Source organism: Platalea leucorodia, assembly GCF_965183815.1.
Source record: "Platalea leucorodia genome assembly, chromosome: 5".
Lineage (NCBI taxonomy): Eukaryota > Metazoa > Chordata > Aves > Pelecaniformes > Threskiornithidae > Platalea > Platalea leucorodia.
Window position 1 is genome coordinate 44,542,426 of NC_138827.1, and position 237,797 is coordinate 44,780,222.

General features: G+C 39.4%; 1 protein-coding gene and 1 long non-coding RNA gene across 3 annotated transcripts; both read right to left on the minus strand.

The window, feature by feature from the left end:
- Positions 1–23,103: 23,103 nt before the first annotated feature.
- On the minus strand, positions 23,104–203,394 carry VAV3 (vav guanine nucleotide exchange factor 3). 2 transcript variants are annotated; one of them, XM_082311703.1, is made up of 27 exons: positions 203,130–203,394; positions 168,374–168,490; positions 138,412–138,470; positions 137,461–137,526; positions 134,204–134,312; positions 128,759–128,851; positions 128,591–128,659; positions 125,242–125,345; positions 123,097–123,196; positions 121,555–121,650; positions 119,835–119,903; positions 117,297–117,383; positions 116,753–116,838; positions 116,246–116,378; positions 115,799–115,908; positions 98,336–98,437; positions 95,624–95,721; positions 86,780–86,802; positions 83,635–83,680; positions 60,138–60,274; positions 51,375–51,440; positions 45,930–45,964; positions 44,050–44,166; positions 43,248–43,335; positions 38,897–39,026; positions 27,419–27,570; positions 23,104–25,655 (listed from the first exon to the last, which is right to left on the minus strand). In XM_082311703.1, the coding sequence occupies exons 1-27, from the start codon at positions 203,331–203,333 to the stop codon at positions 25,614–25,616; spliced, it is 2,538 nt and encodes an 845-aa protein (XP_082167829.1). In that variant the 5' UTR covers positions 203,334–203,394; the 3' UTR covers positions 23,104–25,613. The 2 variants fall into 2 exon arrangements, with proteins under 2 accessions (XP_082167829.1, XP_082167828.1); XM_082311702.1 differs by having other exon boundaries at positions 95,621–95,721.
- A 21,143-nt stretch (positions 203,395–224,537) lies between these two features.
- LOC309590882 lies at positions 224,538–230,846 on the minus strand. The gene is made up of 3 exons (XR_014228238.1): positions 230,686–230,846; positions 229,208–229,341; positions 224,538–226,833 (listed from the first exon to the last, which is right to left on the minus strand). It is a non-coding gene; the product is annotated as an uncharacterized lncRNA (long non-coding RNA).
- Positions 230,847–237,797: the final 6,951 nt, after the last annotated feature.

Sequence of the window (237,797 nt, forward strand, 5' to 3'; positions counted from 1 at the left end):
AGTCATCTATTAAATTCTTCCTGCAAAACAGACCTACTAAATACATGCCCAGCTCAAAGCTGGCACATATGCAAAAAACAGTAAGCATAATACCAATCACATTTGTAAGTTGAGATTTGTGCACATAATAGAGCTAAAGAGCATTCATGTGAAATGGGATTCAAATACTAAAACAAAGTCTTCAGCTTCACAGTGTAGAAAATTCAAAGGTTAAATACAGAAATGAAGGTTGGAGGCCACGCTGCAGGAACAGAGGTTACTGAAAAGAAAATGCAGACCAGCAAGAACAAGACAAAGTAGAATTAACAATTCTGTTCTCACCACCAGTCAGACACAAATTTTACCTCAATCCCAAGCAGAAGTGTATGTGAAAGGCACTGGAATCTAAAGAGAAACAAAGAAAAAAAAAAAATCCACTTTTCTCAAGAGTTATAATATTTGGGGGAATCCCAGCACCGGGAGAGTAAAAAGAAAGAGAGTGCAAGTTGCCCCCAGACTAAAAATATACTAGGATCTCAGAAAAAGCCAATTTAGATACTACATACATACTCATAAATTCTTAGACACAGCATTTGGCATTGTAATCTCTGATTTGGAAACTGCAGAACTTGAGCTTCGCACAGACAGGACACTCTCCACTTGAGGATTTCACCTCCTGTCTAGGTGAAATACAGCTCACTTATCTGCTAGAAGAGCCTAAGCACATCAGCAACACCTCTGCTTTGTCTCTGGCTCCAGCTGTGAATTTAGCAGTGCTAGTCTGGCCATCTACTCCAGATGTTCATGAAGCAGCTGTTTTTCAACACCTTTTGAGTAACGACATCACAGGCCTCCCTCAGGCCAAAGCAGAGCAAGCTCAGTGCAGGAAGAACCCCATTGCCAAGATCTGTGTAAGGCCAGCGGTTACATCTGCTCTTCGCCACACCCCTCCTAAACCATTAAAAGTAATTCTTATAAGGAGATAGAAAATGAAATGTGTTCAGAAGAGAACATTTTCCCTCCAGGCCTTTTGTTGGCATCTGCTGTCACCATGTTCAATACAGGGCTGAACTAGGCTCTGAGTGGCTACACCGACTCATTCAACGCATTTCTTGTTAACATCTCTTACCTCTAATTACTGTTGCTTGATAGGATGGGAGAACCAGCATGTAGAGTGCTCCAGTAATTACATTTATTATACTGCTTTCTTGCCATCCTACAGCTTGCTTTCTTCCCTCATGTCAGAGTTTTTCTATGCCCTCATAAAATATATTCATTACTTTGCTCTAGAGATCTCCCACGGGCCAAAAGTAGGTGGATTGGTACTTATGAATTAGTCTTGGCAGGGCTCTTTTGCCTCACTAGATCTGGTAGAGAGTCACAACTACTTTTACAATTCTCTCATTGAGTAGGATGTAAGGAACGATGACTAAACTATGTAGATATAGTGGTGAACAATTTTTTGACAGGTTTCTCGTTTACTGACAATATCTAGCATCTGAGCATCTCCCAGACTTTACTGAGCTTAGCCTCATGACACTACTGCAAAGCAGGGAGGCATGCTATTTCCATTTTATTCATGGGGACTGAAACTTGAAGATGTTGAGAGACTTGCAAAGTCAGTTACTGAAAGAGAGATTAATTCTGACACCTTGTCCACCGCATTAAGTACTGAGACCTACTGTTCCCTGCTCCACACAAATTACACAAATCTGAAGTTAAATAGTCTTGCATCTGCATGTATTTGCCACCCACTTACTTCAAATTATCTTATCCAAGTTTTTTACATTACACCTCCCAAAACATTGTATTTGCCTACCATGCTTGGAGTTTCAATGTTGTGATACGCAACTCACACATTTGATTTTGCTGTTTTGGGTTTTTCTCTTTTGCACTTCACTCTGAGGCAAGAAGGAAACCACAACTACTGTTTTTTGAAGGCATGTTATATATGAGTCAAAGTAATTGGAAGCATCATAACAGCCTGAGGACTTAAAAGACATGCGTACAGGAAAAACAGTAAAACACAAAAATCCTCTTCCAAAAGAAAGAGGTGGCTACGGGGTTTTTTTCCCCTCCTTGTCTGTTTTTTTTTTTTTTTTTCTTTATTGGATATATTAAAGCTCATATAATAATAATATTATGACTTTATAAATTAATATATAATACCTTTTATAGCTTGAAATACCTATAGCTTAGGCATTTAATTTCTTCCATAAAGGTCTAGATACCGACACGATTAGGTTTTGATACATAGATATTTCTGCTTACTGGAAATCTGGTAGCAAAAAGACTCTACATTTTGAATTGGCTCATAAATATATATTGAATTTAATTTTTTAATACACAAAATCCATTTTCCTATTGTTTGGTTGGTTTGGTGGCTGCTTGAGAGAAATATTTTCTATAAATATTTTTGTTTTGTACAACTAATTAGTCCATAAATCAGTACATTGTAATATGGCAGAGATTACCCTCAAGCCAATAGAGAGCAACTGATTGAATGTACTTACCTTCTTCATAATTCATCCGTCTCTAATGTCTCTGCACTTTCTTCTGCTGCTTTCAAACGTTGTCTTGCCACTTTTTTCTCTCTTCCCGTTCTTCAAATATATACACCAGTTTAACCAATAAGCACACATTCTATTAAACACCAGATTTTTCCTGTGTTTTGAACCAAGTGCAGTGGGCTGATGCAGTACATCATAAATAAACAATAACCAGATCATCACAGATTAATCAGTTTGATTCTGTAGTAGGAATTTTTACATGCTTTCCATTTTCATATTATTTATTAGGGCCATTTACTAATATTACAAATGTGCCAACTCTCAAGCAAAAACATGTCTCTAAAAGAGGGGAGAGGAAAACTACAAATGTAAAAGTCCTGTAACAGATGTCAAAGGCTAATTTAGAAGTCAGTTCAGGCTGGTAACAATATCAAAAAAAAAAAAAAAAAAAAAAAAAAAAGCATAAGCACATGATGAACTTGGAGCATGTACTTTAATAACCCCGAAGCCCCATTTACTGCATTTTTTTCTTCCTAATCTAGAATCTTAGAATGGCTTGCAATGGCTAAGAAGAGGTAGGATTGTTCTGAGGCAGTATCACTTGTGAGTTACATGCTATTAGTCATTCAGCCCTCTACCACTTTAAAAAACAAAGCAACAAAAAAAACCCAAAGACAGGCACGGCTTTGTCATTATTTCTACTGACTTAAGTTCCTGAGTGGTAATTCGTGTGTGGCAATTAGTTGGCGGTCTTAGTAGAGCTGCTAATGGAGATGTGCACACTGATTAACAAAAGCTATCAGTGTTTTTTCCCCTAGCTGTCAATCCTAGCGAAGGAAGCCAAGTAGAAGTGGAATGAAGATCAGCTAGCCTTGCATCTCTCAAAACCAGGCCTCAGAGAAGGAGGAAAAAGATTGACAAAACAGTATGAGAAAACATAGAACTTCAGTGTACATGATGCACTTACTCTGTGGACAGTTAGGATTCATTCTCCAAGGACCGACTGGTTTGCACTCGTTGGTGACCTGCTCCAGAATCCACTAAATGCAAAGGAAAGCCTCACCTTGATTTCAACAAAACAGAATCAGGTTTTAAATTTGATTGAAAAATAATTTCAGGAAAGGAAAAAGTAATCCCTTAGGCATTATCTCTCTGATCCTACTATAATCTGCAACGTTTACACAGTTCCATGTACTATTTATTGTGCATTATTCTATTGCAGCACTTAAATTATTGTCATTTGAATGTTTCCACAGACCCAGCAGTTCTGGTGACAAGCGTCTTAATTTTAAAAGCTGGTCTGCATGGCAGGCACCATTTCTATCCAACAGAGAAAGGAACTCCCTAGCTGAAGCTGTTTTCACCAACAATTTGTTTGCCAGCAGCATGTTTTCCTGTTTAATCCGTGTTAACAATTTGTTCAGAGTTATCCTAACTGGCATGTATTCTATCTGATAAACATCTCCTCTTTTCCCTCACGGAAACATTATTTATTTATGACATTATTGTTACAGACAACTAAACAGCCAAGAGGGAAACACATTTGCTTTTCTACAAATACCTGCACATGCTGTTAAACCTGCATCATTTTTCTTATAGAAACATCTAAAAGTTGGTAAAAGGCTTCCTAGCATGTCTTTGGTATCCACTGAGAACAAGGAACAGGGACAGACACATGCAGCAGTACAAAATCAGCAAGGGTTCAGGAGGAAAATAATGACATTTCAGGTTGTTAGGCTGATATATGAAACTTTCTCCTTTCCGGCGCAATTTGTCATGACTCCATGACTAAATGAACTAAACAGACCCGATATAAAATGACTCAAATCAAGAGCTGCTTTCATTCATGTTCTCCGTATCTTTGCCAATGTAGGAACTAGCTACTGTATTATCAAGAAACCAGTACCCAAACATACACACAGTGAGCTAACACCAAATTCTCTGCGCTGGAGGTCACGGTGCCCCCCAGGCTGCTTCACGACTGAGGCTGAATTAAGAAGGAGGAAATAGTATAAATCAAACTTACCAAAGTGCCTGAGAAGCAAATATCCTCAAATTCCCTGTCACTTTACCAGTTAGTATCACATGTTGGATCCTTGGTGACAGAAACACATATCTATTTACAAAAGGAATCGAAGACCTACATCTGTTTCAAGAATGACACTGAAAGTCATAACAGGTCATCAGTTTAAGTCACTACTCTGCACCAGATTGGGACTGGCAATCTCCCATATCTTTGAAGATCCTGTTCCAATCAGGGTCTGTACTTTTATCAACATATAAAGATTTTAGTGTGTCTGCCTGTAGGTTTCCCACCGTTCTTTCTATATGATCTTTGTCTCAAAGTGCGAGCTTCTTTAGCACATACATGTCTTCAAACTGTGTGACACAGCTCAAGACATAGCACATACCCTCAATTATTATTAACGGACATATTCCTGAATCTTCTCACACTGGGCTCAGAAATTTTCAGATACAGAAAGGATAGTCTCTGCAAAAAGGCTCAAGCCAAAGGAGCAAAAAGACAAAAACTGGAAGAAATGGAATGCCTAGACTTTCGACAGCAGGACAAAGGTGACCTTTAAAGATGGACTCAACTGTAGCTGTATTATTTAAGTAATACATACTTACATGCATTGGAATTACGTAGGTGGATATACATACATGCTCATGTGCTTATAGTATTTGCTAACCAAAGATTTTATAGGACTTTCCAAATATTTCAATTCTGTTACATAGGAAAGTATTTGCATATTATGTGAACATACACAGGTAATAACTGCATTTGAATATCTACCCACCTGCTCATTTGCAAATTACTTTCTAAGTTAAATCAACCTTATCCTCTGTACTTTTTCTCAGCTGAAGGACGTTTTTTCTGCCCATTATCTGCTTCTTAGTATAGAGGATTCAGAGACCTTCTGGAGTCCCTCATCAACAGAATCTGTTTCATCGATATGGTCCTTTGCAGCAAAAAAAAAAAGCAATGTACTCTGGGAATATTAAATACAAGAGTCACCAAATACTCTTTTCCACCCAAAATAATAGCTGCAGCATATAAAGGCATGATGGCAGCAAGTGTAGGATGAAATTCTGTGCAAAACCTGAGCGCACAGCCATGGTCTGTGATAGTTTTATGAACTGATGTCCCTGTCACTCTGAGCCTGTGCCTTGGCTATACTTACCCATGTTAATTAAAACAGAGAAAGAAAGGGGTGCCGATCGGTGCAACCAAAGCTGCACTCCTCAGAGCCTGAGCCTGTACAGTGCAGAGGAGCCCCTGCATCACCTCTCAGCCACCCCCCCACCAGCAGCGTGGGGCAAGGGGGAGGGAGGCAGGGAGAGCAAACACACAGACAGAGGGCAGGCGAAAGGGTCAGTAATGTGACCAGAAATAATGGTTATTGGCAGGTCTAGAGGGAGAAACGGGCATACTTTTCAAAAACATCACATGCATCATTGACTAATGCAGAAAATTTTTAGTCTAGCACCTAATTAAAATTTTTTGATGCACACCACTACTCCTGAGAGCAGGTCAGGTTGCTGATTAATAAGTCCTGCCTGCTTAATGTTTCTCTGTGAAATTAGAAGAGCCGTGGAGCAGGTCTTACAAAAACTCAAAAAAAAACCCCTGCCCTCCCTGCCCCGTACAAGCTTGAAAACCACATCTTGTTTCTGATACACGTTAGAAACTTCTAAGCTTCTTACAACAACGCTGAGCAAGTAGGGGGGTGAAGGAGGGGGTGGTGTTTATAAAGACTTCTGTGTTGGTGGCATTTTCAGACTCATTATTCGCATACCTTCACTCCCAGCTGAAGTCGCTGGGGCCATTGGCTCAAAGGACAACAGGCCAAACTCAAAATCCTTGCATTCAGCGCACAGAACTCGGCACTACGCAGGCGTTCTACCTAACTGTGTCTTAGCACAAAACAGGAAGGTTTTAAAGAGACTTTTAAATCATTCTAAAGAAAGTGAGTACCAAAGTCTTCGGGCTTTAGAAAAAACTGATTATCTGGCTTCTTTAGATGCCTTTAAAAATGCAAAATTATCATGATCATCATTTTTACTTTTGTGTAATATATACACACACGTATATATAAATACATATGCATACATAGACAGGCCCGGTAAGCTAACCTCCGAGTATCGCTCCTTACTCAGAGTAGCCTGACATCTTGTGGCTATAAGGAACGTAACACTCCGTTTAACCAAACACCTGAATACCATCCGGATGCACATAAGCATACTAATGCCTATATGACTTAGGCAAATACAAAACAGCTCTTGAGCAATGTAAGACAATTATTTCACTCAATTAGACGTGCCGTGGTGTCAGCATCGTGTTCTGATAAGGCAAGCTGGCATAGAATTGTAAAGGCAAACCACACTTACAAATAATGCAGCGCTTTGGTTAACTGGACTACAACAGCTAATATTTTGCTCAAAACTATATACCTATCTAATCTGAAGTAAGAATTGCCAGGATATCTGCAGTTGTTCTTCTGATATTACCATGTTAAATATTACTTTGATTTTTGTCACAGGAACCAAACCACTCCTGCTGCAAGAGCAGAACATTAGTGCAGCGGACTACGTGGGGAAAAACGTCTTCTCAGACAGAAAGATAAATGACTAACAAAGAAGAGTGGTTTTGCCTAGACACACAGGCATAGCATGGGTACACGTGTGGCAAGGGGGAAAGGGGAAACACCCAACCTAGGGAGAGCAGCTGCTTTTTCTTTTCCTAAAGAAGTTGGTCTATTGATTCATTTTCAAGAAAAATAACTGGAATCTCAGGGGAAGAAAAAGATTCTCCTTTTTCGGAGGATTTGCTCCACTGTCTGAAGAGGTTTGACACTCAGCTCCTGTTCTCTTTTTTGGCATAGAGAAGAACAGCCAAGCAATAACAGAGAAAATAATTTGTGCAGTTTGATTAGTTTCCACACCAGATGTTCCCACATATATTCACATCTTCCCAACTCTCTTTCTCCAGCCAAGAGTGTGTGCAGCTGGTACTTCTGTAGTCAACACCAAAGCTATTTAACAGAGCTATTAGCAGGGGGGTTTACATTATGGATCCCACCACTCTTCTCTGGGGGCCTGCTCCTGTTCCCGTTGAAGTGAAGGCATCATCACGCTCATTGTCTTCAGAGAGAACCAGAAAAGCTTGCTGGAAAAATGTTTACTGCTCTGTTACATACCTGCACTTTCACCTCTTCCAGCCTATGATTTCCATTTCATTTTCTTGCTGGTACCATAAGGCACTGTAGCCGTTCACTGACCAGCTCTGGGTTTTCCTTCTTTGGGAAGTAGATTCCAATGGCAAACAACTTTAAAAATAATCGCAACAGATAAGAACTGTTGCTTGTTTGTTAATTAAGTTTTAATGACCATGAATTTCAAGAAACGGCAACTACAAAGTTGCATCTCATTAAGGTACCAGTGACTGCATAAACCTCAAAGATGGACACGAGTGTTCCCAGATGAAAACAAGTCAGGGGTTCAGGAAAATTCCCCCAGGGCAAGGACTGCCTAGAAATGAACCAGCTTTCAAATGGCCGTATTATGAGAAATTCTAAATTTCTAAATCAGCTCCTGTTCATTTAAAAAAAAAAAAAAAAAATGGTTCTTACTTAATATTGATAGAAATGTTGCCATAGCCTTGGAGCTTTGGGGTTTGTTCCAGTTGCTCTGGTTGCAAGTGAGAGGTTTACTGTAAGATGCAGAAAGGAAAAATTTACTACCCCTTCATATCTTATTAAGAAGGAAATTATAAGGTTATGTACATTTGCATTTCTAGGAACTCAGTATCTGTGCAAATTTTGCAGCCAGTTTGTCTTCACCACTTCTGTGTCTTGTTGCAGAAGACACACGTGGGATTCTTTCATGAAGTATTTATGCTTTCTTTGATGCAAATTAAAGGTGATTTGAGGTGGAAACATGCTGGTGGAAGCATTGTGCTAACAGCTGGGAAGAAATTATCCTGTATACCCACAGTGCTGTCCATGGGGATTTTTTGCCACTAGGTTCTCAGTATGTGCATCTGAGGACGAGTCTTTTCTATGTGGATGATCACTTGGAAAATAATGTTGAAGACGACTGAAGGGCTCTGGTTAACAGCTGAAAGCTGCTACTCTCCAAAAGGGACATTTTAATTGTTTAGATGCCAGGTTAGCTAGATTACCTTAGATAACTAAAAGCATAAATAAGGAGCACTGCTTTTAGAAGGCAAGGGATTGCAGGAACTGGTCAGTAAGAAGTATGTGATTTGAGAAGAAGGAATGGTCTGTACCTACCCCTGAAGTCCCTGTAAAGAGACAAGATGTGGTACTGCACTACCCCAACACAGTAAGACTGGGTGAGTGCTGACAATGGACTGTCAAAGGACAGCATGGCCTGGGCAGGTACTACTGGGAAATAGGACAGTACATAAAGATAGGACACATTGACAAAGTAGTCAGAGGGGTCTGGGATATGCTTCCCTCAAGCGGCATAGGGAGATGCAGAAAGGAAGATTAGCAAACACAACCCTCTCACTCTGCAACAGACAAGCTGATAAGCAGAGAATCTCTTCAGAACAAAGAGGGTGGTGGGCATCATATGGGTCTCCTCAGGCCTTAAAGGGAAGGTATAGGTACAACTCGCTCAGATCATTGGATGTAAATTATCGTACTGTTCATTGCTGGTTTGGACTTGAAATGTCACAATGTTTAAACACTCTCCTGTGGTGACTGCTACTCCAGTATAGAAGTCTTTTGTAAAACCAGGCAGAAAATGAAAAGGACCCACAAAGTAAAATAATCCACTGTTTTCCTTCTTGTTGAATGAGGTGAAGAAGGGCAAAGCAGCACAGAATTAAAGGCAAATTACATGGCTAACAATGTCTGTATGCTAATCATTGAAAGCAGGATTAACAAACACAGGCATCTGTATTTAGCGTGTGAAATCCCATTTCCTGAACTTTGCTGAATTCTGCCACTGACTTCAACATAGCCACAATTTTATCCAGAAAATGCATCAAGTCAAACTCTGTGAGAAAATGGAGGCCAGCCAGTGTGTTAAGATGTGAGGAACACTGCATACCTCAGTCTTAAAATAAATAAATAAAAAACATTTGCCATGAGAATTTTTCTCTTCATAGGGAAATAAAACGTATTTGCATCATACCAGCACAGTAGCTTATTCTCCTCCCTCATGCACAGTTGATGCAAACTCCCACTCTTCTTGTTATAACAGAGAAAACACCTGGGCCTGTTTCAGCTGTATTAGTGGAACCTGATTTTTAAAGCTCCAAAGATGCAGATATGACATGGGATTCCTAAATGCATCTGAATACTCGAAAATCTGGCCCCAGGTCCACTGGCAATGAAACAAGACACACGATGTTTTATCATGTTCCAAAACATTCTTGGGAGGTAACACGTGAAAGCAAACACAACATGAGCATAATAGTAGGGTCTAGCAAAGCAAAGGATATCTTTCACAAGCTGAAACAGTGCAAGAAAATATCATTTGGTCCCTTCCTCCAAGTAATCAGAAAGCTTTGTCATCACCTGAGGGACAGGATGCCACCCAGAGGGCCCTGAACAAGCTCAAGAAGTGGGCCCATGTGAACCTCATGAGGTTCAACAAGGACAAGTGCAAGGTCCTGCACCCAGGTCGGGGCAACCCCCGGTGTATCAATACAGGCTGGGGGACAAAGGGATTGAGAGCAGCCACGCAGACAAGGACTCAGGGGTACTGGTGGATGAAAAGCTGGACATGAGCCGACAATGTACGCTCGCAGCCCAGGCGGCCAACCGTATCCTGGGCTGCATCAAAAGAAGCGTTGCCAGCAGGTCGAGGGAGGTGGTTCTGCCCCTCTGCTCTGCTCTGCTCTGCTCTGGTGAGACCCCACCTGGAGTGCTGCATCCAGCTCTGGTCCCTCAGCACAGGAAGGACACGGACCTGTTGGAATGGGTCCAGAGGAGGACCACAAAAATGATGAGAGGGATGGAACACCTCTCCTATGAGGAAAGGCTGAGAGAGTTGGGGTTATTGAGCCTGGAGAAGAGAAGGCTCCAGGGAGACCTTATTGCAGCCTTTCAGTACTTAAAGGGGACTTATAAGAAAGATGAGGACAAATGTTTTAGCAGGTCCTGTTGCCATAGGACAAGGGGTAATAGTTTTAAACTAGAAGAGGGTAGATTTAGACTAGATATAAGGGAGAAATTTTTTACGATGAGGGTGGTGAAACACTGGAACGGGTTGCCCAGAGAGGTGGTAGATGCCCCATCCCTGGAAACATTCAAGGTCAGGCTGGATGGGGCTCTAAGCAACCTGGTCTAGTTGAAGATGTCCCTGCCAATTGCAGGGGGGTTGGACTAGATGACCTTTAAAGGTCCCTTCCATCCCAAACCATTCTGTGATTCTATGATCACAAATGCTTAGGGACTATATGGCAACCAAATGCTTCCCCTTGTACCCGCTTCAGCAAGCTCTTTTCAGTTGCAAGTTATAAAACACGAACATAAAAAGACTTCAATGAACCCAGGAGAGAGCAGATGTTAATTATAGAAAAATGGTATCAAAGCCAAACTGAAATTTGTTTTGGCTTGGTTTTGCATGCTTAGTTCAGCAGCGCTCCCAAATAATGTAAACTACAGAGTATGCAAACCCTGACCACTTGACAAAGATATATGTAGACTTGCCCATCCTATGTAACCAAATGTCACCTATGTAGTTATTAGCAATTGCCCTTAAGCTAATGCATCATATGTCTTTTTGACAAGAGTAATGGCTGGGTTCTGACAAAGAATAATTGCCATTTCAATTGAAAACCTTAAAACATAACCAAAATCAAACATGAAATGATTAGTGAAAAATGTAGGAGAGATGACAGAAGTGTATAATTTCACTGGAATTATCAGTAGCTTGACTGACCTTAATTTAGTTCTAATAAGCATTCAATGCAGTACAAGCCACAAAAGCAAATGGAAATGGTAGTTACAGCGCTTTGAGACTAGGATGTCCTCAGAGCCCAAGGAGCCTCAATGCTAACCGGAGAACGGTGATGCTCCTAGGGAGTTTCCTTTCCCACCAAATCTAGGGCTTAATGGCCTAATTCTTCAGTTTTAAACTAATTTTAAACTGTCAAGCTATTGAAAACACTGAAGATATACAGCCTACCAAAATGAGGAATAAGGCCACGTCCTCCAGGGTCAGCTGCTGTGCTCCTCCAGCACACCCCTTCTGGGAAGTAATGAAGAGGGCTGAACAGTAAGTACTGCAAGTCTCTCCTTCCAAACCTCAGACTTTTGCAGGATGCCGTTGTCTCACTTTCAGCAATTGAAATTAAGCTCTCTAAATATTCCAATCAATTACTTTTTGATTTACTGCCTTCCATGGCATTTTCCTCTTTCATTTATTGGTGCACTTGACTTGTATTTCCTACGGGGACATTGCGTGCTAGAATTATGTGTCATTCTTTTAAAATGTCTCTTTCCTTCCAGTACAAGTTCAGGATGTCCCCTGCAGGGCACCCCTGAACTAATCTCTTCTCCCCAGTCCTAGCAGAAATCTCTGCCTCTCTGTCTAGCATATTTTCCCACCAAAGCAATGATTAGAATATCGATCAAAAGCTTCCTCTGAATCCTGTCTCTATACGACTGCAGTAAGCATAACAAGTTAACAGACTTAAAACATCTTCCAGCATGCATTTATAACATAGTAGTGTCTGATTTCCTACATTCAAATGCACTGGTTGTAGTCCTTGTCTCCCTCTGAGGAACAACGGATACAAATCGCGAGTGGACTTTGCCCACGTATCTGTAGTACGGGGCAATCCAGACTTTGGGATTGTTCTTGTTATGCTGGCCACTCATCATTGCCCAACAAGTCAGAAGATCCTTGTGCCAGCTGTGGGGCAAATGAGTGATGGAAATATTAGAGCAGCTCCTTGCAACCCACTGACTTACATACCACCTTACTGATCAACTGTTACTTGTTTTGCAGTAGTTGGAAACATAGGTGTTTTGCTGAAAGTGAATTTAAAATACCGCTTTGCATTCTACCCAGCCTTCAAAATACTCACCCATGCAGTCCCATTGCTTTGTCGTTGTTACTCACACAGATCATTTTGCTTCCGCGTACACAGTCCTCACCCCACCCCTCACAAATATTATGCATTTCTTCAGCAATAGAATTCTCAAATTCTCCAAGTCAATCCATTGCCAACATTATTATGAAGAGGGAGACCTTAAAAAAGAAAAAGCCTTTGGGGTAGTAATCTCTTCACTACAAGTATCTATTTTTCCCATGTATGAACATTGCAGAATATATCCTTAAGTCTAAGCATGATGTTACTTGTTCTTAAAGTACCAGAAACTAATAAGGAAGCCATGCCTACACTGTATTGATAATTCAGAAGGCCAAAGAAAGAGACAGGGTGAGGATTTTATGAAATTTTAATTAAACCTAAGAGAATCAATAAAACCATTTGTTTAGTTCTAGCACCTGCTTTTAGGCGATAATATCTTCATGCTGCTGCTTGTTTAGTCATATTAGAAATTACATGATCTGCTCAGCTGCAAAAAGACTATTGATTTGTATGTAAACCCAGGCAAAAGTACTGGCTGTTTACAAGAAATTCAGAGTTACTGTGAATACTGTCTGTAAACAGTCACCCAACTCCAGTGTAACATACCAGCACGCCTCAAAAGAAGCAAGCTAAACAAACCAATGGTTCATATAGCACATAGGAACCACTATGCCACTTTCTTTGTCAGGTAAGAAACCTTCTAAGTCTGACAATATAAATAACACAAAAGAACACATGCTTTTCAACAGCTCCTAAGAGGAAGATTAGGGAAGGGGAAATAAGAGAAGAGGAAAATAAAAGAAATTTGATAAACATGATCAGTTACCATTCAGGCAGCTTTCTGCTATGTTGTTCTTTCTGTATACCTACTAGGAATTCTTAGGTACATTCAGAATTCTAAAAACACGAAAACACTTATCTAGCTAGTAGTAACTAACTCCTAACCCATGAACACACACTGGTCCAAGGCACTCCAGGGAGCAGCACTCACTGGTCAAAAGTTTTTTGCCACTGAAAGAATAATAGTCTGCCCTTGACCATTTCTGCCCATAGTAGACGAAAGAAACACAGTCAATGGAAGTGGAATCTTTGTCACAGCCATTACCCTGGAGAGTTCACAACTTTTTCTCTATGGGATTGAAACAGAGCATCTTAGTTGGTCTTGCTGACCATTTCTGCAATACTCATAAATTACAAATTCCCAGCCATATTTCTTATGTCTTTAAAAGTGATCATCTTGTCTGAGACTACAGTAACTGCAGTATCAGAAAGAAATCCTGGTTCCATTCAGGTCAGCAAATTGCCTGAGCACCTGTAGATTTCAATTGTCAAGTTTCGTACTTCTGTTCACCTGGTTACCGCATGACATTTCTATGAACAGACCTACAGCTCTTTAGTACTGGTAACTGCATGTTTTTCATTTTAGAATGTTTGGATTGAGGTGTAAGCTTAATTTGAACCTCCTGTCTTTGCTACATGTCAGACAGTTGTTGATCATCTTTTATTATTATGGAAGTAGATAGATGGAGGGTTGCTTTTTTTTAATTCAGAACACTAGCATGTTTAGTAAGGATGACATTAGTTTCTCAGTCTCAAGAATTCAAGAACGGAGAGACAGAGCAGTCTCTTTTCAGCTAACAGGGCCTTGTTGCCCTTTGGGTAAAGTGTAACCGAATCCAACATATGTGGAAATACTTGGGTTTCTTCTGTATTTACTGTTAGAATCATAAACCCCAAGCAAGTAATAGTAAGCAGGGAGGAGGAGGCAGTCACGATTAATGCTCCTCAAACTTTTTTCAGCAGATTCTTCACCCTAGTGAGGTTTGTCAAAAATATCAGGCATCCAAATTCCAAAGAGCTCTTCTCAAAGCATTTCCTTTAATGTACGACAGAGCTGGATAAAAGCAATAGATCTTACTGTAGCTTTTAGGCTCAGGCTTAGGAATGCTTAGCTCCCACTGCAGTAATTGAAGTTGAGGCCTCTGTGCAACTTTGGGGTTATATCTTTAACCTCAGCTTTCATGCATGTGGTACAAGGATGCTGACGTGTTCCTCCCTATGCACTGAAGAGCAGTTTGCTTGAGATGCAGCTGCAATATGATTTTCTGGACAGTTATCTTATGTGATTGCCAGAGAACTATGACTTACTCTAAGCCATGTCCTCAGGCACCATCGCTGCTAAAACTCATGCAGCTGAACAGTTCTCAAGAGCACACATCTTGACTGATCCATATGGCTTCAGTTTGCACCAGTCTGTGTCCTTTTGACAATGAAAGGTCCACAGTTACAACTGAACTTATCAGTTCTGGTCAAGCTTGAGCTGCCTCTGAGGTTGTTGGCTATATTCTACAACCCCCATGGTCTGTGCTTCAGACATTTTTTTCATTTTAGAAACTTAAAGAAAATATGATTCTAGTGTTATGCTAGAAAGTTTAATAGTGAATTCTGATCTTGAAAGTAACCCGATACATTTAAAGGATATTTCAGTTTAGAGTTTTCCCCCTCCTTATAACAAACTATTTTGTTGCACGATCACAACAGATCACTTAAGTAGAACTGTATAAAACATTTTGAAATAATATAAAATCTCTGGGAAGTTCCATTACTCCACAGAATGTTGTTAAAACGAGTGTTCAGTTCCCTCTTAAAACAATCTTCCTCCCAGCCTCGCAAGAAGCCAAACCCAGTGCCCTGTAAACTCATACTTAAGAAAATGCCACCACTGAGTACGTGATACGGTGACTCTATTTTGGGTTCTGTTCTTAATAAAACGTTCAATCGAGAACATTAATATTTTTTTCCAAAGAAATAAATGAAAAATACAGTATCTACAAGAAATGCTCACTTTCAAAAAAACAGAGGAATTGTTGATTGTACTTGATTAAGTGTGTGTTTTGCCACAGAATTTGCTACTACCTGTATTCCATAGGGTTTCTGGTATTTTATATATATGCACCATGCCGTGTTACTGTGCTGGAAAGTGTTCCGAGCTGCTTTAATATGTATGCTTCAACCAGCTGAAGTTAATGCTCTACTAAGCATTTTTAACACTGACTATATGAAAAAAAAAATGTTAAACGCTTCTTGCACTGGTAAGTATAATAGGAAACCACTGCCCAAGGCAAGGTACTCCTTGTGAAAACTTAACACAGGCTGGCAAAAGGACTCTCTGGGTATTGCTTCCTAAAACAGGGATGAGGGGCTGACTGAAGCGTTCTTTTGTTCGTGTCATTAGAGGAGAGGGAGAGGAAGAAAGAAAACAAAAAAAGCATAAGAAACCAGGGAAGCAATATACAGGCATAGAAGAAATCCACAGATGAGACTAAAAGGGTGGTTTTTTGAACAAAGTATTTGGTCTCTGGAAAGAAAATGGATTCTTGGTCTGGAAAATGGAAAAATCTGTATACTCTTTGTAAGTATACTGGCTGCGCCAATTAAATACATTATTTTTCCCCCAATTTCTTTTCCTAAAAGCAGCTAGATTCTAAATACTGGCTAACCACGCAGACCACAAAGAATATTCTGTACGCACATCTGAATGCCTACTATGTAATGCAATCTTATACAGATGTAGCTGTAACTTCAGTGCCTAGATCTAAATACACTTCTTAGAATATATTAAAAATTAATACCTCAGTCGAGCAAACCCTGACATTTTGCCAACTCTCTGAAGGCAGGGTGGAGCCACACAAGAACCCATTAATATTAGGTCCAAAATAAGCAGCCATGATGACGAGAGGTTCAACCACCATCTCAAAGCTCAGGCTGATGTGTAGTGCACTGTGCATATGCTCCAAACACCAGTCACGTTAACAGGTTCTGGATTTTGAACCCAGTTTCATTTTATGAATGCAGACAGGCCAAAGTCCAGTGTCGGAGGGAATAACAAACAGTGTCACATCGCATGCCAGTTGTTCTCCAGCCGCATTTTGTTATGTCACAGGTTAATCATTGTCACTTCATGCAGCCACGCATCACATGGTCTATTAATTATTACTTAACGTCACTACACTACTAAATAGTTTGATGAATTCTATTAGTAATTGGAACTGTTCGTGCAGCGACATTCAATAAAACTTTTCTCTTTACAGTGCATTCCTGATGAAGAGCCAGAAAGAGAAAATATCTGGGTTTATTAGTCTTACTGACTAGATGCATTTTATTTGGACTACAGCTGTTTTCTGTGCTTGTTGATTTATTTCGCTGATAACTACAAAATACTCATGACAATCCAAAAATTGAGACTAAATTCAGCTGTGTATAAGACAAACCATTGCACCTCTGTGTACACATTTAGAACAGAGAGAAAGGATGCCAGGCCAAAAGCTAACACTGTTATTTGTTATTAATCTAGAAAAAGTCAAACAAGAAAAAGATGCGTTCAGACACCAGGTAGAAGTAATCTTAGCACTAGTATTCAATCATTTGACATTAAAAAAGATTGCAGTCATGCTGATAGTTTGTTTGCCACTCTCTCTTCTATGGACAAATTCTAATATTACAGTACTTTTGCAAATTCTGCATGAGAACTAAACAAACTGGTTTTGTTTTATAAAAAAGTAGTTTCTGAAGATTTAAGGGAAGGATGCTTGAAGCAAAGTCATCTTTTTCTCAGATCTTTCATTTTCTGTCTGTTTGGAACCAAGTAGAAAGACATGGTGCCTGAGCTGCCTTCCTTGTTAACCTTCCCTGAAATCAATGCATATTTAAGAAAAGTTTCGATTTTGACAACACTGCCTATGTTGCAGCAACAGTATGTTCTATCAAAAATAAACTTATAAACTGTAATAATGCTGTTTAGCTCATGCTTCCCACTCTGAACCAACTCTTAAGACTGTGATTTTACACTATTTTTACACTACTGTGAGCTGAATACGAGCCAAATGCATCTCTTGAAGAAACTGTTTTAATTCATAACTGTTTTAATTCATAATTCAAACTCTTTGCATATTTAGCAACCTGCTACCTCTGTGTTGGATGTTCATCTTACTACCTTTCGTATATCTTTTCCTCTCTATGTTGGTATAACATTTCTATGTGATTTTGGCAAACAGCAGCAGTTGACTGAAGCACTGCACAGCTGAAAGGCAATTACAGAAAGGTAGTACAGCAGGAGCTCCAAAAGAACATGTGGTATGTATCTTGGGCATCTTTAGCTATATATAAACTATCCCTGACATATGTTTAGCTAACCGTATCTTAAAAACTTGCAGTGTTGGAGATTCCACAATTTCCCCAGACAATTTTGCATCTAGGTAGCTTGATATTCAGAAAACTTTACCCTAAAGACTAAATCTCCTTGCTCCAGTTCAAGCTTGGTTTTTTTCTGGTACTATTTACACTGACCATAGAGAACAGTTCAGTCTCTTTTTAAGTTACATAAAACCTTTAACTTATTCGGACGCTATTACCACCATCACCCTTAGCCTGTTCTGTAATTCGGTTCAAACAACTCCAGTTTCTTCACACTTCCTTGTTAGTCTCTTCAGGAATATTTCCATATATATATATATATATATATATATACACACACACACACACACACACACACATATACACATATATACAAGACTGTATCTTATACAAAATTCAGTGCCCAAGGCTGGACAAAGTACTTCAGCTCAATCCTTACCAGAAATCAACTAAAAGATTACTTCACGCTTTATAGATGATGTTCCCATTACTATACACCAAGACAGTATTTACCTTCTTCACAGTAAAATCCTGTTAACTTATGTTCTGTCCATGATTCGCTTTTATTTTTCTCCCTCAGTCCTTTAATACAGTACTGCTGCTAAGCGAGAAGTTGCCCAGTTTTAACTGGTGCAGACAATTCTTTCCAACTGTAAATATACCTTTATAGATATTCTTATTTAATTGCATCCTCTTTTCTAAATTACCAATTTATCAGTATCTGGGTGAGTTAAAATCCTATCCTCCAGCCCACTTGCAGCCCATGCTTACATGACACCACCTGAAAATACTTTGAATATATTTTCTAGACAAGCAAAAGTAGTGTTTCTCAAGAACTTGTTTGCTGGGGGACGGTCACGTTTGAAGTGGACATCCCTGAGCAAGGTACAAAACTTAACTCCCTATAGACAGGCTGAGACCCTCAGAGATTTGCAAATGAAGAACGTGCAAGCAGGGAATCATTGCTTTTGGAAGCTTGTCTTTTTTAAAGCCATGCGGCTCTTTGGGGTAGTAGGCAAAAGAAATAATGTGATCGGAAATATCTTCCATAGAAATCTTTTGTATAGTTACATGAGTGTTTACTAGCATGCCTCAGAAGATCTAAAATAAAAAGGGTTTTGTGCATCCGGTCTTATTGTATAAATCTGAGAAGCTGTAATCAGACTCTGGTGACAGGAAGACCAAGCCTGCATTCCCAAGTTCAGGAGAACGTGGAAACAAAGGTATGTTCCCCCAAAGTGTGAATCAAAGTTGCAAAGACTGAAAAGCCATATCCAGATTTTATTTAGATTGCTGGGGCTTGATTTTCCACAACTTACTATCTGGAAAAAGTCCCAGTGACGTACTGATTTGGAGAGCAATCTGCCTTTTCATCTTCTAATTCCTGTCTTCACCCGATCCAACTGGGTATGCTTACATTGCTATACAACTGTAAAAACAATAAATCTCTCTTTTTAAAATAAAATATGAATGGAAGACTTGCTATTGCATCCTTTACTTGGAATTGTTCTTGGAAATACAGCAGTTGACATAATAGGTAATGAAAGTCCTGTCCCACCCCTCCCTCAACAATAAAAATTATTATTATAAAAACAAAAATCAGGCATGAGTGCTTTTATGATCTGCCTGTATTTTTCTTCTCTCCACATTAATATTCCTGATGACATATACTTATGGGATTGGGCATGTTGACTTCTACCACACCTCAGCTGAATTTTATAACAGTCTTTGGGATTTTGGGGGGGAGCAGAATGAATGAAAACAAGCCTCCCTTTCAGCGTGTAGTACATTCAAGTGTTCTTTCAGCCAAAACACTCAAACTAGATGACACCAAAGAGTCACACCCAGAACATTACAGAACACACAGTTCCAGGGAATTTAATCTTTCATCTGTCACAAACACAAGGCAGTCCAAGTTTAATGAAGCTATATTCATAGATATATCAAATCGAGAGAATAAAACTGGCCTACGAATTCCTCTGACGTAAGTCTTCCCCTCTCTTATATTAAAACAAGAACACACATATATATATATATATATATATACAGACACATACCCTCCTTACAGCCATTCCGAGTCTGTCTTAAGCAGTAGGGAAGCAAAGGAGAAAAAGCTCCCAAGCCACTGCATTCACGCTGTATTTAACTAACTGGCCTTTCTGAGATATCAACTTTAAATAGCACTTGACAAGAAGGGGAAGGGAAAACAACTCAGGATTCAAAAACCAAAATATCTGGGAGAAGAGGTAGGAAAGGTGTGTGTACATCACCCAGTAACTTTATAGGGTGGGGGCCTCCTGGCACATTCCACGTTATTAATAGCTTACAAGCTACAGGGACACTGATTGTAAAACTACCAGAAAAAAAGGTTCCTTCAATTATACACATTTCTGTTAGCCTTATGCATGACTAAGAAATTATAATCCTAGGAACAATATTGCATCTCCTTCAGGAAACCTTTTAAATGCTTTGGGAAAAAATACAACTAATTGAAGACAGATTTACAGAGTTATCTGGTAGGACTGGGACCAAGTCCAAGGGTCCTTGATCCCTCTACCACATTAGCAAAGTTTTCCCGTACAGAAGCATTAGAGAATTTCTGTTCCCAATCCAATGCTATCAATAGACATTTAATATTTTGGGCAATCGTTTAGAAAAGTTATCACACACCAGGTTGTTTCTGACACATGTGGTATGGTATCAACTTTTTACTTCTTGTTCTCTGATCTTCTCCATTTCTGTTCTTCCTAAAGCCACATATTATGCTATTAATATGAAAAAAACAGTTCTGAAAGAAGCAAACCAGCCTCATGCCCCTTGGCAAACAGCCACCTCCGAACCTGCCATTCGTTCTAACTATGAGTTTACTTAAGGTCAGATTGCAGCATTTTAAAATGAACTCACAGATTTTCTGAAAAGCACGTTGCCAGGTAAAAAATTGTAACCCAGAAAAAGTCACCAATAACTCAAACATTTCAGGACGCTTATGACATAAAATCTAACTTTACAGTCATGTAAGCAGCAGAGATCCTTATAATGAATGGGCAGAATACACTACAGCAGGTCAGGAATTATAAAATGAAATTAGAAACCCAAATCTCATTTGCTATAAAAACAAATGGCTCTTTGTTCTGGAAAAGGAAGCTGCTAAGATCATGCAACGAATCACCTCTCTGCAGTCAGTTTTCGATGCTTAAACCTTTCTATATTTCTATTAGCTAATTATACATGCATCATATATTTCAGCATTTTGTGAAAAAGTAGGTATCATTAACATCTCATCTCACAGCTTTATGAAGTTAAAATTACTCCAAACTACCCTTCCTCCATATAGTGGACATCTAGGCAAGAGCTAGAATTCCATGTCACATGTCAAGAAAGGCTAGGGAATGTATTAACTTCTTTCTCTTACACGAATACATTCCAAGATTAAAAGTTGCATGCCAGTGATGACCCTACCTGAATTTGATGAGAACAGACACTACTGCAGCTCGCTAAAGCACCGTGCATTACACATACACACAGCATCTCTGCCTGTCATTTTACCTTTATGCCTGCTGTACTGGGTCTGGCTGAGATGGCGTTAACTTTCTTCATACCAGCTCTTACAGCGCTGTGTTCTAGATTTGTGACAAAAACAGTGCTGACAACACCCTGATGTTTTAGCTATCGCTCAACACTGTTGCATAGCATCAAGGCTTTCTCCGTTTCTTACTCTGTGCCCTCCCCCGCAGTGAACAGAAGTTGGGAGGGGACCCAAACTAACCAGAGAGATACTCCACGTCATATAATGTCATGCTCAGCAATAAAACGGAGAGGAGGGAGTGCCTCCTCTGTCACTCAAATGGAATAAGCAGTGGTCTCTGAACAGGTTAAGAACTTGGCTTTCAGATGAAGTAGTAATGCAAGGCTCTCAGCAACCCAGTTTGTAGCAGAGACAAGAGTCAATCTACTGTAGTGTCCATACAGTTGGTGAAACCGTATGACAGTGCTAGTGTATAAACTATATATGCCATTGCATCTCTTTTTCCAAAGTGTTGGCAACATTGATCATGAAATAGAAACAAACATTTTTGCACTGAACATCAAAGCCAACAGAACAAAACTTGGGTCTGAGGCTGGGTATTTTGTATAAAAAAGCCCCACTTTTTTCTAGACAGCACCTCTCTCACTTTTATGAGCTGCTAAAACCTTGAGAATTGACCTTTTCCTTCAAAGAGCACCTAGAGTTTTGCCTGTGAGGCAAAGGAGAAAGACATCCTGGTTGGCATAATTTTCATTGTTCAAGTTAGATTTTTTTTCAAGCTGAGATTTTCAAGTAAGCTTCCAAGCCTTAAAACTGAAAAAATTATTCAGAACACAGTCACAAGTGGTTCTTATGCCCTAATTACAGTGCTTTCTCAATTTCTCACCCATCAGAGGACACACATCTCGCATGTAAGGGGAAGGAGAACGTCTGTGACTGTGTGATATTGTTAACAAGAGAATTTAATTGAGAAACATTTTTGCATCTCGTGTTAGGTGTGACTCTTAGTTATGTGATATGTTCATGGGTAACAGGAAAATTATGCCTTACATCTGTGGAGATGTGTAAATGCCTCATTAAGTTTAATAATTATCTGTCAGAAGGGCAGTTCCACAAGAAAATCTCTGCTGCTGAAAAACAGAAGAACACAATAAAACAACATTGCAATTGTATCATCACTGACCTTGCTGAATTAATTTACCTGTCCAGAAATATTTTTATAAACATATTAATAACGAATGTAATATTGTAAAAAATGTATGCATAAGTTACACCATGAAAAGGTTATAAAGTAGCCCATGAAATTAGACACAGACTATATTTTCAGATTTGAGCTCCTGAATTTGTATGTTAATTCACATATGACAGAGGGAGAAAGCAGAAGGTGGAAGATAGAGGACCTTGCTATGAAACATGACGCATAAAAGGAACTTTGTAAGAACAACTTTTTTTTTTCCAATCAAAAAACTACTAGTATCATCTTTGACAGACAAAAAATCAATAGTATATGACTAATTCCACAACGTTCTATATAGCTAAAAAACAAAACAAAAACCCCCACCACCTTCCTGGATGTGGCAGAAGGCAAAGCATCCTGACAATAAAAAGCTTTCAAGGAAAGCTGTACTATTCGATTTACACTGACAGATCAGTTTTACAGCTAAACAAGGATTATACAAATCGGGGAAACCAGAACAGAACATTATCAACTTCTGCTCACAATGAGACAGTGGTCAGACAAACAAAGCACAACCTTCATACTAGCCAACTACACATTTTGACACACACCATTAAACAAAAAATTAATCAGTTTATTATATTTAACATATTTACAAAATAGTACAAATTAAAGTACTGTAACTCCATCATTGCATGACAACAAAAACTCCATACAGGCAAAAGCAGCACATGAAAGAGACACTCCAGAATATTTAGGAAGTCTTTGGTACTCAAAATATAGTTTAAAATGCAGCATTAACTCAATCAATACAGGGCATTAAACACAGACAGTGACATGTGTATCTATGCCACAAAAGTAAGTTTAGCTATGGCTTTCATTCTTCTCAAAGGCTGATTACTGGACTCAGGAATTCCTTAAAAGCTTTACAGAAACTTTAGGATGGAGAGACTACTCAAAACGATTCTAAAACCAAGCTGTTGAAAATGACTGATGTATTTCTCAACTCGTATTGAATTAAACTGCCTCTTCTCAGAACTATATAACAGCAAAGCACTAAACACTTCACAGGCCTAGAGCCTACTCCTCTACCCCTTGAGCAGACGAAACTGTGAAAGAATCAACTTTGTCTACTTAAGGAATATAGGATCAGGCTCACAATAGACAATAAAATTGCATGGCAAAATATGATCAAAGACCGCATACCCTAGTCTACACTGCTGTACACATCATTTACAAAATATGTTTTATGCATAATCTACATATTTACAAATGCTCTCAATTGTTCCATCAAGTAATGTACTCAACACAATCACAGTTTACATAATTTTGAGGTAAATCCTTGAAAAGTTAGGCACCAGCAGAGTTTCATCTGCAAGGCTGAATCTCACAAGTGAAGGATTTCTAATTAGAAGAGCCTCTCTTTCACCTGGTCACACAGCAGTGTATGCTAGGTGTAGCAGATGGGTAAGATGGTCGCAGAGACGAAGGGGATTATTGTGAATTCTCTGTGCTGTGCTTGGTTCTTCCTGACAGCCAGAAGGAGGCCAGAAAGAAGGAAAGAACACTGGGGACAGCCAAAAAGAATCTGAAATACATACTAGCAGATTCTGCTCTGTGGATGAACCATGGGTATTATGTTGCTTGTAGAGTGGGAAAAACTGCAGTGTTAAATCGTGCAGTGTCCATGCACGCTAATTGCAAGATGCCTATGTGAAAAAAGGACAGGGAAAAGCAAAAGAAAGGATGTGGGACAGGATGAATTAACTTCCTTGATTGGTCAACGTTACCCTAGAAAGAAAATGCATTTAAGAGCTTTATTTTCTTAGAAGTTTTCAAGCCAGGTTAGATATTATCTAAATATCTGAAACTGCACATCTGAAGACATCACCCACATTTATTTCAGCTTAAAACTACAGCACTTCTGACCCTCCATAAATATATTAAAACACTGCCTCACCAAGGGGTGGACACCACTTTACAGGGCCTGCTGTTTCAAGCTAGCTAACCTAGACACATTTTTCCTTGGGGATGTTCATAACATTGCAACAAGACCACTCACTCACTGAACTGCCATTAACATCCCAGGGAACAAGAGAGGAAGGGGCACAAAGAAGTCTGCAAGTTCCCTTTGCATTACCTTCTAAGAGCACAAAAGGTGACAGAAACTCCTGTCTAACTAGGAAAAGACAGCTTAGAGTTAGAAGCATCAAAGTTCATCTGAATCAATCAGGAGATTAAGATAAACAGTTTTGTTCTTGAGAAGTGACATCATCTTGCATTAGTGTATTCTCCTACAGAATAGGTCTACAATATTTATTTAATGTTAATGCTGAAAATTTTAAAACTCATCTTGTCATGACTATCCTCAGTTGCACTTTTATGGTCAGTTGCTTGAAGGAAAAAAACCTCACACAAAAAGGCTTGCGATAACAAAGAAAGTATCCCACAATTCCACTTTGTGAATGCTTTTTCAAGCAATACGACATTACTACACCTTTTTAAAATGTTGTCTTTAAACAAATTGTTAGAAGATTTAGGCAGGACCTCAAAGTAGTCGGTTAACTAATTATATACGCATGAATGCTACTCATGTTTACTACATTCATATTTCCTTCAGAATGCTTTTGTGAGTGTAAAACTGTTTGTAAGGTGATAAGTAAAGTAGTTTGATGTTTCAAGACAAGTCTACTGACTATGCTTGATGCCCACTGGAATGACTGAACTCTATTTTCTGCATGCAGTGATAAGGAATAATAAGCCTTCATCTCCTTGTACCATCACAGATGTTAGCTAGAGGAAAAGAGACTTATTAAATATTCAGCCATAGCTAGTATTCACGGTGTAGTACAGGGTGAAATGAAAAGGAGCATAAAGAAATTTGTTTTCCAGAGATCTTCTGGGAAGGTCAGGGTTGGTCTTTGTACTGATCCCCAGTGATGGCAAACCAGCAGGTTGTTTCTTGCACAGCTCTGGGCAAGGTAATAATCTGTCAGCACAAACTTCTGTATAAATCCTAACATTAAGACTGGAAGGTTCAGACAGACAAAAATGCTACTGTTTAAATACTTAACAAGACCAATAACACTTTAAAGATATTAAATTTTTACAATCCCTGAAACTGCTGGTCAGCAGAGGAAAGTTTTTAATTCATTCGTCTTCTTCAACATAAGTTGATGGAAACCAGCCCACCTAAAAAGGGGAAAAGCAGAACAAAATAATACATGAGATACACAGGTTTTTTGAAGATAGCTGAACTAGGCAAAACAAGGAAGGGTCTGTTCAGTAAATACAAGAATAAGATTACAAAGATAAACTTGACTGACCTGCCACAGTTAGGGTAAGTACCCTAAATAAAAGAATAATTTGCAGATATGATGACTTGGAGACTAAATCCACCCCCACGCAAAAAAAAAAAAAAAAAAAAAAAAATAATAAATTGAAAAGCCCAAATTGGAAGTCTAAGCATTCAGAAAAAGTCTAGAAGTGCCAGGAGCAGACAGTTTTACTACAGGCAGGATGCTGCTATTTTTTGAATGAGCAGTTAAATATTGAACAGGCTTCAGTCAGGTCCAGGGAATCCTCTTACAAAGGAAATAGTGACTGATTTGATTGCATTACATGGAGTTAGATACCATTGCCACCAACAGGAGTTTTAAAAAAGACGGAACTGGAAAGCAGAGTCCAGTGTTTCACACTTCTTAAGTTATAATGCTATCTCCATTCTGAAATGAACGTGTCAAAGAAGGATTCTATAACATATACAGGGAAGCAATGTCATATATTTCTGATTGTCTTATCTATTCACTTTAGGTTTTTCATTCAGACTTCTTTATACCTAAGTCAATTTAACACTCATGAAAGACCTCAAAACCAAACCTAGAGCATGACTGGAAGGAGTAAGTGCATAAACTTTGTTTTAGACTACCTTGCCAAAATCTCTCCAGAGATGAGCTGATGATCTCAAGTCCAGGCTGTGAAAGCTATCAGAAAAAATGCTAGTATGTAACAGGGCGTCCTTTAAGATGAGGGTAGCTGCATTAGAATGAGATGCTCAGTTTTCTTCACATGTAAAAAGTATATAGGATGACCGCTATTTCTTCTGCTTCCCTATTTCTTCTTGTCTAATTGACCATTTCACTTTAAGATCATAACCAGGCTCATGTACATAAAAAGAAACTTCTCCAAATTGCATTAAGCAGTGTATCTGGACAGCTACTTCAGCCAGACTTGCAACTTTCATTTCCAGCTTCCAGCCAATCTACCTTCTCCCACCTTGCATTCCTTGACCCTGCATCTCAGCCCTTTAGACATGGAAACAGCAGCCTCAAATACTTGTGACTGATCTGCATTAAAGAGCAGTATACTAGAATTGAAACAATATAGCCTTTATAGGTCAAAACTGAAACTTTACTTCCATGCACCTCTCAGAGTGCAGTGTAAAGCGACTTTGCAAAAATCCCTGCTAAATATGCCACTTTGTGTGAGCCACATTTTTAGAGATCAAAGCAGCAGCCTCTCATAAAAAAGGTGGCTGATTCCATTGCGCTGTAGTCTGGCAGAAAGGTGTGGAAATCATTCTGGGTTAAAACTGCTAAACAGACTTCCACAGCACCAGGAACCTGAGCTTTTGATCCCAAATACATGTGTGCAGCACAGTTCAAGAAAGTTCAGCTGTAGCTGTACTATTAATCCTGGTTATTTTTGAACCATATAATCTTGCTCAAATATTCAGCCTGGTAGGTCACATTAAATAACCAATTAATGTAGATGCTGGGAAAGCTACCTGGCAAGAGTTCTACCTGGCTCCTATGAAAGAGAGATGGGAACATGTTGCATCTTGTGAATTTAAATATACAAAGAAGGTTTATGATGTAGGAACACACCTTATTTTTCATAAAATCACTGTCAGTGAAGGCAGAAATGAGACAAAGGAAAGAAGAAAACAACCTTACCCTTCCATTTACTTCACCTCTCCACCAGCCATTCGCGCTCATCTTTGTATAAATTTTTACAACATCCCCTTTCAATAAGGACAGTTCTCTCATGTCTCTTGCACAGAAGTCATATCTGGCTATGGCAATGCCTATCACCTTTGGGCTTAGCACTGAAATGAAACAGACATTGATATTATTAGGGTTTGTTAACTGAAGGCTACTAAAGCAATGTAAATAGCAGTACTGTAAAATATAAAACAATTCTTTCACAACAACATACTCTGGCATTAATTTTATGCAAATGTGAAAGCAACTGCAGTACACAGATCAAGAAGGTTTAAACATAAGTAAAAGTTGAAGGGGTTTTATGTGATTCTTTTTAATAGTTCTTTTTATTTTTAGAAAAAAGTCAAACTAGAGGAACCATAAATAAAATATCCCCCACCCTGAAATTGCTAAATACATTTGCTGTTATCGTATTTTTGTGCTTCATAATAAAACTTGCTGCCAGTTACATGCATCAACATATTTTACAGGTCACTAGTTTCTTTCCAAAAGAATTATTAGCATTTACAGTTGATTTAACTTTAAACCTCTAATGAAGCAAAACAAACAGAATAAGGTGATGTTCTTTCAAAAACAACTCCCAAGTTAAATATTAATGCACTTAAAATTGGAAGCTAACATCAGCATGAGCAAAAAAGTAAAGAGTTTCCACAGGGAATTTGTATGGATCATTTGTTACAATCTGCAGGAACACTGGCTGATGTAAATCTACTCTTTTCAGGAGTTTATTCTGTAAATCACCAATGAATTTGTTCTACAAAATTTTTCATGAAGAAAAAAAAAATCTTTACAAATTTTTTCCTAAGTGTCAGTGAAATTCATAATTAAAAATTTTAAGCTACATCAGTATCCAAGCATTTTGCCAATGCGAAGCCCAGACATTTTAAGCAATACAAAGTTGTGAAATATTTTAAAAAAGCAAATGTGAAAAAAGCCTCATTTCAAAAACCAAACCCCCTCTCCCAAATAATTTTATAGGAAATTGTGTTTTTAACCCTGATGTAGAATGTCCAAACTGGCAAAAGAAACCCTCAACTCTTCTAATGAGATGAAAGTGGGCATGGCACCTAAGAGATAAAGGCCTTTGATTTGAGCAGTTTAAAAAAAAAACATCTATTACTCTACTGCATTTTGTAGTTGGACTGTTTGGCCCAAGCACTCTTTTTAAATTTTTTTCCATTATAGCCATTTCCTTTTGCAGTTGTTTTCCTATGTAAGTCACTGTAGATAGGAATTTATGAGCACAAGCAAGCTTCTTACTGAAAAGATTTCAGAAGAATTCATCATATGATCATGATGGATGACTTGATACAATGTACATATAATCATCTTTTTTCTCAGAACCCTTTCCAGTTTCTTAGACATTCCCAACCATCTTTAGGAAGTACCGTTAAGATTCTAGTTTTAGCAATGCCTTCAACAATGTAATACTAGACGTTCATAGCTAGTGGCCTTTAATTTAAATCAGGAACACAAAACATGGCAAATGAGCTAGAAAATCTTGACAGTTTCAGCTCTGCTTGTATTTAAGATTTCTTCTGACCCCACTGGGGGCATTTCATAGAAACAGAGGCTTTTGTGTAATAGTATTAAATACATGAAAATCATTATATATGAAAATATTTTAGCTTATGGAGTCAATACAAACTATTTTAAAATAGCAACAAATACTATGTTTAAATTATCGTTAGATATTTCGCAAAAACAGAATGCCTAAAAAACTGTTTTGGCAACAGATCATGCCATTAAAGTTTAGTCCAACATTTCAGACTGCTTATGTAGAGTATGCTTATCAGATACTTGATACAGAATGGACAGGATGCCATAAAAGAGAATCAGCATCTCAATTTATTGCTTATATTTACAATATGAAGATGTTGTAAAAAACTAGGCAATATATTAAGCATAGTGAAGTTCAAACATACTTCTTCCCCTCTGGGCAAGTCAGATGTAGATGATACTTGCTTAGATTCTGACATGAATGTTATGTCCTATACCTTATCAGGATTTCAGTAATCAGTTTTACAGGGAAAGAACATGGGCAGCAATTGTTTTAGAGAAAGGAAAAAAAAAAAATAATAACAAAAAGAGCAGTTATTGCTTGTAAGGTCAGTAACTATTCATAGGTGTGCAGCAGTATCACTAGCAGATCTGGGGAAGCATCGCAGGATGGAAGGAGTGATTCTGGGGAGCAGGGTATCATTTCAGATTCTAGAAAGGAGTTAAAGGGGCCAGGAAGATGATGACATGAGGCAAAGATGAACAAATTCAGGAAAACATGGAAGAAAAGAACTAAGGAGGGAAGAAATGCAAGGAAGAATAATAAAGAGGGAATATACTGAGGAAAATCAGGATAGAAAAAAAAAAGAGGAGCAGATCTGTGGGAAAGGAGGACTTCTAACTCTTTTTCAAGTTGTGAAGCTAGAGAGGAAAAGGAGAAAGAAGAAAGAGAAATAAAAACCATGTCTCTCCAAAAGCCTTGAGGCAGAAAGTAGCAGAATTTAGATTAATTTAGAATCCAACGCCCATATTTTCAAATAAAAGTGATGCTCATGATAGGAAATATATATAAAAGGAAGACAGATGAGTGATGCAACACAGGAAAATGACAGTGCTAATTTTGGAAAAAATATTAACCATATCACTCTGGTGACATAGTCACAAAAACAACTTGAGTAGAGACTATCAGCCCTGAGTTTCCAATCAGAGCTGTCCCAGGATAAATGAAACTTGAGGGAAGAGAGCCTGAGGAAAGGACATCTGTACAGATGGGAGAGAGAAGAAACACTGAGTGAAGGAGAGAAAGAGGATAGCTACAGGGAGAATGAGGAAAAAGAGAGAGAATGGGATTAACAGCAGAGATTGATGGAAAGAAAGTGTCCAACAGGAGAATGTGAATGAGAAATTAAGAGGGAAAAAAGAAGAAGCGAGAAAAAAGAAGAGAAGCTATTGAGAAAGCAGTAATAAATAAACCTTGTGTATTAGGAGGAAGATACTCAGAGGATTAACAGGAAATAGAGTGAGAAATCTGAGGGAGGTGAATAAAAGGTGCATGTGTGAATGAGTGTAAACACTTTTGCTTAACCTAGCCTTTCCTCCTGCAAACAGGAAGAGAAGACAGAGAACTACAGTCGGCTTTGATTCACACTAGAGTATGTTGGAAAAGTTTCTCATTGACAGGGAGATAGATGTGCTGCAAATGAATTTTAATACTATGATGCCAACTGATGAAGGAACTGGGGTGTAAACAAAAGAGGCTCCGTGTGATCACAGCAGGCTGGTCTAGCTCACGTTTCTGCCTGTGCTTAAATTCCACAAGGGTCAATGTATCATTATAAAAGCTGTGAGTAATTCTCTCTCTCCTGTGGTATGGCCTCCTTGCAATTCTGCAGCCATACCCCCTAAGGGTTGCTCTTGCGTATTAATTTCCATGCTCCTTGAAGCAGTGTACATTTACTTGCACTGTTTAACCAAACCTCAGTTCTATTATACAAGAATGGGCAGCACCTCCAGTAGTGCTCAGTAGTTGGCTTAACCCTTCTCCTGCGTTACCAACTTCTGTATCAGCAGAACTAAGCCAGGTCTGGAGATCCTTTTGAAAAAAATACTTGTAATATCATGAAATAAGTATTTGTTCATTTACTGTAAGCAAATTCTTTGGCTATTTCAGAAAAGATGGTTTTACTGCGAACATATGAAGTCCCATTCAAACAGGTAGATAAGCTTAAATTAAGAATTACTAATCAGTATTTTGCACTTGTATAAAGGAATACTTTACACAGCATATTGTGATATGCAAGACATTGAATCCTTACTTATTATTACTTAAGAATTTTCTGATACAGCAGTTTTTCATGGGGAAAAAGGAATATAAATATCATTTGTTGAAACAATATATGGGAATATATGGGAATGTGTGATAGGCTTAAAGTAACCCTGAGTCTTGATTGCTGTTCTATCACTGTAGGCCACTTCACAATTTTGTTTTCATGGAACAGATACCAGTTTCAGTAAGAACAGACTTTACAATCAAGTACTGTGCAGTTGATGAAAGAGAAGCTTACAGTGTTTACCTACCATAAAGGACCAATACTTAACTCCTTTGTGTTCTCTGATTCAAATGAGGTGAGTGCTTCAGACACTCCAGCTGAATGTCATGACCACAGGGCAAACGGCCACACCAGAATGGCTTTCTATTCATCTTTTCTACAGATGTGTCCCTTTATATAAGTAAATGTCAACTGGAAGAGTGCCTTAAAGCTTGGATTCTCAGTCAATGTTGCGACTACTGAAAGGAAGTAAAAGTATCTGCCCCCCCGCCCCCAAAATCTATATGTAAGGAGGTAGAAATGGAAGAAACGGACTCCAAAACAGTGAACAACTGAGGGGCAAAACATTAAAGAGCAGTATAGGACATTGAGATTGAAATCCCTGGCATGAATCGAGGGAGGGCACATCAGAAACACTCTCAGCACAAGTAAGCACACTAGCCATTCTACTACCGAGCTGCCACCTACATCCTTTTCCCCCCTAGAAACTATGGAAAGCCTTAAGAATCCTTCTCAGAGCACTAAGCAATTTGGATGACCTCTGTGGGGCAGGTGTAAAACATACTGCCTACTCAGCTCTCCTAGTCAGATCTTGATGATGACTACATCCCCGTTCGTGCATGCTAGACACCTCCCTTTCCCTGGTGCAAAAGCCAGCCTCAATCCTGATTTGCCCAACTTAGGCCAAGTTGGGTACCCCCTGTACGCAGAGGTGTGACAGTCTAACAGTGAGTGAATACTGCGTTCTCAACAGTAGTAGCTCCTTCCATATGCTCCTCAAAGGCATTTACCTTCCTACCAGCAAAATTCTTCTTGAATTGTCCCGCGGTGCAGTTCACCTCTGAAGACTAGGTCTTAGAGACCAGAGCAAGTCATAGCCATACTGATGCACTAATTGAGACTACCACTGCTACAACTTTAGAGCATTTTTATGCAGTCTCTTAGTTTAAAATGTTTGCATTTATTAAAGCCAGAGATGGTTAAATGAGAATAAAGAAAACAATATTTAGAAAACAGATGGGTAAAATTAATTAACAATGTTAATGCAGAATTTAAAGAAAGCATTTTCTACCAAAAAACTACTGTATTCTAAGATGCTGCTGCAGTATGGTTTGCTGCAGGGATGGGACGAACACATTATCTACGAACAGTGAAATTCTCAGGTATGTGCATTTGAACAAATACATTAAAATATATATATAGCTCATAGATATCAACTACATAGCAAATTAACAGTCAATTGATCATTCATTGAATCTGCTGCAACTATTGAGCTTTACAACACCTGTTCAAACTGCTTATTGTAATATATGCTTTTTCAGAAGTTTAAAAGTTTGATTTTTGTTACACTCCAAGAATAACCCATAATAACAGTTTTTGGAGTCAGAGAAGAACTGCAGTATTAGATTCGTCCCTTCCCTTGCTTGCTGCATACAGAAACAACAGGAGCAAATTTAGAAGAAATATAAAAGCAGTAAAGCAGTACCTGACCAGAAAGGAGTGGAGGAAGGGGGAACAAAGCTGAGATCTGGAGGAGTTACAAAAGAAAACCCACAGAACAAAGAAGGGGCTTAGAGAAAGAAAGAGAAAAAGAGAAAAGCAAAAGAACATTGAAATATTGGCACAAGATTTAAATAATAGTTTTTTAACTATATAATTCATTGATAATAAGGAAACTAAGGTTCCCTAGTAAGGATGTCTGGAAGGAAATTGACTATAATAACTAGAAAATTTGGATCTATGATTTAATTTTTAACAATTGCATTTTTCAAAGAGTAAAGTAGAAAGAAGACACACATTCAGGGTTTAGAGAAGCAAACTGCAGACTCTTGCAAATATTGTCAGATTTAACAGAATTTTTTTTGTTGTTCTTTAACTTTGTGCGCCCCACTTCTTAACAGTACAAAAGCAGGAACTCGCACATATGTAAGAATTCCTCTTGAGCCCAGGAAGACTAGTCACACGCCCTTAATTAGGAATACAGTCTAAGTACCAGTTGAACTGGGGTCTCATAATATGCATGGAAAAAAAGTATGCATTTTGCCCTGATAATCATTAACATTAATAGGAATTCCACAGCTAAACTACATCCTCTAAGGCCCAAAAGGTATTGCTGACCTCTGCAGTTTTCCCTGACTTGAGAGAAAACCCTTCAGCCAGCAAAAAAAAGTATAAGATTGGCCTAGACAGAACCAGCACCTAGTCCCTATAACAGCTTCCTCAGATGAAAGGTTAGAGGTGCACTTACTCTATTGCCAACAAACCTAGGGTCAACATATTTTTAATTAGATTAGATTAAATGAATTAAAAATTAATTTAGATTAAATGAACTAAAATCACTTCAAATGGAACTACAGTTTGTTGACATGTTCTCACATTTTGTCCCTCTTTTGAAGAGGTAATGAAGATCTATAGTGTACAAAATCTAATAAAGTTGGGATCTTTGCTCCCAGCTATGATTTGGAAAGGGAAGTCCAAACTCAACTGGATAAATGATCATGTAGCCTCTAAATTATGCCTAATATTATCTACAATTACTGACCAAGAGTGTTCCTTAAAAATGTAGCAGGGTTATATTCATCACATACAGCTGCTTCCCTGAATTTATTCTTGTGACTACACATGAAACAAAATCATTTTGCTTCAAAATGGTTCTTTGCAGAAATGACAACTAGAACTATTTTATGCAAGGAATTAAGAAAGAATATATGGTGGAGGTAATGACACAGTTTTGTGCATCTTACCTGGATGAGTATAGATATATTTGTGACAATCACACCACCAGCGTAAATAAAATACACAGGGCGGATACTGTATTTTAATTTTCATAAGCTATGGGTTATTTGTTAAAAAAACCCTGCAACATAAACCAACAGCAGTTTACGTTAGTATCTCGAACTAATACAAATGAAACACACTCCAGGGCCTCTTGAGCACTAGAAACTCCCTTCTGATCCTTCACAATGATGATTCTTTCTCCGCCTCTAATACTAAAGGGATTATCTGAGAATGCATGAGGTTACCTGAGGAACTCCTTTATACTGCAGCTAGTAACGCCAGGTGACAGCTCTGTGCTGAAATGTGTTACACAAACCGAAAGGGCAACTTGACTGAAGTAGTGTGCCCATTCTTACAGAGAAATAACTGCCTTTATTTCTAGAGAAGTACAATGTTAGTGTGCTAAAGTAGCATGCAGGAATAAAGACAGGTTAGGTGCTATATAGGGGGTGGCTGGTCCTTTCCTGTCCACACATTATCTTAATTTTTTGAGACTTTTTCTGTCTGATGTAACTAGAGGTTTGGTTTTACATGTGAAATTCTGGATAACTAAACCTACGTGGGCAAGGAAATCCTACTAGATTTCTACAGATAACTAGTCTATTTTTAAACGTCACTGATAAGGGTTTTGGTGTTGGCTTTTAAGGAGAAAGGCTGGGTTCTTTTGTTTCCTTAAGGGTTGGGGTGACGCTTGTTTTATTTTACTTTATTAACAGATACTTTTACACGGTTAATGCGTTAAGTTGTAGAACGATATGATATAACTAGTTAATGTACCTACTCCTAGTCTACAGGTGATGAAAAACAGTCACTCAAACAGTATTTGGCTTCATAATTTAGGTTACATTAAAATCTAAATTTCATAAAGATTCAGATTTCTCAGTATGATTGTGCTCGGCATCAGCAGATTGGAATAAAGTGCCAAAAACTATTCTGTGGAAGAATGTCAACTTTTCTTCCATTTTTGCCTTTATTTCATTAAATGGTCGATCACCCCTCTAATCTAATGTAAGAATTAGTATTTTTCTGTTTAGCAAAACAAATTCTGATCATACTATGTTAAGAAAAGCCTAGGACTGAAAAATTAAGAAGAAAGAATGTACCATTTCCCCAAAAACCTGCCTAATTAACTTGAATTTCTATATTGAGAAAAGTGAATGTCTGACAGCTTTTACAACCACATTAAAAGTGTACAATAAATATCAGAACAGAGTGGGTGACTTCTGCAAGACCAGGAGACTAAAAAGCAAAGTTCTAATTAAAGTGGGAAGCCAAATTAACTATCTCCATAAAATGAGGATTTTTGTTCTAAAAATCCAGTAGATGCTGAAGGGAGAATCAAATCCACTGAAAATTTAAGAAGTTACAAGATTATTTACTATTTACATAGGATGCTGGGTTGCATCAAAAACAGCATCATCAGCAGAGATAAAGAAGTCATCATCCCTCTCTAGTCAGCGCTTGTCAGGCCACACCTGGAATACTGCGGACAGTTCTGGTCCCCGTTACACAAAAAAGATGTGGACAGCCTAGAAGGGGTCCAGAGAAGGGCCACCAAGATGATCAAGGGTCTGGGAAGCCTGCCGTGTGAGGACAGGCTGAGGGAGCTGGGTTTGTTCAGCCTTGAGAAAAGGAGGCTTAGAGGTGGTCTCATCACCATGTACCAGTACTTAAGGGGGAGCTACAAAGAAGATGGAGACTCCCTTTTTATCAGGAGTCCCATGGTGAGGACAAGGGGTAACAGGTACCAGTTACTCCCAGGGAGATTCCGATTGGACACGAGAGGTAAATCTTTCACAACGAGAACAGTCAATCATTGGAATAATCTCCCCAGGGAAGTCGTTGACTCTGCTACGCTGAACACGTTTAAGACTCAGCTGGACATGGTGCTGGGCCATCTCGTCTAGATTGTGCTAGAAAGGTTGGACCAGATGATCCTCGAGGTCCCTTCCAACCTGGTATTCTGTGATTCTATGATATCAGAAATTACAAGTGAACTGAAATGCCACTTGATTTTTCTTTCCTTCAACGGGTAAATGAAAACATGACAATTACAAAAAATGCATATAATCCTTTCTCACATTGTTCTAGAAAGTGAAGTTAATTTGGCATTGCCATTCAATTTCACAGCAGCTCAAAGACTTTGGCAGCAGAAAATTATACAACTCTGTCAAAGTCTACAGTGGTTCAACTCATGTTTTTTAGAAATACTTTTCCCGCTTATTCTGTCAATTATATATGGTAAAGACCAGCTGTTTTGAGCAAGAGGCTGAAGCCTTTTTAAAAGATGAACTCATTAAAAAATCCAGATACAGTCCTGTGAATAGTATAGTGCAAAATACCGAGTTGAAATCCAAAACCTTCTTAAAATCAGCTTCAAACTGCCCAAGTCCATTGCATTCACTAGCATCAGCTCTGTGCTTATTAAAATATGGTGAATGTGACACTGAGTAGTTGCACAACTGAAAAAAAAAAAAAAAAAAAGGGAAAGTGCCTCTCTCTTCAGCTGATCTGTCTGGCTTCCTTTCAACAACTGTTTTTCTTACATTCAGATTAAGTGGGAAGAGGTCAAAAAAACAGCTGTGTGGCCGTTCTCACTGAGGGCTGTGAAGTGAACTCTATGTTCAACCACTGTCCCACGACTCATTTGCTTCCTCTACTAAACAGAACTTTAAAGTTTACCAATTCTTTCCAAATTCAGCCCAGCAGGGTTCACACAGCCTAGATATATAGCTATTCTAACATCAACTTGGTAAAAACTAACAGGATAGCTTTAAAATTGAGCAGTGCGACTCACAGATGGGCTGTTAATCGTGGAAATTTTGCTTAAAAAAACAAAACCAAAACCAACCAACCAAAACAAAACAAAAACCCCACACTCATGGGGACATGCAAAAAGAAAACTGTCACATCCATTAAATGACAGTGTCATCCAGAGTCAATCTAGGTAGGCTAGCAGAATTGTGGAAATCTATTAAATTTTATATGAGGAGTCTGAGAATTGTGAGGGTTTTTTGATCAGTTTGGCCTAAGACAAAACCTGGCAGCTCGCACCAGCATAATCTGTAACATGAAACAGCTGATATTTACTGTAGCAGATATGCACTTTCTCATCCCCTTGACCAAAAAGAGAGCATCCCACACTTATTTTTCTCTCTTCCACGTTCTGCATAAAAGATCTTGTTAAAAGAAATGTTTTCTTTTGTATGTGGACCAAAGGTAATGAGGATGTACCACAAGTCTTGTATCCTTGTAAAGCACAAAATGATTGAACTAATGTTCTTGCAGACTAATAAGTTGGGGGAACGCTGTAGATACATTCATTCTAACTGGCCTGAGAAAGAAAAGAAAACAAATTGGTTCTGCTCACAGTCAATAATAACCAAAACAAATGCAAAGTAAATTAAGCAGGGCATATCCTCTCAACAATTAAAGCCTCAATGCTGTGAGGAGGTAAGGGATGAGGAAAGCATGAGAGATGACAAGAGGAAGAAAGAAGCAAAGGGAGATCACAAGCTAAAGGGAGAAGAAAGGATGGGACAGATAAATTCACCAAGAACGGAGATGTATTGAGATGCACCATAGCAGGGAGACAACTGACAGAAGTCCTGGGAAGCAGTGAAAGAAAACAGAAATTGAAGGAATAAAGAGGAATTGGGAGAGAGAGACAGAGAGTAAATGAAATGCAGAGTCACACACTGGTTTCTTACAATCATCTGTCCTAAATTATCTTCACTTTAATTAGGAGAGGAAGAAAGTCTCCAAAGTTATAGAAATGTTATGGAACAGAGGCAAGCAAGTAAACAAAAGCTCACAAACACAGCAAATGAAAGTAACACAGCCAGCTTCATCATCACAAAGACTAGACTGGACTCTATGGCCTTCCACAGCAGTCTTCATATTGTTAAAATCTCCATCAATTTTTAACTTCCTCTTATTATCTGTTGCAGTACAAAGATATAGCCACTGCTAACTTCCACTTAAGTTGTAATAAGTTAAATAAAGGATACCACATGCATTGTAAATCTTCTCAGTTTATTTCTAAACTTCAAAACTTTTAAACTGCTATTTACATTGTACAGTAGTTCATTAACTTTCAGAAGCTTAGAGGCCTCTAATAAACATTTGAGGTTAAAAGGCAGGCATAAAAATAATTATGATACTGTAAATCTAATGGGGTTTTTGAGAAATTTATGTGGTATTACTGAGATGCTACTTCATACGGCTATACTACAAGACTGATTTATTTAAATCCCTTTTTAAGGATTAGAAATTGTCACAGATATTATTAACACTTGTATCTACATGTATGCAAATGTCTGAAAAAAAACAGGCAGGATGCAGTTTAATCTCTCACCAGCATGCCTAATAGATTTTTGAATATCAGGGAGATTTTAAGTTTGGCAGCAAGACAAACTTGCTAGACATGTTTATAAACCTCCTGGCAGATCTGAATCTGCTTAGCTTCAAAAAAATCCTAGCTAAAAGCATTACCATATTAATTGGTTATATGTCAAAAATCGAAAATGAAGATGTTCAAAGTACCTTGTCCTTTTAATATTCATATGACAGAAAATAATATACAAACATTTATAATACTCACAGTTGCCACCTGCTCTGTTACTCCTTTGTCCCACTGAGTTTTCAGATTCTTTGTATGGAAATTGAAGAGTAGTATCCAAACTTCGGAAGCCTTCTTTGAGAGAGTGGTGCTTATAGTATTCTACGAGCTCCTTTCAGAAAGGAAAAATACTATGTCATTGGAAACTGAAATCACATCCATTTCAACATTCTGGTGTACAGTCAATGACAGTTTTAACCTTATTTTATAGTAACCTTATTTTATAATACAACATCCCACAGCACATGTTTATTTTAAAAAAATCAAGTATCCTAAATATTGACTGCTTTTACACGGCCACTTAACTGTTTTTTGGGTTTTGTTGGGTTTTTTTTAAGTAAAACCTTATTGTCCGAGTCAACACTTATTGCTCCTTTGAGCCAGGTTGAGCATGTATTTGCTTTTCTGAAGTCAGGCAGAAGGCAAGGTCAGCTGCTTGTTAAGTATATAATGGTAACTGTCTTTGTTTTCCCAAATTTCTTTTGCAATGATAAGTGATGTTTATCCACAAATGCATTAGTAAGTACACAGATCAAGAGTAAAGCATAAGGCTTGCATATAAGCATGTAAGCCAACAGCAACTTAATGAGCAGATAACAGACCATGTAAAACTTTCAAGGCTCTGCCATTAGAATTTGTGGGGGCTTTTTTTGTTTGGTGGTTTGTGGGGTTTTTTTTCCAGATAGTGCACACTGACTGAAAAATCCAGCGTTTCACATTCATCTCAGAGGTCCTTTTCTGATCTCAGAGGTCCTTGCCAACCTTAACAATTCTATGATTCTATGATTCTCCTTGGGCCCAATCCAGAAATTTGTCTCTGTGTGTGTGTACATATGCACACATATATATACGCACAATTTTTATATATACGCACAATTTTTATATATATGCGCGCACACACACATATATATGAAAATATAAAAAAACTGGCTCAAATAGATTATGTAACCAAGGAGATAAGTTACTTTAGTTTCTATTCTAAAGAAGGCAACACCCATCAAAATACTGACAGCTCATGTTATTCCTTTGCGATCTTCAACCCCTGCCATTGTCTTACATTTGAATTAGCCCTAGTAATGTCAATATCACGCAGTTTGTACACAGAGCCTAGAATAAGATTAAAAGTCACCAGACAATTCAAAGCAAACTGACTTCATTTGATTAATGATACTTCAACTGTGGGATTTCACTCTTCAGAAATGCAAGCACAAAGCAATCTATTTACTGTAAATCCTTCACTCCTACCAGTAACTCAGTCATTCCACTCCACTTACTTACATTTAGATTTCCAAAATGAAAGTTGACCAAGCCAAGCTTAGGTCAAAATAAGGAAATAGTACCGTGTTCAATCATTTCCTTCTGGTTTAAAACAAAAAATTAACAAAATGATTAGCCTACAACAGCCTACATCAGTGATACATGAATTCCAGCCAAACAAAATGACTCTCAAATTATTTAGTCCAAGATCTAGTGCATAAACCATAAGTTCTTGATAATAGTCTGAAGATTATCTTCTGAACTGGACTCTGGAGCACTTCACTCCCCAGACTGCGAACTGTTGCTTGTTGTTCATGTCTCTGAAACTGCTTCAAAGGCAGAGCCCAAAGCTAAGGAACAATCTACAACTGCTTTTAACAGTTCATCATCACAGACCTGCCAGGCACTCCAAGTAAGCAGAAAGGCCAGGAGAATAAGAACTGTTTGGGCTTTGTTGTCTGATATCAGCACAGCATGCAAGCTACAATGTCAGCCACCAAATTTTCTGTCACATATCATCACAGAGTACCCAGACATACAAACTACCAAGGCAAAAGAGAGGGTGATTTGTAGGTAAGGAGCATTCAAAGTAGGATTTCTGGATAAATGCAAAAATAATTAGCATGAAACTTTTGTTACCTTTTTGCATCACGTAAGTCTGTAAGAATTACGCTGTTTGGCAAGACAGTAAGAATTTCAACTGGACAGATTTTATTTGTTGGCGTAAGTAGTAAAACGGTTCCAAACTGAGAAAAAGTTTATTTTGGGTCACAAAGATTCACTTGCTTTTAAAAGCTTAGCTTTTAATACCATTCTTCCATGAAAACAGTCGACAAACAACCAGCCTACAACATTCATTGCAGAAGTCACAAGCTTACAAACAGAAAAGGTAAGAAGCCCCTGCTGGTGTGTACAGTGCTCCTCAGGAGTCTGTCACATTACCATGATTCACATCAGCAGCAGAGCTGACCTTCCACTGCACCTTGCCTTGCTTTACACACTCAGCACATTTTAATTACTCTTGTGAAAGTTTTTTAAATGTACTATGAATACTATGTACAAGAGCTGTTCTACTTTTGTTACCTCCAAGGTAGTAAAGAACACTGTGTCACTGCAGATCACTACTTTAGGTTTCCATGGCTGCTGGCTTTGTACCTCTTCTGCTCCCAGTTCTACTCAGACTACTTTTGTTCCTCTCTTCTTCCAGGCACTGTTACTTTTTCCCTTGCATCTACCCAGAACAAAGCAGTTGTTCCACAGCATATGCAAACAGTACTTACACTATCACATGTCTATTTAACTCTCAAGGGCAGACCTCATAACACCCTAAAACTGAGTTATGAAATGACTTTTTCCTAATTGAATGTCAGCAAGGCTAAACTGGTAGTGATGAGGCCTTTACAGTAGGAATGTCTTTTGTCCTCTCAATTCTTTCACGCAATGCACATTCTTTTTGTTTCTTTTTTATCCAAGTTTGTGTCCTGTACTTATATCTCTGATCATTCAGCTCTATTTTGAAACCTGCATCAGTGCATTAAACTGCATCATTGCCATAAGAAGATATCTGGCAGCATGCGTCTCCAGCTCACGTGCTTTGTCAACATCCTGAGAGCACTCATATGTTCCCATCAGTTTCCAGTGAATCATTTGTAATGTCTGCAGACTAAGTAGCCACCTTCATGCATTTGAGGAATGCCATGATTCCTGTTGCCACCAATGGGTCCCCAGCCCTAAGACTAAACACTTGACTGGTTTTTAAGTGTCAAATGAAGACATTAGGCTGCAGAAACAGCTTGGTACATTCTTCATCAGGAAATTTACGTTCTTCCCATTTTAAGGAGCACTTATTTCAATTAGGGCCAGGCAAAGCATAGATTTCTGCTTGATTTTTTACCACTTGTAGGATGCTCTTGCTTTAGAGAGTATCAGCAGTTAAATTAAAATAATTTCTAAGGCTTCCTGGTTTTAAAGCTTCTCTCCCTACTCTTGTTTTGTATTGTCCTTCATTTTTATTTATCATTTTAGAGTATTTGGATATGCATGCAGGAAGGCTGCAGCGTAAGTCTTAATCCAATTGATTGCAGTAAATATAATATATTGAGCAAGCTTCCTTTACCAATACATCAGAAAATGCTTAAGCAGTAAAATTTTACAAATGCACTAAGGTAATTTATTCAGACACCTTGTATTTACGAGTCTTGTCTGAGCAAAATGAGCTGTCAAGAAACTCTTTCAAATTAACGTTCAAAAAAAGGAATTTCTTCCCAGTACAAGATGACTCTGACATAACATTGAAAATTCACTGATCTGGGCAGTTGTAACACCAAACTCCTATTTCTGGGGATGAACTATGCCTATAGTTGAAGTGGAAGTTAATAAGAGGGCCTACATTTTGTGTGCTATTACTACAGTTTGCCAGTGAGCATTGTGCTGCCATGGAGTGTAAGTTCGAAGTAGCCGCACAGTTGCTTTAATTTAGACTAGTTGATATTGACTGCAGATGACTATTGTTCCAACAAGGATTTCTGAGCTATCAGCAGTTTAGACAAGCCCATTCTCTAGCTGCACTTCTTTGCGTGGTGCACCAGGACCAGGAAGACCAGCCTCTCCCAAGTTCTTCTGGGCTCTCTGACAGAGCTGCACTTATATCCTTCTCCCTCTGAACTTACACATCAACAGGCATCATTATGTTCAGCAGTGCAAGTGTACATGTGCTACTGCTTTTAGGGATCATTACTATATAGAGAAAGATTTTCAAAGACATCAAATTCTCCTTTCAAGATTCAGCCTAACTTCATAGTGGGCTGATGCATGGGATTCAAATTCCTCCTCTCTTCCCCATCACTGCAAGGGATACAGTCCAGTCCTAAATATAAATACGTAGTTTTAAGCACATACTACCATCGCTTAGAGAATAAACCACAAATATAAAAAATTATCCTATTAGCAGGTATGGAAACAATTCAAATGTCTCATTCTCACAGCCTTCTGTAATTTCACAAACCGAAGCAGCTCTCACTAACAGCAACAGCTACCTAGAAAATCGCACATTGTTAAAAACCTAATCAATGCTTACCATTAAATTTTTAAATTTTCTATTTTCTGCAATGTGGAAAAAGCCATCTCTTGTTAAAATCTTGATGTGTTTCACTTCATTATTGTACCTGTGGGCAATGAATAACTTATAAATATAAATGTGTTTTTAACCAGACACAATCAATAATTACCTGAGGGCATGCCCCAATACCACCACATGAATAAATTCTTAAGACAAAATGTATATCTGTGCCAAAACAAAGTTGATGTCTAATTAACCAAATATATTTATTAAAGTACAGCTGAAGAGGTAATCTGTATTCAGAAGTCACAACTGTTCATTTTAATTGGGAATTCCCATATATTTCTTACTTTTGTATCCATGTTGATAAACAACATGAAAGCAAACAAGACCCTCACAATAACTTGCATCCACAGACTTTATGAACCCACATTTTACTGAAATGTCTGAGATGCCAAGGGCTTTGACAAGTTCCCACTGAAGTCAATGAAACATTCACTTCAGAGAAGCAGATCACATTACACTCCGAACACTTGCTTACTCTTACCCAATATACTAGACCATAATTTTTGTAGACGCATTTGCTACACCAGCATTATAAAACCATTGCTGCCTTCCTATTCTAAGTCCTAGGTATTTTTGTCAGCAACTTCAGTTTTCCTATATTGACTCTCTGAAAGGCTGTGTATGATTATATAAATTGAAAAATTTATATAAAAGTTTATATTAAAGGAAAATTTTTTTCCTTAATTATTTCAAACATTACCTAAACATAAATGAGAACAAGGAAACTTTCTGTAGGAGATCTTATTCCACTTACTTAATACTAATTGCATATTCTCCTGACTCTTTGGTCCTGTGCCGCACCAGGTAAGTGCTATTTACTCTGTTAATAAGTTCACTCTCTGCTTGCAGTCTTTCCATTGCTCCTGCAAACCTGTAACAGAGAACAATTAAAATTGCCTATGATTTTTGCAAAGCTACAAAAAAGATCTATCAAATATGCAATGCAGAGTCCCAATATTCTGCATATGATGGGGACCTAAAAATACATCAGTTGCAACTGAATACCACTTCCAGATCTTTGAATGAAGAATAAAGCGTGAAAAAACTCCACAGCGGGGGGGCAGGGGGCACGGCATTCTTAATTAGAAAAGTACTTGTGCACATGTTGAATACAATGCCTATTAAGGAAAGTACTCAAGCCTGAGGATTAGCTGAATGACTACTGGCTTGAATAGCTCATAAAACCAAATGTTTTTTGCAACATGTTGCAAGTGAAACAATAAAACAATAGTCCAGAACCTTTGAACCTCCCCGAGTTCTAGTGGGATTTATCTCAACAGAGCAGAGAAGCAGCCACCAATAGTGTATTAGGTCAAAAAAAAGACCTATACAAAAATTTGGTATTTATACAAACACGCTATTTTATTTTGTTTCATAATTATTCATAACCTCTAAAGGCTAAAGTGTAAATCCACAAGCAAAGAAAAAAATTCAGCCTAATATGTCCAAATTTGAAAGAGCAGACAAATAAGTCACCAATTCTGTGACCTGACTGCATAAGCAGATTTGTGCCCCTGCTCTGCCTTGCTGGTTTGGGTGGAACTTCATGAGAGGCTGTCAGCAGACATTTATTTGCAAAACTAGAGGTTAAACTGTTAAATGGGGAAAGTGACCTAGCTTCCAGGTAAATGATGCTTATTTTACCATTTTAGAAAGTAGTCTAAAGATAGTCAACGTCACAGATGACTACTATGCAAAATTTCATACTAATATATTGCTACCAATTAGAAGGGAGCTTTAAATAAAAAAATAGTTATTTTATGAAACACATCAGGGACATGCACTTTGAAGTTTATCACAAAATACATGACTTTTTACAGCAAGTTTCAGCCTAAGGTCATTTTTCAGTAAAGTATTACAAATCCTTAGAAGATAAAGACTGACCCCAATGATATGCTTTCTTCTAACAAAATTATAAATAGAGCAAATGTTAAAGCTCATTTAAAATACTAATTTTAAATATTAAACATTCTATTTGGCTTCTTATGAAAAATCAGTATTTGTTTAGCTCTGATTCCGATTTCACTTTTGGCAAACTAGAGGAAATCACAACTCACACCTAAATGACAAAGCATAAAACCAGTGAAAGAACACAAGTGATGCTTATTCTGTTCTCTCAGAATCACCATGTCTTTTCTAGAAGCAAGCTAAATTCCAGTAAATAGTTCACACGCTACCTAAGCCCCAGACCAGCAGTGGTTGTAGTTTTGATACATTGTCCTTTTATATCTCTACAGTCTTTTTTTTTTTTTTTTTTTTTAAAGAAAGGAAATGTAGAATTATTCACAAGACAAGATGTCTTTAACATCATTCCTTCTCTTTATTCACTTATCGTGTAAGATCTACTCGCACACTTCATATTATACTCATCTCTTATTATTCTATTCCAGACCTCTGGGACTAAGGCTGCACAGCTACAGACTTGTAAACAAAATGTCAAAATCATTAAGCACTTTATTACATCAGAAATGCTTTTAGGCAATGCATGGTGTTGTTTTCCCAAACCATTACACAATGCCTTCTTCAGAACCCTAGAAAGGTTAAACCAATATAAGTTAAATTGTAATAAACACAGCTGGTTTTCTATGACTGCTTCTTTCAAAGAGATTCTTGTAAGACTAGACAGGGACTCACCACAGTTGTGAAGAGTAGTCTACTGGTTTAGGAACCTAGGACATGAAACAATACAAGAGAATGAGGATCAAGATTTTTTTTTTCTAATCAACACAAATTAGATAGCATTGATCTAATTGTCAATATCCAGATGAAACAAGTCAAAAGAAACAGACGACCTAATTAGTCTGCAAGTCTGTTTTCTTCTGAAGGAAGTTATAATAAAGGACAAATATTCCATACCATTCTGAAAGTAGTACAGAATATTTTAACTCTTTGTTCCTGTGACAGATTTTTTTACTTAATTAAACTGTTAGAAGTTTTTCTGACAGTGCCTACATTCAAATTTCATACATGAAATAGCCCAATGCTACATATCGTTGAGAAGTATCATTAAAATGTACAACAAATTTACAGTAACATCTATAAAATCCACCTCATGCATGGCCTTAGAAAGACTGTCTACTAGGAAATATAGTATATAATCTGAGAGAGCTGAGGATAATCCATAGATTGTATCCTATGACATCATTCATACCTTTGTATTTGACTTGGTTAACTCTTGTACTGTATTTTAATAAGCATGGAATATGATTCTCAAATTAAATTTAAAAAATTGACCAAACTACCATCAGTTTGCAAAATGGATGTTATATGTATACATAAACATATGCATAGATAATGTTTAGACATGCACAAGATGCACAGTATAGCAGTCCTCATGAAAATCAACATTTCATCTTGAGCATCTCCAACTTGTGTATGATACTTTGGTATTACCCCACTCTTCTAAAACAACGTGTGAAACTTGCAAAGTGTTGAAAAACTGATTTTAGTGGAAGCTTAGCATACATCTTGCAGACTTATAACCTAATGCCATAGATTCTTAGATAAGCAAATTATTTCTTTTTTTTCTTCCAGTAAAACCAAAGAATGTTTTATTATTTTCTCGAAAATAATAGGGACAAAATTACAGCAACATTCTTCTCATATTTTTTTATTTATGATATATGGAATATCTTCAACAGAGACTTCCAAACACAGATCAACTCAGGAAGATATTATTATACAGGCCTACAAACTTAAATTAATCAAAATTGAAATCAATTACAACTCCCACTAACTTGAACTCAGGTATCAACCGAGATCTCTATCAAGTCTCTAGACCTGACCTTGAAATAAACTCCAGTGGTGGGACAAAAAAAGCCCCCAGAAAACAAAACAGAAAAAAAAAAGAAAGAAAAAACAAAACAAACAAACAAAAAAAAAACCACACACAAAAAAAACAAAACACCACAAAAACCACAAAAAACCCACCCAAACACCCCCCCCCCCCCCCCAAAAAAAAACCACCACACCTCCCTGAATATTTAATCACAGTATTTTGCAGTTAAAGTTGCAATAGTCAAGTAATGCAAAATTTTTTGTTAACCTGTCCAAAATGCTGTGGTATATTCTGGCAGTATTGCTGAGGTAGTAACAGGCAGGTTGTGAATGGAAAAAAGCAGAATAGGAAGCTATGAAGTGATTTTTGAACCAAGATATTGTGAACTAGATGACAGCAGACAGTATGAGTTGAGGGAATGTACAGAGGAATATGATATTTACAACCACTTGTGTTGGTAACATATTATCTTGCAGCCTCCTCAAAAAAGCACAGTTACTGGAATGCAAAATTACTAAATTATTGAAACAAGTAAGAATTGTTACAATTTCACCATTTGAAGGCTCTCATCTTCATGCTAAGAAGCCTTGATGCTAGAGTTATATAATGCATTTACTCCAAATGCTTCACTTAAAACACTAGCTAAGTATTTTCTTAGATAACTTCAGAACATTTTTTTTATTGAGTAAGTTTTCAAGAAACTTAGATTAGGAATGAAATTAGTATCTCTCCTAATTTTTCTTTCCCCACAGAAGTAAACAAAACTGCTCAGGTTTTTGTGACAGGATAGGGTTTTGGCTAACTTTAAATCTGCTTAAGATGTAACTTCTGTCCCTGCACTGTTAAGATTCATTTCCATGAACCAAAATTTGCAGAGTTCACAAAGCTCTGCCTACTGCCTTTGACACAATGGTCACTCAAACTAAATACATAATCACTTACTCTCATGCCTCTCAATCCAAGATTTTTATGATAAAATTCCAAATTTTACAGGACAGCCCAAAACTTACTTTTTTCCTAAATAACAAAGCAGACAGTAGTGTGGAACACATTCAAGTTCTCTGTAATAAAACCAGGGTCACATGCTCAGCTTGCACAACAGTAAATCTGTCCAGGTGTTAAAACAGTCATTAAGTTAGTCTAGTTCTTGGGAGAGAAAAAGGAAACATGCATTACTCCCAAATCGTGTAGACAAAGGGTTTTCAAATGGTAGCATTTGTAGGGCTGGTGGTACACAAAGTCCGTTGAAGTGTAGGGGGCGTAACACAGCCAGGTACTAGCACCGGCAGCAGCAGCGGCACTTCACAGCCCTACAGCTACTGATGGTGTTACACGGGCACCTCTGCTTCTAATGGTGAGACTTGGAAAAAAGTTAACAGATCATGAATATGCTGACAAAGAATTCCCACAAGAAATGTTTTATTGAACTGACCAAATGAAACATTTCAAGGCCAACCAGGCACTTACAGAGTCTTTACATGCTGCGAGATATTTTAATAATACATTTCATCTACAGAAGAATTGCACCTTTAATGATTTGTATTATCCCCCACAGGACTAATTAAACAACATGCATTCTATTAGCAGCAGGAGAATAAAGAATAGTTTTAAAAAAAAAAAAAAAAAACAACATTCTTAATTTGTCAAGTAGGCCTACTCTGTTGGAAAGGATATAAAAATTCAAAGATAGGCTTAAGTCCATTCTTCAGAGCAGTTAAACAGTAGATGAGTAGTCCTTTTCATTAATTTTGAATGGACAAAGATATAGATACATATATATACACTTAACGAGTGTTGTTCATCATCATGAAATACAGTAAAACCAAATGTTATTCCAGAAGCTCTTGGCTCATACTGTGCTATGTATTCAATGCCTCTATAGAAACGAGAAAACTGGAAGCTAGGAAGAACCAGATATTACTCATATGGTGCAGAAAATGTCTGCTGGCATATACTACTTATTGCAAAGGGGAAAAAATTGTTTATAGGTACATCTGTGAAATGTCTGGAAAATAGATATTCCGGAGCTCAGCAGTTTTTCATTCAATATTCATGCCTAAAGTCTTTTGATGTATGTATTTTATGCTGTTTCTGGGCATTTTTATATCAGCTGGTTGTAAAGACTGTTAGACTTAATAATAACAGTAGAAGTTATAGCATGTTTAAAACCTGATTGATGTTTCAGTATCTTTAACTGCATCATTTATCATAATAAGATGTTTATATTTCATCCTTCCAAGCTAACAGTGGTAAAATATCAATTTATCTTTTTGTTCTGATCATGACACCGGTTGGTAACATTTCACGAATAATATTTATTCATTCTGTAAAACTGTATTATTTTCAATACTCCTCTAAATAGTATATTTCTAAATTTAGCAGAAAGCTTTATCACTAGAAAGTAATCTTCACAACACCCCAGTAGCGTTTTTCCTAACTTTGGATATCCCGCTTCCTCTGCTTTAAAGTACAGCGGTGGTTCCTAAAATGTTGCTACAGTTGCTGTCAATGATACTATACAACGATTGACTGGGTGGCTCCAAGAACCTAACACCAATAGGTAGCAGGTACTGCCTGTGTCCAGGAGAGTTGGCACCATGGCATGGGAAATCCACAACTTCTACAACAAGCAAGGGGCGGAGGGAAGAAGGCTAAGTTCACATAACATTTTCAACTTTATTCCAGATCTGTTCTCTCAGCCAATCTAACACACATTAAGAAGAGTGTGGCCAGCAGGTCGAGGGAGGTTATCCTCCCCCTCGACTCTGCTCTGGTGAGGCCACATCTGGAGTACTGTTTCCAGTTCCGGGCTCCCCAGATCACGAAAGACAAGGAACTACAGGAGATTCCTACGGAGGGCTAAAAAGATGATTAGGGGACTGGAGCATCTCTCTTATGAAGAGAGGCTGAGAGAGCTGGGTCTGTTTAGCCTGAAGAAGAGGAGACTGAGAGGGGATCTTATCAATGCTTAAAATATCTCAAGGGCGGGTGTCAGGAGGATGGGGCCAGACTCTCAGTGGTGCCCAGCGACAGGATAAGGCGCAACGGGCACAAACTGAAACACAGGACGTTCCATCTGAATATGAGGAAAAAGGTCTTTACTTTGAGGGTGCGGAGCACTGGAACAGGCTGCCCAGAGAGGCTGCAGAGTCTCCTTCTCTGAAGATACTCAAAACCCGCCCAGACACGATCCTGCGCGCCCTGCTCTAGGTGAACGTTCTTTAGCAAGGGGGCTGGACTAGATGCTCTCCAGAGGTCCCTTCCAACCCCAACCATTCTGTGATACCTTGTACCTACAAATATTCTGCACGTCAAACAAAATTCTGAAAATATAGGGTACTAAAGATGTCTCAAGATATCCTAATGTATTTATATTCTTTAGGATCACATGAATATTTGTTTTAGAAACTAAGACACAATGTAAGCCTCAAAGGCATATTAAAATGCAGCCACTAACAGCTGATTCCACCTACTTATACACCATTTAAGTAGCATATCTTGATCGCTGTAACGAAAGCAATTCTATTAATGAGTCAAACTGCTATGAATCAAGTTAAAAGAAGTTCAAGCTGTCTTAAAGCAAAGTAAAGAATATGATTCATCCCTGGTTTTATGGGTTTACATCAATTAATCTCAACAAAGGGACATATAGTAATCTGATGCACAGTGTTATAGAGGTCAGAGAATGAAGGAAGCAAGCATACAGTGTATTAATGCATCATCACGTCTGTATACAAAACTCTTGAGTACATATTATAAAATAATTTTTCTTATTGTTATCCTGAACTTCTCTAGATTGAGAACATCCTTGTGTAAAATAAAGGCAGGTAAGGACCTACAGAGAGGAGAAAATTTATCGAGCAGTCTGAATTCAAAGTTTTATATTAGTTTTACGCATTTTTAAACTCACTACGTATGGCGTAATCCCTCTTTCTAACCCAAAGTGACTGAGGAATAGATTAGAATCACAGCATTCCCACGTTACTGCTGGGGAAGGAAGAAAGCGCACTTTCACATAAAATGTGTTTGTTCTATACTCTGGAAACTCTTTAGACAGTTCAATTTATTAATATTCCCAAAAGTTAAATCTGCTTCTCAAACATGTTTTCTTGACACGTCCTACTTACAACTGATAACCAAAAGTATTAGAATGCTGTATTTTAAGCAATATTGAACATACCATGAAAACACAAAGGAACTAGAAACAATATGATTTTTGTAAGTTAAGATTAATAAAGCGATGGTATGAACTAGGCAGTTTTTCTGTAAGATGACAAACAGCATTAAACAATTGTACTTACACATGGGCTAGGCTTTACTGCATCACTTGGGAAGAATCCAAGCTCTCCTGTTGTTAGATTTCTGCCCTAGAAAAAAAGAAAACCAAAATTTTCCATTTTTGAGACATAATGGGGATTAATATTAAATAATAATACATGCACAGGGATTTAGGACAATCAGAGTATATTGAAAAGTCTTTAAAATAAAATGTTGTTCTAATAAAGTGTTACTCAACAGTTGTGTGGGTTTTGCTGTGGTTTTTTTGGTTGGTTGTTTTTTTTTTTTTTTTAATTTATATAATTAATAATTATAGCTGATACACCTGAAAGCTCTGAGAGATGAGATGCAAGAAGGGGGCTCAGAGCCTGGGTTGGATTCCCAGTTCTGTCAATGTCTGCCAGTGTCTGATATCTTTATTAACGTTAATTCTCTCCTTTCAAGTTAGTTCCTCTTCAGTTCACATCACCATAGCGAGAGCTGCCACACTGCAACATGACAGATCCCCAAAATGACTACACCACCACGCAGCAGTAGTCGCAGCACCTGAGAAATCATGCTAACTCCAGCGGGAACTTCTGGCTAATAATCCATCAGCCAATTCAGATACGAAGTTCTATAGTTGAGGGTTTCCATAAGTGATGCAAATCATTGGAAATCAGGTGGGCAGGAGAATACTAACAGAATCAAATATTAACTCTCTGTCTAGGACATATTCACCACATGTTGTAGACGCACGCACACAACTGGGAGGCCAGCTGTAGAAATGCATTCAGCATGGCCTAAACTAAGCCTTTTATACAAAACTGCTGCCCCAAAGTTGCAGGACCACCAATTTACTCTGGGCTTCTAAGAGCCAAAAGTGACTTGATTGTCACAGAGCCACATCTCAGCAGCTCACAATTCACCACCAAGCCCTCCTGAAGAATGCCTCCTCAGCCAGACAGAAGAGCAAAATAAAAACAACTTTCTAGTCCTAGTAAACATTTGGCTGTGACCATGCTGACCGTGTTTTTCAGATCAGAACAGAGCACATAGCTAAAATTTCTAAACCCAGATACATAAAATGAAGGCATCAAAATGTGTATTTTTGGCAAACAAATGTTTTCATTTAACAGATATTTAAAAGCACATAAATGCCTAACCTCCATGAAATTTAATGTACTGACTGTAAACATACTATCAGCATTTGGCAATGAGAGTAAGAATGACTACTTTACAAGCATTGTAATATTGAACATTACATTTATCTTTTATGGCATACCTGCAACATAAAAAAAAATTAAAAGGGGAAAAAATGCTTCAGAAACAGACATGGAATTTCTTTGGGGTTTTAGTTCATTTTCTTTCTGTAACACTAAATGTGTAATTGTACCCTAGTACCACCACACAAAACAGAATTCAGTGATTTCAAACAGGGCAGAGCTGAATGTAAAAGCAAGAATTTACAAGAGTTTATGAAAAAATGAAAACATTCTTTGATTGCGATACTCTAAGCACAATAAATGAGTGCATCATTTTCCTAGGGAGATCATTATGCAATTTATCACACACAGATAGTGACCCCAGTAACTGCCATCTTTATCAACTATACAGAGAAGTGCAAAGGAGGCAGAGGAGAGAGAAAAGCAGTTAAGCGGTATTTAAGCTATAATATGCTGAATAGCGATGATATTAAAAAAAGAATTATGTGCAAACAAGTGACAATCTTACAGATCTAAACCAGTGTTCAGCAAAGCTTCCTTGCCCTCTTTCCCACTATCTGCTTGAATCCAGGTTACCCTTTGCATCCATATATTCTATTTACTCCTGAAACATGAATCGCACTGAAGTACAGACTTAACTTACAAGCAGAGCTCTGACACAGTCTCCAATCTGTGACACTTATTTACAATACTAATCTTATCTGAATAGCCAGTGATATCACAGTCACTGAATAAAATATATGAATGAGAAAAAACATTTGAAGGAGCACAGCTGAACGTTGATGTTGTATGTGCCCACACACCATTGCTATTCACAAGAAATATTTATATAAAGTGAAAGAGTCTGAACAAGATGACACATCATACAACGTATGTCCACAACAACTAGAAAAGAGCCAAGGATCAAAATTTGATGAGCTCAGGGAGACCACTGTGTTACCTTCTGAAAGTGCAAAAAGGGACATCATTTCAAATGTTCGATAGTGTTTCATAATGTTTATAGTGCTTTCTCCTGCAAGTCAGAAATACAGTCTGAATACTTACAAGATTATTTCCTACTGTTTTTCCAGAAATCTATTTGCACACGCCAAAATCTAGAATGAAAGCTAGCTTTGATTTGCAGACATTTAAATGAATCAAGATGCACTGAATTATACCAAACTGAGCTGTTCTATGACTTCAAATAAAAATAAAAAAATAAAGCCACATTATAGTCACTGAAGAAACTGTAGCGTAAACAGAAAGACCAGTCCATGGGACAATATGATGTAGAGCCAGCATTACATTACTTTGCTTACATACTGCTAGCAGTACACAGTGATACGAATCGCAGCTTAAAAACCCAGCACAGAAGCAAAGATCATGAGACTAGCTGTGGTCTGTACTGGTCAAATCATTATCACAACGCAGACATTATAATGTATACACATTCAGAATAAGGAAACTGAACTGCAAGCCATAGGCCGTATTGTAACATATATGTGCACTTTAAGTATTCTGTGGGTAACAAATCAATGGCACTTGCAGCAAAAAATGAATCATCTGGAGGACACTGAGCATTCACTGAAATGAAGTGGTGAGAAACTACATCAGTGCGCAGACTTATACAGAATCACAGAGTCATAGAATGGTTTAGGTTGGAAAAGGCCTTTAAGATCATCAAGTCCAACTGTTAATCCAGCACTGCCAACTCCACCACTAAACCATGTCCCTAAGCACCACACCTACCCATCTTCTAAACACCTGCAGGGATGGAGACTCTACCACTTCCCTGGGCAGCCTCTTCCAATACCTGACTACCCTTTCAGGGAAGAAACTTTTCCCAATATCCAACCTAAACTTCCCCTGGCACAACTTGAGGCCATTTGCTCTCGTCCTATCACTTGTTACCAGGGAGAAGAGACCAACCCCCACCTCCCTACAACCTCCTTTCAGGTAGTTGGAGAGAGCAATAAGGTCTCCGCTCAGCCTCCTCCAGGCTAAACAACCCCAGCTCCTTCAGCCGCTCCTCATAAGACTTGTGCTCCAGACCCTCCACCAACTTCGTTGCCCTCCTCTGGACACGCTCCAGCACCTCGATGTCCTTCTTGTAGTGAGGGGCCCAAAACTGAACACAGGACTCGAGGTGCGGCCTCCAGTGCCGAGTACAGGGGCACACTCCCTGGTCCTGCTGGCCATGCTGTTCCTGATACAAGCCAGGATGCCATCGGCCTTCTTGCCCACCTGGGCACACTGCTGGCTCATGTTCAGCCAGCTGTCGACCAGCACCCCCAGGTCCTTTTCCACCAGGCAGCTCTCCAGCCACTCTTCCCCCAGCCTGTACATGCCACGTGATGGCACTCAGGATGATCTGCTCCATAACCTTCCCCGGCACCGAGGTCAGGCTGACAGGCCTGTAGTTCCCCAGATCCTCCTTCCAGCCCCTCTTGTAGATGGGTGTCACATTGCTAATATGAGAGGTACAGTATTAAGAAATACTCTCTGCCCAAGCAACAATCTTAGAATTTCCTTAGATGTCACCACTTGTTGGAAGATGCTGCTCTGTGCAGCTGTGGGACACAGGCGCGTCACTTCATTGGGCTAGGAGAGGCTACAAGTGAAGTATGGGTTCTATGGACAGTACACTAAGACCAACGCGAAAGCAGCAGTAGAGAAGTCACATAGACAGACTCTCTCATCACACAAAATATCCCCAAGTACTGTGACGAGTACAAAACTTTGCCTTTGCATTTTGAGCAATACCATGAATGTAACAAGCACTGAGACAACCCAAGAAAGGCTTTGTCTTCCGAAGAGAAGCTTCACATGAGATAACTGCAGATGGCTTTGTTAGTTAAATAAAATTACACATTGCTGAAGGAAACAGCTCACTATAAAATGCTCTGTCAATAATGAGCTCATATGAGTAATTTGATAATGTCCTTAGGAGACTAGGTTATTTTGTTTACTTTAGAAATCCTAGCTAAATTCATCAAGGCTTGGTGTCATTCATACACAAAACCATGACCTGTTGTCAGATGATCATTTCAAAATTTAAGATATATCCATCAACTCATTAGCAACAGCAAAATTCTTATGCCGCCATACTTCACTTCTACTAATTATTTCTTTCTACTTTATGTTTCCTGCTTGCTAATTTCTTTTTGTTTGATGAGTAAGCATTTCCCTTGAACATTGCCCTATAATGGCTTATGGTCATTATAAAAGCAGAAGCAAAGGACTGGACAGAACTTTAAAATGTATATTATGTATATACTATTATGTTATATTTCTAAATTATTATATTATATATTAAAATACGTATTACATGTATGTGTGTGTATGTGTGCAATACATATTCATATATACAAGGGCCAATAAAGCCCTTCAGTCTATTTCTTTCAATGACGGTCTCGGCAAGACTAGAAGCTGATTCACAACTCTTGTACCTGTTTTAAGGAGGAAGACTTTCTGAAGCCATTTGACATACTTGCTCTAAATTTCCAGACTGTTGCTGGCTACTTAGCTATGCAAAGCTCATTAACTTCATTGGACATGCACAGAACTCCAGGATAGCTAAAATTTATAAATTATCACATCCTTCACCCATTTTCATTTTGTGTCCTGCAAAGTGTGGTGAAGAGAGGAAGGAGACAGACAAAAAATTACAAACCAAATTACAAACAAAAAGGAAAAAAAGGCACTTTCAAAAGGCACTTTTACAGTGCTGCCTCCCCAATGTTTCAATTTTATATCATAAGTATATTTACAATATACTTAATGCCTTTGGGCTGTTTACAGCAGGACCACTAGCTACTGAAGCATTAGAAAGTACATCTGTAACAGCTGTTACTTGATATGGGTTTAATCTGCATCAAAGAAAAGCTGGTTTTGAAAAAGGAAAGAATCAGTCCAGGAAACATCTGTATTCTTTTGGCATACTTGAGAAACATGATTGCCTGAGGATGGCGGGTAATTGCAATGCAAACCTGTAAAACTAGAATTACATTGTATCTTATGGTAGACAATGTGGCACCCCTGAAAGCCTACCCTCAGGTTAAGCAGGTACCAATTTACTCAAACCAAACTCAGAAGAGGAGAGAAATATTCACATCTATAATAAGAATCTCACTACTTCAAAGCTGCACTACTACAGCTGAAACAACTAGAAGTGCTCTGGTTAAGGAGTCTGAAATTTCCATTTAAAACACTAGGTTTTCTCCTCTCTCCCCTGTCCAAGCCCCTCTTCTTTTTCTTATTTCATTCTGCAAGTGTTGTTAGCCAAGCACAGCTAGGCAAGCAGCATGGCTCTTCTAGTCTTACACCTTGACTGAGCAAAGAAAAGTAGTCATGCACTAGGGGATGCATGAATATCAGCATAAGACCATCCTTCTCTTTATATGCAGCCAGGTGTTTACTGAGGAGAGTAAAATAACTTGTGACAGTATCAACGCCCCTGTATTACACATCCTCTTTGAAGAAGGCTTAGGTTTTGAAGGCAGTGAAGAGGCAGAGAGCAAATTCACGGAATTCAGAAATGCTTATCCCAGCCATCTTATTGTCTCTGTGATTGCTCAGTTTGCCTCTCAGAAAAGTATTTGCTGTTTCATAAAGAAAAAAAAAAAAAACACACCATACTTCTCCTGTTTTCCAGACTGCATAACAGGGAGATTCATACGCGTATATGGTCTTGAATTGCTACAGAACTTACTACAATGTTTGCATGATTGTATAGCAATTCTTAGCAGAATTTTAATGTCCATCAAAACACATTTGATCACATTTAAGCTACAGCTTAAGCATTGCTTAGTAACTTGTGGGGTTTATTTGATGTACTGTAAAGAATGAAAAAATTATACTTAAACCACACATACTTATCCATTACAAGCACTTGAATTTCTAAACTGAGCAACGGTCAACTTAAAAATCCATTCTAATATTAGTCTTATAGAATCATAGAACCATTAAGGTTGGAAAGCACCCTTAAGATCATCGAGTCCAACCATTCATCCAGCACTGCCAACTCCACTACTAAACCATGTCCCTAAGCACCACAGCTACCCATCTTTTAAAGACCTCCAGGGATGGGGACTCAACCACTTCCCTGGGCAGCCTCTTCCAATGCCTGACTACCCTTTCAGGGAAGAAGTTTTTCCTAATATCCAACCTAAACTTCCCCTGGCGCAACTTGAGGCCGTTCCCTCTCGTCCTATCACTCATTACTAGGGAGAAGACACCGACCCCCACCTCGCTACAACCTCCTTTCAGGTAGTTGCAGAGAGCAATAAGGTCTCCCCTCAGCCTCCTCCAGGCTAAACATCCCCAGCTCCTTCAGCCGCTCCTCGTAAGACTTGTGCTCTAGACCCTTCACCAGCCTCCTTGCCCTTCTTTGGACACGCTCCAGCACCTCGATGTCCTTCTTGTAGTGAGGGGCCCAAAACTGAACACAGGACTCAAGGTGCGGCCTCACCAGTGCCGAGTACAGGGCAACAATCACCTCCCCGGTCCTGCTGGCCACACTATTCCTGATACAAGCCAGGATGCCATTGGCCCTCTTGGCCACCTGAGCACACTGCTGGCTCATGTTCAGGCAGCTGTCAACCAACACCCCCAGGACCTTTTCTGCCAGGCAGCTCCCCAGCCACTCCTCCCGCAGCCTGCAGCGTTACATGGGGTTGTTGTGACCCAAGTGCAGGACCCAGCACTGAGCCTTGTTGAATCTCATAGAGTTGGCCTCAGCCCAACGATCCAGCCTGTCCAGGTCCCTCTGTAGGGCCTTCCTACCCTCCAGCAGATCAGCACTCCCACCCAACTTGGTGTCACCTGCAAACTTACTGAGGGTGCACTCAATCCCCTCATCCAGATCATCAATGAAGATATTGAATAGGACTGGCCCCAACACTGAGCCCTGGGGAACACCACTCATGAGCAGCCAGCCTCTCCAGGAGAATGCTGTGGGAGACAGTGTCAAAGGCCTTACTAAAGTCCAAGTAGACAACATCCACAGCCTTCCCCTCATCCACTAAGTGGGTCACCTTGTCACAGAAGGAGACCAGGTTAGCAAAGCAGGACCTCCCTTTCATAAACCCATGCTGGCTGAGCCTGACCCCCGGTTGTCCCGCACGTGCCACGTAATGGCACTCAAGATGATCTGTAATGAAGGTGAGCTGTAAATTACTCTAAAATGCCTCTTGAATAAAACTTACAGATTTTAATACAGATTGTGTTTTGCAGGTTTTTTTCTTAATATGGATTTTAAAATGCAGATGTCATTACAAGACTTATGAAAATCTGTATTAAGCAGTCGGTGACAAGACAGCTTGTGAGAAAAAAATTTCCTCAGTGATGCTAATGGAGACAACAATTTCCATTAAGATTCAAATCTATCACTAAGGCTTCTGGGGGAAAAGCCTCCCAACACTTTCCAGTTTCTGCTAGTTAAACACAGTGAGATTCTAGCTAAATTCTTTAGCGTGATATGTACAAATAACATCTAAGACAAATTCCAGTAGATTGAGTTGATGTATGTATATGAACATGGCAATAGAATCAGTCCCACAAGGTGCCAATAGTTCTGGCTTGTACTTAGTCAGATGATTACCTTCTAGCCAGTCCCAAAACAAGAGTGTGCTTAAATGCTTCTCTGGATCTGAACTCAAGACCTTGCAAAACCAAGCCCTACATATAAAACTATATAGGCCAAAATCTGCCAACTAACATTTGAAAAAATTTATTTTTAGTGACGTGAAGTATCTATGGTCTGCTAAATAACATAAATAATGACAAAGACAAACACAGGAATGACAATTCAAGACAACGACAGATGCTTCCCAGTTGTTGTTCTATTAATATCCTGAAAGTTCTTCTATTTAGCTCTATTTTCATTTATCCAATAATATCAGTAGTATGTAGGATTCTAGTACAAATATTTAAGAAAACAATCAAGAAAAATGAGGCATGCTTTAATGCATGTATCTTTAAAGTGAATGCAAGACAGCATTTTGAAACTGTTTATATAGTTCTCAATTAAAAAGAAATTTCAGTAACAGTAGTACTGATGTGAATCACGTGATACTGACTTTTGCCATCAACAGAACATACTCTTCCCACGTACATAAAAAAACCTGTTCTTAACTGACTTGAGAGGTCATCAAGAAGTTTAGGTGTGGTTCTGTTTCAGAGAGCTATTTCTTTCCCCTATAAATCCAATATTCGTAATTGGGTTTTGCCAATATAGCTTTTAGTTCTGCTATGTTAAGAGAAGCAGTGACTGAAAATTCACAGGACTTTGTTGTTTATGTGCCAAACGCTCTCCTTAACTCCTACAATTGCACTTAGAAGGATTGCTACCAATGCCATGTTCTTGCAGATTTATTCACTGGGAATTTTACTCTAGGGCTGCAAGAATGAAGCTTTACACAGTATAGGAACTACTGGCACTTTAAAAGTAAAAACAGCTGTATTAGACATTTATTTTGGGTAAAACACAAAGATATTCTTCTGTTGTTCAAAAAGGAAAAAAAAATTACAAGAGCAATATATCAGTAAGCATTTAATATCTGGGACTAATAGAATATAGCCACTTGCTAAATGATACAATACCTGCCAAAATAAGCTATGTGCGTCTCCTCTAATTAGTTCAATAGTGTCCCCAATCTGGATATGCAATGGTGGACCATCTTGTGTCGCTGGCTGTGGTATTCCATTGTAGTTTCGAATGACTTGCATTTTTGGTAAACCTGAACAAACAAACAAAAAAACCACAACCAAACAAAACATAAGTCAGCATATAGTTTTAGTTAATGACAATTTATAAAATCTGAAGACCACATAAGCAATCAATCAACAAAGAGACACTATGTCTTCAACAGGTACCTGACTAAGGCACTAAGGCAATGCCTTAGTATTATACCATGTACAACCTAATAGAAAAGAACTATGTTGAAAAAACATCTTTGTACTCTCTTCTTCTTGGGGTAAAGTTGATTTCATGTCTATGGAGGCTCTTTCCTCTACATGTGGAGGAAAACTGGCTCTGCATAAGGTTCAAATATCAAGGCTATCTTTGTAGTTCCAAGGCAAAAATGGTGACGAACTAATATTAAAGACACCAAAATGGATAATCTCATCAATTTTAGATCAGTATTACCAAAAAGCCTACTGCTGATGTGAACATGTCCAAGACAGTAAGGATGACAATCCTTCTAGGCTTCTTGTAAGCTTCCCCCCCCCCCCCCCCCCCCCCAGACTTTCAGGTTTTGACAATATTTTTGGATAGACATAGCAAAGCCTGGATCAATTTAAGGTTTCATTTTCAAGACAAGAACTCTAGCTGTGCACTAGTCCTTCCACATCAATACTGGCTGCATCTAGACAGCTGATCTATGGGGTTTTTTGGGTTTTTTGTTTTGTTTTGTTTTGTTTTTTAAAGGGAGCAATCCACTTCTTGAGACACAAAATATTTTCCCCAAAGATTAGTCTCTCTGCCTGTACAAAGAACTAAATCACTGTTTATAACTACAGTTCAAGAACCCTCCAGAAGCACATATCAAATGGGGGGCAGAATACAGGATTTCATCCAGAAGATAAAACTGTGGGTACTGTAACTCCATGTTCTTATAACTACAATGGTATTTAAAAAAAACAAAACGAAAAACCAAAAACAAAAACCCAAAACCTTAAAGCATTATGGACAGCTAGTGTATTACACTAAAAGAGCGTGCTGTGATGTTATAAGAAAACTTGAAATCAAGTGAAGTACCACCCACTCCATAACAAACATAGTAAAGACTTAAAAGCTTTTAGAAAAGCATTTTTTCCCCACTCTTTGTACTGCAAAAGAAACCATCGTTTTAACAGAACAGACCTATTTTTAATGACTCTCCCTCTATCTTTAAATAAAACTTGATATAATAATTTCCCTGTTTTTCACTGCACATGGGATGTTAAAATTGCAACAATTAAGTGGGCATATCCATTTATAATCTTAACCACAACGTTTTTTGTTAAGTAAGATTTTGTAAGAATGTATATTAATAAATACAAATAAGAGTGAAAGCATGTGAAGTTAAGGTAGCTGGGCTGCCATATTTAACCAGTTTCTTGCTGGAGAGTCATGATTAACTTCATTCTAACAACAAAGGATCAGCAGGCCTACAAAAGACCTATTTCTGTTTTAAGATCGCTACTGTAATTTAGGTGGCAAGAAACACAAGTATTCATGATCTCCTCTAAATTGTATGAAACATGAAAGAGAGCACCTTCAATAATTACTAGTCTTATATTTAAGAATAAATACTAATCCAAAGTGCTGATGAAACATTAAGCAAAGTAATAACAACTCTTATGTTACTCAACCCAATGTCACCATAACTTTTCTTATCTTTTCAAGTTATCTGGCATACTTAAAATGAGCACCTAATTATTAGTAATTCCACTTAGGTAAATACTAGACTTCGCTTTAGTTCTCAACTGAAGGCTGTCATGCTTTCAAATACTGATTCAGCATCAACAAATATTGCATCTATCACATGGCAAATAGAAACAATGCTGCATACAAGTATCTACTCAAAGCTTACAACTTTGTCCTAATGGAAGGAAACTCCCTCATCACAATATAAGTGATAGCTCTGCATATGTAATAAACAAACTAAGCATGCACTCAGAGACATACTTGGAAATAGAAACAAATGCACAAAAATATTCACATTACGAAACCTTCTATCAGGTGATTTAGTTAATCACATTTTTAGTGTGCAGATACAATATACCTAAAACATCACCTTTGTATTGATCTCATCAGAAGATAATCAAGAAATACTCTCATGCACTTTTCAGCGCAAATCCTGGGCTTTTTTAAAGATACATACCTCTGAAATTATTAATCATAAACACATATAAAATGACTTCTTATTTCTGTTTCACTGGTAATTATGATTATTGGCATCTCTGAAAACCAGGCCAAGACAACGTGCGAAAAAAATCATGCTGTGTCAACAAGCAGAACTATTCAAAAGGCAACACAGAATTAATAATGTTAAATCATATCATGCTTAGAATACTTTTGTATAATTCAATATGCTTAATTCTGTAAAATCCTCCAGCAATTTTGATTACAAAATTCCCTTGGCAGATACAATGTTGGAAGATTTGATCTAACACCTCTTGACATCACTAGAAATAATTCTATTCATTTAAATAGGCTTCTGGGTTACGGTCTTAGTCTTAACGAAGTTCATTATCTTGCTTCAGATCCCTTCTTAAAACTTCTTTGCCATAATGCCTAGAGAAACTGTGACAACTACAGCATTGATGTGCTACAGCTGCTCTCTATTATGGTGACCAACAAATCTTTTTCTTCTACTGTAATTTTACTACCTATTTTTATCCAATTGTTGTCTTTGGTCTGCTGAGGAGTTCTTTGTGCTCAGCATTGTCTTTGCTATGAATACACACTGCCTAGCACAATGTAGATGCACTATCACCAGACCTACATAAACCAGCACCTGGAATAAAAGGGATACATGGCGAGGATTCCCATACATTGCAATAATACAGAACATTGTGATTTCATTAATTACTGTATTACTTTCATTCACCCACTTGAGTAATGATACTGTGTGCTAGCTTCAAGGCCACTGATCAAAGATGCATGTATAAATAAGGGAAGTTATCTTCTGCTGCTAATTATTTAGGCACACATTAGATTTGACTCAGATTCTGAAAAGTACTTTGTACCTCAACGTATAACAACTGAAGGTAAATTCTCCCTCCAACAACAGGATTGTCTGAGTCACAGAGAACATATTCATTTCAATATCAGCAATACCAGACACGCATAGACAGCCTGTACTGATGACATATAAAAGCAATGAATGTGCAAATAATGTGTTTTACTCATTGTATAAAAATATCATCAAAAGGACCCGTCCCTGTTACAGGATTTTAAACATTTTTTTAAAATCAGTTTTTCCAGGAACATAAGACTAAATGGAATCTTTGGATTTATCAGAAACAAGCACAAACTATTCTGGAATAGCTATTTTTCCATGGATAAATGTTCCTCTCACAGAACTTCCCTTATATCACCATTAAGCATAGAAGAAATAAACGGGGTACAGAAAAGTTAATAAACTGAGGTAAAGAGTCAAAGAGCTCCAAACAGAATACTCAACTTTCTTATCAACATGTAATTACAGATTTGATAATAGTAGCTCAGGAACAGTTTAGCAGATTAACATTGAGATGGTGTACAATTAATTGGACAGAATCTGGTCAGCCCTTCACCTCCTAACCTATACAAAGTACACTGGGGTGTGATGGATCAAGTCCTATCCATCGTTATCACAGGAAACAGCTCATGCAATCTTTCAGCTGTTCAGCAAGCTTATCCTAAAACTAATTTGTTTGTTCCTATTGTTCATTTTAGAACTTTATTCTCTGAGCATTTAGAATCTTCTACTTTTCAGTGTAAATTAGTTCACAGCCAACTTACATCCATCTAGAGGCAGCAGTCTGAATAGTTCTTTTCCTTGTCTGCATTTATTTTCATAATGTAGTTATACAGAGCAATCATACCCCTTTTAACCTTCATTTTGCTAGGCTAAACGAGCCAAGTTCTTTTAGGCTTCTCTCATAACATTTCAATTCCTCTGAGGCAGTATACCAACTGCTTTACTGAAGTTCAGACAGACAAGATCTAGAATATTTTCCTTGTGGATCTTGAAATTTCATTCTTAATTGGCACATGGATTCATCACAAATATACTCATTAAGAATCCTGAGTACTTGCTGTAATATAATAATGCCGACAAGAAAAAAACAGTATGTTACAGAAACCTGAAATGGTTTAAGTGTAATTATGGATTATTTGTGATAGAAACAGTATAGAAACATTATGCATTAATGACTAAAATGTGAGATATAATAAGCATTAGAGACGTTGCCATTTCGATGTACATAGCTGCAGTACTGAGAGTATCTGACAACGGCAGAAAACTTCTGGGAACATATCTGGCGCAAAAATGTTATTCATGAATACGTTTAGAAGCAGATAAAATTCCAACACAAAGGATAAGGTCAGTATTTCAGCCATGCATTATTATAATTAATGGCAAAAATCCCACTGGCTTTCATGAGGTTAGATTTCCACATGACTGAAAGCTTTTGTCAGGAAACTTCCCAATTTAAAGATGCAAAACCAGCCTGGCAGTTTCCAACCTTGAAATCAAAAAGCAAACTGACCCAGTTATTCCAGCAATAAATAGCTGAAATTTGCTTCACTTGAAAACCAGGAAAACTCCCAGATTCCTAGGAAAGTCTTCATAGCCAAGCTCTGGGCCACAGACCTAACACAAATTGATGATCTAAATCGTAGCTTATGAGAAGAGCAGAAAGCATGCTAGAGTCAGGGTTTGCAAAGTAAACGTTACAGAAACATAAAACCTTTCATAAACCATACCACACATTTGAGTATTTAATCTCATAGTTATGAGTCGAGGAAGAAGGCTATATTTTAGAATTAACACAGTACATAATAAGTTAGAATACCCATTATATATGAAATTATGAGAACATATAAACTACTTGTATTCCTTACAGCAGCTCTGCATTTATGAACAGCACTGAGCAACCCTCAGAGTTTCATGCAGAGATTCAAAAATGTTATTTTTTGCTAACAACATGCATAATGCATGCCCTATGATGACCTCTATCTGTCAAAATTGATTCCAGCATCTGTTATTTCCAAACAACGCAGAACATGGTTTATGCTTTGGGCAGGGATCATTTTAACATATAGAATAATGACATAGATGACAGGAGACCAGGGTTCAAAGGTGAATTTGTGGATATACTACTATATACTATTAGCACAAAGACGTAAAACAGCTTTGTCTGTATTTAACATCCATTCCTATTTAATATGAGTCTTGAAGAAAGACTTTCTTTTTCTCTACGGAAAACAGCCTAGTCACCAAATATTTATAACCTGATCCAAAATCCACTAATGTAGTGGAAGAAAGCCTCCTGACTTCATGAGGCTTTGAATCTGAAACAGAATGTTAGACTATCTGACAAGACCACATCTTAATGCTTCCAGAATCTCAACACAATGGCATTTGCCTATAGGAAATGACATGAAGTCTCACTAATTCTGTCCTTTCTTTTACCAAAAGAGCATTTGGGGTGTCTGTTTGGACACTCTGAACTTGCTTTAAACCTTTTTGGTTTATATTTTTGTAGCTACAAAAATAGGGAATGCGGCTCTGCTGAGGAACAAACTGATATTTAACGATTGATGAGCCTTCCATAGCAAAGACCAGAAATACTCCACCTCAAATCTCAGAGTAGGTGCATCTCCAGCCATCTTCACCCTCCGACCAGGAAACGCGGGCAAAGTAACCCACAGCAGTATCTCATTGTCCCATTGGATTAAATGTCTGAACAGTGACCCACAGTGTCACGAATCATTTTAACAGCACAAACTAAAGGCACAGAGGCAAAGAAGACCTTGTATTTACACAAAAGTGAAGAAATCCAACATTAGTATTTACACCATGGTAAGGTGAAGTTAGATAGTGAAGGTTTCAGATCAAGGAGCACAACTGCAGATGATAAAGTAACAAGGAGTTGTGATAAAAAAATGAAAAAGGAAAACAGATGGGTTGATAAGGACAGCAGTGTGAAGAGCAGGTGGACAGTTATATCCACAATCTGAGCATCCATGAGACAAAAAACCAGCAGCGTTGCCACCTTTTTTGGCAACATCTTGGTCCAATACTAATATTATTAAAAGCTAGTTAAAGGGAAGGTCTATTCTGAGCATGGACTATATGAAAACAAAGTCCTTTGGCATTCTCTGTATGTTCTCCAAATCACCTCTGCTAGTTTCAGTGTTTAAAATTCCTGTTCCTAATGATTTTGTTGCAGCATTAACAGTAAATTGGATTCTCCTCTCTTGCACTTATCAAGACAGCTGCTTCTTAATTCCTAATCAGTGTCATCTGTCTCCACAACCAGTGGAAGTCAATAGCTTTTTACAGTTTCTGCCAAAGGCAAAACTTGTCTAGGACTTCTCAGCTGGTGAGGAGACATGAGAAAAAAAACAACACTACACAATAATTTACAAAAAACCACTTACATTCAGTTTCTAGGGCTGTCTATTAATGACACGAAAGAAAATAGGTTTGGTTTTTTTTTACTTTTAGGCCAAATACTTACGACATAAATTACAGAACTCACGTACATGGAACATGCCAGCACAGTCTTTTAAGTGCACTCTTCAGAGTGGCAATGATTTAAATAATTACTATTGGACAAAATTAATACAATAAGTTGTGAATACAATGAATAGACACACCTCAAAGGAGATATTTTAATTGAACTTTTAATTCTCCCAGTTTTAAGTCATTATTGTTGTATGTCATCATAATTAAAAGTTCTAATTTTAGATATTGCTCATAAGCCTTACATTCAGGCAAGATGCCTGAAATGCTGACGGTGTCTAAGAATCAGCTTTGAATATTTCACTTGTTTGTCTTCTCTTTAGCTGTTTTGAGTACTGCTCAACAAAGTCTCAATATTTTTCATAACCACAATGCCTGAGTTTGCTGCTTGACTCAATTTTAAGTCAAAAAAGTTCAGAAGGCTGATTATTAAAACATTTAACAGTTACCATGAGCCTTACTCAACTAACTGTTTAAGCTTCTGCTTACAAAGGTGTGTAAGTAGAGCAGCACTGGCAGGGCCTTCTTCCATGAACAGAGAACTCGCAAGCACTGGCGGGGGGGGCATGGGCAAAAATCTTCACTATCTCATAATTCAGATGACAAATTTGTAATGCACTGTTCCTACCATTGTACCTCCTTAAAAACCTTCTTGAAGCAGCATTCAGGGTTCCCTCCAGTCCTTTACTACCTGTCAAATCTTCTATAACTATTCAAAGACTCATTTTTTCCACCATTTCTCTTTAATGCTGCATGTATAAGCTGTATTCTTGGCAGAGACCTCTGCAAAAATGGTCAACCATCAACTAAAATGAAGATGTGTAGGAGGAAAAAATCTGTCTGCTAACAGTCTGATCAACAACTTGTTATCAGAAACAGAAAAACACCACAACTCAGGAAGTCCTTTTGCTTCTTCGGGTTTTGTAGATCTGATCATTAGCAAAAAGCCTCCTGATAAGTAGCTGTGTCTCAATTTTCCAGATAAGATCCACACAAAACTTGGAACTACATTGCAGATCATAGCAGGAGTTCGTTACAAGGAAAATAAACAACTTTAGCTATGTTATTCAATTTACATGGTTGTATTTTTGAAATTGTGCGACTTCTGAAATATTTCTACACAGATTTTTTTTTTTTTTTACATTAGTTTGCTTTGCTTAAAGAATGATGCATAGACAAATGGCCATCTCCCCCTGCTCTGAACATCAGTATTTGACTTTGCTGAAAAAACATTTGAGCTAAGATATTTGAGGATAACTCTCTCTTTATGCTTAGTGACAATAACAGCAGCATTAGTAAAATTAGCAGCATGGGAACATGGACACTCACTGAGGTCAACAGTCTCCTCTCAGTAGCAGCTTTAAGTTTTCAGATCTTCCAAGTGAAGGTCAAACTTAATGCTCAGCTTAGTGCTCCTATAAATACCGCTAGCATTTATTTTGATCAGAAATAAGCAATTTAGCTAAGAAAATTCAGAATCCAAACTGGCTTTTCAGAACTTGATTTTTTTATTCAGAAAAATAACTCCAACAGAAGGCATTTTCTTACTTAACTCCTAAGCAGGGACATTTGGCACATCGTGACATTCATTTTAAGGAATCTGGAAGCTTGCCTCTGTGCAAGAAAAAACAGGCACTGCAGAAATGCTTCTGAACAGCCATGTTTTTAAAATTAAGAAGAGAAAGTCATAATGGCTGCCTTTTGGGAAAGGAATGAACCTATCATTATTTAGATGACTGATGACCGTGTGTGTCTCATGCCCTTAAGGGTGGTTCTGCTCACAACTCTCAAAGATTCACTCCTCACGTTTAAATTTCTTTTTTGTTTCTCAAAACAGAATAGAAGGAAAAGAAATTGCGAAGATTTTAGGAAGTCAGGGGACAAAATGTTACAACAGAGCAAAAGCAATTTGCAAATTAGTTAGGTACACTAAGGAAAGAATCTACTGACATACAAATGCCAACTTGTTCCTGTTTGCACAGCAAACATTTTCAGAAGCTGTCCTATGTATCATTCAAACACTCAGACTTCTCTTAAAATACATACATTTGGTTTTATACATCCATATGTAACTGCAGCAAAAAAGGATCCCATTTTCAGAAAGTCAAGTACCAAGTACTAGAAAGATCAAGTACCACTAGCCCCAGCTGCACTTGTCAAATTTTTTTAAAATCCATTTTTTAAGCTTGACACAGGAACTTCAGCACTTGATTTAGAAAACCTGAACATGCCCTAGATGGATAACTGTGGATTGCAAATGCAAGAAAGGATGTTTAAAATAATGGAAATTTCACGTGCAATTCCAACATCATGTCTTATTATTTATACTCAAAACCAGGTACTTGGCATTTAAAACTTTGATGTCTGCAGTTTGCCCTCTCTCAAAAAAGAGGACTCTCTCCAGGACTGCACTGAAAGAAAGCGGAAGAGAGTTAGGAAGGTCACTGACTTTGTAATAGTCATAGCCACATACATTTTGTGATAAATTAGAGTGAAAACTATTTTTCTTCCGCTGACAGACCTTGGTTTCCCTTTCATCACGTCTTCCACCAAACAAGTGTTAAGGACAAGCTCTCGTGTTTTATACAATTTTAACTTCAAATGCTTATTCAGGCAACTAGTCTTTACCTGCAGTGACACAGGCAGCTATCTTTGTGAGAGTAAGGGATTTTGGAATTGTCTAGACTGAGAAGAGTCTCAGCACTTTGAACAAATGTCAGAAATGGCTGAGTGCTAAATGTCTTATTAGGTGAATAAACAATAAAGCATAATCAGGTTTCAAAAATACAGTTTTCATTTGTTTTGACAAAGTAATGAAATCTCATCATTTCAATGTAGTCTAGTAGGAGAAGTGGGGATATAAATTTTAAAAATAATGTTGCCTCAAAACTAAGAAGCTTCACTATGTTCTTTAAAATTGAGCAAACTAGAGTTTTGGCATATGAATTAAAACGTGTGGTACATGAGGTGCTGCTTTTTATAAAAGCATATGGTATGAAAATTAACCAGTGTTAATTATCACATCTTTTAATGTGGTGCCATAGACAGGCATGGCATTCTAAAATGTGTATTTGTTCAAACAAGCACCTGCCCTGAGGAGCTAACAACTTACATTGGGCAGATCCTATAGATGAGCTAGAAAGGTGTGTCCAGACAGTAGTAGATTATGTGCAGCATAAGGCTCTGAAAAAACAGGGACAAATCTTGGAAGATAAAAATCCATTATTTCACAGAAGTAATTACTTTGAGCTATACTTTTAGTACTACCTTCTGCCTGCCCAGGGATGATTCTGCAGCAAGCAGTAAGAGGAAAAAAGGTTTGAGAACAAGAGCCCCACTTTGGAAACTGAATTCAATACTGTGAAATGTCATGAAGCTTGTACAGGACCTAGGCATTCTTCTGTTGTTGAGCATTCACAGACTGAATAATTTTGAAGATAACTTGGTCGATTAAGTATAAAAAAACATAAATGTTGTCCTTTCTACAAAACAGATATACTGCACTAAGAATACGATAGTCAAATCTCACCTGCAGTGTGCCTGAAAGCATGGCACAACAGGAGGCAGCCCTACCTTTCAACAAGTCTGTTCAGCATAAATGGAATTAGTCATCCCGCTGACTACACTGTAAACTTCAGATCTGGATACAGATACTGTACACTTCAGATCTGGGTACAGATACTGTACACTAAAATAGTAATCATGGACAGCGAGATGGTAACTGTGCACAATATAACCCATGAAAACGCACACCTATGCCATCCAGAATCTTTTACAGGTCTCAAACAAAATTCAAAAACATGGATTGCTGAAAACGTGCTGAGATTTTATTCATGAAGCATTGCAACAATTAAATTACCTTTCATGCAATTTCTTTTGTGCTCAGTATTGACTAATAGCATCTGGCGCTAAGATAAAAGACCTTACTCTCCATTTCTGCTACTTGCAAGAAATAAATTTGCTGGCAAGAGAGGAGTTTTAAATTATTACATAACGTGACAGGGAAGTGGCTGATGACGGTGAAGCAGGAACGGTCCAGCAAATGACGGAATAATCTTGCCTTCACGCACCCTCCTCATAATGCTACATAATGCTTCAGCTTTTTAAGTTGAACACTCTTGTGATCTTCCTCTTCGAGCAATTTTTCTTTTCTGGGGCCTCTACCCTGAGTATAGCAGATACCTCTTTTACTTCTTAACTGACAGTTCTTAAGCTACATGCAAAAAAAATTCAGGCTGATATAGACCTTCTTTGCATGGAAGCATCTGTAGGTGACTTTTGCCAAGAATTATGGCATTATATTAAGGAATGAAAAGACACTGTTGCTTTGACTGAAACAAACCTGCTTTCAAAAAGTATGCCTACTGATTTTGTATAGGTTACAGCAAATAACTTATTTTCTTTGGGAAAACAGAACAAAAAACTTGCTTTCATTACAAAATATTTGAGTTATAAAAGTAAAAAAGGATGAGTACGTATTTCACTGTTACCGCAATGCAGTTAAAATTGTTTATCCCTAAATAATACTTACTTGTGATTTTGTTTTTATGCTGTATGCTTTGCACATTTGAAGCATTGGCAATCTATGAAAATAACTTCTAGGAAATCCAAAAGGCATAGTATTTAGTGATACCTCCAGCTTTTCCATGAACTTGTAGTATCCCTAGCCTCATTCAGTCAACATACCTATACACAGACATTCAGACCACGTTTTAAGTATCCACTAAGTATAAAAATGTATATATCTTACATATTATCTGGTCTCACTGTCTTCATTTAGAAGTTACCCTTTCTTTTCTCGCAGGCATATCAAAAATTATATACTACTCTGATGCACTAAAGTTTCTGCAAACTCCCTCCCTTTTTATCAAAGAAAAATATTTTCAACTTTTAGCAAAAATTTTAAAAACTGTTTAAAAAATTAAATAGCTTAATTTTCTATGTTTACATAAAAATAAGTCCTTAACTTGAAGATGGATCACATGATGAATAAATAATAAGCAGTGAAAGGGTGTTGTTTTAAAGATAAAAATGAAAACATACAATAAAATCATCCATGATCCCTTGATCTTTGTTGCAAAATCAAGGTTATTGGTAAATTATCATAGGCAATAAAGATGGGAATCAAGTCCAGTCCCTTGTCAAGATGTCAGTCCTGCCATAATAATCAGGCTCCATCTTAAAACCTCTTGGTTTCTTTCCCTCCGCCCAAGAAAACCCTCACATATTCATCTTCCCAATAGCGAAGGTTCTCCTTCTATTTTCTGTTTCCAGTCTGAACATTGATTATATACTCCAGCAAACAGTAGGTAATTTGTTAGGACATAAGCCATACCTGAAAGCAATAAAGGATATGGGTTGATGTTCCGTCTAACCCAAGATGAGTGTATTCTCTTGCACCCCAACTAACTGTGCAGCCTCAGGACTGAGCTCGTTCAGTAACCCCATCAGGAAGAAAATCACTTATTTCCCTGTCGCTGCCACCACCACCTGACCAGTTTTGCATTATCTCATTGAAGCAACTTAGCTCTGTGACCAGATGATGGTTAGATTCAAACAAAAGGGCAGGGGTTTTTTTTCCCACCAGGTGGGAAAAAGCACCACACCTTGTGGCAGCAGCCTGTAGTTACATCAAAGAATCACCAGAGTTCAAACTGACACCAGCAGAACACCCAGAGTTGGTTCTTTCTCCCAAAAATACTTCCCTGACAAATACCCCTTATGCACTTAAATCCCAGCATCAGCTCTTCGAGCTTAGCTGATCATTCCATGTTTCTCAGATGCCTGAGCCACGTGCAGAGTGATGTACAATTACAGGATTTAAATCAATACCACCAGAAATGGACAAACATCAAAACCAGCACACAATGCACAACAGCAGTCAAAGTTTTAAGTCTCCATCATTAAGTCTCATACTCTTTTCCTTTTTAGCCTTTCTCCCTATTTAACCTCTCTTCTCCCCAGGATCAAGAAAAAAAAAGGGGGAGGGGAAAAACTATAAGGCAACTGGTAGGGTCTTACAGAGAAGAAAAACAAACAAACAACAAACCCAAGATTTAAATAGTAGAAGATGTAGTGGCATTAAGTGAATTGCACTGTACTAAAATGCTTACTGCCAGACAACTGCTACTGACAGGGGTGAGATGTTACTCTGGAAGGAAAGCTGTGCTCTGTACATGCAGCTTTTGTTGTTGTATCATATTTCATGCAATTTGTTGCTGTCAAACCTAATTAAGGAGAAAAAAAAAAAACCCAAGAACAGTAAACATGCTGCTTTATCATCTGAACTAAAAGACATAGTGCCTCATGCTCTCTCCTCTCCCCACATCTCCTATTCCAAATGGGCTGGTTAAAGAGTAACATCTAAGGTTAGTGGAACTGAGGCACGTTTTCAAGGTATCAGATAATGAAGTTACTGTTTAATTCCTGCTTACACAATAAAGTTTAAGAAATGTGAATTAAGAAAAGTACAAAATTGAACATGTCTTCTATTTATTTCCAGATCAGCAAGAGCAGCAACGAGGCCTGAACTCAAGTGCTTTCTCGGAATCCTTTATAAAGGTACCTTACCTTTTTTTGTTGAATGAATTGATTCTACTGAAAACCCAATCAGATCAATTTTTATACTGTCACTACTTGGAAAGACTAAGTACTAAATAAACTCAAATATGAAATTGCTGAGTTGTTTCATTGCGATCTGCAACCTATGTCTTAGAACAGTCTCAGTACCATAGAAACAAGAGGTTAAGTGTGAAAGCAATGTTTTAAAGCAACTCGGTTGTAATCGGTAGATGTCCCAACACAGATATCTGATGTTTGTACGAGGCAGATTGGTAAAGCCTACTACAAAAACAGAATTTGCAAATATATGAATAAATATGATGTAAAGACCAAAAATACTTTTTAAAGGAAAATTGGGGACATTGTTTAGAGTTCTTTGAAGTAGACAATGAACATGAGGATCAAGATTATATATTAATACGGATTAGCAAAATAATTTTAACAGGACTCGCTATGAGGCTCTCTTCCAGTTTTCATGACATGAGAGGCAAAGTTCCCCCCAGATAAATAAGCAGAAAAAGGACAGGAAGTAAAAGGTTGAAACAGTAGGATTTTTTCCAACAGAAGGTTGTTCCTAAAAGGGTCACCCAAAGGAATCTGTGCTTGGACTTACGTTGTTCAAAAAATTAATAAGCAGTATTGAAATGGGAGTAAAAGTGGATTAAGTCTTGTAGAAGGTACAAAATTATTTCTTTAAAAAGAACACTACTTGCAAAGAATTGAAGGAAGATTTCATGAACTGAAATGCCTGTACAATAGGCTTACAAATCACAGAATAACTTTGGCTGGAGGAACCTTTGGAGGTCATTTGGTCATACCTTCATGTAAGATGTAACTTAACAAATGCAAAGTAACATATTGGTTGAATATTCATAGACAATGATAGACTCTAAAACAGCTACCACCATACAGACTGCAGATCTCTGAGTAATTGCTAAGTATTCTTTAAAATCAGTTCTTTAAGATCATAATCTAATTCTGCTGTGTACCAATGCTAAGAAATTTCTCAGCGCAGACCACAGAACCAGAAAGACCGACCACTCTTGGACCTAGAAGTACGCAGACAAGCAAACAGGATGGTCAGACGTACAGAAAAGCTTCTGTATCAGAAGAATTAAGCAGATAATGGCTCTTCAGGCTAGAAGAGAGATGACTGGAGAGAATATGACAGAGAAAACTCATGACTGGCATAGAGACAGTGAGCAGAGAAAAAGTATTAATTATTTCTTCATTTATTATTCACTTTCTTGAGTCCAAAAATAGGAGGCGTCAAAGTAATAGGCAGCAGGCTTAAAACAAACAGAAGTACTTTATTCACACAACTAATTATGAAAGTAACCGTTAAAGGATGTTGTGAATGCCAAGATTTCAGATTGGTTCAAAAAGTGGCAATGAAAATACATGGAAGAAAAATTAAGAGCTAAGAAACAAAAGCACAAGGTACTGGGAGAAGTGCCACAACATCTTATCCCATATTCTATCCTTAAGCATCCATTTAATAGGCTGCTGCTGAAGAAGGGATCCTGGGCTAGCTTGGCCTGCAGCCTAACTCAGCCTCATTGTTCTCTGCTCTGGGAAGCTCAGAGAGGTGAGCAGATTAAACACTCTCCTGAACAGCAGCATCGGTTTCTCAGGCTCTTGCCTCTGGCCCCTTTTACCAAGCTGTAAAACCTTCCTCAGGCAGAAGGCAGAGGCAGTTCTGGGAGCTTCTCTTCTGTGAATTTTCAGCAGTCTTCTTTCTCCCATGGGATGGTTGCTTTCAGTTTTACAATGTTTCCCAAATTCTTTGCGTGAGAATTACTTTGAAGTAGTGATCAAATACTGATTTAGTTAAATGAGTGAGCCACAAGAAAAGAAACCATATGCTTTAGAGTACTGTTAAAATTCAGTAACTTTTGACTATTTTTAATCATTCATTGCCTTATTATCTTTGTTTTGCCTTCTGAGAATAACAGTACACTGAAGATTAAAATCAGATATAAAAACAGATGGGTAAATGCAACACTCCTCTTGAAGATGAATAAGAGATTTATAAGTCCAAATAAACTTCAGCAAGATACAATGCAATTCCCTTCTACACGCCATGGTAACTAAAGGCAACTTTGGGCCGTATGATTTCTGCACGTGACTTTTTCTTTTTTGTCCTTTTTTTTTTTTTTAAATAGTGCTGTGCTATTTTTTGTGTGCGTGTGAAAAACACAAAACAGTGTATTTTTTGTTTTATTGATCACACTTGTATGCCCATTTTGTCCACTTTCACCTTAATCTTTTCCTTTTTTCCGCCTGCCAGCTCCCTTGTATTTATCTGTAAACAGTGCCATTTTGCTTAGAACAGTCCATGTTGAGAGCGTTTGTATGCAGAAAAAGAGAAAGATACTGTAGGACTTTTAACGCACCTCACCTTAAAAATCATGCTAATACATGTTGGGCATGTACTAAACACCATTATTTCTCTAAAAGAAAAATAAAATGATAGTTGCTCAAGATATAGAGACAGTCCCAAAAATACATCCAATAAGACAAAAGAGCCTAAATTACTCAACTACAAACTAATCTTGCAATCCAACCAGACAAGGATGAAAGAGTTTGACAGAATAAATGTATTTCACCCTTTGGCATCTGGGTCTTCTGATGTTTAATTAAAAGAAAAGGCTAAAGGCTATAGTCTTCTCTGAATGTTAGCTCACTGCTGAGATGCCAAAGGGACAGGCACCTTTCAAAATACCTCTCCCCAACAGGAATGTAAAAATAATTTTAATTTAAAATATAACAACCCAAATAAAAATCATTAAACTGCATTTGAAATGCTTCATTGGAAGACAAAACCCTGCTTTGCCTTCCAGAAATGCATTAGTGGAAAATTTCTTGGTGCAAAACATTAGACATGTTCTTTCTTGTATCACAACAAAGATGAATTTGGGAAGCAACAATAGCTCAGCACACAGCATTGGCGCTGTAGTAAAAAAAGAAAAGGTCTTGAATATAATATGCATTTTTAATAAATATGTGAGATAAATTAATTTGATCTCACAAATTAGGTCACACAATTCAGTGTATCTCTGAATTCACTGTTGCTGAGGTCCACCCAGAGGAAGCCGTCCCATTAACTGCTCCTAAGAACGTGGTGACCACAAAGAAATTCACTGACTCTGGTCTCAAACCCCAACACTGTCCCACCCACATGATGTAAAACAGGTCAAAACACATCTGTCAATACTAAGAGCTGCTCAGGTTACAGCTGCAATCCAAGTCCTTGAAGGACTCCAGAACATTCAGAATGATATAGCATGTCAGCAAGCAGTATTGCCTCTATCCTGCTAAGGAGTCTTCCTTTTGCAGCAAGCATGCTCCTAGCTGCCCTGTTAAACCAGTTCTTACCTGAGATTCACCTGGTTCACACAGATTCCTAGAGACACGCACTGTATACTTTATACGCACCTTGAACAAAGTGTTTAGATGCTGCATAGGGAAGGAAAAAGCATCGAAAGCCCAATAAACTCCCCCAAAAAGTTAAGCATATGTATTGTATGTATAAGCAAAGCTCATTTTCGGTTCTGTAGCTTAATACATTACTGTGTAGAAAAATCTTTAGCTACTGAGCAAATCTAATGCTCCACAAACACTACAAAATTATCTCTAGGGAAAACACGCAAAACTATATATACTTTGTTCTGAGTGTTAATTATTAGACACCCTTTACTTCCAACAGAAATAGACGTTTGAGTTCTTTCCAGTTTCTAAAATGGTAACTTTTTTTTTTTTTTAAGCCATATAGGCTGCATTTTTTAAGCCATGGGCTGCATTTTTATCTATAATAGCAAATTGCAGAAACTAAATCAAAAGGACATAAATGAGCAGGTCATTCTGGTTAGTCTGCACACAGCAAGTCTCCTGGTCAGTTACAGGACGTGATGGATGTTTTACTACTACAAACCTTATTAGGTTATCCCATACCAGTAAGCAGTAGGAAAGACCTCAAAGTTGTCAAACAACAAACTTTTCACTAGAGGAAGTTTTGTGAAGCATTTCTCTTTCCTCCAGTATTTCTTCAGGCTTTCCCCAATTTAATTTACAGTCAGCTGCTCCTTCATGTACACATTCATTTTGACCAGCCATTAAAACCCACGGTTATGTTCAATGTAAACAGTATCTAAAGCTGAAAGGAATGTCTTATGTATACTCTAGTACTTCAGTCCATGCTGTCACATCAACTCCCCCAGAAGCTTTTCCACAGATATTTAACAGAGAAAGAAATAAGCCTGTGGGACCCTGAGCAAAGTCCTGAGGGAAGATGCAGAAACAAATGGCCTGTAATAGTTTGCTCTACTCAGTCTGAAAGGAAATACAAGCACTATTAAAAGGGGATTGCTATTCACTCCTACATTTTATTGACAGGAAAAATAATTATGTAACACTACTGAATGTCTCAGAAAAACACCTATTGATGATATTTCTTGATTCTACACACAGAAACTCCCTTTACTAAAGGAAAAAATGCTACCTTGGTCTAATCCATCTTGATGAAGATAGTCATAACAGGAGATACTATTAGTGACATCAGTCAGCTCCTCATTTCTCATGAGAAAACTAAATACTGGGGGCTTGTTTAATACCAGCTTTTTATTTTTGGTAGACCTTTTTCTGTGGCTTAAAACCAAGATAAATTCTTGTTCTCAACAATGACATTGATAGCTAGTTAGTAATAGGCCACCAGAGCTACAGCCAGATTCACAGGTAGCTGCCCCCATTGCTGCAATGGAGAAATAAATTCTTGAATGCCAGCTTTTCAGCACTGGGCTTCACGTTGCGGAAGGTTATCTGTTCTTATCCACAAAATTGGGTATTCTCTATACTGGGCTGAACGAGAAAGACAACAGTCAATCAGGACTACCAATGACTGCCTGGAGAGTTCATAAGACAAGAACATGAGAGACATGCTTCAAGTTCTCAGTTGGAGAGAGTAGTTTTATCTATAACAACTACATGCTTGGCAAAGAATTAACTGCAGGTTGGGATATCCCAGCATTTGCATTTGGGCCAGATTTTGCTTTTGGCTGGGCATATGGTTGGAGTGGCACTGAAATGGAAATCAGAGTGACTTGCATAGAACAGAGCACACTGTGTCAGAATTTGTTGAAATATCTCCCAGTCTAATCACAGAATCATAGAATCATTAAGGTTGGAAAAGACCCTTAAGATCATTGAGTCCAACCGTTAGCCTAGCACTGCCAAGTCCACCACTAAACCATGTCCTCGAGCACCACGTCTACCCTTCTTTTAAATACCTCCAGGGATGGGGACTCAACCACTTCCCTGGGCAGCCTCTTCCAATACCTGACTACCCTTTTGGTGAAGATGTCTTTCCTAATATCTAATGTAAACTTCCCCTGGTGCAGCTTGAGGCCGTTTCCTCTCATCCTATCACTTGTTACTTGGGGGAAGAGACCGACCCCCACCTCACTACAACCTCCTTTCAGGTAGTTGGAGAGAGCAATAAGGTCTCCCCTCAGCCTCCTCTTCTCCAGGCTAAACAGCCCCAGCTCCCTCAGCCGCTCCTCATAAGACTTGTGCTCTAGACCCTTCACCAGCCTCCTTGCCCTTCTTTGGACACGCTCCAGCACCTCGATGTCCTTCTTGTAGTGAGGGGCCCAAAACTGAACACAGGACTCAAGGTGCGGCCTCACCAGTGCTGAGTACAGGGGCACTATCACCTCCTGCTGGCCACACTATTCCTGATACAAGCCAGGATGCCTTTGGTCTTCTTGGCCACCTGAGCACACTGCTGGCTCATGTTCAGTACACCTCATTCTTAACTGAAAAGGAAATTTAAACTGCCAATATTACACTATCCCCTAATTTTCACTATGAAGATGAGATGCAATCATTACCACAATACACAAACATCTGAATATTGTTTCACTGCTTAGTAATCAAACACATATAACAATGATACAACCTAGTCAAAAGATACCACAATCCAATTTCAACAAAATATGAAGCACACAGAAGCTCATTTCCCACTATGTCTAATTAAGTAAACATATCTCCAATGCTGTACTTCTCCCTGCAGAGTTTTTTTTAACAGATATACTTCAGGCCATAAAGTTATTCTCTTCAGATCCTTTTCCTTATAATCTGTGTAAAATAAATATTACAGGATTGCTTCACAAAGCAAGTATGGACCAGACACCAACCAGAAATACAAATAACTCTTTTTAAAATTACTATTTGAACTTTGAACTCCCAGGCTGAAAAACAGCTTTGCCCAAGCTATTGCATTGCATACGTTACTTGTAAGTATTGTGTCCGCTCAAAAAAAACACCAGTCAATATTTTGCTTTCTTTGAAGGGAGAAGACCTGTCGGTTCTGTCCCTCAGTTCAGAATTAAGGTTTTCTAAGCTTTAATCCATCCTTATAAAGAAATCGGCTATTTAAGAAGTCAGGACATGCTCAGTGACATTCTTGCACAGATAGGATTTTGAGTTTAATCTGCAATGAATCTCGAGTATAAGACTTCTAGTGTTCTATTTTTACAAAGTTTATCCTTCTGATATGAAATATACTTTCACACTTTTAGAGATTAAAGTTCCAATGTTTATATTAGCAGAAGCATTTAGGGTAAAACTAGTTTTAAAAACACCAAGCTGTGAATCTATCACATTTAGTCTCTTTATACCATTAAAAAAATTGAAAGATAGCAAACACACTCTGTTATTCCAACAGCTGAGAAAGAAAGAAAATAATTTTTACTCTTATTAAAATACATATAAAATTATTTCTATTGAAAACATTGGTTGGATTGCACCATCCTTCTCAAGAAAATATACAAAGCCTTAATTTATGCTTACAAATATACATATGAATGGTCCGTTTGTCATTTAAGTCAATAGGGCAAACTGCATGCTTAAAATTAAATACATGCATAAAAGTTTTCATGACATTCCTTACACAAGTTAAAATGTTACATAATTATCACTCCATATGCCCATCCTAGGCAAAAAACAGACACCAATCTAATCACTTCTCAAATACATTTAAGCAGAATCATGTTGTTCTACAGTAAAATGCAAAATCTGGACCAAATTTTTCCTGGCTTTATAGGTGCAGATGCATTTACGGGTTCATTCTCTCAATGGCTTTTACTATCTGCTGATTAATCCAAAGAAAGGTTATCTAAAACCTGTCTCCCCTAAAACTTAGTAGATGAACCAATTCAGGAGGACCACAGGCTGCAACTGGACCACAGCCTGAAGTCATACCGCACAGCATAAAGAAAAGACAAAGTCATATTTTCTTTTGCTTTCCAATTTGTTCTTCACTTGTACAGTTTCTGCACACATTTCTTTTTGTACAGTTTCTGCATATATTTCTTTTCTCATGACTGTTTCATTTCCCAGGAATTTCTCTGCCTCATCATCCATTAATCACTTTTCCTTCTACCCCTCCTCCTTCTTCAGCACAAAACAAATCTCAAGGAGGAAATTGCCACTGTCAAAACTTTTAACCAAACTTCAAAGAAAAACAAATTAAACAGTCATGAACAACTTATTGCTTTTAGGGTACTTCAGCTAGATAGGTTCCTCCATCAACGAGCTTTACTAGCAGAAGAGAGAGTTTAACCCAGTATCCTCACACTGTTTTGTTTAGACCATCCTTATACTCACAGTACTTTTCATCAAACTTAAATGATTTTTTCATTCAGGGCTAAGCTGTATCAGTAAAAGCTGAATTTGGCTCTAACAAGCATAAAAAGAGAAGCACCACGCATCAACTTGACTATGTTATGCCTCCCGCATTCATTATTCTTTACTAAAATAGCCAAAGACAGACGACAGAAAGAGACAAGACAGAACATGATGTTGAAAACTTTGTGCTAAAATACTTGCAGCCCAAAATAATTGTATTTACTGCTGATATCAAACTCCATCAATATTTAGACACTGCAGATGCCTGTTATTGACTCACAGCAAATGCCTCCTTTCCTAAACTAGTACCCATGTTTCAGCACCATAACATGCAACACAGGTAGCGGCAGCATATTAAACCTCCCAAAGACAAACCAGTCTGGGCATTGAACTTTTTTTTTTTTTTTTTTTTTTTTTTTTTTTTTTAAGACGACAGGACATTAAGATTTGAATGTTATCTCTGACTTTGACTACTTCTCTCAGCAAAAAGAGCACCAGGGCGTTAGGATTTCCAGAGATTTATATGTCAGTGTTCTTGAAAAGCTCTTAGGATCAATGCAGTAATGTATGCTTGAAATAAGTGATCTCTTACAAGTACTGCTCTCTGGATAGCATCTTCTGTCTCTCAAGGCAATGTGCAATCTGATGAGCAATATTACTTAGAATATGCAGAAGAGATGCCAAGAGTTTACCAAAGACATTCATGTCTTTGAAAGTTATCTCCCCAAAGTTACAGCAGGATGCAGAATGCATATGCTGACAAAATGCAAATAAAACAAGCTCACTTCGTTTGAAAACTGACAAAGTATACATACGGAGCACATTAGTATGTAATATCTTTTTGATTATCATTTATGTATTTTTTTAAAAAAATATAATGTCAGAAGCAATTCTGCAAGACAGTCTTCTGCAGCAATAAAGGGACCTGAACATAATGCAGATGTTCTGCATTTCCACTGGCTTTCAAAAATATAGCAGGGACCAAGAACTTTACTCAATAAGACTACCCCAACAACTCGAAGAACTGTTCTGTGTAGGTAAATGGGGGGGGGGGGGGGGGGGCGCGGAACCATATCTTAGGCATTGGTTTCATACAGCTTTTAAACATGTATTTAATTCAATGACTCTGGTGATTTGAATAGTACTTAGTCTTCAATAAAAACTAATTTTAAAGTATACTTGTATAAAAGATCATGTAAATACTTCTATCAGGCTTCAACAGCAAGTAAAACCACCAGTATACTCCAAAGGTTCTCAAAGCTAAATTACTTAACCTTTAAGGAGTCTACATGAGACAGCTATGTTTAAAGATATCGACCTATAAGGACTATTCTGGAAGTACCCATTACACTTCACTGCAACATATACCACTGAATGGGAAGAACTCAAACAGTCCCACTTGGAAAGTATTATTATCTTCTTCTGCATGATTTAATTGATATTCTTGATGTTTCCCCCTGTGACTGTATTAATTTTCAGAGTTACAGGGTGCTCATTTTTTTCTTTTTTCTTTAATGACTTCAGTCAACAACACACAGAACAATTTAGGAGTTATCATGAAGCAATTCTTTTTGCTAGAGGGAACAAAGTGACGATACGTGTTCCAAAACAAGTCAAAGTTACTGAGTAAGAAAGGTGTGGTCTGCTTCAGCTAGTTACAACATTTAGACTTTCAGAGCCAAGGCAGCTGCAATGCTAGTGGCACAACCAGCATTCCTACTTTTTGAAAAGTGCTTAGCTTTGCCAGGCTATAATGTGGCCTATAGAGTTGCCATCCTGTTTAATGTTTGACTCCAACTATTCTCAGGTGTCCAAAACTAGAAATATTTAATAATCCACAGCTTAGTTTTATTCCAAATAATATCTGCATAACAAATCTCCAGTAATTAAACTATACAAGAAACATAAAGGACAGAAATGTAATTACTGTAAAAAATGACACTAAAAATATCACACAGTTACACTGAAAACCATTGAGTATTTTATACAGACATATAATGGGTCTCCAGAGGAAATGTTCACCCACTCGAGTACACAGTCTATAAGCAAGCATTTACTTTCTTAAGGGCTGCTGCTGCCATGATTCCAAAAAAGTGTCTACTATAAACTAATGGGAAGAATAAAATCACTTCGAAATTCTACATAAAACTGCAACTGGTTTATGCCTTTTAGAAGAGCAACTCATATTCAATACACCTAAGCACTGAGCACCACTACAGTTAAGAGAGTTGAGAATACCCACAACTTTGCAGATCAGAACGCAAGCTTTATAAGCAACTGTCTGCTTTTCATCACTTGGTTATTTCTTTTAAAACTGCAGAGTACAGTAGGGTGGGTCATGTTAACCAAAAGCCCAGAGGCATTTTGTTGTTCAGGTGGAACTGAAGCACTGCTTAAAAAAACAAGGGGGAAAAAAAAAAAAAAAAAAATCAGAGTTCAATCAGCTGACCTTATCTTTGAAATCACAAACACAGCAATCACTTTAGACCTTCACAACTTTAGCAATAAAGAAAGTTCTCAACATTGCATGCATTACAATAACTTTCATAATGCAACTTGATAAAGTGTGTTACAGCTTTCTCGCTCTTTTTATTTAATGTTTAACTATTAAAAGTCATGACACAAACCTGGGTCCACGTGTCTAGAATTTCTTCTAATTCCATTCGTTCGTTTCTGCATAGCAAAAATACAAATCAAGGATATGAATAAACATGTTTTCATGTAGGCACACTGCACTCCTGTCATTCCCACAATCTACTAGGCAAAGCTGGTTTTCTTAAGTTATTTCCCCCAACCACCACCACAATTATCTTATCTTGTAGCAAGATCATACTTTGAAAAATAGTCTTAGTAATGTAGACAGTTTTTTCATGTATCTCATTTTTTCTGACACCAGGCTGAAAAGATTCTTAATCCGTAGGTTTATTCATACATCAACGTCTTTTGATACCAAGAACAAATTTATTTTTTAATCATTTATGAATCGGATGGTGGAAAAATATGCAGTTTGGCATTATCTGCCCCAGATAATTTCCACAAACACAAAAGTATCAAAGCTGCTTGCATTGCTCTAATAAGGTAGAAACTTTCACTATTCACTATTCCTATTTTGTACTTAAGGTAGTTAGAATTTCCTATGCAATTCTTAATTTCCTCATTTTCTGGGCAAGTACTTAAATATACTTAGTAACTTGCCTCCCTCTTTCTTTTAAATTTGGATGAACCAGAGCTGTGAGAAATCAGAAACTCTCTGACAAGACTGAGACTTTTTTTTTTTTAATGTATTTTATACTCCAAGACACTTAATATGGATCCCTGAAAATTTCAATGTGAAATAACGCATATCTGTCAACTACTGATCTGCTTTTGCAAACTTGTTTTAACTGGTAGCTTGCATGAAGGTTCATGCATTTATTTATTTTTTAATCAAACCAAGCAGAGAAAAGCCTGTTGCATAACAAAGGGAACAATTAGGTTGCTCCAATTCACTTGCAGTTGATATAAGCTGATGCAGGACACACACAGAGGCAAGCCAGAAAGCAGTAACCTGAGGCACAACCAAATTACTAAGCCCTGTAGCAAGCTGACAAAATGAAAAGCTTGGTTTAAAAACAGCTTTCAAACTCTTGAGTCTTTGGACATACTCTCTCTGTACCCCACAACTCTAATTAAAGAAATGATGCAAGTTTTGTTTCATCTGCAGTGGAAAGAAAAAAAAAGTTTAAAACTACTGCTACAATGAAGGTAATATTACTGAATAACAGCAAAAGGCTCAATTATATCCTAGTTATTTTTTTAAATGGAGGCTGTATTGCTGATAAGGACTGATGCAGAGTGGTGAGTAACTGCAGATTTGCACAAGAGAGGGAAAGGGGCAGGAGCGGGAAAAGCAAGCACGAAGGAAGATACAGAAATGTTTATCTGAAATGAACACAAAAATACAATAATTCTGTGACAACATGAGTCATATACACCAAAGGACTGGATGGAAAACAATTTTAAGGAAATAATTCTTGAGCTGTATGAAAACATGCTCAATACTCTTAAATACATTGCAGTACCAGTAGATTTTATTACATTACTGGTATGAAATCTAAATCCATGTTTTCCAAAATGACAGATCCTCATCCTCTAGTTTCCTTCTGCACAGACAGAATTAAAGGAGGCACTTAAACAAGAGTTTTGGTAAAAATGAAAGCAATCCTGACATTCTGATCAACTCAATAGTCAACAGCAAATCAATAGCTCCAGAAAGGAAGCCATTTATTCCTCACAAAAAAAGATTTATGAATCAAGATAAGGGGTGAGAAGCTGAGGAGCAGAAGGGATCAGATATAACCAGTATACATATTTTCTTCATCCAGCCACAGTATGTTCACCACAGTTAGCTTTACTGAGTCTGGCGACCTCGTCCACAAGGTAAGCGATCCGTTTATGGCTCCCCAGCACTGCCCGTCAGCTGCAGTACTGGGAGACTATTAGGAAATGGATCATGCTGTAGTTTCCCTATTTTAGAGTGCCCTCCCTTAGCAGGTATTCCTAGGCAGAGACATGAAAAGCCGGGCAGCGTGCGGCAGGAGGCATAGCTGAGGGAGCGGTGAGGAGAGCGGGCCGGTGGCAGTACCTGGGGCACAGGCACGGCCGATGGCAGCGCAGCCCCCTCCTCAGGAGGAGCCCCCCCCCCCCCCCCGAGCCACCTCGCCCTTCCCCTGCCAGGCCCCCGGGAAGCCGGTGCCTGCAGCTGCGGCCTGCGCCTGCCTGAGGGCCACAGCCAAAGAGCTCGCCAGAGCATGGCCTCACCCCTGTCTGGGGTCACAGCCACACCAGAACAGCTCAAACATCAGAGAGCATGGACGTGGTCAGCCCTGCGCACAACTACCCCCTGCACCAGTCACGTCAGCAATAACATCCCTCCGATTTCATTACCTGTTTTAGTAATAGCACCAAACATACGCATGCTTATGGAGAGAAATAACATACACGCTCATACGTTGCTCACAACCAGCGTGTCATTTAAGCAGCTAAACTACCATAAACTTCTGATCTAAAATAGATGCTAGAAACCACAATACTGTATCATGAGTGCTGCCTCTCTCTTAATAATAACCCAGGGTAGCTTGGAGCCTTCTTGGGCTGACAGCAAGGTACACTATGTGTACCACAGTAGCTCCTCTGTACAGGGCCCATTTTACCATTCTCCCCAGATTATATGAACTCCATCACCACTGGATAGCTCTGCAACTAAAGCCTTTTTACATTAAGAGGCAAACACTGCCCTGCCGATCCTTCATCACGCAGCAGTCTGACGTGGCAGAGATTGGTACACTAGCATGTTACTCCAGCAGGACTCACTAGCATTAAAAAAAAAAAAAGAAAAAAAAAAAGAAAAAAAAAAAAAGAAAAAAAGAGATTACTTTTAACTCTACTGCCAGATTTGGTCCAGGAACAGTAAGAATCTAGACATCAGTTGTGAAGCAATATATGTTTTTTACCTGTAACTTAAAAAAAAACACATCTCCACCGCTTCCAGTGCTCTCGGCATTAAGCCATATCAACTGAAAATTGACTCCCGCTTTGAACAGAATACATTTATATTCAATTATGAATACCTTGTTCCTTAGACAACTTCTATTTTCCACCACTCTAGAGAAATCTGTTGTTAAACGCAGAAGAAAAGCATACCTGCTCCAACAGCACATGCACAAAGTAAATAAGGAGCTCCTATATCACTGACAAAACAAACATCACATGCAAAGGAAAACAAATCCTTACCTCATGCTTCAGGTTCCCGTGTTCTGAAACATAAGTAAAAATGGGCATTATTGGCGATTGTATATCGTACGCGTTTTATATCGCAATCTCAGCCTGTGCTGTGTCGCATTACAGAAAACACCGCTGCCTTCTTTCGCTACCTGAAACCTGCAGCTGCCCCAGCAGCCCGGGGCTGCGCCAGGTCCTGTTGTGCAAACCCTGCCGCGCTCTCCTCCCCGCTCATTGGTCCTGCCGGGCAGCGCCGAGCCAGCCGCGACAGGCCCCCGCCGCGCCTCACGCTACGCTGCCCAACAGCGAGCGGCATGGCAGCCTGCTCCGCTGGACCGCACAAACTTCTAGAACATTTCAAAAATACTTTATAAACGTTGACTCGGAATTCAAAAGCTGCAGTTCTTCACTGCGAGTCGAGTTTACACCTTTTCTTGTCTCTGCCTTTTCATAGCATGCCAACGTATATCAAGATAAGATGTACGCTTTTAGCTTCAAAATTTTCTGTATTTCGTGTCTGTAAGTTCAATTCAGCATTGCATCAGTATACCACAGACTCCGAAGCCATTGGTGTTTTATTTGCCTCTTTTGCTATGAATTTTCTTGAACTATTTAAAAATGAGGAAAATGAAGTCCTGTGGGTGATCAGAAGGACCGCATCAAGACAGTAACACTTTTACACACACACACCACCGCACATCCCAAACGACACAAAAAGGGGTATTTTTTTTACATTTTTCTTTGAGTGTCTGATGTGATAACAGGTATTTGGGTGTACTCTAGATTTTGCTTCGGTGCCTTATCGAAGCGCACACAGCTGTATTTACCTGCGTGCACTCTCTAGCACTGCACACGCTGTTGAGGGACGGCACAAACTGCACAGGCCTGGTCTGTACTTCATCACATTTGAAAACTTTTACTGTAATATTTTGTAAACAGTAAGCCATCCTCACAGTAAATCAACTAAAAAGCTTTAACTGCAAGTCGATTTTGTTCTGCTAAAAAAAAAAAATTCCATTATATAGTAAAGCGTGGGGAAAAAAATCTTTGGCTTTCTAGCATTTTATGCAAAGATGATAAGGCATGCCGAGACCAAACACGCCAGCTGAGGCCTCTGGGCCGGGCCGGGGAGGCACAGCCTGTTTACGACTGGCAGAGCTCTCTTCTCACGTACGCTTTCAGGCACTGTTTCCTCGCATACAGTGCACCAAAGACTCATCATCATGTCATCCACAGAAAACACTTACGATTATAACCTTTCCAAAAGTATTAATTTGCATTTGTACAGTGAGCAGAGAGAAGAAAAATAAGCCCGCCCCAAAGGAGGAGATGCAGGTAGACTATGGAGGTTTTCTAAGGAGCCTGAGGGAATTAGTTGTTTAAGTGCTGCTGAAATTCAATATAATTTTGGTATTTACTTTTGCAATTTGACAGGCCTTTCAGAATTTTTGCCAAAATCTGAATAAAATCAGCTTTTTTGAACGTTTCATCTCAGCATTATAAATGATTTCAAATGAAGTCATTTAGGTAAGCACTTGCAGAGGGGGCCAAAACGTCAAATCCAGACTTACAGGGCTTTTTTTGTTTGGTTGGTTTGGTTTGTTGTTTTTTTGTTTGGTTGGTTGGTTTTGGGGTTTTTTGGGTTTTTTGGGTTTTGTTTTTTTTTTTTTTTAAATGGCCTATATTTAGTTCTGCAGATCACTTATCAAAAAAGTGAAATGGAAATGTCATTCTATCCTCCAATGGGAATGAATGAATCTGATTTTTAATGGTTGCTGTTGGATATTATTTTTACCTCTAGGAAATAGCCCAAACCCAAGTAGACAAATGAGTTCCATTTGGTGATTGCAGCATCCCAACACTTTTCATAATAAATAATTAAGAAACTCATTGATCAACTTTCAGTAATTGGATGCAAGAAATCACTACACAGGAAGGTAATAAATACTCCTGATAATTTGCATAAAATAAATTTCATGAAAAGGGAGGTGGGGGGATTGCATCAAAAAGAAAGCCCAAAACTTTGCCAACACTGATGGACCAAAATGTCATTTGTGACTTGACTATTAACACTTCAGGAAAAGAAAAATATCCAGTAACTGTATTTCCACATAAAAGCCTATTAAAAAAAAAAAAAAAAGATTTATGCTTGTCTTGTTATTTCATTACAGTTTAAATATTCCTGTATTTCAGAATATTCTGTATTGAATTATGTGAATTGCTTCCTCATGAGAGAGCTGCTTTTTCCAAATGTTACACAAGTACAAGAGCAAAAAAAACCACTCCTTTCTATTTATTGCTATTTTTAGAAAAAAATGGGGAAAATATCTGATATCCACCAGCAGATATTTTACACATGACAATTTTAATCCAGGTTCCTGCTCATCGCCAATGTGCCAATGAAATCATTAAGTGAGTGAGTTGTCAGTTCTGACAGCAAGCTACTTTTACTGCCATAGTTCAGCACAATTTTTAGGTTTTTTGTTTATTCACTGAGGCCATGATACCATTGCGTCACGTTTTGATAATTATATTTTACTACAAAAGCAACAGGAGCACCAGCTGGCCTCAATAAGTGAGGGAGCACAGGTCGGAAAATGGGAATAAGCTGCTCCTCAGGGGTGCAACAGAGCAGCTGGATTTACATGCTAACTAAATGGAGAGTAAATAAAAAGGATATGTAGTAAACTACTCACCTTCCTATTTCAAAAGAAAATTCAAAATATTTAAAATGCAGGAACTATAAAGTAAGCCACTTTGAAGGAGCTGCGGGACTACCTGCTCTTTTCCAGTCATTTAGCCAGTCATTGCATAATCAGAAAAGCAAATCGTGACCTAGAAGTACCATAGTGTAGGACTCTGCACAAAATATCAAGCCCCCTAAGCGACTTTTGTTCAGGTTGAGCAAGGATGGTTAGTTAAACAATACAGCTCAACCTCTGTTGTAGTTAAATAAAAAGTGGCGTAACTCCAATGAACATTCTGGGATTTGAGCATTTACTTGTCAATGCTGTTGACATGGCACATTTGGAGGAGAGCCAGCAATTTTGCAACTACTGATCAAGCCAGCAAAAAGGTAAACAGAGAAACCTGCTGGTTTCTTTTTAGATGTCAAAATACATGCTTTTTATGAATAATCTCTAATGTACTGTAGCAAGCAATTATTACATAAATAGCATGGACTATATTATTGGGCATACACGTTACCACATGAAAGCAACGCTAAACTTAACCCATTCATATGGTAACATTTTCTTTCAATTTCATCACACAGTTGAAGAAACTCCTTTTCTACCTAAGGAAATGTAGTACTTTTTCAAATGGAATTATCTGCAGGAGAAAGGAATCATGCCTAAGTTAACTAAAAATTACTATAAAAATGCCCAGTTAATGTTTTTCTAATCCATTTATGCCCTGATGAGAGATGCTTCTAACATTCCCTGGGAACAGCGATATAAAGAAGAAAATTTCGTGGGTTTGGCACCATATTTAAAATATTCAAAACATTTTCAGATTCTAGAACCGTTATTGGAGGCTCATCTAATTGAAATATTCAATAGTCTGTGGAACCAGCAAACATTTGCCTGAGAATACTTAATTCAATATAATTGGATGGACTTGGAAAAATTCCAGTCTGGCAATAGAAATGGGTTGTTAATTCTGCTGTTTTAGACTAGGAAACAGACTGGAGTTCCGCAGTATGTTCTGGGCAGAGTGATACTGCAGAAATTGCAAGGGCAACAGAACAACCTGTACAATGAAAGTGGGAATAACGAGGGAGACAACTTCTCCCTTTGACTACTAAAGGTGTGTCTCACTCATGCTCGCTTACCAAAGGTCCCACTCTTAACCATTCCCAAATATAAACCCTTCCAACCTGTGGGAGGGCATCACCAGATAAGTAAAATTGTCCTGTGCCTTGAAATAAGGCATAGGAGTGCAGTTGAGAAGGTGGAAGAGGTAGAAAGAGAAGAGAGACCTCCACATCAGCCACTGGAGAAAAGAGCAACACATATGTCCTTATAAATGGCCCTGTCAGAGAAATATGTGCATCCATTTTGTAATCCTTGTGTTTAAGGATTTTGTAAGGCCTTGTGTTTAAGACTGCACAATCAGACTTGAAGGAGTTCATCAGAACATTAGCAAAAAAGAGGGGGCATGGAGGATTTCAAGTCACAGAAAAATTAAGTGATAGGGCATAAAAGTAAAATATATGAAAATGCAGAGGACTACTTGAGCATATACAGGGCAGCATTTCAGGAGAAAAAAAGTTAAATCAATTATGACAGAAATGAGCACAGAAAACTTCAACCAGCACTGCCAATTTATGGCAACAAGGGCAGGAACAATAAAGGGGGGGGGCCTAAATGCAGACATTTTGTTCTATTTATTAATTCAACTGATTAGCTCTGCATCTTTTAGTATTACAACTTCTACAGTCTGTTGAACTGGCCTTCTTTGAAGCAAAACATCTGAAGAGCTAGCATATGTTTGTGTATAAGGCATGGCATGACAACACGGCAATTTATCTTCCGATTTTGTCAATGTTTCTCATAACTGTATCATCTAAATCTGACACTTACTAAATTTGTCATTCTAAAGGTTTCACCTGTCTTTGGATGTCTGTCTTTTGAATTTTCACAAACTGTGACTTGGAATGCAATACAAAAAGATTTAATCCACTCAGGGAGGTTCTAAGCATCATTTCAAAAAGGCTAGCAAAAACTCTGCTCAGTAGTGTAAAAAGAAAACAAAATCTTAAACTGTACAAAACCAGAAAATGCTGAGGGAAATTCAAATGGCTTTAAGAAACCTAATGGTATATTCATTGCAGTGTTTTGAATTCTGATCACCTCTTTTCAAACAGACCTCCAGAAATAGAAGAGGTCTACAGAATGGGAAAGAAAATTATTTGAGGCATACAAAAAGTTCCACTTATGAAGAGATAGTAAAAAAAATAAGACTATTCAGTTCAGAGACTATACTAATAAGAGGTCATGAGAAGTTATAAAATACTTTATCATATAGAAGCAGTCAGTCAAGACTTCCACTGAGTCTTCTCACAAAAACCCATAAAGTCACAACGTTAACAAAAAAACCCCACAATGTTAAATTAAAAAGGTAAAAAGGTCAAACATAACCAGGATAAGATATGAAACCTACAAAAAAACCAACAAAAACCAAAGCCAAACAAAAACTTTACAAAAGTCACTGCTCCAAAACTTCTGAAATGCAGTTAGATATTTCTATCAACAAAAATAGGGAAGCTATGCAAAAGCATTAACAAGATGTAAAAACTCTTAGAAGACTAATAAAATTAAAAGAAAATTTAACAGGATTAAGAAAGTAGCATCATTCCTGGGCATTGTCTACCACACAGAGGATTTGCACTTCCCTGTGAAGGATCTGGAATCAACCACTGGCAGAATGACAAAACACCAGATTAAACAGACCACACATATATCATGGGATACATATATATTCCACGTCTGTGGCCATAACTAATACCACATGACTAGGGAATAATAATGTCCAGTTTTCTAAAAGGATGATTGTGTTTCATGTCCATTATACCTTGTGAAAAAGGCTGTGATAATCCCCTGGAAACAAAAGAAATACGTAGCGATACAATAAACGTTCCAGGCATTTTGCTACTATCTAAGCATTCCAGCTATGCTCCACAATTTCTTATCTAATAGCACTCTCAGGCCACCTTTGCTCATTTCCCACAGGAGCAGCAAATGACGCCACTAGAAAAATTAAATTTATCGTAAATTAACTTCTCTAAAGATTTCAAAAGGAAAAGCTTCAAAATTAAAACTATGTTAGAATTTTGGGCATGTAAGAACATACTTTTCCACAAAATGCAGTGAAAATGTTGAATTTTACATGATATCTTTGTGTCTGCATTCCTTTAATAACATTTCATAACTTAGCAGGCATGGCAGACAACTTATGGGAGACCTCATATCTCAGCGTAGCTCTGGAAAAGTGAAAAAACGTAGCTCCAGAATATCATTCACACTCAAGTTGCACAAACCAGTATTTAAAAGTCTGAATTGTCCCATCCCTTTCTGGACTATATAGGGAAGCAGGAACTGGTAAAGCCTTTCCTTACTCTCTGCACATTATGAATGGGCAGCACTGCTCAATCAACACTTCTTTCTTTAAAAAGGCAAATAAAGAGTAAAAATGGAAAACAGTAGAGAAAAATCTCAAGATTTCCCTTCCTACTCATTGGCCAAAGTCCCTCATCAGGTGGAGAGAGGACACATTTTCAGCAAAGCGGGCAAACCCATTTAACCTTTCCATACTCATCCATTCATAGAGCAAGGGGCAGTATGGCAAGAACCGCAGTTAAGAGTTTGCTTTGGCAGCTATGATCTACTCTCAGAACAGGCTGTAAGGAAGCCACAGCCTAGCACCTCCTGTCATTCTGCCTCATGAGCAGGTGGAAGATACACAACTCTGCTAGCTTGTACTAGAGCTACAGCAATCTGGGAGCCTTTGCATAGAAGAAAAATAGACTGAAAAGAAAAAGAGAAGTTTGAAGGGAAGACAGAGAGCAGAACACCTGGATGTAAGCTAAACACTTAACACAAAACAGTATCTTAACAAGCCAGTTGCTTCCAGCTTCACTAAGAAAGACTCAGTACAGCATCATTTTACAAAAATCAGGGCAATGATTTAAAGTAAAATCCAAAATAACATTCTGCTCCTTTGAAGTTGTAAAATGATAATTTATTCCACTTACAAAGAAGCAGAAATGTGATGTTTTTCTTTATTTTGTTCCCCCTAGCATTACTTAAGTATATATGCAGGAAAACCGCAAGAGATCAGACCTTATTTTATCTAGGCATTTACGGTCATTCTTACTGACACAGGTTGCACCATATGTGTCCACAGATCTTTACAGAGGAATAGAAAGACAAGCTCCTGCCTCCTGGGGTGCCAGCTATCCAATTAAAATAAAAACTACAAAAGTGATTAAAACAGAAGGTGCAAAAGAAAGAAAAAAGTAGAAGTAGGGGTGGTTTATACCACAGAAGATAGCTCTCTTGTGAAGAACAGTATGTGTTCGGTTTTCCACTCAATTTAAATGTAATTGCTTTAAAATATTCCATTTTTAATATAATTTTAAATATTTCTTTTCTTTAGAATATCTGTACGACGTCCTATAGAGAAAATTGTATTCCAAAAACAATTTCAATGAAAAATACTGTGATTGCTTATATCATTTTCAGATCTACAAAAAATTATTTTTAAAAAGTCCAGACTTGGAGGATAGCATGGAAGATCTCCAATACAGGAAAGCAACTGAGAAAATAAAGTTCGCTGACTGCAGCAGAAGTCAGTATCTGCCATCCTGATGACTTCATGAAAGAATGAAGCAGACAAATAGCACAGTGAGCCAAAAGCCAAGTAGAAGTCAGGAAGTAACACAAACAGGGACAAAGACAGAAACAAGCTTATACAATTTTGAAAGGAACAAAAAGCTAGAACCAAAATCTTGAAGCAGCAGCTCAGTGAAGCGCAGCAGATGAAGTCATGATGTAATTCAAGCACTGGGAGAGAGATTCTCTCTGCAACAGCATTTTGCAAAGACTGTAGATAGTAACATCAAAAAGAAAATAACGCAATGGTGAAGGCTGCAGTAGTTTATGGGAGATAATGCGAGACATGAGAATCTTCACAAACTATTATGAAATAATTCTGGAAAGGAAAGTACAGGTTTTAGAGAAGTGAGAAGGACAATTAATTAGAAACTTCCCCAACATATACAACTACACTTTCCAGAAATCATGCATTCCAATGGCTTTTCTCTTTCAAACACATTCAAACAACAGGAATTCAAACGTATTAATGGGGAGGGAAATTCAGGGGCAGGGGTGTGGGTGGGTGGGTGTGGGTGTGTTTGTTTGTTTGTCAGTTGTCCCCCCCATCAGCACCAAATCATCTCTAGAAAGAAGAAAGAATAGTTAAGGACCTGGACAGAGGGAAGAGTCAAAAATGGCCCTACAGTTATGTGACTAGGTGCCTGAAGTGTAACAAACTCACTGCCACCAATTGAATAGGTATAGGAAAGGGAAGGGGGGCAAATGATCAGAGCTAACATTTGGCATTAGCAGTGGGAAATCCAGAAGATGACAGAGAGAGAATTAGAGATACAATACTGAGCAGAAAGAGAAGAGGTCAAATTTGGTGTCATCTGAGGGAGACCAAATAGTAGCTGAAGTCAAAAGAGTCCTTAAGGTCCCAAAGAGCAGAAAAAGAACAGGGGAAGTGCAAAGTGACAATGGCCAGGGAAGAAACTCACAGAGTACAGCAATCGATTAAAAGAGGAAAAAAATGGTCCTTAGATGTGGGAAGTAGAGAGCCATCAATCACCTTTTTGTGAATATTGTGAGTGGACAGAAACCATGGAAACCAAAGAGATGAAAGAGGAAGCTGAGGCAACACAAACAAACAGCTTTAGGAGCTGAGAGGAAAATATGAAAATTGACATAGACATAAAGGGAGAACCACATGGATGATAGATGATACGCCGTACAGTAGGTGTTACATATGAGCAGTCTACGATTAAAACGAGAGCAATTCCTTGTTGTATATGACATTGACGAAGAAATTGGGTTTTATCTATAACATTTCTCTCCTGCTTTCAAACATTTCAATTTAGTAGCAATAAAAAGCCCTATGAATTCTAAATGCAATTCTAATTGTGCTTATAAATGGTAGTTTCACAAGTATGTATGTTACAATAAACACAAATTAGAGGTAAATTAAACCTTAATTATATCTAGCAAGTTTTATGTCCTAATTAAAAATGGTATTCTAACAATAAAAATGACTTACCACCTGAATTAGCTCTGCCACAATTGTCTAATCTTCCTAAACATTCTTTGTGTGCTCCAGCTCCACACTTGGAACATAAATAGCCTTGATAAAATGTTCCCCTGTAAAATAAAATTAGGTAGTGATACATTAGAGGTGATAAATTCCACCCATAAAGGAAATAAGAGACATGGCAGAAGGTATTAGAAGTCATTCGCTGTTCTGCATGATAGTCCTTAAAGGCTCGAAAAAAAGTGACAACTGACAAGCACCTCATCTGCTTTTCATCACTACTAGCCATTTAAAAATCCCACCCAGATAGTTCTTCTGGACTACTAGTAGAGTAACAATCTCCATTTCAATTTAGCTCAAAGCAACTTTGGCACAGTACACTTGAAATTGTACCATTATGTATCTATCCTACTATAGATCTACACTTCGTTTCATATCAATAGGAATTTGCTTAGACACCATGAAGAATAAGATCCATTTCAAGAGAGTTGTAAGTGTGAATATACATTTAAGCATTACGGAGTTTATAGGCTATACTGCAAATATTCTTGACTTTAAATTTGTAAATTTAAAAAAAAAAATAGATAGATATCCAGGTACACTTCAGTTAATATTCAGAGCTGCTAAATAAGGAGTCACTTTCCTTACTCTAAATGTTCTCCGATTCCCCTTAATGAATTGGAATCTGAAATTGAGTTTGAGGAAACTGATTTATTTTCAGATTTGTGCATTGCTCTTCTCTTAGGTATGATTCACTGAATGGCTAACAGGGAAACAGTTTTTTGCACATACCTCTGAGCAATTATATGAGTTCCATCTACTGATGTATTTGCTTACTCTTTACACTAGACTTGTCTGTTTCCAAGATTATCCTGACCAGTTTGGGGTGATTATGCATCCTAGTCTAATGTGACACCTTCAGCATCAAAGGAAAATCAGGTGTCTCGTATGGAATACAGGACTGAACAAGATAAACCTGAATTAAATGTACAGCAACTGTTATTTACCACAGCAATTTCTAGACTGTTAGTGATGAAATATATTTTTAATTAAATTCAGAAGCTTAGTATTTTTAAGTATCGGGATACACAAAATTAAAGACAAATAAGTTTAAAGTATAAAAATATTTTAATGCAGTCTTCCATTTTTATTTTTTTCCTTATTGCTACACAGGAATGCAAGATTCTCTAGACAAAAGTACAGGACATAACATTATCCTTCACTACAGATGCTTCTAAGACTAAGATTTTATCACCTCTTAAAGATTAGGCACTAAGGGTCAGATATTTTTTTTTTCAGGTATTTACACGTTAGCTTATGTTTGAAGCTTAAAATGACAATCCATTTTAAAAAGCGATTTAGGCACTTTATGAGGCTAAGTCCAGTAGGCTTTCAATACAACTTAGATATCCAGGGACATGTCTATACACCACAAGGTAGCACTTGGGGATACCCAAGCTATCTTCAAGCAAACCGGCAATGCCTATGTACAGCAATGCAGCAGCATGCAGGCTGTCCCCTGAAAGCAAGACAGACGTTTCTCAGCAACAGCAGTTACTGCAGTAACAGAGAGACAATGACTCAACTACAGTACTTCAAATTCAGAAATTAGCCCTGCCATCTCTGAGTTCAGGATGTCTGCACCGTTCTTCATAGTCACTTAAACCTTATTGCATTGAGAAAAAAAAAAAAATCATTAAAAAAAAATTCTCTGAAAATCCAGGTCAGTCTAACTGTTCAGGAAAAAGGTAACTCAAGGAAAAAATACCTGACAGGCAGGAACATATCTGAGGTTATTTTATTCCATGCCTGTGCTTAACAAAAGCACTACCCATACTTTAAATGCCCTTTCGAGAACGCTGTGGCTCCATTTTTTGGAACGTTAACAATATGCAACATGAGCACCTGAAATGGCCAAAGTTTACAAACTTTTGCATCTACAACTTATGCTATGGAATTTAGGTTGAACACATACCTCTATATCATTGGACATTCCGTATTTACAAAAAAAAAAAAAAAAAAACGGTAGCTCCTAAAAGATAGCTCAAATAATGAATGAGAAACTACAGATGTGCAAGCATGTGTGTGTTTCAGAGGAAAGAGGCAGAAACCATGGAATTTCTTAGCTGAAGTTAGCCTTACAAATCCTTGTTCATGAAAGCATCAGTTGTCTGCTAGCATTTCTTAGCTTGGCAACATCTATCTTCTATTTGTCTACATATCTCTGGTTCAGAAATGCCTGGTAATGCCTCACAGTTATTCTCTGTCTCACAAAGCAATCTCCCCATATCAAACATTTATGAGCATCACCATCATCTGATTTTCTGAAAAAAACATTCCATCTGTTCTTGTGACGGGTGGTCTACAGCAACAGGAACCATGGAACAGCCATGGCAGTCAAAACTGTACCAAACGGTTGTCATTTACTCTTACATAAGAATTCCTGTATTAAATAAAGTAATTCTCATAAAAGAACCATGATAAAACAGCCTTCTGATAAATGAGGAGCATCTTGAGGTTTTGAGCTTTTAACAGCACTCCTGCTAATATTTGGAAATTTGATTATAAAAACTTGCTAATACAATGAGAAATACTACGTATTACTTCATGGCTTGTCTGTCTTGGACAGGTAACCAGCTAGCCGTTTATTTCCACGTACTCCTTTGACTCGGATATTTCACCGGGGGGGGGAACAGGGACACACATGACACTTAAAAATCTTACCTCAGAAGCATCTGACAGACTTTGCAAGATGTCACACGACTGAAGGTATGCATTTTGAACTCGTGAAAGCTTGTATCCGCATAGTCTGGCCGTATGTTTGACCTAAAAAAAATTTAAAAATCTGCTTTAAACCGATGAAGTCTAGAACATAATGCAGCATTCACAGCAGCAAATCTGAATCCATGGACAACTGGTTTTATTTACACTTTAATGTTTTTCACTGAGGTGAACCAGAAATAAGGACTTTACCACACACCTTGAAACGAAATCTGAATTATGATATTATGCAGACCTGGTCCTTAAAATACACCCTGTAACTACCTTAGCTGTCACAGTAACTAATAAACTATACATCAAAATAAACATCATCTAGGTTTTTTTCCTGTTCAAATAACTAGGATCATTTTATGGACCTAAAGAATGCTCACTTTTTCATTCTCAAATATTTTGTTATGTGGATGTACAAGGAAGAGCAGCTCACACTGAGAACCACCACATCTGAAAACATGAGCAGCAGATTTGGGACAATTAGGTCACAATTATGCAGTGATACACTGGACAACATGAGCAATTTCAAAAGCAATTAGAAAATATTTACTGGGTTTTGGCTAGTCTTTCTTAAATGGGTTGCCCAATGCCTACAGCTGTTGCTACACAGAATTTAACAAACAAAATAGAAGATCACTATTCACACTGCTAAGATACCGACACACTATTGGCAGACTTATTTCCAAAGATTAAATTTATGTACACTGGTCCATTACCGTACATGTGTTTTGTTTATCCTCCCTTTTAAAAGCAGGAGTATCATTTTAAAATGACCCATTCATCATTCTGTTGCACCGGTGACTGTTTGCAGGTTTATTTAAATTTTATTAAGTAATCCATTCAATTTTTTTCTGTCACCATCCCATTTCCAAGACTGGGAGGGAAGAACAGGAATTTTCAATTGATTTATCTCTTTTATTTTTTTGCTCAAGAACATCCCCAAACTAGCTTAACACTGTCAAAACCAGTAACACTGAAATGCTAGGTGCACAATTTAATATTAAGCTAGACTGTATCAGACAAGAAAAAAATATCTATAGTAAGGATTAATGTATTTTTCAATATTATTTATATTGGAATGCTTAGGATTCCATAAATTTCTGGTATTTTTCTAGCAAAAACATAGGAATGCATGAGGCATAGGAATTAAAATAGGAAAAAAATCCTGAGGGTAAGAATGCAAGAATCTACAATGCTCAAAGGAAAGACCAGAAGCTTTTCCGACACACAAAATTACAAATTCGTGCGTTAAAGTTGGAGATACTTATTAGACAAGTTTCATTTTTATGTATTATAAATAACTTCTAGACTAAAACATAGACCAGCCACGAATTGCAATGAAACATAAGTACAGGTAGCCATGCAAGCATCAATCTCTCCAGGACTGAATGAAAAGGCTTATGAAAAAAACATTCAAAGAATCTGTTTAAGTACTTAGTGTCAGAAAGGTCAGTCTTCTAATCTGCCTGCTGAAAATGAACGTGCTGAAAATGAAACTGTACTCAAAAAGCAAATGGGATTTTACTTATATGCTTGAGAATAACCTTACACTCAGTACTGTTTTAACTAGCTCACTAGTGTGTCTCTTTCTGCTATGATACACAAGATGTCAATCCCACAACTCCTGCTAACTAAAACGGGCATGGATACTACCCATTCACAGCAAGAAGCTACAGGTATCAGGATAAAATTAATCTCTAAGAAGTAAAGAACTTTTTAAACCAGGAGAACAATGTATTATTTTGGGGCTGCTAACTCTGCAGAGCAAGGCCTGTATTTCACAACATGTTTGCCAATGGGCTGCTAAAACCACTTAGGCTACACAGTTAACTATGGACAATCCTGAAAACTCCCCAGAACAAGTTACAGTACTTACACTCCCAAAAAAAGCTGCTTTTTGTTGACCATTTGCTTCAGACCAGGATAGCTTGCAAAACCATGTCAAAAACATCAGCCTAATGTGCAGAGACTCATCAGATTTGAAAGCGTATCAAATTAATCCTAACAAGCCAACCATTTTTCAAGAACAAACCAAAGAAAAAACTCCATTCATTTAATTAGAGCAGGATCAATCTTCAAAAATAATAAGCATAGTGGATGAAAAGAAAAAAAAAACGACAACCTTATACAGACAGTTGTTTAACACAAGCATATGACTATGTAACGTCCTTCCGTATGTAAGAATTCTCTTCCATTCTTCTCTCGGGCTAACTTCCACAAAGATTGAAATACATGAACTACTCAAAATATACCTCCTATTAACAGAACAAAGATGATACACCATGTTCATTCTTCTTTATATTAAAAGTAATATTTGAGGTTTTTTATACTTTATAAAGCCATTCAGTTTCACTTTACAGTCCTTAACAGAAAAAGTTACTCTTGAAAGGAAAAAAAGCATAGTGCTAAAATGGCAAAGAATGAAGCTGTTGCCTCACAGAAGAGCTGTCACAAGGTCCTCCGCCTTCTTTCAACATACACTGTTTCACTGCACCTATGGGCTAAACTATTGGATTATAATGTCCTAAACAAGACGGAAGATTTATCCAGATAAACAGACTTACAACTTCGGCTCTCTACTGTATGCTAAAATTTGGATACATTTGTCCTACTTGCGTAAGTAGAGGAATACAAAACTGCAAACATATGACACAATACAAACTTTGGAATATAACGCAAACTTTGGTTTATCTTGTCCACTATTACCTACAGAAGAACCTAGTTTGGTTCCAAGTACTACTCAGTTCTTAAGGATCATAAAAATGTATCATAAAGAGTGAATCCCTGAGTTTCTTTAAACCCCACCAGGTTTTAGTTTAGTGATTTTAAGACTAACAATTATTTGTTCTGCTTTCAGCTGGGATAGAGTTAATTTTCTTCCTAGTAGCTGGTATAGGGCTGTGTTTTGGGTTTAGGATGAGAATGATGTTGATAACACCCTGATGTTTTAGTTGTTGCTAAGTAGTGCTTACACCAGTCAAGGACGTTTCAGCTTCCCATGTTCTGCCCGGTGCACAAGAAGCTGTGGGGGGCACAGCCAGGGCAGCTGACCCAGCCTGGCCCAAGGGCTGTGCCATACCGTATGGCGTCATGCCCAGCATATAAAGCTGGGAGAACAAGAAGAAAGGGGGGGGGGACATTCAGCGTGATGGCGTTTGTCTTCCCAAGTAACGATTACACATGAAGGAGCCCTGCTTTCCTGGAGATGGCTGAACACCTGCCTGCCGATGGGAAGTGGTGAATGAATTCCTTGTTTTGCTTTGCTTGCGTGCATGGCTTTTGCTTTACCTATTAAAATGTCCTTATCTCAACCCACGAGTTTTCTCACATCTATTCTTTCAATTCTCTCCCTCATCCCACTGTGGGGGAGTGAGCGAGTGGCTAAGTGGTACCGAGTTGCTGGCTGGGGTTAAAGCACGACATTACTGGAAGGGACTACAGCCTCAGCATATTACAGAGGATCCTGTGCAGAAAGAGCAGGAATCAACAAGGGAAGAAACCTAACCTGCTGCTCAGTCTTTCTTTTTGCGCAGATTTAGAAGATACTTCCAAGCAGTTGTCTCAAAATGAACAAAGCTATTGCACTCACTGAGAAGAGCAACATTCAAGTTTTCCTTTGTCTCTTCCTTTCTGTTTCTAATGATTCATCCTAAATGTCTCAGATTTGAGGTCAAACAGGAATGGGAAAATGGCATGTGTTTTATTTCAGTTTATGCATCAGCAAAATATATTCTCAAATTTGAGAGTCCGTCACATTTCAGGAAGATCAGGATTATACCCATTATCTCATGATTCTCTTCATAAAGAAACAGCCTACTAAAAATGTTAATATTTAGATACATTGTTATCAGTTGATTCATGTTAGACAAGAAGGCATCACTGCTCAAAAAAAAGCATTCGCATTTATGCAAAAGCAAAGCTTCCTGTCACCGATATTCTGAGTAAGGCAGTAGAAAAGAACAGTGCAAAATAAGAAATAATATGCTTACTCTGAAGACCGAGTACTCTAAAGTGAAGCACAATGTAGAAAGATAATTAACGATACAACAAAAAACAGAAAAAACTACAGCAAAAAATAAAAATATAATGTGTATTATCTACTGTAAATGTAGAGGTGGAATAAGGAAAGCTTTGTAGAAAAATATATATTGTAGTGCTAACCATGGACAGAAGAACTCTCGCACATTCCAGTACCTGATCAGTCATGCTGCATTATGGCAAATCCAGTTCTGCAGTCACATTACACATCACATCAGACAAGTCTTAGATAATCTGAGATGATGCACTGTAGCAGTACATATCAAGTAGAAAGTCTTTTAATGTAAAGTCTGAAACTTGATGAATCTAGGGGTTTGATATTTTAGTTTTCCATATATTGTTTTTCAACAAATCAAAAATAATGCAAAAATAACCCAACTCAATACCACACGGAAGTTTCCAACTAGAGATTAAGCACAACTCATCCGTGACCGCCCAAGCCCAAATACCACAAGGACCATAGGAAATTTTTTCCACAAAACCTTTCACACTGAATAGCATATACTATTTTTTGAGTTTTTAAATACAGTAAATAAAGCTGATAACTTCAACAGAAAAACAGCAGTCACAGCACAGCACACAACTTTTCATAGTCATGTCCAACCATAAAGAAGCTCTTCTAGTTACAGCATTCAAGCAAGCCCTACAGTGATACCCTGAGAACCCAGGCCAGAGATGCCACAACACAGTAAAGAGAACATTTCATCCTTCTTAAATCTCCTTTTCCCTTCTACTTCCAAACCTGTGGGCATGTTCCAAGACACAGAAAAAACTGAATATTATGTCAATATTAATTCTAAGCTTAATACTAAGAATACTTAATACTAAGAGGACTTCTTGCCAGGGGAAGGAAGAAAAAAAAAAAAAAAAAAAAGAACCCACACATGACACATGATTGTTACAAAAATTCAAATTCCAACATATTGAAGCAATTTCTGTGGCTAGCATTAGGAAAATCTAACTTAGGACTGGACTTAAACAGGGTTCCTTCGTCATCAGAGTGGAACAGTCACCAGTCAAACCCTCTCACAGGTTCCTCAGTCCTCCTTCCACGACAACGTCTACCATGGGGGGCCCCAGGCTCATCGCAAATGAAATGTTTTATCCACCTCTGCTATCAAACAATCTTGATGAGCGGACAGAGCAGGAAGTCACCCCTATACCAGGAATACTCAATCTGAGGTAAACAATGACAGAGAACACGTTCCTTGTTTTATGGTACAACTCTGTCTCTTATTTTTACAAGCAATGTGGGGAGTCAGAAGTAGTTTCCCTTCCTCTCTTCTACTTTTTCCCGAGGCTGCTTTAACTCCTACACTCTAGCAGAGACAAAATGTCAGGATACAGAAACAGAGTGAATCTGTAATTAGGAAATCTTTTCCAATTCTCTCCCCAATTCAGCAGCAGGGTCTTTTTAAGGGACAACCACGAGTGCCCTCTCCTGCATAGTGCTGGATCCCCATAACCAGGTTTACTCCAGTCACTACAGCAATGTCCTTGGGCTGCCCCTGAGCCTTTTGAGTAAAGCTTTCTCTTTCCAAGTTACTTGCAGAATATTAGTCCCACTGGGACCAATTCACTGCTACACCACCAACCCAGAGACCTACAGTTGCTTGTCTCGCTAGTCTCCTCCGTCATACGGACACACAATTCTTGCCTCTGCATCAGCCATCGGAGCCACCGTTCAAGGAGCAGAATGACTATCTTCTTCAGTCAATCCTGCATCTCTGAACAGATCTTTTGTCTGTAAAGTTTGCAGAGTTCAGTGTTGAAAAGTTATCCAGGTATCTTATTTGATTGCCCTCAATATCATCAGACTTCGGAGCACTCCATTTTTCCCGAACTTGTGCATATGAAATATTCCCCTTTTAAAAATACTTCTCCACATCTGCAGTGCCACTTCTTTCTATTGACTCTTACTTCTCAGAAGAGTAAATTGATCATAGGCCAACTCTGTACCTTCAGCCACCAACATAATGCAACGCCTTTATAAATGGTGTCAGAAAGTGTCACATTCTCAACAGCCCTCCACAAGCTTTTGCAGTCAGAATTCATTCTAGTTATAATCTTCACCTAGATAATGGCACAGCTGACCACAGAGTAATGCTATAGATAGCCCAAAATTATCTTGTCAGACAAGACATCTAGGCACCTGTTCCTATGCCTACAGAATAAGGAATAAATTCTCTCTGCTATTCTACCCCAAAATACCAAAATAACTGTGCATATGAATAAAATGAAACAGATTAAGCTACAGTTTTCTAACACTTTCCTATAGCGGTTGGGATAACAGTTCAAAAACTTAAAGTAATTCTTAACCCTCAAGACACAAACATGTCACAATCAAAACACTAATACTTAAGTCAAAATAAAGCAATGAACCTTGGCAATCTTGCCGTATCCGACAATGTAAGTTCTACATCTCATTTTACAAAACTGAACTTTGACCATCTTGAGTCTAAAGTGTTTCCAAGATGCATACTGCAATAAAAAGCGTACGTCATCAATATCAAGCAGCTTAGATGGGATTTGTTACTGTCATTTCCTTACTTAATCAAAACCATGTTCTGATTAGAAAACATTAAGATCAGAATGTGTCTGAATAGCAACAGCATATAACAGGCATTTGGCTACCCTATAGCAACAATCTAATTTTTTATCAGCATTCTTACATTCATGTTTCCCACATGAAAAACTATACAGAGTACCTTTCACAACAGGTTGGACTAAGCAAATGAACTGTAATCCCTTCAGTGGGCTAGGCACAAATATGCTTTCTTTTACTGCCAGTTTAAACTTCCTCTACACAGTTAATGCTTACAAAACAAAATGCACCAGGAGAACTACTACACTTTCAGCCCCAAAACTCTATCTTATCTCTCTACTAAATACGTAATTACTACAGATAATGTGTCCCAAGAGAATAAATAAAAGGCTAAGAGATAGTTTACTATAGCTCCTTCCTTCTATTTTCCCACGTGGAAAATAAGCACATTAAAATCCCAGTCTTCATTTCCAGAAAGGCCGTATTTCCAAAGATATAAACGATGAAAAAAAATCCTTATTTCACAAATTTTAACATACTTAGTATACCTTCCCTTGGATGTTTTGCCCTTCAGATGTTTCAGTATTAGCCTTACAGACAGTAAGAACTATTGTCTCAAGTTTGTTTTGCATGGACATATTACTGAAAGCCTACTGGCTGCCAACAAATCCAATAAAAATATAATAAAGGGATAAAAGAAAGTATTCTGTTGATCAGATTAATTAAATTCTTATAGCAAGTTTAAATTTTAAATAGGAAATTAATGAAATGCAAACAACACTGCCTCTACTGACAAAGAGCACACAAAAGAGAAGAGGTGGTATTATAAAAATGTCAAGAGTAGAAGCAACTAGAAGCTACAGTCTTTGGCTCCTGGCTATGGGTGTCAATCTCATAGCACAGCACTAGCAACAAGAAGGTATCCAGCAGTAGAGAGCACTGGAAGTCTACCATCTTGTGGCTTCATATTCTGCAAGGAGTTAAAGGAAGGAGACTTCAGAACACAGCCCAAAGAAAAATTCTCCTCTTTTATTCTAAATCTATTTACTATTACTATTTAACGCTACCAATTAGAAACTGTAGTTTAAACAACCTGCCTGCAACATCCACTGCTGTTCTCCGCTAGTGACTAGTTCTTCTGTTTTTCTTGCTGTGTTTTGAGGGCCGTTTCTTCTTCAAAGCTTCCTTCACAGCTTTTCAATACTAGCTTGACTTCAGCAATTAAGACCTGTACAGATCCGCCCCACTCCCTGGGTCAAGGCCACTGAGAAGGTGTTGCTTACACCCATTATAAACATTTCCATTTATATTGAAAACTTGCTTCTGTGGAGTACTTAATTAACAACTCAACTTCTCCTTCCCAGACTTCAAGAATTTTTAAACTAAATTTATTTTTTCTTAAACTGGAAGGAAAAATGTAGGGGGGGGGGGGGGGGGGAACAACTGAAAAAAGCTTGATATTCCTCAGATACATGCACATCAATTTTCCAGCACAGAAAGCACATACAGGCTTAATTGCAGGAATCGCAGCACATACAGGAAAATAAAGAACAAATACATCACACAGAGAAACGTAAAAGTAACCCTTTGCAAAGGGATCAAGAAAGCTCCTTTCAAAAGTGATTTAGCTGCAAAACAAGACAGGGTATCAACAAGAGCAGGTTCTGACCTAGACATTGTCCAGTAGGTCAGTTCTTCCCTTAAATACAGAGAAAGCAAAGGTATTGTAAGCACTGGCTGAATCGAGACATTCTTCTCAGGGGACTGATGATAAACCTCACGGGTATCATTTAAGCCCAGAGATGTTCCTCCAGATTGTCATAACTCAGTGGGACTGTCAACTTGGATAGAAGAGGAACCTTCTCTTCCCCCAGCAGCAATCCCACCAGCATTTTTTTTCTGAGTGACCTGGAACAGCAGCAAGTGTCCAGATATTGCTGCTCTTGGGTTGGGAACAGGCTGTCCAGCAGAGTCACAGGTTCTGCATAACAGTACAGTGAGACAGCTACCCTTTCTTTGGGGCTGACATTCCCCCAAAAGGAAAAAACATGCTAGGAACTTCTAATGATACTTCTTACTTTTGGTTTTCACTCATTTTTGCAGAAATGCTATTTATGTCAGGTTTTGAAGATCTTCTCCATATCAATCTCTTCAAGAAATGCAATCATGTCACAAGAAATTACGCAGGGTTCGATTGTGTGTAGATGTTTGCAAAATATTCTGTAATTTTAAAAGTGAATTATATTTGAAACTGAGTAGCCATTTCGCTTGATTAAAATTTGGCTTTAGAGAATAGTTAATGTATGTATGCCCACCTGTGAGCCCAGAGGCATAAAAAATAAGCAGATGCATGAAGTATCAGATAAGGAGCCTGCAGTGAATTGCAACTGTTTTAAGTATTAAAAGAAGAAATACTACAGGGAGCTCAGATAAAACTCAATACCTTGAACTCTCCTCAACTCTCAACCCAAAGTTAGACCTTTGCATTTGAGAGCTGTTATTATTCTGCACTCCGTGTTATGCTTATAATAATTTAAAATGCTCCATACAGAACTGTTCAGAATTATGGACACCCTGAGCACGAACTGCTGAAGAACATTTTAAATTGTATGTGACATGAAATCTGATGCTGTATTCATGCAGTATAGCCTATAAAGAAAATGGCACAGGTTAACACTTGAGGACACTGAAAATTTTCATTCCAGCTTTACTTATTGTACTAATATTTGACATCACTGCAGAAAAAAGTATTTCTAAGTTATTAATTGCTAACAGAAATTGTTTATTAAGACATCCTAAGTTAGAATTCCTGTTTTGTGCCAAATTGACCTCCTTTCAAAATTTTAAGCACCTTAGAAGTTAACCATGACAACTGGTACTAAGCATCTAAGAAAATTTGGGAAAATTTAACTAGTCAATAAAACATAGCTAACATTTGTCACATATTCAAATGTTCTAAGTAATAACATGGACAGCAGAAGTTAAGAAACAGAAAACCATACATGTTACTGTCAAACAAGACAAAAAGCTTTCAGCCAAACCTCATATGAGGAATTTCATGCAAAGTTGGTCGCAGGAGATGTTCAGCCTCACTCCCTGCTCTGATATGCAGCAGGCTTCCCTTAGAATCCTGTTCCCCACAAACAGCAAAACCAGCCTTACACTTGCACTATCCTTTCTTTCCAGGCGAAACATTTTGGCTCTGAGTAAGTATCACCATTTCAACCGATCGCTTCATACAATATGCTGTCATCTAATAGAAAGGCATTTGTGTAATACAATAACAAAATAAAAGTAGAGAGACCAAAATACAAATAAATAATGTTTTTTCAATCTGTACAATGATTTTCTTATTTACTGTAAAAAGATGAAGAGAGAAAATGGCATTCTTAAGGGGTATTCTCACTAGAGATGGGCAATGCCATTTCACAAAGGATGATTTTCAGCTCCTTTTCTACCTTCTCTTCTCAGGAGTAATGCTGATTACTTACAGCTAATTCATTTTCTCTGTTCCAGCTAGGCTGTTATATTTCAGAATCATCTTTGAAGATGCTATTTACTGAATTAATCAATCAATCAATTCTCCATATGCTAATACTCAAACATTCTGGTTTGCCACATCAAAGAGTCTCCATCAAGAAGACATGTTATATAATTAAATTAACCATCTCACAAGTAAATTGTGCTTTTGATCAAGAAGGCACAACTTCTAAGACTTTGCTAGGAAAATTGCTTATTTGATCATATGATGAGTGGCTTTTTTGAGATCAAGGAAATTATCTTGTTAACTTTTTGGAAACGTACTGCATTGTTTCAAACAAGATAATGGCTTTCCTTTTTCCTTATCAGCCTACTTCCCTGAAAAGCATGGGAGATGGACTGCTTTGAGCTAATCTATGCCTGTACATCGTTTTTAAACAGCACCTGATAGGAACAAAGCTCTGTCACACATCAGTATTTGTAAATCAAAAGCATCAATACTTTATATGCTTTAGTATTCACTGGCTGAGTCTTATTTGTGAAAGTTCTAAGTCTTACAAATCCAAATTTACAAAGTTGCTTGTCTTGAAGAGCTTTAAATATTTTATCATATATTTACACTTAACTGAAGACAAATGTCTATGTTTTGGAGTAAAAAATGTAAAAACATGGGATGTATACAGCCATAAACTTGTAAATTACTGGACAAACACCTAAATTTGCTAAGAAAAAAGGTATCGTTGGTTTGCAGGGAGAAACTAGGACATCCGTTCATACAGCCAAAGTATCAGGACAAACATGTAACGCAGCATTCCATTTTAAAGACTGAAAATAACTAACACTTAGCACAAAAACCAATATTTAGATGGTGATGTTTACGATGTAGTGTCACTACAAATTTATTTCACTGAATTTTAAGAAACACTTATTAATATCCACAGTCATATACCTCACATGTTGTAAGGTAAGTTGTAAAATCGTAAGGATTGGGAACTCTTTCGGTTTTGTGAACTGGAAGACATAATATCAAAGTGTATTTGTCATCTCCAAGCATTTACACACAGTCTTCATAATTTCTGTTTTGCTTTCACGTTCTATGCTGTCCTTACACTGTGCTCTTAATTATGTACAGAATCTTCACACAGTTCTTGCTGTGTCTGGAATAATCTAAAGAAACTGCCTAACTATAAATACATTGTGAATGGTTGCTTATAACCCTGAAAAACATTTGATCAAAAACAACTGGAGTCATAGCAAAGAACAGGCAACCATTCTTCTTTGGCAGACATGAACTTGGCATTCATTTTTGCGGTATTGAAATATTTATACTGATGGAGAAGCCCAGGCAGACATGTTTGCTTATTGCTTTGGTAACCTATGTGAGGTTGGTGTAAGTGAAACACCTTTGCAGGCTATTTGAAAAATGCAGCAGATAGCCAAGGCTTTTAAAGTGCTCTGATAAGAAAGCTTTAATTTAAGACGTCAGTGTTCAATATGTCAGAGCTCAAATATGCTCTCAGAAGAAGTCTTAATGCATATGCATTATTAATGCACTATCTGAGGGAACAGATCTATTTGAGCTGAATCTGACCAATGTCATTAGTCACAGAGTGCAAACCAAATTTGGAAATAGGTATACTAATAGGTAAGAGAACACTTTTCACCTACCTTGTTTCTCATACTAGCTTTCTTTAAAATCTAGAAAAATCAATGAGCTGTATCTACAATTTATGTAGCTTGCCTGATCTAAAAGGTTGCGCACACACCTATCAGATTCGAGAATCAATGAATCTCGGGATTATTTCCTTACAATCAGATGATGTGTTCTGTGTCCCTTGAGTTACAGGGTATGAATTTACGTCTAACTGAAACAGTAATTTTTCAAAAACATATTAGACTGTACCTGAGCTGCTGCACAAACTCTGTAGTAACTTAAAACTTAAATATAGTGTAATTAAAACTAAAATCACTAACTTTTGAGGGCTGTACAGCTTTCATGTCTGAAATTGCTTTTATTTGGATATTAAAAAAAGAAAAAAATCATATTCATTACCTCCATGCAATTAATGCGTACCCTAATCACTATAATGATCATGTGTTTCCCACTGATTTTTCAGGCATTACTAATTAGGCATGATGTTTAATATTGCAATTTCAGTAGCTGTCAAAGCAGAAACTACAATCAGAGTACTTCTGAAGGTGAAATTTTAACTAAGTATATTAAAAAAAGGCCTGCTCCTCTGCCTGCAAGATGTTTTCATGCACTTCTCAGTTTGTGAAAGAGAGATGTTGAGCAAAGCCTAATTAAAAGGCGTGTTACAACACTGTTGCATGAGACTTTGCAATATTGGTTCTGTGCATCTTGAAATCCAGCAGTACTAAACTCAGGCTGACAAGGCCCTGAGCAACCTCAGCCCTGCAGGAGACTGAGGTAGACAATCCCCACACACCCCTTCCAACCTAAATTCTTCTGTGATTACATTTTAAATTGCATTTCTGTGTAATATCTTCCTGTCTAGGAATATATACTGAAGCCAAGTTTGCTGATGGCCATTTTTAGAGTGGATTACAAAGCACAACTGAGAAACAGGAGAAAGACTTAATTAAATCAGCAAACTGGACATCATGATGACAAAATAAATCCAGCACAAATCAGCATAAGATATTGCATGCTGTATTACACTAACGGATTCAGATATTAAGTCAGTGGGAAAATATAATACGTGGCCTTTCATGGAAAAGGTCTCTGCCATTGTGAGGAAGACAACGCACACCTGCTCCATGCTCTACTGTGATCACGAAACAAACCACACTCAAAGGAATATTTAGTGGATAGAAGCAAATGTTTAGTGTCAACATGAGACAGCTGTAGTAATAATCAACGTATTTTCTTTCAGTATGTATTCTGTCATCTCATGATGAAATAAAAGAGAATTAAACTCATCACAGCAATGATGAGAAAGCAGTTGCCACATAATAAGAAATTAAGCCTGATAATTAGCCAGCTAAGTAGTTCCAAAGTAATATAACTGAGGTATATGCACGCATACAATAGAGGAGGAGAACTTTGACTTTCAAGGAGTTTTTTCTTTTAATAACGAATGGTTAGCATAAATTCATTGACATATATATATTAGTCATCTCTTTTTAAAAACAAGGATTTTTAAAATAAGAAAAGCATCTGTAGGACAGCTTTCTAGGGGGAAAAAAAAAAACAATCAATGCTCCTACCTTTTAGCATAAGCTGAATAACACAGAAGTATCATTTATTTCATGTAATTTGTAGGTATGAGACATTATACATTTGTTCTGATTCTTCTGGTTGTTTTTTACACAGAAGAAAAGAGATTAGACAGGATATGCTACTAGAAAATCTAACAAAATTGCGTCGCACACTCACAATCAGTTTTTGAGTTTTTTAATGGCTCAGTTACAGCAAATAAACCATGCACTTTATCATGCTGCTGACAAACTTTGACTTAATACATGATGTCTCTAATTTGGCTGAGTAATTTGGTGCAGTAATTTGGCTGTACACTTCTATTAATATTATCTTGGATATGGAATGACTTTGCATTTAAACCAATGCTATTTGACATGCTAGATTAAATTTAAACATTCCACGTCTAGTACAGTAAAGTCTTTGTAGTACTGTCTTTCAAAAAGTGCTTATTTACCTGTACAGCTATAAGCTCATGCTCACTATGAACAGAGTTCCAAGAACAAAATAGCAACTGCTCAAATTAGCCACTATAGCTGTTAAGCAGCCCATCTCTTCTGAGGCAACAGGCGCTTACGCTCCCCCTGTGCATGCAGAACTTCCATTCACATCAGTGAGGGAACAGGCACACCACGAGAGAGCTCAGCCATTTGTGATATGATGGCTCCTGTTAAAACATCCTCCGCTGGTCTCTGCCGGCTAGCTTTACAAAAATCTCTCCATTTCATCAGGTTTATGAGTCCAACCAAAGTTTCAGCTTCAAGAGCTTGACTGCAATGTTAACTGTGCTGCCCCAGTGTCCTACTTCATTTTATTGCCATCTAGAAAATCCAGCGCTCCCAAATAACCAGCAATTTTGAAGGTTGTACACAATAACCTTTTTTTTTTTTTTTCTAAATGGGGGCGGAGGGGGACGTGGGCGGGATGTGACCCAGACTCAACTGTGGAGATTACTGTGAATAGGTAAACAGCATTAAGTTCAGTGCAGCCATGCCACGGTATCATTGCTGCTGCGGATGTAGTGTATGAACAGGCTTCATCAATAACCCTCATTAAATTACTAGGAAAAATAAAAATTGAGGTGTTTTGATATTATGTATTTGCTAAATAATGCAATAGGCTCAGGAAAACAGCAAACACGTACTATAGCAACAGAACTGCCATATGAATAAAAACAATTTACCCAGTTTCTTATGAATAGTAGCCCATTGTTCCCAACCTCCCTCACGACAAAACAACTCGCCATATACCACACTAACAACAGAGCTGGCCAAGAGGCAGAATATTTTCACAGGTTTGTGAAACTAGTTTTCTAACAGAAACTTACTAGTCTGAAAAGTAATACTCTGGAAATTGCACTGGGATTTCATCCTTCCTTCCTTTAAAGATTTTCCGTATCAAGAGTGCCTAATGTATTCCTGCCCTCCAAACCTAAACCAAGTCCAGACAGCAAAGCAGAATTCTCCTCTATTTCGCACTTCATCAATAACATAAGCTTCCCATATCTGGAGACAAACTGTCATCTCAATGACACCAGCATCTCAACAGTAGGTGCCTTTTCAGCAATGTAACTGTAATCACTGCTGTTCATACACTGTCATAAACGTCTAAGCTCCTAAAAAGCAAAAATAAAAAAATTACAGCCTAGCTAACACAGTTATGCCAATAAAACTGTTCTAGTGGCAACAAGGTTCATTCATAATTTAAAAATAATAAAAGAGATCCTAACTTCTTTTCTTGTTATGTTCTTCGATTAACACTTGCACAGACCAAACTTTACACAGAATGCTGTCCTAAAGGTAACAAAACCGCATTGAAATTTCTGTCTGAAACTCAGTAAACAACATTTCTGATAATCAAAAAAGAACCTAATTCACTCCTTCAACTGTGCTGTTTTTGCAGTCTCAGTAAAATTTAAGTAATGAGAAGCATTTTGCCCACAGAAGCAGCAATTATAATTGAATATGATGAATAACAGCATAATTTCAATCATTGTTACTTTTCAGAGTAGAATCACCCTACAACAGATAACCTACACAGCAAGCAATGAGACCCCTGAAACAAGCAAATCAAACTAACAAACCAATTGTTCAAAACACTTGGCTTAATTTATTTCCAAATACAAACTCTCGTGCCTCAGCATGCACTGGAATATAATTTTTGCTACATACACCAAGGTATGTTTTGGGAGAGCTGCTGAGGGAAATATGCTATGAAGTCAAACCCAGGTAACAGAGTTGGGGGAAAGGTATAAAAACTTCAGGAAGCATTAAAGCTCCCCATTGTTTTCAGTCCTAGTGGTTATAAATAAAAGGGAGCAACAGCATTGCCCAATGCAAATAATGCCACTATATCATGTTGCACCTCAGCCCTGACCTGCAGCAACCCTGCTGCTCCAGGTCCCGTGCCCCTGCGTTACAGCCTTTAATCACACAGGAAGAGGTTAAACTAGAGGTGTGGGTTTATGAGAAGGACAAACACCCATGCAAGGCAAGGCTGACACACCACCACTCTCATTTTCAATGACCAACTCCATCCGCCCAAAAGGAAAGAGCAGCACATTAACTTGTGAACCCTTCAGGCCCCATTTGTTCTGCTCACGTAGAGCAACCAGCAGCAGTAAGCCATCGTTCGCAAAAGCACGCTCATGAACGTTGCTCATGAGCACCGGCTGGTGCCTAACACTGCGTAAGGATCCGTGCAGCTGCACTCACCCACCACACACGGCAGTGGGGGGGGACCATAAAAATGTTTGGGAAGAACTGAGGATACGCTCCTGGGAGAAAAGATAGGACTCTTACTGCTCTCCTTAGCTCCTTGGCTGACTTTTGTTTTGGTTGGTTGGGGTTTTTTGTGCACTGGGCCAGGACGCCTGAAGAGTGATCAATAGTTGCAATGCTACAGCTGATAAATCCGAGTTCCTCGTGCTTCTCATGCATGTTTTATCTATGTTTAAGTAAATATCAATAATGACGTTACAGGAAGTGCAGCAGTGAGAGCACAGGGACACAAAGAGGCAAAGTACTCGGCTTTCTGCACACATACAAATAAACATCTCTTCCCACCCCCCAGTACGCTACCCAGAAATTTTTGCCAAGACACATGTCATTTTTGTCTTCAGTAAAAATCAGCAAGATGGGAACCCTAGTAACCAGGCCTTATAATATCTATCCAGCCCAGGTTCTCCTCCCTTATGTTCTCATTTAAATCATTAGTGCTCATCATACTAAGGTCTTAAAATACATATATGTAGTTTATTAGCGAGTTTCACTCGTATCAGCTCATAATAGCCTTTTTTCTGAATCCACATACCTTTACAATCACATGCAAAACAATTTTTATTAATGCCATCTCTGTATTTTCACTGGGAGTACCTCACCCCCCTTCACGCATTTTTTTTTTTTTTTTAACCATAAAGCAAGCATAACCCTGTCATCTGATTCCCTTGTTCACATGTTTTAAATTTAATCAGAATACCCGAGGTGTCAATAATCATGTTTGTCTTTCTGACAAGAATCAGAAATGAAAATAAAGCTCATGCTGCATAACAATAATATAATCTGCAGTGCTGCATCTGAACAACTTACTTTTCAGGAAGTCTAAAGCAACCTCCTCTTTTAGTTGAAAATATATAAAGGAAATCAGCCTTTTCAAATAAAATTTAATAAGCCAAGCAACTTGATCCAAATACTAAACAATAAATTAGTCAAAAGCCACTAGGAAAGACACCAGGATCCCCCCTCAAATCATCAGCATCACCTTTCAAAAAATACATTTCAATTAACCAAAATAAAAATGTGAGGGGAAAGAAAGGTCACTATTCCGTTAGATATTTATTGCTAAATAATTAATATTTCCCCCTGGTTGCTTAAGCCAATATTACTAAAACAGTCTCAGCAGCAAAGTTGGAAAGTAATACATAGCCTGGAGTGCCCTCTTTCTTTTCCAAGAGGAGTTTCAGGGAAATATTCTGTTCATGAAGATGTCAGTCAGGTGTTTCTCAGAAAGTCAAATAAATCAGATAACTAGGCTGCATTAAAAAAATCTAAACATGAAAGCAGTTCAGCATAATTTAAGTGATATCCTTACACTTGTGATGAACGTGATTCTACCTTTATAAAAACATACTTACAGAGCCATCTGAAATTGTTCAAGCCATTTTTTCTTCAAGTCTTTAGTTTTGCAATAAACTTCTAAACCATTTTGACCTTGGATATGAATGAGGTAGAAGCCATAAGACCACTGCATAAAAAGATCAGCAATACAAAGGTCATCAGTTGTGAAGAAATGAAAAGGGGGTGGGAGGGAAGAGAAAAAATAAAGAAGCATTTGTATGTTTCTTAATTCCCTGAGTTTGGGAACAGCAAGACCACATTATTGTGTTCACTTAGGAATGACTTACTCAAATGTTTTAATTACATCAAAATAAACAAAGTTGAAATCCCTAAATATTCACTTAATCTTACATTTAAAACATAAAATTTGTAAATAAATTGTATATACATTCTGAACTCCTGCAAAATGTTTCAAATTGCTGCTAAAAATATAGATTTTAGATGAATTAGCAACAAATACTTACCTTCTTATTTTCTTTATCAGTAGTGGGGTTATTTGTAATTTTGTATTTCTGAAGATCTATTATTTCCTTCATTTCATAATTATCACCTCTCCGTTTGCAAACAATTACAGCTAGATCAAACAAGAAGATATGCCTATGAAAACACAATACAAAGATGGTTAAAAACACTCCAGAAAACCCAAAGTCTTGTTTTACAAACCTTTGCCTGTGGCACTTAAAATTTTGAAGGTGAACAACTAAACTACTGAATAACAAAACAAAAAACACTGGAAGTACTTTCGCTAGAGACGTACTACTTGCAAGGGACTTAGGTGATCTTAGATGATAACGTAATTACTAACTTCCCATGAATCACTTGGCAAATTCACTTGGTAAACAGTGGATAGGCTCTGTGAATGCACAGTGAAGTGGGAAGTACTCTCAAGAATCATTGAGCTGACATGAAATCTAAAAAGAGAGTTATTTTACAGGCTTTTTAATAGCAAACACCAGAAGTCATGCCATCACCTGTCTTGCCTCGCACGTTTGTCTAACGTAGTTATCCTTATTTCCCCATCACCTTGAGGTCTTCCGTACTGTAAGAGGGAATGATTCTGAAACAGAAGTAATATGTATGATTCAATACAGCAAAAGTGTCAAGATAACACATTCAAATGTTAGACCACCCACTCCTTTTACCCCAAAAAAGGGCTTTCCAGGCCTGAAAACAACACCTTTTCCTCACTATCATCTAAACTAAATACAATAAAGAATCAGTCCATTCCAGTTTTGGCTTCAAATGGGAAAATTTTTCCCATTACAAAAACACCTGAGTCACTGTACAAATACAAACCTTTAACTATGCAAACATATTTAACTACAGACAGACCCCCAAAATAGCAGAGATTTCTGTTCTTAAATATTTGTGTCATTCTAGACCAAGTAAAGCATACTTATACTTAAATATCATCAAGAGTACTATAATGTCATATGAAACGGGAAAAAAATACATCTATCAATATATTTAACCGCAAGTGATTTAAAAACCATGGAGATGAAAAATATCACATACCAAATTCTCTATTGATAGTTGAAACTGCCTAATTTCACGGAGCGTTTCATTATCTCTCTTCACTTCATTTACATACTGAGCCAAGTCCTACAGCATCAACAGAAAAAGGGAGCGGGGGAAAAAAAAAAAAACAACTCTTTCATAACAGAGCACTTTAATACATTATTTTGGCAAATTTATTTCTAATTTTGTCTTTGACTTACCTGCATATTTAGTCTTTTTTTTTTAAATTATCTTTAATGTTCAAGAATTATCAATATGTATGCCTAAATAAAGAAGGAAAAAAGCCTCTGCATATCTTCAATCATATTTACAACTTTCTTCATCATATCTATTGAAACACAAATTTAGTGGCAAGAAAGAGGGACACGTAATAAACTGTAAAAGGGATGATTTTTTCTGAATTTTGTTAATGTCTTATTTTCAAGATTAAAGATGGAAATGTAATTTATGCAGCACACTTATGGTCAGAAAAAGCAGTCAACAACATCCAATATCTGAGAATAAGACAGAAGGTAAATAGAGCATATAGTAGAAAACATATGTAAGGCAGCTCGAAAGCAGCATATAAGGTGTAAACATATCATAAGCTTATTAGGAGAGAAGAAGCTACTGCCCCAGTAGTAGGATCTTGCTCTTACTGCTTAACAGCAGAGAGAAGCCATTACACAGCAGATTTTAGAAAGGGCTGTTAATGGGATATACTACCTGAAGTTACAGGTTGAGATCATTATTGTCCCCTTTACCAGAACATTTACTGTACACATTTCACTAAAACCTTTAAAATGCTCTGAACATGCTTGAGTAATAGTGACAATTTGCTGAGGCTTCTCTGTTTATGGCTAGAGATGAGGAGTGAGCAGGAGTGGTAATTGGTAAGGTCAGGGACCCTGAGAGCAGCAGTTGGAAAAGGCATTCTGATCTTCACAACTTGCTTTTACAGTATCCCTTCAATATGGCCACGAATTTGGAGGGTGGGAGAAAGATACATCTTCTTCCTAAGACGGTTTTAATCAGAATCTAGGAATAGCTGCAATCATTACGCTAGCTTCCCAAATGAATCTGTGCAGGATACATTCATATCAGTCTTAAAAGAGTTAGTGTAGAAATTAAATAACCTCTTTTCTTGCTGCTAAAAGAAATCTAACAGCATAACCCTTCCTAGAACTTTCTTTCTTAGGCAGCAGTACCACCTTGCTGGCAGTTTTTCTAAAGACATTTTATTTTCAAGCAGACACACCAGGGTTTTTAGAAGCAACGTACTGATGCTGCACAGTTACTTCTGCTACACTGGCAGGGACTATTGTAAGAGGACAGAGTAAATCAGGAGGGAAACAGTGCTGCAACCTCAAGGAGGGATGCTCATACCTGGGGTTTTTGTGGGGTGGGGTGGCAAGTGGTTTGGGGGGCTTTTTAGTTGGCTGGTTACATCCTGCCAGCCAGCACATAACTGCCACAGCCACTCTGGCAAGAGATTTCTTAATTTTATTTTCAGTCCAAGAGGCACCAAAAACAATGAAGCAAGCCAACAAATGGGAAAGAGAAAGGAGGGCAGGGGGGAATAAAAACCAGGGTTATTTTCCTAGCCAATTAGCAGCAGCCAGGCTGCATGGCTTGCTACTAGATGGAAGCAATGCTGTGCCATCCCGTTTCAGGCACCTCTCCGTGGGAGATTATCATGGTGGCTCTCTCTGCATTCACTGCACAAAACCGCATGACAAAAAAGGGGAGCCAAAAATCTCATTTGTGAGCTGGTCTGTATCGCAGGCATTCAAGGCAGACAGTCACATAACATGAGACAGCTGTGTGACCCAAAACTAACTTAGTCCGACTTCAGCATCTTCTGTGGACCATACAGATTACAACAGAAGGAGATATGGCCTATGCCGTGTTGGCTTCTTTCCCCCCTTCCCCATGAAGGACAGAAAAAATTTCACGATTCCAGCACATGAATGTCACAATTCATGCCGTGAAGCCAACTGAAGCAGAACTGTGCTTCATTTCTGAAGCTGTGCAGAGGAACACATAATATATTGCCTTATACATAAGGCAATACAGCTATTCTATAAAGCATTTGTTTGTACCACTTGCGGGTGAATTTACATTGACAGATACTCTACCTCCAGAAAGACGCTACTGCTTTCAAAGGTAAAGCTACAGAGATCACATTAAGATGACAGAAAAAAAGTCTTGTAAAGAAAGATAACTGTCTTCATCTCACTGGGAAACTACTGACCTTGATTAGAATTGACTTACAGTGGCAGAAATATTCCTGAAGTTTGGAAGTGAGACCAACACTATTGAAACATCTGGGTTTCATCTCATTATATGACAGCAAACCGATGTAGAAGTAAACTGAAATAAGGAAGTTCCATTTCATAAACGCTCCACTTCAGAAAACTACTGAACTTGTTTCTCAGACTTGAGCCAAGCCTTCAACCATATACTTGCCCTGACATACTTGTAAAGCTCACAGTGACCTGTGAAAACATGCTTGTTATATATATTTTTATACATATTTATATAAAAAGTGCCTACCTTCATTGCATCAAGTGCCAGTTTTAGATTTGCCTTCTCCATGGGATCAGTAGTGTGCTTTACCAGCTCCTGTGGACAGAGCAGTTAAAACTTTTCACACACTGCCTGTCAGTTTATAAATTGAAGTTGTCATTGCTCACCCCCCCACACACCCCGAAAAAAAGAAAAAAACAAAACCAAAACACACAACCCAAGAATTCACATTTTCATCCCCATAGTGAGCTGCCTATAACTGAGTGGGGACTACTGCAAACAGATAATTGGCAAGTGTTTAAGAATGATTGCTGTATAGCCTAAACACCAACTGTAGCTGATGATGAACCATCATTAGAAGGTAATTTGGTCTGTCTAGCACTTAAAACTTGCCAATCAGATCATTACTGTATGTGCATGCTGAAAGCACAGGTAAACACTTGCGTTCATTTGCACATTACTATACAGTATATCATCCCATTCCAAAGCATGTACTTGTCTGCAGGGAGGGATGTATGCTGGCAATAAAAACTCAGCTAAACTGTGCAATTGCTTAAAAGAAGTCACTGTCTCATTACGCCTAAGATAAAGGTGACTCAGAAGACATATTTAAATCAAATGTAAATGTTTAAAGTATTTTTCTAGCCACTTCCCATATGAAAAACAAAGGGGGTTTTTTGGTTTTTATGAAGTGAAAAAGTAACCTCTGGGGAAAACAGGTTATTTCTTTGTTATAATTTGAGAAGAGAATTATACATTTCAGCTAACACAATAACTTGCTAAAATCCTAGGAAATACATATTTATACTTCACTTTACAATTCTAACAATTTACTGGATTTTTTTCTTTCCAAGTCTATAAAATATTTCTTTCTTCTTTGATAAACACTGTAGTGTCACACATTAGAGCATAGTGACATTGTATATTGTTAATCATCTTTTCATAATATACAGGTTGATTATAAAACCATAACTCAGATCTCAAATTTTTTTTAAAAAGCAGTTGTACCATTCATTTTGTTTTTTCCAATTTTCCATTGATCAAAATATTGATGACTCATTTATAGAAATATTTCAAAAAACTTAATATTACAGAAAGTATGTTGCACTGCAGAGTCAAAATTATGCTTCACACACAAGTGGTACATCTTTTAAAACGATGTTTTACAAGCATCAGCAGGGCTGAAAGTCTAATATAGTAATATATTTCTCTGCAGCTGAACTAATGAGTCTCCTGGCACAGCTATCAAATTAAATTTATAAGACTCTCCACCCTTATTACAGGACTAACTGCAAAAGCTAACGCTTTGTGGGTTATAACAAGAAGCATTCCAAAATAAATATGGCTTTATTGTAATTTATGACAGCAAAGTAACATCTTAAAAGTATGCTGTAAGTATGGTCCAGCTTCCTCCTTTGGGGGGTAATGGTTCACATTTCAAAGGGCCATGATTACAGTTTGGTACTACTAAGCACTTTAAACATACCAAGAATGAAAGGTGCAGATACTGAGGAAAAAATTGTGTTTTATTCTTTTTTCCCCAGATATGCTTCAGCTCTGAGGAATGATCTCTGTTAGAAAACCTGCACTTGACTGGATTTTATTTCGTAACAAATCAGCCTCAAATCTACGGAAATGTCAATCACCTCCCTTTGATAAAGACCTTTAGCTCTCATTCTTACAGTCCACTGATGATAAACAATCACAGTTTTGCTCTCAGCCACCATAAATTTCAAAAATAAAATACCTGGAGCAGTAGGTGATATTTTAGCACTCTCTGCATTGGAACCACTAAAAGATCCCGCAATGTAAATTTCCCGTTGTTGGCCCTCTTGGAACATTCCTAGTTCAAAGCAGAAGAAAGAATAAGACAAGTGAGTCAGAAAATAAAAATATTCAAGTGATATATATGAAAATTCAGTGATATATTGGCCAAGTATACTGGCCCATTATATATAATATATAACCATATTAAGCTTGAGATAAAGAGTATCAACAAAATGAAGGAAAACAGTTGATATGACAATAATAGCTAAGCAAAAAAGATTGGGTCTAGACACTTGTTCTTAGATATTTCAACAGCATGAGAAAGAGTAGAATAAACATCACAAGGACAACAGAAATTAGGCATTCCATTGAATTAAAAAAAAAGAAAAAAAAAAAAGACATTGCCTATAAGCACAGCAAAGGCAGCAAATATTACACCTATCTTCAAAAAAAGCAGAAGATAATCTTGAAAACTACAGGCCAGTCGGTCTCACTTCAGTCCTCGCAAAAATTATGTAGCAAGTCTTCTCGGAAGCAATTTCTGGGCACATATTGACTGGGAATATCCAGCATGGATTTACCACAGGTAAATCAATGCCTGACCTACCTGACTGCTTTCCGCAATGAAATGGCTAGATATGTGAATGGGTGGGGAGAGTCTACCTGGACTTTTCCAAGGCTTTCAACATCATCTCCCACAGCATCCTGATATCCAGGTTGGGATGTTATGCTCCAGATGAATGAACTGCTAGGTCTATGAAAAACTGGCTAGATCATGAGTCTCAAAAAGAGCAGTGACTAATGTTTCCTACGCTACCTGAGGGACAGTTGCAAGCAAAGCTCCTCAGGGGTCTGTCCAGGGACCCCTCCCATTTAATATCTTTAGCAATGATCTGCAGGAAAAGACAGGGGACAGCCACAGCAAGCCTGCAGACAATATCAGATGGGAGGTGCAGGTGACACTCTTCGGGGCATGTTCAACAGCAACCTCACATGAAGGCCACAAGGACGAAGGCAAAGTCCTTCACCTGGTATGCACTAACCAGGGACACACTAACTCTTGAGGGCTGATCAGCTAGAGAGCAGCTCTGCTGGAAAGGACCCAGGGGTCGTGGCAGACAGCAAGCCCTGTGAGGCTGTGGGACCAGGGCTTGTTCAACCTAGAGGTTCCTCCCAACCTGAGTGACTCTGCAAGTCTTTGTTCTCGGCTGAGATGTCACGATAAACAGAAGTGTATCACTGATGATCACTTCCCCCCCCAAAAAAATAAACAACCCTAACCCTACTGATGTCAGTGGCAAAACTCCACTCACTCCAGTGCCAGGAAGTGTACCGCAACAGCTCACGTATTCATTTGATCAGAGGCTCCAAAAAAATGAAAAGGAAGAGAAACACAGTAACGTATCAGTCCAGCTAGTTTTTAATCATAAGGTTTTAGACTTGGATGAAAGCAGGGCATATTCATAGAAACAGATGTTTTTCATATATATATGTATATATACACGTTAAAAAATACTGATACCTCTAACTTCAATTTAACATCTTCTTTTGTCTTAGAGATGTTGTCTAAGCATGATATCGCTATCTCCACTTGACTGCAGTACTGTCCATAAATAACCAACCTAAATCAAAGCAAGAGACAAAGAATAAAAGGAACATTTGCTTATTTAAGAACAATCCTTGATCATTTTTCACAAGTACATTGTTAACAATCCTCCTTTCAAAAGGAGCAGTGCCTAAATAAGCAAGGATAAGATTAAGATTTAGCCACGGACTTCAATGGGTAGCATGAATACAAGGAAGAATATTCAGGAGAACACAATTTTGATCTACCTTCAAAATGCTGTAAAATCATTGCAATTTCCTTTAATATTCACATGCATATGTTCTGATACATAGAGGACTCATTAAAAAGCAGCATAACTGCTGTTTAACAGAACAACAGTCTGTAGTATTTACAACACTGTAGATTTCCAAGGCTGTAATGAATAAATTCTGCAACACAGGCTTAACGGGATTAATTACAGCTATCCTTTAAAGAACTTGTGGGTTACCCAAACTGATCCATCTCCAACAGTTTCTACCAGGTTATATCCTGTGAGCTCTCAGATCAAAATAATAGTGTATGAAAACAAGAAACTTTCAATAGTTGTCAAGAGCAGCAATGCTTCTTGAAGGAGCCTAGTTTTATGACAGGAGTTTTTTTGCCCCTGTTTGGAGTGCTTCTTTCTGCTAGTCCCATTGCAGAGTGCTGTTTCCTTTCACCTTGTCATATATTTCTTGAGGTGGTTCCTTCTGTACGCTTCAAATCTGTTTTTTGGGGGTTCCCATGAGCTCTTCATTGGGGTCTCCTAAATTTCTTTTTCTATCACCTAATCTTTACCATTCTTTTTTTTTTTTTTTAATTCTTTTTTCACAATTAAAGTGGTGATACTGATTTAACATTTACCACTTCTGATTACTTATAATCATTACCTGGGTAAGACACCAAGTCGACCTCCATCTGTTTCCTTTTCGTATAATATAAACTTGAGGTTTCTTCTGTGTCCTTTGTTCCCCTTTTAGCACACATTTCGGAACTACTTTTGAAAGATAAGCATTTTCCAGAACAACTTCTTGTCCCCTAATTCGCTCCTACAGCAACAGAAAGTCTAATAGCCTGGGAAATAACTATGTCCTGCTCCAACATAAAAGCTGAGACAGAGGGTCTCTGAAGGCAAGACTGTTTATGGGCAGCGTGGGACACCCTCCTCCCTCGAAAAACAACTCTCCTGTCTAACGTTTTCCAGATGCTGCTGTCCAATTTCTCACAAGCCTGTTATTACTGCAACAATCCTCCTTCCCCATCACCCCCAAGCAAATCCAATTAGCTCCCACAGGTCCTTCCTGCTCCAGTCCCAGAAGGAACTAATTTTTAACCACAACCCAAGGGTTACTTCAAGGTAGGTCAGCACTGTAGCCCACAGTATAAGTGATTTTCAGCTAAGTACCATAGGCGTATAAGTTCATCTATACAGTCCAACAGCTGTTCAGTGCTGGCAGAAAAAACAATCTGAAAAGGTGGGTTAAGAATTTGGCAATTAGCCTACAGGGCATGGCATGCTGCCACAGCTATCCTGTTACCAGCCTGGCTGTTTTTCACAGTTTGAAGGTAGAGTGTGTTTGCTTTACTGTCACGCCTTTAACTGCAGGGTAGAGACCCTAGTCTCTTCTCTCTTCTCTTTTGCAGCTGCTTTCTCTTCTTTCAAGTTACGAGCTCTTCTGTTTTTTTTTTAACCTGGAATAGCCTTAATATATATCCTTGCCTTATTTTGCCCCTTTTTCCCCTTTTATAACATTTTATCTGTTAAACAATACAGGTACATGCTATAAAATACCAGGGACTATTTGCACAAAAAAGCGCTGTGCAAAGAAGATTTGTTCAAAATACAGATGTTACCTGTCTATGTAACGATATTGCCAAAACTGGGGGTAAGAAGAGGGAGGGCTCGTATAGCAATAGGTTACATTTTGACTTCCAGGCTCAAAACACCAAATACTAGCTTAATAAGTATACTGACATCAAATCCAATCCTGTTTCAAAAATATTCAACAAACAAAAATATGGAAAATACTGTACCATCTTGAGCATAGATTATCAGAATTCGTAAGAGTGCATAAATCTTACCTTTCCTTGTAGTTAATAAAAATTTGATATAGGTTCTGATCATTTTTGTTAACAATGGAATCATTGATGTCCTGTGTTAGATTCCTGTGAATTTTCACCAAATCCTTAAAAACAGTAATGAGGAGGGGGAAAGGTTTTTAAAAACAGAACGACTTCAAGCTTTGAATATAAAAATAAATTATTTTATGTTAGATCCAGTAATTTCAATAAATTGAAAAACAGATCATTTGAGAGTAGAACCTAATTTCAAGGTTTGCCACATCTTCCATATAGTGCAACAAGAACTAAACTCCAAGAACTACCTATTAGAGACTAATTTATTTGAGCTTGGAACGTGCCCTGCTAATTCATCTTCATTTTATAATGATAATTTTAAAATTAGGCAAGTCAAGTAAATGCTTTAGTGACAAGATAAAGTAATGATTCATGTCCCTGAGCTGTGAAAAATTAGTTTTGTACGTTACGTTGGCCAATTAGTGATGTTCTAGTGCTAAGTTAACTGCAATCATAATGAGTTTCCCAATACAGCAAGCAACTAATGGCTGAGAGAAAGGCAAGAATATTGCAGAAAGATGTGCTCCCTGAGTATAGTAGCAACTCACCTTACTTGTTCACTATGATACAAAAATCTGTAAGCAACTATAGGAGATTACACCAACCTCAATACTGTATGGATACTGTCAGAGAATTCACAAGAAATTAAGTCAAAACAGGTTAAAAAGTTTTGAAATCAGGATAACTGACTAAGCAGTCTACAGACCACTGCAATGAAAAACAGCGAACTCTTTAAAAAAAAAAGCCATTGAAGATGGTTTAATGCAGTAAATGATATACTACAAAAATAATACGCAATATTGTGTTGTGAACTAAGTGAAAACATTTCACTTCACACTGATGAAAACTAAGAGTACACACAAAGCCAATCATGACTTCACAGGTGAGGGAGCAAAAACCTGAAACAGATCAAATTCAGTTGCTAGCAATTGTATGGCCATATCCTCAGAATCTTAAGTTGCAGCAAAGACATTATTATAGAAATGCTTCCCGATTAATACATCCCAGAAGCACTTTTTCTAAGGAGTGCACGGGGACTCAACTAAGCAACACCCCTGAAAAACAGCTTAATGCTAAGGGGACAAAATGTCTTTTTGAGCTTCTATCTCCAATTCAAAGTCAAATTTTAAATTAAACTGATGGTAACATCACTAGAAGTTAATGGAAGTTCCAACACTTCAGTATCTGTTACACGTACTTCCATCTCTCCTTCCCTCTATATGTCCATATATATGTCTCAATTCAAATGCGTGCATAGGTGTACATACAAATACATATATATATGTACATAATATATACATAGACATATATGTACACAGATACACACACAAATACAGAACCATACATACATTTTATAGGACAGAACTTTGAAATCTGAGCCCTAATGAAAGGGGCACTCTCTTTAGACTGGTGAGTAGTTCGGGGCGGTCATTGTTTGGTTTGGGTTTGTTTTTTTGTTTGTTTGTTTTTTGTTCCTTAAAAATAAAATCTATTTTGAGATCAGCAGATTATTTTGTCCAGCAAGCATCTTTCAGAGTCTATATAAGGAATACAGCATCACCCTAAAGCACTGATCCTTCAGCACAACCCTTTAACAGAGGCAAATCCATCCTGTTCTGAGAATACCACACTTGGTGTCCACATCGCAGTTTGCTGTAGAGCTCTGTGTAACAGCTATTTTTAGTTTAAAACAAGCTTCCAGTGCCCTCCAGCCTTCCTGCTGAGGAACTGCCACAGAGACAAGGTCTGAGCAGACAAAGTGTTTGCACCTATTTTTGGCTTAGGCAAGCCCTATGTTTCTTTTAATGTTTTTGGACGCCTGTGAGATGTTACTGGAGTCAGAAATAAGCACCATCTTGTAACAGCAGGATACTGAATGCTGATAATGAAAAGCAAAGTAAAACAACCTAAATGTAATGGCTTACTACGTGTCTTCCTAGTTTCAAATAAACAGGTTTTGTTCTTTTTACTCCTCTTATCTGATCCCCTTACATTTCTTTAACAAGTAGTGAGTAGGCTGACCTCTCAGTTTGCCTGGGCACACAGAGCTTTAGGAAAGAGGTTTACAGTAACTTAGGTAGGGCACATTAGGGCCTTATTTGCAATGAATAAGAAACATTAATGTAGGACAGAATATAAATTTGTTTTCAAAAGCAAAGGGATCTCTACAGGCAGCTGACATACTTCAAGAAGACAAGTAGGTTACTGACATCTGTGGCAGTATTTTGGACTAATATTCAAAGAGAAGGAAATTACAGCAATTGAGATTCACGGTGAAAACTTAAATAGCGGGACAAATATGGCAAGGCGTCAGGTATCATCATCAGTATAATAACTGTCACAATTTAGCTTCTGTCAGGATGGTGCTGGAACAGCAACTAAAACATTCTTACAGACCAGATTCCCACAGAATAAGAAAATCCCCAACACCACCTCCTACAGCCCTGAGAGCCTGCAGGATGTGCCAGAGACGGCCAAAACAGAGGTGATTTTTTACAGGCAATAAAGGTTTGGTGTGGCCCATGGGCCACACTCTGGGGATCCTTTCTTCACAGCGTGCCTCATAAAAGAACATTCCTTTCATTTGTCTGTGTTGAGAGAGGCTTCAGACCATGTCTGATGTCTTCCTTTAAAGTCAGACAAAGTAAAGACATCTGCTAAATACTTACATCAACTAAAAATATACGTAAATTGCCATAGTACTATGATTAGGTCAAAAATAAATGGAACAAAGTAATCATCACAGAAACTTTTAAGATTTCAGTCAAATAAAGAGGTCTCCTAGATACTTCACAGAGGATTTCCTTATCCCTTCCAGCACCAGATTCTGAATCCAAAACTGTGAGTTATCCTAACTTTAAAAAGTCTTCAATGATGATAGAGCCAGGGTAGATACGAGGATTTGCAGAGTAGCTATAGAAATCCTAATGAAAGCCCCACTCCGCATACAGTGGTAGGCAACCTAACAGGCACAACTTTGTACCATCACTAAAATGCCAGCATATATTAGAAGATAACCCATCTTCTATAAATTATTAGCTTCTGTGGGTCAAAGATACTCCAGTGTATAACCACTCACTAACACGATAATACTATTTCTCTTATCCTATTCCCTCAAGCAGAAAAAAAAAAATGAAATAGTGTGCACATCCTTTTTTATCAACTACCCTAATATCTACATAAACGCACTGTGCACCATATTTCAAATAATAATTTTGTGCAGTAACATACAACACAAATATATCATAACCAGCTATGAACCTTGTATCTGTTCATTAAATATGCAATTACTTACAGGAATGTTGATGAAAACAGTATCAAACTCTGATGGCGACAGAAACCTTTTCAATGGCACCATGAAAAACTGCAAGGAAAAAAATTTATATATACATTGACTGTGTCCTTATATTTTCTAGACTGTTACAAAAATACGTAAGTAACAATTCTATAAGTAGTATCTTACTTTCTCTATCGATTCCAGAGTTTCAGTGTATTTCTCTTCCGTTTGCTTTATTTCAGCAAGACAACAGCTTCTTATATCATTTTCAGTATATTTCTGCAATTACAATGGAGTCAAGTTTAAGTCATTAACAGGCACCTAATGGATAACAAATGTATTTATTTGTTTAGAATTAAGCAATTAGGATAACTGCTTCCTGAAATTTTCTGAGTACTGCAGCCTCCAAAGATGACAGCAATAACCAAGAATATTTTAATGTTCAATTAGCTGATGACTTTAAGAGTTGTACTAAAATTCAGCATCAAAGGAATATTATGAAAAGCTAATGTTTAGACATAAAATATTGAATTCTCTGCATGTACTTTGGAAGCTGAAATACACGGTCACATTTCATATACATCCAGACTGAGAAATCTTATTTAAAATACTGAGCAGTTAATAATTCCGTTAAAACTTAATGGGACTAAATCATGTAAGTAACTTTGTATTGCCTTAAATATTGGATTCAGTCTAATCCCGGCACTTATTTATGGTTTTTCCCTTTTAGTTCTCAAGGGGAGCTTTCTCTTCAGACACAATACGAGTACATCCTCGAAGCAGGAAGTGCAGTGACTTCTAAGTCCAGCTCTCACATACACGTGTGTGTGTCTTCAATGAGGCCCTGGGATTTTTCCACGTAAACCACCAGACTCATAGGAAATTGAAGTAATTATCAGCCCAGGACTCTACAAAAATAGTTTACAAGCACTGTTACTGAAGATCAGATTTACAGCGTTACAGCTTCAGTAACTTGCAAATGCGATTTCAAATAAAATAATAGATACCTAGAAGAAGGTATGGAAGCGTTCGCGTCAAGCAAGACTTGAGACATCTAGAGACATACAGGTCAGCCTGGAGACCTGACACAGTAACTGGATAGGCTCTTACAATTAAAAGCAATAATTGATCCAAAATGTTTTCTCCAAAAACAAGAATAAGCAGTGGCTTAATAAGTAACAGTACTGTCACATTCTTTCTAAAGCCTATTTATCAGTTTGTAACATCCTTTCAAGGCATCCCTGCAGCATATCCCTAACTGTATCTTACCTTTTTTCCAGTGCAGGGAATCCACATACTGCATGTAATAGACCTGATGACTATATGTTACTCAAATGCAGCGGGAGTCAGGACTAGAAATTTAGTACTTATGGTGGTGCATTTCACATCCCCCTTTTCTCTTGTGTACCTGCACGATCTCAGTAACTCCCATCAAAACTTGGCCTTTGTGTAACGAGTTCGGCGGTTAAGCGTCCCTTGACCATATCAGAAACTCTTATATGGCTAAGGTGGGAGCAGCACTGTCTGTACCAGGGAGGCAGCCCTGACAACCTTGGAACGTATTTTTCATCTGTATCAATTGCCTCATGATAGCCTTGGGGCCTCTCTTATCTGGGCTGTAACTTGGGAGGATCTGTACCAGCATCACTGGAATTTTTGAGAACTTTAGTAATTTCCAACACAGGCAGTGAAAGTAGAATGGAAATTTACTGATGCCTAAAGTCAATCATCTCACGACCCTGTAAACAGCAGTACCATGGGAGACCCTTTGAGCTCTCCTGGACCGCAGCAGGCTGCACCAGAATCTCCCTCTGAGCAGGACGCCTCTCACAGCTGCGAACTCTTAAGTTTGCATACAGAGGCCTGACAACAGGACCTGGGCTGATCTCCGGTGCCTTTTCACCCCTCGAGACTCAACCTTTGCCCCTTGAGTTAATCATTTGATGTGACTATTTCACTGAACTCAAGGGGAATTTTTACTAGGTACCTTTATATATGCATATTGTGTGTATTTCACTGAAGTCGCAACAAATTACTAGGCCTATTGTGTGTATCAATACAAATATTGTAGTAAACCCTATTTAATCACCTTGTAGATGCTAAATTAACCAATGATTAGTTATTGCTAAATTCCTGTGATTCTCTCTTAACTGTAAACAAACCTTAAACTGCTGCCAGACATATATAATCCTTAGACATAAACCACTGACCAAGTCTGAGAAAGGATTGGATCCAGCCGCACCTAGGCTGCTCTCCGAGAAGGACTTTAGAAAGCAAGGGCGTCCATTTTGAATCTTTTGACTCAACCCGAAGGCTCCCCTTTTCCTCCTTGTATTTTCTTCTAACTCAATTTCCTCTTTCTTTCTCTTTATATATATACTCCTTTCATTTAATGAGTAATAGAGCGAACCTCGCCATCAAACTCTGTTGAATCACACTTTTATAGATTTCTATTAAAATCACTATTTGCAAGTATCTTTGACGGTGATTCTTTAAGCAACCTAACCACTCATCTCTGACAGTACTATAGCTCTTTCCATTCAGAAGACGACTTCTAGCTTTTGAACAAAAGACTCTTCTCCTCCAGGAACAGCAAAACTTCCAGACTGAAGTTTTAACAATTAGCTCTTAGTATGCCCAAGAGCTAGACTCCTTCCACTCCCTCTCTCTGCTGTCAGTCTACTTGACACACCTGCTACGCATACCACACCAAATAGCAAGCCGCACTTAAACTGTCCGTGAGCCACATACAGCTCCTATGATATTGCTTGGTCACCTATCAAGAGTGGGAAATGTATTCCTACCACCTAAACCAGATGCCAAGTTGCAAATCATACAGGCACATAAAGCTTCATCGCCGTTCGTACTTCTGTGTGTATTTTTGACATATCTCCTTTACCCTTCTCTCTGTCTCCACGTGACTCTACAAGCAGCTCTTGCAACTGGAACATGGTTTCTCACCCTCATCTACCAGGTGCTGCATTATCTCAGAAATTACTCTTTAAAACCCAATTGGTGCAGTTATTAATTTTCCCACAACAAACTTTAAAGTGCCATCCTTATCGGCTGCAGACAGAAGTAACCATTTTGCAAAAATACAGTCTATCATTATCAGCAGAAATGTACTTTGTGAGCATCATCTGATGATCAGCCTCATCTCAAAATCTGTCATTTATTGTCAAATTCTTTGGCGGGGGCAAGCGGGCACTGTCACAGTTAACCATAGTTAATTAATCTCAATAAAGTATTAGAATTTGACATTATTCAGGCTTTTAGTTGTTTTTCACCTTTACCTTTGTGAGCTCAATACCGTTCAAATTACTTGCAGTATTTGCACCAATACAGAAGCTGTTGTACCCAATAGGAGTTTATATCCATTTGCAAAATATGGGGCTTTGTTGTTCACCAACTCTCATATGAACAATGCAAACAAAATCCTGGGATTCCACTTACAACAATTCACTTCAGTTTTGTGCTCACCTAACCCGAACAGATCATTCACATAGCGACTTTTGGCAGAAATTAACATATTAATTTTCTATCTGTACTACAAACTTCTAGAATTTGAGTGCAATAAACAAAAGAAGAGAGAAAATAAGAAATAATGTGTGGATACCAGTAAAAGTGAGAAAAATTGCCTTTGAAGGTCAGCTACTGCTAGAAAAAATTTAGTGGAGCAGTTTGCATCACAAGATAATGACAATAAATCAAGGATTATGGTGATGCAAAGCAATTTTGGCTGCTATTAGAGACTCTGAAAAGTATTGGGTTCTTCTAAAAATCTACTTGAAGATTGTCCTGTGCTAGTGCTTTTTACACGCAAGGAATTGTCATGTAGGATTCAAACGAAAGAACTGTGCAAAATCATCATGTTGGCATGCAGTGTATTTATAAACCTGAGGGGAAATTATCACAAACCAGAAATAATTACCACATTTAAGAAAGATATCACAGCAAAACAATTGTAATGTCTCCATTCATTACATGTTGTGGAAAAAATATTTTTCTGTACCATGTTTTCAATTTTCATTTACTTTCTATAAGAAACAAATACAAGTGTTCAATCTGAAGTATCTAGGCTAAGATGCAACTAAAATTGGAACGTGAAAGTTCTGATTGCTATATTAATCATTTGCTAGAAACACGGATATGAGAGATGACATTTGCAACAGGAAAGAAAGAATCAGAGAAAGTTTACACACTACCAACTGCCAGAGATTACCAACTGTTACGGTTGAAGAAAAAAAAAAAAGCCGCCCACACTCATTATGTGAAACCCAAAACTTAACACATTTTGAGTTTCAATATAAAATAAACACACAAAACAAGATCACAGTAAAGATTTCCTATGATTCAAACACTTCTCTAAAACATCCTGCCTGCAAGTGAATGTGACTTCATTAGATATAAACCAGTGTTTTTTCAACTCAATTTTTAATTTCATTTTCATTGAATAATCTAAACTTTAGGAGGTAAACAAAATTAAGCAAAATGCAAAAATCTAACATAACTTTCTGCTTATCTCATCCTTAATTTACATGCATTACCTGCAGGATTTTGTATTAACAGAAAAACAGGCTGGAAAACCATATTGTTACACTCAAAACAACAGAGATTAAAACAAGTAATCTTCCCAAAGACAAGATAGTGGTAACTTTGGGGAATCACCATAAAAGCAGAGAACACAAAACACATTATATATCTCCTGTACTCGTATTAAAAAAGATACACACAGTGTTAAAAAAAAAAAAAAAAAAAAAAAAATTAAAAAAATAAAAAATAGAAAAAACCCCACCACATCTTTAGACTTCTTCCTGTAACTATATTACTAAAAAGCAATTTGGAAGAGTAGAAGCAAGTTTCCAATTTAAGACAACAAGAAGCATAAGATAGCTTCATGTCAATACAGAAGAAGAAAACAACTGTCCTAAAAAATATATCCTGTCATAGCCACAGACTAACATTTTCCAGAGCAGAAAGCACATCTCTGAGGAAGGCCAGACAAATACATTATGGTTTCTCCCAATTAGCAAGTAAATTTTATTGCCTAAGTTTAGATTTTTTCCAAGACAGTTTTGAACACTGACCGTGGTACCTTTATATGATAAAGTGAATAAGCTACTTATCCCCATTCTCACTAAGACCAATCTAAACATCAACAAAAAACTACATGATTGAATAAGCAGGAATTTCATTGGTGTGAAACAATTACCAGTTGTCCTTGTTAGATTAGCTGTCCAAATTATGGCTGAAATAACACTGTTTCACAACATTATAACTTAATTTTGAAGTAGAACACTTTGAAGCAAGCAGTTAATTTAATTGGTCTTAAAATAGCTGGTCAATCTTACCATTCATCACTGGCAATCTTAACAAATCAAGTAATTATTGTATTTCATTTTAAAATTACATTTCTTTCAAAAAATTACCATAGTTAACATTTGTTCCTCTGCCAAAACAGCCTGCAAAGTCTTATATTGGAGATAATGCACTGCACATGACACCTCCAGGTGCAACTGAGCATGAGTGAAGTTTCAGTGAAACCGGCTATAGAGAGATAATTTCACAAATACTGAATTTCAAAAATATAACTGCTATTGTTTGAAAATAGCTAGGAATTGGAAAACGTACGGGTTGCTGTGCTGCTTCATCTTTCATTAGATCTTCATAAACCTCCCCACCTTCATCTTCTCCATACACGCAATCATACAACTCTTCATCTTCATCAACACCAGTTTCACTGAAAGGAAAAAGGAAAATAATAAGATAATTAAAAAAAAAAAAAAAAAAGCTGTGTGGCACAGGCAAATTACCATCAGCTCTGCAAAGGACCACTGCTCATAGGAAAAGAATTCTACAGTAAACAAACAGATTAATTAATAGAACTATCTAATAAAAAGAACTCATTAAGGGAAATTAAGTCCATTCATTTTCTTTCCTCGATGCATTTAAAATATGATCGTATGAAATCCACACAACACTGAAGACTGCATGAATTTAGAACCACACAGGAACTAAATCAGGCACCAAAAGCAGCTTGTCAGGACAGTTTTGTCACGAGGTACTGTCCAGCCGCTCTCTTCTCTTTGTCCCTTTTGCACCACGACCAGTGAAGAGGAGCTGCCTCTCCTTCCACTGCACTGGGATGTGAGACACTGGTACAGGTATCCTTCCTGCCAAAAGGAAGGATTATCTGCGGTAAAATACACTAAAGACTGCAGAGCCAGCAGCCGAGAGCCTGTACCTCCACACCATAAGCCAGTATCTTGATCACCTCATGGCAACCTTCAGCTACCCAAAAATGAAAAACACAACCTTTCAAACCAAAAATCAGACAGTTCAACAAAACAGAGTATGGACAAGAAGTGTCCTCCTATTACCCAGACTACAGAAACACCTCAGCATAAAGTCAGTGCTCAACTCTACCATCAGCTAATTCAGCTTCATTAGAGTCACTGCTAGAGTTTTGCCTACTTTGCACTAGGACCGTATCAAGACCATAATCTCTCTTTCACTCACATTTCTTAGGATATGCCTACAAAAGAATTCTAAAAGATATTGAAAGTAGTCCAGTCACAATAATACAGAGACTTGATCAGATGTGCTGATAATTTTGAGATTTGTGTTGTAGGAAGATAACACTGAAATCCTTCAGAGTAAAAAACAAATTGAGGATCGGTCCACTAGAACTAGGAAGGACAACCATTTCTGTAAGTGGATCGTCAGTACTCAAGAACAGGACATCAGAAGCTGTACTCGCAGAGACTAATGATTTCAAAGAAATCAAAATGAATGAGAATTGCTACCAACACAGCTGCCACATGGACTACTTGGAAATGCCAGACAAAATCACTATGTCTGTAGTCAGGACTATATAGAGAAATTAAGTGATTTTTTTATTTCTCATTAAATACGTATCATTTTTTTTTTGTTGCTGTTGTTTTAATCGAGGACATCAGAATGATAAAGTAAGCGTTAGAAGTTTCAATAGATGGAATGATTAAAAAAAAAATATTTGGGGGGATTCAACAGAAGACAGAAATTGCTCACATCCCTTCTTTTTCCAACAGATACCATGCCCCAGGAGAGCTAGAAAGCTCAGGTGCTCCAGGTTAGTCTAACATTGCAGCTTGCACCAGTGATGATGGTGTGCTAGCATATCACATTAAACACTAGCAGCTGTGTCAGATGCAGCACAGACACACTCCATTTTATCATCTATGCTCCAGGGAACAAAAGCTGGCAAAAAGGCAGAGTAAGGATAAAAATATTTAACTACTCCAGCTCTTTCTGACAGAAGGCCTTAAATTCCTCCTAAATTCTTTAGACACCATTTAAACTCAGGGACAATTAGATTAATTTTAGTCAAATACACTTACTAATTAAGATAAACTAAAAAATGTGGGTCATTTGCATCATTCACTGGCACTTTTGTTTCTTATGAAGAGAGTACTTCTTGAATTGCTTCCTCCACAATTGAGACAGCATGTAACTATGAAATTTCAGTGACTAATATTTGTATTTGATGCAAAAGAAGAGATACGAATCTCAATTTCTTTGGTATGATTTGTTAACTTTTTTTTTTTCTTTAAATGAAAGACTCTCCCAGTAATGAATTTATATACCTTTTTAAGAACTGATAGAAATATTATTTTCAAACAGTGCTAATTCCACCACATCAAAGAGATGAGGACATCACCTCTAGCCCACTTAGATCTTAGAGGAGACTGCAACCAACTCCTACCTTCTGCACGTTCAGCTACACAGAGTGAAAAGTAGCTATCTATGAGACAGCCAGTCAGCTGCAGGAAACATGGAGAAGCTTTGCAGGGAAGGTGATTAAGTTGAGCAATGCCAGCCATGGTGGGGTTTCCCTTCTTTATAGGCAGTAAAGAAACAACTCCACGGTATGAACAGCAGCTACAGGGTAGTCAGGCATTGGAACAGGCTGCCCAGGGAAGCGGTTGAGACTCCATCCCTGGAGGTATTTAAAAGAATGGTAGACGTGGTGCTCGAGGACATGGTTTGGTGGTGGACTTGGCAGTGATAGGTTAAAACGGTTGGACTCGATAATCTTAAGGGTCTTTTCCAACCTTAACGATTCTATGATGCTATACTTCACCACATCACAGCAAGCGACATATAATGTGGCCAGAGCCAAGATAAGAGCCAGATGGGCACTAGTGAGGTGAGTGACAGTGAACTTTGAGCTTTGGGACAGTGAGCTCTGATCCTAGCTCTTGTCCAACATGATTCCTAATGGATCTTGAGAGATCCTAGCCATAGGATACAAGAGTAGCTCTTCCTGACAATTTTTTATGCCCAGATGTATTTATTTCACCAGTCTGCAAAACAAAACTGCAGTCTACCATTCAATACTACACAATATGTCCATGTCTATCTTACTTGTACCTCAAAGCCAATGTATAAATTGGCAAAAATTAATAATCCTGCAAACACTCAGAGAGGTAAATGCACTCATACTAAGAATTTCATTGACTTTAGGGAAACGACCCACTTGAATTATGATCCAAACATGCATTTTCTTTGCAAGTTCAAGACAATCTCCTTGGGTCCCTTACAACTGATATTGTAATTCTATGAAAGCATTCTCATAGTACAGACAGGTAATTTAAAAATGCATTCATGATTTACTTTGCTACCAGCACCCTCTGTGAAACATGCTTCCTGACATATATAAATGCACTACAATCATTCAGATAAGCCTTCATAATTAATTCTTCCTGGTCAGCATAATGGCTAACTGAATCTTTTTACATCAAGTAAATATCTCATTCTCATTAAAACTGTGTTCTACAGCATCATATAAATAATAGCATGCAACTGAAAGCCAAAATCTTTAATTTAACTGAAGATTTACAACATACTCTATTAAATCAGGAAGACCTTTGTAGACATCTTCATCATCAACGCTTTCTTCTGTAGGGAAGGGCCTATAGAAAGAAAAATAGCATGAATTATAGACAGCACTAGTCTAGTCACATAGTGGGTTTTTGTTTGGTTTCTAAAATTTTCACACAGATTACTGTATGTTAATGTGTTTGTATGTTCCCCGCTTTCTCTGAAGAACAGTATCTGTGTATTTAGACTTCTATATATTAATACTTAACATAATAAAAAAATCCTACTGAATGGGGTTGTTTATAAATCACCAGTAATATACATCATTGTCAGTTTTTCAACTGAGAATATTAACTACTCTTTTTAGCACAGGACATGGATTACATAACTGGCTAGGGAATTTTGTCTATGTTTTAAAAACATCATCCATTCATATATGATAAGACTGCTGAAGCAAACTATTCAAAAAGATAGAGAACACCAAAGCATGAAGTCTTTCACCTTCTCTCACAGCCCACAATTATAGTTCATGAGGTTAGGTCTGGTTGGGTGTTTTTGGTTTCTTTTTGAAAATGAGAATCTCACAAACTTGCCAGTTTTGCTGATTTTTAGAAGGCAGAAAGAAGAGAAAACCTATTTGCCTTTACACATATCAGCATTGCATCAGCCTGAGTTACAACCCATGTGTCACAATTATCACACAAGTTCTGTAATACTAACTGTTCATTTGTTCACCTTGTGTTTCAGCATGAGAAGTAAATGCAATTCAGGCACTTCAGTAAGTGTACCAGAGGTAGAAGATACCCTTCTGAGCTCCTCAGAGGTCCAGAGGCTTGGTTCCCTGTCCACTGGACAATCTATCTGGTTTACAACCAGAGAAGTTCTGGGGGACACTGCCTATACTGCCTCTAACAACTTTTCCAAGGAGCATCATGCAAGAGGCATTATTCCCACTATTCACTAGGGCAATAACATACCTTATTCCTGTGCCTATTGCAATAGGAGTGCGAGAAAGTTTTGAAAGTGTTTCTATCACCTGGAGAAAAAGGAAACAGAAACCACGATTAGTTGTAGAACGGTACCAATAGAACATTTTGTTCTCTATTGTTTAATTATCAGCAACACCATTTTCACATCGAATGATATAAACAGACACAGAATCTGGCTGTGCCAAACACTGAGTGCACTGAACTTCCACGAATTTCCCATGAGCTGGTCCTCAGTGCTTTTGTACTGGGGGATGTGGTGGGAGCACAAAGAGAGGAAAAGGGAAATCTCTTATTTGCAAGTTTTAGCACAAGTAAAAGCCAATTTAAATAGATTTCAAACCAGGTCACGTTTGTCACAAATTAAGACATTCAATTTGCAATTGTGCCTGGATGCAATTGTAATCAAATTTTATCTTGCAGACTGCACTGAATATTTTTTTTACTGGAGCTCCAGAAAGAAAATCCGGCAGTATTAATCTGAGCTTTTCCAAACGCTGGCCAGAAGAGGGAGCCAAATGCCAAATCAGCAGAACGCCACCTTTTCAGGACCGGCTTGCAAAGGAAAGGTAATCTCTTATTAGCCAAGCAGTTAAAGAAGCTGCACGTTTGAGCCAATAAGCTTTGTTTATTTTTAGAAGATGGCAGCAGTCTGGAAGATCTCATTCTAAGAAAATACCTCCTGTAAGCGCTCAAGTTTATATGGTCCGAGAGGGAGAACATTAGGGAGGGTACAATACATGTACACACAGTCACATACACAGGAGTTACCTTGCTGTCAGCTGTACTAATACAAGACCAACTTGTAGTCTGCATAGCATGTTCTCTCTGTTACAAATATTTTCTCTTATTTTGAGCACTATCAGATTGATAAGTCTTATTTGCTAGAGAGAGAAAAAGAGCCAAAATGATACCCTGTCTGAATCTCCCTGCTTCCAATGACAAGGTTCCCCTACACTTCCCAGAAGTTTCAGGCTGGGTCTTTACAACTTAAAATCCATATTAAGCTGAAGTGACATTTCCAAAGAAGGTTTTTATCAGTAGTATTGAAATTCAGTATAGCAATTCTACATTCCATGGGCATTTGGGAATAATCTCTACAATTAAAATTGTTTATTTTTGAAGTTCTAATTACAAGACTAACCTGACCATAAAGCACAGAGTTAAAAGTAGATCTCTCAAAGGAATGACAATGACATGTTTACACAGGAGAATGACAAAGTAAAAACCACAGAGAATAATCACCAACTACAGAGCTTAAACTGAAGTTACAAAGCCTCCAAATTGAATCAGGTCCCATATGCAGATGAGCAAAATTTAGAATGAACCAAGTTATACTACTCCTGTGAAAGGAATACTTTGGGTTCATTTAAGCTGCTGTGAAAATTAATGTCACAGAAAATCTGGTTTTGCCTTACAGAAAAGTCAACAAATAATAAAAACAAATAAATATGCTATGAACATAATCAAAGATGCAGGCACATTAATTCCCCTATGAACAGAAGTGCAATGCAGCCTAAAATAAGTTTTGGAAACTGTGAATAAAATTTGATTGAATAAACCATAAAGTTAACTAAAAACTATTTCACATTAGTCAAAGGCTCAAAAAAGAAGACAGACTCCTGTAAAAACTCTTGCTGTTACAGGGGAGTTCTGGCTTCTGTACCAGGCAAGAACCTGCCCCTGCACACCTGCGAGAATCCCAGCACAGGACTGCAAGGGCTGCTAAGCCGCATGAGACGAGACACGGTGGGAAGTTAACCAAAAATTCAGTACGTGTCGAAATGATCTGTCCTGACAGATGGGTGAACATTGATTGGCAAAATCACAGGAAAAGAGGTTTAATGATTATCGAAACAGAGGGGGGCAAGTCTGGCGAACTAAATATCCCTTTCCAATGCGTAATTTCCCAGCACACAAAAAAATCTTTTGCAAACTACTCCACCCACGCAAACCCTTTTCCTTAGAGGGATTCTCACTTATCTAGCATAATCAAACCCAGTAGAAGTATGGCTTACTCTTTACAGCTAACTGTGGTTGCTTCAAGGTAACACGAAAAAGAACTGCACAAAAAAAAATTATTCATTTTAGGAAGGTAACTAGCAAACGTTATTCCCAAAATGTACCACCAAATTACATTTTACAGCTATCAAACAAACAAACAAACAAAAGCAAGACTTATAAATTAAGAGGAACAGAAACACTTTTTCAGGAACTGATGTGAAACCTTCATTTAAGGAAGAGAGGGGGGACAACACACACACACACACACACACACTGAGCAAGCCAGGAAAGCGTTTATGAGAACACGCACGCACAGAAAAGGAGAGAGAAAGGAACTGTAAGACCAGAGGAATCAGAAGACTGCTAGTAATTTTCACTGCTCTTAGAACAGTGAAGGTCTGGCACTGCAGGAAGAGCGAACTAACATGCTAGGAAGCCAACAGGCAGATTTCTGTCAAAAACTGAACACTGGATAATCCGCTAAGAAGAAAACCGTCATCATCACAACAGCTGTCAGTATCTCGTACAAGACACCCTGTGTTCTCCAGAAGTTCTCCAAAAGGACGTGACAAAGCATGGCCACGCTGGCATCACAAAAGGGGAAAGGTAATGGGCAGAGATTGCTATTCTTCTATTTCAGAACAAAGCAATTAAGAACTGAGGACCATCAACCACCCCAATGTGTATTTAAGATTAAAATACTAACTGAAAACAGGCATAACTTCCACAAAATGAAAGGCAATGCTTGCCCACTGACCACTCCTATTAAAGCACAGCTTAAAACAGCACTCTGTCAAGAAACAGAACGGTTTCTACTGGGGGGTCTTGTCCTTGCTGCTGTAGTTTCCTTCAAGAGTTCTGAGAAAATATCAGGAACACTTACACAAGTAATCATATGTGAAACTACCACTTCTGGTAAACAAACTATTTCATTATCACATACGTGGAAATGTATTTGCTCCAACATGAAGTGGGACAAAGAAAGATTCTCCTTCCACGTGAAATGTCAGTTCTTTGGTTCTGAGCCACTGCAGAAACTCTTAAGAGTTCCTGAATTTCTAGGTCCATGGGGAAGGTCACAGTTACATATGGGCTGAGTTCTCAGGAAAAAAACCAACAACAGAGTTTCAACAGACATTCATCAAAACAATCAAACTAAACTGAGCAAAATGTCCGATTTTCAACAAACTGACAAAGAAAGACTCGGGAGTTTTTCAGAACAGTTCTACTTTGAAGCCCTATACAGTTGATGTGAGGGAAGCTATAATACAGTGCAATTCTGAACTCCAAAATTACAGTGTACTATACACATGAAAGTCCATAACATTCAATTTAATGCTTTTCATGTGCTTTTTTTGCCTTGCTCTCTTCCTTTCAGCAGAGCTTTAATCCGTTTTACCCATTTAACCCTAAATGATCGCCCAGTTCTCTTCCACTGCAAGGACTCAGACAGATGCTCCTGTACCTTTGAACGAGGCTAAACTGGATCTTAGCTAAAGTGCAGAAGTAGTACTCCTTGCTTGTACAAAGTCCAGAACAACAGGGCTTCCAGGGCTGGCACTGCTCTGCAACAAACAACTGTACAAAGGGCTGCAGGGCCTTTGCATGCACACTATCACCAGGAGCAGGCAGAGAAAACTAGATACCGAGTAAAGATTCGTATTTATGTTCTGACTAGCTACGACACGTGAAACAAGTAACGTTTCTATTCTAAAACACCCTGCAACGACTACATCTCTTGATGCTGGAAAGCTCAGTAACTCTCTCTGACCCTCCTGCAGACAACCTGAAATTGGGAGATGCTAGCAAGAGACTTTCAGGCATAAAAGGAAGCCCCACCTGCACCCGCCTCAATACAGCTCCTTTGCACTAATGCCATCAGACAGAGGCTAAGCAGCTCTTCAGAAGTCACATCAAAGCCACACTTGCTTCAAGAAGATGAGAACATCCAAGTTTATTTTTCAGTATATAGCCAGTTCATGCAAAATACGACACGAAATTCAAATCTACGCCCCTGCAAGAGGAAGCGCACCTCAGCCTGCGCCCCAGTGAGTGGCTCTGCTCCTCATTCATGTTTCGAGCGCAGCTGGCAAGAGCAATGGTCTCGCACTACACATTAACTTTTTACTTCATGAATTACTCGTACAGCAGATTTTTTTTGGCTTGGTATTTATTATTGTTTCACTTGACTTACTGTCACAGGTCAGACTCTCCAGTTTATGTAAGCACTTTCATATCCCTTGCCAAAACATTATTTGGTAATTTCCTGCAGCCATACTCTTCAGTAATCACGTCAGATATTCCTATGCATACTTACAGCAGCAGTACGCTAGAGGGACTATTTTACTTCTTTCCATAGCAGTGGTGTGTCCGAGTTTAAAATGTGCCTTATTAAGTATTTTGGTGGGGGTCACTTTTTAATCTTGTTGCTTAAAAAAGAACTTAACAAATCACGCAGTTCAAGAACACACAAAGTACATTTTAAAAGTACTTTACCACTTTTAGAAGAAACAGAAGAAAATCATTTTGCAATTCACTGTCTCCCCAAACAGGCAACATTTCCTTGCTATTGACAACTGCTGTCAGCACTAGGCCCGTATTTATATTTCTGATGTTTACCTAAACTGAAAACGTGAGGTGATCAACAAATGTTGATGGCAACAGTTTCATAGTTTATGCCAATAAGCCTAGAAAGACTCACTTGTGGGTTAGATCTTTAAAGCAGTTGTTTCCATGTATGCACTTAAATCAGGATATGTTTTTCTAAGACACCATAAAAGTCACCCAGAATTCACAACCATATTACACATCAAGTCTTTTTCTCAAAATCTGGGCATCTAGCTTAGTATGAGTGTTGCATTTTGTTGAAAACTTAAGTTTTACTCCCTCCCTTGAAGTTAATTTATTTAGCAGATAAATAGAAACAATTAACATAACATAAAGCAGTTATTTGCCAATAAAAAATATTTCTAATACCAACCTACTTTTTGACATGCTACTTTTTGATACATGCACATGAGTATTGAAAGGTAGGGAGTCTTGAGACATGTATGTGCACACATTAATTATCTGGATATATACATACACAGCCCAAAGCTCTGGGCAGATTATGAAAAACAAAAAGCTAAAGCAAATAGAAATCCAACGTTCCTAGAGAAAACAGAGACATATACGCTCTGCATCACTAGGGTAAGTCTCTTGAGGCCAATTCCAAGTGTCTCATATCCAGGATACTTCAAAGCCAGAACTGCTACTCATGCCCACATGCTGAGTGAGTTTTCATTAGGCTGTTTTCACTCATACATCAGATGGGGGGGCGGGGGAGGGAGGAGGAGGAGAGAAATCATCATTTTGCATCTCTGTCACTCAGAGATAAGATGAAATTGCTATACATAAATATATTCTCAAATTACTCATTTTAAGAAAGAAGGTTTATCTTGTACTACTCTGCAGTTTACCAGGCCCCGGACAACCCTGGATCAATACTTTTGGGGACGGGGGGGACACGACACGACATATCTTAATAATTTACCATAATCCAGCACTAACTTTTGAACCAAAAGACCTCTAGGAACTGTTACATTTACATCTGCATTTAACTTGGCTGACAGATGTGAAAAAGGACATGTAGCCAGACAACTCCAGGGTGATTACACAGCTGCTGATCTAATGAGCATATTATTCCAAGTAAAGGGTGTTCATAAGTTAAATTGAACATTTTCTCTCCATCTGCCTTGTTCTGGTAACATAAGTGTTAGTACTCTGTGTTGGTTCAGGTTAGTTTTAATCAAACCACAAGCCTCCAGGGAAGGAGAAAGGATGAGGGCTTTTCAAAAAACACAGAATGAATGAAAATAAGAAACACAGAATGAATGAAAACTCATGGGGGGGGGGGGGGGGGGGGGGGGGGGGATGGCCTAAAAGCAAACACTTTGTTTCACATAATGGCACCTCTAACAGGCCCTTAAAAACAAAATTTCAAATACCAGCTTTGCAAATATGCCTCTACTAAATACTGCTATGGCATACACTGAACTGTCGAAGTCATACAGACACAAACATGTGAAAGGCTTCACATATAGCTGAATACTGATTTTCATCTCATTCAAACAATTAAATCCAAGCTTTAGGTGTAGAACACTGATAGCTGCAATCCAAAGGAAAGTCATAAATTTACTTTCCACAGGAGTAATCACCAGCTGCGGGATGCCACCCGTTTCCTCACTGACATCACCTTCAGCTGTCCCGATTCTGGCATCTCTCATTGTCCATGTCCATTCTTCCACTTCCACTGAATTACATCCTCAGGAAATACACCCGAGGACCACTCCGTCCTTCTTTCCCTCATGGCTTAGCACTGGTATAGGAGCAGTAAGGAAAATAGCCCAAATGTCCCAGGGAACCATGGCAGAGAAATTCACAACCCCGAGCCAATTTTTTTTTGTGACTGACAGGAGCCTGCCAGCAATTCTGAAAAACAGTTTGAAACCAGATGCCAAATCCTTTTATGCAGAGGAGCAAGGGTAACTCGACTGCTGTAAAAGCTGTTTTTGGCAGTCATGCGCGTTTTCTCTGAACACAGAGCCCCAGCTCCCAGCTGCGAGGGGAGACCTCAGAGGCGCTGCCCGGCTGCTGGGGGGAAGCCCGGCTGGCCCCGGGCATGCAAACCTCCCCTCCTGCCCTCCTGGGTAGGAGCTACCACACATGCATTGCCCTAGGGAAGTCTCATCTTCCATCCCTTTTCTCCGGCGTCTCCACAGATAAAGCGGCAGGAAAGTCTTTCTCCGGAGTAAAAAAAAAAAAAAAAAAAAAAAAAGCCAAGACAAAAAACCTCCTGGGTGTTGCCTCTTTCTGTCTGTAGATAAGCTAACTACAGAGATGCAAACTGCTGGGACTTCAAAAGCCCTGGGGAATCAACAACTATACAAGATGCAACATTTTCTCTAAAGCCTTGCAGTAAGGAGAGGTGAGGCGGGGAGGAGGGCAGTTTGGCACCAGACAGGCAAGCAGAGCCAGAGAGATAGAACATAATTAAAAAAAAAAACCAAAACAACAAAAAAAAAAACCACCCCACACTCCGGAATATGTGAGAGGACAGATGACCTGATGCCCAAAAGGACAGGTTAAGGCTGGGCATATTTTCCCCTTTTAGTAAAAAGAAAACAACTGACATTAAGTTAGAAATATCCGAAACTGAAGAGTTCTGTTGTTTTCTTTTCACATCTCTAAATAATACCAAGCAACACTTGATGTCCTATGTTTACATTACAGAAGTAAAGTATCTATAGCGTTTTATCTCTAAGACAGTAATTAAAATAAAAGCATAAGTGTAGTTTCCAGCAATAGCAAAGGGCAGGTTGGACCCCTCACTAACCAAACCCCTCCTCCACTCCTTTCATGCACTGAACACTGTTAACATTTCATCCCTTTTATAGGGAGTGATACCTCTGATCCTGAACTGGAATAGTGGGACTGGCAGATGTAACTACATGGGGCTGCATACACAACTCCTAAACATTACTTACCATAAAAAAAAAAAAGAGAAGCAAAACTGAATGCTCTCCAGGAATTCGTAAAACTCAATGCCATATTACTAGGACTATAATGAGCAAGTCTTTTGATAATCAGTATCCAATTATGGACAGAAATGTATACACATTAAACAAAAGTTGTGCTTAAAATCCCATTTTTTCAAACTTTAGGTCAGTGACGAGGCTACAGTTGCTAGTCCAAAAGCACGAAAGCTTCCCTAGACAGTTCTGCTCTTATAAGGAACTGAGAAAATCCAAATTGCACAAGCAGCACAGTCCTGTTCGTCTCTGGGTTCGTGCTGTCCAAAAGGCCGAGACGCTCAGCGAAGGAAGCGGGGGGAGAGGGGGTTTTAGCAGCAGCTTCCTGTCAGCAGCTCGTGGTTTTGGTTCTATGAATACCTCCCAGCCCTCACCATGCCTTCAGGGGCTTCGGGTTTGGGGTGGGTTTTGGGTTTTTTTTTTTTGTTTTTGTAAGATGTTGCTTAAAGAATAACAACCTTACTTCGAGCGCTGCTGCGATATAAACGGAGCACTTTGAACACTGCAGCTATTAGCATGAGTGCAGACCGCCTTCAAGCACACTGTCCTTGTAAAAGTCAGAGAATGAAATAGGATTTTGTCCCTTCTGGTGCATTTATTACATTTCAGGTTTTGCATGGAGGGCAAAGGAATATAAAAGGATATGCCTAGGACAGTACTGCAAAACAGAGCTGCTATTGAATCATTTCAGTTCCCTTCACAATAAACTTCATAAGGATAACCTATACTTACAAACAACATCTTCAAACTGTATTCAGCTTTGATCAAGTGCTTTCAATGCTTTGTAAACACTGTTATTGATGATAACACAACTTTTTTTTTTTTTTTACTGTATTTCATATGGGTCATAACACTAAACAATCAATCAAGGACAAAACAGCTTTTTTCCTGCATTTTAAACAGCAGATTTTAATATAATCTTAATTTTTTTCCTAAATGTAAGCATGCATTTTAAAATCCTTACTGACTTAACAGTGAGATTATCAAAGGTGTTCAGACTTTGAACAGCTTATTTTCTTTTTAACAGGACATAAATCAATGCTGTGTGATTATTAAAGTTGTATTTCTTTTGCCACTGTCCTTTAACAGACTTCAAAAGACTATTTTTACATGTTTGAAAAGAACAAGCAAATTCTCTAAACTGCAACCACCAGCTTGTACACTACATATAGATTTTGGGTGTTCTTGACCTTGGACGTTTAAAATTAGCATACAAATGTTTTAGAAGGAAACAAGTGTTTTTGTATTCATTATTGATTGCACCTCAAATATTGTTTCAGGTATGCATCCTGGAGTTTAAGTGACATGTGGTTTCTTCACTCCCGCTGTATTATTTCACTTGAATATTTAAACTGATTCCTTGTCAATTTTGATATTAGCAAGAAAGATCTTCAGAGGAGACTGTGCAATGGAGTTTTTCTTCCTCTCTTCTGCTAAAAGCAGAGGAAGATCTTTCTCTTCCTGAGTGAACCAGTCACTGCCACACTTCTCCCTTTTCTGAATTTACTTTAACCATTGATTCTAAATTCAACTAGAGCACGGCTTTGCTGAATGGTACCAAGTCACACTTGAACCACGAACTGAGTTTACTCCAGTACACCATCACTGAAGATAAGAATATTTATTAGGGGTAAACATACAGTGTATACACATCCCCTCATTCTCTGAGAGAAAAAAATTTCTCCTGCTACAGTGGGCAGCGCAAAGGGAAGTGAGCTGTTCTCTTTGATGCAATTACCCTCCAACTTGCTCACAGCGGCTTACAAAAGCCTAAGGCTATCTTCAAGCCTCATACTCCAGAGATCTCTCTTCTGTACCAGAAGAGACAAGGGAGTGGATCAGTCCATAGGAAAAGCATCGCACTTACCTTCAACACTACAAAAAGATACACAGTACACAGGATGGCATAACTCACTTTTACTCTCACTGTCTTCCACTCTTATTTTAAAAATCATCATCTCTGATACAGGGTAAAAAAATTATACGTGGAAGACATCCTGCAATGGCAATGGCAGTACTATCAACTTCTGTTATAGAAACCTGATAAGAGCAGTGGTTTGGTTTTCCCCTAATAGTCTGTTCATTTAGATTAAAAAAAAGGTAACTACACTTACTGTAGTGAAAGAAAATACAAAGTGAGATTTATGTTCTCATTATGTTTGCACCTAATTCTCCTTGAGCTGGATCCTTATACTGAAAATTACAAAATGAATGACACTAACTTGCTAATTTTATTTGCTACCGCTTCATTATTCTCTTGCTTTGTTCCCTTAAACATGCAGCAGCTTGCAGGTCGTATTATCTATGTATGTATCTTTCCCCTCAGAAAGAGTACTGCACTTCCAAAATGCCACTGCAGAACTGCACAACCAAGGGAAAGTGGGATTCCTCTCTGTTTTCTTTTTTTTTTCCCTAAATGTTTGTAATATATTTGTACTTAATAGTAATAACCTACAAAATACAACTTCAGTGCTAGTCAGCGTCTGACTGACATCATATCCTCCTCTGCACTGACGCTGACGCTGTCCTTATACTGCCTATGACAAGATTAGGCCAGCCGAACCTCAGAGAGCTTACCATCTAAAAGATCAGTGAGAAGACAGAAAAGACAGACAACCAAGACACTTAAGGGTAGTTCATTTAAGATGACTTCTTTTTTGAATTTTCATTTTTATCTAAAGCACACATCTATTTAGGTCAATGTTTTTTTCCCAAGCCAGCCACCTATTAACATTGTAAAACACCTAGGTATTTGAATACAAGCAAAACAAATATAGAAGTATTTGAACAAGAGAATAATTGCAGAAGATAAAAAACTCTTCACATCTGTACCAGGCATAACATCGTATTAGGTGTTATGCCCATATTATTAAAAGAGTCAGAACCAGATCTCCTAACAATTCCACATCCCTGGTCCGTCCTGTCCTTCCTCCCCACCAGATATAAAACAGAGGTGGGACTTAGGCACTCTACACTCTATGACCTGATGCCATCTCTAGTTAAGGAAACAATATTTGCTTTAACTCTTCCTGTCCTTTTCGGGGAGGGCAGGGGGAGTGTTATTCATGGATGCTCTAATACAACTGTGGGGTTTCAGGAACTCTATTTTTCTTACAGGAATAAAAAGCTTCAAGTACTGTTTTAAAGAATGCTTTATTCTTCTGTTGTATCAATTTCTTAAGATGCATAGTAGCCAACATGTCTGATACTAATCTAAGAACTGCAGCACCAGACCTAAACTGCAGAGAGGAATCAAATTTCTTTATAATGTATCTAACAATGTTAAGTGGCTCATATGAGATGTCCTTCAGATAGGGACTTGTTCTTCAGTTTTCACTTGTCTGGAGATTTAAAGATGATTTTGAGTTCTTCAAGTACACGATAGGTATCAGAGTATGTATTTTAGATTTAGATACTGTGATAAATAAGAGCAAACCACAGATACCTATCACCAGCCATTTAGTTACGTTTAATATTACGATGTCTCTTGGGATTTCACCAACACTATTGACATCAGAAGTTTCTGTCCTCTGCCTTGTGCTCTTCGTCCACGTGTTCCTGCCCTACACTTCAGTTTGCTACTGTCTTAGCTGCGCTAACCCAGCTGTTAAGCATGGTCATATCATAAATTACATCAGAGAGTTGATAGGCAGAGAGAGAGGGAGGGACTGATTTCTTAAAATGTTATTCTAAAGGGCAGATGAGCTTCTCTGCTCATTTCCCAGCTCAGCCACACCAACAGGTATCCTGCCAGGACAAAGTGAGCAGAGCAAAGGAGAGGCAGTAACTTCTGACATTAATATTGCCTCTTAAAGGACTACACCTCACTTTTACTCTATAGGGTTTATAGGCATTTCCAAATATTTTGTGTGGAATTGTGCTTAAAAGCATTTGTGAAAGGGCACAGGACTGAACACGTCCCAGATTGGTAACAGGTTATAAAACTTCATCTCAGGCTGACTTCAGTCCTAATTATTCACGACAAAAACACCAGCAGCACATGGAGTTCAGTGAAACTCTTCACGTGAACTGAGTTGGGCATTTCAGTCCAATACGGTGTGTCCAAACCAAATACAATATCCGTTTAGTCCCACTACAGGCAATCTCAGCAGAGGCCTAACAGTGAACGAAGGCAAGATCAACTGCAGGCAAGCAGATGCACCTAGATAACACACCATGAGTAGTGCTGAAAACTATTCTCTGTCCTAGACAACAATAAGCTCCCAGAAGAGGCCATGCTTTACGAACATCAGGCTGCCACAGCTTTTGCAGTCAATGCACAAAGTCATTTTGGGGAGATAAAATTAGGAAAAAATATATTGCCATCACCTGACCCTTGTATAAGCACTCTAGTTTTATCTAACATACAATATGAAAGATAAACCTTACGTGATACCAATATTCTCTTAGTAGTTTGTCATAGGTATTATGGTCTCATTGAAAGGCAATGTTTGTGGGAAAGAGAGTTAAATTTTCGTGGGTCAACTCCCCGGGGCGGGGAGGGGGAAATTTTTTTTTTTCAAATATCTAAACCTTTCTTCAGGTCAGCAACAAAATTCACAGATTTCACTATAAGCACAGGTTGGGAGCAAACATTTTGAATTTACAGTCCATGTCTAGGAGCAACCTAATTTGAGTTACACTTCTACTGTCTCCATTTTTTATATCAAACTTCAAATCTAAAACAGAGATCAGTTAAAATGTATGCAAGTTGATGAATGCTAAACAAAGTGACTGAAACAGCCTCAATGCCAAAATTTCAAAGAAGCTGTTAAGCATTAGTGCTTGTAGTTTTATCCCACGCTAACTGTAATGTTTCTTCAAATTGTGTCCCTCAATATATTTCCCTTTTTACTTGGCAAGCACTAATTTTACTGTTCACAGATATTTCCAACTGCACAGAAATTCTCTTGCTGCACTCATATCAAAAATAGTAGTTTCAGGGATGAGACTGCATCAGAAACAGTGAAATAAAGCAATGCTTAACTGAGGCAGATCTGTGAAATGTTATCTTCAGACAGCAGTGACATTGGAGGGTTTGGAGAGAGAAGTTTTGGGAAAGATGAGAGAAGTCAACAGGAGAAAGATGTCAGAAGGGAAGTTGAAGGAGAGAGGGTGAGGCAATGAAGAGGAGATATCTCATTCTAGGAAAGTAATGCCAGCTTCTGAAGAGGTTTGAGATGACAAAAACGTCATCTAAAAACTAGGAAACAAAATAAGAAAAGTGAAACGAAACCTGAAAAGCAAATGAAATATAAAACGAGAACAAAATGTCACAGTTCCCTCAATGGTAATTTGTTTCCAAAAAAGATGCTGCATGTTTTCCACAAAAAGGAACAAAAATATCAACGTATGAATCTTCTTTGCTAGCTATATCAACACTGTTAGCTTGTCGCTGTAGCTGAGGTACTTACAGCACGCACAGCGCACACAACTTAAGATTTTGTGAGGTATGTGGATCAGCTCAGTAAAAGGTACAGACATCAGCATCTGTTCTGAAGCTAGATTTAACTTTTGAAAAGTTTTCATTACTGCTGTTCAAGAATAACACACCCATTAAAACCACTCTTATACAATACTTCGTGTACTGTAGACTATGGAGAAAAGCTTTTAAGACCTGTGTTACAACAAATTATAACTACTTATTTTATATTATGACAAAGTTCTAGTTCTAGGTCAAAATTTATTATTACATATGTAACAAACAGGCCAGGCTACTGCAGTACAAATTTAATTTTTCAGTGGATTTTTGATTACTCAGGTACTTACATTTCCCACTGTCTGCGACACTGGGAACATGCACACCTGGCCTCCATCTTCAGAAGCCTACTACAACTTATTTACATCCAACAGAGCAGGCAAGGAAAAAGGGCTTCTGTCAGGATTTGCTTCCTTGCTAGTTCAATGCTGCTCCGGCTGTGAGGAGCTTCACAGCAAGGGGATTTTTCCGTTAAGGATTTCGTCTGCCAAGTGAACTAACATGGATCAATTTAAAGCCATGATAAGGTCTGAGGCACTCTGTCGGACAGATTCTTTTCTACCAGCCAAGCATCTTTGATACAATCGTACCAAATCACAATACGTTTTTGAGAATGCTAACCTTGCTTTTAACATTTTACCTAACGTTATGAAACAAATTTATAGCTGAAATCCGCTGCATACCCAGAGCTCTGCACTTGCAAACATGCAAGAAAACACAAGTTACTTTGATACCATACCTATGTGAATGACCAATTCCACTGTGTCTGAGCAAATTGTTTTCAACATGCACACAAATAGCAGAACAAGATCTAATATTGGTAAGTTTGAGTAGCTACTATCTATTAATATTTTTCATTATATTAGGGGAGTGAAAAAGTTTTTAAAATAATCTCATGCCTCAGCATAGCAAGCAGCTCAACTTCTACATGAGTTTATGTTATTTTTACTTGGCAAAAGCAATATGTTCTCTCAAATGCTTGTGAAAACAGCTGCCTCTAAACCAGCACCTGGATTCATCTTCACTTCTCATTTCTGGGAAACCACTTGGAAAATAACATTTTGGATTTTCTTTCTCAGAGTGATGCAATAAAGCATCTTTCATGCCTCCCAGAAAAATACCTCTAAGGAGAAAAAAAGCTTATGCTCACTAACTCTTATTCACTCTCCTGAATAAGACACATCTTTTCTCTTAGCCTTAACCACAAGCATCAAGACTACTTTCCCATTTGGTTTACTTCCAGATACTCCATCTACTTCAATGGTAGGAGATGAAGACCTGTCTTTTAGCATCAAGCTGTGTCTATGTTACTAGGCACAGGTGCTCAAATTAAAAACAACAAACCAATGCCTCAGCATCCAAATTAGCTTCTACACAAACGAGCAAATATCATTATCTTAGGCACTCTATTTGTCCCCCCTGAACGAGGCAGAGATTTGAAACCACACTAGCCCTGAGCAGTAACACACAAACCTGATGAGACCCTCCTGCACACCTCCTGCCTCCCAGTGCTGCCCAGACACCTGCTAGTGGACATGAATACTGGAGCAGTAAGAGCGGCACAGAGAACGGCAGCCCTTGCTGGCCGGAGCTGCTGCAGCAGAACGCACTCACATCAGCAGCACGAGTGAAAAAAAGCAGGGGTCTTCTTTCCATCATAACTTGAGGGTCTGAACAGCCAAGCTGTGGTCTCCTCCATGGAAAGGGAGAACGTAACCAACTCGAGTCACCGCAATGGCCTTGCGGCCTAACTTCACACCAAAGTTTTACACTCACAAAAGCTGGTGCACCATTAACAATGTCTCCGATTCCCCCACCACCACCACCTTTTTCCCTTTATATGCCAGCACTACATGGAGTCTCTGCTTCTGCAAACACACACACAAGCAGAAATGTACAATACCGTAGAGCACGCTACACTTCCCTGCCTTGTACTGCGCCCTCCATTCAGCCCAGAGGCGTGCATTGGCAGAAGACTTTCTTGCTATTTCTATGTAGCATTTTCTCTGGGAAGATCTTGATCAGCTTCTGGAGTTCATAATTCAGGCTTCTAAAAAGTGCCATCACTCAGGTACTTTTTGTTGCCTTATTTTCTGTGACACAACCCTTGTTTTCTGTATTTGAACACCAGCAGTAGTTTTCACAGTCCCATTTGTGAGTACTGATTTGATTAGAAATAGAAAGCTGAACCTTCCTCTCAGGTTCAATGTTCTCTAATTCAGTTTTAAATGAGGAATCAGTTACTGCACCTTGGAATTTGATAAATGAACTCTGAGAAACTCAGGAAAAGTAAATCTGGTGTAAGTCCAAATTTCTGACCTCTTGAGACATCACAGCAGTTCATATATGCATGCATTGATCAATATTTGTTATAGACGCCAGTACATGAATGATCTCTCCTAAACATCCCTCTACTGCATACCAAACTGACTATTTTTTAATGTCAGCTTTTTTAAAAATTAAGAGAGGGAAACATGGTTCTAAGAAAAATCTACAGCTCAGAGTTAAAACATCCTTTTGAGTCATTCCGAATAAATGAAAACATATTTTATGGCTTGGAATTTTAAAATTTTCAAATAATTTTATTGAACAATTTGTTTGCGTCAAAATTATAAGTTCCTTCTTTGCAGCTTCATGTCAAGAGCTTTGGGGTTTTTTTCAGTTTAGACAGAGGAAATAAAACTTTATCACAACATCAGTGCTAAGAATTCTTTTTCCTTTCCAGAAGTTTGCTGGTGCCAGACGACACTGAAGACTTGTTTCACTGTGCTATTCAACATATAAAAACATGCTCTGAACCAGATGCAAGAGGAAGCAAACAAAACCACACTTGTAAATTTCTTTACATGACCAAAATGAGAGAAGACACCCTGATATTCAAGTTCTAACAAACGTATAAGAGGAAAAGAAGCTGAATTGCAGGATTTCCAACAGAGCTACAGTTGTCCTCTTGCAAGTAGTGAGTGCTTATCTGCTAGGCAGAAAAATTTGAAGATGTATTTAAATAAGCACAGGAATAACAGGACCGGTCTCCTGGCAAAAACCAAGAGACAAAACAAAACTGCAGAAACAAACCTGAAATGCAGAAATAGAAAAGGCCCAAGAAGCTCTGTAGAGAGGGGGACGTACACCGGACTGCAAAGCAAAGTGATGAGAGAGGCAAAGGATGAAGGCAGCGAAGGAGGAAAGGCAGTGATGAAGAGCAAACAGTAACTAACCAGGGAAAACGATTTTAGACATTATGTGATGAGAACATAATTAAGTAGCAACGGTCATACAGATTGCGTTCTGTAGGCGTAAGGCTACAGCAAGGGAGAACGCAGGCCAGCACCAAAAGCCACACGTGAAGGAAGGAAACCGGTAACTCTGTGGTCCAGAGCCTGCAGGGAGTGGTCAGAGCAGTCTGCTGTCTCTGCTTGCCCACTTCACCACCTTCCTGTGTCTCATCCCCCATCGCTTTTCCTTTTCATTTTAATACAGACCGATAAAATATCATCTATATAACTTCAAAACCAACGAATTTTAAGAAATCCCAGCAAAGCTATAAACAGGAGAGCATGAAAACATTTTATCCCGTACACGTCCCATACTTCTGAACCTGGACCGTGAGGGAGACATGCGCTGCTACTTGGTAAGATTATTGCTTTTTAACGTGAAGGTTGTAAGTAGCACCTTTTCCTAGTGTTTAGGAGACTACTCAAGGCACAGGTGCACTACTCACTTCCACAAGGGAAACAGACATAAAGAAATATCTAAAAGCTCTACAATTTGAATAGAAATATTCTCATGCATTCCCATTTAACTCCATAACCAGCATCAGCATGCCTAGTGCTGCTGAACCAATGGTTAATCTAATTAATAATACATACAAAGGCAACATTTAAAAGCAGTCTGGTTGTGGCTCCTACAGATTCCAAATTTATGCCACCCACCTGTGAGTGCCAAATCTCCATCAAAAAAACAAAATGTAAATGTGAATTACTCTGTAAAAGTTCAAAATCAAAGTGCATGTTACATTTAAGTTCCTAGTATTTGAGCTCTTTCACTAAGTTTTGGATGATGTTATGTAATGCTTGCTAGGTATAGGAAAACCACTTTGTCTTTCCTATGTTCTGAAAAAAAATGAATTCCTATTCTATTTTGTTTAACTTTATAAGGAAAATGTCTGTAGAAAGTGAGACAATATCAGGATTTTTATTTATTTAAGATCAGATGCCTGGTCTAGAATCCACTTTTTCAATCACAAACCACATGCTAAAGTGTGTTAATAATATTAATATAAATAAAAAATATTTATCCTAATCTAAAGCAGCCTTGTACTAATTTGGCCAGGAAAAACCTGTTTGTTTTCTAATTAAGGTACAATCATGCTTCAAACAAACATTTTCCACCACAAAATATGCAACTGAGAAAAAAAACATCTTGTATCCAGTCTACATCCAGCCTCCAAGTTAGCATATACAAGAATGTAGACCTCACCACTTTGAAAATGGTATGATGACATTTCTAATCAGGTGGTTTAAGAATTTTCATTAACTTCGCTGAGCTAATATTTCAAGACTCATAACGAAGCTTGTTTCCAACACCCAGATTGTTTCCCACAGATCATACAGACTGTCTGTGTCCATCCACTACATAGGGTACTCGGGTCGTCTAACCTTTCTTTTTAGCCAGCTGAAAAACTCTAAGGGAGGTCCTTCCCCTCCCCAAATCAAAACACATTAAAACTTAGTCTCAAAATAAACCCAGAACTATGTCACTCAATGATACTTAGTACACCAGAATAAGTTGTAAGGAGGCTGCCACATACAGAAGTGCCTAAATATCAAAAGATATATATATATATATATGTTGTACTTTTCAAATAAATCAGTGGTGACCAAGAGATACACTAAAATCATAAGAAATTGCAACAGTCAAGTAAATATCTTAAATGCAAAAGAAAGTGATCTCAAGAGAAACATGCACAGCTATTCCTGGCTGGCCCTTTGTTTCAAGCAGCTTTGACATTTCCTCTTCACTACCTATCCAAGCAAGGAAAGCGTTTAAAAGAAAACTTGCAGGTAAAAAAAAAAAATTATTAAGAAATTTGGTCTCACACCTTGTTCCACTGCTTTTGAAAGGACAGCTTTTGAAGGCAAGAATACATTGTATGGGATCATTACCCCACATGCAAACTACCACCTCTTATCAGGACTTTAATAGCGATACTATTTAGACAAGTAGAGCCAACTGTTTGGACAGTGGCTGCCACAAGCTTGGCATTGTTTCCTTTCCTAATGCCACGTTTTACTTTGCAAATCTTCACGGGCCGTGTTCTGTGAGGTGCTGGGTGATATCACCTCCTCGTCATCTCCCCGAGCCCAGAAGCAACTCCCAAAGTATATTCAGGTACCTCAATCAGTCAGAGGGCATACAGCTACTGCTATGCCTCATACCACTCAGGAAGATTATTCTCTTTTTACCTAGCACTGGCAGAGGAAAAAGCTACATAATGTACTACTGAGTCACTGTGAAATCAACAGCATCTCTGCTTCACACTTAAACCGCTCTGTGAGTTGTGGACAACAGCTTACCCCAGTGAAGGCTGAATGGGAAATTGTGGAAAACTCCCCACCCCACCAGTGACCTTACATTCAGTTTTTTGCTCTACTCCCCTGCCAAGGGCACAGGCAGTAAATCCTCCCTCAAGTCATTTACATATTTTGGTAAAAACTGGATTATGTAGTGTGCTGAATTATTCAGCTAATATCAATTAGCCACTGCAGGAAACACACATCGTGCTTGCACAACGTCACCGATGTATTTTTGCTCAAATCAGTTCTACTTTAGAAACACTTTAAACCTATCAGCATCTTAAAGTTCATTTTTGAGGAAGGAAATGTATTTACCATAACTAGCCCTCAATTGGTTTTTTTTTTAAGTAATTCTGTCAAGTGTCCCTTACATGTTCACAGAACAAAATGGTTTTCAGTTAAAGATATATTCAGACCTACACACAACTCGATTTTATTTGGGAATTTTATTAAGGTTAAAATTTGCATATAAAATATGCTCAGAACAGCACCTTCCAAGACCTCAAATAATATACTTTTGTCAGCTTCCTCAGCATCACCCTGCATTGTTGCTACTTCGTATCAAAGGCTCTTTACAGGCAGGTAGGTCTTGAGACCTATGCTGGCATAATACAGCTTTAAACTGTAACTGGGTGAAATCTAAGAACTGATTTACTTGTAGAGGTTAGCAGTAGCTGAAGTGTGTCATTTAATTTCACTTTTGTTAATCATTTTATTTGACAATACATTTAATTTCTTCTGTAATATTACTTTCTACTTACCAACTGTCATTATTTACAAGTGGTTTTAAACAGGTTCCCAAGTTTATCAGCTAATACGTTCATCAAAATTTTACACTGAATTATTTAATTATTGAATGGTTATTTTGGAAGTTGAATCCTCAGTTTTCAACCACCATTTCACCTTCAAAATCTCATGAAGAAAGCCATGAAAATGCAAACAATCTGTTTAATAGGACTTCTCCAAATAAATCTCATGTCATGTTTCACAGCTAAAAGCATTTAAGATCCAAAACGTAAGATCCAGCATTTCTGCTGTAACATGTTTTGACCAAAACAAAAAGCCATCTCCCTAAATACACTTAATGTTTGCACAAAAAGATGCATTAATTTTCCCAGCAAGATAGTCTTTATGATCTCCATCTCCTACAAACGATATTAACTTTTCAGATTCATAACTATGTTGGAATACACTCTTCTGACTTATTTTTCCATTATCAAACTATTTCAAGTACCCATCCTTTTCAAAGGCATGCTGTAGCTGTGCATCTGACATTTATTCATAACACAACTACTGCGTCAGAATGAAAAACAGAACACAATTCTTTATTAGCAAACACCTCTCTAGCTCTGTCACCGACATGTTAAGTAAAAGCTCTCTAACACATTTTGTAAACATTTCTCACTAACTTATACCTGTTTCCTGCAGCAAACCATTCACTGCAGGTTTCACTTTCTATTGAAATTGGACAGAAAAAGCAGTGAATGAAATTACAACCGATCTAACTACCAGAGCATTCTTCAGGCTAAACAAACCCTGAATTTTTAATACTTAAAAAGAAACAAGCAGCAACTACTGTCTTTAAAAATATGTTGTTATTGTTGGGGACTTTTTACTCCAGTACACTTCTGCTTTACACAGGAGAACTACCAACCGTGAACAGCTGGCAGGTGGTCTCCCCCTTGCCTGCACGAAGAGGGGGAGTCTACAGACTGAGCAGAAAAAAATCACAGTCTGGCTTTCCACCAGCATACTAACATCTCCCAGGTTTGGCCCCACGATGTCATTAGCAGCTAGTCTTGGAGAATGCTTCCACTTGTTTGACTAACTCTTCAGAAGAAATTCCAACGCTGCACAAGAGATGGTTTAAGCCACCATCTCCCTAGCTTGCAATTTCTCCTTCTTGGGCAGAGTTGAAGAGCAGCTCAAATGTCTCTGGTGGAGGTTTAGCACAGATACCCTTCGATAATGTTTTAAACTCATGAGATATAGAGAGAGAGGCTAGAAGACATCTTTCAGTAAGAGAAGTTTAGCTATTTCAAATCATTCCAAGGAAAAGATAGGAGGAAAAAACCAAACTTAGTAATTACACTTTCTCTTAACTTTTTTATATTGCAATGGAGCAAAGAAAGTCACCAACTTTATTATTTTAAAGCTATGCATAGATAATGTATCGAGTTAATTGAATTGCTGTTGTCATCATTAATGCATACAACAAAAACATCTGGCAAGCAACACAGGGACTGATAATTATTTCAAGTTGCTCCCTTCTTAATATCCTTCCTGTTTGTTTTTTTCTGCTTCTTTGTTTCCTAATGTTTGATTTTTGATGCAGTCAGCTAAGATTCAAAGTGAGCTGCAGGAAATAATAACAAAAGCAGATAACAGTGCACAAATGTGTTCTAGGTAATTCATAATGTTGCTTGTGTCAGTCTCTTGCTCAGACAAAAGGCCAGGCACAGAGGAACAACACTGCACATTAGGAAGAACACAGTTTACCAGTATCATAGTAATTAAGCTAAGTTTGTTGTAATCAAAACTCTTCAAGGATGTAGCAGTAAGAAACTGAACGCTGTCTTATGTAGATCCTACACAAAATCATTTCCCATTTTAAACAGGGTGCCTGGTTTAGTATTACTTTAGAATAAGCATCCTACTGTATCTTGCACATAACCTCATATGGCTTATTTCGAGACAGATTTGTTGGTTTGTTTGGGGTTTTTTGGGTTTTTTTTGGTTTTTTGGTTGTGTTTTTTTTTTTTTTTAAATCAAAGATCTTCCCAGAGTCTCTTCTGCAACCTTTATTAAAATCTCAAGTAGACAAGTAGAACTGAAATATGTCAAATGGGTCGATTCAAATAGATCCAAAGCTAGAAAACAGACAGCAGAAGAAAAAGAGGTGGAGACAAGGAAAACCAGGAAGGACCTTAAAGGCCCAACAAACATAAGAAGTGATAAGCCACATATTAAAGAGCTGAATTAACGCTTTTACAGTAAACACAGCATAAACAAACAAATCACGAAGATACATTGCTTAAATCCAAAGGAATGTGGTGGCATATGCATTTTTCAACAAGAACAGTAGACGACTTTTTGCATGCTAATTAAGCATGCTAAAGTGCATCAACACTAAAGCACCTTGTACAGCCTGCTGTCCCCTATTACCTAAAAATCTGGAGATATTGTACTATTTCAATACAGTAGACAAGCACACAGGCTGTCCTTGACCCGCTTATATTCAAATACAGTAACTAAAGCTGCACTGTCACTTCATCTCTTACCATCATTTAACAGTAGTAGTGGCTTACTTCTTCAGAGACAAGAGTAGCCAAGTGTTCAAAACAATCCACCCAACCCTGTAAAACGACTACACTTGAGTCCACATGGCTTCATGAAGCATTAGATTTTAATATGACTGTTACAAGCAGACAGAAAGTGTAGTCCAAACCGCTCATGAAGTTCTCTCCCTAGAAACATTAATATAAATTCTAAACAAAGGGGAGCCAAAGCAAAGCCTGACCATGACTTGCACTGGCACAAGTCTTGTCTCATGATCTAAAAAAGGATGTGCAGTCAACCATGACAAAAGGTACCATTACGGAAAATCAGTATATAAATGAAGAACACAGTTTTAGATCTGAAATGGAGAGCACCTTAAAAACATCCACTCTCATAAAATAAGCCCTGAACTCAATGCAAAGTACAGTCTGAGACTGCCATAAGGTAAAATTAATTAAAATAGGAAAACATCGAGGTAGTTTGGGTAGCCATAAATCTTAATGGTGAAACATTAATTGTTGCCACAGATGATAATGTAACTTTGCTATAAACTTTAAAGTTCATAGCTCTGTGGATCAGATCAAGTCTTCGCTACCTAGGCTGTGGGAAATTAGTTAGGAGATCAGAACAAACAACTGCATGGCTTTGCCCAATTCCTGGCTAGGAAAATAAAAGGCTGATGTGCAATGGATGGTCTTCCCTAGAGCTGAGACCATGCAGTGACACCAAGTTCTTTCTTCCCTTCATCATTTCCAAAATATAAATGGAATGAACAGGAACAAAAAAACACAACAGGAAGTCGTCTTCATTACACAGTGGTGGTATTTTTACCAGCATCTAATACCTACAAGCAGACATGAGGAATATCAATAGAAAGTAAATGTCCTCCCAGCTCAAAAAAGGCAGAGGATCGTTAAGAGAGTAAAAATTGTAAATCCTTTAGCTCTACAATTGCACCCTACTTCAACCTCTGACTTGATTATTTCATTTGCACCATTGATGACAAAAATAGAAGTGAATTGGTCCAAAAATCACAGACCAAGCCTCTGTAAGTTCAGTGGAAAAACCAATCTTGCATTGTAATGAGATATGAAGTTCAAACACAATTTGCAACAGGCTTTTAGGCTGACGTCAAGCCTACTTCATGTGGTAACTGGAAATATCAGAATGACCAACAGGCCCAGGTAACTGCGATAGCCCTATACTATTTGTTTCTAGAGACATTATAATTGTATGCCTATGTCATTTGAATCTCAAAATCCCAGAGCAGAGAGAAGAACAAGCAGAGAACCCAGGCGGCAAGCAGGAGAATCTAGGTCAAAGTGGGAGACGGATTCTCTTAGAAATTAATTATACTGCAAGCAGGAGAGAGCATGGAACAGCTTATAGAAATTGTACTTCAGCTTCTCCTCTTCCATCTATCCTATGTAGTAACAGAAAACTGTCATGCTTTTCCTCTTTGGAAGCCTCCAGGCTTTGCAAAAGAGGGAGGAAAAAAAACAAACACAAAACCCACATTTCGTATCCTTCTCAGAGGGTAAACAATTTCACTATCACAGAAAAAAGATACACACAAAACTCTTCACAGTTCATATGGACTTCATCCACAAGTCACTCATTTATTGTCTTCTGTTTTTATTTATGGTTTATATTTGTGTTACTTTCACCAATATTTATAAATTCAAGAAGTTTAGGGTTTAGTTGCCAGTTTCACCGTCAACTTTTGGTTACTGAAATGCTTGTATTGCAAGTACTACAGGGAATTAATTCCCTGTTTAAAAATAAGGTTTAAAAACATTTCTATAAACAAATGTGTGAGAAGACATAAGTCTTAAACCCTGTTAAACCTATTCAAGCTCCAACTGTCCTCTTCCTCCAAAACTTCTTCCACCTCAAAGAGAAATGCATGCTACCAGGATTCAACGCTGTGAGTTCGGTGTCTCCAGGATACGTGAATCACACCTAACGTTTGGACAAGATTTTCTTAACAACAGAGAAACATGCTCAGAAACTCAGTTTTATTCTCTTATATTAGCAGTTTCTCATTAACCTTGACTTTCCAAACCTGGTCACATCTGCTGAAAAACTGCACAGAAGCCTACATTATGTAAGGACTCAAAGTCTTCCCATACTTCCAAAACATCCCAAGCACTCCCTGGATGAGAATTTTTCGTTAATGATCAAATACTTGTGGTGTGTTCAACACTTTGTGATGTGGTCAAAAACGAAGATTATCATTACCGTTTTCATCAACTGGAAGCAAACATTATAACTTGGAAAAGTTATGACAAACCTTTAAGAAATTCAGAAGGCTCATTTGAAAAGACCAGTGAGGTGACAGTCCACTAATATTCTGCCACAAGAACACTCAAGACCATAAGCCTGAAATATTCAGGCCTAAATACATAAGCTCATGTAGAAGCTATAAGCTCATGCTAATGGTTTTAGATTTATGGAAGTTATATGCCTAGCAATTTGTACAGACTCCTTGGTGATGATTGCTGCAAGAAATTATTACAGATAAGTACACTAAATTTATCTAGTGTTTGTAATGGTTTCCACTGTCACACCATGGCAATCTATTTCTGTAAATTTTCAAGGACTTTTCAAAAAGGTGGTTGATGAGCTATACCATTATTCATCCCACTCGTTCACCCACCTCATCACTTTGCCCAAAACTATGATTTATGTACTCTGGGGCTGGAAGTAATTTTTTGTTATGATTTAAGGGAGGCTTTTCGGGAGGCTGCTGCGTGCTTGACCTTTATGTAACTCTATACAAACAGAAATGATACCTAACAAATAAGGTCTTCCATACATGCCAAGCATTTCAGCAGTTTTGCAACAGGCTAGTGTTTTCTTGCTCATTTTGTCCAAAGAATTTCCACGCAGAAGGAAGCTGAAACCTGTCCGTATTTTCTGTTTCTTCATTCTCCCACATTTGCAAGTACACCTTGAAGGAGTTCAAGTGTCATTCATCCCAAACCAGTCGATCTCACTGAAACATTTGAAAAACTTACAACGCTACTCCTAAAAGCAGTTGTACAGCTAGTTCTTGAGCAAACCACTAAGCTGTATTTTTAATTCTACCACTAAAAGAGCTCAGAGAATGCAGACACAGAGCTCTGTTTTTAATGACTGTCTTGTTTTTACTAGTTCATTTCTCCTTCTCCATTTTAATATCTTTACAAAAATATGCCATAATGTCTTGGCATGTTCCCCAGTGTTCTGCAGTTTTAATGTAACTCTATTAGTGAAAGTGCTCATATTTTGCTCTATTACCTCACTCATTAAATTAACCAAATAAAACGTGAAACAACTGCAGTTTGTCTCAAATGCTTCAGTTTTACAGAAGATTTCCTGAACATTTTTCCTCCTCTCTCTTCCTGGAAAGGTACATAACTTCTTATAATAACTGTTGCTCTTTGTTATGTTGATTTTTGGTCTATGTATCTCATGCACATCTGCCTGATCTTCCTGGAATCTGTTAAACCTGAGGGAATACTAATACATCAGGATCCTCAACTTCAGCATGACTTTCTGCTGCATCATAGCCCGGATTTCCTTTGCACTAAGAGAGTGACTAAAACGATCACAAACTACATGACCTTAATATATGTGCTCAGTGTTTTCACAGCAGTTGCTTGCTTTCGCATAAGCTAGCCTTTTAAGTGTCACCAGAGAGTTAGCTACACTAGACATTATGTTATATGCTTTTAAACAATTAGGTACTTGTTTCATTGATAGCAGTTGATATTTGATCCCCTTGTTTGTTTTTTTTTTTTTTTAAATTATGATTGAATATTTTATGTTATTTCTAGACATCTATTGCAGGACCCCTACTAGGGCGGGTCTATGGCTATGTTCATATTAGATCAGTTATATCATAAAAACCACTCTGTGCTCAGTTATACATTGCTTAGAATATTTAAAAGTAGAGTACACAAAGTTCTTTTTCTGACAGTATCTGGACACCATTTTCCCCCACAGGACCTCAAACACAGCTCTCTGAGACCGGGGAGCGTCTATTGACATCAACAGGCACTGGAACTAATCCTCAGATTCCCATTTCTGCAACACATCAGTTGCAAACTTCCGTCAGAGAATGGGATAGCGACAATTTGTTGCAGCATACCAAACAGCAAAGACTGCTGGTGGAGCAGCGTGCAGGGCTCACGGAGCTGAAAGAACAAGTATCAACATCATTGTTGATTCTGGCACACAGGTAAAAAGGAAGAACCTGACAACCCTGCGCTAGTGAAAAATGACTCTTCAGCATGGAATTCGTAATGAAAACACTGTCTGGCACCCCGTGTGCGTGGGAGGGCATTTCATGCTCCGTCAGGAACTTAATGCAGCAACAATGAAATGTACTGATAGAAAGGTGAGTGAGTGGGAATGGCTGAATACTGTAGAACTCAAGGAAAAACAAGTTTTATGTAGTTTTAGAAAGCATGATTTAAGAACCTTCCTATTTCTGTGTAATGTAGCCCCTCTTTTTTCAAGCACAGTCAGTCTAAAAATAAGAAAATCTGTGCTATTATACTTGAAACAGAAGAAAACCCTCATCTTGTAGCAGCTGATACCAATATTCATACAGAATGTGGGCACTAAAAACATACTCATGGGGTTACCTGCTTCCCTGTTTCCTTACCTATTCTCTAACTATCTACGGCTTCAGCTTCACCTCTGATTCCATCTACACTGCATACACTCTTTCTCTAATCACTGAAAGATCAAAGAGTGTCTGCAAAGTGGAGCACAAAATTCAAGTCAAATTTCATACGTTATGTCAAATCATCTGAAAACAGCTCATTTACCCCTAGCTATTAAATGCAAGTTTCACCGTTACATCAAACATTTTGTAACTGGTATTTCACAAGTCTGTTAAAAGTTTTATGACTATATAGGCAGTGTACAGCTGCTACTTCTACCATGCACAGAGTGATGCTGCCATTTTCTTTAAAGAGTTGAAAAACATGAGAATATTTTTAAAAAATGACAGTTTCCATCACCAGGGGTCTCATCTGATTTTTCCCTTCAATCTTATTTCCTTGAAGGCACATTGTTCATTTACAGTTGACACGTCTCCTGTTCCCTCCACTAGCATACTTCAATAGTCATTGCAATCTGTCATATTAAGCAAAATATTTCACCATAAGACAACAAATGCAATAATCATTTCTTTATAAATTCAACTGAAGCATTTAAAAATACCAGATATATAAGACTTATGGAGTCACTTCAGCTACAGTTTATTTACATCTCTATTAAGTACTTGCCAAATTCTGACATCTCATGACAGCTTCCAGTACATCCAAATGTGTTAGAGGCTGTAGATATTGCACACACTCATTCCATAACCTTTTTGGTCAACAGTCTGGAAAACAGACTGTTTCTAAACCACATTATCCTTTTTGTTTGTGCTTGTAATAATTTTAAGATCATTCATATCTTGTACACATTTAGGGAGAGCAGTTCAAAGAATTATTTTAGAAACAGCAGAATGACTTGGTTGTAGTAGCAGGGAAAATCTGCAGCACTGTTGTTTTAGCCTTTTGCATATATACAGCTTCAATTCAAGAAGGCTGGATGTTTAGGACTATCTTGGGGTTGTTATTCATAGAAAAAAAAATAATGAAGGGGAAAGTTGAGAAGCAAAAAACAACTTGAAAAAGATAAGCTTTCTTATTCTCACCGCTGCTACTAGCACTCAGAACTTCCAAAGTAATAGGTACATTATCAGATACGCAGCTGAAATCCTATGCCACTTTACAGATATTCTCAGCTAACTGTAGAAACATGACACTTTATAGCTATAGAAATAACTCATCATAAGGCTAGCTATACATTTTAATATAGTTGTAATTTTCCCCTCCACTTTCTTAATGGCCTCAAGTTCACAAACTACTTTAGGAGGCCAACTACATGCTCATCTGCAGAGGCTAGTAAAATATGCAGACCAGCCTATCCAAATACAGCATATTGCAACCTCCACTTGTTTGTGGCAAGCTTCCACACAAGCACGCAATGGAAACAGCTGAACAGCAGAGCCATTATGCACCTAAAAGGGCACCCAGCACAGCTATTGCAAGGATTGCACAGGCTTGTTCAATTTCGCATCTCCACCTCTGCACAAGCAGCTGTTACCACGCACGCAGTTGGCCTCATTAAAGAATCCCACACACCAGTGTCTTTCAAATTTGTCGCTGCATTTTTACCTGCTAGCTTTCCAAGAAAGGTGACAAAGGCCACTGAAGAGGCCGAGACTCGAGAAACCATTGCTTGTAAGCACTATCACCATCGCTAAAACTGAAATACCAGTACCAGAAATATTTAGTCTATTTGTGCTATACTGTGGCAACAAACGTGGTAAAAAAATCTCTGTATCCAATTTTACTTTGGGAAGAGAAATAAAATACTAAATATTGTGGATGGAAGACACTTTTTTTTTTTACCAATTTTTCTACTTACATAAAATTGTAATCTAAAATAAATTGTGTTAAAATTACAATTAAAGAGAGCCAGAAACATATTTGTTGGGTTAAATTCAGCCTTAATTCAGAACTTGTTTACTGGGTATTCAACGATGCAGCAACAATAATTTGCACTGCAAAATACTTCTCCAAAACTAGCCTGTATTAAAAAAACCAGGCTGGTTATGTTTATGTGGCACTAAATGTGAAACTCCCAGCAATTAACTAGAACATACAATAGTAAAAAACTTCTGCGCATTAGGCACAGGTATCAAAGATTTGAAGCAAGCATTAAGACCCTTGACTTATTAAACACCTTAAATAATACGTTGCTAGCGCATGAAAAAAAAAAAAAATCAAAACCAACAATTTTAATTCCTCTGCTACTTGCAAAATCAAAACAAAAACAAATCTCATTTTTAATAAGCAATACACTAAATTTGTAAAAAAGACCACATTTTAACAAAAGCTTTGTCTTAAATATGATTTATGAGGACAAAAGATGTTCAGCATAATTAAAGAATAAATGGAATTACCAGGTTTATCTAATTTTATACTCAAAGGACTTAAAACCAGACAAAAGATTCAGAAAAATAATTAGATATTTTGGTTAACGGTAATCACTGAACCATTTCAAACACTCAGGCATATTGCAGCCCTGATTCATGCTTGCACTCTTACATCATCTTTATCTCTATGTCTACTTATAAAAACAGCATTGCATAAAGATTAGTTAGTAAAAGTATGATCTCTTAAAAAAAGAAATAATGCTTGAAATATACTAAATTTGAATAAATAACTATTTTTGGTGCTACTTCAGGTAATTTTTAGACCTTTTCCTGTGAAATTAGGGTAACGATACCCTGTGACTCAAAAGCAGAAACTGAAGTTGAACTGAACATATGCTGGCAATGACAGATCAAACAGATACGTAGGAGGTTGTGAACAATAGACTGGAAAAACCTTTTACATATAGAATAACTAATCATAGGCTTACAGAATATACTTCAGGCTATGTAAATCAGAATCGTCACATTAACCCACCATAGCTTTATCTGAGCTTTACAGCAGGTTAGAAAAAGCAACAGATTTAAAAACTAATTGTCAAAAAAAAAAAAATTACAAGGGCAAATACACGGGTGAATTTCAAGCACTTGCGACCAAAGAAACATGCTCTGTGCCATGTGGTCTTACAATGTATAGGCCCAGGGTTTCTGATTCCACACTATTTATGTCAAAAGTGATTTCACCAGACAGCACTCGCCCACAGTTTGCCATCTTCATACATTTCCATTTACCTTTAACTCAGCATCTTTCAACCTGGTTTTTAATTTATCTATGCATTTCACACCTTCAGAACTTTCCTACCAGGGATTTTTCTCTGCCCTTTATTAGCCCCTCCAATGTAAATCTAATTATTCTGCTTTCTTAATTGTTCCCCACTGTTTTTTCGCTAACGAATGCTCATCCATTAGTCACAACTTCTACACGACATCTACCAAAAAAGTCTTCTATACTCAAGCAGCAGAATACAGGTGTTACTCAGGATATAATTAAAAGGATCCTTACCTTTCCAAAATCTCTCACGTCAAACAAATCAAATGCTTCAAAAAGTTCACTTTTCTTCATCCCAAATACTTCACAACATGCCGAAAGAAAAGTCCTTATATTCTTCAAGCAAAGAAACTAGGGGAAAGAAAACAAAAATACTAAGCATCAAGTGTGTCAATTAGCAACTTTGGTCACAAATATATTACAAAATTCACCAATACAGTTATTTGTAAGTCAGCACTTCCACTATGCTGTGATCTTCCACTGGTTCTAATTCAGCCATAAAAGTTCCCTTCAGACTCAAAAGCATTAACCAAATTCTGAGTAGACACTTTGTGAACAGAAACTGTTTTCTCTCTTTTTACGTCAACAAAGAGAAATTACAATATGCTACTAGATACAAATCAGTCTAAATACAGAATTACTTCTCAGTTCTCTACAGACAGCATAGAACAAAACAAATAAAGTTACCTTAATAAAATTATATTAATATGAGAAAGTAATTCTTCATGTATACATCAAGTGTCTTCAGCTATTAAGATAAAAGTCTAGTTTGAATGTTTAATGAACACATGCACTGTTTTAACACACTAAAGACATTATGAATACATATTCCCCATCTGGAACACAGGAGCGAATGAAATTTGCAATTGAGAAGTCATTTACAATGTATCTAGTGGAGATTTAACATCCTCAAACCACCTTAATTTCTTTTTTCACCTTGTACTGAATCAAAGACTATTTCCTTTGAAGTTATCCACAGGCATAAATGATCATCTGAGTCTGGAAAAGAATAAAGCTTCTGCCACGATGCTCTCCTTATAAGGCTTTTAATGCATTTTCCTGTAGACTTTTTTTTTTTTAAAGACCTTACCAGTACAATAGACAATAACTATCAATAGCATTGCAGTAACTAAAGAGGGATAGCTAAAAAGTGCAATATCCATTCTTGATAATGATTAGCTCCATAAGGTACTAGTACCTTACGAGGGCATTCGCTCCATAAAGATGCTGTTGTAGAGTCTTACCATCCACTATACAGTACAGTTCGAAAGCAAATACAATATTTATATGCAACAGTATTTCAAATGACCCAGCACTGTGCTTTGAATATGCATTTAAAACGTACTGATACAGCAACTCAATATTAAAACTGAGTTCCTAGAGTTCTCCATGTTATAGTGGATTCATAAGAATAAGGATCATTTACGTTAGGATGGATAATAGGATTGCTCTATGTTCCAACTTAATGTTGTTTATCAAAGCAGTATTTTTTATATTAATACAGACTGTGACAGCCACACCTTTCCTGAGTGCAAAGAAATAAATACCCAGACTGCTCACTCAGACGAAGTATGTCACTGCTTTACCTTCAGCATGAGACAACAAAATACCAATTCAACAGGGAGCCCTACTTCATGTCTTACATAGAACTAACCAGCCAGACACAGAAAAGGCAGAGCACCTGATAGATCAGATTCACAGCAAGGTTACAGATGTGAAAGCACTGATTCAACAAGAGAAGCTTCAGGAGTAGACAACTCTAGTGGACGGTTGTGGACATCAAGTCAACAGCCGACAAACTCATCACAGAGCATCACAGAAGCAATCCCTGCACAAGCCAAAGCTCCCAGGAAGGCATCTGTGACTGACAACTGCCACATTAAGTGTAAGTGGCCGGAGATGTACCAGGCGGAGCTGCAGCCTCCACCCCAAACAGGCCCCCGTCTGCACCTGCTCCCAGCTTACGGGGGGCAGCCAGTGCTGGGCTGCTCGAGGACAACACTGCATTTATGCCGGACTGCTTTTATGCCTAGTGAAATTTGAAAAATTAGTCTAGCTTGCTTAGTCAATATCCCAAGCCTCTCTGGTTTTGCAAAGATTATAGCTTCCAAGTCAAAATTACAAGGTTAGAAGGCTAAGAGATTTAACGTCTATGTGCTGCTTCCACCGTGATGCTGGCAGAAAGAACCAGAAGATTAGCTGGTTTGGGAGTCCACAGCTTTAAAAACAAGGTGACACATACAAAGCGATTGTTTTCCAATACATTTTTTTCCCCAGGTTTTTTATTATTTTCCTTAAAAGCCATCTAGGGCCACTAGGTTTGTCCAATGCCGAATACTGATTCAACTTGAATACCAATTTACTTTCTTACATTGAAATTCTCACAACCACTGAGAAACTTTTTCCCCACTGGAAAACTCAGCTGCCTTTTTAAAACCTAAGTCTTGAGTTTAGATTAGTTAGTGCTGAAGTCTGCCAGTGCAAAGAAAGCTTACAGCTGCATTAAGTTGTTTACCTCTAAGGAGAGCAAGAAGTTAAGGGAGAGACAGGAGCTGTCATGGGCCTAAAATCTGTCCTAGATTTGCTAGAGAGCATTTCAGTGAGTTGCATTTAGCTTCTTAATATAGCTAAAAGAACCATTTAATGTATCAGCAGTTATGCACAAACAAAATGCCCTTCCCATTCTGCAAAACTTCTCCCATTATTCTTAACAGAGATCTCCTACAATAAAAGATGAAGATGGCAGCATTTTTTCAACAAGATTTATCAGTTACTTCAAATTTAGAGGGAATTTTGTGACATCAGCCTTTTGTGTTTAAATTATTGTTACTATGAATTATATGCAAATAGACAGGAGAGCATATTACAACAAATTTGGTTTCACTTAGCTCACATGTTTTAAAGGAAATATTAAAGTATCTACACTGTAAGTAATAAATTAAATTCTTTGGAATATTCTAACAGAGAGACCAAAGAAGAATCTAATCCCCTATCACCCCCCCTTTTTTTAATATACTCACTAATTCATTAAGTGGTAAAGTGCACTTAACATTTATCATATGTTAAACAGACTTGACATAATTATAATCTAACATTCAATAACCATATGGCAACACAGCAGTTATATTGCATTTCTTGTAGGCTCTAGAAACCACAGACTAAGCATTTGTCAGATCTACCTGCACTTGAGATGGGACCACATCATCAGTGAGTGTGTGCCAAACAGTGCCTTTAGCAGAATAGGCCTCCTGACACAAAAGTCTAACCCCCCTGCTAGTTCAAAGACTGCTTAGTGAGTTTAGGTGGGCATCTAATGATTCAGTATCCATCAATTTCCTCTTGTAAAATGAAAACACTGAACTATTAAGCCAACCACAGTAGCTACCAGGATAAAACCATGAGACTACTAAAACCAAAAATGTGTTCATATTTATATGCACTCATTTTGCCGGGGGGGGGAGAAACACTTTAAAAGGAACTCGTTATATGCGACTCATGTTTTAGAAATGTTATTTATTTGATTATATTACCCAGAAAACTTTCAGAAATATTTCCAAAACTTTATATAGCAATCATCTAAAAGAACAAATTTTCCTCAATGAAAACAAAGATTTTTATCACTGTGGTTATTGTATGAAGAAGTACAAATTAGTAAAAGAAACCTCCAAATTAAGAAAGGGCATACACCTAAAATCTGGGAAGTTCTATAAACGACAACCCTCCTCGCTGGCAATAAGGAAGAGGCATCATCAGTCTCCAGTCTCTCATTAGTAAGTACAGTCCTCAGGATATTTGGAAACCTACCACATTATTGTGTTTCTTTTTCAAAGAAAAACGTTATACTTCGGCACACCACAAAGGAGATCATTAAAGGCATAAAGAGCAGTTGGGTACCCAGTTCTCTCAGAGATGAAAGGAGAGCTAGACATCTCTCACTTGGTCTAATCTCTGAAAGTCTCCTCCACAGGAAACGTTATCATTCAGTACAAGAACCGGTTTCTCTTCATTAAAAGATAACATAACTTAAAAACATTCTGTTGAAAGAGTTAATGCTGCCTTTTCCCCCCCCCCCCCCCTCTTTTTTTTCCCCAACTATGTGGCTATATTAGGAGACAACAGTCCAAAATTCTTAATACATGGATCAGTAAAAACATTGCAGTAGGGTAGTATAAGCCATAAATCTGAAAAAGTTTACACTAGTGAAAAATACAGCTTATACCCGGCTGATCTCCAGGTATACCATGAGAGGAGAGCACACCCAGCACCCAGAGACAGATTGACAAAATCACAACCCGTTGGGGTTCAGGACCCTGAGAACAATTGTCAATGTTAACATTTGTAGATTATCAAGACATTTCTAAAGCACCCTAACGTTTCACAGCATAATTAGTTACACTACTACAAACCGATAATGTCATTGTCAGACTGCTGAAATGGTACACCTCTTGTGATAAACCACTGTGTTTTTATGGAACAGATTAGAGTTTTAGTGGCCTCTGGTCCATTCTGCACTGAATTTAATTTTATAAGAGGCATTATCACAACATTTATTGAAATGAAAAGCAAGTTTGCTAAAAAAAAAAAAAAGGTCTACCACCTGAAAAAGCAGGTATTGTTTGTATAATTGGGACTGTATTTGTCTGAACAAATGGAAGACAGTGGAAGAGAATGGCCAAACCCAATTATACTAAGTTCCACAGAAAAAGCATGCTGTTTTCTACCATAACATTGTCCACTTCACACAAAAAGAAACATTTATTTGAGGCTTTTTCAACACATGACATGGTTATGTGTGCTGACAGAAATGTATAGAAATATTTTACAAAGGGTACTGAATAGATATGACTAATTAGATACAAAAAGCACAGGCAGAACTACAGCTGCCCACAGGGAAGAGTGGTTTCTCTAACCAGGCCTCTAATGAAGTGAAAGATTAAATGCAAAAGAAAAAAAAAAAATCAATTTCATGTATCTTCTATTCATATAATCTTAGAGGTATTTCTCAGAAAATATATTTTAGCACTGAAGTACTTCAATGGAATAAAGGTCTGTTTGATACAGACCATAATATTCAGTATCTAGATGTGTCTTTTGTACTAAAAGCACTCCTAAGGGTGTTCAGAGACCAACACAAAGAGCTCTGAAGATCAAATTCTGCCGTGAGACATTTCTATGAAATTCCAATATAGCAACACCAGCCAGGCGAGTGAAAACTGAAAGGCCAAGAAATGACAAGCATTTAGGAAAGACAGAGTTCTAATCCACTTTCAACTTTTTTTTTAAATTACCAATAGTGGAAAAAACAGCTATTTGTATTTATTTCAACTTCCACCTCCTTTTTATTATGGTGATTTAGTCACAAGCAAGGAAGAAACCTTGAGGAGCTGGCAGTTTCCTTCTATTTGTATCTGGATCAACAGACATTCATACTGCATTTAGGACAAACTAGAGAACATACTGAAGCCTGACCATCTGAGACAGTCTAAATAGATGCTAGGCTATAAAGGGGTATTGAAAACAAAATGGATCACTGTCACTCTACATCAGGGACGGTGGTTTTTTTCCAGTGTGATTCACTTTTGCTGACATTGTATACCCATCCCTTCATCACCACACTTCCCAGGCTTTTTTGCATGTTGCATTCACGGCCCCACGCACACTTCAGGAGGTTCCCAGTAACTGCACGAGAACTGAGGCCAGTCGCCCCTAGCCACCATCACGTAGAAGCTATGACAAAAGAGTAAAAACGTAGAAAAAAGGAGGACTCTGCTTAGCCAATTGTCCACTAAATCCACCTTGCCTCCTGTGGGAGAAATAAGGCATGTCAATCAGGGGAAGTCCAGAAATCTTCCCCTCCTATTCCTCCTCTATGTGGTACCACTTTATAAACTACACGGCTGCAGCTATTCGCCTTTGCCTAGTCTTTAAACAGCCTTATAGGCATAAACAAAAAATTGTGGGGTTTTATGTAACAGCAAGCATTTTATGACAAAAATAGTTGAGGAAAGGCCAGACGTTCAAAACAAGTATATAAAAGGGAAGTAATCCGATGAACAAATTTGGCTTCAATTCACGCATCTCAGAAGGCACAATCACTTTCTTTTTTTAGTTTGTGAAATACTGATGTTACATGCAAGGAAGATCATACAGGCTTGTGAAGATGGGAGATTTTTCTGTCAATCATTTATGGTCTTAGAAAAGCAGAATTACACAAGAATAGAAGGCAGAAGAATACCAGAGGAACAGATCACTGCCATAACACTTACATGCTCTTCCTACACCTCAGCACTTACTGCAAAACATGGGCTCCTGACCTTGCCTGTCCACTTCTGTTCTGATGGGAACAGATTAGCTGGGAATATCTCATTTTGGTTTCCACTCTGTTCTTCAGAATATACGCAAAAAGGAAAATAATGCAGTTATACCTCTTGAGCAAGAGGAGAAATATAAAAATTGCCATAATGTATTTAACTGGAAGAATTGCTTTCCTACATTCTGTCACCAAGATTGATATGTGCAAGTTGTTTCAGTAAAAGAAAGCACCGAAACAGAACAACTTGTCTCCTCAAAGTTTCCATCAAAGAAGTTGGTTAATGCCCTGAGGGTTGCAGTTTTTTCTCTTCTCACTTGTTTCAGTATTTATTGCAACAACTGTGTTGACAGCAGTAACATAAATTCTATACTAACGCTGTTTGAATCCTGCTAAGTCCAAATTTAAGCGAGAGAGCCAGGAACTCCCTACTGTGACCAAACAGCACCATCACCTCTTCCAGCTGTGAAGCGAAGACACTGTGACCATAGCAAAGCTACGCAGCAGCAAGACCAAAATTGTACCTTGAACCTATATATATTTAGGCAACAATAACTACAGATACCGACCCAAGGGTTTCATCAGCTCCTACATAATGTGTGCACACAGGAAATGTCTAGCTTCCTTTAAATTCTTTCAGCCGCATCCAATAAAGGAAGAAAATTAGGTACTTACAGCTACAGCTGCTCATATATCAAGGGCTCCTTTCCATAAGCCAATCTGGATGGTTCCCCAACACATGGCATCTTTGACAGACCAATCCCAAAAGCAGGGTTACCAAAATAGGAGCACGTTATACCTCTATTAGATGACACAATTTTTCTTTAATATCTCTATGTTCATTAACACCAGATTAGTAGGTACTCAGACAAAGCAGGGGCCCACTGTGGTACTGACAGAATTGTACATTCAGGGTTAACAATTCAACGCAGAAATCATTCCTGGCTCCTTCACAGATTTCAGCAGCCAAAGCAGATTAGATTAGTTCTGCTCTGCCAACAGGAGTAATTATCACTATATGCAGTAAAAAATAGCTGTAAGGATTCTAAGTGAATGAAGTACGGACTCACTGATGAAGTCTTAATTCGACATCTATTAATGTTTTTTCCTAAGCCAGCAAGAGGGGAAATAGCAATACCAGAGTCAAGAATGGAAGTTTTAACATTTCTACTGTTCCTATGCGTGCCACTTTTCTTGTAAAGATGTTTAAATTCAGAGTCTTACTGACATTAGGCAATGCAAAAGGGCCATAAGGAATTTAAAGACCAAGTCAATGCAGAGGATGAGTGCTCCTATTTTCAGTAAGCAAATGAAAGCTGCAAGGCTGTCTCCAGAGATTTTTTTGGTTTTAAGTGTCACAACACCACAAGTAAGTATTATTCTTTTTCTCACTCTTAGATAAAACATATTAACTTGCAAATTACATTTAAAAAAGAAACTAACACACAGGAAGAACACATCACTCACAGCAAAGGAATTCAGTTTTACGTTCTGCATTGGGCCTCTTGTTCTGCAAACCATCTCCATCGTTCGGATCATCAATATTTTTAAAGCTCTAAAGCAGGAGCAAACAAGCCAAATATTAAACACCTCCTAACCTTTGCTCTCCAAAAGGTTACAAAGCAGATGCACTAATAAAGATAGAGGAGACAGCACACCGAGTTCTGCCACAGGCAGACTCGTTTTCAGTATCTCAGCAGCTTACAGCCTATACCTTAGCTCTTTCTACAGTCACTTAAGAACCATTTCGGGGTAACAAAACATGCAAGACTAGTACCATTACATAACTGTGAAGAATTTTGCTAAGAAACGTGCTATGCAAGGAACAACAACAGATATCCCTTAATTCAGAGAATTAAGGAATAGCTAGGGAGATCTGTAGTGTTATTAGCTTACTAGATGTGGGCCACCTTTGAAGGCCTACACAACGCATAGGATGCTGTATGAACTATAAAACATATTAAATTCCACTGAACCCCTGCTAACACAGTATGAATATTAATAGCATAGTCTTTATTTGCTCAGTTAATGTAGTAATTAAATATTCATAGAAAAGCTCTTCTTAAAATTCCTAACTGACTACTATTCAATTGTGTCTATTGTACTTTGGCTTGAGCATGAAGTTTTGTTTATGTACATTTGCTCTTCTCTGTGCTTCAAAGAAAGAAAATGGAAATTGAAACTTCAAAAAAAGCTGAGGAAGCACAAAGGATGCTCAGCTTTTATTAGTACTGATAGGGGGTGAACAGAGGGCAAGGGGAAAAAAAAAAAAAAAAAAAAAAACAACAACAACACACAAAAACGCTCGGGACTTGTCATGCATTCCTGACTCTCTCCCTGGCTATGCTGGCACTATAGCATTGGTTAAGCAAGTGAGGGCAAAGAAGCATTTAAATTCTCTGTGTCCCTGAAGTCAAGTACTCCTACAAGCCATGAAACTGGCAACTTCCAGTCAACGGTTACTGAAGCACATTCAGCAAACAGCTTCCATGTCCTGCCATCAGAACAGGAGTCACTAGGCTGCCTGAAGAAGCAAGAATCCTTTTCTTCTTTCCCTACTGCAAGATGAAAAATAAAAGAGAGCTTCAGGAAAGCACAGAGTCACTAAGCAGATGGGAATTTTTAGACCACGGAGCCCCAACTACAGGAATTCCCCAAGTGTAATTGGCAAGAGGCACGGGTGTGAGCTCAGGACAGCATCCTGTTGCAAAGGGCAATTTTTTGAGGAGCCCTTTGTTCCCTGATAGCAAGACTTAACAATGCCAAAAAGAACAGCAATTGGAACACAGTATTAAGTATGCAAAGCACTCAGAGATTAGGTAGGGGGTTTCTGTGCTTAGTTACCCTTCCAAATAACTAGCCCTACCTGTCTTATATCCCGAAGTTGCATCCCTAAAATGTCTTTCACTAAGGCTCTCAGTGTCTTACAAACAAATGCAAAAAAAACGAAGACAAAGGGAACACGGAAAACAGTCCTGAGGAGAACAAGAATAGGAGGAAGACAGCAGCAAGGAAATGAAAAGAGGACCATAGGAAAAGGACAGGAAAGGGACAGACACAGAGTGAAACAGAAGTTTTAAAAAAAAAAAATCAGAATAGACCAACAGAGAGAAAGATCCAGTGGGAAGGACCACTGAAATAAAATGGGACTTGACTCGCTAATGATTAAATTGTGGGAAAATATGAAATAAAAGCCAAATACAAGAAAATGGTGTGTTAAAATTTTGGCATTAAAATGCTTCAGGCAAAACTATACATGAAACCTCCATTTAAAGTAAGACAGTGGTCACTGTGCTGTAAATTGTGTTTACAATTGTGACATAGAAAATGCTTCTGTAGGGGACAGAACTGTAAAGGACACTGATTTTCTGCTAGGATGTATTGTCATTGATCCTGACATAGGGTTTCTAATCACTCACACTTCAACTTAGTTGATGAAACATTAGCAATTGCATAAAACTGTTGTACAGACACAAACCTCAAAACCTACACCTTCCTAATGCATTTAAACTTATTGGGCGGGGGGGGGGGGGGCCGAAGGGGGAAGAAAAAACCTAAAACCTACAGCCTGATACATTTCAACAGCAAAATGAATGGAAAATCTCAAACCACTTAGCATTCGATGTTTTCATGATTAGTGAAAAAAAAAAATCATATGCACACTCAAACCACCAAAAAGCTTACAGCTACACTATGAAATACAGATCTTCACACCGGTGCTGAAGAGAACACCCAATACATTTGTTTCATACCGTTAGCTTGGCACACTAAGATGCTGTTTCCATTGTATCTTAGTATCGTTTACCCAAGACTGCATTTGGGTTTTACAAGTCTAATGTCGGTGTAATAACATGAGAAGATACCTTACTTTGCCTATGCCTGTGCAAGGGAAATTAATTTTGGGGTGTAAGGAGCCCCATGAAGGTGTGGCAAAAGACATCCATATAGGCTAAAGGTCCCTGCACAGAATTCACCTGAAGGATCCACACTTGACTTCAGTTCCACTACATTAAATACAATCCCTTTAGCTATTTCTACCCCACCCCTAAAAATAGCTCCACTGAATTTATCATCTGAACTGGATCTCCTTTGTGAATAAATTGTGGCCCTAGTGCCCTGGACACAGGACCTGCAAGGCCAGACCCGGATCTCAACAATGCAATTCCTTCAAAAAGACTTACGGCGTGGATTTTTTAAAATCATTTTTCAAATTGGCACGTACTGGCTTGTTCTCTTCTAAGCACTTCGAAAGGTTTCAAAAGCTGTCAATACTGAGTCTTCCACAGAAATTCAACACAACAGCAACAAAAATCCAAAACCTCTTCATATGGTTAGTCAGTGTCTATTAAAGGTGAACCTAACCCAAATAACTCCTGTGCTCTTCTATTTATTTGCAGATCACATAGATCATATACCAGGTCTATGATTTTCAACAGGAAGGAACAACATTCTTATTATCATTCATTAGCGTTAACATACATAATTCATTAAATACTTTAAATGTTTTCTTGAATTGCATATGAGTAGTCTTTTCTAAGCTCTTATGATCATGGAATAAATTCCTAGCAAGACCTTAAAGATGTAGTACAGCTCTCTACAAACTGCCAAATACAAATACAGCTGTCCTCTAGTTACCTATTTTAAAAATCCACTGTTCTGTTTTTGCTGGTGTGTCACTTCAGGTTTGTGGTTTATTAGACCACGCTCTGTGGCAAGGACAGGGGTTTCTGATATATTCAAAGAACAATTCTCAAGGATTGCAAGGCAAGCTAGTAGAACAGCTAAGTCCAGAAGCCCAAACACAAACTTAGAAACCAGTGGGAATAGCCATGAATAAAAAGCAAACTCCAACAGTAAATTTGCAGGACTGGAAGTAAAAACTCAGTAGTCACGAAGTGTACTGACTGTATTTTTACACCTTGTGATATTCTCTGGAGCTTCAACATATTGACCCATCACTACATGTCATCTTTCATGCACTGAGCGCCATACAGTTCTGATCTCAAAGGCTGAGGAAGGAAGTCAAACTCTTAACTGCTCAAACTTATCAAACACTTGCACAGAGCTCCATCTTACTTATCAGGCTGAGAAAGTTAGATGCTTTTGCAATCTTTATTAACACATATATTGCATTTGAGCATTTCCCAGTAACAATGATTAATCTATTAAAACCAAATTCAGAGTTTGCTTTACTGGGCCGAGATTCTAACACAATGGGTACCAGATATATCATCTTTTTCTGCTCAGCAGTGAAATAAAATGACCCAGGCTAGTGTGCTGCACAAAGCTCATCTTCATTTGCTCAGCGAGCACCAGGTGTTTCACCTGCATTTCTGTCCTCAGAGAGGACGCTGAAAATTGTCGTGTCTCCAGACCCAGACCTGAATCAAGGCACAGACCAAGCGCTGAGCTCTTCTAACAGCCAAGTAATCAAACCATGGTGGAAAGCAAAACAGCTAAACTCTTTTAACTATTTAACAAGGGGGTTTTTGTCCCACTCTGTAGGAAGGGCTTTCTGCCCCATTGCCTTGTATTAAAGAAAATGAAGAAGAGGATGGGCCTAAAAATCTGCATTGCTCTCCATCATGACAAGGAGGAAAGAAAGTCATACAAGTTTGTAATACAAATATTTTAACTGCCATTCCATTGTTAATGGAAAAATAATTCGTTATCTGAAGGGTTTTTAATGTACGGATTGAGGTGATTTCACCTCTGAAATGTCTTGAACTGTAAGCTGTCAGCACATACATAAAGATTGAAGCAAGAGAAATTCTAAGTATGATTAAAAATAGGGAATAATGATTGCACACATCATAAATAAACTGTTACTACTGTATAAGTAATCTGATTACATTACTTACATGGTAATAAAAATGTATTTATAATCCAATTATAAACCTGCAGAAAAAAACATGCCTCTTCCCAACACATCAGAAACCTGGAGGGGGGCCAGGAACAGGGCATCCATCTTTTTCAGTCATTAGGCCCCTGCGCTGCCGCGGTGAGAGGCGGGACATGGTCAGCGTGCTGGCCACCACGGCCTGTGTTGCTCTGCTGACTTTCCCAGCGGCTTCCCAGAGGTGCTGCTGGGCTAGGGCGGGCTCGGGGGGCAGCCGCCGGGGGCAGCCCCAGGACAGCAGGCTCCCGCCGGGAGGCCTCCGCCATGGCTGCTCACCTCTGCCTGCCGCTGGAGGCCTCTGGCCACAGGCCACCCTTCCCACAGCCACCCACCCTGCCAAAGCCCTCTGACTACTTCTTGGCAAGCCCACCAGGGCCCATACAACGCACACGGGCTGAACACTAGCCAGAAAAAAGATAAAAATCATACTGGATGCAAAATCCTCAAGTGCCCCAGCAGGCCTCATGCTTCAGAGGCTTATGAAACAACTTCTAAGCAGCTGATGAAATTGGCCAGGATGAGACAGGCAATCCCAAACATCCACAAACCATAATCTTCCAAAATACCTGGCTCAGTGAGGGGAACCACAGGGCCGTTCGTTCCCCCTCGTCACAAGAGGCCTCAGCCCAGACACTCATGCAAGTTCAGGAGACTTTGCCGCCAGGGTCACTTACACCTTAGGAGACTTTGTTAATCACACCAGGAGAATGGGAAGCCTAAGGCGATACAACTCCATAAACGTTTAATGTTTCCAGATAACACAGACCAGGTAAAGCAGCATTAAAAGCAGACGGGTACTACACTACAATTCATTTTGTCAACGAGATTTAAATACACAACTCCGCACAGACTGTGTTTTTAACCAGCACACGCCTCACCTCCAAGAATATGTTCTTAAACAGATGGTGTCACCCCAGGACCTGCAGGATCCACACTAAGTATAGAAACGTAGATATTTCAAGTAAAATACGTATATTTATTTCAACCTACAGTGAGGAAAAATGTCTAATACCATTTATTCCATAAATAGTTACAATGTTCTAAAACTCTGATGCTTTATTTTATACACTACAGCAAGTCTTTCAGAGGAAAGATGTACTTGGATGATTTCTAAGACTGATTTTTATTTGGTCCAATCACTTGTAGTACTTCATTACCTCAAATGAAAGTTAACAACCCTTCCAGTGTTAATGACACAGCTTCTTGAAAATACCTAAAAGCTATTACATAGACCACACACAATTTGATGTTTTGTTTTGGTCTTTTAAAAAAAAAAAAAAAAAATCTAACAGCACACACTTTCTAAGTCAGTTTGGTGAAGAAGTATCCCCTCTTGCTTGCTTTGCTTTGAATATGCTACCTACCATTTTCATTGGATACCCATCTGTTTCTGCACTGGAAGGGACTGCAAATAATTTTCTCTTTCCTCAGGGCTCTCGTTCTCCCCCTATGTTGCCTCTTTTTAAAGCTGAAAAATCCTTCTTTTTCTATTGAGCTGTTCCTTACTGTTTCATACCTTTGAAAACCTCTACTGCCCTTCTCTGGACCTTTCTCATTTTATTACATCCTTTTTAAAACAGGAGACCACAACTACATAATACAGGAGCACTGTGGCTTATGCAGTAGACTGCAGTGGCATAGTGACCCATAATGCATAAGAGCATAATGACTGTTTTGGGCACAAAACAAGCCTCTACAAATGCACTTTCCAAAAACCCTTGGGTGCTACATCCTCCACAGATGTCTATGGGAACGGATTACTGTTCTGAAGAATCTGGTCCGGATGATGATGAGATACTGAAGTAGATGCAACAGTAGTTTGATTCATGACTGCAATTCCTGTGATAAACATGACACAAAAACATTAATAGTTCTTAACTTCCAAAAATTCTCCGAGGGAAAAGTCGGTTAAAATACAACTCTAAAAATGTAGAGACTAATGTCTCTGTACCCACAACTGTTTTCCACCCAGAGTCACTCTGAAATCCAGCCAGTGTTAGGCAAACTGCACTCCATTTCTTCAGTGACGTGTAACTTTCCTGATTAAGGAATTCAAAGTGAAATATTGATAAAATGCCAGAATCAATAAGTTTTAGAACAAATTCTACCATCAGCAACATTAATTTACAACATCAACTTAAAATCAGGTGACTCCTTATGAAGCTGCAGTTGGGTTTCCTTCCTTAAGGCAGCTGACAAACAATGAAAGGTAAACCTGACATAAAATGTTTCAGCTGTACATCATGATAGGTCTTCGCTGTCTAAAAGGATGCATTCACTCACCACAGCTGTCTGCCAAAATGAAATGCATCATTGAAGGCAGCCCAAATTTGTGTGGGAGATGTGTCAAAATCACACAAACACCTACTTCCACTAGTATGAATTAACAGCTGTCATCATCTCAGCAGAGGCAAATGAGAGAATGCTCATGGAAATTCAACTGTCACCTCTATACGTGGCCCATTTGATGTCATGGCTGAATCACACTGATGCCTTGCCGCACCATAACCTTTGAAGTACACCAATGAACGGTCCAAAACTTTATTTCAGAGGATGTCAATTTGGCATCTCAAAGTAAAACATGAGCGTCATCTCATGAGAAGGAAGGATATTTATGAAAAGAAGAAAAAAAACTTCAAATTAAAATCCTAGAGCACAAGTCAGTATTTATTAGATAGCCTAAAACAATCAAATGGCAAATAAACCAAATACTATGAAAACATTGCAGCAGACTATAATTTAGCATTATCTGGACTCTCAGCCTGCTGAGCAATTTGCTACAGTACAATCAAGGTTTTAAATGGAGTATGTGGGCGCCAGTGAGAAGTCTGCATTACTGAACCATACTATGTGCTGAGTCGTAAGATACTAATATCACATTTTTCTCCAATTCAATTAAGAAAATTATTCTTAAGTTACCGTAATATAGATGACTGTTTCAAACAGCTCATTATAACCAACATGAAGGCAGGCTCAGCAAAGAATGCAACATAATTGTTAAAAGATCTGGTCCTCAGCCTTCAGCAGGTAAAGTCCACAGGAGATCATACAAGACCACACGTGAAAGCTGCCTTTTCAACAGAGAGCACCATGGAGCCCAAGATGCAGAGCAAGCTTAACGCCTCCACGCAGCCTCCAGTGCACTGTCTCAGATCCCATAATAATTATATCCTTCAGCAGTGCAAAAATCAACCGCCATACTGGCAAAAAGCTTTATTGTTATTGTATATTGGCAGGTCCTGCAATATCGATTACAAAAACAAGGGGTGCTGATGAAGCCCAGGAGAGGGGCAGGGGGGCAGAACGAGATGCCACACATGAGAGAGCTCCACTTAAATAACCACCTGGGGGACTCTACCACCATTGCCTTGTCATGCACAACTATCTTGCCACCAGATATTTTCACTCTCTTGCTACGCAATCACCTCAGGAGAACTACAGAATATTCTACCAAAATAATAATTCCTACTATAAAAGTACAATGTGCTTTGAGATCTGCCACATTATTCCAAGTGTCCGTAAACGATGAACTGTGTTAAGGATCATTTTAAAGTAGTTTAAAGAACTCATACTAGTCTTTAAGCTACTAACATCCAGCAGAACGACTTCAGAACAACGCTGCACGTATATTGGTAACCTCATGAAAAGCAAATTTCCTGAACCATTGTTAAAAACACCTGTAAAACGTATTCCCCATCTCTGAAAGAAGGGTTGCATAAATGGTTACCGTTAGTTTCATGCTCATATTTTCATCTGTCTTTAAGTTGCAAATAATACACACATCAGTGCCAGAAATGTTCTGCCCCAGAGGGGACCCGAGAACCACTGACGCAGGAAGTCCTCACGCAGTGCTCTGCTGGTCTTCCCGACTTAGTGAAGAGGGCTGGATCCTGCCTATTCTATTCATAAAATTAATCCTATTGAAATCATAAGGTGCTCATACACATTGAAAAAAATAATTAAATATTTACTATTTTTGCAACAGTGTATGCTAGCAGGACACAATTTAACTCGGTTTCATAAATACATCCCTATCCTCTTAAATTTAATATCATCAACAAGATTAAGTTAAAAAAGGCACACCAAAAATCATAGCAAGATACTGGCTATTTGCACAAATCTACATAAAAATCAACAGTCACTCTTGTCATGGCTAAAAAAATTTCTGCATGAGCAGTAACCTATTACTGGTTTTGGCACTGATGCATACATAAAGGAAAACATAGCAACATAATGTAGGGACAGTGAAAGCATTTGCCTGCCTGCAAGCTGTAGGCAAATATTTTTTTAAACCTATTATACAAAAGAACACATACAAAAGCAATACATACAGCTGCTGTAACATACTTTCAGACATCTGAACAGGCATCAGCTTACTAAATTGCCTAACAGAACACCACTTCAACATAAATGATTCCTTAGGTGGTTGGTTTGGTTTTTTTTAAATAACATATTGAAGGCAAACATTGGAGCTAAGCTGCAAGAATGTCTAGGAAGCCTAGATTTTGTCTAGGAAGCCTAGTTTTATGTCTGATTTTGTTTAGAATTATTTTGTTCTACACACTATTCATCTGAAAACGACGAAATCTAAATAAAATACAATATGAACGTGGACCAGTTAATATCTTCTAAAAGGTGTAATAGTTTGGTGAGACAACAAAACAGGTAGAGATTAGAAAGAATAACAATCAATATATATGCAATTTGTAACTGGGAATTTATAACAACAGATATCCCTCTGCCTCTCTGTGGAGATGGTTCTCAGCACAGAAGTAATAAGGGTGATTTTCAGACAAGTGAGCATGATAATACCACAAGGCTGACTCTTGCCTTTAAGTCAGATGAGCAGAACAGCAGCACAGAGTCCCTGTAGCAAAAGACAAACTTGTTTGATTTGTTGAAAGAAGAGAATATAGTGTAAACAACTAGACAGAAAAATTACTCAGTAACATTCGTTTGAATGGATCAGAATACGTGCGGTTATGTGAAACAACGGCAGGAGAGTAAATATGCAAAACAATTAGAATAGACCCTTGCAACTAGTTTTGTGGCTATGTTATTCAGGAAATATTTGTATTAAGACCCTGTTTGCTTTTTTCAGAAACTAGCATTTCTCCATTTGTGACAATAATATGCCATTTCTCAATGTGTGGGTTTTAAAAAAAAAAAAAAAAAAAAAAGACTAGAAGTCAGTATACAGTAGGGATCTGAAATATAGAGCCTAATTATTTAACTTTTACACTGCTCATTCATTTCTAAATTAAACCACGAGAGCAGCTACATGGGTATTTTCTATGCCAAGGACTGGAAACTCACAAGTTTGTGACTCACTGTTCCCTGGCTGAGAACGGCTGTGCCACACACAACTGACCGAACTGACTGATCCTCTGAACGTGACTCACGGGTCTACCAAAACCCGTGTCGAGATCTGCTGCCAGCCAGAGGCCACCCCATTGGGAGGGGAGCATCTCCATACGTGTACTTGGCAACCTCTCCCACAGCCGCTCTGCTCAACCCTTCCCACCTGCTTCAGAAGTCTCCTCAGGGCAGAAAGGGGCAGCAGTCTAACTTGTGGGGACAGAAGTTATCCAAACATCTGCTAAAGCCTGTTAAATGTATACGCTGCCAGCAATAAGCAATGCAAACTGAAGTTCGTAGAAGTCTGTTCTCTGTAATCCACAGAGAAATTTACTCTAAGGAAGGCAGGGGGACTAACAAACTGTTCAGCTTCTATATTAGTTTGTACTATGTTTACCTTATCCACTTATGACAGCAACATCACAGTTAAGAGATGCAACTTCTCTACACGGAATTTATTTTTTTAAGTAAAAAACAAGCAAAAACATCAACTGGATATCAGGGGTAAGATCACAGAACCATAGAATCATTAAGGTTGGAAAGCACCCTTAAGATCATCGAGTCCAACCATTCATCTAGCACTGCCAACTCCACCACTAAACCATGTCCTCAAGCACCACAGCTACCCATCTTTTAAAGACCTCCAGGGATGGGGACTCAGCCACTTCCCTGGGCAGCCTCTTCCAATGCCTGACTACCCTTTCAGGGAAGAAGTTTTTCCTAATATCCAACCTAAACTTCCCCTGGCGCAACTTGAGGCCGTTCCCTCTCGTCCTATCACTCGTTACTAGGGAGAAGACACCAACCCCCACCTCGCTACAACCTCCTTTCAGGTAGCTGTAGAGAGCACTAAGGTCTCCCCTCAGCCTCCTCTTCTCCATACTGAACAACCCCAGCTCCCTCAGCCGCTCCTCATAAGACTTGTGCTCTAGACCCTTCACCAGCTTTGTTGCCATTCTTTGGACACGCTCCAGCACCTCAATGTCCTTCTTGTAGTGAGGGGCCCAAAACTGAACACAGTACTCGAGGTGCGGCCTCACCAGTGCCAAGTACAGGGGCACTATCACCTCCCTGGTCCTGCTGGCCACACTATTCCTGATACAGGCCAGGATGCCATTGGCCCTCTTGGCCACCTGAGCACAATGCTGGCTCATGTTCAGGCAGCTGTCAACCAATGCCCCCAGGACCTTTTCTGCCAGGCAGCTCTCCAGCCACTCCTCCCCCAGCCTGCAGCGTTACACGGGGTTGTTGTGACCCAAGTGCAGGACCCAGCACTGAGCCTTGTTGAATCTCATAGAGTTGGCCCCGGCCCAACGATCCAGCCTGTCCAGGTCCCTCTGCAGGGCCTTCCTACCCTCCAGCAGATCGACACTCCCACCCAACTTGGTGTCGTCTGCAAACTTACTGAGGGTGCACTCAATCCCCTCATCCAGATCATCAATGAAGATATTGAACAGGACCGGCCCCAACACTTGAGCCCTGGGGAACACCACTCGTGACCGGCCGCCAACTGGATTGGACTCCGTTAACCACCACTCTCTGGGCTCGGCCATCCAACCAGTTTTTAACGCAGCGCAGAGTGCACCCATCCAAGCTGGGAGCAGCCAGCTTCTCCAGGAGAATGCTGTGGGAGACGGTGTCAAAGGCCTTACTAAAGTCCAAGCAGACAACATCCCCAGCCTTCTCCTCATCCACTAAGTGGGTCACCTTGTCATAGAAGGAGACCAGGTTAGCGAAGCAGGACCTCCCCTTCATAAACCCATGCTGCCTGAGCCTGATCCCCCGGTTGTCCCGCACGTGTCGCGTAATGGCACTCAAGATGATCTGCTCCATGACCTTTCCCGGCACCAAGGTCAGGCCGAGGTCAGGCAGATTTATCAGTCTATGTAAGCAATAAATGATAAATGTAACAATAGATGATTTTACTTCATTTTTGTAAATCACTAGATTTACCCAGCAGGAAGTAGTTTCAACCTCAACAGATTTTAACCTTTTAAAACCTTTGAGATATGTTCACATTTTTGGGGGAGATCAATTAGCATGATTGCTACTGAAAAGTAGATGGAAAATAATAGATTTGAGGTCAATCCTGTAATGTCATCAGAGAGCCAGAGTGGAAAATAAGTCTTAGATCCTCTGGTTCAAATGAATCCCCTTTTTAACACCAGTATGCCTTGCCACTGGAGGGTATTTCTGAGGGTTTTTTTTTTTTTTGACAGCTGCCGAGAACTTGTAAAAAATAAGTTGTCCTACCTCCACTTCTGTCAAAGCAAGTCAAGTTACTGCCCAGTCTGTCTGCTAAATGCAATAATTTCTTGAATGCCATAGAGGACACCGAGAACATGCACAGGAAATCCAAGGACCTCCTAACACAACAACATGGAAATCACTTCTTTTTGTCAGCCACTACTGTTTTGAAAACTTTAAGTTTGGTGATTAAAAAAATCATACCCATTTCAAAGCCAGCTTGGGGAGAGGAAACATCTGCCATTCATTGATTTGTTCCTTCTAATTCTTCGAAGACTTCTACCTCCAGAGAAGGTTTTAATCATCTTAAGGCAACCAGCAACGTGTTATCATTAATACCAAGGGAGTAGACATAACCAAAATAATTTTTCTAATGTTGACAGAAAAACCCACAAAGTATTTGGTCATCATGCATCCTTCCAGTGAATCTAGCCACTCAATCTCTAGCTTACTTTCCCGTTGGGACATTAACAAACTTTCAATCAATAATATTAAAAAAAATTCTCAGGTGCAGACTACGGTACAGCATTATTTCACAACATGCAGAAATACCTTCACAATGTCATAGCCCACACCTAACACGTTTGTTTACAGGAAAAGGGAATCGTACTGAAAATGAGAAAACTCCACAGAAGCAAGCATCAGGAATTCAGTGAAGCAGGCCAAAGCTCTAGGTGATACAGGAGGGGCAGCATGCCCATAACAGAAGGAAAACAGCACAGTCACTCCTGTCCTGCACAGATGGAGACTTGTAAGACTAAGCACATCAGTAAGTGAATACAGAGACATGATAATGGTTGGAAAATAATATGACTAAATTAAAGAGTACAACAAATTTTTAAAGGATTTCCCCAGTTAAAAATCACTTTCACAACTACAAAAAGTGAATAACGTTGAAGGAAGCATAAAAGAGTGGGCCAAACTTTACAATGGAAAACTTTAATGATGGAAAGCATCAATGCAACTAGAAAACTAAGCAGAAGCCACCTCCTTCCCAGCAGCATATTTCAATTCTGAAAGGGCACATGAGGAAAATGATTCTGAGGTTATGAAGGATCCAATACTGACATAAAAAAATCACTGACCTGGATTAAGTTCTCATCAGTATCTCATCATGAAACAAATAGTTCAAAGCTGCTCTAGTACTTCAAATGATATGAAACCATAAAATCAGCCAGCATAGTAGGATGAATGTCACAGTAATTATTCTTCAAATACATGTTCTCCATTAAACCAGGAACTGCATGACAAAATTTTAATTTAGTCCCATGAGAATCTTTAAAAAAAAAACTCTCAAATGGTAATATTGAACTGCTTCATTCTCACTAGGGGAGGATGTGAAAAGATTCAGACAAGAGGTGCTTGTTTACAGGACAGTTACTGACCATTTATGCCTTGACCCTGCTGAGCTTTCAATTGCAGCACATCCACAGACTTTGGTGAAGTAACCAGCTGGGCATCACCTCCTTCCCTGCTTGCGATGCCTATGAATTATACCAGGCCTATAAAGACTGTGTCCATCCACAGAAAGCAAGCAAGCAAAACTCCAGAAACCTGAAGAAACAGACTGCAGTCTGAATAAAATAAAAAAGTTTCTAAGTAATCTCTGATAAAGTTATTCTTAGATTTCCATCTAACCTGATTTATAGTTGCCATTAACTATCAAGGTGATCCCTCAGGGACACCATCATGTTGCAAATGCTTTTATCTCACAATACAGATACTTAGTTGTAGTGGTTGTTTCACTTTGAGTATAAATAGTTCTCTCACCTCCAGCATGGGAAGCAGAAATAAAATTATCATGTCTATCACCCCCTGAAGAGCGAGTGGAGCTCACTGGAAAAAAAGAGAAAGAAACCATGGAGATTGATGCCCAACACAAGGGAGCTGGGGGATGAGCATGCTGGCTAGCAGCGCTCGCTATTTCTGCCTTGAAAACAGCATAGATAATCAAGCTGAGAAGTGGTTAAAAAATAACTACCCTTCCCATTCCCATCTGCTACATCAGGACTCAACCCCAGAAAAAAATTGCTCAAGCACTGCCACGGTGGCACAAACCTCCAGAGATTGATAGGAAGAGCAGGATGCTGCCTTTGAAAAGAACAAACTTCCAGCATCAGTGGCTGACCGACCCCGCAGACTCCCAGCACTAGCTTTCATCCTCATCACTCCCCGCTAGAGTAGTCTGCCCCATCACCTGTAGCAAGCAGCAAAACAATTTTGGGGACACGCTCACATGTGTTGGAAACCTCTGACTGCAACAGGAAGGAGGCAGAAATTTTTAAAATAACGGGTAAAAGCGAAGCAATCACGATTTACAAAAAGTAGTCACTGAAAAGCAGCTTAAAACAGCGCAACATGCAATGGCTGTTCAAGTGCTGTCTGGTTCCTTGAAACCCCCGTGTTCTCCAGTCCTGAAAGCGTAACTTCCACTCGAACCCTCCTGCCCAGCACTCTCACCTACGCGGGAAGCAGTTTCCGGAGGAGACGCACTCTCACCCGTGTAGGAAACAGATTTCAGAGGATCTGCAGAGGGATGAGGCCAACAGGAACAGTGAAGACAACAGGGCAGGGAAAACAGCTGAAAGGAAGAAAGAGCATCAGGAAAGAAGTGAAAGAGGAAACAGATGCACTGGAGGGAGAAGAAAATACCGGGGGGGGGGATGGGGAGGCAAATGGAGAAGGTGAAAGTAATGTAGTCCAGATTGAGAGGAGAGAGCACCAGCACAGAACAAGCTGCAGAACTGAGATGAGTCAAAATGAGGGAGAAGTAGAGACAAGAAGGAAAGAAAGAAGAAGAAGAAGAAAAAAAAAAAAAAAAAAGCCCAGACCTGTCAGAGCAATACCTCTTACTAATCAGAGAGCAGTCTGGGTTTCTGGGCAATAGATAGATAGATCAAGCCACCTGAGTCAAGGTAGAAAAATGCGAGAAACAGGGAAAATTGAAAAGAGGTTGTCACTAGCAGAGCTGACAGGAAAATGAAATATCCTACAGAAATCCTAACATTTCAAAATCTGCTGCTCTTTCAAATCAAGACAAAAGGCATTTTAAGTTCATTAAACTTTAACATGACTTTACTGAAACACTGGATTTTGAGGTCAAACTGTAATGATATTCAGCAAAAAACAGGGAAAGCTAAATACTACTACATTTCTTTTCCAAATAGTTTAAAGAACCTCCCCCGAGAATGGCATTCCTGCAAAACCTTTTGAGTACTAATTTTCCTGTAGAACTGCTCCACCACAAATTTTACAAACAGCAGTAGATGAAATCACTGTTCCTCACCGGAATGAAAAAGATGCATCACCCAGGAGTCTAATTTCCAAACATAAACGGTTTTGCAAAATATATTTGTGGTCCTGCATGTCAAGCCACAAATTTTGAAAACCTTTTTTAAGACTTAAGAAAGCCATTCCCCACGCCTGCCCTCCCATAGCATGGAAATGGCAATGAGTTCTGAGCCAGAAAGACCAAGTCCTTAATTAATATGAGAACCACCATCAGTAGACCTACACAGAGAAACCCCACCAAAACATCAGTTCTGCCCCAAAGGAGAACATCTCAGCCTTTGTTCAGTGCTGATCAGAAGCCACATGAATTCACAGCCACTGTTACACTACTGATGGAAGAAGGATCTACTCCTCAGGCCTATTCCTAGCGAGGTGTGCTAAGAGATAATGCTACAAAATACACTCCCTCTTGTTTCAGGGAGTTTTTTTAATTAGCAGTTGTTTTCTTATGTTTCTCCCATCGGCCATGGCAAACAACTTAAAATTTCTTAAAAAAAAAAAAATTAAAAAATAAAAAAACACACACAAAAAAACCCAAAACACCTCCAAGAATACTATGTCATTTAAGTGGGAATCCCACACACAACTGCAAGAGATTTTTTTTTTTTTTAATTTCATAATAGGTATTTTTAACACTAAAGAGTAATTCCCATTACATTTATTATTGCTAGAGCTTTGTGCTCTTGAAATAACGTCATGCGCTATGGGGCTTACAAGCTACAAAAACCTAAATTCTCAGAAAAGAGAATGCAGATAGTTTAAATTAAGCACATTCCCTAGGGGTCCATGAATCTGAGCAATTATAGCAGGGAAGACACACAAATTTGAAATACGCTCGTCTCCTGCTCAGGAGCTTCTCATGAAGAGCAGCTCCCCTGTTCCCAGCATAGCTCAGCCGTTCCTACATCTGCACCCTCTTCCATCACCATGTCTGTATTCGCGTGCAAATCGCACAGGTCCCAGTCAGCAAAGGCTTTCATCTCAGTTAATCAATTTACCAGGGTCTTCCACAGGAAGGAAAAATCTATAGGACTCTGATACAACTATAGAGGCATTCCAGCAGGATTACTGGAGTCATTTCCATAAGGCTTCCTAAAACCTGCAACAGCACAGAGACAGTAGCTACAAGCATTTTCTAAAGCACAGTCCTTCTAACCAACAAAATCGCTCAAAGGCACCACTGAGAACAACAAATGTGGAGTTAAACGTCAACTTTTACAAAGATTTCCATCTGTTCAGCATACTTTACAGTGAAATCAGTGGCCTCAGCACAATCCACAGAGAAGATGCATCACCATATTCAGTGCTGCCAGCCGCAACTGCAAACTGAATGAACACAGACCCTGAATAACTTTCTCATGACTCCTTGTAGTGATTCACATCACGGCACAGCGGTGGGTAAATTCACACTGCCCTCTTTGTGATGGATAAAAAGAAGATCAGGACATAACAGGGACAGGCAGAACTCAAAACAAAATGGCTCAGGTGAACCCCATCTAGGACTCCCATGAAACCTCAGTATGTTTACACACCTGTTAAAGACCACTTAAGGTTTTAACATATTCTCCACTTTTAAAAATACCCTAGGACTTCCCTAAAAGGAAACAGCCCTGAGAGGACACACACGCCCCCCAAACGAGCCCTCAGGGTAAGGCCCAAGAACTATTACTTCATAGCAAGCATCCCAAAACCTAAGCAAGAGCCAGAAAAAAATAAGAGAAAAGGAAGGTGAGAAATCACAGCTCAGCAGGAATTTTCAACAATATTTAAAAATAAGCAATTGCCAATTCAGAGAAGCACGCAATGCAACCTGAAATCCTGTGTCACTTCGCGCACACACATGGAGGGTAAACCACTAAGAGAAAGTGAAACTTAAATGTTTCCTCATGCAACTTGGTGCAATTTCGCAAAATTGGTACTGTTCTGAAATGCAAAACTTGAGCCGCAAAGTAGCATGAAGAGGTTTTCAAAATATGTGCCTAAATACAAGTTAGGTTTCTAAAGCTTGGCAGAAATCCCTTTTCAACCAAGCAGACATCAACTGACCGTGAGCCCAGAGGCAGCAGCCTGCTAGGGCACTTCAGAGAGTCTCAGTCTTTCTATTTCCAGAGTAAAAGGAGCCACAGGCAACAGCAATAGTTTGAACATTCTCTCTGGTGTTTCCTACTTTCTGCTTATTCTCCAGGAAAAATACATTCAAAGCCTGATCTAAATCCTACAGAGATAAGTGGGATCAATGAGCGTTTACCCTGAGTTACAATTCACATGGTAGGACTATATCATCACCATACCTCCATCCAGAGACACCTAAAATCTGACAGGTACATTGGAGCAGTGAAGGTGTGGTCCTCCATCTACCTTTAACCACCTCCGTACTGGAATCAGACATATATGCTCACAGATCCTGAGGAATTCCGAAGGAAAAATGACATGGCCATCATGGCCTTATATCAGCTGATAGAAGGCATCACTGCTACACGGAGTAGTAGTTGGTCAGAATTTGAAGTCTATCACTGGAGCATGCAGGTATAATTTAAATCTTGACTGCCAAGACGCACGCAAAACACAAGGAATTACACAGGCTATGAGGATGCTGTCATTATTACAGTACTAATTTAGAGTGTGGGCAGACAAAACAATGCATTGTTTTAGGCATCAGATTTCCTACACAATAGTGAAGTGAGGCTGCTTTGACAGTCAAACTTTTCAAGGGTCAAGCGCTAATCATTCTGCTTTAGTTGACCGTAAGGCTTCTTTCCATGTTGAAGCAATGTGAATGTAGGAACAAGCAATGGTACAAAGTATCCTAAGTATAGATTATACAGTACATACCCTTATATAACTCAGCAACAAATACGTAAATTTGATGGTATCAAGGATTAAAGGGCATATCTAAGGATTTTGAAAATACAAATCATCTTGTCCTGCTAAGCTTTACCAATTAAAAATATGCTTTAAAAAATGCTTTATGTTTTGGGCTTTTTCAGAAAACATTTGATTATAGCAACAACATAAAAAACACATTTTGTTTGCTTCTGCAAGGCAATCATACTATATTCTCTATATGATTTAAAATAACTTTCAAGTGATTTTTAGAGGGGTAAAAATAGTGAAAAATAGGTAATGACAAATTAACTGAATCCCTACTACCCAATTATAAAATAAAGTTCTGATTGAAAGTAAAGGCAATTTACAGGCCCAAAAGATTTCGGGTTGTAATACAAGACAGCTGAACTTAATTTTCCCAATTACATTAGTTCATACCTGTAGGTCTGCAAGTGTTTTAAATACTACCTGCATGGCTTTTCTAGGAATTGCTACGATACCGGTATATTACACAAGTTGTGACTAAGGTTTCACATTCTGAATATACAAAGAATCTAGTAATCTATTAATAGTCCTTCAGTGTTTCATGTTACCAAGACATTCACATTGTCATTTAATACAAAATGAAAGAAACGGTCATTGACTGATATTTTTCTAAAAGATATGTTCTCACTTGACTATGTGTTGAACTGGAGCCAATAGCATTCACTGAGCTTTGAGTCTTTCTCCTAAATATAAAAATTCAAAACCTTACTGTAAAGATGTCAGTTCAGATCACATTTTATATACCACAAGTTTTAGCAAACATCTGGTATGTCACAGTGCCTGAAGTCTTAAACTTGGCTTGTCAAAGCAAAATACAAGGAAAGAAAAGGTAGCTCCAGATGATGCTGAGTAAACTGGAAAGTGCAGGGAAAAAAATAGCCGATTTGACAAAGTACACGTCAATTCATACTTCTCTGTGAAACAGAACTTTTGAAATACTGAAATAACACAGTGCAAGGTAGTACAAAACATTGCTATGGGGTATTATGGAATAATATGGAAGTACTGCAACGCTGTTTGGGCACAATAAAAAGGAGAATAAAAATCAAAGTTTTTTGATGGGTCTTTTTGTTTGGTTTGGTTTTTAAAGAACTACAGATACAATTTTAGCATTCGGGGGAACAAGTTCAAAAAACTGACGCCTCCGTATCAAGTAAAACTTAAAGAAGATAAAACTGTCCATGACCTAATCAAACAATACATCTTCCTCTATACTCGGAGATGCCCATGCAATGCAGGGCACGAGCCAGGACTTCCCTGCCTGCGACAGGCAGCGAGGCAGCCAGGTCTGGACGTGAGCTCCCTTCTCCCCCAGCACACGGCAGGCGTAGAGAGGGGAGCACGCTCCAGAAGGTTTCCTCTGCAGCCACGGGCACTTGTCCTATCCCCGTCTGGGTCAGCTGCCAGTCGGGGAGCCAACATCACTTCAGCAGAAAATGGTCTCTTTCCCTGACTGCCTCTATTTTACCAATATCAAACTGTGTTCTGAAAGTCTTTCCTGACCACCCTTCTCACCAGCCTGCTAGCTGTTAACCCTCCTCCCCAAAGCCCACACCAGTCAAGCCCAGGCTCAGCTCTGCCAGGGCCAAGAGCTACCAGGTCCCCACTGGCACGGCCACAATGGACGCACCACCACGCTCCTCTCAGGGTCCTCCCCCTCACTCTTTGCCCACCAGCAGCTGCCTTACCTTGCAGCCCTTTCCCTCCTTACCCTCTGTATTTCCTTATTTACACCTACGATTTAATCTTTACGCTCTTTTGACCTTCGGGGGGGGGGGGAGGATGTGGGCAAGAAAGCCAAGATTCTCTCTCTCACCAGTGCACACATGGTACTAACCCATCCTGATGCGCGGTGCTGCAGCCTGGTTAATAACCTCCTGGACCTCACAGTCCTAAGGCAGTATGTTATAACTGAGACCGCACACCATCATTAAATGATAATGCCATTATCATTAAAGAATAGCACAGCATATCCAAGATTGGTTTTCTGTGTTTATCTTGGGATAAATCTTAAACGGTTTTTCCTGTCCTCTCTCAAAATCCCTAAGTGTCTTGCTTTCTGAAACCCCCTTCAATCCAGCTAACCAGCTTTTCCTGACCATTCTCTCAAGTTCATATTTGTTCTTTTGATGGTTTCCTACTTCTTATATATTCTTCTTATATATCCTTCTCTCTCCCCTTGAGGCCTTTTGATTTATTAGTTTCTTTTCATAAGCAGTCCTTCAACTTGCCGCTATCACAGGTCTCCCACCTTTGTCAGACAAGGCTCAGAAAATAACTTGGCTTCTCCCACACGACACAGCAGTATGCTGTACACAGACATTAATTTAAATTGTCCACTGCTGGCACACACTATAGCCTCTGTGAGAAACCAGTACAAATACATTTCCTGTGTTAATGCATTAGACAGCTTCCAACACACTAAAATTTTGGGCAGGAGGGGACATCTGAGACAATTCTTTGCGAGATGCATATGCTGCATTTAACAACTATGTGACAAATACAGCATGTAAAATAAGCTTTACAATACAGTACAATTGCAGTTTTCCCGTCCCTCCCAACAAAAAAGAATCAATGTGAGTCAAAAAAAAAATCATCGCATCAGTTTTCAAATATTATCTTCTCCATCTTCTTAAGGTAAGAAGAATTACCTAGAAAAACTGGGTCACTACTTTTCTGTCAGTTGCTTTTCCTAGCACAAAGCATAGAGGTCATGCTTCCAACAAATATTTGTTCAAAGTATTTTACCAAGTCCAACATGTATAAGGTATGCACACATAACATATATATGGATACATATTTCTTTTATGGATAATACATCTTATGGATATATCTTATGGCCAATGCAGCTTTCACTTAGATGAATCATGGAAATAAAGTTAAATGTGGTAAAGATGTTTAGTCAATCAAAGTACCAGCAAGTAAGCAAAGAGATTGAAAAAAACAGAAAAGTTAAAAAATATTTTTAAAACAATTAAATTGAATATACACAGTTTTAAATAATTCAAAAAGATGTTGGTTTGTTTGGGTTTTTTTTTAACACATCTCTTCTTTCTACACACTTATAAAAATTGAACCGGTTCCTAAACTCTTCTTCAAGCCCAAAAAGTTTTGCAGTTTCAGAAAAACTGTATTAATCTAAATGTATCTTTGTGGTACGTCCTTAATTCAAAAACCTAGCACCTAATGTAACACGCAAACACAGAATAACAGTTATTTTGCACACCAGTTCTCTCAAAGATCTCTCTGCCCAAGGAAGATAGATCACCGGTATCCCATGACTCCTGGGAAGGGCCACAAGCACCACTCCAAATCCCTTTTATTTTGTCATTTAGCTCATCTGGTCCCTCCTGAGATCCCAGACCTAAATCACCCTCATGCACAGAGGTCAGCACATCCACTCACATCCCACTCTTTCTCTTTTAGACAACATGCAGAGTCAAGAGACAATCCCGATTTTCTCCTTTGCAGAGCTATGTGGCACACGAAGTTTGATACCTTGACAGCTGGCATGCTCTCCCAGGCTAAAATTTGGAAGGAAGAAAAAAAAATAAAAAAAAAAAAAATCAAGTGGCATGGCTGTGGGGAGGCACGCATGGGGGAAAGCACGGGGGAGCATACCCACCTGTGGGAAGCTTGCAGAGGTGGGATACAGGCTCATCGAGTTAGGGGCAGGAGATCATGGGTATCATTTGTGGGGCATGGGGAAGCTCCAAGCCAAGGGCAGGATCAGAAGAAAGCGAGAGGTATGTCTCTCGGCACACCCACATCCTGAGGCTACCTGATACCACCATAACCAAGAAAGAGAAACTGCTCAAAAGCTCAGTTGCCGCACCAAAATATAACATGGACGACAAAGATTGCGAACTTCCTTTGGACTGCATGGTCACACCAAAAAAAGCAACTTCCTAAAATTAGAAAACATTTGAACTTTTACTACAAAGTGAGGGATATTTTGTTTATTTTTATTAGAACAATAGGAAATAGTTATTTTTAATATTTAATCTATGTCAACATCTCCTTTAGTAAGTAGTATTGCATTAAGTGCAGTTTTCCTGTTTAGCAATCTCTCACAAGTTAACTAAATGCCTTGCAAAAACCATTTCAAAACTAGTTTGCAAAGTATTAAGGATAAAAGATAAGCATTAACCAGATGACATCTTCTGCAAATCCATCGTAATCCGTTGGTTTAGGTTTTATATTTCTGGTGATAAATTATTTAAGTTCTTGTATGATTATGATTAAACATTAGGATTAGTACTCTCTGTTATGGATCACTTCTATTTTTATTATCTTCACCAGTCTATGTTAGCCAGGAGGCAGCATCTGAGGAAAGTGAGTTGCTACAGTGAAGAGCTCCCACGGAAAAGACAGATGCTGAGCTGCAGTGCTCCATCCTCCATCTCACTGTCACCAGGCACCGATGCTGCACTTCAGGGGAAACCCTGCAACGCACCAGCACGCCAGTCACATCTCTGCGATTCATTTAGCACATTCCCTCTTCCAGCTCCAATCCCAGTAGCTGCAAGGTTTAGCGCTTCTTCGCGCAGTGCCTGCAACAAGACCACTTTCACACCACCAACTCTCAAGTCTGAACCAGGCAGCCTCCGCTACAGCTAGAGGCCAAAAGACGTTATTTGATCCATCTTCCAAATTTCCTTTCCTGATGGCACATGCACTGGTTGAAAATAACGCCTGATGTTGCTAGCTCGTAGGAGTTCAAACAGCAAAGCGTTTTTGGGCCTCGACACACGAGCTCCTAATAGCGCCAACACTCTGCTGTTCTGTTCAGTCACAGTGAAAAAAACCTGGAGATCGGTGTCCCTGAACGTGACAGTTTCCAATCTCATACAAAGCCCACGTGTAATTTTTCACAGGGGACCTAGCACTGAGACACGCCAGCTTCTCAGACAGGAGCTGGGCAGCGTTCAGCTGGCAACCCAGAGGTGGAAGATTCATTGGCAAAGCGGCAACACTGCTCGTCCTTTATATATGCGAGGTTTATACTTTCACATCTGAGGCTTACTTTCTGGAAAGCCTAACTGACTGAATCAGCTTCTGTTCTTCAAAGGACAACTTCCACTAACCAAATATAAATATTTTCATAAACATACAGAAATGCAGATGGAAACAGCCAGCATTCAAATAGCTTCTAAACCCCATGTTTTGCAATCTAAAAAAACTGAGACATTTCTCTTACACAGGCATTGTTATCTCCAAAAAGGCAGGGGGGCTGAACCCGTGGATTTCAAATGCATAAGACAGCCCACCCACGAGAACAGCTGTGACACAAGGTGTGTGGCTGGTGGTGGGCAAAGGCATGCGGTTCCCCACGCTAGCCAGCCCATAAAAGAGAACATAGCCGCTGCCATTTGGTCAAGCACGTGTTTGTGTTGCAATGCTGAGCACCGCCAGTCTCAGTTTCTATTCCTGCCCCGGGAGCCAGCAGCAGTTGGGTGCTTAGAAAGCAAAGCAGCAGTGCTCCTGTTTGACTGAACAAGGCTCCAACAAAAAGCGGCATCCGAAGCAGCAGCATCAGTCACAAACCCTCTACACTTCTGATGCAGCTTTTAAGGGGTCACCAAGGCCTACTGAGCAGAGCTGATGAGCGCCACTGACGTCTGATCTGCCACATTCATTCTGAAAAAATAAATACACAACGAAATGGAAGAGACGTGACTCTCTTATGTCAGAGGCCTGACATCTACTCCCAGGTCTGCCTGAGGCACCATCTCTCACTTTCCTGTTCTTTGACGCTGCTGCATTTATAAGTAGCCCCCAAGACATGAAAACCTGGTGCGTAGAGAAAGGCCTGACAAATGTCAACAGCAGTAAGAGACAAGGCTAAAATCAGGCAGTCTGCCTTCCACGAGGCCCATTCGCTAAGCCTTCATCCACCCTTCTCATTCTCTGTTTTTATCGCTCAAAAACTGCGCAGTAAGAATCCCCTGAGCCATTCTAAGATTTTGCGGCAGCAAACAACATCAGATCAGGGAGCACGGGAGCTGCCGCTCCATTCTAGAAGATGACAGATAAGGGCCACACGAGGTTCAAAGGGTTCAGCTAAGTGGTACAGATGCAGCAGCACGTTCAGGCAGACCGCGCAGTCAGTGGCCAAGACGATTTCCATCCTAATGCCAACTCTGCTCTGGCACCCCATGCCTCCAATGTCTATAAATCACTACCCCACAAGGAACGGGAGAGTTAGCTAGCATTTTTACAAGACCCTGAGATCCTGTGATGCAGCGAATGTATTAGTTTACTGACAAGTATTATACTGATAAAACTCACAATTTAGGGCTCAACTCTGCAGACTCCAAGTAGGTCTCACCAAATTAATAATCCTCAGGCCTCCAAGACATCAGCGTAAGTTATTGCTAAGTGCTCCTTACAGTCTTAGCAACAAACTACAAGCAACTTGCAGAATTTCAGCCTACTACATTTCTAACAACGATTTCTGAAATCTTCAGAGTGATCCTTTCCAGCAGAAAGTATCTTCTCCAAGAGGCTTTTCGTTAAACCCCACAGAACCTCACTAACATGGCCAAATCTTGATCTCACAGAAAGCAAAGGTAACGTTCCCAGTAAATTTAATGCTGCGTAGAGTTATCCATTTTAGGTTTTGATCCAGCAACAGTTCCCCTTATTTCAAGGGTGAAATCAGCTTAGGGCAGAAACGCACCCCCGGCGAGAGCAGTCTGCAGCACCGTGGCGCAGAGGTTCCTCAGGCATACAGCAGACACACAGACAAGGGGGCAATTGTCACAGCTGTGACACAATTCCAGGGGCTGCATTATACACATATAAAGCTCAAGTTCAAAATATGCATTATAACTAATCCAAGATCTACAATTATAATCCATAGTTCAAACACACTTAGAGAAATAAATATTAATCTTAATTCCCAAACCTGCTCTAAGAAAGAAGACAGCAGAGCATTTTGATACCTATTTTTAGTAGACAGAAAGAGACCACCATGGCTTTAATTCATCAAAAATAAAATTAACTAATATTGGTCCAGACAAGCAACATTAATCTCTAGTTGGAGTTGATTCAATGAGTTAGCTATCGAGAAAATACTGTGTAATATCATAAGGACACCTTTCCAGTTCATTAAAAATAACGAGAACCTGTTTCCATACTTTTTATCTATTATAAGCAGGGCAAGAAACCATTTCTAACAGTTCATATGCAAAGTATTTACAGCTCTGCAAGCTAAACTGAAAAAGGGTCAGTTTGGAAGCAATCAATCAAACTATAATGAAAATATAAACCAGGGCTCCGGTACAGTTTAGCAAGTCCTGAAACTCTCACCGCGTTTGAACGGTGCAGAGAGAACCTATCTGGATTTCTTCCATTTGGAGGAGCCTACCCTCTGCATCTCTCCATCGCTCAGATAAAGTATTGCCTCTGCGCAGGCAATTCAAGCAGGCACTTGAGCTCTCAAGTACGCAGGGATAGCCTTTGTGCTACTCACATCTAGTACAAGGCTACGGGAGTTTTCATTCTGACTAGCCAAAATACACCTGATACTTTTTCCCCCTTTTTGCACCGTAGGCTTACAGAAAGCGTCCCCTCAGTAGTAAAACATAGCTGCTAAAAAAAGGAATTAAAAAGGAAGAAAGTAACTGGCTTTGTGAGTAAACACGAAGAACGTTCCCCGCAAAGTATAATTCACTGCCGCTGCTTTCTGCCAGCGTCCTAAACACCAGTGGCAATTTTTATTCCTATAAATCTCAAACAGAACCAGAACGCTGAAATGTTCCCATGTACCGGTTTCTCGATGTTTTAAAACACACGAAAGGCTCAGAAGCGTAGTTTCCTTTCAGAAAACCTCTGCTTGGCCGCCGCCGCCTCGGCGGAGGCATAGGTGCGCGCGAGGCCGCGACAGGAAGTCGCGTACGCGCGGAGCCTCTGCTCACCCAGTTATTAACATCACCTCATCTCCAGGGCCCAAACCAGCTTTATGAGGCACAGCAACAAAACATCGGTCCCAACTAAAAAAAGAAATGCATGTAAAGGAGGATGAATTTGGAATTACACTTCGTTACTATTTAACCAAAATATCAATTTAAAAAGCTAAATATAAACGAGTCTGAAGAAAAAAAAAAAAAAAAACAACAAAAAAAAACACTAAAACACAGGCAACCAGCTAGCAAGAACGCGACTTCTCATCGCTGATGACTCCTTAACACTCAGCTTCCCAGGCGGCAAAAGCAGGGGCGAAGGCCAGCCGACGCGCGTCCCCACCGCCCCCCGCCCCCGGGCCGCCCCGCTCCCTCCAGCCCCGGCCCGCGCCTCCGCCGGCCGAGGCGGGCTCCGCTCCCGCCCCCCCAGCTCCCACAGCCCCGGCCCCGCTCCCTCCCTCCGTCCTCGCTTCCCGAGCCCCCGGTCCCGTCGCTCTCCCTCCCCTCAACGCACCTAGGTAAATCCAGAAAAGCTAGAGGCAAGCGGTCAACCGGTATCGTAAACCGCTCATGTTAAATATGAGCGTACACAGAAACGGGAAATCGCTGGCTGCGGGACCACCGCAGGGAACTTCTCCTCAGCGCAGCCGCCCCGACGGGACGGGCCCGCGCGGCTCCCGGCCGGGGGCTCTGCAGGCTCCCGCCCAAGCCGCCTCCCGCCGCAGCCAACGAGCCCTCGAGGAGGTTTTGGGAGCCCCAGCCCGGAGCTTCGGTCGCGCCCTCTCCCGCCGGCCGGGCGGCCGCACCGCGCCGGGAAGGAGCCCGGCGGGGGCTGCCCCGGGCCAGACCCGCCGCCGCCGCTCAAGCCCCAGCTCACGCTCGGCGCCCCGCAGGAGCCGGCCCGCCCTCCGCAGCGGCGGGGTCCTGCGCCGGGCGCGGAGGCTCCGGGCTGGGGACGGGCAGCGGCCGCGGGCGCACCCAACTTCCCGCACCCCGCGGCTCCCCCTCCGCGCCCGCGGGGCCGCGCCGCCCGCAGCCGCGGACAAAGCCGGCGGGGGCCGCGAGCGGCGCGGGCGGAGAGGGGCGCGGGCGGCTCCGCGGTCGCACCTGGGACATCTGCGGGCGCAGGTTGATCTCCTTGAGGTTGATGGAGTGGCTGCGCAGGTTGTTGAGGAGCTGGCAGAGCAGGACGCCGTCGCGCAGCGTCTGCGCCAGGTCGAAGACCTGGGCCGTGTCCCAGGTCACCCGGTGGTTGGGCGGCAGCACCTTGCAGCTGATCAGCCACTGCCCGCACTGCTTCCAGGGCTCCATCCCTGCCACCGCGCCGCGATGCTGCGGCCGCGGCGGCCCCTGCTGCGCCCTCCCGCCGCCGCCGCGGCCGGCCCGGCCCGCCCCGCCCCGGCCTCCGCGTCCGCCCCGCCCCGGGAGGCGGGAGCCGCCCGCCCCCCGCCGCGCTCCGCGCCGCCCCCACGGCGTCGGCGCCGGTACCTGTCGGCGGGCAGCCCCGCCGCCCGCCGGCCCTCCCCGGGCCGCGCCGGCAGCCGCCCCTCTCCTTGGCTCTCGCAGCGCGCCGGAGGCGGCGTAGCCGGAGCCGCTGTGGGTACGAGACGCAGCTGTAACAGGCGGGTGTATAAAACGGCACAGCGTTAGGTCCTGGCTTGTTCTCAGTCTTGCGTCCGTTCGCTAAGAAAACAGCTACGTGCTCAGAAGAGGTCAGAGCAGCAAGCGGCCAGGCGTTACGGAAGATGCCTCTCGACTCTTTCTAGAAATGATAGAGAATATATCACGGCATAGCAGCGTTTTCCCTCCGTTCCCCCATTTTGCACTAACTGACTTGAATTTTATTTGCACTTTAATTAAGTTTTAAAAAAAAAGTAATAGCTTCCAACAAGCATTCAGGCAACTTCAAATACAGAAAAAAAAAAAAAAAATCAAGTCATTTTAAGTTACTAAAGGTGACAGACTCCAAAAATAGACAACACAAACACCAGAGTTCACGATATCCTCCACATCTGCATCTCAAAAGCTATTATTTCCTTCGGATTTCTGAAGCACTGCTGGAAACTTACTTTCCCCAAAAAAATAAAAGTCACTTAAAAGGATACAAAACTGGTTTTCTCCTCTACTAAGTGGTCATAAAAAAAAAAAAAAACAACAACAACAACAAAAAAAACAGAAAACACTTTTAAAGTACTATTAAGGGGTAATTTATAGTGGAAAAAAACCCACAGTCCAGGGTGAAAAAACCTTCTAACAGCAAAAAAACTAACATGACTATTCAAGGCCCCCAGCTTTCACATCTCCTCTGTTAAAAGTGTGACACTTACTGCTTTCTGAGCTCAGAATAATCCCACAAATGCTTTTAATAATTTCTGAAAGAATTAATACAGAAGTTCTGGGAATTTATTTCAGCAACTAAAGCCTAGTAAGTGATTTGCATGTTTCAGTAAGCTTAAAATGCTGCTTCACTTTTTTATTTTTGTAAACAGGTGATATGTCTGCTATTCCAGGCATTTTCCTGAGCAGGCAGTGGTATTTGGATCGTGAGTGCAGGGCTGCAGAACGTGCCACAGGACAGCTCACCACTTCGCATTGCAATCGGCCAAAAAGAAAAACATGGCCCTCAGAAAATAAGAAGGATCCAGCTCCACCATCCGTAACACCTGTGCCATCACCCAGCAGATGATGGGATGAGATAGGTGTGACTTACTACATAATTAGAGGCACAAATGTTGCTCAAGGACATCTGGGAACAGCATTTGGTTCCACTCCTAAAGATGCACAAAGTTGTAAGCATCCAGCTTGCTTTTCAGACCTCTGCTTGTCTTAGCCAGGCTCACAAATTAAAGAGGCTTCCAGCATTGACGAAGCGCAGAGGGAGGTCACGAAGGTGCTCGGTACAGGTCCGGCCTGTTGGAGCAGGAACACATTTAAACAGAATAGAAACTCCAATTAGCAGCAAGTGTTTTTGCATGAATAAAAAGATTCAAAGGATTGCAGCTGAGCTGAAACGCTTCAGAATAACTCTTAGATGGGAGATCGTGACTTCAGGTTGAGTTGCCTCAGCGACGCTGCCTTCCCTGCTCCCAGCAGGTCCCGCCGGCTCCGTGCCTACCGCCAGGCTGCCGCAGCCCCCACGGCTCCGGTTCATCAGGAGAGATATGAATACCCTATTGAACCACCTCAGCCCAAACGCTCGGTCCCCAGTAACAGGTGCCCCTGCCTACGCAGGGCAGCACTTCAATTGTTTTATGCCTGAGCAGCTGGAGAGGGAAGTTTGCAACATGCACACGCTATCAAAGTATCGGACTGCCTACAACCGGGCAGAATTAGAGAGAATTTAATTCCTAATTTAAATCAAAACGGACTGAAATTAACAGCCTGCACTGTGATCATTTCCTTCGGCTGGGGCTGCACGGCTAGAAGGCGCGTCCCCTGGGTGGTGGATAGGGGATCCCTCTCTGGAGGGTGCACCAGATAAAATTGAAGAAGGTGCCGCGAACCAACGCAGCCTAAGGGAAGGCCACCCTGACAGAAAAACCACTGGCCCTCCAAGTCATGGGGGTTGGGCAGGAGGCCAACTACCTCCTCCCGGAAAAAAAAAAAATAAAAAGTTGCAGAAACGACGAGCATCAACTTTCAAAAAAAAAAACGAAATGGCAGGGATGGAGAAAATCAGTAATGAAGTGAGGAGGAGGAGATGGAGCTGGATCGGTCGTGTCCTGAGGAAAAAACCAACAGAAGACTGCGCTGTGGCCCTGTGGACTCCAGAGCACGCAGCCGCAGACCGATCGAAGTGGAAGAACGATGTTTGCGCCTTGTGTGCCTCCTGGCACCGAGAGAATTCAGATCAGATCAGACTGTGATCATTTGGATATCATCATCCATCAAAATGAACATCAGAGCAGTTTGATCAAGAATACAATGAAACACTGTCTCATAGTAACATATTTTTTATCTGTGACAAGTTAAACATGAAGCGATAAGTGAGTAAGAATTCGGTCACGCCCACAAGCTATCCACTCGCAGACTGACAACAACCGTAACACCGAAGCAAATGCAGAAGGAAAAAAAAAAAAAAAAAGGATAAAAAAAACAGAAAAACATCTGCGCTATGTTATCCACATCCCCACTTCAGCTGCCTCCAGACAGGATCAGTGGTACAGCATCCTGAACGCAACATAAACTGTTGGGATGCCTTTGCAGATATATAGAAAGATGAGCACTGTTCTGATTCACGAACAGCAAAAAAAAAAAAAGCACTTTGGGCTAGTTGCTCAAATGGATCTAATCTTTCCACATGGTTTAATAGGAGCAATCCAACACTCCTTAATCCAAACTTTACATCCAAAGAATGCGTATGCTTTAAAGGTGGTGGCTGGAATTCTAAATATCTGAAAAACCTACACTGCAGTTTTAAATTGTTTGTACGTCATAGGCTGTTATACTGCAATATAAGAAGTAAATTTCATTCAAAATACATGGGTTTGTTCCTCTGCTGTATCTCATGTAATCAACTGAGTGACATTTCTCCAAATGGAGAAGAATCCATATATCTACATAAATTCCAGAAAATCAGGTCTCTACAAAGAGTTACATGGTTGAGAGAAGGCAAAGGGCAAATGGATTCATAGCCGAACTTCATGGTCGGCCCAGCCTTGCCCAGGCAGGAGGCTGACGGCTACTGAGGTTCAGGAATATCGGCACATTCGCTTTCCTCCTCTCTTGCAGTACTCTTCACAACGTTCTTCAGCTTTCTACATTGTCCACAGTCATTTATTGGAAGGGGTTCTATTTTTACCTTAATCCTAAATTTGTTTGTGTTCAAGAGCTACTTTTACATTGACTTATTTTTTGCTGTTAATAGATACAAAAATCAGAAAACCCTATAGCTCAAATATCAAGTACTTTAAATGAACCAGCTGCCAAAGACATCCTGGAGGTCTGAGCTATTTCCATCCTTTTCTTCTCCTGATACTCCCAAAGTTGCTTATAGATCTGTCTGGTTGGAGGATCCTCTGGACTGAAAGAGGGGCTGGTTTAAAAGTCACCTCAGTCCACCTCCTCCCGTTTCCCTAGCACAGACTGACATTCATGAACCTGCCAGCTAGAGCTTAGTCTAGATTGCTCAAAAGATGCAATGTACGTCACATACTTTTTTCTTAATGCATCATTAAGCCATTCACTGAAGAAGTTTTATCTTCAGATTTTTTATAAAGAAACCAGTAAAGTTTCAGACATACATTCCCACTTTCAAAATACTGCAAAGCAGCAACATAAATACAAAAAAAGAAATCTCTATTAAAAGAACAGCAAGTCTGAAGGAGAATTGTTTACCAAACAGCACCCAAAAATAGCTTTTGCATGGTTATTCTCTCCTTCCAGGAGACAACTGGCTCCTTACTGGAGACATCATCATAAATTTGTTTTCTTTACTCTTACCCTGTGCTGTATCCTATGAAGGATGGCAACCTTCCAACTCTTTTCTGGTTGCTTTATTTCAAAAAAGAAACTCAATTTGTTTTATAAGGGCACATTTGCAAACTTTCTGAAATAATTATTTCCCACTGTCACCACACTTGCTGTGTTTATATTACCTACATTGCTCATGTTGGGGAAAATAAAAAAAATAAAATTTAAAAAATAATAAACCTACAAATGTACACACTTTCCCTCTTTTTCAATTACTCTTGCAGATATAATAGTGCCCGTGAGCCCTAGGCACGGACCTCCTTTGTGCGAGGTGCCAAACAAGGATAACAAACGGTCGATCACTTCCCAAAGAGCGTCGCTCCTCACTTCCTTTTCCTACTTATTCCCTTATTCACCGATGGGTTCATCGGTTCTGGCGCTTAAAGTTTTCCTGCCTTCTGACGATTGCACTTGAGTGCATTTTTGAATGCTACAGGGAGAAAGCGGCGTGAGCCCAAGCGAAGAACAGCCCTCATTCGTGGGTGTTAAAGGCCCGCGTCTTGGCTGAGCCAGCCCTGAGCTCATGCTCAGCGTGTCTCAATTAGGCCCACTTAATTACACCCGTAAGAAAATTCAGTTACACGTGGTCTGCAAGCGAGCGGGAACATGCAGTCTTGTGTCCCAGCCATTTCTATCTTCCTCCCGTTTGGAAATGCATTGGGCTACTGTGGCTCCCGGCCAGAAGCCTCCCTCGAGCCGCCCTCTTTTCAGCTGGATGGGAATAACAGGGAGGTGGACAGAGTCCAGCATTTCTGAAGTAGCCTGGATATCTTGCAGTAAATGAGGGCAAGATCGCTGACTAGAATTCTTCAGTAATTTCTGTCTGCCACTGAAAATGAGCATCAATGTGGATCAAGATCTCCCAGATGCATTTGGCTGTATCCTATAGCTATAGGCTCCAGTTTCAGAATTACTTTGAGAACTTTGTGGCAGAAAGCGAAAAAGCAGTGCTACTTTTAATCGATTGCTTATTAATTAGTTGTTAGTGTTATTGTGAAAAGTGTTATACTACAAATCAGATAGATAGACTTTTAAAAAATAAACATTCTAAAATAACAATCCTATCTGAATTTCAGCAAAGCAAAAACTATTTCAAGTTCGCACAGAAGAAGTCACAGACAAGTGATCTGAAATCTAAATGAAGCACTGAAAACAAAAGAAAAAATATAGAAAGTAAAATAATAAGCTGGGAGGATGTATGGAACGGATCAGAACAGGACTTTGTATTGAATTTGCTTTTCAATAGAGACCTGAAAGATGCAGATAGACAACATGATATATAAATGTAGAGATAATTACAAACTGAGAGGAATTCTAAATGCTAACACACCAAAAGAACACCCAGATACTGGTTTTAGTATAAAATTGCCTGAATACATAAAATGCATTTGAATGTTTGAGAAGCCTATTCAGTGATGCTGCAAGGGAAGATCCACCTAGACCAGTCAATGTCAAAATAAGACATTAAAGCAGTCAACGGACTGCCTAGCTCTACCAACTACCTACCAAAGAATCATCTTAAGAGTTGAAAGCATTGGCTTACCTCCTCTACCAGAAATCTCCTTTTCATTGAAGTCAACTTGTCCCATTTTACTGGGTCCAGAATCCTATGCTGAATTCCTGCAATAGGATATTTGCTTTACGGAAGCCCAAGTTTCAGCTTTCTAAAAAACATTCATACAAAAGGAATAAGCTGATGGTGTGCCACCTGCTTGTGCTGAACAAAAAGGGAAGCAAGACTCAGCCAGCCATCCTCTCACCTCCTGCCAGCCGCCAGCCACGGCATTTATGATAAGGAAAACATTTTCAATCAGAAAAAAGAAAGGAAGTTGTCATGTACTACTTCACGTATTTTAACCAAAATATCAAAAAGGCTGGTTTCTTAAGAATCCAAGCAACTTGAAACAGTAAATAAAATCATAACCTTCCTCATGCCTTAGTAGGTCCTGTTCAATTTTCTTTGACTTTTTTAACACCTCTTAGCAATACACCTGTTTCTTACCCCTTTACCCCAGTTCATCTCCATTTCTTATCTTCCATAGGCTGTTCTCAAGTCTGATGGTGATTTTTTAATGCAAAACCAGGTCAGATGACAGGGTTAGACGACAGAAAAAAAAAATCCCCTCTTCACTCAAGACAGAAGGAAAGGAGGTGCTGACAAAAATCATTTTTGTGGTCCCAGCTGACAAGAAAGTGATATTTTTATGAAAAGTCAAGGTGTTCAAGTGCATATAACTGAGATATGAAAAGCTAGAAATTGGCACAAGTAAGCTCTATAGCAAGGAAAAGCCGGGTTTATGTTTTCATAGTCTAGTTGAGACCCAGAACCAAGAATCCAGAAAGATTTTCCTGCACTGTTGGAGGAACAGATCAATCGCTGAAAGTGTGACACTTGCAGGAAACACTGTACACTGGATGAGGTCTGAATATATGGAAATCCGGGAAAAAAACCTTCACATTAGGTAGAATGGAGATTTTTTATTTTAAAGATTGGAAAAACTGAAAAGTGCCATGCATGAAATATCTACTCAAACAGTGAAAGAATATCTGGAGTAATGTTTATAACTCTATTAGTTATATTTATTTCAAAATTAATAGTATTAGGCAATTGAATTTTTCATATCCTAAAGGCCAAATTTACTGTCAGTCTCTAGCCTCATGCTGTGTTAACTGTTATAATAAATAGGGCAGTCACATGCAATCTCTGAGACACTGTTCCAGTTTTCCACTTACAATGTTAGATCTGTATTTACATACTAATCTAAGTTTGGTAAGTAAAAGTTTCCTTTTATGCTTACAAGTAAAAAATATTAATGATTTTTAACAACAAAACATTCAAATTTATTTTTAGAGAACTCAGCAGGCAAAATATTTCTAAACAATTCAGCAGGCAGTGCAGCTTCAGCTCTAATGTTACCCATACTTGTCTCTCCTCAAGAATAAAGAATATAAATATTTCAGAACATTCTGCTACCTACTTTTTTTTAACCTTTCATAAGTGAGCGTACTTGAGTGTTGCTTGTCTAACGAGGCTGGGCCAATGCTAGACTGCAGATCAGCAGAGGCTGAAGAGTTAGGGGGCTCTTTATTCAGTCCATTGGGATTGAATTCGCAGTGGCAGCGACAACAACGCTAGATTAGGGCCTGAAAGCAATAGAGGCCATGAACCCTAGTGTTGTTGAGAAAAATAAGCCATCACAAGTGCAGGACACAAATTTTCAGAACTGTCTTCTGAATGTTGTGCGCTGCCATTTCTGCAGGCTCAGTTTTAGACCTCGTGTGAGATCCCACTCCCTTGGGTGCCAAGAACATTTTTTATTTTGAGAGAAACCAGATCTCACCCCAAACCTTTAATTTTAATGCCTAGGATCTCCACTTCAGTTGAAGTCAGGAGTATCTGTGGCTGCCAGTAACCTGGGTTATAAAGCTGTGTATCCCATTTAGAGACCCCATTAAAATAATTACTAGTAGTGTCTCAAGTCATGCCACAGATCGTTGACAGGCAAGACAATGACAGACAGAAATTCTCTTCTATCTCAAAACATCAAGTCCCACCTACTATGCTGATATCAAAACTTCCCCAATCCTGACTGAGAAATATTACTCTTCAGATAAAACTATCCCAGTGAAATTATGATTTAGAAATGAAAATATTTCGATTCAGATCTACCATATAGATTACTGTCAGAAAAGAAACATGCTGCTCACACCGTATTAGAAATAGTGGTAGGCATCTGCCAGTTTAAGGCATTTGAGATTTGCCCATCCCATGAAAGCAGGAAGGGCCGCAGGCGAGCAGTAGGACCTTCGTTAGCTGTCCCTCTGCTCGCAGCAGCGGAAAGCTGACTTCATAATATCTGAATAAACACAAAGAGCCACACAAAGAAGTTTCTCAGTGTTCATTTAAAGGTATGTTACACCTTTAAAGACAATAAAACTGCTAAGATAACATTTATGGGGAAGACAGAAGTTGCTTTTGTCGCAAGGTGCGTTTACAGCTTAGGTTTATGTTCAGCTGAGGTCAGAGTGGTCCATGTGGCAAAGTCAAGCTGTAAAACTATTTCACCCTCCCACCTTTTTTCTTACAACACTATACTAGGATTAAAGTAGGAGTGAAGGTCCATTACTGGCTGCATAAAGTCCAACAGCTACCTCTGGCTTAGCTATAAACTTGTATTGTGCTCTGTGGGCCATCATCTCACCTACAGGAGAATGAGGGATTGCCAGAGAACAGCTCACTGAAGAAATCAAAACTGGCTTCTGGCATACAACAGTACAGAAGCAATGCTCTCCGATAGGATGCAGGTTATGCTGAAAGCACAGGGATAACATAAACACAACTTGCCTTAAAGAACTTGTCAAGATAATATGAACATCAGTCCAGTAAGATTACCGTAAGCCAAAGATATGACCACCCAAAGACAGAAGCGTAACAGATCTGTCTACTAAAGAGCTGATTTAGTAGACAAAACTGAGAAAAAATGCACTGTCCAAGTATTGCTTAACCTTCCTCCCATTTTTGTTCTTCCACGTTTCCTGCAATCAGACCTTCTTATATCACTGCAACTTGTACACAAGGTTCAACCAAAGAAAACAAAGCTGAGCTTAAAACACCTGTGTACCACACCATAGCCCTTCCCTTATCCCGTGCAGAAGACCACTTTACAAAACAGCCTGAAAACGCAAATACGCTAGGCACAATTTTAATGGCAATAAATGCATATATGATATCAAAAGGTTTCATATCCAAATTAGATAAACTGATGCAAAGTTGTTTAGTCTTTTTTTTAAGGAGTAAAAACATGCCAGTAAGTAACAGAAAGACACAAGTATGACCAGCACAAGTTGGTCCCCAGCAAAGCCAGTCCGTCAGCACGAACTGCAGCAGAATCTGACGCTGCAATCACAAACGAGGTATTTTCCCTCACTCCAAGGGAGAGTTGTTCCTACTAATTCCTTTCTCAAACAGCTGCGGTTATATTGCCTCCTTCATTGGATTTACAAGCAGGACGTACAAATGAACACAGACTGAATTACAGGGTTCGATTTGGTGGCTTTACTTCCCTTTTTCCCAGGGAGGTACCGAAGGGCAGACGCACGTGGGCAGGGGCCAGGCAAAGGTCTGGCAGCAGAGAGGCTGTGCTGGGATCCAGGACCTGGAGCAGGAACCAAGTCTGAACAGGCAGGGGTACCAAGCACCAGGCTGACCACCAAGAAGCCCCCAGGGGCGTGCAGCACACATCCAGAGGTGATGCAAGGCAAACCATCAGCCAGCCCCAAAAGCCAGTCTTTAGTCTCCTGGGAGACTAATGGTGGCCAGCTGGCCCGGCCAGAACTTAGCTACTCAGGAAGCCCTAACAGCCAGTTATGCTAAACCAAGCCTCCTCAAACAGGATTCATGTGGGCTTATGGAGGTTCCTGTTGGGTGTCTGCATGAATACAAGTTAGGTTAAACTTGTCTGAAGGCTGTTCTTGGAGTGATTTGGGCTGCATAAGACATTAAAATACTGTAAACAAAAGCAAGGCATATATAGAGAGAGAGGGAGACTTCACTGATCTCACACAAAGTTATTAGTTGCGTGGATCAAGGTGATCGGCAAGTCTACAAATTTGTCTGCCCTGCTAGTTTGTCAACATCATCTTCATATGGAAATAAAGGGGGTTTGGTTTTTTCTTCAAATACTTTTTGTGTTATAAATGCAATTATACAAGGATTTGTACTGATCCAGTACTATTCAGAATGATGGGTACTACACTAATAATCGACGCCTGTAACGTTACCAGCTGTGACATTCCCTGCAGCAGGAGACAGCAGAAATAAGGACAGCAATCACTCAGGAGCTGTTGTTTGCAGGTGGTGCATATGCAAAGAGTCTGCCACGAACCTGAAAAGACAGAAGCACGTTTCAGCCACCCGGGTGGTGAAACGTGCTGTGTTTTAGCACAGCTGATAAGGTGCTATTCAGCTGCTGTTAAGCTGGCTAAACACTGCCTTGCATGGCAATTTCTGATTATGAGATCCCAACCTGCAGCTCAGAAACCCAGCTGAGTGTGCAAGGGTGAGAGAGAGAACTTACAAATTCACTGATCTGAGCGGAAAGGGTACAAAATGAACGCACATGTACAATGATATGCTTACAGTGTCATTTTCCTCTGCAATTAAAAATTAAATAAATATTTTCAATAGTACGACCAGTCTACCACCATTTTCTGCAAAATTAGAGCATGGAAGATGTTGAGTTGTATAGATCTAAGTGAACAAGTTCCCTTTCTGGATAGGAGCAACGTCGGAAATGTTTGGCGTGGCCTTTCGCCTCTTCTTTAAAACGTCTCCTTTGCCACTCTCGGGTTGAAGCTCTGCGGCACAGCCGCCTGCCCGTGTGCCCACAGCCGGCTGGAGCCACAGCCACGCAGGGGCATGGCTCCTTGCCACCCGCTCTCTGCCAGCTCCGGGTCGCCAGCCAGCCAGCACAAGCCTTTAGGGAGAGAGTTTAGCAGATGTCAGCCTCCAGTTGTGCAGGATTATATTCTGAAGACGGTCTTGTCCTTGTCTTGGCTGCATGCTGCGGGGTGGTCTTGACAGTGATGAAGGCTTAGCAGACCGCAGAGCCATATTGGCCTTTTGGATGTCACATTTCTCAACAGCCAACACTCAAAAAATGCAGGACTGGAGAGGCTGGTAGTCCCCTGCTGCAACAGTCACTATACAAGAGGCCCAAATTTCTGTTTAAATTACAATTAACTAGACTTTTAAAATATTTCTTGGCATATAAGAGGTGTTTGTTTAAATTTGTGTTGGAATTTCAGTGCCCATGAAAGCGTCTGAATTTTCTTCCTGTTTTCAGGATAAACTGCTCAGAGAGTCTAGCATAAATCTCAGTTCCCCCTCAGCAGCCTCACCCAGCCCGTGTGGGTTTTGTAGGGGTTTGGTTTGGGTTTTTTTTCCTGGGGGGGGAACACCCAGAAAACTCATTTAAGTGACACCTTCAAATCCAGGCAGTTAGGTGGCTGGCTCCTCAGCCATGTAATTACATTACGTTCAGGGCTCACTGCTAACGACCCCTCTGTATGCGTTAAGGGCACTTCTAGATACTGAGATAAATTCATCCCTGGTGAAAAGTGCTAATTTCAATAGAGTTATACTAGGCACGAATTTGAGTCACTATGTCCTTTTAAAACGAGCCTATTGGGATTAGTTACAGGAATGCAGTTAAGCTCAGATAGAACAGTTAGCAATATCAAGGCCACTGCTGGATCACAATTCCAACTGAGAAAAAACAAATGTTCTAACCAGCTGCCAATCAAACATGAAAATGAATAGCAATTTTAAGTATTAGCTATTTGTAAGAGCATGCTCATACTTGGACCTCAGACAGCTTAAACAATCTGGAAGATCAGCGTAATGATTACTCTAAAAGGGAAAAAAAACCCTCGTGTTGATAATAGTTGTTATGAGACAGTAAGGTTTTAAGCAGATGGTAAAAAGTGTCAGTCTGAGGCAAAATATAGATCCCTGCTGTTGAATAATTAATGAAAAACTCCTTTCCCATTATAGCCGCTGTAACTGTGTGACTGTTTGAATAGTCTCCATTTAATAAGGCCTGGTGTATATGAGCTCGAGTCACCTCTTTCTTAGATCAAATATTTTTTTCCAGGGCTGATTTCTGTTGTGCTCTCTCCCTCTTCTGATCCCTTCCCACAGGACAAATTCTGTTGTGCCTAATCAAGCAGAGCTTCCAGTGAAAGCAATCAAGGCAGTTTGATTTAGCAGCACAGCCCTTATCAGAGAAACCGACCCCACTCAAGTCGGTTGGAGCCTTGACATTGACTTCAGCCATGCAGACATGCCATATCCTGAGGTCTCCCTTTTAATTGCAACGTATCCTTCTGCTGGTTTACACCAAGACAAATGGGAGTTTTCTCAGAAAGACTTCTGTTTTTAGGTATTAGAATACACTAACTGGAAATGTTCAAACTCACCTGAACTAAAAAAAAGAAATCATGCAACCAACTCTAATTTCAGAGATATTATTCTAACATTTACATTTCCTTATCGTACCAACTGCCATGATGTTCTTGCATGCATTTCATAACAGAAGGAGGATTTGGGAGCCTAAAAAGCCAGAAAAAAAACAAGAAAGTGAGATAAAAAAGGGTTTTCCAAAAAATGAGGAGGAAAAGGAGGTGGTCAGAGACAGGCACAAGAGATTACACCCTCACCACAAGCTGAAAGACACTGATGTGGACAAAGTGATGGGGCAGGTCATGAAGGGACATTTGAAACCAGGAGGCCAACGGCTGGCTGCAGTGCAGGCGGTGAGCAGAGCACCAGCAGAGTACCAGAGGGCAATGGGAAGGGATCGCTCCGTTACCTCGGCGGGGAAAGCTGCTACTTCATACTTTCTCTTAATGAACGCACTTAGCTGTGGTATTTGTCACAAAGTATTGAGTTTTGTCTGACCCCAGTGCTAACAGAAACTCAGAGCAGTTGTCAAATTCTCCGTGTACTCGGAGATTTAAGACCCAAAAGTGGCCACTGTCTCCACAGGCAGGGACGGCAAACCCGCAGAGCCGCGCTCCGCAGGCAGAGCGGGGAGCTGCCAGCTCGGCAGAGCCTCTCTAGTACCTTTAGCCTGTGCCTCTCCGTCTCCATCGCTGCCAGGGCTTGCATCCCCGTCAGCTACAGCCCTCGGGGAACCTAGCTGTTTTCTGGGAAAAGATAATATTGATGATGGGTGAGGACTGAGTGGTGAGAACTGCTCGCATTTCTTTACCACAGCTGAGGTCACAACTGAGGGGCTTTTAACGCAAACTTATTGTTATTTTAAAACAGGGTGTTATTGCTTTTCATCACCAGTGAGGGATGGCTGCGGTAGCCGGAGGGAATGCGTCATTTACAGTGTCAGATCAATGCAAAAATGGAAGGGAAGGCAACAGCCGAAAACGGAAAAGAAGGCAACAGCCGTTATCATTCACTTCTTGTGACTTTGCTGGACTACCTGAACTTAGCAGTGTAGCCCAGAATACTACGTTAAGCTCATGCTCTTGCTACATTAAAGGTTTGTAACCAGAGAAATAGAAGTTAAATTCACTTGTGTTCACGCAGGGTGGGCAGATGGAAACCAGACCTCTCTGTCCTCTCTCTGCTGCCTCTCAGCGCCAGGGCGAGACCCTGAAGTCCTGCAGCAACCGCATCCGCAGGGGAGCAGCTACTTCGCTGGAGCTCACCAGCAGAACCGCACAGATCACTGGTCTATGGCAATAAACACTGGTGGGCGAGATGAAGCTTCCGTGGTCCCTCTTACATTCACCTTAGCTTCTGCGACTAATGACAAAAAATGATTTCACATCAGTGGGCATTTCATTCAGTCCATGCATGCAAATGCCTTTCGCCATGGCAGAAATGTAACACGGAAATATAAGCATTAAACATGCTGAATTTTTAGTATGGCTGGCAGAGCAGTGTAACAGGCCTTCCTATTAGCTGCTGTGAGCCAGATCCTGCCTGAAATTAAATCTTCAATCTTCTCTTGGAGATTGCATGCTAGCAGATTTCTTTGCATAATACTCACAGCTTGCCTTCAAACGTGTGCTGCATAAATAGCTCAGGGAAAGGAAACAAACTCAAAGTCACACTTGTAAATTATTTGATCAGTGTTTGCCAAATTCCCTCATCTTTCTACAGAAAAAAAGAGGTTTCCTGATGCCCTACAATCACAGCAAATTCTTTCCAGAGAAATCCTGAAGCTGACAATCCGCATTCCCTTCCAAGGCGCAGCCAGGCGAACAAAAGACGTCTGATACAGGTGACTGAACAATGCCGGCGCAAAACACTGTAGCTGTATCAGTCTCAGTGAAATACCGGGGTACTTCTTATAGGTTGACTGCCTTCAACTTTCTAAGAAGGAAAAGCATCTGATGTAATGTTGCTGCAAGTTTACAGAAGTAAGGCACGTTATTTAAAGACAATGTTTCTAAGCGTGAGGTTTTCCTTGGCAGGACGTCTGCTGCACCTCGCCTGGAGGCTCCCGCACCATTCCCAGGATGGGCACGGCCAGCCAGGCCCTACAGCGCAGGGACAAACAAACTTGCTGGATGCGAGGGCAAGACAACCATTGCTCAGGACCAAGCTGCAGAGGCAGAAATTACTCCAGGAACTAACCTGGTCCTTGCATACTGCACTTTGGGTGTGAGCCTGCAATAACCCTGGCTTTCACCACATGAGCTCACAGCAAGGCTTCTTCGGCTTTACAGGATTGAATTTTGCTTATGAAACAAAGTTCGTGTTGAAAATAAAGAAAAGATTATTTGAATCCTTGCAGCGATCACATTTAAAGTCTAAGAACACTATTAGTATGAGGTGCTACCTAACTCACATTAGTGAAGCGTGTGCTGTCTTGAAGTCGATCAATGTTCAATGATCTCACTTTGACAGTATTGACTTCGAGTTCTAAACACAATGGTTGACAACTACCAGGTACTTATTTAAAAATGAAAGAGCAAAGACCAACCCAGGACTTCTCAAAAATCAAAAGGCACAGAAACCTCTGGAAATGGCTGTGGAGGAGGAAGCCTTTAAAGTGCCGCGCAAGTGTACTCCATTCAAGTAAAATGCCATTTGGTTAGTCAAAAACTGAAGTAATTATTCTAACAAAAAGTAAATAAATGAAAATTGAAAATATTTAAATGTGAGGGCAGGCAATGAGCTCAGAGATAAGGGTTTGTCTATTATTTGTTGGGACACAGGCAGTTCTTGCTGGTGCGTGACAGCATCCTTCCTCAGCTGAATTTGCAGGGGAGCCAGGGATGCTTTTGTCCTTTTGCACGCGAGCCGACCGCATCTTTGACACATGACCTGCCCAAAGCACAAGTGACGACCTGTTTCCAGCCCTTGCTCATCATGTGCATTCAGTACGTTCCTGGCACGGTTCAGCCCTGCCAAGTATAACGTTGGGTATGAAACGGGGATCGCTTTCCCTTTTCTTAGTGCTATCTTCAGCTCTAAAAGCCCATTGATTCAGTAAGAACAACAATAACAAATGCAGGTAATAACCTACAACCACATGTTGCAGACTACAACAAACTTTGCATGAAATGTTCAGCTACAGTGCTAGGGATTGCTCAAGGAGACTACAGCTAAAAGCTGCCCTTTCTCCGTGTTGACCACGCATAGTTTTAAAGTGCTGTTCAGAAAACTGGGGTTTTTTTGTCCACTCTTATCTGCCAAAGTTAGTTAATGTTTCAAAGCAAGAGCTACAAATTCTCGAGATCATTTAATTCTTGCCCCTTCTGACTCTAAAAGCTCACCCCTCTGGGTACCACTGGACACCTCAGAGGCTGCCGAAGCAGAACGGGTGTACGCAGCCTCCGCGCAAGCACTGACAGCTACACGAAATGCACACCGACCGAGAATCAGCTTCTTTGATAAAAGAGTGCTCAAAACATTAGGAATAAAAGGTTCTTGCTTTGAATTCAGGGAGATAATTATTTTTACTGTCATCACGAGCATTTTGGGATATTTAAATGAATCTATCGATGAAGATAAAGGAAGCGCTTCCTGGGAGATGCCAGCTCTCACTTCATGTTTGTTATCATCAGAAACTGTAAGAATAAGGGGTGCCAGGTATGACTACAAAGGAAAGGAGTGTTACATTTATATATTTTCCACAGAGAAAGAACCTAGGACCCTGCAGTGCACAGAGGAGAGAGGCATGATGCTCCTTCATAAGATATCGTGATGATTTTTCTAGCTAAAATTCTTCCCAGACCCGATGTATTATGGTAGATGAGCACAGAAATGTGCAATTTACCATTTCAAACTGCACTCTTTTCCTTTTACTGACTCACACCTGATCATGTTTACAAACAGGCATTATACTTTGAATCTCTTGGGGTGGATGTAGAGCATGAAGAAGTGACAACTTGGGAAGGTGTTCATTAAGCAATGTGAAACATCTGCTTCTGTCTTTCAACACATGCTTTACCTATTCACAGGAGACACAAATTTATATTTACTTCACAGTTACACCCACCAAGCTATTACAACTATTAACGCAATTGTGATATAAACTTTAGTGCAGGGATGGAACAGTTTCCTTAACCACCTAGGTATTTGGTGTCTGTAAAACCCCGTATGTTCGACGTCTCCAGAGCGCGTTTGCATGCCTCGCCGTCTCAGCCAGCAGATCCCTGGATAGTGATTTTCTTTCTACCTCAGAGAAATTCTACTGTTATTAAAAAATTGTTAGTCCTTCTATTTCTGGAAATTCTGATTATTTATAAAATGCTATAACGGATGTGGTGCTTTTCACAAGTTGGTGCTGTCCCTGTACTCTGCTGCTGGCAAACACAAAGAGCGTATGCGAGTGCTTAACTTCAAGGGCAGCAGCAATCCTGCTCTGTACAATGACTTTAGCAAAACTCTCTTAAACATTATTATTAGACTTTGAGCTCTGAAGGCTCCTTTTACTCGTCTGCTGAGTTACTGCACATAGGTGTTTACCCTTTTTATGGCTGAACTGGCTTACAGAGATCTGCTTTTATCACCGACAAGAATGGAAGTTTAATATTATTAATATCAGTTCAATACAAGACAGTGCGTGGAAGGAAGCAGAATTAGCTACCTAAGCTATTTTCATTGATCATCGCATTACTTTCCACAGCAATGATATAATGTCACGATGCTATAACATAGCAAAAATGCTGCTTTCAATACCTACTTTGATTTCCAATGCTCAGTTCCACTCTGGATGCCAGTACAAAAATTCCTGCAGTGCTGGTATTAGATAAAATAGAGATGTCCACCATACAAATGCCACTCGTGCATCTTTCACACACAGAAAGAGCCGCTGCTTGAGCGTCAGGCTGGCGCAGCTCCTGCCCTCGCCCCGGGCGCGAGGCTGGCACGCAGCGCTGGCCCATGCGGCACACCGTAGGACAAGGTGACAACACAGCTCTGCTGCTGAACAGTTTTGCACGGCTACGCCATGTCTCAATGCACACAGCACCGATCTCCCAGCGGGGTTAATAGCAAGCAAGGGCACCACTGCACCTCTGCATAAGCTCCTGTTACCTTGCAGGCATTTGAATTGCTGTCCTGCTCCTGGTGCAATTCTACTGAGTGGTTCACAGCAGTACCTGCCTGTGGTCTAACTAACTGTCGCCCTCACTTTGGAAAACAAAAACAAACACAAAAACCCCACATCTTTTCCTAAGTTAACTCTGACAAATAGAGAGCTAAAGGGTCTCTGGAGTTTGACAGTAGGTAAACAAAAGCAACCAAACAAAAGGTAGCATGTGTAAAGCTAATAAAAAAGGCAAGTTAAAGCACATATACTAATGATTTCTTACAATGAAGAAATCCTTTCTTTTTATTCATGAAATAACATGAATTTAAATTATTTGGGTAAGTGACCATCTTCTAATAGACAGATTGCATATTTAGGACTTAAAACAGATTGAAAGTGAAAATTATGCTAAAATCATTGGGGAATGTAAATCCTTGTTTAATTGATGCTGTGTGAGCTGCCAGGAATAAGTAATAACGCTAAATTTAACTCCTCTGGCAGTATTTCCCTTTCAGATGCAGATCATTTTGGCCAAAGCCCAGGCAATCTAAGGCAGGTCTGTCTTTCCAGTGCTGCCAGGGAGGACCAGAGCTGGGGGAGAGGTGAGCTGGGTTTCTTTCTTCAGAAGAGCTGCAACCATTTTGTGTACAAGGGCGCAGAAAAGTAACTAACTCCTCTGCTATAAGGTGCTGTTTCAGGCTGAAAACTCTTTTCAGCCTGGCTGCAAACCAGTGAAACCAGATGAAACCAAACAGGCGGGTTTACCATTCTCTGTTGTGCTTTGGTGTGTGAGCTCTCGTTGAACTCACGTGTTCAGCTCAGGAAGGAAAGCAAACCCAGGCGCCACGTAGGCGAGCGATGGAGGCTAGGCGGTGCTACCCGCCCGCATCAGGTGTGAGGGAACTTGGTTTTGTGAGATGCAAAGAGGCGAGTGACCTTTTCAGCCCAGCCCAGAGGTCTCTCCCTCAATTTCCTGTCTCTTACAGCCTCACAGGGGAAAGAGCAGAAGAAACGAGTGTAAACTTGTTATCCCCTAATTTCATTTTAACACCCTCCTCCCAATGCTTTTCCTGTGAGAAGTTCAGGTATCCAGAAAAGAATTGCTGAAAAGGCACTGGGATCCAGGCAATCTAACCCAACATCTTCTGCTGGTAAAAATAGCTGCCCCTACCAAAATGTGCCCGAGATGCCACCTTCAGCTCTTGAGGTGTGATTAGTGCATTCCTAAATTTGAAGGCAAATCAGGCTTCCAGCGGGACGCGAGCATGGCAATCCAGATGGCTCAGCAGCAGCCCTTTCAGCATAGCACCGTCTCCGAAAAAACTCAGCTCCAGCAACAACTCAGAGGAGAAAACTGACCTGCCAGTCATGGCAGCAGGACCTAACCTGGGTGTTAGATCAGCGACTCATTTTGTGTTTCACAATAGGAAAAGGTGACTCCAGAGCTCCGTGTTAGCTGGCAACCGCCAGCCCTGTCCCATGCACAACCTCAGCTTCTTCTTTCCCTACCGTGTAATTAAAGAGAAATAAAAAGAGCACAAGAACGACCCATAAAAGCCAATGGAGTGGCAGCTGACGAATAATTGCATTCATATTAATTACCATGGTGTTTGTCTGCAGAAGAAAGAGCCGGGCAGTTTTATTATAGTTGTTTTACCACCAGAAATAGTGCAAAGCTCATATTTGGATGATGCATGCAACTGTTCTTCAAGGTACAATGAAGGAAAGAAGTGCTCGTAGCAAAGACTGTCTTGCACAAGGTAAGAAAATTTGTATTTTGATCCACAGTGGGAGCAGAAAAGGCTGCAGCCATAAAGCTAGTTGTCCGAGCATCTAGGAAGAAACCATAACACAGCAAGCGTTTTAAATTCTTTTAGCACTTCATTTAAGAAATGTTTTAAAATCCAGAACAAACTGTCCTTACTCAGAGAGAAAATTTGTTTTTGTGGTTAAGATGAAACTGGAAATTCAAGACACATGTTAATTCCTAGTCTGCATGACATGGGAGTAATTTGATTCTCTGTGTCCCAGTTCCTCACCTATAAAATAAAGCTGAAAATATTACCTTTTTTTTTTTTAAAGGCACTGCCTTTTAGATTATCAGCTCACAGAGCAGGTATTACATCTTACTTTGTATTAGGTACAGCATTCAGAATAAAGATGCTATAATCTCAGATAGGCAAGTCTATACTAAAAACTTAAATTTATATGGTAAGATTTTAATTTTAACATAATTCCATGTCTTGTCATGTCTTACTTGGGACGTACTGACGTAAAGGAAAGCTAATAATAGTATCATACCTATCACATACCGTAATAACCCTTGGAAAAAAAACTTACCAAGAATACAAGCTGTGAAAGTGAAAGAGAACAAGAGCTGAAATACGATTGTAAACCTTGCACTGACACCAGCAACAGCTTCAGCCTACCCATACAAGCTGTAATTTGCAGAGCTGAGCCTTTTACTTTAAGTTGCTCCATCAGCGACTGCTGCTGCCATTGTATCTCCTCACTCAGCGTCCTGCTGTCGCTTCTCACCCCTCACGTCTCCACCACCTTTCCTACCCAACATGCTGTAACACCACTGAGGGAGCCAAAAGCCAGAGGGTTACGTGGCGGGGGAACGAAGCAGGGGTTTGGGAGGGAAGGAGAGCAGCCCTGCACATCCCTCAGCAGAAGCATCGCTTTGCTGCCTGCCTCCTCTCAGGAGCGCGGGCTCCCACAGGGGCTTACTCTGCTCCACTCCACACCATCCATCCAGTGTGGACATACCTCCTCAGAGGAGGATGTCTGACCCCTTTCAACTGCTGCTCTAAACCCTGTAGCCTAGAAAACCTCAGTCCTCCGTGCCTAGGAACTCAGCTGTCAGCCTGAAAATCTGGGTTTCCACACACTCACGCGTTACTTTGCATGTTTCAAGCCAAGATCCCGCCAAACCAGCACAATCTCTCCAGGCCCTACTGCTCAGCTTGCAGCAGCCACCCTCAGCTCCACGGGCAGCTCTGTACCCCACGCGAGCGCTGAGCACCCCTCGCCCCGCTCCAGCACAGGCCCCATCCCTCGCCCGCTGAGCTGGCCCGCAGCCGCTGCCTGCAAATCGCCCCTGCCCTGCGCAAACCAACCCGGCCGGTTCCCCTCCTGGGTCGGCTCCCTTCCCGGGGCCGGTTCCCTTCCCGGGGCCCGCTCTGCCACACCCCACGCTCTCTTCAGGCACGCTTTATTCTTAAGGCAAATGTAGGCAAAGCCTGTGCCGCCACAGCCCATTACCTTTTCGCATCACTCCAGGCTGGCTTTTCATCGCTCTCTCCTCAGAGGGAACACCTGCCTCCTCTCCAGTGGGTTTTGCTGGCTAACCTTGGCTTTAATGGGGTTGCCTATGGCATCCTATGCCATTTAATGGCCGGGGTCTTTGCTCCCCTCCAGAACAGTCGCTCCTTATGGGCTGAGTTTGAGTGGGTTGCTTGAAGCACATGCAATGGTTCCCATTCCCACCCGGATCAATAGAAAGACTGCAAGTGTTTCCACATGGGTTGCAATAGCTGACCACCTAACTAGCCTGGCATCTCGAGCGGTTAAATTCCCTGTCAGCGACTTCTAGGGAGAGCCCTGCTTCTACCTTCAAATTAATTTGTCCATTCAGAGCCCCAAACTGGATCTCAAACCCAGATTTCATATGTATGCAAAATAGGCTAATCAGTTAATTTCTAAGAGGAACCGTAGAGGCCTGGGTGGCTGGCAGTACATGCTAAATAATAATTCAGACAAACACTGCCTGCCTATGATGATAAAGGACAATTGCACAGCACAGGCAAACACATCCCAAATAGATTGCAGCGCAGTCTGTCTCCATACAGCCCCATGAGTCATGCTGAGTTGGAAAATACTTTATAAATGCTAGTAATGGCAGGCAATCATTTTAATTAGATATGGCCTAATTAAAAAAGAATAGAGGCTTTTATAGTTCATGCCTCCCCAGTGTGCACTAGGGATCCCCACTGTTTGGCAAACAGGAAAAATGTTTGTATTATTTAATAAGCATAATGTTATCAGCAGAGCTTTAATGCAGGATTTAATGCATATGCTCTGGCTCACCAGACTGAATGTTGACTGGTCAGTGCGCAGCCTGGATGGAGGAAGGTTGCAGGCATTTCACATCTCTAAATGAGATCTCAATGTCTTAAAACGATGAAGTACGCACAAGGAATTGGCTAAACCTCCTGGGTGTTTATTAAGCTGTATGTGGGTGTCAGGCAGATTCATTCAGGTACAGTAAAAATTAGCCTAAAGCTGCAAAGCAACACCTCAGGCTGATCAGCTTCTCTGCAGGCTTCGAGTAACGAGAAGTGATGCCAGTGCCCTCTTGCCAGCCCTGTGCCTGCCCACTGCCCATCTTCCCACTCCCCTGCCACCCTCCCCGACGGGAACGAGGCATTCCTGGCCGCTGAGAGCTGGCGAGCGCTGCCCTGCTGGGCCTCGTCCCTCGCCCCTCCGCTGCCGAGCCAGGCACGGCCATGGAAAGCAGAAATCCAGAGCTCCCATGACCTGGCCCGCCGGCGGCGTGGGTCCCTCTCTCATTTCCACATGCCATTGTGTAATGCTTCCACTCTGCTGGGGGAGGAAGCAAAAATACCACGAGAAAAAGCACTTCCTGCAGTATTTCTGAGCTGGTAAAACCCAGGAAATAATGGAAGTTACAGTGATGCACGGGCTATCGAGTTTCTTGAGGTTATTTTGCATTTCTGTTATTTCCTGTGCTTTTCACAGGAATATTTAAAGTCATAAAGAAGCGAAGCCTGCATATATGATTACGATAGCATTAAAGTAGTAAAAGCTTCTCATCTCCCTGCGCATATTTAAAATAACAGAGAGCAATAACCTTTAGTGAGCGATGGCCGTGCATCAAGCTCGACGCACCGCCCCAGCCAGGCTGCTCAGCCTGCAATCCCCTGGATCCTGGTGATGCTACCGACTAATCGAAGACCATTATTCCTGCTCAGGGGGTCCCTGTGAGCCCGTCTCACAAAACAGCCTGGCGAGCTGAAGATCTGCAGTGTCTCCCTAAGAGCCTGCTGCTTTGGTACAACCGAAGGACCTCCACGGGTTCAAATCACCCTCCATGTTACCTACTTCGATGGGAGGGTGCTGGGGTCTGGTGGCTCCCCGGGGCGAGGATGAGCAGCAGGGGTTGGGTGCAAGCAGGGCTGCTACAGGGCTGGGGCTGGCTGGGGCTGCCCGGCTCTGGCGTCGGTATTTCTGCTGAGAGCGAGTGCTGCTTTCAGCAGTCCTGTATTGATTTGCCTCACCCAAGGTCACCTTAGAAGATGATTTACATTAAGAAAATCAATTTTTTAAAAACTCATTGCTAGGAGCAATGCTTGATTTCTAAATTCAGAGCACAACCGGGCACGCGTCTGAATTCAAAGAGTTACCCAATTCTTACTAAAGGCAGCAGAAAATCTTCTGCCCACTCCATAGCTTCACACTGGAAACATGCACAATAAAATTTCTATCGCTATCTCACTATCATAACTTCAAAAGACTGTTTTCTTATCATTTTGGCTTTTTTCAACCCCCGCCTGAAGTTGTTAGCAGCGACTCCTTTGCCTTGAAAAGGAAAAAGGGGTTTTGAAATGGAGTTCTTTCCAAGTATGCCGCCCCAATTTCATCATTTCCTTCCTTAGTGAAACACACACATTCACCTACTTTTTAATAACAGAGAATCAGATGATACTTAGTCATCTGTTGCTCAAGGCTCTGCATGGATGTCATGCAATGTGCGTGGTAACTCGTCAGTGTAATGTCGGGAATATTGCCCTGCCTTCAAAATTCATTCATGTTTTTTTCCTAATGGATAGCTAGATGCTGTACACACATAAATGTTCTGCATCACTCCCTACGGAGGTCCCAAAAACCTTTTACCATGCTCTTTTCAGCTGAGGGTCACTCTTTGCAATCTCTGTGAGGATCCCCTCAAGTGCCAGCGTCCCGGAGGTGAATCCTCGTGCCACCCATGGCAGGGAGCTGGCTGCTGTCCCGGCTCGCTCCTGCCCACAGGCAGGGTGCAAACACCAACCAAAACACAAATGTCACAGGAAGAGGCAAAACTGGAAGAGAGCTCAGCGGGGCAGAGGCCCTGGCTTGCTCTGGTGGCGTTAGACAACCAGGGCAAGTTTCCAAGGAGGCTGTAGATGGTGGGATGATGGTTAAGGCATCTTGACATGGGATTTTCTTCTCCTCGTATAGTGGAGCAATGTGGAGAATGGCTGAAGGACCTGGGAAGAAGAGTGAGAGTTGAGCAATGAGCAGAAGAGCAGAGGCAGGAGCTGACGTAAACCCAATGTTCAGTGTTCTCCTAAAGCTCCTGAAGGAACTGATTTATGCACGGAGATTTTTCTCAAACTCTGTCCTCTCAGCCAGATCCTGTCAGCCAGAGCTGTATTTATACCAGCTTGCTGCATGCTTGCCTCCCCTCGGAGCCATACCAGGCACTTTGCCACCACCTGGGTCACTGGCTGGCCAGGCTGCTCTGCCCCACGGTGGCTGCAGGACACGCTCTGCTGGGGACCTACAGCCTCCACCTGTATTTTCACTACAGGAGTACCCGAGCAGCACGGCATTTGTGCAAACACAGCCTGGTTCTGACAGCAAAGGGTCTGTACATCCTGCCTATGCATCCACACTTGAGCTGGAGAAGGCTAAGCTTGCCAGGTTATGTGGCTATTCCTAGCATCGCCCTCCAAGAGTTCCTCTGCCATCAGCCTGTCTCCTTAGACAGCTGTGAATCACCAGCCCCTTCCCTCCTTTACTCTCTCACCTCACCCCACCTCTCCAGGGAGTCACATAACTCTTGGCCATGTCCAGGGGTCTCTTTCTGCTCCAGTTTGCCAAACCGCCCCTCCGTTTGTGGGCAGAGGACACCACACTGGTCTCCTGTTACAAAGGGGATAGCAGTTGCAAGAGCAATAACTAAGCCTGCACAGCTCCTCTGCTCCACCACGGGTACCTTCAAAGTCCAAACTATCCTAGAAAATACTGTATTCTTAAAATAGTTATAAATTTATTTACACCTCAAAAAGTTGGTTAAATAATACATTAGTCTGTGATAGATGGTAATTTTTTGAAGTCTTCACTAATATACATATTTATGCACATAAAAATGTAATTATATGCTTTTTATAGTCGTTTATCCTCCTTTCAGTCCACTACAACTATCTGTCAGGATGCTGTCAGCACTCCGAAGCGCTGCCTGCACACGATGCCTGCGAGCTGCCTCCACGCACTTACAAAACGCACGCGTCAAGTGCTGCACATTTCCTGGTGTCAGCACCATTTGCTCAACACATGACAGACAAACAGATGGATTTGGGCTTTCCTGCTGATTGTTTTTTCCAGAGAATGGAGGCGTCTGCTCCTGAATCTATTAAGTGAAATATGGATAAACTGTTAGGATTTCCGATAAAAACCAAAGGTATTATTGCAAACCTACAGTACATTACCTTCGGAATTACACAAGGATAATAAATGGTTCTCCGAGTCTACAGTAATTGGGAAGCGTCACTGAGAAGCTGCTACCAACACAGCTAGGCCTGGAGCAAACGTTTATTAAAGCTCCTTAATCTGAGCTACTTAGCCATCCTTAACTAAGCTGAGTATTACTGTACTTTGCATTAAAACCAGTGAGATGAGCTAGGTACACACCAGCTGAAGGAAAGATGGCAGATTATGAATCCCAACACTTGCGAGAATCATCAGACAAATATATCCCCACTCTCATTTGGTATCACGGTAAGTTTGGCGACTACTTGCCAGGGTTATTCAGTGTTTTAGGAGCTTCCTCATCATAGAAGTCTCCTCTGGCTCAGAAGGACCTTCAGCTTTGAATTGTTTGTTAACCAGTCCTGACTGGCCAAAGAAGTGTTATAGAAGTTTTCTGGAGCCATTAGTGTCCAGGTATTTTCATCTTATATTTTCAGCCATCTCTGAGCAGACTAATAGAGCAGTACCGTCAGGCTCTTCTGTCTCCATGACTGGATTACATGAATTCAATTACACGCTCCAGACAATTTTTTTCTTAAGCATTTTCTTTACCCCCCCATCCTGCGCATTCTCTGTCCTTACCTGTAGGACAATGCTCTGTACTAACTTCGTGTTTTGCTTTTTCCTTCACACATTCAATTGCTTCATTTAAAAAATGTATGCAGACACCAGGCCCAGTTTGCCTCTAATTGAAAATGGGAATGTTGAAGCTTGTGAATTATCCCATTTTAAAACAGGTAAAAATGAGAGGAGAATTAGGTAATTACATGGGGGGACGGTAGGGAGGAATGAGATACATCCCTGTATTAAAATAAAAATGCAGGATAGTGTTTCCTACCCTGTTTTAAGTTTGATGAAGTTAATCTTTCTTTTCTTGTCATATATCAATATTCTGCAGGTATCTATTGTACTTTAGGTTCGACTGGATGGTTTTATTCACCCTGCTGCTAAGAGAAGAGAAGTGGATACTGATACCAAATTCAAAACTGAATTTATGAGCGCTGCCGTTCAAAAGCAAGGACCAAGCAGGGTTGGAAGGATATAATGTTATGGAAACATCACAACAACTCAGATAAAACTGTATGCAACTCTAGCAGAGGAAAACAGCACCTCTATACAAACGCCAAAGAAGGTCTTTAGCCTCTTCTGCCTCTTGTAATGGTGTTTTAGGCTCTTCTGCCTCCCGTAATGATGTTGTAAATCCTTTCCATCAGAAGAATTTTCTCCTTCCATGATTTGAAATGCTGGAGATGTGTGAACACAAGGGAAAGGAGGAATTTAATCAACGTTTAGTAGAATCGGGTGGGACAAAGAGTGAGTTTTTCCCAGTCCTGTCGGTTTCACAGAGATACTAATGTTGCTAAGATTTTTGCTTTGTAAATCATCCAAACCCAAAATTCTGCCAGGAAGCGCCCTGCTATCCCTGGGAAAAGAGATCGCTGTACGGCAGGGGTACAGGCTCGCCAAATCCTCCCCGAACAGCCAGCTCCAGCTCGTGGGTGCTGAACCGCCTGCACGCCGGGGCGTGTGGCTGCCAGGCACGGCCCAATAACCCAGTGGGTACGGTTATGTCAAAGTTATCATAATTCCACTAAAAATTAAGGGGGAAAAGCAATTGTGTTAATAAATATTTAAGGTCCCCAGAAGACACACTACTGAAAGAAGTCTGTGGCTTTCACAGCAGGGCTCAAGACTACCTCCAAAAAAGAAATCAGCCAGTTCCTCTGTGATAAAAATCTGTTTGCCTGAAGTAAATGGACAAGGAATCATACTGATATAAAGGCAAAATAGGTCAGTTTTATCACAGCTATTTTATGCAGCTACTTTCTATGATAAATAAAGATTTCTTGTGAGGCAATCTCAATTCCTGTATGGTACATTATATATTCCTACTCATTCATTTACTTTCTAAGATGAAAGACCTGAGTGACTGCACTGGATTTGATATAATATTAATTAATGCATAACACTCCAGTGTTGAATTCAGCCATGGTCTAACCACATGATATTCATAAGTGCTAAATGATTATGCCTAAGCATGCAAGTAATAACGTTTTTCCTAGAGAAGCCCAAGAAAGCATGCCATCCAAGATTTAAATGTATGAACCCACAGGGCACATGAAGAGTAAGAGGGAAAAGAATTCAAAATTTTTTTTTTTTTAAACTGAGAAACCTCAAAACTGTATTGTTGCCCGTCACTTAGTGCGTAAAGGCTGCGAGAGCTGCGGACAGCGAATGCTTTATCCACAGCGAACACAGTTTCCCTTCCTTCTTAGCAGCTGGCTGGGAGGAACTAAACTTAGCAGGCCTGAGGTGTAGGAAACAAGATAGCACGGTGTATGGCTGGATAGGAAATACAGGGCTCAATGTGTTTGAGGTTAAGATTAAGCCCTGACTTCCTTTGGGTCTATTTTAAACGGTGGCAAACGATGGCATGCTTTCTTACAACAAAATGACAGATGATCAAAGGTCGAATATGCTCTGTATGTCAAGCATTTGTACAAGGACCTTTCTTTGAGGCACTGGGCAGGAAGAGTTTTAACGCGCTGTCTCATACTTCCCCTCATCTGTGTTTGTTCAAAACATACCAGTAACTGGGGAAAGCTGGATGACTGGCTGTGGAGAACCGGCCGAATAGCGTGCGCCTGCGAAAGGGGAGAAGTTGGTTTTGGACAGAGTGAAGGAAAGATCACCACGGCCCCAGCCATCGCTCCTGTGAGGAAAACAATAAGGCAGCACTCGCCATGCTCACACTTTCAGGTCCTACAGCTGGGAAACAAAGACAAAACATGTCGAGGGCAACTTTACACACTCCCCTTTCCAGAAGTAGTCAGCGATCAAAGCAGAAAAAGTGAAAACACATTTTGGAAACTCTGCAATTTCCAACTGCCATTTTTAAATGCAGTTTTGCAACACCTACAGAAAATAGGATGCAAGACTTGCTGTGTCCTGCTGACTACAGATTGCACACTTGCTAAATTTGCTATTATTACATATTACCCGTGATTCGTGCTGAGGCAGCCGAAGGAGGACTTTACCTTCACGTGAAATTGAAAAACACACAAGAAAAAGACAGTCTTTGTCCCAGAAAGTGAGGGGGTACCTGAACACCACAGCCATGCCATCTATCATAAGGCTTGCTTCCCTCCCACCCTCCTTCTCATACCTAGAAATCTGCGGGACAAAAGCCTGTGTTTGAAAATTCCTTTTAATCAAATTTTTCATCTTGCCTCAGGCACTGCTGCAACTGTCCGCAGCCTGTCAGCTCCAGCGCTGACCTGGAGCCCCCAGGCAGCTCCGTAGCTGCCCCTGCCAAATACTTGTCCTACTTCGCTAAGGCAAAGGAACAGCTTGCTAAGAAAGACAACTGGGATCACTTTGCTCCTCTGAAAATCCACAAAAAACAATTTATTAGTTACAGCGTGAGTTTTATTACGCTGACAATAAAGCTACCTGTTCAGACACGGTTTCTGAGGACAGCACCTACTCTCATGAAAAATGATGTCATTTATAAGTGCAGCTGTGTGGGCTCTTAAAAAACAGCATAAACCCTGCTTCCATTGAGATTTGGCACTGGCTTAACAGAGCAGGGAGAATTTTTCAGTATAGAACATTAAATATATATTTGAATCAGAAAAGCATTTTCTGATGTTAGGTGGGTGGGAAATCAGGAGAGCGTTTTGTAAAAAGCCATTGCGTTTTCTCTGCACCCTGTCCTTCTGCCTCTGGCAGCGCAGAGCACTGCACTTGCTATCAGGATGCCAGCAGGAGCCGTGGGACTGGTGCTCTGAAGCGCAATTTAAAAATGCACACTGCAGTCTAAACAGTGAGAGGTGAATATCCTCTTTAACTCCACTGGGTTGCACGGAGGAATACAGGTACCGTTTCCACATGACCTTTCTAGGCTTTGTTAGCTTTCTGAGTGTTTCTGTGAGCAGTATCGGACTATAGCCAGCTCTGAGTGTGAGTGAATCCCCGTGGAGAAGATGGTGGGTATGTCATGGTACAGACATGCTGTATGTCCCAGTCCTCCTGTGGATGGCAGGAGGGAACCACGTAGCCCTTCTCCTGCTCACCTGGGCTCTTGGCAGGTATTTCCAACCTCCTACAACACAAGACGGGGAAGGAGCCTAAAGCTCACTTGCCAGCCACCATATAGAAACAATTTGGCACAAGCACTAGATGGGTATTTTACTGCCCTGAGCAAAATAGCTCATCAGCAAGGCAACCATTAGGGGAAAAAGATGGGAATAATCCTGCCTAGACGCATACGATAAATGAACTTAGAAATGGACTAAGAGCCAAGAGGTACAAACCATAGTTTTTGGACTAGTGGCTGAACTACCAAAAAGTTGGGATCGATGCAAAGATCCAAAGCATTCTCATTTGATGCAAAGTATTCTTACTATCAGAAGAACAGGAAAAAATATCCAAAATGCCATTTTGAGTTAAAGCAAATACGTTGTTCAACAAGTTTTAAGTTTTGGATTTCATAGAAAACACCCTAGATGCTGTTTTTTGCAACAAAGTAGTCACTTTCAAAACAAAAAACATGATTTTGTGGGGTTTAATTTTCAGTATTTTTGAAATTCAATGTTCTGTTTAGAAACACAGAATCTATGGATTCTGCGGTTGGAAAAGACCTTTAAGATCATTGAGTTCAACTGTTAACATAGCACTGCCAAGGCTACCACTAAACCATGTCCCTAAGCACCACATCTACGCATCTTTTAAACACCTCCAGGGATGAGGACTCAACCACTTCCCTGGGCAGCCTGTTCCAATGCCTGACTACCCTTTCGGTGAAGAAATTTTTCCTAATATCCAACCTAAACCTCCCCTGGCGCAACTTGAGGCCGTTTCCTCTCGTCCTATCGCTTGTTACTAGGGAGAAGAGACCGACCCCCACCTTGCTACCACCTCCTTTCAGGTAGTTGCAGAGAGCAATAAGGTCTCCCCTCAGCCTCCTCTTCTCCATACTGAACAACCCCAGCTCCCTCAGCTGCTCCTCAAAAGACTTGTGCTCTAGACCCTTCACCAGCTTCGTTGCCCTTCTCTGGACATGCTCCAGCACCTCAATGTCCTTCTTGTAGTGAGGGGCCCAAAACTGAACACAGTATTGGAGGTGCGGCCTCCCCAGTGCCGAGTACAGGGGGAAAGTGTTAAGAAAGTGTCTAGTGTTTAGAAAAAAACTAAAACATTTTCCCAAGTACCCTAACTCTGCCTTGTGTCTCTGGCTGAAAGCTTTTCCTAAATTCAAGATAAAAATCACTTATGCTTCCAGTCTCTGTAACCTATTTTCTGGCAGATCACTCAGCTCTAATGGGCAATTAATAAGTGTGAAATAGGGATAATATCTCAACAAAATGTTGAGCTCTGTTCTGGCCCATTCCTCTCACAGATGTCAAAACGACAAGCAGGAGCAATTCGGATAAAGGCAGGCCGTGGTGACCAGGATAAGCTGACGCAGGAGGAGACAAGAATCCTTTACCTGGCCCCTCCTCGTCCCACAGCTTGGGGTCTTCCTACATCACGGCAGCTATTAACATTGCAGCACATACACTACAGACCAGTATGAACAGCGAGGCCACAGGGAATAAAAGACACAAATATCTCTGCCTTCAGGTTTAAAAGCTCAGTGGAATTAAGGTATTAATTCTCTCAGCTGTGAAAGAGACCCCAAGGCGTGTCTCAGAGTAGGTAGCGAGAAAAGATGAAATGCTGCCACAGTGAAAGGTACGCGGGTCGACGGGCACATTTCCTCCTTCGCTGTACCCATGCGAGATTGACTGCCAGCAAAGGGGATCGCACTCCAGCGTCTGCCCCCCGGCAGGGTGTCCCTGGGTGGCAGAGAGCTGCAATCACCGAGCCTTCACCACCCCCAAAGCGTACGGTGTAGGGAACACAGAGAAGGACGTCTCAGGGTAGGAAAGGCTGCCCTTTGCAGCTGCTGGAGTGGATCCCAGAGCACATCCTCACGCTCCACCTGACACTGTGTGGCCAAAGCTATTGCCAGGGCATTTCATCCTTACCGTCACCCCGCTCCTGGCAAAAGGATGGAAATGATTTCTCCAGCAGACGAGGCTGACAAGGTGGAAGCTGAGCTTTGAACTACATATCCATTAAAAATGGCATTCTTTATGTTCACTAACATAAATACTTTTTAGTATTTAGACCACATTTTTGTTTGTAGGCTTTGTCAAAGCAAAAACTTACCCAGAGCCCTCTGGAGTCATTTAAGATGTGATCTCCTTGCAGAATGCAGAAGCTTCCAGGAAAGTATAGGGCCTTGGTTAAAGGAAACATCTTTTACGCCACTTAAAGTAATTGACAGCATTTAAAAATATTCACTGTATTTAAGCATATCAGACAGAATTCCCACAGTTTCACAAGTGTGCCTTGAAGACTGTGAGTGTGAGTGACAGAATTGTCTGCACAGTGAGACTTACCATTTTCAGGTGCTCCAGCTTTGATTCAACATCGAGTGGAATAGCAGTAGAAATAATATTGTCCTGTAAAAGCAATGGCCAGGTATTACATATATTTTAATCAGGCCTGGTGAGAAGGCTCAGGATTTTTCTTCTGAACAGTTCCATTCTAAATATAGGCCTGGCATGGATTTATTGGGGGAAGTACAAGGGAGTTTTAGCCTCCCTCCTGGTATTGCCCACGTGTTTTGTGCCATGGGGCATGGGAAGCAGCCATCCTTCAGTATGATAGTTACGACCACAGAGGTGACATAAACTTTATATCTGAAAAGGTACTAATGTAATCGGGAAGGCTACACAGGGTAATTGCAAAGGCTTTAATTCACGTTGAGCCAGTGTGGCTGGAAGGATAAACACAAGCACTAAAGCACAGGAGTTCTCTTGCCAGCTCTGCCACTAAGTCCATGCAAATCACTTAATCTTCCTATTTGGTTCCCCCTTTGCTAAAAGGGGAATGTTAATATTTATTTACCTTACAACTCACAGGCATGTTGTGAGGATTAATTAGTTAATAACTGTTAAGTGCTTTGAAGATCCAAGTGACTGTGCGAAATACTAAGTATTATTAACTAACATTAGGCTAATGATGCAGATAGGAGTGGCAATTTTCATTAGCTGTATCAAAGCAGAGCCCAGGATTCAGCCCCAAGATGCACGCTAGCTAGTGAAAAATTAACAAGCTTATGAGAAAGATTAAAACAATAAAGTGAATTTATTTCCACTGGAACACAAGAAAAAACAAACAGCTGTGCCATTCCTGAACTAGCAAAACCACAGCTCTATTAATAACTCAAGACCACATTCTGAAAGCTGTTGCTTTGCACCTTGATTAGTCATTTCCACCAATGTGCAAAGTGTTACAGTTTTGAATTGATGGCAATTTCCACTCCTACATCTTGCTCTGCACCTGCGAGAATGATGGCACGCAGTTGAAGGCAAGCAAGAATCAAGCACAGCATGCATGCGTTACGTACTACAGTTTTGCAATGCACTTGCTTGGCATTAATTTCCATGAAACTTCTGTGAGAAATCCAGACAGTTATGGTACATCTTTATGAGAAGGCTGTTTTTGCATTCAGATAGCTGTCCTGATCGAAGGGAAGGTACGATACAGGTGGCCAGCCTGAGGTTTGTGAGGGCCAGCTGCAGGGGAACAGCTTGCGCCTCTGCCTTACGCTACTGTTATAATTCTAGCAAAGAGAGATGGTAAAAACACAGCCTGGAAAGTTGAGACAGCAACTAAAATAACTTTGGAGGATGCTTCCTCAGAGCAGCTGTCCACATAGCTCTGCTGAGGAAGCCAGGTGCAGCCCTTAAGAGCCAATGATTTTAGGAGGGAAAGAAGATAACGCTCCATAGGCCTCTATTTCAGTAACTCTTCATACAACTATTCTGGTCCTGGCTGAAATTTTTAACTTCTATCATCTCACAACATCATTGTGTGAAGTAAAGATTAAAATAATCCTTATGGGACAGAGAAATACAGAAGTGGCAAAAGCTGAGGAGACAGAAGGATTGCAGTTACCTCCAAAAATCTGCAACCCCCTTTTTTTCTTTTGAGTGATATATAAATACCTGAAGCCCCGATGCTGTGAATGTCTGTTGGCGACATAGGACTCACTGTGAGGCAAAGATGACCTAAGATACCCGACAGACTCCTGCCGACTGAAGATGCGGGCTTTCAGGCAGAGGGATGATTAAGGAAGCGGCGCAGCCAGCCTCTGCTGCACTCATTTGGCCCAGTTGCGAGGAAGGAGGCAAGTCCTCGACTCTCGCTTCCAGATTACAAAGCTCAGAGGCACAATGTGATTCTCAGAGGCCCAGGTTTGTCACGAGCACAAGAAGTCTCGTTTTTCTCCGCATTACAACGTGCTAAGCCCTTTGGGGATGCCTACCCTGTGCTCAGAGCCTCCCCGGTAGAAACTCCTTTGCGAAGCCACCTCCTCCACGACGCTTTTGTCAGAAGAGAGGCAGCTGCTGCAATTGAAACAGGCTGGGAGAAGAGTTCCTGCTGAGCCCAGTCCTTACGGCTGATGTTCAGTTACGAGGCCTTGTACGCTGTTGCAGCAGGGTGGCAAAACGTAACTAACAATCAGGTACATGAATTTATTGTTGTAAAATCTAAATGCAGTAAATATCTTCAACAACTGCATCTCAACACAGGAAACATGAGGTTGAATTTCACACTTCAGCATAAGGCTGAGTAGTGGCTACTGTTAAGGGTGCTTGACATTTTAACAGTCTTCTGATTATCAAGGTCTGTTTTCAGATACTTCTAATATGACTAAACATTAATGATTTGAAGTTAAGTTTTATGTAACTCAACACTGACTTTAAACTGACCTATTTATCTCAACAACATGTGCAGTTTTTTCCTTCTAAAGTACAATGAACAAAATCTATTTTTCATGTTAAAAATATATCCATTGTGATATATTTCTTCCTGCATCTTATTTAATAAGCTCTAACATTAGCTCAAGATTTCTGTTTGACTGCAAATACCAATGCACGTTATAAATATATCTACAATCCACTTATAGCACTGGAAAGGTTAAAAACATTTAAGCAAGGACAAAGGCCACCTACTTACTCAAAATATCTTGCCCCCTGGACATATTGTTGCTTAATCATTTTTTACATGGGTTTTACTTTTGCTGCTGAAATGACTGGCTATCATTTGACACACAGTGTTGGACTAGCAATACTATAAATCTGAAATGCTAATGTGCTTTCCTCTGTGTCTGATTCCTACCAATCGAATACATCATTCACAGTTACTTTTATCTCAAGCCAAGACTAGCAAGGGCAAAACACAGCCTTTTATTGACTTTAGAGCTTAGTCCATTAAATTTCATGCTTTTTCAACCTCCAAAGCCAATCACAGGCTGACGGCACCATCCTGGATTTTATTTTGCGATATTATGAGCCCAGCTTCCATACGCAAGGAGCATCGCAGGAGCTGGGAACCTTCTCCGAGTCAAGGATGCACATTACTCGCTGGCTGCCTGACAACAGGGGTAATTGCTTTTTCTTTTTCAAACATATGGTGAAGGGCAGGCTTAGCCAGTGCAGAAGCTTCCCCAGAGCCTCCAGGGAAGGAGAGGAAAAACGCTTCATGCTCTTTGCCAAGACGTTTTAGATGCAAAGTGGGGCATCAGCAAACCTGAACTAAGCAACTAAAGCCCTCACAAGCCAGCCATGCAAACAAGGAA

Coding starts and splice junctions, on each gene's coding strand:
- VAV3 (XM_082311702.1), bottom strand. CDS start 203,333: ATGGAGCCCTGGAAGCAGTGCGGGCAGTGGCTGATCAGCTGCAAGGTG. Junction 125,346..128,590: donor CTGTTTTCATCAACATTCCT/GTAAGTAATTGC, acceptor ACTGTTTTTAAG/GATTTGGTGAAAATTCACAG. Junction 60,275..83,634: donor TTCTAGACACGTGGACCCAG/GTTTGTGTCATG, acceptor TTGTTTGTTCAG/GTTTACCAAAAATGCAAGTC.